Source organism: Haliotis rufescens, unplaced genomic scaffold, assembly GCF_023055435.1.
Source record: "Haliotis rufescens isolate VD_foot unplaced genomic scaffold, xgHalRufe1.0.p SCAF_7, whole genome shotgun sequence".
In the NCBI taxonomy this organism is placed as follows: Eukaryota; Metazoa; Mollusca; class Gastropoda; order Lepetellida; family Haliotidae; genus Haliotis; species Haliotis rufescens.
In genome coordinates this window covers 11,041,656-11,260,443 of record NW_025964361.1, presented here as the reverse complement: position 1 = coordinate 11,260,443, position 218,788 = coordinate 11,041,656, and the positions used below count along the sequence as shown (strand labels likewise).

General features: G+C 41.2%; 5 protein-coding genes and 1 long non-coding RNA gene across 16 annotated transcripts; 3 read left to right on the top strand and 3 right to left on the bottom strand.

Annotated features, from left to right (window-relative positions):
• Positions 1 to 33,567: 33,567 nt before the first annotated feature.
• On the top strand, positions 33,568 to 40,336 carry LOC124127842 (UPF0547 protein C16orf87 homolog). 4 transcript variants are annotated; one of them, XM_046491217.2, is made up of 5 exons: positions 33,568 to 33,756; positions 36,275 to 36,380; positions 36,580 to 36,713; positions 38,819 to 38,900; positions 39,897 to 40,336. In XM_046491217.2, the coding sequence occupies exons 1-5, from the start codon at positions 33,697 to 33,699 to the stop codon at positions 40,019 to 40,021; spliced, it is 507 nt and encodes a 168-aa protein (XP_046347173.1). In that variant the 5' UTR covers positions 33,568 to 33,696; the 3' UTR covers positions 40,022 to 40,336. The 4 variants fall into 4 exon arrangements, with proteins under 4 accessions (XP_046347173.1, XP_046347172.1, XP_046347170.1 ...); XM_046491216.2 differs by having other exon boundaries at positions 36,580 to 36,728; XM_046491214.2 differs by having other exon boundaries at positions 36,580 to 36,758.
• A 3,530-nt stretch (positions 40,337 to 43,866) lies between these two features.
• LOC124127846 (endonuclease 8-like 3) lies at positions 43,867 to 66,762 on the bottom strand. Of its 2 annotated transcripts, XM_048388062.1 has the most exons (11): positions 66,488 to 66,762; positions 63,919 to 63,923; positions 57,923 to 58,040; positions 55,881 to 56,005; positions 55,632 to 55,775; positions 54,777 to 54,954; positions 53,752 to 53,787; positions 48,157 to 48,231; positions 46,650 to 46,819; positions 44,944 to 45,583; positions 43,867 to 44,234 (listed from the first exon to the last, which is right to left on the bottom strand). In XM_048388062.1, the coding sequence occupies exons 3-11, from the start codon at positions 58,019 to 58,021 to the stop codon at positions 44,070 to 44,072; spliced, it is 1,632 nt and encodes a 543-aa protein (XP_048244019.1). In that variant the 5' UTR covers positions 58,022 to 58,040; positions 63,919 to 63,923; positions 66,488 to 66,762; the 3' UTR covers positions 43,867 to 44,069. The 2 variants fall into 2 exon arrangements, with proteins under 2 accessions (XP_048244019.1, XP_048244020.1); XM_048388063.1 differs by lacking the exons at positions 63,919 to 63,923; positions 66,488 to 66,762 and having other exon boundaries at positions 57,923 to 58,437.
• Positions 66,763 to 83,616: 16,854 nt separating this feature from the next.
• LOC124127845 (rho GTPase-activating protein 26-like) lies at positions 83,617 to 171,005 on the bottom strand. 7 transcript variants are annotated; one of them, XM_048387812.1, is made up of 31 exons: positions 170,752 to 171,005; positions 156,629 to 156,724; positions 134,207 to 134,268; positions 133,528 to 133,599; positions 133,235 to 133,336; positions 131,123 to 131,233; positions 130,084 to 130,126; positions 129,691 to 129,752; positions 128,351 to 128,425; positions 126,896 to 126,931; positions 122,888 to 122,957; positions 121,575 to 121,672; positions 120,258 to 120,295; positions 119,183 to 119,239; positions 115,155 to 115,233; positions 114,824 to 114,857; positions 113,767 to 113,829; positions 113,027 to 113,101; positions 112,260 to 112,347; positions 111,090 to 111,148; positions 109,049 to 109,154; positions 108,170 to 108,329; positions 107,144 to 107,450; positions 105,722 to 105,796; positions 101,077 to 101,265; positions 100,098 to 100,154; positions 98,169 to 98,208; positions 96,488 to 96,532; positions 96,061 to 96,135; positions 92,048 to 92,127; positions 83,617 to 90,597 (listed from the first exon to the last, which is right to left on the bottom strand). In XM_048387812.1, the coding sequence occupies exons 1-31, from the start codon at positions 170,903 to 170,905 to the stop codon at positions 90,503 to 90,505; spliced, it is 2,703 nt and encodes a 900-aa protein (XP_048243769.1). In that variant the 5' UTR covers positions 170,906 to 171,005; the 3' UTR covers positions 83,617 to 90,502. The 7 variants fall into 7 exon arrangements, with proteins under 7 accessions (XP_048243769.1, XP_048243770.1, XP_048243768.1 ...); XM_048387813.1 differs by lacking the exon at positions 126,896 to 126,931 and adding an exon at positions 125,479 to 125,508; XM_048387811.1 differs by lacking the exon at positions 126,896 to 126,931 and adding an exon at positions 123,665 to 123,742.
• A 2,311-nt stretch (positions 171,006 to 173,316) lies between these two features.
• Positions 173,317 to 187,529, top strand: LOC124114673 (zinc finger protein 330 homolog). Its single transcript, XM_046475352.2, has 10 exons — positions 173,317 to 173,537; positions 175,276 to 175,295; positions 175,846 to 175,916; positions 177,532 to 177,611; positions 179,840 to 179,966; positions 182,336 to 182,440; positions 183,705 to 183,751; positions 184,114 to 184,231; positions 185,200 to 185,334; positions 186,888 to 187,529. The coding sequence occupies exons 1-10, from the start codon at positions 173,418 to 173,420 to the stop codon at positions 187,004 to 187,006; spliced, it is 942 nt and encodes a 313-aa protein (XP_046331308.2). The 5' UTR covers positions 173,317 to 173,417; the 3' UTR covers positions 187,007 to 187,529.
• A 6,245-nt stretch (positions 187,530 to 193,774) lies between these two features.
• On the bottom strand, positions 193,775 to 197,889 carry LOC124114672. The gene is made up of 4 exons (XR_006857884.2): positions 197,790 to 197,889; positions 196,007 to 196,101; positions 195,162 to 195,238; positions 193,775 to 194,519 (listed from the first exon to the last, which is right to left on the bottom strand). It is a non-coding gene; the product is annotated as an uncharacterized LOC124114672 (long non-coding RNA).
• Positions 197,890 to 203,956: 6,067 nt separating this feature from the next.
• LOC125376096 (cyclic AMP-inducible protein BP74-like) lies at positions 203,957 to 205,816 on the top strand. Its single transcript, XM_048387703.1, has one exon. The coding sequence runs from the start codon at positions 203,957 to 203,959 to the stop codon at positions 205,814 to 205,816; it is 1,860 nt and encodes a 619-aa protein (XP_048243660.1).
• The last annotated feature ends 12,972 nt before the right edge of the window (positions 205,817 to 218,788 follow it).

Sequence of the window (218,788 nt, the reverse complement as noted above, 5' to 3'; positions counted from 1 at the left end):
AGAATTGGAGAGGGAGAAATTTGGTTTAACTGAACGAGGGCAGTTCAGCCCAGCGTTATGTCCGGAGACAAAGTTAGAAGGTCGACGCTTCGAAGGAGGAAACTGTTGCTACCCAGTTATCCTGTGAACTGTGAAATATAAGTTTGGAACAATGTGAAATGGAATTCATTGGGAATGTGATGTCAAGAAATCTGAGGTGACTGTTATCTATATTGCACATTTGCCATATTGCTTTGCCTAAATAGATGTGTATGAGTGCATTGCCCAGTAACTGAGAATTGTTATATACTTATCTTTGTTTTAATTATTAAATCTAGCTTTAAACTTCAGAGATTGTTGTGTGATTCTTGTAATTGTTATTTGTGGTGTTAGCGGGTACCCCTGCTGCTCATACCACACGTAACACCACCATCAAACATGGGTGTATACTTTCTTTTGCCCGCCAGTTTTGTACATTAGTATTATTAAAGAAATGATATAAACAAAGCACATGACATAAATAGAATCAAGCATACGTGGGCAAAATGACATCCTCGGTCATCCAGGGTTTTATATCCCTTTCTATTACGATTAACACCCTAGATCCATTCGCCACTATACGGGTAGGTTCGTTTCGGAAGTGGCGTTGCAATCGCTGTCCCGCTATCACTTTCTGACGCTCATTGGAGGTATTTGATTGATTTAAGAGTCTCGCCACGAGAACAGGGATCTTAAGGAAGGCATGGAAGCCAAAGGCTTTGTGGTATTTATCATAATTGGAGTGGAAATATATTGCACTGGGTAATCGAAGATGGACAAATTAATTATGTTCTGCATCTCCGCTTCCAAGACGGACGGAGATGATTAAATCGAGTTTTCACCCACGTCGCCAGGTCGTTACTGTTGCAGCACACGCTGAATGGCGGGAGCATGCGCTGTAACAGAGTAATGGCTACCATGTACCTCTGGGCTGTGACATTTCAACGTCGTGAATGTGTAGGACTTGTCTGCAGGTCGGGATGTCGACTTCCTCGTCGGCACGATCAGTCGTGCATACAAGGCTTGGTGATTGTGTATCACATGTAAGGATATATCAGGAGAGCCTATGTTTCCTTTGAATTGCTGTAATATACCTGTAAGTGATTCGTAATGAAATATTCCATCTTGCATAGGAATACAGTAAGAAGGATTGGCGCTTTAGATTTGACTGTATAGGGTGTGGATGATAAGGATAAATCTACGATAGAAGTATAGCTGTATTTAATTTGTTTTTCAATACTGTGATTAAACACAGTATATGGTTTTATAGTTTCAGGACAAGATTAATCATTGTTGTCTATAACGTAGATTGGAAGAATCATTTACACCTGGGACATTGCAAAGTATCACCCCTCCTTGTTTTAATATATCACGATCTCACCTGTACGTCTTTAGATATCTACATTGTGACATTTATTTCATTTTGATAAATGGTTATGGTTCCATCGATACCAAGAACAGTTGGCACTAGAGAGTTCCGTGTTCTATCAGATGGTCGGGGTCACATACTATGATGCAAAAAGTGACTGAGTTTGATGTTAAGCCACTTTTAGAAGTATTCTAGCAATATCACTGCGAGCGACTACAGGGGTGGGCTAACTAATGCCATGAAACAGTACAAGATTATATCATTAGATAATGAGACTCGATTCTTAAAACTGTCTAACCTATATGGAAATATATATGAAGAGGTGCTAAACCTTTTTAAGTGTATAGTATAATGTTTGTTTGTTGTTGGACCAGACGATCCAGTGGTTGACATAATGATGATCGATCCACGCAATTGGGATACGATGACATGCATCAACCAAGTCAGCGAGCCTGACCACCCGATCCCGTTAGTCGCCCCTTACTCGTACGACAAGCGGTTTCAGTCAATAATGAAATAACGAACGAAAACAAAGGCACACACACACACGCACGCACACGCACACGCACACGCACACGCACACACACGCACGCACACGCACACAGACACACACACACACACACACACACACACACACACACACACACACACACACACACATACTCACACACCGCGAAAACAATGCGCGAACGAACGAACGAACAAACGATTGCATAATATTTTTTTAAAAACATGGATCATGGAAAATATTAAACAGATTTCACAACTCACTTTGCACAACATTTAACTTATAATATGAAATTAACAGTGTGCGGTGGTGTCTAAACACGGTCCCTCCATGTCCAAACTTGATCAAGGGGAATATTAAAATCCACGGTATAAGTGCAGTGGAGTGGCCAGCTCCCACTCGTAATCACATTCCACATAACAAGTCAGACAGGCCTATTCTTATTGTTCATAAGCGTTACTCGTTGGAGTGGCACTACCAACACGCTGTAAAAGCATCGACAACACGCAGTGAATTATTGATGAGAGATATTTGTGAAGGATTTTACTGGTTCCACTTGGGAAGCTTCCCAATGGACAGAAAGCTGCGTGTGAAAGGTTCCTAACCAGGTGCTTTAATCATGTACTGTCAATATGTCGTCGGCAGCCATGCATATAATGGTCATTAAATATGCCCGCACGTACTCGGTGCATCGGGCTTAAGAATCGGGCAGGTCATGAAATATTGGATGAATTGAAAATAATAATTATATTTTCACATGTTTTTGTACATAGAGAATCTCAACCGAGTGTCTTTTGATATCAAATATATCAACACAAGTTGATAAAAGTGGGAAAATTCCGAGGCTTGCCGAGGATTTTTTCCACTTTTCTCAACGAGTGTTGAGATATTTGATATCAAAAGACACGAGGGTGAGATTTTATTTATCATCCAACATCATTCTTCCAACTTTTTCAGTTTGTAGAGAGTAATAAGCAGTGTCTTAAGTGTAAAAAGTACTGCTAACAGCTTCAGTTGCAGAGCAATTAGTAATGTCATTTGATTGTGATGTCATGGTAACCAATGACATCACAATGGTCTGCAAAGCATTGTGATGCAATTTCATTGCAGCGATATCTACATGATCTCACCCAAGCGATATCTCCTGTGGGAGCCAGTTTTGCATTATAAATTTCATTTCGTGGCTGCTGATTTTATAGTGAGTAGGTGCGTTAGCAATATTCCAACAACATCACGGCAGGGGATGTCATGGGCTTCGCACTTTGTAGGAATCGAACCTGGACCTTCGTTTGACGAGCGAACGCTTTAACCACTAGGATACCCCACCGCCTAAGTTGGTTTCATAAGCGGAGTGATGCTGTTATCAGAGATTGAATTTGTATTTCAAACGGTGGAATCTACTGTTAGGTTGCTGATGCTGATCATGCACTCTGATGATGGAGTGATGGTGTTGGACAAGGAAGTAGAGATGATTTAATGTTTAGGTTCCTAGAGGACGCTTAAGTTTCCATTCGGACCGGGAGGCAAACTTTTTGATTGGTAGTTCAATCAACAAACGTTCAGTTTACGGCTATTTTCTAATACAAGCTCAACACTTAAATACCAACGGCGTTTGTCAGTGCAATCAGTCAACTGTATTTTGTTAAGGGTGGTTCATGCAAACCCTGCTTCTTAATAAGGCATCGAAAGATGAGGGAAACATCATACTATTGATGCGATACCTGTACTTGAAGATATTTTTCTTCACCTTGGAAAATGTTTTTATGGCAGGATATGACACCAGTAATCACTAATGGAATTTATTTTAAAAACTTTCTGTGAAAAACATTCACAAAAACTAAATACAAATTACAATGTATTAAAAAAGCAGCTCATGGTCCTATGTACAGAACACTGGTCACAAATCAGGTGAAGTTAGCAACGTTGGCCGCGGAGAGTAGGTGGATGGGTGAACGCGTTCTGTAGTTCGATTCCTGCCCCACACTGAAGCACATCTGTGGTTTCTCCTTGAGGTAGAAACATGCCTCTGTTTACCCAGCAGTGAATGGGTACCTGGTAGAAAGAGATGGCAATGCGAATGTTAACTCCCCAGGGAGCTGAGAGATCTAAGATATCTACCATGACCTAAGAGCATTTAAAAAAATGGAAAGTCCGGTATAAAAATTAATAATTTAATTTGACCGCCTCCGTGGTCTAGTGGCAGAGCGTCCGCCCGGAGAGCGGCAGGTCGAGGGTTCGATGCACGGTCGCGTCATACCAAAAGACGTTAAAAGGCGGAACTTGTTGTTACCCTGTCTGGCGCACGGCATTAAGGGGCTAAAACAAGGACTTGTCAGCTCGGAGTCAGTATACTGTGTCTGAGTGGGGTATTCGTGTTAAACTGCGGCATGGTATCTCAGTTGGCTTGCACCATAAATCGTCGTCAATCCGAACTAGTGCAAGCAGCCACGCACACACACACACACACACACACACACACACTCTCTCTCTCTCTCTCTCTCTCTCTCTCTCTCTCTCTCTCTCACACACACACACACACTCTCTCTCTCTCTCTCTCTCTCTCACACACACACACACACGCACGCACGCACGCACACACACACACACACACACACACACACACGTGTGCATGCATGACGCTTGGGCGTCCAATAATCTTGGACGCGACTTGGACCCAATTTCACCTCACCTCACCTCATCTCACCATAATTCAATTTAATTTACCTTTGTCCCATCATGGACCAGAACTCATAAACCACATTTGAATATGAAATTAAATTAGAAAAATGATCTTAAATAACACAAAAAAATTATATGCGTGGCAACATCTGTTTAATTCAGGACCTCTAATCATAAACTGCCATTTGGGTTGAAATTTGAATTAGAAAACCACAATAACTCACAAGAACAAACTTTTATCTGTCCACTTTAGCTGGCACAGGCAGATAATAGTATCCAATAATATACAAGTAATAGTCTTTTATGCGGACGTTAATAGCAACTTAATAGGAGTTTCTAAAAGACTTTAAACTTTTCTATTGTTGTCACCGATTGTTCTCCATGTATGCGTCTGGTGTTGACGACAGTTAAAGATCCACATTAAAGGACACATCCTGGATCCCTGCGTAGATATCTTTGTCTGTGTCACTACGGCCTGTCTAGCTCTAGGTTTTCCTGCGCAATAGAAACTTATAGAAACATTTATGCTTATTTGTGCATATTAATACATATTAGCACACATTTTTGCCTTGAGACAAAATATGTTTCGGTACCTTTTTGGTAAAACCCGAGGTAAAATTATACTTTTCCATTGTTTTGTTTAACATCTTTCTAAATATCCAGAACCCCCCCCCCCCCCCCCCCCCATCCCACTGAAACCGACAAACGTACGCGACCTGTGAACACTCGGGTTAGACTTGGTCTTCAGCAACCCATGCGGGTTCGGGTGGACAGGCTCTGTGATTTGGTTGATGCATGTCATTGTATCCAAATTACTTAGATCGATGCTCAGGATGAAAATCGCTGGGTTGTCTTGCCCAGAGTCGATTATTTACGGACCGCCGTCATATAACTTTAATATTAGTGAGGGCTGCGTTAAACAACAAACAAACAAACAAACAAACAAACAGACAAACAAACAGACAACCAAACGAATAGACGTATTTGTACGATCAAAGTAAGTGTCCAGGTGTAGGTAAGGGGCGCATGGGGAATTTCCATTTTAGGGGGACTCTTGATACCATCGCATTGTCTGCATCGCCTTCTTGAACTCCCGGAGTCATAACTGGCGTTACATAGATTTTCACTGATAATTAGTATAACCTTAATTTTCATCAATCAGTAGTTGCATAACGTTGACTTTCATTCATCAGTGGCATAACATTGATTTAAAATTACAGGGGTACAATGTGTGAAGCCCATTTCTGATATTCCCCGCCGTGATATTGCTGGAATATTGCTAAAAGCGGTATAAACCATACTCATTACAGCAGGACCTGTCTAAACCGACATCTGAATATAGCAATACCTTGGCAAAACCAGTTGATATGTGCTCGCTTGGTACCCAAGTAGTGAACAGTCCTGAAGTCTATAATGCGTTTGAAGCAGGGTCTGGATAAAGTCTACTTGCTCCGTGAATATAGTGTGTCAGCCTACATGAGGCCCATCAGACGTGTTCGTGTAGACATATACCAGGATGTGATGGTAGTTGATAGGAGCAAAATCTTAGAAATTAAACGCCAACATGCATAGACCTAATGAAAGCTAATATACACGTCTCCTGACGACTTTTTAATGGTGGGCCAGCCGCATGTAAATCTAAGCCTGTTTATTTTTATCAGAGGAGTAACTCTGGGACTCTGCCAAAGGAAACACATTTTGTTCATTTCAATAGAACTGCTCCGACAGGCTGCCTTTATGTAACTGTACATTGTTTACTACTGCAGGCTGCCTTTAGATAGCTGTGATATTGTAGACAACTGCAGGCTGCCTTTATATAGCTGTGATAGTGTAGACTCCTCCAGGCTGCCTTTATATAACTGTGATATTGTAGACTACTGCATACTGCCTTTATATAACTGTGATATTGTAGACTACTGCAGGCTGCCTTTATATAACTGTGATTGTGTGGACTACTGCAGGCTGCCTTTATATAGCTGTGATAGTGTAGACTACTGCACACTGCCTTTATATAACTGTGATATTGTAGACTACTGCAGGCTGCCTTTATATAACTGTGATTGTGTGGACTACTGCAGGCTGCCTTTATATAGCTGTGATAGTGTAGACTACTGCAGGCTGCCTTTATATAGCTGTGATAGTGTAGACTACTGCAGGCTGCCTTTATATAACTGTGATATTGTAGACTACTGCATACTGCCTTTATATAACTGTGATAGTGTAGACTATTGCAGGCTGCCTTTATATAACTGTGATAGTGTAGACTACTGCAGGCTGCCTTTATATAGCTGTGATATTGTAGACTACTGCAGGCTGCCTTTATATAACTGTGATAGTGTAGACTATTGCAGGCTGCCTTTATATAACTGTGATAGTGTTGACTACTACAGGCTGCCTTTATACAACTGTGATATTGTTGACTACTGCATACTGCCTTTATATAACTGTGATAGTGTAGACTATTGCAGGCTGCCTTTATATAACTGTGATATTGTTGACTACTACAGGCTGCCTTTATATAACTGTGATATTGTAGACTACTACAAGCTGCTTTTATATAACTGTGATAGTGTAGACTACTGCAGGCTGCCTTTATATAACTGTGATATTGTAGACTACTGCAGGCTGCCTTTATATAACTGTGATATTGTTGACTCCTGCAGACTGCCTTTATACAACTGTGATATTGTAGACTACTGCAGGCTGCCTTTATATAACTGTGATATTGTAGACTACTACAAGCTGCTTTTATATAACTGTGATAGTGTAGACTACTGCAGGCTGCCTTTATATAACTGTGATATTGTAGACTACTGCAGGCTGCCTTTATATAACTGTGATATTGTTGACTCCTGCAGACTGCCTTTATACAACTGTGATATTGTAGACTACTGCAGGCTGCCTTTATATAACTGTGATATTGTAGACTACTACAGGCTGCCTTTATATAACTGTGATATTGTAGACTACTGCAGGCTGCCTTTATATAACTGTGATATTGTAGACTACTGCATACTGCCTTTATATAACTGTGATATTGTTGACTACTGCAGGCTGCCTTTATATAACTGTGATATTGTAGACTACTGCAGGCTGCCTTTATATAATTGTGATATTGTTGACTACTGCAGACTGCCTTTATATAACTGTGATATTGTTGACTACTGCAGACTGCCTTTATATAACTGTGATATTGTTGACTACTGCAGGCTGCCTTTATATAACTGTGATATTGTTGACTACTGCAGACTGCCTTTATATAACTGTGATATTGTAGACTACTGCAGGCTGCCTTTATATAACTGTGATATTGTAGACTACTGCAGGCTGCCTTTATATAACTGTGATATTGTTGACTACTCCAGGCTGCCTTTATATAACTGTGATATTCTAGACTACTGCAGGCTGCCTTTATATAACTGTGATATTGTTGACTCCTGCAGGCTGCCTTTATATAACTGTGATATTGTAGACTACTGCAGGCTGCCTTTATATAACTGTGATATTGTAGACTACTGCAGGCTGCCTTTATATAACTGTGATATTGCAGACTACTGCATACTGCCTTTATATAACTGTGATAGTGTTGACTCCTGCAGGCTGCCTTTATATAACTGTGATATTCTAGACTACTGCAGGCTGCCTTTGTATAACTGTGATATTGTAGACTACTGCAGGCTGCCTTTATATAACTGTGATATTGTTGACTACTGCAGACTGCCTTTATATAACTGTGATATTGTAGACTACTGCAGGCTGCCTTTATATAACTGTGATATTGTAGACTACTGCAGGCTGCCTTTATATAACTGTGATATTGTTGACTACTCCAGGCTGCCTTTATATAACTGTGATATTCTAGACTACTGCAGGCTGCCTTTATATAACTGTGATATTGTTGACTCCTGCAGGCTGCCTTTATATAACTGTGATATTGTAGACTACTGCAGGCTGCCTTTATATAACTGTGATATTGTAGACTACTGCAGGCTGCCTTTATATAACTGTGATATTGTAGACTACTGCATACTGCCTTTATATAACTGTGATAGTGTTGACTCCTGCAGGCTGCCTTTATATAACTGTGATATTCTAGACTACTGCAGGCTGCCTTTGTATAACTGTGATATTGTAGACTACTGCAGGCTGCCTTTATATAACTGTGATATTGTTGACTCCTACAAGCTGCCTTTATATAACTGTGATATTGTTGACTCATGCAGGCTGCCTTTATATAACTGTGATATTGTTGACTACTGCAGACTGCCTTTATACAACTGTGATATTGTTGACTACTGCAGGCTGCCTTTATATAACTGTGATATTGTAGACTACTGCAGGCTGCCTTTATATAACTGTGATATTGTTGACTCCTGCAAGCTGCCTTTATATAACTGTGATATTGTAGACTACTGCAGGCTGCCTTTATATAACTGTGATATTGTAGACTACTGCAGGCTGCCTTTATATAACTGTGATATTGTAGACTACTACAAGCTGCCTTTATATAACTGTGATATTGTAGACTACTGCAGGCTGCCTTTGTTTAACTGTGATATTCTAGACTACTGCAGGCTGCCTTTATATAACTGTGATATTGTTGACTCCTGCAGGCTGCCTTTATATAACTGTGATATTGTAGACTACTGCAGGCTGCCTTTATATAACTGTGATATTGTAGACTACTACAAGCTGCTTTTATATAACTGTGATATTGTAGACTACTGCATACTGCCTTTATATAACTGTGATATTGTAGACTACTACAAGCTGCCTTTATATAACTGTGATATTGTAGACTCCTCCAGGCTGCCTTTATATAACTGTGATAGTGTTGACTACTGCAGACTGCCTTTATATAACTGTGATATTGTAGACTATTACAAACTGCCTTTATATAACTGTGATATTGTAGACTACTACAAGCTGCCTTTATATAACTGTGATATTGTTGACTACTCCAGGCTGCCTTTATATAACTGTGATATTGTAGACTACTGCAGGCTGCCTTTATATAACTGTGATATTGTTGACTCCTGCAGGCTGCCTTTATATAACTGTGATATTGTAGACTACTGCAGGCTGCCTTTATATAACTGTGATATTGTAGACTACTACAGGCTGCCTTTATATAACTGTGATATTGTAGACTCCTACAGGCTGCCTTTATATAACTGTGATAGTGTTGACTACTGCATACTGCCTTTATATAACTGTGATATTGTTGACTATTACAAGCTGCCTTTATATAACTGTGATATTGTAGACTACTACAAGCTGCCTTTATATAACTGTGATATTGTTGACTACTCCAGGCTGCCTTTATATAACTGTGATATTGTAGACTCCTGCAGGCTGCCTTTATATAACTGTGATATTGTAGACTACTGCAGGCTGCCTTTGTATAACTGTGATATTGTAGACTACTGCATACTGCCTTTATATAACTGTGATAGTGTTGACTCCTGCAGGCTGCCTTTATATAACTGTGATATTGTAGACTACTGCAAGCTGCCTTTATATAACTGTGATATTGTAGACTACTACAAGCTGCCTTTATATAACTGTGATATTGTAGACTACTACAGGCTGCCTTTATATAACTGTGATATTGTAGACTACTACAGGCTGCCTTTATATAACTGTGATATTGTAGACTACTGCAGGCTGCCTTTGTTTAACTGTGATATTGTAGACTACTACAGGCTGCCTTTATATAACTGTGATATTGTAGACTACTGCAGGCTGCCTTTATATAACTGTGATAGTGTTGACTACTGCATACTGCCTTTATATAACTGTGATATTGTTGACTATTACAAGCTGCCTTTATATAACTGTGATATTGTAGACTACTACAAGCTGCCTTTATATAACTGTGATATTGTTGACTACTCCAGGCTGCCTTTATATAACTGTGATATTCTAGACTACTGCAGGCTGCCTTTATATAACTGTGATATTGTTGACTCCTGCAGGCTGCCTTTATATAACTGTGATATTGTAGACTACTGCAGGCTGCCTTTATATAACTGTGATATTGTAGACTCCTCCAGGCTGCCTTTATATAACTGTGATAGTGTTGACTACTGCAAGCTGCCTTTATATAACTGTGATATTGTAGACTACTGCAGGCTGCCTTTATATAACTGTGATATTGTAGACTACTGCAGGCTGCCTTTATATAACTGTGATATTGTAGACTACTGCAGGCTGCCTTTGTATAACTGTGATATTGTAGACTACTGCATACTGCCTTTATATAACTGTGATAGTGTTGACTCCTGCAGGCTGCCTTTATATAACTGTGATATTGTAGACTACTGCAAGCTGCCTTTATATAGCTGTGATATTGTAGACTACTACAGGCTGCCTTTATATAACTGTGATATTGTAGACTACTGCAGGCTGCCTTTGTTTAACTGTGATATTGTAGACTACTACAGGCTGCCTTTATATAACTGTGATATTGTAGACTACTGCAGGCTGCCTTTATATAACTGTGATAGTGTTGACTACTGCATACTGCCTTTATATAACTGTGATATTGTTGACTATTACAAGCTGCCTTTATATAACTGTGATATTGTAGACTACTACAAGCTGCCTTTATATAACTGTGATATTGTTGACTACTCCAGGCTGCCTTTATATAACTGTGATATTGTAGACTACTGCAGGCGGCCTTTATATAACTGTGATATTGTAGACTCCTCCAGGCTGCCTTTATATAACTGTGATAGTGTTGACTACTGCATACTGCCTTTATATAACTGTGATATTGTAGACTACTACAAGCTGCCTTTATATAACTGTGATATTGTAGACTACTGCAGGCTGCCTTTGTTTAACTGTGATATTCTAGACTACTGCAGGCTGCCTTTATATAACTGTGATATTGTTGACTCCTGCAGGCTGCCTTTATATAACTGTGATATTGTAGACTACTGCAGGCTGCCTTTATATAACTGTGATAGTGTTGACTCCTGCAGGCTGCCTTTATATAACTGTGATAGTGTTGACTCCTGCAGGCTGCCTTTATGTAACTGTGATATTCTAGACTACTGCATACTGCCTTTATATAACTGTGATATTGTAGACTACTGCAGGCTGCCTTTATATAACTGTGATATTGTTGACTACTGCAAGCTGCCTTTATATAACTGTGATATTGTAGACTACTGCAGGCTGCCTTTATATAACTGTGATATTGTAGACTACTGCAGGCTGCCTTTATATAACTGTGATATTGTTGACTACTGCATACTGCCTTTATATAACTGTGATATTGTAGACTACTGCAGGCTGCCTTTATATAACTGTGATATTGTAGACTACTGCATACTGCCTTTATATAACTGTGATATTGTAGACTACTGCATACTGCATACTGACTAAGACAGACTGTCATGACCTAATTGTAATATTGTTGACCAAGGCAATCTGCATTGATATAGCTGTAATACTGCCGACTACTGGACACAGCTCTCATATAAATATTTATCAAATATCCTCTTTTTATTATGCCCTTAATCTAGAAGGTGTTAATAGCCTATTTATAACCTGTTATGAAGCCGGTTTATAAACTAGATATCAAATACTTCGTTCAACGCCAGTCACGAGATAAGTGAGGATACGTTGAAAGTGTCTCTCAAATCAAAGCCAGAAAACCTCAGGGTATTGTCATGTCCTGACTTCCCAGCAACAAATGTTCAGACATTTGAGATTATAAGTCCTGGAATCGTGTGATTGCAGATTTCAACAGTATTAATTTCATCTGAAACTATGAAACTTCTTTGACATGCTACTTTTTGTCACCTTTTTCTCCACGTGTTCATTTGACTTTTATCTGACATTGCTGTTTTTGTTTCCAAGTGTGTTGTATCAAGTTCCTGCTGATAAGAAAACAGTCTTTGTCACAGACCACCAGAACATATGATACTCAGCAACGGTGCGTTAACCTTCATGGCGCTTCACTGTGATTCGAAGGCGTCGCAATACGATGTGTGGAGTTGCCTCCTTTAGGTGTGCCCGAAACCTATGATCGTGGGTTCGAATCTCGTTTCTAGGTTTGTCATCACACTGCCCTTGCTCATGGTCTACACCAAAGTAAAGTGTGTTACCTAACGCGGCACTCAGCAATATTCCAGGTAATTGACCGCGGCCTGTAAGATGAGGTGAAATGGGGTTTAACGTCGCGTCCAAATTTATTGCAGTTATATAGCGTGTGTGTGTAGAGAGGGGAGGGGGGGGGGGGGGGGGGCTTCGGGCTACTGGGACACACAATCCCATGCCATCGGGCTACTGTGACACACAATCCCATGCCATCGGGCTACTGTAACACACAATGCCATGCCATCGGGCTACTGTGACACACAATCCCATGCCATCGGGCAACTGTGACACACAATCCCATGCCATCGGAGGTGGGGGTCACACAATCCCATGCCATCGGGCTACTGTGACACACAATCCCATGCCATCGGGCTACTGTAACACAAAATGCCATGCCATCGGGCTACTGTGACACACAATCCCATGCCATCGGGCAACTGTGACACACAATCCCATGCCATCGGGGGTGGGGGTCACACAATCCCATGCCATCGGGCTACTGTGACACACAATCCCATGCCATCGGGCTACTGTAACACAAAATGCCATGCCATCGGGCTACTGTGACACACAATGCCATGCCATCGGGCTACTGTGACACACAATCCCATGCCATCGGGCTACTGTGACACACAATCCCATGCCTTCGGGCTACTGTGACACATATCGGATACATATTCTCTCTTAGGTCAGGTTATACAACAATACGAAAATATACATTAGTAGTGCGATGCATTGTGCCTAGTAATGAGAGAGTATGGCTGTGAAATAGTTTGCTGTTGAGCTGAAAATCCAGGTTCCATTCCCTAGATGGGTTCAATTAATTTATGCATCCCATTTTCGGTGTTTCGATGTCCAATCTTGATCGCCATAGAATCTATCTGTCAAAGAGAACACACAAGATTTATTCACTGTATGAAAACTGCGGGTGAGTGAGTATGGTTTTACGTGGCTTTTAGCAATATTCCAGCAGTATCACGGCGGGGGACACCAGAAATGGGCTTCACACATTGTACCCATGTTGAGATTCGAACCCGAGTCTTCGGCGCTTTAAAGCGGACATTATAACCACCAGGCTACCCAACCGCCCCTATGGCACGGAGCTAATTTTATTACATGCTCATTTGCATAATGGTAATGAAGAGACTATGACTTTACCCTTTCAGGTTGGGACTCAAACTCCTAATCTTGAAACACAGTCTCAATTAAAAGATATCATACAGCCATACTTCTGTTTTCCAGCTATCAACAGGTCTGGATAACATGAACATGTGCGAGGCATCGCGTACATACAGTGTTAACCTTGTGAGCGGTGGTTGACCCAGTGTAGACAACTGCTTCAACGTTGTCGCATTTCTCTAAAGTTTGGGGCTGTTGTCCGATCTATTTAGCCATCTATCTGTCTATCAATCTGTGTTTGCCTATATGCTTATATCTATCCATATATCGTCTATCTATCTATCTACCTACGTACCCATCTGTCTACCTACCCATCTATCTATCTTCCTACCATCTATCTATCTACGTACCCATCTATATACCTACCCATCTATCTACCTACCCATATATATACCTACCCATCTATCTACCTACCCGTATATATACCTACCCATCCATCTACCTACCCATCTATATACCTACTCATCTATCTACCTACCCATCTATATACCTACCCATCTATCTACCTACCCATCTATATACCTACCTATATATATACCTACCCATCTATCAACCTACCATCTATATACCTACCCATCTATTTACCTACCCATCTATCTACCTACCCATCTAAATACCTACCCATCTGTCTACCTACCCATCTATATACCTACCCATCTATCTACCTACCCATCTATATACCTACCCATCTATCTACCTACCCATCTATATACCTACCCATCCATCTACCTACCCATCTATATACCTACCCATATATATACCTACCCATCTATATACCTACCCATCTATATACCCATCTATTTACCTACCCATATATATAACTACCCATCTATATACCTACCCATCTATATACCTACCCATCTATCTAACTACCCATCTATCTAACTACCCATCGATATACCTACCCATCTATCTACCTACCCGTATATATACCTACCCATCTATATACCTACCCATCTATATACCTACCCATCTATATTCCTACCCATCTATCGACCTACCTATCTATCTAACTACCCATCTACCTACCTACCCATCTATCTACCTACCCATCTATCTATCTACCCATCTATCTACCTTTCCATCTATCTACCTACCAATCTATCTATCTAACTACCCATCTATCTACCTATTCATATATATACCTACTCATCTATCTACCTACCCATCTATTCACCTACCCATCTATCTATCTATATACCTACCCATCTATCTACCTACCCATCTATATACCTACCCATCTTTCTACCTACCCATCTATCTACCTGCCCATCTATATTCCTACCCATCTGTCTAACTACCCATCTATATACCTACCCATCTATCTACCTACCCATCTATATACCTACCCATCTACCTACCTACCCATCTATATACCTACCCATCTATATACCTACCCATGTATCTACCTACCAATCTATCTGCCTACCCATCTCTCTCTCTACCTACCTAACTACCTACCTATCTACCTACCTACCTACCCATGTATCTAACTACCCATCTATATACCTACCCATCTATCTACCTACCCATCTATCTAACTACCCATCTATATACCTACCCTCCATATACCTACCCATCTATCTAACTACCCATCTATATACCTACCCATCTATATACCAACCCATCTATCTAACTACCCATATATCTACCTACCCATCTATCTAACTACCCATATATCTACCTACCCATCTACCTACCTACCTACCTACCTACCTACCTACCTACCTACCTACTACCTACCTACTACCTACCTACCTACCTACCTACCTACCCAGGTATATATGTCTCTATTTATAGCTCTATGGCGTATGCATATATACAGTTACTATCCTTCTCATTTAGTTCAGTCTATTTCTCATTCTTGTGGAAAAGTTACAGATACATGTCGGAAGTATCTGGTCTTTCTCATGCCCTCGGCCCTCTTGACTTCCACTTCCTTTGTTCCAGCAGCGGGGACGGTGGATACATTGTAAACGCACTTCCTCCGGTAAACAAACTATGGCTGATGCTAAACTCTTTGACAATTGCTCACTTGAAACACGTAACACAGATAACTGCACGGAGACTTTATTAGAGGAGTTGTAAGTGTTTTCTGTGAATAGTTTACTGGAGTTCTTTGTATAGTTTGTATTGTAGACGAAAAAAGGGATAACTTTGACAGTGTAAAGTGTAACCGCCGTGTTTACAGGTGCATACTTGACATGTAATAAGCATATACTTCTCGCAGTAGCAGTAGTAGTACACGTAGTAGTAGCAGTAGTAGTGCATGTAGTAGTAGTACATGTAGTAGTAGCAGTAGTAGTACATGTAGTAGTAGCAGTAGTAGTACATGTAGTAGTAGCAGTAGCAGTACATGTAGTAGTCGTAGAAGCAGTAGTAGTCATCGTCGTAGTAGTAGGAGTAGTAGTGGTAGCAGCAGCAGCAGTAGTGGTAGCAGCAACAGCAGTAGTGGTGGTAGTAGCAGCGTGGAGCTGGTCCAGTAGTGGTGGCGTTGGTGGTTGTGGTTGTGGTGGTAGTGGTAGTGGTAGTAGCAGCTGTGGTGGTGGTAGTAGTAGTAGTGGTAGTGGTAGTAGTAGTAGTAGTGGTGGGGGGGGGGGGGGTAGTAGCAGTAGTAGTAGTTGCAGCAGTAGTAGTGGTGGTGGTAGTAGTAGTAGTAGTAGTAGCAGTAGTAGTAGTAGTGGTAGTGAGTGAGTGAGTGAGTTAATATTTAAAGTCACATCGGCAGTATTTCAGCCATATCGTGACTTGAACAAGTTATGCATTTATATTATATATTAAAAGCTGTCATCGAAGGACAATACAACAACCAGCAATATTTCACAGATTATAATTTTAAAACTAGTTTTAGAACAATAAAATAATCAGATACAATACAGACGATACAATATAAAAACGGGCTGTAGATTGCCAGCAACCAAAGTTAGGCCACTATACTAGGGACCATGGGGACTTCTGCTACCTACATGGTACCCAAGCAGGATTTACACCATCCCTCTGACCACTGGCGATTATCAGACAGATTAGCCAAAAAGTTCAAATCAACAAAAATACTACGATTAAAATCACAGAGAAATGAAAAGATACGTTGAATGATACCGGACTTACGTACCTTCCCAGGGGGACAATTGTTTTTACGATACTTCAACCCCCTGTGAAGATACAGCCACTAACAATCTCAGTTATGATTTCATTCCACCAAATTAAAATTCATTTACTTTATACTACACATATTATAATCAAAATTTATCTATTAATTCCGATTAAAACCGATGATTAAATGAGCACTGATTTGATTAAAAAGATCCTTTATGGATGTAATTTTGGAATACTTATCCCTTGTGATGGAAAAATCAATGCCGTCAAGCAGGACATGCTTGACCGTGATTCTTTCATCACAGGGGATGCAGAATGGAGGATCCTCACATTTCAATAAATATTCGTGGGTATATCTGCTGTGGCCAATACGACATCGTCGTATAATGACCAAGTAGTAGTAGTAGTAGTAGTAGTAGTAGTAGTAGTAGTAGTAGTAGAAGAAGTAGTGTTGGTGGTGGTGGTGTCGATGGTTGTGGTGGTGGTAGTAATGGTGGTAGTAGCAGCAGTGGTGGTGGTGATTGTGGTGGTAGTTTGTTTGTTTGTTTGTTGTTTAACGCCGCACTCAGCAATATTCCAGATATGTGACGACGGTGTGTAAATAATCGAGTCTGGACCAGACAAACCAGTGATTGACAACATAAGCATCGATCCACGCAATTGGGATCGATGACATACATCAACCAAGTTAGCGAGCATGACCACCCGATCCCGCCAGTCGCCTCGTACGACAAGCATAGTCGCCTTTTACGGCAAACATGTGTTTATTCTACCCCGGAATCTTCATGGTGGTGGTGGTAGAAGTATGAACTCGGGCCTAATGTAGTCCTATTCACGCCAAACTCTGCGATAGATTTTAACTGCTTGCTCAAAAAAACAAAAAAAATAACTTTGGAAAAACAGCCTTTGAGACAGAAAGACATATCCGTTAATTAACAGATAATCACTGGAAGACACCTGCTGGAACGTTGAATTCACACAGGAAAAAAGTGCAGATCTAGTAGATTCTCGTGATGAGAATTAAAAACCTTTTGAAATAAATAAAATCCTATATTACATTTAGCTTATAAAATAATTTTGATAAATAGGTGAAGTGTGTCCCTTTGCGATAAAGAGTGAAAACCTGATCTCGGCTCATGTTCATAATATAGAGATTTAATCTGGATATTTTCGGGGTTTTTTCGCTCTTGTTAGTCATACTTTGGAACTCTACCATAAATTCCAAACATATACAACAATATATTAACGTTTTCAGGATCATATAATTTGCCATAAAATGGATCAAAATAGACTTGCACAAGTCTTTAAGGCAGTAATTATAAGTTTCAATCATAATGTCTAGACTGTATAAATGATAGGAACAAGTTGTCACTATAAAAGACTGGCGTCTGCTTATTTTTACTTCCTTTTTTTAAGATGGAATAAATATCCTTGGATTTATCATTCAGTATTATATAGCCTTGGATCAAGGCTAGGATGAAAAAGGTCAGTTATAAAAACCTCATCCTTAAGGGTAGCTTAATCGTAGTTAAATCTACTGGCCCGCTTTTATTGTCCGACAATCTACTGGTCGCTAATACATAGATGTAGGATAGTAAAAACGGAGTAGTACATAGCTACGATTTCCTAGGATGGACCGCCTCCGTGGTCTAGTGGCAGAGCGTCCACCCGGAGAGCTGCAGGTCGAGGGTTCGATGCCCGGCCGCGTCATATCAAAAGACGGTAAAAGATGGTACTTGATGTTACCCTGCCTGGCGCTCGGCATTAAGGGGCTTAAACAAGGACTGGTCGGCTCGGAGTCAGTATACTGTGTCTAAGTGGGATATTTATGTTAAACTGCGGCATCATAGATGGTATCATAGTGGGCTAGCACAATAAAATCGGCAATAGTTAGGACTAGTACACACACACGATGCACACACACACACACACACACACACACACACACACACGTACGTGCATGCAAGTCGCTAGCGACGTCAAACCCCATTTCACCTCACTTCACCGCCTAAAGGATGAGGATTCAGGCTAATATAGCTGTTTACTCCACAGGGGTTAACGACGGCATGGCGTGCAGTTGAAGCAGCAGTCCAAGGACTATTACTACTGAATGAACTCAGCATGAATCGAGCTTCTAGAAAGCTATGTGTCAATATTGATTTGTATCTGACAAAACACACACGGCAAGGCAAACCGTGTCAATAACGACCAGGGGCCACGCCCTCGCAACTATACCCACCTTCGTGTGGACAAACACAGGCTCGCGAGAACACTGATGAAGCCTTAAGACCATCCCGGAAATATCTCTGTACAGGAGGAATAGCTTAGAATAGACCTAGTAACATTAACACGGGGGATAGCTGGATACCTATCTACAGCCTTGATGATGTTAGAGCGCCACAAGTTCATCGTAACGCCCGCGTGGTGATTTAGCGATGATAAAAAACGTAACTGGAATTACAGAGCTCATGTCAAAATTTGTGATCTTAATTTAGTTCATTTTAAAAACATAAACGTTGATTATTATGTCCCTAATGTTGTTTCACAAATTGCTGATGTTATTTTTAATGATTATGTACATAAATGGAAATATGAAGTGTAACAAGCAGGAAGTAACACTGGAAGAAGTGGTAACAAACTAAGAACCTATTCTACTTTTAAATAAGAATTTGGTTGTGAATTTTATATAAATTGTTACATGCTTCGTCCATATTTAAGGACACTGGCTCTTTTTATATGTGGTGTAGCTCCCTTAAGAGTTGAAACTGGAAGATATGATAGCTGTCCTTTATGTGAAAGAATTTGTTTCTACTATAAACATTTTATTGAAGATGTATGTCACGTTTTACTGCAATGTCCATTACATCATATTGAACATGTTAACCTTTTTAACAAGTGTACCAAATTTGGAAAAGGTTTTATGTCCTTTAACGATAAAGATGGGGTTAGTTTTATACTGTCATGCCCTGAACTGTCCTTTTGAACTGCCAGAACCTGCCATAATATATTTTTTTTAAAGTGCTGCCAATTAGTATATTCCTACATAAAATATATTAAATTATTTTACTGTTATTGTTTACTGTTTTATCTAATACCCTTAGTTCATAGTTTGTTTTGTTGTATGCACAATAGTCTCTCGTAATTCCGCATGGAGTGGCTCAACTTGTTTTTAAGAATGTATGTGTATAATTTTTTTAATCAAATGTTGGGGTGAGACTTTAATGAAATATCTGTCTGTCTGAGTGTCTTTCCGTCTGTCTGTCTGTCTTTCCGTCTTCCTATTTGTCAGACACTACTGTTGTGAGACAGTTGATAATCACGCAGGCCATGGCTGGGCGGATTACTTATCCATCGGCTGATGCCTGTCCACTTCAACAGACTACGCCAAACAAGGTTCTGGAGTGAGTGAGTGAGTTGCGTGTAACGCCGCTTTGTACAGTATTCGAGTCATATCACGGCGTGTCAGCTTAGTGTGGGAGGAAAGCCCGAAGTGATGCTTGTCTCAGACGTTTACCACTTGGGTGAAACATACGAGCACGGGTTTGGTGCTAACAAACCTAGACACCGGGATTTGAACCCACGATCATAGATCACTGCACAGTGGATTGCGGCGTCTTTACCGACTGGGCCCCCCGTCCCGGTCCATGGGCAAGCTGATCCTTTAGTGTTCCCAATTTCTAACAAAACAAGCTACGTGTATTTGATTCGTTTCGGTGAGTCTTTATTTTCTTATCATAAACTATTTGGCAAATATTGATGCATGTCATCGTATCCCAATTGCGTGAATCGATGCTCATTATATGTATCCCTGAAATTGTCTGGTCCAGACTCGATTATTTACAGACCGCCGCCATATGGCTTGAATATTGCTGAGTACGGCGTTAAACAACACACAACTTTGGCAAACATAAGTTGTTTGATCATCTATACTCCCCCACACTGACGTGGATGGTCGCGGATGATCTTCCCTTCGCGACATTTGACAGTAGCCACGTGAAATACCGGAAGTATTGTTCATTTCCGGTTTGTCTGATGAAACAGCATTCGTGACCAACTCGTGTTAATTCGGGACAAGCCGAATAGCGGTTACGGAAAGGGGCGAGTGGTGACGAATGATGAAACAGTTGTCACGGTGTTGGTGGATTAAGGCTTCATGTAGCAGGAAAATTAAAAACACACAAATTATTAAATGTAATTTTAATGATAGCTTTAATCATCAGCCAGATTTTATATGCATAATATAACTATTTATTATGCCCTGTTTGTTTTTCATTCTCTCATGTTTAGTCCGACCCTATCTTTACTGCCAACCGAAAAACAAAACAAACCAGTAGCCCAAACTGTGGAGTGAGTGAGTGAGTAGGATTTGATGAGTGTGGTTTTACACCGCTTTGAGCAATATTCCACGAATATCACGGCGGGGGTCTCCAGGCCCGTGAAGATCCGGGGAAGAATAGGTCTTCGGCAACCCATGCTTGCCGTAAAAGGCGACTATGCTTGTCGTAAGAGGCGACTAACGGGATCGGGTGGTTGGCGCGCTGACTTGGTTGATGCATGTCATCGATCCCAATTGCGTGGATCGATGCTCATGTTGTCAATCACTGGATTGTCTGGTCCAGACTCGATTACTTACAGCCCACCGCATATATCTGGAATATTGCTGAGTGCGGCGTTATACAACAAACAAAATAACAAAACAGAAATGGACTTCACACAAGTACCCATGTTTGGAATTGAACCCTGGCTTTGGCGTGACGAGCGAACGGTTTGACCACTAAGCTACCCAAACGTCCTTGTGGGTTAAGGAACCAATGAATACCCGCTTCCCAGGTATTGTTTGATGTGAATGAGAAAAACAATAAATTAATAAAATAATGTAAGAAATTAATATTCATTCCTTTTGATCTTACCTACTGTCCAATTGTGCCAGTTTGGGAATGTTTGTTTGTTGTTTAACGACGCCCTGAGCAATATTGCAGCTGTATATAATCGAATCTGGACCAGACAAACCAGTGATCGCCGTAAAAGGCGAATATGCTTGTCGTAAGACTAACGGGATCGGGTGGTCAGGCTCGCTGACTTGGTTGGTGCATGTCATCGTATCCCAATTGAGTGGATCAATGCTCATGATGTCAATCACTGGATTGTCCGGTCAAGACTCGATTACTTACAGATCGCCGTCACAGAGCTGGAATATTGCTGAGTGCGGCGTTGAACAACAAACAAACATGCAGTGATATATGACAGACAGACAGACAGACAGACAGACAGACAGTTTATTCAGTAAGAAGGCCATAGGCCCATAATACAGACAATGGTTGATTGCATGAACTACGCATGCCAAGGAAGTAGTCGATTTAAGTTTCTCTTAGCCGTTGGACTTTATATAGATATAAACATGTGTTATATACAACATCAAAGTTTTCTGATGAAATAATTTCAGTAAAAGATGTTACAGTTTGAAACTTGATATACTGTTTAAGATACATATTTCTTAGGGCTGAATAACGCTCACATACAAGTAAAACATGAAATTCATCTTCAATAAAAGATATACCATTTTCTATACAATATTTACATAATCGTTCAGTGTATGGGACATTTGTGTATCTCCCCAAGTCAATTGCAAGTTTAAACTTGCTACATCTGAAACGAGTCATACATATTCTCAGATTTACTGGTATGGGGAGTGTAAGATATTTTTCTACATTCAACAGGGATTTAAAATGTTTATAATAAAAGGTATCAGATATACTATTGATAGAACTACACCATGACTATTGAAGGTTATCAAATAATCTTTGCTTAAAAAGATGAATAAATACCTTCACATTGCCAACATCTTGTGTTAACCATACATATCCAAAACCTAATTTAAACAAAATATTCTTAATGTGAGTAGCCCATGTGGTGCGACCAGAATGGTCCAGTGATTTGAGCATTAAATAACATTGGCGAGGCAGTCTGCGCTCGTCCAAACGCAGTAGCCTGCACCAATACTTGATGTCCCTTGTGGTATACACAAGTTGGAGAGGGGCTCTTCCGCACTCTCCTAAAACCATTGCATTGTTTGTTGTTTTACCTGTATTTAGAAACCATTTACACATTTTGTTCTGTACATCTTATATAATTTTACAATATGAGATGCCCCATATTTCTGCGCCGTAACAGACAATAGGCACAATCATAGCATCAAATATCTTAAATATATCTTGACAGGGTATATTACCAACTTTCTTTTGATATCTATATAATGTCATAATGGCCTTGTTACTCTGTGCAGAAAGAGTATTTAGTGCCTTAGTCCAAACAAGTTTGGGCGTGAACACAATACCCAAATATCTACATAACGACACGGTTTCAATATATACACTATTAAATTTCCATTTTTCATAATGTCTAAGGGGTCCGCCATTTCTGAATACCATAACTTTAGTTTTCTTCAAGTTTACCTTCATGCCTGTGGTATTGCAAAAATGTTCCAAGGCATTGATCTTCTTTTGTAAATTTAAAGGTGTTTCAGCAATAGATGACACGTCATCAGCAAACATAAGTGCATATATTGCTGGGCAGTCTTTAGTAATAAAGACAGTTTGTCCTCCATAATTTTCCATAAAAGTTACAAGTTTATTTATGAATATTAAAAACATCTGAGGGCTGAGGATGCATCCTTGACGGGTACCTATATTACACTTAAAGTATTTGGATAACCCAGTAGGTGTTCTAACACAGGCACACAGTTGATTGTACATTGATGTAATAATAGACAAAAACTTTCCGCAGACACCATATCAGCCAAACTCTGTAACAACATATTGTGATCAACATTATCAAAAGCTTTTGAGACATCTACAAAGAGGCAGTAGAACCTTCCTTTATTTTTACATGCATACTTTTGGATAATGGCCTGTAGTGAAAATATATGATCTGTCGTGGAATAGTTGGGTCTAAATCCAGCTTGAGATTCGTCAATGATATTGTTATCATCACACCACCTATGTAGTCTAGCATTAAGAATAGATGTAAATACTGGTATATGGTATCAATGAGTGATATGCCTCTATAATTGTTGGCATCCTTCATATCACCAGACTTGAACAGAGGACAGATGATACTTTTCCCCCACACTTCTGGAAAGTTACCACTCACAAAGATTTTGTTAAATGTAATAACTAAAATTGGTGTAATTTGTTTCTCTGAAGACTTTAAAAATTCAGCAGCAATACCATCAGGTCCAGGGGATTTATTATTCCAAAGCTGGTTTATTTGACTTGATATTTCTTGTGCTAGAATAGGAATGTTAATTGTTAGATCATTATTGTCAGGGATATGGTACATACTGCTATCAAGTGCAAGATCCTGCCTAAAAAGAAGAGACATAAAATGGTTAGTCCATTGCTCAGTATTAATTGATTGAGTGACTGCATTAAATGGTTTACTATCCTTGAGCAGTTTCCAGAACAACTTTGGGTTGTCTCTTGCAGCTATCAGTTTTTTCTCTCTGTGCTTCAAGAAATGAGTTTTTCTTTCTACTAAAAGCATTTTTAAACACTGATCTTAAGTGTCTAAAAAGTGAAAAATCTTCCCCATGATCTCTGTGAGCTCTCAGGGCTTTGTATTTGTCATGTTTAATTAATTCAAGTTCATCATCCCACCAGGGAGGCTGCTGATTTCTCCTGAAGTTAGAATTTAAACCATATACTTTTTTGGTGTGTTCTGCAGCTTCTTCATAATAACTGACTAAACAAGATACTGCTGTATTACAATTATTATTAGCTAGTTGTAAGATATAATCATAATGCTCTGCTAATATTCCCTCAAGCTTGTGCAAGAAGGTTTCTTTAGCACCTTCATTCCACACATATTTCTCCCAACTGCCTCCACCTTCCTTTTCCAGATTACAGTTGGAGTTACTCCTTGTATTACCTGGGGCTGGGGGTTGACTATATTTACCTGATGAGGTACCCTGAATATTGAGTGAGCAATATAAGGGGGAAGTGATTGGAGTAATCATGTGTACCAACCCCAAAGTTAGAGAAATATGGAAAGAGAGAAGAGGAGGCAATCATGTTATCCACAGCACTTGATCCATTATGAGTGAAACATGTGAATTCACCATTTGTATCATTAAACAATCTCCCATTCAATGTGTGAATACCAAAGGTCCTACACAATTCAACAAGTCTTTTGCCAAAATTATTATGTGTCACTGAGTCTCTGTTTTTTCTAGGCATATCAAATGTATCAGAGGGGTAATCATCAACATCTCTCTGAATAAAGTCAATATTGTCATCAGGGATATTGTCAAGGAAGTCCTTTGTCCTTGCATTAAGATCACCAGCAAGAAATATATGCTTGTGTGGGTGTTCCCTAAAATAATGTTCAAGTAGTTTTCAAGATGAGTAAATCCATCACTATCTATATTCTCATTAACTGGTGAATTTTCGGGTGAGATATAAGTAAATATCAAAACACAGTCAGAGTCCCATGATAAACTTGATGTTTTGAATAAAAGTACAACAGTATTTTCAAAATTATCATAAAGCCTACATAACAGTCCACTATCTAGCCAATGAGAGCGTATCAAAACAGTGACACCACCACTATATCGCCCGAACGTGTGTGTCTTGGGACGGACACAGCTTAGCGCACGAAAACCGGACAAGAAGTCCGAGAATTCATCGGACCGTCTCACAAATGACTCACAAAACGCGATCAAGTCAAAATGTTCACAAAGACTTTTTACCTGAGATGTCGAGTTTTCATATTTTCGCAGTCCTTCTATATTCCACGAGAGAATATCAAATGTTGGGCAGTGATATATGACAGACTAGTGAGTTCACATGACCAATGATAGTAAAAACTAAGGTAACTGGATATATATAAATATAATATATATATATGCTCACTTGTCTGTCATATATCACTGCATGTAGATATTTACCACTCCGTATACGCGCATATAGATAAACGTGTGCTTTGTGTAAGTTAAATGTAACATACATATGACGCATTACATGCTAATCCCCAATGTCCTATATGCACTCTCACATCTTTGTTTTTACCACTTAACATTTACTAAGGATCAAAATAGTCATGTTTAGTTAAAAAAAAATTAGCTAGCAAATGTTCAGTGGTATATGTGCGTTGTATCGTGAGAATATACAAAATGTCATCAAAAAATTCACTAGAAGCCTCAGTGTTCATCAGTAGCAGGTGATCCACGCAATGTAGAGAACACGTGGGTAGCGGGCGGGTGGGCAATGCGCTGGGGAATACCGACACACCCGCACACCCTCATCGTCGCCTTGCCATTGACACGACATTCGCCTGATCAAAGAGTTCACGCTTGACTCAAATCATTTGATCGATCCTGATAAAGTGAAGCAAACCCGGACTCCACCATCCCTCTCTGTTCAACCCCTGAAAGCATTTCGATGTGTACGACATCCTTTGTGTGATGTATACAAAGGAGGGGCACGCCCCAGGGATGGACTTCACGCGTGGTCAGGGGGATGATCGCTTCGCAGAACAGGAGAACCCAACGACGTGGGCGTCTTTGAATTTTGTACCTATTGTCTACACTAAATAATATTTACTTAAGTGAGTGAGTGAGTGAGGTTTAACGCAGTTTTGAACAATATTCCAGTTATATCGCGGCGTGTCCGCTTAATGCTGGGGGACATCCCAAAGTGATGCAGGTCTCAGCCGTTTACCACTTCGGTGAAACCCACGAGCACGGGTATGGTGCTGACAAACCTAGAAACATAATCGGGACGAACCGGGATTCGAACCCACAGTCATACATTTCTGGCGTGTCTGCGCAGCGAAATTCAGTTATGTTTGACGTTAAATAAAAATAATTCTAAAAAGTAAGCCTCGAATATTAAGGAGCACATCGTCAATACTTCACGGGTTCGTGTACAGCACATACATATTGTCTGAATGGTAAACACATGCATTGATCTCCAAGTACAGGTATGTCCGTGCTTCTCATCACGTGACGGGACTCGGATATTTCATGGCCGATACATGATAATAACAAGAACTGCGAGGGTGATGAAAATTGGCTGATATGAAGAGAAGGAGCTGGGAATAGGCTGATAAAGACGTGAAGGGGCTGGGAATAGGCTGATATAGACGAGAAGGAGCTGGGAATAGGCTGATATAGACGAGAAAGGATGAGAATAGGCTGATATAGACGAGAATAGATGAGAATAGGCTGATATAGACGAGAAGGGATGAGAATAGGCTGATATAGACGAGAAGGAGCTGGGAATAGGCTGATATAGACGAGAAGGGATGAGAATAGGCTGATATAGACGAGAAGGGATGAGAATAGGCTGATATAGACTAGAACGGGCTGGGAATAGGCTGATATGAAGAGAAGGAGCTGGGAATAGGCTGATATAGACGAGAAGGAGCTGGGAATAGGCTGATATAGACGAGAAGGGATGAGAATAGGCTGATATAGACGAGAATGGATGAGAATAGGCTGATATAGACGAGAAGGGATGAGAATAGGCTGATATAGACGAGAAGGAGCTGGGAATAGGCTGATATAGACGAGAAGGGATGAGAATAGGCTGATATAGACGAGAAGGGATGAGAATAGACTGATATAGACTAGAACTGGCTGGGAATAGGCTGATATGAAGAGAAGGAGCTGGGAATAGGCTGATATAGACGAGAAGAAGGGAATTTGGATATGCAGATATAGACGAGAAGAAAGGGGGGTGAAAAGGCTGATATAGACGAGAAGAAGGGGCGGGAATAGGCTGACATAGCCCAGACTGCCCGAGTAGGGAATCAGAATTGTTTTGTACAAAATATATTCAATTTGTGTGGCGTAATCCTGTCTCGAAAGATGAAAAACCAAGATCATTATAATAACAAAGAGCATAGCTCTGTATAGGTATAGATGTATAGACGGAAAGATGATTCCAATAATGGTAAACCTTGTTTTGAACGAAAATATGACTTATACATGCATTGTGTATATCTGGGACACGTGCGGTAAAAAACAACAGATAAAGGATTGGCTTTTTATTTTATCCAGACTAGGATATATGTATAAGGGATTTGGTATAGCTTAATACCGCTTGCAGCGATGCATATCCCCCCAACAGCACGTACACATTGTACACAAATAGGGACTCAAACCCCGGTCTTCGGTGTGGCAAGCGAACGCTTTGACCACTGTGCTTCTCCACCTCCCAATCCTGGTACTCAGATCGCATTGCGAGGCGCTTGACAAACAGGTGTCGACACGGCTTACACACGCGGGAACTTTGTGAGGTTTCAACCGCTTTCCGCCGACAAATACAACATGTGATATACCACACGACGTATTGTATGGAGAGAAAAATAATGCTTTTAAATCTGTGCCTTTCATGTGCTTTTGTGTCATAACAGTTTTGAAGTTTTGTTTAAATTCATAAACTGAAGGAGTTTCCGGTCGTTTAAATCCGCCTCCAGCACGGAAAGGCCCCATCCTATAGTAAAAGGGAAAATGTATGATGACCTTGTTATGACGACGTGTGTCGCTGGGCCTGGGTCGAACATACGGGATATGATATCATCCTCATCACCAGATCGGCGGAATTAACAATGACACAGAGTGTGGGCTCCCTGCGGCTAAACATGTAAACACAGTCGTGCAGCCGGATCCAGCTGGATTTCGTTTTCATTCATACATTAATACACAACTCCCATATTGTAAATACATGGGCGGATGACCCCATTAAGCGCTCCTGGTGGTACGACTGTCGCTAATCACATACACCCATACAAAGAGGTCTAGTCTAGTGGATAGAGCGTCTGCCCGGAGAGCGGAAGGTCGGTGGTTCGATCCCGGACTCGTCGTACCAATAGACGTTAAAAGATGGTATTTGTTTCCCCATCTGGCGCTCTGAATTAAGGTGATAAAAAGGGACTGAAGAGGGGCAGTATACTGAGTGGGGTATCCATGTTAAATTGCAGATGGTATCTCAGTAGGCTAGCACTATAAAACCAGCAATAATCCGGACTACTACAAACAGCCATACACACACGTGCATGCACGTCGCTATATAAGTACAATACTCTTGAATGCGACGTTAAACCCCATTTCACTTTACCCATACAAAGACTTTTTTATTACGCCTATCGTAAATATATGTTAGTGTATGGGAGTTACGTCTATCGCACGCGCAAGTCAATGTTAGTGTACGGGAGTTACGCTTATCCTACGTCAGTGTTAGTAGGTGGGAGTTACGCCTATCGTAAGTCAACGTTAGCGTATGGGACTTACGCCTATCCTAAGTCAACGTTAGTATGTGTGAGTTACGCATATTTAGTGTTTGGGAGTTATGCCTATCTGAGTCAACGTTAGTGTATTGGAGTTACGCCTTTTGAAAGTCAATGTTAGTGTATGGGAGTTACACCTATCGTATGTCAGCGTTAGTGTATGGGAGTTACGCCTATCGTAAGTCAACGTTAGTGTATGGGAGCTACGCCTATTGAAAGTCAACGTTAGTGTATGGGAGTTACGCCTATTGAAAGTCAGTGTTAGTGTATGGGAGTTACGCCTATCGTAAGTCAACGTTAGTGTATTGGAGTTCCGCCTGTCGTAAGTCAACGTTAGTGTGAGGGAGTTACGCCTATCGTAAGTCAATGTTAGTGTGAGGGAGTTACACCTATCGTATGTCAGCGTCAGTGTATGGGAGCTACGCCTATCGTATGTCAATGTTAGTGTATGGGAGTTACGCCTATCGTAAGTCAACGTTAGTGTATTGGAGTTACGCCTGTCGTAAGTCAACGTTAGTGTGAGGGAGTTACGCATATCGTTAGTCAATGTCAGTGTATGGGAGTTACGCCTATCGTAAGTCAACGTTAGTGTATGGGAGCTACGCCGATTGAAAGTCAATGTTAGTGTATGGGAGTTACGCCTATTGAAAGTCAACGTTAGTGTATGGGAGATACGCCTATTGAAAGTCAACGTTAGTTTATGGGAGTTACGCCTATTGAAAGTCAACCTTAGTGTAGGGAGTTATGCTTATCGTAATTCAATGTAAGTGTGTGGGAGCTACGCCTGTCGTAAGTCAACGTTAGTGTATGGGAGTTACGCCCATTGAAAGTCAATATTAGTGTATGGGAGTTACGCCTATCGTATGTCAACGTTAGTTTATGGGAGTTACGCCTATTGAAAGTCAACGTTAGTGTAGGGAGTTATGATTATCGTAATTCAATGTTAGTGTATGGGAGTTACGCCTATCGTAAGTCAACGTTAGTTTATGGGAGCTACGACTCTCGTAATCTATCTTAGGGTATGAGCATTACGATTGTCAATATTCGTTAAGATTGTTTTGTAGAACCGGGCCGGGTCTCTTTATGGTACAGGGGCTTAGTCCCCGATGTTACCGCTACGACTACCGTAACTCATATATATTAACGTAGACTTAATATTATATCTCTAAGATAACTTTGTGAAAACGGCCCCGTCGTGTCTGATCGTAGCGGCGACATTCAGTATCCACCATGTTTGCTCGATCACACTTACGATGTTGTCGAGATATGATCTACTATTTTTGCAACTTCGACCTCGTTCAATGAATCACATGGTATTGCAGTTTGCATACGACATTCAACGTACTATTTGAACGTGGGAAAGGCGGTGATCTCTACTCGCGGCATGACTTGAGCTAACCACGATCTAACAAACGGTGTGCGGAGTAAGGTACATGAACATGCCGACGTGTTTGGGAGACTTGTCGGTGTTTGGAATTAATCATTTTGTGACGTGCTCAGAGAGGTCAACAAACTATTGCCATGTACATTAATTGATGGGAACCTCAGAGAAGGGCGTGGCGGCAGTGCATGTCATAGGCCAGCTGAACAGACAAGGGTGAACTAGGCGACCAGGCAGGGTTGGGGGTCGTGCGTACTTCACCCGTTTGATGAAAAGGCCTTAAAACATACCTGTATAAAATCTTTTTTAAACTGTGTATGTGCACCAACCCAACCCATTTTGTGTAACATTTTTAGAAATGTGTCATTTTTTAGGACGCCACCACCTTATAGTTGTGATAATTTTTGGCGACCCCCCGACTTTCGATGTGTCATTGTATAAACCGTATTAACTGACTGTTATGGTTGATGCATGTCATCGTATCCCAATTGCGTGGATCGATGCTCATGTTGTCAATCACTGGATTGGCTGGTCCAGACTCGATTACTAACAGACCGTCGCTGGAATATTGCTGAATGCGGCGTTTAACAACAAACAAACAAAAATAATCATTTAGTGACGTTTCCATATACAATACACTGTAATCACAACGCCTTATCACAACCGTATTTCAGACTTGGTCTTTTCACTTCATCCCTCGTCATCCTTTGAGAACGCCTCCGTGGTCTTGTGTTAGAGCGTCCGCCCGGAGAGCGGAAGGTCCGGGGTTCCATCCCCGGGCGCGTCATACAAAAAGACGTTAAAAGATTGTACTTGTTGTTACCCCGTCTGGCGCTCGGCATTAAGGGGCTAAAACAAGGACCGGTCGGCTCGGAGTCAGTATACTGTGTCTGAGTGGGGTATTCATGTTAAACTGCCGCATGGTATCTCAGTGAGCTAGCACTATACATCGGCATCAGTCCGGACTACTACAAGCAGCCACACACACACATACACGTGCATGCACGTCGCTATATAAGTGCAATAATCTTGGACGCGACGTTTAACACAATTTCACCTCACCTCATCCTTTGTAGCCCTTTTGTTGTTTTGTCAATCTCTTTGTATATGTCATTTTAATTGCATTACCCGAAATGTTATTTTGCTGACTTGTCTAAATCATAAGGCTTTGAGTTTTTTCAATACCAGATTCAATTAAGCTTGCTTGGACTGACACTTGGTGGAACTTACCTTCTCTTAAAAAAGAACGTCTGTCAGCACTGTTCGTGCCAGTGAATAAGATGAAACACGTGTATTGTTGTCTTTCGTTTTAAACATATTTTATTGACATTAAAAGGTCAAATGGATATGGCAAACGTTGTCCAACTTACAACGCCATTTCCACAAACACATACACAGCCAGGGGGGATGAAATTATTCACTTGTCAATAAATGTAAAAAAAGTTCCGTTTATTCCAAGCGGAAATTAATTCAAATGTTGGATGAAAATAATGTTTCGTTGAAAAACATCTCTCCATTCCTGAAAAATAACGGAGCGTTCAAACAATAGAATGACGTCACAGATGTTTTAATTTCAGTGAAATCCTTTCGCTGTGACGAATGCTGTATTCAAGTAACTGATTAGAGGTTGTAAATGGTAAAACATCAAATATAACGTACAGGATATCTATGAGTATTAATTATAGTAAATACAAATGCTTTTCAAAATCTCTTTTCGACATAAAATTATATTTTTAAATTTATCTTTTCCCACGTTTAAATTTAAAGATGTTATTTATTAATAAGCATGAAATATCACCATAAAGAATTTTCTGGATCGAGTATTCATAAACCGACACCTACGTTACTTGCGTGTGTTTATAGAATTATATACAATATATGGATATGTACCGTCGTGAAATTATGTAGGCACAGGTCCTGTAGTGTACACACACGCATGGCGATCAATCATTGCTAGACACACTGCGGTATAGGAGGTGTTGAGTCAGCTAATAATAACCCGGCCATGCACGTGTCTCTGTTTACCTACTGCCCCAAAGGTAAAGTTTGCCTGAGGAATGCGGACCTGGAAGATTCTCTTGGGCGTCACACGTGGTGGGAGGAATGACGTCATAGCGGTCACCCACAAGACTGAGTCGGATCGTCGTCTAAGATTTGTGTGAAGTCCATGCTTCGCGGTTTGTCAAGTCTATTTAGTACTATCGCCTAAGGGCGAAATGTCTTGTCAGTTTGACACTTTAAACGCTAGGACAAAGAAGGATAATAGGCTCATTTAAAGCTGAAAATAAAGAAAGACGTTATTATTTAAACAGTGAATATGCATATTAATATTATAGTTCAATTATTGTTACTCTCATCAAAATGATCTAGTAGAATTTGTGTTTCCAATACACGGTCTTCTGGAGTTTACTGTAAAAGTTGATAAAATATTGCATGACGTAACACAAAGTAATGATCTAATTTATAGGGTAAGTTTCTGTAGGGTTTTTTTCTTTCTTTTGGTATTTTTGTATAGTGTCGCTTGTGATATATGTGTGTCTTTTAGTTCATAACGGGTACAAACCGTATACCAAAAACATATACTTAAGATACGATAATGTTAGTATTTTGACACAAGTCGTGACTAGATTGAGCAAGTACAAATCTGTCGACAAACCATGTCATATTTACAGACGTCATGTCGTGTATACAGCAGGTCGCGATGCCGACTCGATTGTGTTTAGGAAAATACGAACCGTTATTAACAGATATTTGTAATTTCCGTCAACTGACAATATTAATTATGCTAAAATTCTAAATAGGGACATCAGAGACCATAGCTACACTCATGTATGACGGTTGGTCAACGAAAAGGAAAACCGGGCACTTTGTCAATATTTTACAAGCGCTTCTTTAGACTTATCTCCCCCTGTCTACACATATTTACAGATGGCGCTTACAACAAGTGCTCGTCAAAGCGGGTCAGCCTGACCTGGTACAACAGTTGCACCAACTTATACAGCAAATTTGCAAGTTTCTCAGCTGCAAAATGCTCTAAAAATGAGCGGATTTGTTTATCAGTAGATGGTACGAAAGAAATTCGACAGGACGGTAGTCAAGAAGTGCCCAGTATGCCAGCAACAGGTACACAAACTGAAGGATATGCAATATTTTGTTGAATATTGTTAAAATTTACAGGTTTTGTAGCCCACACGTTTTCTAAACTGTGGGTCTAAGGTCTAGTTTGAAGTAAAGTTAGCCTCGTTGATGTTTTGGCCTTGTTTGTTTAATGAAAAAAGCTGTGTTTTGGAATATCGATGGAATAGAGTTCCTGTGTGAAGCAAAAGGTACTGAGTGGCCTTGCTACTAGATCTCAATGTCTTGAAGTAGGCCTCGAGGAACTATGGCCTAATTATTACTTCCCATTACTAAAACATTTGCAAGGTGTGCACAATGGGGAGCCAGAAGGGATGATATAAATCTTTGCCAAATATTTGACTTTTTAGATTTTCATGAATACCCATTTACGTTATTTTGAACCCGAGTTTCTTGTAATAGCTATGTCACAATTACATTTGTCCAAAACTTTAATAAGTTAGGCTAAAACTATCTTTGCTCTATAACATGGGCAGTGATTCTGTTTGTTAGTACATTGATTGGTACAACTGCACTCCAAAGACAGTTTCAAATAACAAGTATACAATTTCAATGTTCACTTGATTATAGTGGTATTATCTTACAAAATTTGTTTCAAAGAATAAGTTTAGTGCCAAATATTTACCAACTGGAGTTGACTAGTTGACTAGTTCAGGCCAATACCTTGCTTTCCAGTGAAGATGTGTATGTTGTTTAGCACCACATAGCTGAAGCATGGTTCTAGCACGTCTAGTTCACACGTTGTTTTGCAGCACCAATAATGCAAATTGCCAACTTCTGAAAATATTGAATAGATGTCTTTCTTCTGAGAGCTTGGTAGTCTCTTAAAATAACTAAGTCAGCGAACTTATGTATATTTCAGCTAAGTTTTAAATTTCCATGCATCAAATTTGTTCAGTAATATTTTTTGCTGCGTACACATATTTGATCCATACACACGACTAGGCCTAATGCTTGCCGTAAAAGACGACTCTGCTTGTTGTAAGAGGCGACTTATTATTTTAAACAGGATCGGGTGGTCAGGCTCGCTGACTTGGTTGATGCATGTCATCGATCCCAATTGCTTGTATCAATGCTCATGATATCAATTACTGGATTGTCTGGTCCAGACTCGATTATTTACAGACTGCCGTCATATAGCTGGAATATTGCTGAGTGTGGCGTTAAACAACAAACCAACAACCAACTAACCCTGCTGGATGCTGTATACATGTTCGATAGGGCTGGGACGAGTCCAGATTTACTACCCAGGTACCCACCAACCTATTACCCAAGTACCCGCTGTAGATATTTAGAGATAGGTACAAACTGTCCAATTTGAAAAAGTTTGAACGTAGCCCTGTCAAAATGTATTAAGATACACGTGTAAAACGATCTGGTCATGCATACACTAAAGTGAAATTTTCAGAAAGAAATGGGAACATTAGTGACTTATAGCATAACCATAGAGTTTTAGGTAATTTTTGTCATTAAACAATATATCACGTGACTAACCACGGGTCCACGTAGTCCTGTAGGTACCCGGGTCCTACTCGGGACCCACCCAACCCAAGTACCCGAGTTACCCATCCCAGCCCTCATGTCCACTGCTGTAGACAATGCTTTTATTACTTGTAAATATCTGGTCAACATTTACCCTCTTTGTACACATGTTGGCAGTGTATGGCACCAGTAAATATCACTATTTTAAGGTGGATAAATGAACGATGTCAATCTCATTAAAATCAGATCTAAGCCCTCGCTGCCACTAAACAAAGATCTGAGGACATCCCATTACGGGTCCCGTTGGAACGACCTTTCACATACTTTGACCGACCACTGAAATTACTAACTAGAAGTCGACATCAGCCAATTAGAAAGCAGCTTTCTCGAGCATTACGACTCTCGTTTCAACCTGGCGACTTCCATTTCAGATTACGCTTGAAATATATGTTGACACAGTTCTCGATTATAATTGTGAAAACTGAACAAACAAACATTCCGGGATGTCTAAAATATGGTTGAGATTGTATGGCAGTGCTGTGCAATGCCTCTTCTGTTCAAATGTTTATCCCACAGAAGCGAGAGATAGACGATGATTTTGACAGAATCAGTCGTACGGGTCGTAACTGTTGTTCGGAATACCCCATGTTAACGTTTATAAGGTTGCATGATTAGAAAAAACATTCCAACTTTCACTTTCATGATCTGGTAAGCAAAGCTTTGATTGGTCTGATGAAAGGTCGTTTTGACGTGACCTTAGATCTTTGTTTAGGATTAGCAAGAACTAAGACCTGATTTTAATGAGATTGGAACAATGTTAAAATGTGTAATCAAACTTATCTCTATGATGAATTATCTGCCATACTTCTTAGTTCTAACTGATTTTTCAATGAAATCATCTTCAATTCTATGACAATCATTGGTCTAGCTCTGTTTCCCATATCATAGATCGAGGAGAATTTTATTAGCCTCTGGCTATACATTTACTGTTAGGTTGGTTTCTACCAGTTCCTGTGTGTTACAGGTGCCGGTGGCATGCAAGGGCTGTACTTGTGGGCACCAGTTCCCGACACGAGGTCGGGCATCTTCCCAGTCTCAGAAGTCGCCAGACGGGAAGACACCTCCTACATGTAAGTTACCATGGTTACACGCTTCATCATTGTTCATGTTTATTTTCAAAGTTAATTCTATATTTTGGGAGAAATATTTGTGAATGAGGGGGAATTTGTGGAATGCACAAGCAGTAGCCTATTATGTTAATCATATTATTTAGGAAAAATCTTTTTTCAAATAATGTTTTTGCTTATATCTATGATTTGTTGTTGCCAGATGGGGAGGGGAACAATGGCGATGGAGAGCAAGAGCCTATGCGGAGACGAACGGTTCGGACAAAGCGAGTCCGTCCCGACTTCTTCAATCCCCTGGAACTAGAGTATAGCAACAAGAAGGTCAAGAAACCGGAGGTCAGTAAGCCGGAGGTCAGTAAGCAGGAGGTCAGTATACCAGAGGTCAGTGTTTGTAATTGTACCATGAATGTGGAAAATGTTCAATTCTGATGGCATGATTTTTATAGTGGCATAAGGCAAAGGCTGAAGGTTGTTACTTCGTGCTGCTGATGTCCACTGTAGACCCATCTTCCCGAGGCAAGAGAGTTAACTGACTATAAAAGTCCAGTTTCCACCCTTGCCGAACTAGGCTGGTATTATGGAGTTACATTTTGGCTGGACTAACGAGTCTCTGCATAGTCCAATCAAAATCGCGCACCAAAATCGAAATCTGGTTCGTAAAGTGTAATGCAGATTTCGGTCAACTGCAGGATTTGCAAAGCATGTGCACCGCTAACTCGTCAACAGTTATTTTCTAAATCTTTTCATGTTTTTAATCAAGGTGCTCACGTGATTTGATGCACTTCGCGATTTAAGACTCCTTTTAACACAATTTAGATCTTGATTATCGATCAGATCGTCTTGACTGGGCGCCACTGTTTTGTTTGAAGCAAATGCAAGTGATACGAGAGGTGGAATCTGATTGGTCAATAGGAGAGGCATAGAAAGGACATAACTCGTAATAGCCACTGGTGGCGCTACGATCGAGCCCAGGAATTCCAGCCAAGTTCGGCAAGGGTGGAAACTGGACTTTTAAAGTCAGTTAACTCTCTTGCCTCGGGAAGATGCTGTAGACCAAACCTGTGCATGATTTGCTTCAACAGGTTCAGGGGTACGGTTGGCCATTCGCTGTGCCAGGTTGCGTCCCTTTGGCAGAAACCTGTGATCGTGTGTTTGATTCCCAGGTCACCCTGATTATGTTTCTAGGTTTGTCAGCACCGTTCCCGTGCTCGTGGGTTTCACCAAAGTGGTAAAAGTTTAAGTCCTGCATCACTTTGGACTTTCTTCCCACATCAAGCTGACACATCATGATATAACTGGAATACTGTTCAAAGTTGCATGGAACCTCCCTCACTCTCTCACGACATGTTCACTGATGCTAGGCGTGTCCAGTTAATGTATGCCGCAGCGTTAGAAATTGGCACTAGTCCTTGCCAAATAGCCCAATAGTAAAGGTATCCCAAGGACTTGTAGAAATTGGCCCATTTTAAGGGTTTTGCTATATGTTATCATTATAAGGACTAGTGGACAAAAGCTGTTAGTTCCTAACCCTGTATGGTGATAAAGTAGCTAGCTGCGCACTTGTATGTGCATTTGATTAACATTATTAAATACCAGTGTTGGATCACATAAAATACATACTTAATTAACACTGATGAAGTGTTTTCATGTCAAATTGCTGACAAGGACAAACCTTTAGTTTTTCTGAACTACTGTTAAAAGCAGCCTTACACAACTCCCAGAAACAATAGACTGGGACTATAGACGAGTCTTGCAAATGATACTTTTACGTGGTTAGCCATTGCTTGGCTAAGGGGATGTTGATATTTTGTTTCTAGGTTTGTTGGTGGAATCACAGGATGTTAACAGTGTATAATAATTTGTTTCTAGGTTTGCTGGTGGAATCACAGGATGTTAACAGTGTATAATAATTTGTTTCTAGGTTTGCTGGTGGAATCACAGGATGTTAACAGTGTATAATAATTTGTTTCTAGGTTTGCTGGTGGAATCACAGGATGTTAACAGTGTATAATAATTTGTTTCTAGGTTTGTTGGTGGAATCACAGGATGTTAACAGTGTATAATAATTTGTTTCTAGGTTTGCTGGTGGAATCACAGGATGTTAACAGTGTATAATAATTTGTTTCTAGGTTTGCTGGTGGAATCACAGGATGTTAACAGTGTATAATAATTTGTTTCTAGGTTTGCTGGTGGAATCACAGGATGTTAACAGTGTATAATAATTTGTTTCTAGGTTTGTTGGTGGAATCACAGCATGTTAACAGTGTATAATATTTTGTTTCTAGGTTTGTTGGTGGAATCACAGCATGTTAACAGTGTATAATATTTTGTTTCTAGGTTTGTTGGTGGAATCACAGCATGTTAACAGTGTATAATAATTTGTTTCTAGGTTTGCTGGTGGAATCACAGGATGTTAACAGTGTATAATAATTTGTTTCTAGCCTGCCCCTGAAAGTCCTAAAAAGAAAAGGGGAAGGCCTAAAGGGTCCCTGAACAGGTCAAAATCTGAGGAGAAGCCGAAAGGTATGGGTCTTGGAATTATCGATTTCCCATTGTTTGCAAATGTTAAACAATCTGTGTTACTGGTAAGCATTTTCCACAATCCTAATGGTTATGATTTGTTTTGTTTGTATGTTGTTTAATGCCACACTCATCAATATTCCAGCTATATGACGACGGTCTGAAAATATTGGAGTCTTGACCAGGCAATCTAGTGATTGATATCATGAGCATCGATCCACCCAATGGTGATGCGATGACATGCATCAACCAAGTCGGTGAGCCTGACCACCTGATCCTGTTAGTTGCCTTTTTCGACAAGCATTGGTTGCTGAAGACCTGTTCTTGCCCAGATCTTCACAGGTCTCATAGGTTATGAAAATTTTTTTATGTACACCTACGAATGTCTGTGAGTTGTCACACTTTAAAATTTGGCAGACTTTCCAGATAGCTGTGTCGATTGGCACTCGGTATCATGTGAAGGCTGAAACATTGATTTCAAAACAGTTTTCAAAGTTAAGCAGAAAAATCCTGGGCTGCTTGTCAGAATACTTATGTTAATACTTAAAACATAAGGGGGTTCCTAGGTTCACATACAAGAGGATATAAGTATAGCGCAAGAAACTTGTTGAATTTGTGACACTGCCTAAAGTAGAGTGCGAAAGAAATGTTTTCTCCCATAATGAACCAAGGGTGAAATAATTTGGTGTTTTTTCTTTCTTCATAAATAACAAAGTGAAATCCCCTGGGAGGATCCAGGTTAGAATAGATCTTCAGCAGTCCATGCTTGTCAAAAGAGACGACAGGATCGGGTGGTCAGACTCGATGACTTCATTGATGAATGTCGTGTCCTAATTGTGTAGACTGATGCTCATGATATCAATCACTGGGTTGTCTGGCCCAGACTTGATTATTTACAGACAGCCTCCACAAAGACTATATTTTTTGTATTTTTCTGTCCTAAAGTTAAAGATTAACGAGCATGAAAACTGAAATAATTAGTTTTTTTCTCTCCATAAGAACAAAGAACCACCCAGGAAGAAGATCTGTTTTCCAGCCTGCCCCCAGAGAAGGCTCTGCAGTACTCAGTGATCCTGGCGGAACTCAACCGGAAGATGCTCACACAGAACTTCAAGCCCCCTTAGTGACCACTGGTCATCTAGATCTCAGTGATGCATTTTCATACATTCTCATTGTGAGGAACCACGTACAGCAGCATGATAGTTTCAGTACTTACATGTATGTGGGACAAGTGTGTTATTATGGGGTGTTCGGGGGAGTGTCATCCAAACATATGACAACCACTTAGGGAGGGTCATAATAAAATAATCCACTTACAGTCCTGTTAATCCGACATGGTTGGTTGCATATGATTATGTCGGATAAACAAGTATGTCAGATAAACGAAATTAAGTAGTATAAACGTTTGTGATCGAAAATCGGACAACTACATGATAGATAATGATTCAAACACGTAATAAAAAAATCATATTCATATTGCTATGTTACATTGTTGACAGAATATGTTTTCTAATCATGAAACCTCTAAAGCTTAACACAAAACAACTGTTACGGACTGTATGACTTACATGTATTCAAAATACTTTAAAAAGCATAGTCTGGAATGGAAGTCGCAAGTTTGAGAACTGGTACCGCAAACTAAGTGGCTAATGTTGACTCCCTGTTAGTCTTTTCATTGGTTCGCGAAAAGTTGTTGTGCCGTGACCTGTAATGGGATGTCCTTGGCGATAGCGAGAACTTGTATCTGATTTTAATGAGATTGAGGTAATCTAAGCATGTGATTAATCCTGTTTTCTTTATTTAAAGCATTAATTGTTTATTGTGAAGCAAGTTTATCTCTGCAGCCATTGTAATATGCAGCTACCAGCTGACTCGTCTCGTATCAATACACAGGCTGTGTACTCGTGGGCAGATGACCATGGAGTACGCTGATCACTGTGTCGGATTAACGAGAGTGATTTCAGTAATTTGTTGCAAATTAGGTGTGTCGGAGTGCGAGACTGTCTGATTAAGTGGTCTAACTAGCACTAGTCATTAGTGTCGGATAAAGCTGATTGTCGGATTAACGTGTGTCGGATTAATGAGACATATTGTATTTAGGGAGTGTCTGTAAAAAATTACATTTTATGATCAAATATGAAGTGCTTTGTCTTTTCAGGAAGGTTATGAAAAAAATATAGTCCAGCACCATGACTGTAATATACATATGTAAATATGTTTTTTACAAAAAGCCTAGGCAAGTCTATATGAATCTAAACCAAGTCTAGTTTCCTTGATTCCACATTAAGAAAATAGCAGAAGAAAGTGTGTGTTTTTAAAAAGGAACACAATTATTTTAAAGAAATGTTTTTGTAGACTAAGTGTTAATCTAGATAAAAAGTACAAGGACAGGGGGAGGTAATTCAAAATTGAAAAGCATTTTGGAGAGTCATTATTTTCAGTACATTAGTGCAACAAAAAGCACTCACTCATCCACCCACCCTTGTAATAAATCACCTGTCCCTTACCAGTGTTTGTGTACATTATATGTTGAGGTTTTGTACTTGACATTGTACTCTACAAAGTCAACATGTCTATCAACAAGGCATTGTCGGGTTGAAAATGAAGTATTTGATACAGTGAGATGTATTCCATGATGTGTTTGTTTTCAAATGAATCTGAAACTTTGCATTCTTTCTGTGCTGACCTATCAGCATTATGTCAAATAAATGTAACAGGTGTGAAATGGAAAATTGCAACATTTTATGATACTACATTGGTTTTGAAAATATTGAACTTGATTCACACCATTTTGAATGTTCTATTGTAGACGAATCTATGGACAAGACATCTAGCTCGACTCAGTTGTAGTTTTCATTGAGAGGAATGTCCGAGAAAATCTCCATTCCTTAAAAATAATGGAACCGAGGGCCTGTATATTTAAGGAATTGAGAGTAACAAGGATATACCGCTACTCACAACACTTCCCTAGTCTTAGACTTTGACAAGGGCGGTTGGTAGCCTAGTGGTTAAAGCGTTCGCTCGTCACTCCGAAGACCCGGGTTCGAATGCTGACATGGGTACAATGTGTGAAGCCCATTTCTGGTGTCCCCTGCCGTGATATTGCTGGAATATTGCTCCAAAAACCAAACTCACTCACTAGACTTTAGACAAAACATTCTAAAGAGTTCTGTAACATGCATTGCCAACATCAGTTCATGATGGAGCACATGCAACAGCGACAGAACACACACGCAAATGTCCCTTCCTGAAATATAATGGAGTGCTCCAACAATACAATGGTGCCACAGATGGGTTTTGATGTGCATGAATCAAATGTTTTTTGTGTCGGTAGTGTTGCGGCCTGAACTGGCTTCACAAAATTAGTATTTTTTATAATTTTCTACTTACTATTTTCCTTATTTGGTTTATGATGATAATATATTTCATTGATGTCGGTCAGAAAGTAAATCATTAATATAATTCATGGTGGTATGGATGAATGGTCAGTGTTGTTTTATGGTGTCAGGATTGTTACAACAGACTCATTAAACATATATTGTCCAGCACTCTTGTCTGTTGTATATCTAAGGGCAGTGATACTTTTCTCACATACAGAACACCTGTCCTTGCATAGAGAACACCTAATGTGCAGAACACCTGTCCTTGCATACAGAACACCTAACCTGGCACACAGAACACCTAATGTGAAGAATGCTCTTCCTTGCATACAGAACACCTAATGTGCATAACACCAGTCCTAGCATAGAGAACACCTAATGTGCACAACACCTGTCCTTGCATAGAGAACACCTAATGTGCATAACACCTGTCCTAGCATAGAGAACACCTGCCCTTGCATACAGAACACCTAATGTGCAGAACAACTGCCCTTGCATACAGAACACCTAATGTGCAGAACACCTGTCCTAGCATACAGAACACCTAATGTGCAGAACACCTGCCCTTGCATACAGAACACCTAATGTGCAGAACACCTGTCCTTGCATACAGAACACCTAATGTGCATAACACCTGTCCTAGCATAGAGAGCACCTAATGTGCAGAACACCTGCCCTTGCATACAGAACACCTGCCCTTGCATACAGAACACCTAATGTGCAGAACACCTGCCCTTGCATACAGAACACCTAATGTGCAGAACACCTGTCCTAGCATAGAGAGCACCTAATGTGCAGAACACCTGCCCTTGCATACAGAACATCTAATGTGCAGAACACCTGCCCTTGCATACAGAACACCTAATGTGCAGAACACCTGCCCTTGCATACAGAACACCTAATGTGCAGAACACCTGCCCTTGCATACAGAACACCTAATGTGCAGAACACCTGCCCTTGCATACAGAACACCTAATGTGCAGAACACCTGCCCTTGCATACAGAACACCTAATGTGCAGAACACCTGCCCTTGCATACAGAACATCTAATGTGCAGAACACCTGCCCTTGCATACAGAACATCTAATGTGCAGAACACCTGCCCTTGCATACAGAACACCTAATGTGCAGAACACCTGTCCTTGCATACAGAACACCTAATGTGCATAACACCTGTCCTTGCATAGAGAAAAACTCATGTGAACAATACCTATCCTGGCATACATAACACCTAATGTGCAGAACACCTGTCCTTGCATACAGAACACCTGTCCTTGCATACAGAACACTTACTGTGCAGAACAACCCATCCACAGAAAAGGCATTGCTCCCCTTCCGATCCAAGACAATGAATGTTCCTGAATGGATGTCAAAGTGTCTTCAATTTAAAAAAAGGAGATAAGGCTAAAAGAAATAATAGTCTTGGTTCTCAGGCACCAGCCCCATCATCTTAAAGTCTGCTGCACGTTTTGTTTTTAGAGAACTAAGACTATTAATTTTTTTTAGCCTAATGTAAATGATTGTCTTTTTAATCATTTTATTACATCCATTGAAACTTAATGGTGTAACCTGTCTTTCAGCTTATGTATTGCTATCAGGCCATGCTAAACCCTGCTAAACCCCTGTTGAACACTACAGACATATGCATATAACAGTGTCTGACAAATTAAGGAGTCTATGGTGTTCCTCACATCTCAGTGCGTGTATAGTGAAATATTGCAGCCTGTTCCACATCTGTACAGATCAGTATCAAACATAAAGTAGATTTTATTTTGTGTACATCATGACACAGTCAGTCCTCATAGCCAACTGCCCACTGGAAGAAGCCGCACTGCTTCTGTTTACCGAGAGGACACGCAAAGAACTTCTTGCCATTGTTGTGCCCTTCTTTCATCACAGTCCTGAATGCACATGGCTTGCCATGACCTTCACATATAGGGAACTGTGTGTCCGCCCACTGAAAGCGGGAAATAAAAGGAATTCAGTTTATGCATACACATGAACCGTCATTGTGGGACAATGCATCGGTAGATGGCAAAACTTTAAGATACAAGTAGCGATTACAAAATCCATTCTTACTTTAATAATTTATACCAAACAAACACAAAATAATTTCATCCCTTGTGCCATAATTGTCGTTTTGGCACAAGCTTGACAGAATATCAGATATCGTATACACAGTTTATATAGAGTTACCTCTCTTTAAGTGCTACATTCAAGTGGAACAATTTAATTGGCTACGTAGCTTGGCAGTATCCGATCACGACTGTGTTTGTCGGCTTTGCAATATAGGGGACAACTGCAAGATTGTAGGTCTAAAAAAACATTTAGCCATCCTGTCTATGAAAAAGCATGCACTACAAATAAGATGACATGCAAGTATTATGACGCGTATCAGATCGCACAGTTGGTGTGTCATCCCAGCCTCAGTGAACCATAGTTTCCAGCTGATACACAGACCATGGTCTCTCCATGATAGCCCAGTGAAATATCCAGTTCACAAAACCTATACTGGCACATAGACATACTCCCTTTCTATTTGGAAAGTTCAACTTAATCACTTTTAGCCCTTTGAAAAAAGAAACACTCTTCAGTTAATACAGATAGTAGATGTCATTAAGCCATGCTTTAGTTTGTAAAATGAAATATTGGTATAATTTATTCACCTGAAAGAACTTGCATTGCTTGGCCCGTGGCAAGCTACAGGTGAAGAACCACCTGCCTCGGTTCTCGTTCTCCTTCCAGCACTGCTTCATGAAGCATCGTCTCTTGTGTCCGGGACAGGGAGGTATCATGTCGGGCACAGCAGTTACCTCCCCTCCTTGACTCCTGTTTGAAGCCTCAGACACACTCCTGTTTGGTATCGGCTTAGCTCCTGTACTTTTCTGGTTTGGAGGATTTGAATTCTGGGTTCGTGACACTGTTGATAATTTCTGTCGTTTTGCATGCATCTGATCGGAATCCTGCACAAGATTGTCAGCACTAGAACTTACTGAAGTGTTCACTGATGTGTTCAGGCCAGATAAAGACCTCTTCCTGAAAGTGTACTTTGACTTTTTGACGACAGAGTTCTGTGGTTGTTCTGTCAATGCTTCATCTGGTACAAAAGCATGTCCCACTGGTTGTGGGAACTGGTTCTGAGCTGTCAGGTTTGGTCGACCATCTTTTGGTGTGAGGCAGACGGAACAGTTTGTTTGATTGGCTGAATTTATCAGAGTGCATACTGAGCACGCCCAGTCTTTGACTTCCTTTTGGACATTGCCCGTGTTGACCCAGCCTAATAAACTGTTCTTTGTTGAGAGTTTTCTGAAACCAAAGTGATTGAGATCATATTGTTTCTTTTGTTTGTTGTTTAATGCCGCACTCAGCAACATAAAGCTATATGATGGAAACAGTCTGGACTAGATTTTCCAGTGACTGATTTGAGCAAGGATCCATGCCTTTGGCATGATCCAGGTATGATGATACACAATCAAGTCCCTGAATCTGACCATACGACCCTTAAGTCGCCTCTGATGACAAGCACCCGTGAAGATTTGGGTTAGAATTTGTCTTCAGTAACCCATGTTTGTTGTAAGAGACAACTAACCAGATCATTTGGTCAGGTTCGCTAGCTTGGTTGATGCATATTGTATCCTGATTGAGAAGATCAATGCTCATTATGTCAATCACTATTTGATGAAAACATGCATTTTTATTTACTGGCCCAAGTCAATGTACTTATTGCATGAAGGGGCGCAGATGGATGTAGTCATCCCGATGCCCCAATTAGCTGTGCAGAGTTGCTTCCCTCAGGCATGCCAGAAATCACTGATCAGGGTTGAATCTAGTTTTGCCTTGATTACCAGTATGTTTCTTGGTTTTCATTAAAGCAGCATGCGTCTAAGATGTGCATCACGTAAGGCTTTCCTCCCAAATCAAAACATGATATAATGTCCAAAGCAGTATTAAAGCCAGCTCAATACTCAATACCCCTTGTACAGAACAAGTATTGACATAGACCAGATTTCAGAAAAAGAGGCATAGAAATATGATCAAATTTTATTCATCCAAGGATAAAAAAGATGCTTTGAGAAAATGTGATCTATAGCAGAAACCAGAATGAGTTGGGTTTAATGCCGCTCATAACATTATTGCAGTTACGTATATCACGACAGTCCGCTTAATGAGGGAGGAAGCTTGAAGTTATGCAGGTCTCGGACGTTTATCACTTTGGTGAAACCCACGAGCATAGGTATGGTGCCGACAAGCATAGATACATTATCTAGGTGAATCAGGAATCGAACCCACAATTATAGGTTTGTGTCATGTCCAAGGGACGCAACACAGCACAGCAAATTGCAGCACCTTAGCAAAAGCCTGAGAGACTCACTGTTTGCGGAAGCGTGCGAGGTCGTTGTTCTGACAGTTGTCACAGAAGTAGGTGACCCTGGGATTGTCCTCCCCCATCCTGGTGGTGGTGATCCTCCCCCCACACTGCCGGCACTTCCCCACGTGGTACACCTTCTCATACGGCCGCAGCGGCTTGCCGTCCCGGCGACACTGCAACAACAGCATCAGGCATGGGTGCAATAACAAGGTGACAGTGTCAGGCATGGGTGCAATAACAAGGTGACACTGTCAGGCATAGGTGCAACAAGAAGACACTGTCAGGCATGGATGCAATAACAAGGTGACACTGTCAGGCATGGGTGCAATAACAAGGTGACACTGTCAGGCATGGGTGCAACAAGGTGACACTGTCAGGCACGGGTTGCAATAACAAGGTGACACTGTCAGGCATGGGTGCAATAACAAGGTGATACTGTCAGGCATGGGTGCAACAAGGTGACACTGTCAGGCATGGGTGCAACAAGGTGACACTGTCAGGCATGGGTGCAATAACAAGGTGACACTGTCAGGCATGGGTGCAACAAGGTGACACTGTCAGGCATTGGTGCAATAACAAGGTGACACTGTCAGGCATGGGTGCAGCTGCAAGGTGACACTGTCAGGCATGGGTGCAACAAGGTGACACTGCTGGACACATGCAATAAGAAGTAGACACTTTCAGGTAAAAAAATGTTTTAGGTCAAATATTTAGGAAATATTACTACCACGCATCTCCCCGAGGCAAGGCAGTTAACTGGATATAAAAGTCCAGTTTCCACCCTTGCCAAACTGGCTTTATCGTAGTGCCACCATCTATTACTCATTATGTCACTCCTATGTCCCTCCTACTGACCAATCAGATTCCATCTTTCATATCACTTGCATTTGCTTCAAACCAAATGATTGCAGTCAAGACAATCTTATCGAAAATCAAGATCTATATGGTTATAAAACGTGTTTTACCTCGCGAAGTGCACCCAATCACTTGAACACTTTGATTAAAAACATGAACATATTTGCAAAATATCTGTTGACGCCGAGTTGGCGGACCACATGCTTTGCAAATCCTTCAGTCGACCTGAATCTGCACATTAAAATCCATGTTGTTTACGAACTGGATGTCTAGTTAATTATGCAGTTTTGATTGGACTATGCATAGACTCGTTAGTCCAGCTAAAACGTAACACCGGAATGCCAGCTTTGTTCGGCAAGTGTGAAAACTGGAGTTTTAAAGTCAGTTAACTACCTTTCCTAGGAAAGATGACTACAACCCACTAAATGATAAGACTGTACAACGGACTCCAGGAGATGAAGTCACGCCTTCAATCAGTACGAGCTGCTGTACCATTTGTTAAACAATTAACCACATTAGGAATAGATGTACTTAAAGAATGTTTTTTCTGATTCTAGTTTTTCTATTACGATACCTCAAATCGAGAAATCTTGGAAGGAACAACTGTATTGTCAATTAAGAAAATCAAAATATTCTCAGCTAAGAAGAGAGTTACCTTATAGAAAACCATGGTAAAGTCACGGGTCATCTTCACCAACAGAGAGATGTGGTCCTCAGTCAAGTTTTCGATCTATGAAACAAATAAAAATAAGAAAACTCCTTACACATACAATCAGAACATGAACAGTCTGGACTTATATTACTGACATTCACCAAACATTTCACCAAACATTTTACCAAATATTTCACCAAACATTTTACCAAACATTTTACCAAACATTTCACCAAACATTTTACCAAACATGTCACCAAAGGCTATAAGCAGGCACACAAGCTCAATAACAAGCTGATGCTATCAGGCATCGTGCAATGACAAGTTGACTGTTCCAGGTGACTGGTTGCAATAACAAGTTGACAGTTCCAGGTGACTGGTTGCAATAACAAGTCGACAGTTCCAGGTGACTGGTTGCAATAACAAGTCGACAGTTCCAGGTGACTGGTTGCAATAACAAGTTGACAGTTCCAGGTGACTGGTTGCAAAGACAAGTTGACAGTTCCAGGTGACTGGTTGCAATAACAAGTTGACAGTTCCAGGTGACTGGTTGCAATAACAAGTTGACAGTTCCAGGTGACTGGTTGCAATAACAAGTAGACAGTTCCAGGTGACTGGTTGCAATAACAAGTCGACAGTTCCAGGTGACTGGTTGCAATAACAATTTGACAGTGTCAAGTACGGGTGCAATAATAAGTTGATGCAATAACAAGATGGATTCTGGAGCAGAAGACCCACGTGGTGGAGCATCCGCCTGGTAAGTGGAAGGGGCTAAAACAAGGACTGGTCAACTCGGAGTCTTTATACTGTGTCTGAGTGGGGTATTCGTGTTAAACTGCGGCATGGTATCTCAGTGGGCAAGCAGTATAAAATCGGCATTAGTCCAAAGCAGTACAAGCAGACACACACACACTCTTGCATGACCGTCACTATATAAGTGCAATAATCTTGGACACGACAATAAACCCCATTTGCCCCTCACCTCACCTCACCTAAAAGGTACAGATGCACTAAAAAGTGAGGCATGAATGCAATAACAAGTTGATGCCAGGCATGGGTGCAATAACAAGTTGATGCCAGGCATGGGTGCAATAACAAGTTGATGCCAGGCATGTTTGCAACAACAAGCTGATGCCAGGCATGGGTGTAATAACAAGTTGATGCCAGGCATGGGTGTAATAACAAGTTGATCCAAGGCATGGGTGCAATAACAAGTTGATGCCAGGCATGGGTGTGACAACAAGCTGATGCCAGGCATGGGTGTGACAACAAGTTGATGCCAGGCATGGGTGTAATAACAAGTTGATGCCAGGCATGGGTGTAATAACAAGTTGATGCCAGGCATGGGTGTGACAACAAGTTGATGCCAGGCATGGGTGTGACAACAAGTTGATGCCAGGCATGGGTGTAATAACAAGTTGATGCCAGGCATGGGTGTAATAACAAGTTGATGCCAGGCATGGGTGTGACAACAAGTTGATGCCAGGCATGGGTGTAATAACAAGTTGATCCAAGGCATGGGTGCAATAACAAGTTGATGCCAGGCATGGGTGTAATAACAAGTTGATGCCAGGCATGGGTGTAATAACAAGTTGATGCCAGGCATGGGTGTAATAACAAGTTGATGCCAGGCATGGGTGTGACAACAAGTTGATGCCAGGCATGGGTGTGACAACAAGTTGATGCCAGGCATGGGTGTAATAACAAGTTGATGCCAGGCATGGGTGTAATAACAAGTTGATGCCAGGCATGGGTGTAATAACAAGTTGATGCCAGGCATGGGTGTGACAACAAGTTGATGCCAGGCATGGGTGTGACAACAAGTTGATGCCAGGCATGGGTGTAATAACAAGTTGATGCCAGGCATGGGTGTGACAACAAGTTGATGCCAGGCATGGGTGTAATAACAAGTTGATGCCAGGCATGGGTGTAATAACAAGTTGATGCCAGGCATGGGTGTAATAACAAGTTGATGCCAGGCATGGGTGTAATAACAAGTTGATGCCAGGCATGGGTGTGACAACAAGTTGATGCCAGGCATGGGTGTGACAACAAGTTGATGCCAGGCATGGGTGTAATAACAAGTTGATGCCAGGCATGGGTGTGACAACAAGTTGATGCCAGGCATGGGTGTAATAACAAGTTGATGCCAGGCATGGGTGTAATAACAAGTTGATGCCAGGCATGGGTGCAATAACAAGCTGATGCCAGGCATGGGTGCAATAACAAGTTGATGCCAGGCATGGTTGCAATAACAAGCTGATGCCAGGCATGGGTGCAACAACAAGCTGATGCCAGGCATGGTTGCAATAACAAGTTGATGCCAGGCATGGGTGCAATAACAAGCTGATCCAAGGCATGGGTGCAATAACAAGTTGATGCCAGGCATTGGTGCAATAACAAGTTGATGCCAGGCATTGGTGCAATAACAAGTTGATGCCAGGCATGGGTGCAATAACAAGTTGATGCCAGGCATGGGTGTAATAACAAGTTGATGCCAGGCATGGGTGTAATAACAAGTTGATGCCAGGCATGGGTGCAATAACAAGCTGATGCCAGGCATGGGTGCAATAACAAGTTGATGCCAGGCATGGGTGTAATAACAAGTTGATGCCAGGCATGGGTGTAATAACAAGTTGATGCCAGGCATGGGTGTAATAACAAGTTGATGCCAGGCATGGGTGTAATAACAAGTTGATCCAAGGCATGGGTGCAATAACAAGTTGATGCCAGGCATGGGTGTAATAACAAGTTGATGCCAGGCATGGGTGTGACAACAAGTTGATGCCAGGCATGGGTGTGACAACAAGTTGATGCCAGGCATGGGTGTAATAACAAGTTGATGCCAGGCATGGGTGTGACAACAAGTTGATGCCAGGCATGGGTGTAATAACAAGTTGATGCCAGGCATGGGTGTAATAACAAGTTGATGCCAGGCATGGGTGTAATAACAAGTTGATGCCAGGCATGGGTGTAATAACAAGTTGATGCCAGGCATGGGTGTGACAACAAGTTGATGCCAGGCATGGGTGTGACAACAAGTTGATGCCAGGCATGGGTGTAATAACAAGTTGATGCCAGGCATGGGTGTGACAACAAGTTGATGCCAGGCATGGGTGTAATAACAAGTTGATGCCAGGCATGGGTGTAATAACAAGTTGATGCCAGGCATGGGTGCAATAACAAGCTGATGCCAGGCATGGGTGCAATAACAAGTTGATGCCAGGCATGGTTGCAATAACAAGCTGATGCCAGGCATGGGTGCAACAACAAGCTGATGCCAGGCATGGTTGCAATAACAAGTTGATGCCAGGCATGGGTGCAATAACAAGCTGATCCAAGGCATGGGTGCAATAACAAGTTGATGCCAGGCATTGGTGCAATAACAAGTTGATGCCAGGCATTGGTGCAATAACAAGTTGATGCCAGGCATGGGTGCAATAACAAGTTGATGCCAGGCATGGGTGTAATAACAAGTTGATGCCAGGCATGGGTGTAATAACAAGTTGATGCCAGGCATGGGTGCAATAACAAGCTGATGCCAGGCATGGGTGCAATAACAAGTTGATGCCAGGCATGGGTGTAATAACAAGTTGATGCCAGGCATGGGTGTAATAACAAGTTGATGCCAGGCATGGGTGTAATAACAAGTTGATGCCAGGCATGGGTGTAATAACAAGTTGATCCAAGGCATGGGTGCAATAACAAGTTGATGCCAGGCATGGGTGTAATAACAAGTTGATGCCAGGCATGGGTGTAATAACAAGTTGATGCCAGGCATGGGTGCAATAACAAGCTGATGACAGGCATGGGTGTAATAACAAGTTGATGCCAGGCATTGGTGCAATAACAAGCTGATGACAGGCATGGGTGTAATAAAAAGTTGATCCAAGGCATGGTTGCAATAACAAGCTGATGCCAGGCATGGGTGTAATAACAAGTTGATCCCAGGCATGTTTGCAACAACAAGCTGATGCCAGGCATGGTTGCAATAACAAGTTGATGCCAGGCATGGGTGCAATAACAAGTTGATGCCAGGCATGTTTGCAACAACAAGCTGATGCCAGGCATGGGTGCAATAACAAGTTGATGCCAGGCATGGGTGCAATAACAAGCTGATGCCAGGCATGGGTGTGACAACAAGTTGATGCCAGGCATGGGTGTAATAACAAGTTGATGCCAGGCATGGGTGCAATAACAAGTTGAAGCCAGGCATGGATGTAATAACAAGTTGATGCCAGGCATGGGTGCAATAACAAGTTGATGCCAGGCATGGGTGCAATAACAAGCTGATGCCAGGCATGGGTGTGACAACAAGTTGATGCCAGGCATTGGCGCAATAACAAGCTGATGCCAGGCATGGGTGCAATAACAAGTTGATGCCAGGCGTGGGTGTAATAACAAGCTGATGACAGGCATGTTTGCAACAACAAGCTGATGCCAGGCATGGGTGCAATAACAAGTTGATGCCAGGCGTGGGTGCAATAACAAGTTGAAGCCAGGCATGGTTGCAATAACAAGTTGATGCCAGGCATGGGTGTAATAACAAGTTGATGCCAGGCATTGGTGCAATAACAAGCTGATGACAGGCATGGTTGCAATAACAAGTTGATGCCAGGCATGGGTGCAATAACAAGTTGATGCCAGGCATTGGTGCAATAACAAGCTGATGACAGGCATGGGTGTAATAACAAGTTGATGCCAGGCATGGGTGCAATAACAAGTTGATGCCAGGCATGGTTGCAATAACAAGCTGATGCCAGGCATGGGTGCAATAACAAGTTGATGCCAGGCATGGTTGCAATAACAAGCTGATGCCAGGCATGGGTGCAATAACAAGCTGATCCAAGGCATGGGTGCAATAACAAGTTGATGCCAGGCATTGGTGCAATAACAAGCTGATGCCAGGCATGGTTGCAATAACAAGTTGATGCCAGGAATGGGTGCAATAACAAGTTGATGCCAGGCATGGGTGTAATAACAATCTGATCCAAGGCATGGGTGCAATAACAAGTTGATGCCAGGCATTGGTGCAATAACAAGCTGATCCAAGGCATGGGTGCAATAGCAAGTTGATGCCAGGCATGGGTGCAATAACAAGCTGATCCAAGGCATGGTTGCAATAACAAGTTGATGCCAGGCATGGTTGCAATAACAAGTTGATGCCAGGCATGGGTGCAATAACAAGCTGATCCAAGGCATTGGTGCAATAACAAGCTGATGCCAGGCATGGGTGCAATAACAAGCTGATGCCAGGCATGGGTGTAACAACAAGTTGATCCAAGGCATGGTTGCAATAACAAGTTGATGCCAGGCATGGGTGCAATAACAAGTTGATGCCAGGCATGGGTGCAATAACAAGTTGATCCAAGGCATGGTTGCAATAAGTATTTTACAGTATCTGGGAATACAATATATGGATGAGCAAAATAAAATTTGGACTTGGCAATTTCAGAGCACTGATGACGAGTAAATAATCTCATTTCTCAACTATCAGTTTTGTGGGACTAGATGAAATCACTAGTATTTTTATCAGTATGAACAGTGTCCATTTATCTGTGAGTTTGAAAAGTAAACATATCCTAGTGGTGCACTTACCTTGGTATTCGGCCGGATGCCACTGTCATACAACGCCTGCAATATAACGTGGTAGAGTGAGTGAGGGAAAGTTGTTTAAGCTGCAGTCAGCAATAATCCTGCTATAACATGGATGCATGTTAGAAATAGTCTGGTCTAGGCAACCTAGAGACAGATAGTCTGAACACTTGTCCACTCTGTCACTGAATGATCACACAGAGCCAGTCCTGTAACACATTGTGACTTCTTAATCTTCACTTCAGTTGCGCTGACGACAAACAGTGGTCACTGGGGTAGAGTTCTTGATGAGTGAGTGAGTATGGTTTTACAACACTTTTAGCAATATTCCAGCAATATCACGGCGGGGGGACACCAGAAATGGGTTTCACACATTGTACCCATGTTGGGAATCGAACCTGGGTCTTCGGCGAGACAAGCGAACGCTATAACCACTAGGCTACCCGACCGCCCCCAGTTCTTGATGAACATAAACTTTACCACAAATAATAATCATCCACCTCATTCCTGATAATGTTGCCACCCTTGATTACAAAGGGTTTACCCACCTCATTCTTGATAATATTGCCACCCTTGAGTACAATGGAATCACCCACCTCATTCTTGATAATATTGCCACCCCTGAGTACAATGGATTCACCCACCTCATTCTTTATAATATTGCCACCCCTGAGTACAATGGAATCACCCACCACATTCTTGATAATATTGCCACCCTTGAGTACAATGGATTCACCCACCTCATTCTTGATAATATTGCCACCCCCGAGTACAATGGATTCACCCACCTCATTCTTGATAATATTGCCACCCTTGAGTACAATGGATTCACCCACCTCATTCTTGATAATATTGCCACCCCTGAGTACAATGGAATCACCCACCTCATTCTTGATAATATTGCCACCCTTGAGTACAATGGAATCACCCACCACATTCTTGATAATATTGCCACCCTTGAGTACAATGGATTCACCCACCACATTCTTGATAATATTGCCACCCCTGAGTACAATGGATTCACCCACCTCATTCTTGATGATATTGCCCACTCCTGGCAAAATGAGCTGATCCAGCAATACATCACACACCATTCTGCCAGTCTGTTCCATCACCATGACAACCGCTCGCCTGGGGTTGAAAATAACTGAACAAATGTCAAGATCCTTGAGTTTTTCAAACTTCTCATGACAATCCTTGGATAGTCTGAAAAATAGTAAGTTGCACGTCAGTCATGTGTATTCTTAGAAAATCAAAATATTTTTTTTATATTTGAGAATTGACTGGTTTATATCGAGGTATAAATGTCACAAACCTTATACCTCCAAAAACGCAAAAACATAATCCATCAATTCTCATAAATAAATAGTGGATAACACTACCAAATCACTGACAATGCATCCCAAGTCCCACCCACCCATGACCCTATGAGCCAATCAGGAACAGTAGAATCCTCGTGGGCATGGCCTGTATTTTCTATTTATGGAAACATAAATGCAAATTAAACTGCTTGGTTGGCCAATCAGGTGCCATGGAATCACTTGCAAATTATTCATGTACTTCTTAAGGTAGAGCAATGAAGTGATATTTCAACCATGGCTCCTTCTTCGTCTTTGTCCGGACTTTCACCACAGAAATCTTGTGTATGCCGTGGACATTTTTTTCATTTTGTAACTTTTAGCCTTTACCCAACATTCAGCGTTGTTACAAGATGAAAACATGAAAGTGTCGAAAAACAAAATGACACATTCTTGACAAATTTCATAACAATTTAAAAAATGTGTCTTCTTTCATTTATTTTGCAGATCCTGTGAGCCAAATAGGGCCCTTATCATACATTATCCTTTGGCCTTTCTCTGTGTGTGTTGTGTATATAACTCCACCTGATGTCTGCCGTACTCTTGTAGAAGGCCAGGGCATCCCCTTCCATGTCCAGCTCCAGGGAGGCCGTGGTGGTCACCTTGGAGTAGTCCTTGTCCAACTGGACATTGTTTACACGGATTGACCCCGCCATCAAGAAATGGATCCTGAAAAAAAGCAAAAGGAAGGCCACAAAAGTTTTTACAACAACTGAGTGTGGTGTAAAACAACATTCACTCAACCAACCTGCTCGAGATCCATCATGCTCATACCTCAAACACAAGTCTCCAAAAAACAGGAACAGTTCTTTCCCAAGGGTGAGCACTTCCTCCAGTTTCCGACCAATCAGCTCATCATATTTGGTCATGTGATCTTCCCTCTTTTGTTTCTTTACATCCTGGAAAGCACAATATTGTAGTTTATCGACATATACTTCTCAACTTTTGATAGGGATGCCCAGATATGTCAGATATACTTAAATATACATTTGACATAGGAGTCATAATGCCCCTATCAACAGTGGAGTAGTATAGTTCCGCAAATGTAAGTATACCCAACAGTTGTGGATCTGGGGGTTCTAGATGCTCTGATGGGCATTCCCCCTTTTTAAATGTAAAAAAATAAAAACTCCCCCAACCCCCTTCAAAAAGTTTCCTCCCTTGATAAGATGTTCATTTGGTTCAAAATTAATGGTTGGTCATTAATTTGAATTTATCTTTGAAAAAATATGTGTGTGTATCCTGACTTAAATTACCATCCCATAGCCTACATGGTACATCTTCCTGAGGCAAGAGCGTTAACTGACTTTACAAGTCCAGTTTCCACCCTTGCCGAACTAGCCTGGAATTCCTGGGCTCGATCGTAGCGCCACCAGTGGCTATTACGAGTTATGTCCATTCTATGCCTCTCCCATATGTACCAATCAGATTCCACCTCTCATATCACATGCATTTGTTTCAAACAAAATGGTGGCGCCCAGTCAAGACGATCTGATCGACCATCAAGATCTATTTTGTGATAAAACGGTTCTTACTTCGCAGAGTACATCAGATCATGTGAGCACCTTGATTAAAAACATGAAAAGATTTGGAAAATATCTGTTGACAACGAGGTGGCGATGCACATGCTTTGCAAATCCTGCAATCGACCAAACTCTGCATGACAGTTTATGAACCTGATTTCGATGCACGATTTTGATTTGACTATGCATAGACTCGTTTGTCCAGCCAAAATGTAACTCCATAATCCCAGCCTAGTTCGGCAAGGGTGGAAACTGGACTTTTATAGTCAGTTAACTCTCTTGCCTCGGGAAGATGACATGGTACAAAATTCCAAAATATCGCCCACTGGATACTCTGGTACAACTAACTTTATACAAAGGCCAGACCTATTTTAAACTGGTTAAGGAATCCGCCAACTCCCCGAAAAATAGAATGTGAACTTAAATGCAAAATTAAAAGCAGAAATAATTAATAAACCTCATTTACTGTCACTATCAATATTCAAAAATAACTTAAAATTTAATTTATATTAAAAACACACCAAATTATATTAAATCACTAGAGGAAATTAATTTTTTTATTTGAAACTGGATTAATTGTTGTTTTTTACCAACCAGCTTGAATTGTTAGGCCAAAAATCTGTAAGCCAAATAAGAAAAAATGTCCGACCTGAGGAACATGTATAAGTTTGTTCAAGGTTCCACATAGGGCAAGGGAGTTAACTGACTGTAAAAGCCTAGTTTCCACCATTGCCAAACTAGGCTGGAATTTCTGGGCTCGATCACAGCGCGACCAGTGGCTATTACGAGTTATGTACCTCCTGTTGACCAATCAGATTCAACCTCTTCTATCACTTGAATTGGCTGCAAATGGCGGCGCCCAGTGAAGACAATTTGATCGATAATCAATATCTATATTCTAATAAAACGGTCTTACTTCGTAAAGTGCGACAATTTACGTGAGCATCTTGACTTAAAACATGAAAGTTTTTTTTAAATATCTGTTGATGCTAAGTTGGCGATACACATGCATTGCAAATCCTGCAATCGGCCGAAATCTGCACGGCAGTTTTCCAACTGGATTTTGATTTTGTTACTTGATTTTTAATTTACTATGCTTAGACTCATTAGTTCAGCAAAAAAAGTTTTTGTTTTTTTTAAATTCTAGCCTAGGTCGGCAAGGGTGGAAACTGAATTTTATAGTCAGTTAACTCCCTTGACTCAGGAAGATGTAAGACAATAGTAACTCACACGCTTCAACATAGACAGTTGTAGCAATACGAACACTACCTTGACCAGGACCCGATCACTTACCCTGTTGACAGCGCTGCCAGAAACACTCCGCACCGTCTTCCCAACCAGGCGACCTCTGATCTTCTCCCCATTCAAAGTGCAGCCTGGACCTTCAACCATCGTGCCCTAATGTGTTGCCTTCGTGGAGTGGGAAAGCGCACACACATACTGTCATATAATAATTAAAGCTAGGGGCAAGGCATGTCATGTTCAAGGAAGTCATCAAGCTATACCTAAAGGCTGGAAGACCTTAAGTAACATGTGACCTAAATATGTTATTATAACCACTACAAAACAAAGACTTAAGGGTACAAAATCTGGGATTTTAAAAATAGCCCCAAAATGGAAGCCTAATTTAGCCTTGGAAATTTGCTTCTTTTAAGACTAATCCGGAGGTCTATTGGGAAACTTACTTCACTATTCATCAGAGTTTGTAGCTAGACCTGCTTGAATGAGACAAAAAAATTTACTACTGAGAGTTTTATTCTGTTCCAATTTGTAGCAGAATTGAATCACTGAGAACTGGTTCAGAGTGAGTGAGTGAGTTGGGTTTAACGCCGCTTTTAACAGTATTCCAGTTATATCGCGGCGTGTCAGCTTAATGTGGGAGGAAAGCCCGAGAGTGATGCAGGTCTTAGACATTTACCACTTTGGTGAAATCCACGAGCACGGTTATGGTGCTGACAAACCTAGAAACATAATCGGGGCAAACCAGGATCCGAACCCACAATCATAGGTTTCTGGCGTGCCCAAGGGACGCAACTCTGCCACCCGTGCCCCTCTTATTGTTTCAAATAAGATCTTTCCATTCCAACTGATGGTTGGTAATGAGTCAGTCAGAAACTGCTAAAACACCCACACTGTGTAAATGTTTTCACTGTCATACCATGGACACTAAATATCAAGTGTCTCTGATTATACCAATACTTTATACATCACTATTCATCACACACATAATTTTAAGTTTTAAAGGTTTAGTCAGCAGCAGAGTTACAGAAAGTGTACTACACTAAGCAATGTTCCATCTGTTTGTTGTGAGCCTATAAAAAATCAAGTCTGGACTGGACGAACCAGTGATCGATATTGAGAGCTGTCGGGGGATGATGTCACACAATCAACAAAGTCACCGGCTTGACCATCTGATCCACAGGTCGCCTCATAGTGAGTGAGTGAGTGAGTTGGGTTTAACACGCTTTTAACAGTACTCCAGTTATATCATTGTGTGTCAGCTTAAAGTGGGAGGAAAGCCTGAAGTGATGCAGGTCTCAGATGTTTACCACTTCGGTGAAACCCACGAGCACGAGTATGGTGCTGACAAACCTAGAAACATAATTGGGGCAACGCGGGATTTGAACCCACAATCATAAGTTTCTGGCGTGCCCAAGGGATATAACTCGCGGCGCCTTAGACGACTCGGCCATCCGTGCCCCTCGCCTCATATTAACACATATCTATAGAAAGGCAGCTGTTGGGTCCAATTCTAGATCTAACCCCGAGTCCCCAAGACGATTGTCACAATAAAATAATACAAATTGAGAATCTCACCCAAGTACCAACTATATCAACACTAGACAATGTAACATTATATCTCCGAGGCTTGCAAGGAGGTTCAAACTTTTCATCAACGAGTGTTGTTATATTTGATCAAAAGAGACAAGGGTAAGATTCAATTTATTATCCAAAATCATTCTTCCAACAAGTTCAGTTTGGAAACAGTATTTAGCAGAGTGAGTGAGAAAGTAGAGCTAACCAGCTTCAGTGACAGAGATTTGCGATGTCATTTGATTGTGATGTCATGGTAACCGATGTCATGGTCTGCAAAGGATTGTGATGACAATTTCCTATATAGGCCATATATACATATATATCAGTAGGAGACATTGTTTGATCTCACCCAAGCGATATATCATAGCTGTGGAATCCTGTTTGGGATGATAAATATTGATAATCTGATTTATCTGAGCACCTTTAGAATACAGTACCACAACTTCTCGTGAGGACGATCTCTGCCGTAGGTCACATGTCTCAAAGACAAGCAACCAGTTTTTGTGAGAATCCGTCGGATTGTTAGCCCGACAGGTAGCCGACTGAGCTATGTACACACTGTACAACAAAGTGCAAATTTACCTAGTCATGCCTACGACGTTACGGAACTGAACGAAAAGGGTTGAATAGGTGACAGACACTTACGAAGGTTACGGGTAGACATGGTGTCTCGTGACTTTAGTCTACGGACACTTACGAGTGATCCTGATGCCATTTGGCACACTTGTCCCATTCCGTAATCTACAAGATACCAAGTGGTGAGGAATTAGCCGATAAGACGTGAACTGAAAACAGCTCCAGGCGTCAGACGTCAAACTCTCGAGTTCACATGAATGACATGGTATTTATTTTATTCGTCGGTGATTTTTGTAACAGAAAAGTGTGGTAGGGAACACTGAAAGGATGATGTGGATAATAGCAAGGAACAAGGGAGGCATGAGCATGGCTTGTGATGACACAATGGTGAGTTCGCTTTTGAATCAGTACTGAAAAAATGTAGCCGATGAAAGTGGCTTGTGTGAATGTTCCAGGACAGTTTCCAGTAGCCAAATATTCGACACAAAACCATTTCATCCTTTATTTACTCGACGTTTTTGTGTGAAGAATATTAGTGTTGTGCATGTTAGGTATGTTTACATTGTAAGTGCGCCAATGCGCACGTGCAGTGACGTCACTTTAGGTGTGACGTCATTATGTTGTTGTAACCTAGGCAGCTGTGTGAGGCAACGCCAGTTCTCCATTAAACAGTGATTGAGCCAACTACGGTTTTGTTATGTATTGAAGATTTGATGTTCCTCCAATGTGCGGGTCGGACAAATAACATAATACATACACAACAGTGGCAACGAGGATAAAACTTTCTATACGTGATTACATTCAGTGCTTTTCCATAATGGCAGGCGTCATTGGAGATGTTGGACAGTTCGATGAAAGTTTAGAAGATTGGATGTCATATTCTGAAAGAGTGAGTTTATATTTCGATGCTAATGACATTCCAAATGAACGAAAAGTTTCTTGGTTTCTTTCCATGATTGATGCAAAAACTTACAATGTTCTCAAATCAGTGGTTTCTCCTGATTTGCCTCTACACATACTTTGGAACAATTATTCACTGTTTTACGTGATCATTACATGCCTAGACCAAGTGTTATTGCTGAAAGATACAGATTTCACAAGAGAATGCAGACCGAAAACGAAACTGTTTCACAATATGTTGTTGTTTTGAAAGGACTGGCTAGATTTTCTGACTTCGGCGCTACACTGAATGAACGTTTAAGAGATCAATTAGTTCTTGGACTGAAAAGTGTAAATGTTCAAAGAAAATTGCTTGCAGAATTAGAATTGACACTAGAACGTGCAGTTTCAAATGCAAATTCAATGGAATTAGCTGCGATTCAGAAGAATTGTGCCGCAACGGATTACCGAAGGAACAATCACAGTCAGAGGTGTTTTCTTTCAAACACCAGAAGATCTAATGCAAGGTATGAACGTTATTGTTATAGATGTGGAAAGCCTTCGCATTTAGCTGATACTTGTAATTTCAAAGATACAGTTTGCTCATTCTGTCAAAAGAAAGGCCATATTCAGAAGGTATGCAAAGCGAAGAAATGGAGTCAAAGGTCAGGTCAAAGTTCAACATCCGGGTTTTGTCAAACAGGAAGTGCTAGCTCCAGCAATGTAAACAGAAACGGTAGGCGTCAAACTTTTCGTGTAAATGCTATCAATGAAGAACTTTGTTCAACCCATGAATATGAAGATGACATTCTAGATGATATAGGTGACTGTCTAAATCATTTGCTCGCTATTCACGGTGCTGCAGATGTCATATGGGTGACAGTGAATGTAAATGGACGTGATCTAAAGATGGAGTTAGATACTGGCTCAAGAAGTTCTATACTTACTGAAGGCGTTTACAGACAGAACTTTTCAGAATGCAGCTTACAAGAATCGCCAATCCCAATGAGAACATACACAGGTGAGCTTGTCACAAATCTTGGTATCATACATGTTGACGTTCGTGATGGTGAAAGAGTAAACCAGTTACCACTACATGTCGTGCAGGGAAAAGGTCCTCTGTTACTGGGGAGGGCGTGGTTACCATACGTAAATATTGACTGGAAATCATTAGGAAATAATGTCAACATGTGTCACAAAATGTCAAGTGAAGATCAACTCAGTGAAATGTTTGTGAAATACTGTGATGTATTTTCTGATGGACTGGGTACAATTAATGGAATCAAAGCCAATTTAGAAGTGAAAGATGGCATGTCTCCTAAATACATGAAAGCTAGGCCTGTTCCTTATGCACTTCATGATAGAGTGAATGAAGAAATTTCAAGAATGGAGAAAAATGGTGTGATTATCAAAGTAGAACATTCTGAGTGGGCTACACCAATAGTTCCAGTGGTCAAACCTGACAAATCTGTCAGAATATGCGGCGATTTCAAATCTACTGTAAACCCAGCTTTAAATGTGAACCAGTATCCACAAAAAAGATTGAAGACATGTTCGCTCAACTTGCCGGAGGTCAGAAATTCTCAAAGATTGATCTTGCTCATGCTTATCAACAAATGGAGGTGGATGAAGACTCACAGAAACTACTCACCATCAATACTCCAAAAGGACTCTACAGGTACACAAGACTTGCTTTCGGCATTGCTTCAGCTCCTGCAATTTTTCAAGCTACAATGGACCAAATTCTTCAAGGTTTGCAGAAAGTATTATGTCATCAAGATGATATTCTAGTGACCGGTTCAAATGATGAAGAACACTTACAGAACTTGGATGAAGTTTTGTCAAGATTACAACAATTCGGCTTGAGAGTAAAACAAAGTAAGTGTAAATTCTTTGTAGACTCAGTCAAGTATCTCGGTCATGTTATTGACAAAGAAGGACTTCATACTTCAGAAGATAAGGTGAAAGCTATCATCAGTGCTCCAAGACCTGAACATGTGACACAACTATGTTCCTTTCTCGGTGGAGTCAACTACTATGGCAGATTCATCCAGAACCTTTCTACAATCGTTCACCCATTAAACGAACTGTTGCAGAAAGACAAGAAATGGCTATGGTCAACTGAATGTGAGAAATCTTTCAAAAATGTCTAAAGCAAAAATTGCAAGTTCCGATGTGTTGTGTCATTATGATCCATTGTTGCCAATAACATTGGCATGTGATGCATCCTCCTATGGCGTGGGTGCTGTGTTGTCTCATGTGATGAGTGATGGTACTGAACAACCGATTGCATTTGCTTCAAGAACACTGAACAAGGCTGAAAAGGGATATTCACAAATTGACAGAGAAGCCCTAGCAATTATATTTGGTGTGAAAAGATTTCATCAGTATGTGTATGGTAGGCATTTCACTCTCGTGAGAGATCATCGACCTCTCACTGCCCTGTTTGGTGAGGGACGGTCAGTACCCTCATTAGTTGCTGCTCGTCTACAGAGATGGGCATTGATTCTCAGTGCATATGATTACAAAATTCAGTACAAATCTTCCTCTGCCAATGCAAATGCTGATGTGTTGTCTCGTTTACCTCTACCTGATACAACAAAATATGTGAGTGATGATGTAGATTTGTTCTATGCAAGTCAGTTTGAACATCTGCCTATTACAGCAGGTGATGTGAGAAATGAGACAAGGCGAGATCCTGTTCTTTCACAAGTGTACATGGCAGTGATGAACGGTTGGGATAAAGATCACAGTGAGAACAAAATAATGAAACCATTTCACTCAAGAAGATATGAGCTTTCCATTCAATTAGGATGCATTGTATGGGGAATGAGAGTAGTGATTCCTTCTAAACTCAGAAACGGTGTTCTAAATGAGTTACATGGTGGTCATTTTGGAATGGTGAAAATGAAATCAGTTGCTAGAAGTTATGTGTGGTGGCCTGGAGTAGATGCTGATATTGAAAGTACTGCAAGAATGTGTATTACATGCCAGAATCTTCAAAATGATCCAACAAAAGCTCCTGTTCATCATTGGTCATGGCCATCAAAACCATGGTGTCGCATTCATTTGGACTTTGCTGGTCCTTTCATGGGTCACATGTACCTCGTTGTTGTAGATTCTCATTCCAAATGGTTAGAGGTGATTGTTATGAATTCAACTACTGCTGATGCGACAGTGAAAGTGATGAGAGGTTTGTTCGCGAAATATGGATTACCACTGCAAGTTGTTACAGATAATGGTCCACAATTTGTGTCAAATGAGTTTGAAACATTCTTGAGAAGTAATGGTGTAAAACACATCTTATCTGCTCCATATCATCCTGCTACAAACGGACTTGCTGAGAGAGCTGTTCAATCCTTCAAACAAGCTATGAAATCAACTAGAGGGAATGATGCAACATTACAGAAGATTGATAGGTTTCTGCTAGCCTATCGGTTTAGTCCCCATTGCACAACTCAAGAAACTCCAGCAAAACTTTTTCTTGGAAGAGAACTAAGATGTAGAATTGACTTAATCAAGCCTAATCATGCTGATGTTGTTGCTACAAAACAGTCTTCTTCATTGTGTCAACCTGGCGACACAAGACAGCTAAATGACAATGATAAGGTGTGGGTGCGTGAGTACAACAAAACAGACAAATGGACTGCTGGCAAGGTGATGACAAAATGTGGTGAAAGACATTATGATGTTGACATTGGCAAAAGAACTGTCAAGCGTCATATTGATCAATTAAGGTGTAGAGATGCAACTAGTAACCATGGTAACGAGAACATGATCGTTCAAAGTGACTGTAGTGCAGGGACTGTAGAAAGTATCAGGGTCAACAAAGGCGACCCTATCGTAATACCTAGTGCATCACAGCAATGTGATGAACACCAGTGTGAAGACAGTGAGGTGACAATTGCAAATGTACCAGCAAAACAAACCGTGAGACGTTCAGAAAGAGTGAGAAAACCTCCCGATAGACTAACCCTGTGAGAACACAATGTAGAAACTGACAGTTTTGACAATTAAGTCATTGAATAAAGTATTCAGCAATGTGTAGCAGATATCATATATATATGAGTTTATCATTTGTGGTTGAAAGTTGTTACATTGTTAAATTATAACTTTAGAAAATAGCTCATAGTACTGTGTTCTGAATATTGTAAATGTATTGGTTAGAGAAGTAGAAAGTAATTTCTTTTAAGGGGGAGAAATGTTGTGCATGTTAGGTATGTTTACATTGTAAGTGCGCCAATGCGCACGTGCAGTGACGTCACTTTAGGTGTGACGTCATTATGTTGTGGTAACCTAGGCAGCTGTGTGAGGCAACGCCAGTTCTCCATTAAACAGTGATTGAGCCAACTACGGTTTTGTTATGTATTGAAGATTTGATGTTCCTCCAATGTGCGGGTCGGACAAATAACATAATACATACACAACAATTAGGAGCCACGTACAATAGAATCTATAATAGCCAGTACTAAACAGGATACCTAACTCCAATGATCGTAAAGGGATGATTGATCGTAAAGGGGATCCAAGGGCTAAGGATAGAGTTTGGGGTAACCTACCCTAACACATGCGACATTTGGATGTGTTGAGCGCAAATATATCCCTAATAAACTGCGTTCTATATAAAAAATAAAAGCGCTTGCTATAAAATGCGCCACCGCAGGCTATATTTAGTAAACAAATATTTGAAACTCTCAACACTGCTTGGCGTATTCAATGACATAGCTTGTAGAGATGATAGATCACTGAGAGGAGCTTAAACACACTCGATGACCCCTGACGTCACAGAGCATTGTTTCACCGGTGTGACTGGCAACAAAATACTACAAATTACATCATAGGGTATTGTCACGTGTTTGAAAGTTTGTGGTACTTTATTCTAAAGGTAGGTATTATCTTATTCCAAGTACAGACAATCAATTTCTCAGACATGTTTACATGTTTAAATGTTTTGACAATTGTTAAAATAGCAATCGCAAGCTAGATCTATAGGAGTTTTAGTGTCTATAATCTAATTTCTAACTTCCACATAAGAGACAAACGATATATCAAATAAATGTCAGTGGTCTTTTTTATTTACATGATCTTCCAAAACATTGCATACCGTATTCGACGTAATAAGCACCCCACTCTAATAAGCGCCCAGTGATATTTGCTAATATATTGGCTAGTGAACAATCCCAATTGGCACCCCTTCCGATTGATCAATGTACACAAGACTTATTTTTTCACGTATAATACGCACTCGTGTGTTAAATGCACCCGCTTAATCATGGGCAATTAAATTCTGGAAAAATATATCTGTCGTACATAAACATTTCATGCTGTCATCATAAACCATGAAATTTATCTTTCAACTCTGTTTTTTTCACCAAAATAATTTTCTAATAAGAGCCCCCATTTCCAATTTTGAGAGCGCCCTGGGCGCATATTACGTCGAATACGGTAATTCATTCACCGTGATTCACTACTTTTGAATATATGTTGGCCATGGTCTCATCGTGAATGTTTTACAGGCCAAGTTAATTTGAACGCCTAAGTAGAAGATATCCTACCGTATTTTGTACCAGGAAAAACATTCACGACTCTTCAAATCCCCGTGCCGCAGAGATACCGCTTCATCAGTAACAGAACCGAAGTTGAACGGTGTCAAACGCACTGTGAAGCCCCGGGGAGAGCACGATCGATGACAAGGCAATGAGGACACGCCCACTGCGAATAGTGAGCGACACGTGATGATCCAGCACAACTACATTTATATATGATAATTAACATACATGAACAAATAAAGCATACCTGTTATAAGACATGCATAGATTGAAAAAGTTGTCTATTGTACAGAGTGATATTTATGTAACCAATTTTCCCGCGTCGTGAAACGTCATTTCCGGTCTATAAATAGAACAGGGGAATCCCAATACGTCTCCGATATTGCCTTGAAATGAAGTCGTGTGCGCATTGGGTTAAAATAGCCATTCGACAGGGAAACCACGAGTGTTAAAAGCAGGAACCATAAAGTCTCTTAATCAAGGAGCTGAAAACGGAATGGGTGTCGGCTGCTAGAGCTGAGAAGGGATGAGAGGGGAATGGGGACGATTGTTTTATTAAAAAGTGAATGCTCTAGGGTCTGTACGAGAGACGAGGATGGTTAATGACAGTGTATTGCTGGCGTTGTTTTAATAATTTTATATTAAATTACAAAAAAATCATCCAGGCTAGTAATTAGAAATAGCTGCTTCATTGTCCGATAGGGGAAGAGGAAATCATGGATAGAAGAAACGCACGCACACACGCACGCACGCACACACAAACACACACACAAGCACAACTATATTTATTGTTTAAGTGTTGGTGTGTGTTGGTGATTTATTTTTCAAAACTTTGAATCACTATGAAACATAATCATGCTGGAATATTCTGAATGCGGCGTTAAACAAAAAAACTAATATCAGTAAGTTCCAAAACGGGAGCTTAAACAATCAGGATACCCGTGTGTTGTTTGTATGAGTGAGTGCGTTTGCTTAAAATAACGCCGCTTCGAAGAGCATATCTCAGTTCTACAGGAAGTGTCAGTTTAATATGGGAGGAAAACCCGAATTGACGCAGGTCGTAGTGATGATGACAAACTAATATTCAGCAGATCCTGGCACGCCTAAGCGACGCAAATCTGCAGAACTCTGCTGGACTTCCCACGCCTCTCATTTCTTAGAACAACATAAACGTGTGTACAAAGAAAATAAGTTACTAAAATCAATGAAGATGTGTTTTCGTATCGTAAATATCATATATTAGGAATTGAAAAGGCATTTGATCATTTTGCGAGCATAATACGCGTGTAGTTGTCCTGTTCTTAAAATATGATATTTACGGTACGAAAACACACGAAGGTAATATTCCCTTTACCATATAATGTCATTATGTAAATAATCCAAGTTTAAGACATTATTTTATTCACTATCATAAAGTAGCTTCAGAAACCGCGTAGGCATACGAGTGTGTGAGTGAGTGAGTGGGGTTTAACGCCGCTTTTAACAGTATTCCAGTTATATCGCGGCGTGTCAGCTTAATGTGGGAGGAAAGCCGGAAGTGATGCAGGTCTCAGACATTTACCACTTCGGTGAAACCCACGAGCACGGGTATGGTGCTGACAAACCTAAAAACATAATCGGAGGAAACAGGGATTCGAACCCACAAACATAGGTTTTCGGCATGCCCAAGGGACGCAACTCTGCACAGCGAATCACGGCGCCTTAGACGACTTGGCCCCCCCGTGTCCCCCGTAGGCATACGAGGCATGAGTTAACCGACTCATTGTAATATACTGCCAAAATAGCCATGTTTCTTTCCATACACACTCAGACATCGCGAAATCTCAATCTGAACTTTTGGGGAACGAAAGGCAATAATTACTTTTTGCAAATTTATATTCATCGCATCGCCGTATGGAGCTTCGCTGGTTTCCACCGCCCGCCCGATTACACACGGGGACAAAAAATGGGGCAATACTGTCTTTTGCCTGTCAGTATACATGCACTATTAACGTGTCATTAATATTCCAAACTATGATTATTCTTCCGTTAAAAGCCCTTTCGAATATAAAAGAAAGTTGATGAAAACAGGTGAACAGAGCTTGAATGTTAAAAGTAACCCATATTGCTCCATGTATTTATTCTGGTACTATTACACATTTAAGACGGAAATATTGAAAATCATTCATGGATTGGTACACTTCGACGGCATCAAATTGTAGTCACACTGCACATTTTCTGTCCCGAAGCAACTGCTGCACAAGGTATGTGATATACTTAACTTGTGTAAAGAACATAAACATTGCTGGGATTAATTGCGATTGGAATTTGGAAGAGTTTTGAATTATATATGCTGATACAAAACCACAATGAATCATAACATCATGATCAATGTTGTAGTTCCGAAGTGAAGGTGTATTCCTTATGTGACATCATACATGCATGTTGATTGTACGATTCTCCTCACTGGTTTCATTGTGGTAACAACACATATTGTATTTAATGAAAATTATGATACGTGGTGTTTACCTGATCTAATCGTTTAAGTACAAAATCAGACAACCATAATATGGGGGAAATAAGAGATCGCAGGAATTGAATGGAAATGCGATGGTCATATATGACATATCTCAGCTATAAAACATCAGTGAGTGAGTGAGTAAGGTTTTACGCCGCTTTTAGCATTATTCCAGCAATATCACGGCGGGGGCCACCAGAAATGGGCTTCACACAGTGTACCCATGTCGGGAATCGAACCCGGGTCTTCGGCGTGATAAGCGAACGCTTTAACCACTAGGCTACCCGACCGCCTCTATAAAGCATCAGGTAGTGGATGTTAATAACGATTGTGGGCCCAAACAATCGCCTCACATATCCTGCATGAACGTCCTGATGGTATCCCCTGGGATCGGGAACCACCCATCTTGCACCTTGGTCCAAATTGTATAACTACAGGACGACAAGTTCGTGGCGGTTCATTGGCCAAATTCGGGGCATTAAGTTGTCCAAGGTACCCGGATGTTCCCATTCTCATGGAATCCATGGAAATGGACTGTTGGTAGGCGAGCCTTATCCTCTTGGAATTAATTCTGATGACCGAACCTAGGTGCAAAGGGTACCACGACTGTCCTCAAAACTCACGAAATCCGATCCTATCGTGAGTCGAAAGACGGATGAGTTGTAGCTGGATGTAGGTTATGCTAGCCCACAGCATCATTATATGTCGTGTTGATACTGTGGTATTCTACACAGATACAGACAAGCACGTCTCCTAACACCGCTCCAGCCATTCAGTGAAGTCGGGAAGGAACCTAAATCCATCACTGAACATGGTGTGACGCCAGTGACGCCAGTGACGCAACTGCTAGAAGCTATGACACCGCGTCCACCCCATTGTTAAATGTTTGGGTTTAGCAGTCATCTTGATACCAATCAGTTGGTGACTTTTTAATCCTACAGCTTTCAACCGATTGCATAGTTCCATCACACCAATTGCCTGTGGGTGATGTTGGCCCTGAACTCATCCTTAATTCCCTGCATTGCATCCCAGGGCACCTGCTTATCACCCTGCATTGTACAGTGCATTAAGTGACACCTGCTGACCAATTTATCCTGTACTGTACACCAGAGAACCTGGTGATCAGCTTGTGCTCTGCATTTTACACCAGAGCATCGATTTGCTTGTTTGTTTGTTTGTTTGTTGTTTAACGCAGCACTCAGCAACATTCCGGCTATATCCAGTCTGTAAACAATCGAGTCTGGACCAGACAATCCAGTGATTGACATCATGATAATCGATCCACGTAACTGGGATATGATGACATGCATCAACCAAGTCAGCGAACCTGAGCACCCGATCCGGTTAGTCGCCTCTTACGACAAGCAGATTCGCCTTTCACGATAAGCATGGGTTGCTGAAAACGTATTCCAACCCGGATCTTCACGGGTTGTTGATCAATTTATCCTGCACTGTACACCAGAGAACCTGCTGATCAGTTTATTGCGATGCATTGTGCAACCGAGCATCCCAGGGCACCTGCTATTGCCACACATTGTACGTCAGGGCATCTAAGGGCACCTGCTTATTGCCATGCATTGTACACAAGAGCATCCCAGGGCACCTGCTTAGCTTATTACCATGCATTGTATGCTAGAGCATCCCAGGGCACCTACTTATTGCCATGCATTGTACGCCAGAGCATCCCAGGACACCTGCTTATTGCCATGCATTGTATGCCAGAGCATCCCAGGGCACCTGCTTATTGCCATGCATCGTACGCCAGAGCATCCCAGGGCACCTGCTTATTGCCATGCATTGTACGCCAGAGCATCCCAGGACACCTGCTTATTGCCATGCATTGTATGCCAGAGCATCCCAGGGCACCTGCTTATTGCCATGCATCGTACGCCAGAGCATCCCAGGGCACCTACTTATTGCCATGCATAGTACATCAGAGCATCCCAGGGCACCTGCTTATTGCCATGCATTGTATGCCAGAGCATCCCAGGGCACCTGCTTATTGCAATGCATCGTACGCTAAAGGATCCCAGGGCACCTACTTTTTGCCATGCATTTTACATCAGAGCATCCCAGGGCACCTGCTTTTTGCCATGCATTGTATGCCAGAGCATCCCAGGGCACCTACTTATTGCCATGCATTGTATGCTAGAGCATCCCAGGGCACCTGCTTATTGACATGCATTGTACACCAGAGCATCGCAGGGCACCTGCTTATTGCCATGCATTGTACACAAGAGCATCCCAGGGCACCTGCTTATTGACATGCATTGTATGCTAGAGCATCCCAGGGCACCTGCTTATTGACATGCATTGTATGCCAGAGCATCCCAGGGCACCTGACCCGTGAAGATTCCGGGGTAGAATAGGTCTTCAGCAACCAATGCTTGCCGTAAAAGGCAACTAACGGGATTGGATGGTCAGACTCGCCGACTTGGTTGATGCATGTCATCGATCCCAATTGCGTGGATTGTCTGGTCCAGACTTGATTATTTACAGACCGCCATATAGCTAACTGGAATATTGCTGAGTGCGGTGTCAAACAACAAACCAACCAACCCAGGGCACCTATAATTGTCATGCGTTGTACGTCAGCATCGCAGGTCACCTACTTATTGTCATGCATTGTATGCCAGAGCATCCCAGGGCACCTGCTTATTGCCATGCACTGTACACAAGAGCATCTGCTGCTCCCCAGGGCACCTGCTTATTACCATGCATTGTATGCCAGAGCATCCCAGGGCACCTGCTTATCGCCATGCATTGTATGCCAGAGGATCTGCTTATTGCCATGCATTGTGCAACCGAGCACCCCAGGGCACCTGCTTATTGCCATGCATTGTAAGCCAGAGCATCCAAGGGCACCTGCTTATTGCCATGCATTGAACGTCAGAGCATCCCAGGGCACCTACTTATTGCCATGCATTGTACATCAGAGCATCCCAGGGCACCTACTTATTGCCATGCATTGTACATCAGAGCATCCCAGGACACCTGCTTATTGCTGTGCATTGTATGCCAGAGCATCCCAGGGCACCTGCTTATTGCCATGCATTGTACGTCAGAGCATCCCAGGGCACCTACTTATTGCCATGCATCGTACGCCAGAACATCCCAGGGCACCTGCTTATTCCCGTGCATTGTACATCGGAGCATCCCAGGGCACCTGCTTATTGCCATGCATTGTGCAACCGAGCATCCCAGGGAACCTCCTTATTGCCATGCATTGTATGCCAGAGCATCCCAGGGCACCTGCTTATTGCCATGCATTGTACATCAGAGCATCCCAGGGCACCTGCTTTTTGCCGTGCATTGTATGCCAGAGCATCCCAGGGCACCTACATATTGCCATGCATTGTACGCCAGAGCATCCCAGGGCACCTACTTATTGCCATGCATTGTACACCAGAGCATCCCAGGGCACCTACTTATTGCCATGCAATGTACACCAGAGCATCCAAGGGCACCTACTTATTGCCATGCATTGTATACCAGAGCATCCCAGGGCACCTGCTTATTGCCATGCATTGTATGCTAGAGCATCCCAGGGCACCTGCTTATTGCCATGCATTGTACGCCAGAGCATCCCAGGGCACCTGCTTATTGCCATGCATTGTACATCAGAGCATCCCAGGGCACCTGCTTATTGCCATGCATTGTGCAACCAAGCATCCCAGGGCACCTGCTTATTGCCATGCATTGCATGCCAGATCATCCCAGGGCACCTACTTATTGCCATGCATCGTACGCCAGGGCACCTGCTTATTGCCATGCATTGTACATCAGAGCATCCCAGGGCACCTGCTTTTTGCCATGCTTTGTATGCCAGAGCATCCCAGGGCACCTACTTATTGCCATGCATTGTACGCCAGAGCATCCAAGGGCACCTACTTATTGCCATGCATTGTACACCAGAGCATCCCAGGGCACCTACTTATTGCCATGCATTGTACACCAGAGCATCCCAGGGCACCTACTTATTGCCATGCATTGTATACCAGAGCATCGCAGGGCACCTACTTATTGCCATGCATTGTACACCAGAGCATCCAAGGGCACCTGCTTATTGCCATGCATTGTATGCTAGAGCATCCCAGGGCACCTGCTTATTGCCATGCATCGTACGCCAGAGCATCCCAGGGCACCTGCTTATTGCCATGCATTGTACATCAGAGCATCCCAGGGCACCTGCTTATTGCCATGCATTGTATGCCAGAGCATCCCAGGGCACCTGACCCGTGAAGATTCCGGGGTAGAATAGGTCTTCAGCAACCAATGCTTGCCGTAAAAGGCAACTAACGGGACTGGATGGTCAGACTCGCCGACTTGGTTGATGCATGTCATCGATCCCAATTGCGTGGATTGTCTGGTCCAGACTTGATTATTTACAGACCGCCATATAGCTAACTGGAATATTGCTGAGTGCGGTGTCAAACAACAAACCAACCAACCCAGGGCACCTATAATTGTCATGCATTGTACGTCAGCATCGCAGGGCACCTACTTATTGCAATGGATTGTATGCCAGAGCATCCCAGGGCACCTGCCTATCGCCATGCATTGTATGCCAGAGGATCTGCTTATTGCCATGCATTGTGCAACTGAGCACCCCAGGGCACCTGCTTATTGCTGTGCATTGTAAGCCAGAGCATCCCAGGGCACCTGCTTATTGCTGTGCATTGTACACAAGAGCATCCCAGGGCACCTGCTTATTGCCAGGGTATGAAACTCCCAAAAATTTCAGCCAGACCACAGGACTGGCTAGCTGAAATACTTGCCAGCCCTGACCAAAACCTGCCTGCCCACTATAATCATATGTTTCTCAGGATAAGCTAACGGGGTTTCTTTTTGGTTACATTTTATCATTTACATGTGAATTAATACTTATCATCGGGAAATATTTTGAATAATTTTACATATGAAATATAACCCGACCGTCGGGCAGGGAGATTTGAAAATCTGACAGCCCGAGTTGAAATCAACCCGTCTCGGACGGTCGGGCAGGCAGGTATTTCGAACACTGTTATTGCCATGCATTGTACGTTAGAGCATCCCAGGGCACCTGCTTATTGCCATGCATTGTACGCCAGAGCATCCCAGGGCACCTGCTTATTGCCATGCATTGTACGCCAGAGCATCCAAGGGCACCTGCTTATTGCCATGCATTGTGCAACCGAGCATCCCAGGGCACCTGCTTATTGACATGCATTGTACACCAGAGCATCCCAGGGCACCTACTTATTGACATGCATTGTATGCCAGAGCATCCCAGGGCACCGTACCCGTGAAGATTCCGGGGTAGAATAGGTCTTCAGCAACCAATGCTTGCCGTAAAAGGCAACTAACGGGACTGGATGGTCAGACTCGCCGACTTGGTTGATGCATGTCATCGATCCCAATTGCGTGGATTGTCTGGTCCAGACTTGATTATTTACAGACCGCCATATAGCTAACTGGAATATTGCTGAGTGCGGTGTCAAACAACAAACCAACCAACCCAGGGCACCTATAATTGTCATGCGTTGTACGTCAGCATCGCAGGTCACCTACTTATTGTCATGCATTGTATGCCAGAGCATCCCAGGGCACCTGCTTATTGCCATGCACTGTACACAAGAGCATCTGCTGCTCCCCAGGGCACCTGCTTATTACCATGCATTGTATGCCAGAGCATCCCAGGGCACCTGCTTATCGCCATGCATTGTATGCCAGAGGATCTGCTTATTGCTGTGCATTGTGCAACCGAGCACCCCAGGGCACCTGCTTATTGCTGTGCATTGTAAGCCAGAGCATCCAAGGGCACCTGCTTATTGCCATGCATTGAACGTCAGAGCATCCCAGGGCACCTACTTATTGCCATGCATTGTACATCAGAGCATCCCAGGGCACCTACTTATTGTCATGCATTGTACATCAGAGCATCCCAGGGCACCTGCTTATTGCTGTGCATTGTATGCCAGAGCATCCCAGGGCACCTGCTTATTGCCATGCATTGTACGTCAGAGCATCCCAGGGCACCTACTTATTGCCATGCATCGTACGCCAGAGCATCCCAGGGCACCTGCTTATTCCCGTGCATTGTACATCAGAGCATCCCAGGGCACCTGCTTATTGCCATGCATTGTGCAACCGAGCATCCCAGGGAACCTGCTTATTGCCATGCATTGTATGCCAGAGCATCCCAGGGCACCTACTTATTGCCATGCATCGTACGCCAGAGCATCCCAGGGCACCTGCTTATTGCCATGCATTGTACATCAGAGCATCCCAGGGCAACTGCTTTTTGCCATGCTTTGTATGCCAGAGCATCCCAGGGCACCTACATATTGCCATGCATTGTACGCCAGAGCATCCCAGGGCACCTACTTATTGCCATGCATTGTACACCAGAGCATCCCAGGGCACCTACTTATTGCCATGCATTGTACACCAGAGCATCCAAGGGCACCTACTTATTGCCATGCATTGTATACCAGAGCATCGCAGGGCACCTGCTTATTGCCATGCATTGTACACCAGAGCATCCCAGGGCACCTGCTTATTGCCATGCATTGTATGCTAGAGCATCCCAGGGCACCTGCTTATTGCCATGCATCGTACGCCAGAGCATCCCAGGGCACCTGCTTATTGCCATGCATTGTACATCAGAGCATCCCAGGGCACCTGCTTATTGCCATGCATTGTGCAACCGAGCATCCCAGGGCACCTGCTTATTGCCATGCATTGTACATCAGAGCATCCCAGGGCACCTGCTTATTGCCATGCATTGTGCAACTGAGCACCCCAGGGCACCTGCTTATTGCTGTGCATTGTAAGCCAGAGCATCCCAGGGCACCTGCTTATTGCTGTGCATTGTACACAAGAGCATCCCAGGGCACCTGCTTATTGCCAGGGTATGAAACTCCCAAAAATTTCAGCCAGACCACAGGACTGGCTAGCTGAAATACTTGCCAGCCCTGACCAAAACCTGCCTGCCCACTATAATCATATGTTTCTCAGGATAAGCTAACGGGGTTTCTTTTTGGTTACATTTTATCATTTACATGTGAATAAATACTTATCATCGGGAAATATTTTGAATAATTTTACATATGAAATATAACCCGACCGTCGGGCAGGGAGATTTGAAAATCTGACAGCCCGAGTTGAAATCAACCCGTCTCGGACGGTCGGGCAGGCAGGTATTTCGAACACTGTCATTGCCATGCATTGTACGTTAGAGCATCCCAGGGCACCTGCTTATTGCCATGCATTGTACGCCAGAGCATCCCAGGGCACCTGCTTATTGCCATGCATTGTACATCAGAGCATCCCAGGGCACCTGCTTATTGCCATGCATTGTGCAACCGAGCATCCCAGGGCACCTGCTTATTGCCATGCATTGTATGCCAGAGCATCCCAGGGCACCTACTTATTGCCATGCATCGTACGCCAGGGCACCTGCTTATTGCCATGCATTGTACATCAGAGCATCCCAGGGCACCTGCTTTTTGCCATGCATTGTATGCCAGAGCATCCCAGGGCACCTACTTATTGCCATGCATTGTACGCCAGAGCATCCCAGGGCACCTACTTATTGCCATGCATTGTACACCAGAGCATCCCAGGGCACCTACTTATTGCCATGCATTGTACACCAGAGCATCCCAGGGCACCTACTTATTGCCATGCATTGTATACCAGAGCATCGCAGGGCACCTGCTTATTGCCATGCATTGTACACCAGAGCATCCAAGGGCACCTGCTTATTGCCATGCATTGTATGCTAGAGCATCCCAGGGCACCTGCTTATTGACATGCATTGTACACCAGAGCATCCCAGGGCACCTACTTATTGACGTGCATTGTATGCCAGAGCATCCCAGGGCACCTGACCCGTGAAGATTCCGGGGTAGAATAGGTCTTCAGCAACCAATGCTTGCCGTAAAAGGCAACTAACGGGACTGGATGGTCAGATTCGCCGATTTGGTTGATGCATGTCATCGATCCCAATTGCGTGGATTGTCTGGTCCAGACTTGATTATTTACAGACCGCCATATAGCTAACTGGAATATTGCTGAGTGCGGTGTCAAACAACAAACCAACCAACCCAGGGCACCTATAATTGTCATGCATTGTACGTCAGCATCGCAGGGCACCTACTTATTGCCATGCATTGTATGCCAGAGCATCCCAGGGCACCTGCCTATCGCCATGCATTGTATGCCAGAGGATCTGCTTATTGCCATGCATTGTGCAACCGAGCACCCCAGGGCACCTGCTTATTGCTGTGCATTGTAAGCCAGAGCATCCCAGGGCACCTGCTTATTGCTGTGCATTGTACACAAGAGCATCCCAGGGCACCTGCTTATTGCCAGGGTATGAAACTCCCAAAAATTTCAGCCAGACCACAGGACTGGCTAGCTGAAATACTTGCCAGCCCTGACCAAAACCTGCCTGCCCACTATAATCATATGTTTCTCAGGATAAGCTAACGGGGTTTCTTTTTGGTTACATTTTATCATTTACATGTGAATAAATACTTATCATCGGGAAATATTTTGAATAATTTTACATATGAAATATAACCCGACCGTCGGGCAGGGAGATTTGAAAATCTGACAGCCCGAGTTGAAATCAACCCGTCTCGGACGGTCGGGCAGGCAGGTATTTCGAACACTGTCATTGCCATGCATTGTACGTTAGAGCATCCCAGGGCACCTGCTTATTGCCATGCATTGTACGCCAGAGCATCCCAAGGCACCTGCTTATTGCCATGCATTGTACATCAGAGCATCCCAGGGCACCTGCTTATTGCCATGCATTGTGCAACCGAGCATCCCAGGGCACCTGCTTATTGCCATGCATTGTATGCCAGAGCATCCCAGGGCACCTACTTATTGCCATGCATCGTACGCCAGGGCACCTGCTTATTGCCATGCATTGTACATCAGAGCATCCCAGGGCACCTGCTTTTTGCCATGCATTGTATGCCAGAGCATCCCAGGGCACCTACTTATTGCCATGCATTGTACGCCAGAGCATCCCAGGGCACCTACTTATTGCCATGCATTGTACACCAGAGCATCCCAGGGCACCTACTTATTGCCATGCATTGTACACCAGAGCATCCCAGGGCACCTACTTATTGCCATGCATTGTATACCAGAGCATCGCAGGGCACCTGCTTATTGCCATGCATTGTACACCAGAGCATCCAAGGGCACCTGCTTATTGCCATGCATTGTATGCTAGAGCATCCCAGGGCACCTGCTTATTGACATGCATTCTACACCAGAGCATCCCAGGGCACCTACTTATTGACGTGCATTGTATGCCAGAGCATCCCAGGGCACCTGACCCGTGAAGATTCCGGGGTAGAATAGGTCTTCAGCAACCAATGCTTGCCGTAAAAGGCAACTAACGGGACTGGATGGTCAGATTCGCCGATTTGGTTGATGCATGTCATCGATCCCAATTGCGTGGATTGTCTGGTCCAGACTTGATTATTTACAGACCGCCATATAGCTAACTGGAATATTGCTGAGTGCGGTGTCAAACAACAAACCAACCAACCCAGGGCACCTATAATTGTCATGCATTGTACGTCAGCATCGCAGGGCACCTACTTATTGCCATGCATTGTATGCCAGAGCATCCCAGGGCACCTGCCTATCGCCATGCATTGTATGCCAGAGGATCTGCTTATTGCCATGCATTGTGCAACCGAGCACCCCAGGGCACCTGCTTATTGCTGTGCATTGTAAGCCAGAGCATCCCAGGGCACCTGCTTATTGCTGTGCATTGTACACAAGAGCATCCCAGGGCACCTGCTTATTGCCAGGGTATGAAACTCCCAAAAATTTCAGCCAGACCACAGGACTGGCTAGCTGAAATACTTGCCAGCCCTGACCAAAACCTGCCTGCCCACTATAATCATGTTTCTCAGGATAAGCTAACGGGGTTTCTTTTTGGTTACATTTTATCATTTACATGTGAATTAATACTTATCATCGGGAAATATTTTGAATATTTTTACATATGAAATATAACCCGACCGTCGGGCAGGGAGATTTGAAAATCTGACAGCCCGAGTTGAAATCAACCCGTCTCGGAAGATCGGGCAGGCAGGTATTTCGAACACTGTTATTGCCATGCATTGTACGTTAGAGCATCCCAGGGCACCTGCTTATTGCCATGCATTGTACGTCACAGCATCCCAGGGCACCTGCTTATTGCCATGCATTGTACATCAGAGCATCCCAGGGCACCTGCTTATTGCCATGCATTGTACATCAGAGCATCCCAGGGCACCTGCTTATTGCCATGCATTGTACACCAGAGCATCCCAGGGCACCTGTTAAGGGTTAATGTCATGCATTGTAAGCCAGAGCATCTGCTGCTCCCCAGGGCCCATGTTGATAAGTTGATTCCCTGCTTTGTGTACCTGAGCACCTGTTGAAGTATTTATCTCCTGCATTGTACATCAGAGCGTCCCAGGGAACCTGCAGATACCACAGTGATGCAAAGCAAAAACATTACAAACATTGTCTTTCAGTATCTCTCTTTCTTTATTCTCTGAGATTGGTTAACAAATTGTGCATTACCACAGACAGTGAGTACAGACACACATAAAAGCACAGATTATATTCAACAATTCCTGTAACATCATAACCAGCTGCTGCAAGAAGACATGGTGTGCATCAGTTGCAGTGGTGGAATAGTGTTTCAAATAGTGTCTCATTTTTCTAAACTTTTAAAACATAAACTTTTCTTTACAGATGTCATGTTTCATTTTAAATTCATTACATTTACTTTGGTTATTTTTTAACAGTGATATGTAAAAAATACAACAATGACTTACTGATTTAAGAAAGGTTCCATGATTAAATTCTCTACAATGATCAAATTCTATAACAATTCTTATACTGAATCACTTCTATATGTGACAACAGGTTAAGGGTTAACAGTTATGTCAAATATTTCCTTACTTGAATACCATACAATACTAGAAAACATGTAAGACACAGTATGTAAATGTAAATATGCGGAAACAACTTGGAGAGAAATGTACACTTAGAAAAATAAATCTGCTCTACTTGTTCAGAGTAAATAAATGACCCTACGCTCACAGGCACTTGACAGAAAAAAATAAAAAATAAACAAGCATATGCTGCTGGAAATATTCCCAAAGTAAGAATTTGTTTTCTTTATTTTTTACAGCATCAAGTGCCTGTGCTCCTGAAATGGAATGGCGCATGTTGTACAGTCAACAGAAGTTAGAATCAATTCAATAACAATAATCTCACATGACATAGAGGTATATGAAGCAGAGTGGGACACACTCTTTATTGTTTTCCATGCAATTAAACACAAAGTGTTAATTCATATCAGTAATTCCAGCTGATCAACATTTACATACATATCTAACAGAGTCATGTCAACCAGGTCAATAGTGATACTTATGATGAATATGATACAGAAATATTTATAAGGTATGTTTGTAAACTCTGGACACTGTCACATACTCAATGTAACTGCTGAAATACCAAGAGCCAGGGTTTGGTTAAAAAACATTGTTAAAGAAATTTGGTCTTGCATCACTTATTGGTATCTGTAGTTCTGTCCGAGCAAGGAAACTGAAATGGTTATTATGTACATGGAATCGCCATTCTACGAACCTGACAGGATCATTCTGTGGAATAGGATTCACATTTGGCCTTATAGTTTTTTAGCTGGTTTACGAGACCTACACACTGAAAAACAACTGAAATTAAAAATAGAAAAAGGACTTTCAACAAAACAAAATTTGGCTGACTATATTTTATTATTGGGTGAAATGAAAAAAAACCCAAAGATTTTATCAGTTGTGAATAATACGTATAAAAATCTTTATTCTTGCAAAAAACACACCAATCAATTACCTTTTATTTTGCCTTGTTAAAACTTGTTTGTCATTCATCAGTAGCAGTACTATTTTCTATTGTTCTTGACCACCTACATCAAACTTTAGGCCAACACATTTGTAAACCAACTGACAAAAACTTAAAGGCCTGATGGTCATAGTTCGGGCGATGCTTTGATTTAAAGAGCTCCCATCTCCAGGCTCAAGTTGCCATCATGTGACAGCACTGGGTAGATTTTACAAAGATAGTGAAGCAACATCGACACAACAACTATAAACCCCCAACACTGATTGCATAGCAGCTGAAGTAAGGTAGGCATAATACTGAAGAATGAACCCTAAGGCTACAAGCAGCTTCCACAGGACACTTCCAGTAAGATGTCCTGCACCTTCATCAGGGTAAGTTTCTGTAACTCAACTACTTCTGCAAAGCTCAATTACATCTATTCTCATGGGAAATATTGACACAGCAGAGATTGATCTTGATCTGATAAAAGGCAATTATTCAACACTAAGTCTGAAGCGAATGTCAGTAAAAATTCCCAAAACTGAATTAAACATTTCCCAATTAATGCTGTTCTGTTTATATCTAAAGATATGTCTTCGTAAGGTGACTTGTATTTTGATGATAACAGGACCAATATAGAGGAAGAGGCTTTAATGCTTAGTTTAACATTATTGCATTGAGTGCAATGTTAAACTTCAAAGATAAAATAACTTGAAAATGAAAACACTGATTTTTTTCTAATTTATAACAAAATAACAATATTTCCCAATTTGCCTGCCAAAGGCACTTATTTTGGAATCCCGGATACCTGCACCGCATCACATTCCACAGTTATTTAACTCATAATTCTTATGCATAAAGTTCAGTTTTAGGACAACCCATTATAATAACCTGTCATTTATCATTGGTCAATAGTGAACAAGAGAATCTGACATTACTGAATTTGGACACAAAGTACACAAATTTGTTGCAGTTTATCAATAATATTATGGATGGACCACAGAATGCTCTAATCAAATAAGGCCACTATGATCAGCCACAGCTGTCATGCAGAAGAACAGTTGATGTTTGGGAGCAGCATATCTGATGAAGGGCTCACAGCTCAGTTCAACAGGAGGACCACGAGGTCATCAAAATAATCACAATGATCCCCTATTAATCCAGACAGTACAAGTTACACAGAAATTGCCCATATTAGCAAATCCTGGATATCTATAAATACCCTTTACCAACATTATTTCCAATTTCAATTGACAACATGTTTCCAGACTGACAGGGTCCGTTCTAAGAGGGTTTCACTGTAGATAAGTTTAGTGACTGATACAGCTCAAGATACACAGATTGGATTATTCATATTCAAGTTTAATATAATAAGATACAACCATCACATCATTAAATAGGTTTTGTTCAGGCTAATGCTAGGAAATCATGAACTTCATACTGTATTCGACGTAATAAGCGCCCCTCTCTAATAAGCGCCCACGGCGATATTTGCTAACATATTGGCTAGTGAACAATCTTAATTCGCACCCCTTCTGATTGATCAATGTTCTCAAGACTTAATTATTCATGTATAATATGCACTTGTGTGTTATATGCACCTTTAATAATGGCAATTAAATCCTGGAAAAATATATCTGTCGTTTTTAAACATTTCAGGCTGTCAGCATAAACCATGAAATTTATGATCTTTTAACTCTGTTTTCTTTCACTAAAATAATATTCTAATAAAAGCCCCCTATTTCTAATTTTGAGAGCGACCTTGGTGCTTATTACGTCGAATACTGTATTTGTTTCCACAGTTTATTAAAGCAACTGTATAATCTGATTAGAATATTGCAGAAGGAAGATGAACCATGTCCACTTCAACCAGATGACATTGAATTGTGCAGTGCAGTTGTGTGAGATGAAAGTTTATCTACAGAAGCAGAGAGCGATGTCCCCTGCATGAATAATCTGACAATGTTGGAACAGGAAGGAAATAAGTTCATCTTACATAAATGCAGGTAATTAGCTATCTGATCAGGAACATGTCCTTTTCGACCTGGGAGTCCACAGCAGTCAGTATTGTTTGTGGCTGAAAAAACTAACTACTGCAAGACAAGAAATCAATAAAACTGTCACTTCATAATAATATTGTACATATTAGTTTCATCCCAGTATATATGAAAAAAGGACTATTATGTATCACGTTATGTACATAACAGGCATTTACAGACAGGAGAATATATGGCACAGATGGGCTTCCATACAATCATGACATAGTGGTTAGTTTTTCAAGCATTTGACTTTTCAACATCTACGGTCACTGAACATTTAAGCATTTGGGAATATATAATATTCTCGGCTATATAACAGCATGCAGGCCTCAAAGTTGCGAATAAAACGGCCGCCAATTCGACCTAAATTTCAATTTGTCTACTGTCTAAAATTCAGAGGTAGCCAAATGACTACCTTCAAAATATCTTGTGGCAACTAAATTCTATTGCTTCACATTTGGAGACACAAAAATATATAACAGCTAAATGTGGAAAACATGTCTGCTAATAATTGTACTTACGTATAAGTCTTGCTAAAGTTGACAATGAACAAAAATACATAAATATTATTGTAATTGGATCTTATTTCAGCTGACAATGCTCATTGGATTAGCAAGGATATACCTATATAATCTTGCAACATAAATTGCATCATTGTTCAAGTCACAAGTAACAAAATCAAGTACAGTTTTCACTTATATACAATTCCAAGAATAATGCTATAACTTGTACATATTATAATAGTTATTTGATAAAAGATAATTTCAAATGCTTTTGGCTACCTACAATATTGGCTTGACTTCTTGATTTTACCACTGGCAACCTGGAAAAAAATGCTTGTAGCCATATGGCTACTTGGTAAAATTTGTAACTTTGAGGCCTGGCATGTTGGTCCGTTTCTTCAAAAGACATCTAATTTACACAATAACATATCTTTCTCATTATGTGCATGCAAAATTTGTTATCCTTTTTCAACACTTGACTATGACACTAACCACAGATGTGATGATAAATCCTACACAAGTATCTACAGAAGTTGTCAACTGTGGAAGTGCTGATGTAGGATATGTAGCTGATTAGACTATTAGGTTCCTGCTTTCACAGTCAGTAGGCTAACTTGGAGTATACTACTGTTACTGTCCATACACATGTAGCGGCCATAAAATTTCTGAGTCCCGTGATGGGATTCGAACGACGGAGCTTCTGATCAGAGATTGGACGCCTTGTCCACATGACCAAAGAGGTTAACCCCGTCTGAGCAAGCTGACAAGGTAAGGATGTCATCTGTGGGATGACTCCACGTCCTGCTACACACACATTCCTGCACTTAGGTATCCAATGTATTCACATTCTCATGATGTAGCCATACTCATAGAACTGCCTGAGACTCCAGCTACAGGGTCTGTGGCCTGTGAATACTGTAGCAATTCTTCCAGAACACGAACAATTTCTGCAGAGCAAAGATCCACCATTAGATCCATGGCCTGTGAATGTTATTGTTCTGGTAGAGTGAGTGAGTATGGTTTAACGCCGCTTTTAGCAATATTCCAGCAATATCACGGCGGGGGACACCAGAAATGGGCGACACACATTGTACCCATGTCGGGAATCGAACCGAGGTCTTCCGCGTGACAAGTCAACACTTTAACCCCCAGGCTACTGGCTTTGTTCTGTTAGAACAGGGACCATCTCTCCAGAGCAAAGATCCACTGCCAGAAACACCAGCCATAAGGTCCAGGCCTATGAATATTGACATACTTGTAGAACAAGGACCATCCCTCCACAGGAAACATCCGCTGTCTGAGACATCAACCACAAGGTCCATGGACTATGAATATTGTACTTGTAGAACAGGGACCATCCCTCCAGAGAAAGCATCCGCTGCCTGAGACACTAACTACTAGGTTCATGACCTATGAAGCTTGTGTCTGAGCACATAAGCCGAATATGTACAGGTCAACATCAATTCGACAGACTCAGTAAATATCAGCGCTAACAGGGGAAGCACCAATTAGACATGTTTACACTATGTACAGTTTAACACAAGTACTGACTCTCCAACCCTTGGATACAATCCATAGTTAGGCTGAAGAGCCACTATTAGGGCCCATGCAGAGGACAGTTTAAGTCTCCACGAATTGATTAGCTGTTACAAGTTGGACTGACTGAATACATAGCCCTTTACTGTCCAGTACACCAATGAATATAGAGAAAGGAGCAAACTGGAACGTTATTCAATTGAATCCCGATTCCAAGCATATCAGGAACATTATGCTACTTCATCCCAATATAGCAGGTAAATATATATTTAACATAAATCCTCCTTGTGATAATATGGAATACATGTATAACTTGACGATGTGTGGAAATGTGTGGCATCTGGCTCTCACTGTCAGTGACACTTGATGAACATAGCCTATGGCATACAACCTAACATTACCATTCCCCTTTATTACAAACATCTACAATAATGAGTTAGTTCAGTAAGGCTTACTACTGCTTTTCCCATTTTCCTGTAATATCATGGGAATGGGTGCCACATATTTACTCCTTTGGGAAGTCAGCCTCGACTACGCAGTAATGATTACTTCAACTACTAGGGTATATCCTTCTGCCCTTGTACAGTATTGAAGAATGATTACTAACCTTCCATGCACCTCTCTACAATATCATTAATAGCATTGTACACTAAACTATAAAAATGTTTGGTATTTTTAGACTGACAAGAAAAGTCACAGATCCACTAATTAAATGTGATATATATATGTGTACATTCTCCTTACAAACAATTGTGCCAAAATGACAGCAAAATGGATCTACAGGCTCAGATAAAATTTAATTAACATGACATTATTCTTATTCATTTTCATATTCTTCTATCAAGATAATGACCAAATAATTATAAGATGAATCTCCAGTCAAAGTTGTCTGTATTAATTTAGATGATAACACACTGAAAAAGTTCTACAAAATGGCCACTGAAGCAGCCATTTTGAAAAGGTACTGGTATAATAGATCAAACTATTTTTTTGTCCTTGGAAAAAAGGTGGGATCACTAAGATTCATTATTGTTTAAGATCTGTTGTCATGGCAACTGCAGAACGCTACTTGTCAATAGAATTCATTTAGAACTCTTTTCCTTGCATAATGTGACTTATGAAATCACAGAAAACATTTTCTTAGACAAAACCACATCTATTCACACAGTACAAATAGCATTAGAAAGTTTATTACAGATGACAATCATCACTCAATGCATATACAATCAATCAATTAATGCACCATGTAACGTTATATCCTGTTTGACAACACCTACAACAAATATTATTTTATTAGATTCAATTCACTTAGAAAAGAAAGTATTCCTCTTCAATATTTCTTGCTAAATTATACAAATGTATATACAGGTAATGCATAACAGTGGCTATAATACATATGGACATAGTCTTGGATAAGGAAATACTTAATGTCAATCTGACACATTAGAACACATGGTTTGATACTTTCAAGCAAACATGGTCGTACAACATTAATACTCGGGGACGGGTAATTTATTATAGGGGGTGGTGACCAGTGTAATATTGGACCTGGGACTGTATCATACTCTGCTGAGTAGCCCCCACCCCCCACCCACCCCATTTTATTTAACTTTTTACCAAGCCCCTGCCCCCGAAATACCTGTAACACTTTTTCATGACATTTCCCACCCCTATTAAAAGACAAGTCCCAAAATAATGTTCAAATTGATATTTTTTATTTTCATTGCCCTGCCTTACACCCCCATCCCCCCAATAACAGTGATAAATTTTGGCGACCCCCGCCCCATTTTCATTCGCTTTCATTTTGTCATGACGCCCTCGAAACCCTTAATTTCACCCACCTCTATAATAAATGACCAGTCTCTTACTAAAATGTCCCTGCACCAGGTCACAAGTGACATTTTCAAAGTAACAAAAATAATGAAAATGTATTGTACACAATCAAAAACTAAGCATGGACCATGCAAATAAAAGTTTTAGACTTAATATCTGTCTTTTAAAACAAGTTACAAATACCTTTAACAAAAAGGGACTGACTGAGTGAATACGACACCTATATCATTATTTAGATAAAATATTTCATTAACATGCCTTGTCTCTTTCATTAACATGTTATCACCATTCAATCAAGATTTCAACATTGTATCCAAGCTCAGGTAAGAATTATCATTCCAGACAGCCAAAAATAAAAAATAAAAAAATAAAACAAATGTTGAATACATCTCTGCATATGTTCAACTATGAATAACCACAAATAAAGCTGTGATGAAGCATCCCTGGCATCCGAAGCCAAATCGCATTAAATACACTATAGAAAAAATGGGCATACAAAGTGTATTTTCCATGTCTAAAGGCAACAAAAAGGCACTTGTTTGACATAAACCAACACAGTAGTCTGACTAAGTTAGAGAACTGGCACTTCCAAATTATAGCTATACTCTGTAGAGTCCTACGAAACCTGTTACCCTGCCTAGATTAACAAATTATCATAGAAAATCACATATAGAATCATTCATGTTCAACAGAACACTGTATTAAACATGTCACATTGTCACAAGTGTAATGCACAAATATATACCACTAAAAAAGACAGCTGAGGGCCACTGGATTCTTTCATGTTCCTATAGTTTATCTATCTTGGCAGTTTCCATCATTTCTTTCATATGGCTATATTTAATCTGTCATGGCGTAACAGATCAACTATAGTAATAAGAAGGAATCCGGAGGTCCTTAACTTTTCTTAAGTAGTATATGTCCAATAGACCAAAGTAACTGAAAATTTCACTGATTCATATACATATGTACTGTTTTTATCAAAACAAGAATAGTTTCATCAACTTTACCTTCACATCCATACATAATGTTAAAAAGGTACCAAATCACTATAATCTTCAGAAATATTAAAGACTGACTTCATGTCGAAATGAACTATTCTGTTAAACAATCCACATTCTCTGTATCCATGTTTCTTAACAGTCATCTTGTTAATACAAACTCAGTACCCGCAGGTTGATGAAATACACACTTTTTCAACGAGTCTTGGATAGTATAGCGCATTCAAAATGTCATCATTTTCTCACGACACAGCTGTTCCTACTGAAGTCCAGGGTGGACCAACTTAGCAGACAGGCCATAATCAGGATCAGTACGAAATCTGGGATTCAAACCCATGGTAAGCAGATCCTGGTATAAATAAGGGACATAATCCTGCATAGCAAATTGAGGTTGCAAGGTCACCTGTGACCCAACCTTATTAAAAACTATCACAAACAAACCAAAATATTACTTTTGTCTTGAATGAGCAAGCAACAGAACATTTGTATCAATTACTTCATGAAAATAATACATCTTAAATGCATGTGGCTGCCATATGCAGCTAAGTAGAGTAACATCTTGAAACACTGCACCTCTGGAGCATTTGTCATCGTCAACTACTCAAAGAAGTTAAGGACCACTCGATTCTTTCATATAACTATAGTTATTCAGTCTAGGCATAGTTAATGAGTCTAGGCATAGTTATTCAGTCTAGGCATAGTTAATGAGTCTAGGCATAGTCATTCAGTCTAGGCATAGTTAATGAGTCTAGGCATGACAGATTAACTTTGGCAATATGAAAGCATTGGGTGGTCCTTAACTTTCTTTGAATATTATAAATCCAAGCTGAGGCTCTGGGAACAAAATGAACCTTCCACCCAAGCAGGTATTATTTCCTTTTAGTTGTTTATAAAGGTGGAAAAAAGAGGTAGAGAAAATACCTGATGACTAATTGTTAGGAGCAAGTTCTGCTACCAAATGCTGGTTTCTTGTTGGTGTGTCACATGATGTCACAAGCTTCGCACGCAACATGGCCACAATATCATATCCTGGAAACAGCTTCAATAATACAGTCAAACAGTTTCATGTCGTTCTGTTATGTATGTACAAGTTCTAACAAGAATATTTCTGTTAATTTCATACCCTGATGCTAAAAGATTTCACAGAGGAAAAGTTACATGGACTAAGATTAGTTAATTGTTGGTCAGAAACAAAATATATCCAAAGAGGAGGAAGTGTGTTGACTGAGAAGGTATGCAAGTACAGGGCACAGGAACACCATGTTATTCCTGAAGGTGGTTCAGGATGGACGTCCAGATAATCAGGGTCTGGAATAACAGGGTTTTTACTGTATACAATACAGTTATACTTGGCCCTTGACTCACAGTTCAAATCAGTCTCTATTTTATTGAAGAATAAAAAACAAAATTATAACAAACCTATATCAACAGCACAGGGGGGAAAAGCTAAGAATCCAGGAGGATAAACAGAATTCCTAATGCTGTACAATTATAATTCCATGACATCAACATCTGAGCAGAATTAAAAAAACAAAAGTCCAAAACTCCTGCTAGTCTTGCTTGTATTTTAACTAATAACTTATAAAAATAGTGAGCTTCGAACTTTGGAATGTTGCAAAATGCCATTACCTATGATTCTAAAATTAAATGACTAAAACCAGTATGGACAAATCAACATAGCATTACAGAGCATTAGAAATAATGGACACGAATGAGTTAGTTGGAAGTATACAGAGCCTTAAAATCTCCCAATCTGCCTACTTCTGTACAGCCCTGGCATTCAGAGATGTGGGAAGAGAACGAGGCTAGAGAAAAAAAACCCAAACCTCTAATCAAACTAAAACATCTTCTCTTGTGTGGTTTTATTTCCAGGTTTTCTAACTTCCTAGGTAGACATGGCACTTGATATGATCTTATGGTAGGGTGATCAACACTGTCTCACACTTCAGTGACTTCAATAATCTGAACAGTGTCTCCCATTTTTGTTCCTACCTAAGCAGTGATGGAGCCTGACAGATGACCCACGGCAGTAGACAAGGTGTGCGCTGGGCTAGTTTATGAGAGAGAGAGTAGGGTTTTATGCCGCTTTTAGCAATATTTCAGCAATATCACGACGAGAGACACCAGAAATTGGCTCAACACATGGTACTCATGTCGGGAATCGAACCCGGGTCTTTGGTGTGACGAACAAACGCTTAAACCACTAGGCTACCCGACCAATCGGCTAGCTTATGTACCGACGGAGCCTGACAAGACTACCAAGCCTAGTATCATATGTGTGGGCTGGGCTAGTTTAGTTACCAATGGAGGTGACCATGATAGTAGCCTTGGAGTGGGCTGGGCTAGATAATAGTAATTTCTATTTATGAAGATATTTCAAACACTAATCAGTTGAAAGATGCGTTTCCAGCTTTCACAGGGTTTCACTGTAGCCAAGTTTTCGAGGCCTCATGTTGTCATTAATCATCATCTATCAAATGAGTGCCTATTAGAGTCCATCACTGCTTATTAAACTCTTGTGCCACTTTTCAGAGTGCCACTCAAAAGCTCTCACTCATCCTGATAAAACGAAACTGAAGTAACAAGTTTATAAAACACCAAACTGAGCACTGGCAAACTACTCTGCACCAACCGGGTTATCCTTTATAAAAAGACAACGAACAGAACTTGATAAAATGTTCAAAACAACTGCTGCATTTTTAGCTCTTATAAAACATGTAAAACAGTGTTGAATGTCTCTTGTGGGTGTGGTCAGGGATCTATAAACTCCACATAGTTCTCAGGGAGAAGTCCACTCCGGCCGTCTAACGTCCCCTCCAACCAGTGAGGCTCCTTGGAAGGGCGCACTGAAACATAGGGAGAGAGTCTGAGGTGATGGGTGCACTGAAACATAGGGAGAGAGTCTGAGGTGGCACTGAAACATAGTGAGAGAGTCTTAGGTGATGGGTGCACTGAAACATAGTGAGAGAGTCTGAGGTGATGGGTGCACTGAAACATAGTGAGAGAGTCTGAGGTGATGGGTGCACTGAAACATAGGGAGAGAGTCTGAGGTGGCACTGAAACATAGTGAGAGAGTCTGAGGTGATGGGTGCACTGAAACATAGGGAGAGAGTCTGAGGTGAAGGGTGCACTGAAACATAGGGAGAGAGTCTGAGGTGAAGGGCGCACTGAAACATAGGGAGAGAGTCTGAGGTGATGGGTGCACTGAAACATAGTGAGAGAGTCTGAGGTGATGGGTGCACTGAAACATAGGGAGAGAGTCTGAGGTGGCACTGAAACATAGTGAGAGAGTCTGAGGTGATAGGTGCACTGAAACATAGGGAGAGAGTCTGAGGTGAAGGGTGAACTGAAACATAGTGAGAGAGTCTGAGGTGACACTGAAACATAGTGAGAGAGTCTGAGGTGGCACTGAAACATAGTGAGAGAGTCTGAGGTGAAGGGTGCACTGAAACATAGGGAGAGAGTCTGAGGTGAAGGGCGCACTGAAACATAGGGAGAGAGTCTGAGGTGGCACTGAAACATAGCGAGAGAGTCTGAGGTGGCGCTGAAACATAGCCGGTGAAGGGTACACTGAAACAGGGAGAGAGTCTGAGCTGACATTCAAACATAGAAAGAGAGTCTGAAGAGAAGGGCACACTGAAACATAAGGAAACAGTGTGAGGAGAAGACACACAGCACAGCAACAGTCACCCATCTAGCCCAGGGTTAATAATCTGAGCAACAGTCACCAGACACACCAGGTTTCAATAGATGGAGCAACAGTCACCGGGGTTCAATAGATGGAACAACTGTCACCTGACACTCCAGGTTTCAATAGATGGAGCAACTGTCACCTGACACTCCACGGACAATAATGTAGGCACATCACACAGCAGAGTCAACAGATGGAGCAACTGTCACCTGACGCTCCACGGACAATAATGTAGGCACATCACACAGCAGAGTCAACAGATGGAGCAACTGTCACCTGACACTCCACGGACAATAATGTAGGCACATCACACAGCAGAGTCAACAGATGGAGCAACTGTCACCTGACACTCCACGGACAATAATGTAGGCACATCACACAGCAGGAGTCAACAGATGGAGCAACTGTAACCTGACACTCCACGGACAATAATGTAGGCACATCACACAGCAGGAGTCAACAGATGGAGCAACTGTCACCTGACACTCCACGGACAATAATGTAGGCACATCACACAGCAGGAGTCAACAGAGTGGACCTATTCACTCCAGAATCCCAGGTAAAGACTGAGAAGGGAAATAGTGTCTGAAGGATGTAGTTCTTACCATTGTAGATGAGGGTATTAGCACTGAAGGACAGCTCTGAATCGTTCTCTGCCTGACACTCATACAGAGTCCTCACCGTCCTGGAAATAAAACATCAGCTGGTAAAACACACGCATAACCTCTAGTGTTGGTTTTACTGGACCTTCATTTTCCACAATAATCTCTCAGCAGGGACGCTCTCCAGAGTATCCCTCTGTCTCAGGGATATTTTATAGACTGTCCCTCGCTAGAGATTTATTTTGCATTTTAACACAATTTCCATAAGGAAAAGTGCTGATTGATGTAAAATCAACTGACTAATGACTTCTTCATATTTCAGTGGATTGAATTTGTAACCTTCCTATCTGTAGCATAGTGAGTGAGGCACCACACCACAGAAGCTAGGCTACAGATGTGCTGACAGACCAGAATGCTTTTAAGAATTTCTTTTTAAAATACATGCGTACACGCCAGCATTTTATGTCCATTCCAAAGGTATATAGAAAGTATGTTTGAAACATACAATTGTTGATAAATGTTTCACATTTCTCTTCTCAGGTTTTTATGAATTAATAATCTATGAGTATCTCTGAAATATTACCTACCTTCCTGGGGCACAGGGTGAGTTACTAGAGTTACTACACAGTCATGTCACCTGCCTTCCTAGGGCACGGGGTTAGCTACTACAGCTACTACACAGTCATGTCACCTGCCTTCCTGGGGCACAGGGTGAGCTACTAGAGTTACTACACAGTCAGGTCACCTACCTTCCTGGGGCACAGGGTGAGTTACTAGAGTTACAACTCAGTCAGGTCACCCACCTTCCTGGGGCATAGAGTGAGCTACTAGAGTTACTACTCAGTCATGTCACCTACCTTCCTGGGGCACGGGGTGAGCTACTAGAGTTACAACACAGTCATGTCACCTACCTTCCTGGGGCATGGGGTGAGCTACTAGAGTTACTACACAGTCATGTCACCTGCCTTCCTGGGGCACGGTGTGAGCTACTAGAGTTACTACAGTCTTGTCACCTACCTTCCTGGGGCACGGGGTGAGCTACTAGAGTAACTACACAGTCATGTCACCTGCCTTCCTGGGGCACGGTGTGAGCTACTAGAGTTACTACAGTCTTGTCACCTACCTTCCTGGGGCATGGGGTGAGCTACTAGAGTAACTACACAGTCATGTCAACTGCCTTCCTGGGGCACAGAGTGAGCTGCTAGAGTTATTACACAGTCATGTAACCTGCCTTCCTGGGGCACGCGGTGAGCTACTAGAATAACTACACAGTCAGGTCACCTACCTTCCTGGGGCACGGGGTGAGCTACTACACAGTCATGTGACCCACCTTCCTGGGGCACAGGGTGAGTTACTTGAGTTACTACACAGTCATGTCACCTGCCTTCCTGGGGCACAGGGTGAGCTACTACACAGTCAGGTCACCCACCTTCCTGGGGCACAGGGTGAGCTACTAGAGTTACTACACAGTCATGTCTCCCACCTTCCTGGGGCACAGGGTGAGTTACTAGAGTTACCACACAGTCATGTCACCTGCCTTCCTTGGGCACGAGGTGAGCTACTAGAGTTACTACACAGTCATGTCAACTGCCTTCCTGGGGCACGGGGTGAGTTACTAGAGTTACTACACAGTCATGTCACCTGCCTTCCTGGGGCACGAGGTGAGTTACTAGAGTTACTACACAGTCATGTCACCTGCCTTCCTGGGGCACGGGGTGAGTTACTAGAGTTACTACACAGTCATGTCAACTGCCCTCCTGGGGCACGAGGTGAGCTACTAGAGTTACTACACAGTCATGTCAACTGCCTTCCTGGGGCACGGGGTGAGCTACTAGAGTTACTACACAGTCATGTCACCTGCCTTCCTGGGGCACGGCATGAGCTACTAGAGTTACTACACAGTCAGGTCACCTTCCTTCCTGGGGCACAGGGTGAGTTACTAGAGTTACTACACAGTCATGTCACCTGCCTTCCTGGGGCACGGTGTGAGTTACTAGAGTTACTACTCAGTCATGTCACCTACCTTCCTGGGGCACAGGGTGAGTTACTACACAGTCATGTCACCTGCCTTCCTGGGGCACAGGGTGAGTTACTAGAGTTACTACAAAGGCATGTCACCTGCCTTCCTGGGGCACAGGGTGAGTTACTAGAGTTACTACAGTCAGGTCACCCATCTTCCTGGGGCACAGGGTGAGCTACTAGAGTTACTACACAGTCATGTCCCCCACCTTCCTGGGGCACAGGGTGAGTTACTAGAGTTACCACACAGTCATGTCACCCACCTTCCTGGGGCACGAGGTGAGCTACTAGAGTTACTACACAGTCATGTCACCTGCCTTCCTCGGGCACGCGGTGAGCTACTAGAATAACTACACAGTCATGTCACCTGCCTTCCTGGGGCACAGGGTGAGTTACTACACAGTTGGGTCACCTGCCTTCCTGGGGCACAGGGTGAGCTACTACACAGTCGGGTCACCCACCTTCCTGGGGCACAGGGTGAGCTACTAGAGTTACTACACAGTCATGTCACCTGCCTTCCTGGGGCACGGGACGAGCTACTCGAGTTACTACACAGTCATGTCACCTACCTTCCTGGGGCACGGGACGAGCTACTAGGGTAACTACACAGTCATGTCAACTGCCTTCCTGGGGCACGGGATGAGCTACTAGAGTTACTACACAGTCATGTCACCTGCCTTCCTGGGGCACGGTGTGAGTTACTAGAGTTACTACACAGTCATGTCACCTGCCTTCCTGGAGCACGGGGTGAGTTACTAGAGTTACTACACAGTCATGTCACCTACCTTCCTGGGGCACGGGACGAGCTACTAGAGTTACTACAGTCAGGTCACCCATCTTCCTGGGGCACAGGGTGAGCTACTAGAGTTACTACACAGTCATGTCCCCCACCTTCCTGGGGCACAGGGTGAGTTACTAGAGTTACCACACAGTCATGTCACCCACCTTCCTGGGGCACGAGGTGAGCTACTAGAGTTACTACACAGTCATGTCACCTGCCTTCCCGGGGCACAGGGTGAGTTACTAGAGTTACCACACAGTCATTTCACCTGCCTTCCTGGGGCATGGGGTGAGCTACTAGAGTTACTACACAGTCATGTCACCTGCTTTCCGGGGGCACAGGGTGAGTTACTAGAATAACTACACAGTCATGTCCCCTACCTTCCTGGGGCACAGGGTGAGTTACTAGAGTTACTACACAGTCATGTCACCTGCCTTCCTAGGGCAGGGGGTTAGCTACTACAGTTACTACACAGTCATGTCACCTGCTTTCCTGGGGCACAGGGTGAGTTATGGAGTTACTACACAGTCATGTCACCTGCCTTCCTGGGGCACGGGGTGAGTTACTAGAGTTACTACACAGTCAGGTCACCTGCCTTCCTGGGGCACAGGGTGAGTTACAAGAGTTACTACACAGTCATGACACCTACCTTCCTGGGGCACAGGGTGAGTTACTAGAGTTACTACACAGTCATGTCACCTGCCTTCCTGGGACACCGAGTGAGCTACTAGAGTTACTACACAGTCATGTCACCTGCCTTCCTCGGGCACGCGGTGAGCTACTAGAATAACTACACAGTCATGTCACCTGCCTTCCTGGGGCACAGGGTGAGTTACTACACAGTTGGGTCACCTGCCTTCCTGGGGCACAGGGTGAGCTACTACACAGTCGGGTCACCCACCTTCCTGGGGCACAGGGTGAGCTACTACACAGTCGGGTCACCCACCTTCCTGGGGCACAGGGTGAGCTACTAGAGTTACTACACAGTCATGTCACCTGCCTTCCTGGGGCACGGGACGAGCTACTCGAGTTACTACACAGTCATGTCACCTACCTTCCTGGGGCACGGGACGAGCTACTAGAGTTACTACACAGTCATGTCACCTGCCTTCCTGGGGCACGGTGTGAGTTACTAGAGTTACTACACAGTCATGTCACCTGCCTTCCTGGAGCACGGGGTGAGTTACTAGAGTTACTACACAGTCATGTCACCTACCTTCCTGGGGCACGGGACGAGCTACTAGAGTTACTACTCAGGCTGCCAGTCATGCTTGCGGGCATAGAAGAGTTCCTGAAAAATATGAGCTTTACTATAACAAAAAGTTTTTCTCTACAAATAAAGCCACATGCAGGATCTAAAATGTGAATACAAAGATATCATAAGTAAAGATGCTAGATGTGATTGAGTGGGTTTGATTTAAATCTGCTATTAATAATTCAGCCATATCATAAGCAGGGACACCAAAAATGGGCTTCACATATTGTACCAATAAGGGGAATAGAACCCAAGTCTTCGGTGTGACAAGGCAAAGCTGTAACCACTAGGCTACCCCACCACAAGCTATTTGACTGAAGCTTCTGATAATCATACTTCTAACATTCCAACTAATTTGTAATCAAATGCATCAACAAAAGTAACTTACATTGATGTGCTGAAGTCATTAGAACGTCTTTTCTTGACACTTCCACTGAAAAGGCAGTTATATTAACAATTAAGTTATTAACTTGATCTGGGTCAGCCACCTTGTGATCAAACCATCATCTCATGCACAAAAAATGATGCCTTGACATAAATATAATTTCTTAAACATACAACATGAGGGATTAAGACCAAATTGTAGCATTGTTTGTTCATGGTTGTCAGGATATATGACAAGAAACATTAGGCTAAAAAAAATAATAGTCATGGTTGTCAGGCACCGCCCGCATCATTATTATGTTTTTCGTTTTTATTTCCACTTTTAATTTTAAAAAACAAAATCCTTTAATATTCCTAGTCCAGCTGTAATTCAGAAATTTACTCATCAAAAAATACATTTACGTAGGGAGTACCTTTCCCAGGATGATTGTAAAAAACTGTATATTTGGTTACATACTAGTTTGTACAAGTAAGAAACTAAAGAGAAAAAAAAGACACACCGCCCGCCCGCGCATGCTATATTTTCAAAAGCCACTGCCTGAGAACCAATTCTTTAATTTTCTTAAGCCTTAGGAGTAAGGACACAGTGTAGTATTACTTGTTAACGGTGGTCATGATAGGCGTACATAAAATATTTCGATCAAAGATTAAAGGCCCTGGACCAATAGATGTTTGCCATCTGGGTCATATGTAGTGGAAATATACTACTCCATATATATACTTTTTTATATGACTAGAGTTAATCTATTATGGCTTGTGGGTTTTGCAACACACAGCCTTCCAATTGGGGGTGTTCCTTGACTTGTATGAAGTTGTACATATTAAGGAAATGTACTCCTACTTAAAGGTAAAAAGGTGAGGCAAGGTGAAATGTGGCTTAATGTCACGTTCAAGATTATCGAGACAGTTGTGGCTGCTCCAGTCCTAGTTGTATTGCCTTAATGCCAAATGCCTGGAAGGGTAACACCAAGTACAACGTTTTAACGTCTTTTGGTGTGAAATGTCCAGGGCATCGAACAACCAGCCTTCCTCCCTCTGGGCAGATACTCTATCCTCTACACCACGGAGACGGTGCCGAAATAAGAAGGTAACAGTTGCATAAACAATTTGTTCTTACAACAGTACCTTTATGTCCTGATAAACTGTCACGAGTGCTCTATCAAATACTTAACTTGCATCACAAGGGATTACGACAACATCGTAGTGCTACCAACTCATGTGTTATGTATGCATTACTGTCATGCTATTAAAAATACACAACACATTATGAAAATTGGTTCTGTGTATCATGGAAAGATAATAATACCCCTATCAAAAGTGAAGTCGTAATAATTTGGTTGGTTTGTTGTTTAACGCCGCACTCAGCAATATTCCAGCTATATGATTGCGGTCTGACAGTAATCGAGTCTGGATCAGACAATCCAGTGTTTGACAATATGAGCATCAATCCATACAATTAGGATCGATGACATGCATCAACAAAGTCAGCAAGCCTGACCACCTGATCCCGTTAGTCGCCTCTTATGATAAGCATAGTCGCCTTTTAAGTCAAGCATAGTCGCCTTTTACGGCAAGCATGAGTTGCTGAAGACCTATTCTTCCCCAGATCTTCACGAGTTGCAGTCCTAGTAACAGTACAATATATAACAAGCATCATTTGTGACTAAGATCACTTCCGGACTTACAATGTGGGAATGTCTGACCCTGCGATGCTGAATCTGTTGGCTGAAAAAACAAACATTCAATTATTATCACCTCTTAATTGAGACGAGATGTTACTTTCATGAAAATAATTCTGTCGAAATTATTGTGGACATGATAGGGCGTCGTGTATATTCCCAGGGTTTTATCTAACCTATGAAAAGTGGGAGTCATCATGACTCACTGCAAATGTCACAAGCACTATTTAGTGAGTAGAGCCATCCATGAGTGCTTCCTTTAATTCACAAGATACTGATAACAAAACACAACATCCACAGCATTTGGTTGATTGAAACATGTTATAAGGAACAACTAAACAGTTACAGTCCCCTGGAAGTGTATAAAGGAAGCAGTTCTCACGGATACATATGTATTGTATCAGACATGGCTTATTGACAATGAGTATTTTTTATGTAAATCGTGTCAAATACATAGTTAGGATTAAAGCTACACTGAACTGTTGTCCAGTTATTAGAGGTGTAACGATATGGTGGGGTTGCGAAAGGATACGTAACCCAACACTATGGGTGTGATACGATTCGTGTCCATATACATTACATATGTATACATTACAAGTTGATATTCTTTCTTTTTGAAGGGGAATCACAATCTAGAATCATTTGTTCTTAAATTTCAGATACTGAAGATGGAACATAGAAACATATGGGCAAGAGGGCATTGTGAATGTATCAATGTATCGCAATACAGGGCTTCCAGATTGATGTCTTGTATCGTGGGCCTTGTATTGGGACAACATACTGTATTGCCATATCATTACACCACTATAAGTTATTTGACTACGAGTCAGCTGTGCACAGAAAACCCTAAGTGATGCAGGTCAAAGAAGCCTACCACTTTGGTCAAACCCATGACAAATCAAAAATGACAACAAGGGTGAATCTGAGATTCTAATCCCAATCATCAGATCCTGGCATGGCTAAGGGACACAACTCTGCAGAATGATTATAGAGAGACCGACACAATGCCATGGCATACTGTACATATCATCCATAAGAAGTCATCACAAAACTTTGAAAGTTTTATTGCTCACATTCTACATCATCAGTTCAAGGCCCTATGGACTAGGTCCCCAGTAACCCATGCTTGTAAGAACAAGCTGACCAAATATGCAAGTGAATAGTTTTTTGCGCTCCAGAAGATTTGGTGGTTAGCTCTTGTTACAATGTGTCACATGCTTGTCACTTGTCACTGTACCAAGACAATGCTAGTTGGTGCTCATGTCATCAACCATTGGTTTGTCAGGAAAAATTATTATGATATAGCAGGAATATTACAGACTGTGGTGAAAAGCAAAATGCAGATCACTCATCAGTTCAACAATGATTCAAGGAAAATAAGGGGCAATGGTTGTATATCCCTATCTATGCTACACAAAAGAAGTTAAGGACCACCCGATTCTTTCATATTACTGTAGTTAATCTGGCATGGAGACTGGTCCTTAGCTTCTACACCAAGCCTATCACAAAGACTGGGTACTGGGGATCTAATCCCACCTATTCTGTTCCAGACTCATGGTCGGGGTTCAGGGAGATGTCACCATCCTCTCCATGTCTGACCCACCATCTCAAACCAAGACCGACACAAGCAGATATATATAGGGGTGAGAGGATTTGTTCAAATGAATATCACCACCAGGGATGCCACATGCAGGATCAAATGGGATGAAGACATTCTCAAAAGCCAAAACAAACTGGGTTAAATAAAACCACTTCACCCAATGCCAAGACATTCAAATAATTTCATGACAAAGAAACCCCAGGCAGACAAAATTTCAAATTGAGCATCTCAGAAGACGAGCTTGGATTAGTGCGGCTATTATGTGGTGGCCTGCTCCAAGACTGGTCAAGACTGGTCAAGACTGGCCACTGGCAGGTTGGACAAAAGTGTCTCACCTCGAGGAGATTTAGGGGAACATTGCAGTTCTAGTATGTCTGGTTCCTCTCGGGTATCTAACATCAAAATACATAATTTACAGAGTGCACAATCCTATTAGTCTCCTTCAATGATAATATAGCCTTGTCCCCAACGTTTGTCAGTTGTTAAGACATAACCATTAGGAATCTATTTACTTCATAAAGGTAACATACCAGTATGTTGAAAAACTTGTTTTTGAACAAAAACTAACATACTGGAATGGCAAATTTGAAATTGTATATAACCCAAAAAGATTCACAATCAATTAAATTTTCAAGCAAAGTTAGTTACAGTTACAGTAAAACCCTGTTACTCCAGACCTCATTAGTCCATAAACTTGGCTTCCAGACAATCACATATGTCAACTGAAGTTTATTTTCCAACAGACATAAATCCATACCAATAATTTATTGATCAATAGAATGGTTGATTGGGAATTTGTTCATCCCAGTCCGTGACTTTAGCCACTAGACATAAGAGTGAGTGAGTGAGTTGGGTTTAACGCCGCTTTTAACAGTATTCCAGTTATATCGCGGCTAGTCAGCTTAATGTGGGAGAAAAGCCCGAAGCTATGGAGGTCTCAGACGTTTACCACTTCAGTGAAACCCACGAGCAAGGGTATGATGGTCACAAACCTAGAAACATAATCGGGGCGAACCGGGATTCGAACCAACAATCATAGGTTTATGGTGTGCCCAAGGGACGCAACTCTGCACCGCAAATCGCGGCGCCTCAGACGACTGGGCCACCTGTACCCCCCACTAGACATAAGAAGCCCAAGCTCAGAAATATTAATCCATATGATAACACAAAACATTAAATCTATCAATAATGATGCTAAGAGCCATAGCGTGGAATATGACTGTCCGGATTAACAGGGTAAACATACAAAACACAGAGAACAGATTTGTACCACACATTCACAATCAACCAGGTGAACAACGCTTCAGCACTTACCAAGTTCATGTACGCTGACATTAGCATAAGTGCTGTTTGATCCCCGTCGTGGATGTTCCACATGGTCCAGGCGGGGGGATTGGGAGGGGTTTTGTGGACCGGCTCGATTCTGGGGGAGCTGTTGTGACATCACTCGCGAGGAGTTAAGAGAGTCCGAACTGCTTGATGTGCTACTGTGCGTCTCAAACCCTGAAAGACAAATCATGAACACGTGACATACAGATGTATCCATCCAAACTGATGCAAGCTGTTGGCTCTTCACAGACCTGTCAAAGATGAGGTGAGGTGAAATGGAGTCATGTTCAAGATTATTTCACTTATATAGTGATGGGCATGCATATTTGTGGGACTGCTTGTACTAGTCCAGACTTATGCCGGTTTCATAATGCTAGCTCACTACCCTACCATGTCACAGTTTAACATGAACACCCAACTATTATACATCATACCGACTCCTAACTGCCCAGTCCTTAATGTCGAACGAGTACCATTGTTTAATGTCTTTTGATGTGATGTGGCCTGGTGATAGGGAGCAAACTGATGGCTAATACTGAGATGATGTTCTACCAGACTACATTTTGGTCTATTGGACATATACTACTCAAAAGAAGTATAGGACCATCTGATTCTTTCATATGACAATTGTAATCTGTCATTGTCCTTAACTACTTTTGAGTCGTATGGTTCCTTCCTTAATGCATTATGGAATTAAATAAGAGGAAATTGTCTTATTGGTGAGTGAGAGAATGTTGTTTTATGCCAGTGGTCAGCAATAATCCAGCAATGTTACAGCCGTATCACATTACTGTGGCCAGCACATTTCAGGCTAACCAGTGTTAACTAGCACAAGGACACACTGAGGTCATACATAGTACTGTCACAATGGCCGGCTTCGATAACAAGAATGGGGTACCTTTACACCTACAGGAATCCTGCAAGAACAAGTCTCGTGATGGTATCACAACTAGACTACCCCAGCTGCAAACATGACTGGAATGCAACAATCCTTACAACATTCTGTTAAACAAAACTAAAGATTGAAATTGTTCAAGTAAATGAAAACAACATGTCTCATATGAGGTGTTAGTGGCGTGGAATTCAAATGGTAAAATGAAGGAGAAAAAGGAAATTAAAATGTTAATTTGTAATGAAATGAATTCATGAAAGGTCAATATAAAAATAATGAAATATTGAATGACCACCAAACAGTGTATTTCATCTGTGTTATTACTGCATTTAAAATGGGAAAGGTAGTAGATGGTTTTAGGGGTGGTTTCCTAGGCACCAAAGTACAATCAACTCTCAGCAGTCATATTAACCAACCAATCCTCATTTTTCATCAGGGATGGCTGTGAGTACAGTTAAAAAATGGTTCGACATATCAATGTTAAAAAAATCCCTGTCAAGATGAAAATATCCTTGTGATAAGTGAGTGGAATGGAAATTTGAAAAGCATTTCAGTTATATCATGGCACATTAGCTTAATCATGTCATGTGGGAGGAGAGGGGGGAGTGATGTGGAATAGAGACATTTACCGCTTCCATGAACAGAGGGGAAGGGTGCCAACAGACCAATTATTATAACCAGGACAAATTTGGGATTCAAACCCAGGACCAGTGGATCCTGGTATAGATAAGGGACACAACGGGTTGCAGCGAACACTGCCATCCATGACCCCTGGTCATGAGAGAATAACACCATCCTAACACAAAACATGCTTCCGCTCTTACTGCCTATCTGTTTTAGTGACTACAGTGGGGAACAGCTCTCAAGCTGACTAAATGGTATGAGGAAAACATCCATGCACTAAAGGTTATGGGTAGGATGTACAAAAACACAGACAGAGTCACAGGTCTGCATTCTTTAAAAGCTCTGTGGGTGAATAGAGTTGTATAACAAAGTCTGAGGTGATAGTGTGAGCACCTATCCATGGAGGTTGGTCGTGAAGCAGACAAGGTCACAGAGCTCAGCTATCCAGGGTGTGAGCACCATTCATGGAGGTGGGTCGTGAAGCAGACAAGGTCACAGAGCTCAGCTATCCAGGGAGTGAGCACCATCCATGGAGGTGGGTCGTGATGACAGACAAGGTCACAGAGCTCAGCTATCCAGGGAGTGAGCACCATCCATGGAGGTGGGTCGTGATGACAGACAAGGTCAAAGAGCTCAGCTATCCAGGGTGTGAGCACCATCCATGGAGGTGGGTCGTGATGACAGACAAGGTCACAGAGCTCAGCTATCAAAGGTGTGAGCACCATCCATGGAGGTGGGTCGTGATGACAAGGTCAAAGAGCTCAGCTATCCAGGGTGTGAGCACCATCCATGGAGGTGGGTCGTGATGACAGACAAGGTCACAGAGCTCAGCTATCAAGGGTGTGAGCACCATCCATGGAGGTGGGTCGTGATGACAGACAAGGTCACAGAGCTCAGCTATCCAGGGAGTGAGCACCATCCATGGAGGTGGGTCGTGATGACAGACAAGGTCAAAGAGCTCAGCTATCCAGGGTGTGAGCACCATCCATGGAGGTGGGTCGTGATGACAGACAAGGTCACAGAGCTCAGCTATCAAGGGTGTGAGCAACATCCATGGAGGTGGGTCGTGATGACAGACAAGGTCACAGAGCTCAGCTATCCAGGGTGTGAGCACCATTCATGGAGGTGGGTCGTGAAGCAGACAAGGTCACAGAGCTCAGCTATCAAGGGTGTGAGCACCATCCATGGAGGTGGGTCGTGATGACAGACAAGGTCACAGAGCTCAGCTATCCAGGGAGTGAGCACCATCCATGGAGGTGGGTCGTGATGACAGACAAGGTCAAAGAGCTCAGCTATCCAGGGTGTGAGCACCATCCATGGAGGTGGGTCGTGATGACAGACAAGGTCACAGAGCTCAGCTATCCAGGGTGTGAGCACCATCCATGGAGGTGGGTCGTGATGACAGACAAGGTCACAGAGCTCAGCTATCCAGGGAGTGAGCACCATCCATGGAGGTGGGTCGTGATGACAGACAAGGTCACAGAGCTCAGCTATCCAGGGAGTGAGCACCATCCATGGAGGTGGGTCGTGATGACAGACAAGGTCAAAGAGCTCAGCTATCCAGGGAGTGAGCACCATCCATGGAGGTGGGTCGTGATGACAGACAAGGTCACAGAGCTCAGCTATCCAGGGTGTGAGCACCATCCATGGAGGTGGGTCGTGATGACAGACAAGGTCACAGAGCTCAGCTATCCAGGGAGTGAGCACCATCCATGGAGGTGGGTCGTGATGACAGACAAGGTCACAGAGCTCAGCTATCCAGGGTGTGAGCACCATCCATGGAGGTGGGTCGTGATGACAGACAAGGTCACAGAGCTCAGCTATCCAGGGAGTGAGCACCATCCATGGAGGTGGGTCGTGATGAAAAGTCCCCGTTTTCCAGCCTCTTCTGTTTCTGGGGCTCTGAACAGAATCTCTGTATGGTAGGTACATGGTGAGGAGATGAACAGGTAACAACGCAAGTGGCATGATGATGTTGGAAAGCACACAGGTCATTCCCAGATGTAGAGATCTAACAATGCAACTACACCATGCTTATTACAAAGGAACATGTACACACACAGAGGATCAGTTGATAGTAAGCACAAGGTGATCATTCCCAGATGTAGAGATCTACCTAACATCTACACAATGCTCGTTACACAGGTACACACACTGATATGCAGGTGAAGGTAAGCACATAGGTCATTCCCCAATGTAGAGATCTACCACTGTTTCTACACCATGCTTTCTACAAAGGTACACAAACTGATGATTAGGACAAGAAATGAGCAGAGTCACCTGTTACAAATGCTGTCAAGTGACTTAGATGAAAGTGTTTTTCTACATTAAACGCATGATACTTGTTGCATGTTAAGTTATTACTTAATTTTAAGACTTCTTCAACTTACACAATTTTACACATTTCCTTTGACTTAGACATTCTGATGCCAAGGAAGACAGTATGTATTGTTACTAACATCTACAATGTAACTATACAGATACAGTGAAGTCACATTAATCCCACATGGTTGGTTGCATATGATTATGTCGGATTAACGAGTATGTCGGGTAAACGAAATTAAGTTGTATCAATGTTAGTGATGGAGTGTTTGCTACCGTATGAGGGAAAACTAAAGTGATACAGGTCATAGACATTTACTAGTAGATCCTGGCATGACAAAGGGACACAATTCTTCAAATTACATAATGTCACCTAATACAAAAAAATCATATCAATCCTTTTCCGATGATTTGTCCAGATAATCAAAATTCAGAATTAAAGATGAATGTTTTACCATAAAGTCTTTTTAGTTTTATGTTGCATTCCAAAAAGATTCCAAAAAGGAAGTACTTCCTGACAAAGACGGTCCTGACAAACAAGGTACCACCGTGCACCTGGGCCGCGAATGCCTGCTTAAAGAATTAATTTTTTTTCTTGTCTCCAATAACAGTACGCAACAAAGAAAATGAAGACTTACAAACATGGTTAATACAGTTGTATTTTTCCAACAAAGTGCCTTCTATCATTCCATACTAATGGAGTGTAAGTACAGGGGTGCATGTTATTGCTACAGGTCAACCCAATGTGTCCGCCCTGTAGTGGGAGGGGCCGTGTTAGTAGTTCCATCTTACCCGGGCTACAGTCCCTGTAGTAGTAGCGATTGTTCAGATAGCGTGTGTAATAATTGTATGAATTATAGTCGGGGACTGCAACAAAAACAGTTCAAAGCATCTAGTGATTATGAAGATTACGAACGATATTCAGTGATAATTACTCTGCAAAGTAATTGTTATGAAAGCAATGAATGAGTCATTGTTGAAAAAAAAAGGTTAGTATTAAAGTATTATTTTCTAAGATTATTGCATATTGTATCAAATTCAAGAATTATAGCAATGCTGAACGCATGTGAAAAGAGAGGGGCCAAAAGCAGCAGTGATAATATGAGCTACTTATTAAGAAAGTGCATTGCCAACTCCAAATTTAATCATCACCATGATTGCCAAAATATCTGTATTTTAAGCAAGATCTGAAACTCTACTATTGACAACCAAAATGGAGATATTACCAGTTTCATTTGACCACTTGTCAAGCATGTCTGTAAACAACAGAGTCAAATGCAGAATTTTGTAACTTACAGCATTTAGTTTTACATTATGAAGCCTCAACACAAAACTGTATTGTGACAGCAGACCGGGTGTGATATAAATGAATATATATATCCATCATGATAATATAAGAGTTGGATAGAACAATTGGGTGTGTGAAAACAAAAGTTTTCACAACAAACACTCCCACAACAACACAACACTACCCTCACAGTACTCATACAACATTTCCCATACAACACCCATTATAACAACATCCTTACTACAACACACATCTACAACAAATTTCCCCCAAAAAAGTACCCAACAAAACGTCCAAAATTACCTACAACAATTGGAGCCAATATTGCATACTACATGCACGGATGAAAATTATTTAGTGCTAAAATTAACAAATAAACTTGACACAGTCAGTATGTGAGCGTTTCAATGACAGTTTACCAGAAACGATATAAAATATGCAAGATTAATGAAGATTTGTGTCATCAAAAAATGAGAATTATTTTGACAGAAAACAAAAGGGAAATCTTAACATGGGTGTTATCTACAACAGCTTTATTGAAATAAAACCCAGGGTGTCTTTACACATCATAAAGGGGATGCAATGCAAATACAGCCAGGAACCAGTTCCTGTGATGAGGAATTCATTGCAGAGTGTGACTCATTGTAAAGCTTACTCTAAGGCTATTTGTGCACACACAAAGGTGGTGTGAGGATCGGGGACCATCAATGAATGGACTTAGTCTAGAATTACAACAAACTTAGATGTGAAGACCTTTTTCTATAGGAAATGTACAGGTCATAAACACGAAGCTAATCCTGCACCTCCTTGCCACAAATGGGTAAGTATTTTCTTTTCTTTCTAGAAGTTCATTGCACTCCTTTAAGTAATTATAATATATGAAGAGAGCCAAGTTAATCTATTTGCTCAAAAGGAAGCCAACTTACCTCCAGTTTGATGGTTGAATACCTGTGTAGGACGTATAAATCTTGAAGTTCTTGAAGGATGCACCGGAGCCTGGTTTGCATAGATATGTGACGGTGTTCCTCCTGTGCTGCCGCCACCAACTCCACCGATGCCGCCGCCGGTGCCGCCACTATCTTGGGTTAATACTGGGTTTGAGGAGGCGGACATGACGGCAGCGGGGGATCGTGGACTTTTGTTGCCACTGTGATTGCTCATTGCCTGATTATGTTTGGGGAGAACTCTCACATTGCACAGATCAACACAGTCCTCAGGTGCATTGTGAAATATCTGTGAACACACCAACGACAAATGAAGATAACAGGGAAAAGTATCTTTCCTGTATTGTTTGCAAAGAAACAATTTTACAATTCGCGTCAATTTGAGGAATACAATGAAACCTCAAAAAAGACCAGCAAACAAACCTAATTGCTTTAGCACACCTCTCCTATTGATATAGAAAGTGTTCTAAGCTTTAAAAGAACCTATTCAGTAGTTTTCAAGTTATAGACCACACACAAAAATGTCCTCGGAAGGACAGACAGACGTAACTCCTTGGTATATCTATATACCCAAGCCTTTAAGGTTGGGTGCATAACGAAAGAACCTCTTTGTATGTGTATGCCTCTAAGGCAAGTTCTGCACGTCATAGTGCATAACCATTACTTGTACTATGTTGTACTATTTGTTTTTGTTTTGTTGATTAATGTTGCATTCAGCAAAATTAACCAGTTTGTGGATAATCGAGCATGGACCAGAAAAAACAGGGACTGATATGTAGGAGGCACTATCCACTTATCAGCCAAGTTGCTGAGCCTGATCCCATCCAGTAAGTAGCCTCTCATAACAAACATGGGCTGCTGGGGACCAATTCTAAGGGGCAACCTATGCTTGTACCTATGGTGTCTTCAGGGGCAGGGTGGTCAGACTTGGTGACATACTCGGACTTTATCTGAGGTCAACACTCAAGGCCTGTACCATGTCTGCACTGACAGTGTATATCATCCTACCTTGTCATAGTTATTGATGAGTATTTCCACAATGATGTTGCAGAACTTGATGTCCATGATGGCTGCCATCGTCTCCTCTTCTGGTCGCATGAGCGTTGGCCCAAAACAAACTCCCAAATTGGCCACAGTCATTTTATTCCGTTCATGTTCATTGGAAACTCTGTTAAGAAGAAGACTTGTGAATACATATTCTGCTGATTTCATGACTTCATTCTACAGGTCTCTTTAGTTCTAAAATTAGAATTAAAATTAAATTCTTTTGTCCGCATGAGGCAATGGCTGAACAACATTTCTGCTCAACAGCTGGAGATCTTGCATCAAGGTAAGACATAAAATGATTCATAGAGATTATAAATTCAGTTAGATTTCAAATCAACAGAAATAGGTGGATCTTGTCACTGCTGTTAATATGTTAGCAGCTCAAGTTAGAGTTAACAACCATAGGAGAGAAAATAACCCTTGATACAAAGATATTGATAAATTGACAAAAGAGAAAACCCGAATCTCGAAAATAAGATAAAGTTATTTCGATTAGTTGTCAAAATATGTTACTATTTTCATTTAAATATGGAATTGGTCATGTCATGGCATCTTTCTAAGGTTTCAAAATTGTTTGTTGTTTAACACCCCTCTCAGCAATATTCCAGCTATAAGACAGAGATCTGTTAATAATTGACTCTGGACCAGACAATCCAAAGATCGATATTGTTACTAATGACAACCTTTGTCATGGAACAATGACATGCAACCAACAAAGTGACCGAACCTGACCACCCGATTCAGTTGGTTGCCTCCTACGACCAGCATAGGCTGCTGGGGACCTATTCTACTCCAGAATCACCCATAGCTTTAGGTCATAAGGCAACTACTAGAGCTCACCTCTGTAGATGTGTAAGGAGTAGGTCCAACATCTCAAAGTTGGACTCCGGCAGCTGATGCACCAGCTTGTGAATATCCAGAATTCTCAACGTCTTTGACTCCTGCTCTGAAACACATCAGCCATGGGTGGACATGAGTAGTCAGTACTCCATCAGCTTCATCTTGGACAGACCAACACTAATATGTTTCTTTTGTTTGTTTCAATATTGTTTTATATCACAGAAAACAGTATTCCAGCTATGTCACAGTGGCCTGTTAATACTCAGTACAGGACCAGGCTAACAGGTGAATGACAGACTAAGCAACATCTCACAGCCATTGGAGTTTATAACCTGTTTTGTTTGGTTGTTATTTAATGACACACTCAGCAACATTCCAGCTGTATGACAGCAGTCTGTAAATAATCGAGTCTGGGCCAGACAATTCAGTGATTGACATGATGAGCATTGATCCACGCAATTGGGATACGATGACATGCATCAACCAAATCAGCAAGCCTGACCACCCAATCTCATAAGTCGAATCGTAGTTGCCTTTATGGCAAGCATGGGTTGCTGAAGACCCATTCTAACCTGGATTTTCACGGGACCGTTAGATATTATATGACACAGTTTCCAAATATGATAGTCAAAAAGTCAATCAGAACATGACAGTTAATTGCAGCCCTGGTCAACAATTGTTTATCTTTTCAAACAAGAGTTATCACAAGATGGCAAATCCCCCCCCACACACACACACACACACAATAGCAAAACACAGCTGGCAAGTTTGGATGAAAAGTCTTTTTTTGCTGTCAAGTTATGCTCCAGAAACGAAATACAGATGGACAAACAGAAGGAAGGTCAGTCATTTTGTGTGTACATATTAATGCTGTAGTTAGTAACAGTACACACGGCATTAAGGCCTATAGTCTAATCTTGACCATTGACTGTAAAAGTCCTGTTTCCCCCCTTGCTGAACTAGGCTGCAATTCCAGAGTTATATTTTGGCTGCCTAAAGGGTCTATGCATAGCCCAATCAAAATCCTGTAATGAACTAGACATCCAGTTCATAAACAACATGGATTTCAACATATAGATTTTGTTTCGACTGCAGGATTTGCTACGATCGAGAAACAAAATTCCAGCCTAGTTCAGCAAGGATGAAAACTGGACTTTCAAAGTCAGTTAACACTGTTGCCTCGGGAAGATGCCACAAGGCTTACAGGACACAATTTGGCAAGATATCAACTACCCTACTGCCGTGCAAGGATAGGAAACATTCAAGCACATAAAAGTCCATGTGTTGTCTGTCATAAATGACCAATATTATGAGAATAGCTTATTTCCAACCATAGTCTATAATCTCAATCCAGGGCCAAGTAAAATGACTTTCGTCCAGCAATACATCTAATAAAAGTCCACATTTTAACACTGAAACATATTGGAAACAATTTCAAGTGACATGGCAAAGGCCTTAGATAAAAACATTTGAACTTCTCAAGACCTGAACACTAATCTAGATTTCATTGTTAACATGCATTAATTATCTACACACAGAGATGCCAACCCTAATGGAAGCCTTGGAGTAATCAGGGGTCAAAAAGATTATTTTCATGTGAAAAAGAGTAATGCTTAACAGTACTTGTCATTCCTTATTTAATTTGAACCCTCAAAGATCCATCAATAAAATGAACTGAGTGTGTTTTAACATAAGAACCCGTCAGAGACCTTGTATCACTGAGTAAAGGATATTTTAACACTATGTGAATTGAAAGCACGGCTCTCATTGGTCAGCATAGTCTTAATACAGAGTGCTTCGTGTCACCGGTGCATTAACAATTTGCTCTCAGAGATAATTATGCTGGTAAATAATTTGTAAAGAAAAATGACAAAAATTGTAATTTAGGGGAGGACAAGCGTAATAGCATACTTTTAGGCTCAAAACCAAAACTATTACGCAAAAATCGTAACGGTTGGCACCCCTGCATATTATATCACCCACAATGGCATTAAAATGTACTTGGTTCCTATAAAGCAGCACATCACACGTTGGAACTTACTTGCTGCTTTGATAAACTCTTCATGAAGTTTGAAAGACATCAGTGGTTCGGGGAGAGACCTACAAATACAACAAAAACAGTGTGCAGGAATTTCAAGATGCTAGTACTGTCCATTTACAGAGATCAGGCAATGATATAGTCCTAAGGGTAGAGTAAAACACATTCTTTTAAAGAGCTATGGATTAAACTGTAAAAGTCATTTTTGTTGATGGGTTAGTGGTGAGGTGAGGTGAGGTGAGGTGAGGTGAGGTGAGGTGAGGTGAGGTGAGCTAAATAGACAGATTTTTCATTCATGCACCGATTGTCTTTAAATGTAATATCCAGTTATGTATGACTGTTTTATAATCTCATAACAACTTTGACTGGAGTAGGTCCAATAGTCTTTCAGAAATTGTAGTAAACGTCGGTACCTTAAATTACCTTCCAGACTATATATAGAGAAGATGCATGCATGTGAGTTAGTAGCTGATTGTACTAATTCTGACTGGTTTTATAGTTGGTTGGTTTGTTTGTTGTTTAACACCTCACTCAACAATATTCCGGCTATATGACAGCAGCCTGTAAATATTCGAGTCTGGAACAGACAATCCAGTGATTGATATCATGAGCATTGAAAATGATGCCATGCATTATGACGATATGCATTAACCAAGTCAGCGAGCCTGACCGACCGATCCTGTTAGTCACCTCTTACTACAAGCATGGTCACCTTTTACGACAAGCATGGGTTGCTGAAGACCTATTCTACTCCGGATCTTCAGGGGTCTGGTTTTATAGTGCTACGAGTACCTACTGTTTAACATGGATAACCTGCAGGCACATTATACTGACTCCGAGCCGGGCAGTCCTTGTTTCATGCCTTGATGCTGTTGGCCAGACGATAAAATCAAGTAGCATCATCTTTTGGTTTGATGGGGCGAGGGGATTACCCACCGACCTACTGCTCTCTGGGCAGGCACTCTATCCACTAGACAACGGAGGTGAGGTGAAATGGGGTTTAACGTCACGTCCAAGGTTATTGCACTTATATAGAGACATGCATGCATGTGTATGTGTGAGTGTGGTTGTTTGTACTAGTCCTAGTACTAGACCACAGAGGTGGATTGACGCCATATAGAATAAATGACAATAATGGTGAATATAGACTAATTATGGTCAATGGAGACTGACCTGAGGTAATTTTTCACAGCACTAGTGATTGTCTTGGTTTCCCAAGCAGTAGGTTCGTCCAGCTGTATCTTGTCTGTTTTCCTCCTGTCTGTGGCACACAAGAAACAACATGAATGACACAAGATCCTGACATCTTAAATGGAGACAATGCTCAATTTCATTGTTGTAACTAGTGCTGTGTAATTAGGGCATTGAACAATGCGATGAATATATATCATAAAATCTGAGTTAGTAGACAACCAAAGTGGTGTTTGAAAGACTTAAACCAAACTTGCTCAGACTGCCAATTTGACCTTGCCTAAGCTACCTTTAACATTATCAAATATATGTAGAAATTGGCAAATTATTGTCTACTCCAAACCAAGTAGGTGACTGCAAAGCCTATTGGTCAATAACTCTTTACATGACCATGATGTTTGTTTGCTTGTTCTTAAATGCAGCACACATCAAAATTCCAGCTAAACGATGGTGACCTGTAATATTGATCAAGTTTGGACCAGATAATTCAATGATCATTATTCTGAGCAACAATCCATGCTGTCGGGGGTATGACGACACATTCACACATATATGACCAGGTCACCAGTTTGACCACCCGATCCATTTGGTTGCCTCTTACGACAAGAATTGGTTGCTAGGGGTCTATTGTAACCCGAAATCCCCACAGGGGATGCGACCAGTGGACACCTATTGCTCAGAATTGTTTGTTTCCCCTGTCATTCTGATGTATGGGGGAGTGGAAGGGTAGGAAATGTTGGTAGACTTACCTAAACCCATCTGTATTAGCCTATTGACTTTAGAGTTGACGCCCACCACTCTGTACAGCCCTTGCTCCTGAAGACCTGATGTAGGGGGAGAAAGCATTACGTCAGCAGGTCAGTACAGGTCAGCATATCGGTCAAGAGGGTGTGCTGGTATTGTAACATCATAATGGTGGATCTGGGATCCAAAACCAGATCCTCATATCCTGACACAGCAAAGGGACACAACTCTGCAGAAGGAGTTTGTGGTGTCAAAGACCTAATATTTGTTTGTTTGTTTTTGTTGTTAAACGCCGCACTCAGCAATATTCCAGCTATATGACGGCGGTCTGTAAATAATCAAGTCTGGACCAGACAATCCAGTGATTGACATCATGAGCATCGATCCACGTAATTGGGATCGATGACATGCATCCAAGTCAGCGAGCCTGACCACCCGATCCCGTTAGTCACCTATTACGACAAGCATAGACGCTTTTTACGGCAAGCATGGGTTGCTGAAGATCTCTTCTACCCCGGAATCTTCACGGGTCCAAAGACCTAATAACATGAAGATGATGTAAAGTCTGGCATGTACTACACTGTGTTTGTCAATGTATTCTATCCCTTTAATGATTATTCTCTATACTTTAATGTCACTCTTAAAACAAGCATCTATTGAATACTTGTTTACACTATCTAATCTACTGTAGATACATCCCATGTCCATAACACACCACTAAACATGGACAGAAAGACTATCTTACCCCTCTTTTCAACCGATGCCAGACATCTCTTCACAAATGTAAAACCAACGTCATCCAGGAAGGCTGCAAGAACCAGAGGAAATCATAAACAGAAATCAAGTTATACAGTCTCGAATTCATTCTTATACAATGAATTGGAGATTGGAAAAACTTATCACATCAATCTTTTCTTCATTATCTAATTATGCTTTTGTCTGTTATAGACACTACAGTCAACAATATTCAAGCTACATCACATCAGTCTACAAATACGTTTCGTGACATGAAAGTATTGCGAGTGGCTAACAATAACCTTCATTGCATCTGGAAAATTTTGTGACACTCTGTTAAGATTACCAAAGATAAAAGCTACTCTTACACATGAATACACAATGTCATTTAGAAAGTGGTCAAATATGACAAATTTTATATTTGGAATAATACTTTATCAGTAAAGTACAGATTCTGGTACTTGTTTTGGGTTTAGTCCAATCAAGGATTCGAACCCACACTGCCAGAGTGAGACACCTAATTGCCAGCATAGAAAGCAGCGATCTAACCCACTCAGCCACCGAGACTTCCACAAAAATGAAAGTCCAACAACTGGTAGTCAAGATCATGTACTTTGTGTACTCGCCTGACAAGTGTAAATTGGTACAGCTCCCATGGCCGACAGCTATGAATACACAATGCCTTTGGCTGAATAGGTTAGATCACTGACTGTGTGCTTGTGATCAGAGAAACCAGTGCTTGCCATTAGGCCGTTGGGCTGGTCCTGTGCTTGCCATTAGGCTGTTGGGCCGTCCCTATGCTTGCCATTAGGCCGTCTCTGTGCTTGCCATTAGGCTGTTGGGCCGTCCCTGTGCTTGCCATTAGGCCGTTGGGAAGTCCCTGTGCTTGCCATTAGGCCGTTGGGATGTCCCTGTGCTTGCCATTAGGCTGTTGGGACGTCCCTGTGCTTGCCATTAGGCCGTTGGGCCGTCCCAGAGCCTGACCACCCAATCTAATTGTCCCCTCTTGACCTGGGTCTGAATTTGGGTACTAAACTATGCATGACCATCTCTTTAGAAACACTCACCTTCTTCATTCCTTGCTTTCGGGGCATGGTACACCTGCAAGAGGACACACATCTTCAATAGTGCATAGCAACCAACTGAATAGGCACACATCTATAATAGTTCACGGCAAGTAATTGAGTGGATCCACAAATTCAGTTGAACTTAACCTAGTCCATCGTACATAACATATTTTCCCTAAGCATCTTTACTGCATATTGAAATTCTGAGAATGTTTTTCACCAAAAATATATCAGTTTTGAAACTGGCATGTTGTGAGGTCAGCGCAGGAACCATCAACTGAAATACACCGAGTGTCAGAGACGATAGGATAGGAAACTACATGTGACGCACCGGTTCTTTCCCGTCCATAGCACTCATCCAAGCCTTCCTATCTTCTTCTGATAAACACTGGAAAGTCATTGTCACATTTCTGAAACAATAAAGAAGAAGAGGTCTGAATGTATGTTGAGATGGTTGACCAGTCAATGCTGTGATTACACCATGAACATGAATGAGTGAGTGAGCTGTCTGTGCTAATAATGCTGAGTCTACAAGCTGAACATGGCTGTTAGCATCATTTTCAGTAGATAATAGTGTTACGTTATGGACCAATATGAGCAGAGCTAAACAGAATTTGAGTAGACTCAAGCTTCGGACAAGTGGCTAAAGTCGTACACAGAGTAGGTTTAATGCAGTATGAACAGCGGGTAGTTGATCAAGTCTGGAGCAGACAAACCGGTGGTCAATATTGTGAGCCACATCCATATAGTCAGGCTGCATGTCTACTCTAGCAGTCACCCATTCAAAGTCCTACTATTGTGACCACAGCTCCCACTGTAGTCCCCTTTCACAAGCAGCATGATGTACACAATTCCACTCGGCACCAACATGTTCAAGGCAACTCAACCCCGACCTTCTTCGCCCCACCTAAACTAATAGAATATGTCATTGGGATTCCCCAGGGTACAGACAGTGTTACAACTACACTAATAGAATATGTCATTGGGATTCTCCAGGGTACAGACAGTGTCACAACTACACTAATAGAATATGTCATTGGGATTCCCCAGGGTACAGACAGTGTTACAACTACACTAATAGAATATGTCATTGGGATTCTCCAGGGTACAGACAGTGTTACAACTACACTAATAGAATATGTCATTGGGATTCTCCAGGGTACAGACAGTGTCACAACTACACTAATAGAATATGTCATTGGGATTCCCCAGGGTACAGACAGTGTTACAACTACACTAATAGAATATGTCATTGGGATTCTCCAGGGTACAGACAGTGTCACAACTACACTAATAGAATATGTCATTGGGATTCCCCAGGGTACAGACAGTGTTACAACTACACTAATAGAATATGTCATTGGGATTCTCCAGGGTACAGACAGTGTCACAACTACACTAATAGAATATGTCATTGGGATTCTCCAGGGTACAGACAGTGTCACAACTACACTAATAGAATATGTCATTGGGATTCCCCAGGGTACAGACAGTGTCACAACTACACTAATAGAATATGTCATTGGGATTCCCCAGGGTACAGACAGTGTTACAACTACACTAATAGAATATGTCATTGGGATTCTCCAGGGTACAGACAGTGTCACAACTACACTAATAGAATATGTCATTGGGATTCCCCAGGGTACAGACAGTGTTACAACTACACTAATAGAATATGTCATTGGGATTCTCTAGGGTACAGACAGTGTCACAACTACACTAATAGAATATGTCATTGGGATTCCCCAGGGTACAGACAGTGTCACAACTACACTAATAGAATATGTCATTGGGATTCTCTAGGGTACAGACAGTGTTACAACTACACTAATAGAATATGTCATTGGGATTCCCCAGGGTACAGACAGTGTCACAACTACACTAATAGAATATGTCATTGGGATTCCCCAGGGTACAGACAGTGTTACAACTACACTAATAGAATATGTCATTGGGATTCTCCAGGGTACAGACAGTGTCACAACTACACTAATAGAATATGTCATTGGGATTCCCCAGGGTACAGACAGTGTTACAACTACACTAATAGAATATGTCATTGGGATTCTCCAGGGTACAGACAGTGTCACAACTACACTAATAGAATATGTCATTGGGATTCCCCAGGGTACAGACAGTGTTACAACTACACTAATAGAATATGTCATTGGGATTCTCCAGGGTACAGACAGTGTTACAACTACACTAATAGAATATGTCATTGGGATTCTCCAGGGTACAGACAGTGTCACAACTACACTAATAGAATATGTCATTGGGATTCTCCAGGGTACAGACAGTGTCACAACTACACTAATAGAATATGTCATTGGGATTCCCCAGGGTACAGACAGTGTTACAACTACACTAATAGAATATGTCATTGGGATTCTCCAGGGTACAGACAGTGTCACAACTACACTAATAGAATATGTCATTGGGATTCCCCAGGGTACAGACAGTGTTACAACTACACTAATAGAATATGTCATTGGGATTCTCCAGGGTACAGACAGTGTCACAACTACACTAATAGAATATGTCATTGGGATTCCCCAGGGTACAGACAGTGTCACAACTACACTAATAGAATATGTCATTGGGATTCTCCAGGGTACAGACAGTGTTACAACTACACTAATAGAATATGTCATTGGGATTCCCCAGGGTACACACAGTGTCACAACTACACTAATAGAATATGTCATTGGGATTCCCCAGGGTACAGACAGTGTTACAACTACACTAATAGAATATGTCATTGGGATTCTCCAGGGTACAGACAGTGTCACAACTACACTAATAGAATATGTCATTGGGATTCTCCAGGGTACAGACAGTGTTACAACTACACTAATAGAATATGTCATTGGGATTCCCCAGGGTACAGACAGTGTCACAACTACACTAATAGAATATGTCATTGGGATTCCCCAGGGTACAGACAGTGTTACAACTACACTGATAGAATATGTCATTGGGATTCTCTAGGGTACAGACAGTGTTACAACTACACTTATAGAATATGTCATTGGGATTCTCTAGGGTACAGACAGTGTTACAACTAAACCCCTCTTTCTCTAAGAACTCAATGCCAGATAAACTTACAGAACATATCACTGGGATTCCCCAGGGTACAGGCAGTGTCACAACTACACTAATAGAATATGTCATTGGGATTCCCCAGGGTACAGACAGTGTTACAACTACACTGATAGAATATGTCATTGGGATTCTCTAGGGTACAGACAGTGTTACAACTAAACCCCTCTTTCTCTAAGAACTCAATGCCAGATAAACTTACAGAACATATCACTGGGATTCCCCAGGGTACAGACAGTGTCACAACTACACTAATAGAATATGTCATTGGGATTCCCCAGGGTACAGACAGTGTTACAACTACACTGATAGAATATGTCATTGGGATTCCCCAGGGTACAGACAGTGTTACAACTACACTAATAGAATATGTCATTGGGATTCCCCAGGGTACAGACAGTGTCACAACTACACTAATAGAATATGTCATTGGGATTCCCCAGGGTACAGACAGTGTTACAACTACACTAATAGAATATGTCATTGGGATTCCCCAGGGTACAGACAGTGTCACAACTACACTAATAGAATATGTCATTGGGATTCCCCAGGGTACAGACAGTGTTACAACTACACTGATAGAATATGTCATTGGGATTCTCTAGGGTACAGACAGTGTTACAACTACACTTATAGAATATGTCATTGGGATTCTCCAGGGTACAGACAGTGTTACAACTACACTAATAGAATATGTCATTGGGATTCTCCAGGGTACAGACAGTGTCACAACTACACTAATAGAATATGTCATTGGGATTCCCCAGGGTACAGACAGTGTTACAACTACACTGATAGAATATGTCATTGGGATTCCCCAGGGTACAGACAGTGTTACAACTACACTAATAGAATATGTCATTGGGATTCTCTAGGGTACAGACTGTGTTACAACTACACTAATAGAATATGTCATTGGGATTCTCTAGGGTACAGACAGTGTTACAACTAAACCCCTCTTTCTCTAAGAACTCAATGCCAGATAAACTTACAGAACATATCACTGGGATTCCCCAGGGTACAGGCAGTGTTACAACACAACACCTCTCAAGTGCACCCATTATATGACCACTTACCAGGCACTGCCCTCACATTCCTGTGTGAGAACCTGTCTACAACAACTATACATTCTGTTGTTTAACGTGAATCTTGACAACTTCCACGTATCTATCTCCTGCAAAACTCCACACAATGAGGAAGTTGTTATTGTTATTGAGTTATCTGTTGGAAACTTGCATGAAGACATGTACTTACTTTTCTTTCACTGTCAGATCGAAGCAGAAACGTTTCTCTATGGAATCTGAGGCACGTCTGAAAGAAAAACAGTTATGACTTTTCAAGTGAGACTGTTTAGTGGCGCTTATAGTGAAACTCCACCAATACAACAGAAGGGACACAATGCATGAGTTTCACACATTGTTCAAAGAGTTTTGCCAAAGAACCCTTCAGTCCATATGGCTGCTCAGATTGTTTGTTTGTTGTTTAACGCAGCACACAGCAATATTCCAGCTATATGATGGCGGTCTGTTAATAATCGAGTCTGGACCAGACAATCCAGTGATTGACACCATGAGCATCGATCCACGCAATTGGGATCAACCAAGTCAGCGAGCCTGACCACCCGATCCCATTAGTCGCCTTTTACAACAAACATAGTCGCCTGTTACGGCAAGCATGGGTTGCTGAAGACCTATTCTACCCCGGATCTTCATGTGTCCTGCTCAGATTGGACATTATTGTCGTGACCGAGTTGTGCTTAACGTTGTTTTGAACAGTATTTCAGTTATATCACAGGGTGTCAGTTTGATGTGGGAGGAAGGCCAGAGTGATGCAGGTCTAAGACAGTTTCCATTTTAGTGAATCCCACGAGTACCGGTATGGAACTAAGAAACCAGAACTTGGTTACAGGTTCCTGGCACACCTAAGGGATGTAATTCTGCTTAGACAACTGGGCCACCCACGCCCCGATAGAATTTTTTTATGAACTCTTGCAAGAAACATTGGGAACTGATAACTGACCTTTTATAAAAAGCTTCTGTCATGCTGGGGCTCTCCTAACTGCCAAACTTTAAGCTTGCTTAGTTAAACAGGGTCATTTACTTTTATCACTGAGTGAATTGGGTTTAAAGCTGCTTTGAACAATACAGTATTTCAGTTACATCACAACGTGTCAGCTTGATTTTGGAGGTAAGCCCAAAAGTAATGCAGACGTTTACCAATTTGGTGAAACCCACAACATGGTATGGTGCTGACTAGAAAAAAATCAGGGTGACTTTGATGGGACAGTCATGGAACTTTCTTCCTGAGTTAGGTAAGTTAGAACTCATACCTGACACAGGAGTCCAAGACATAGCGGTCGGGAGTACTCTGAAAGAGAGGAAGAGGAAATTAGCTGTATATACTCTTGAAGAACCTTAATCAATTGTGTGGCTAAACGAGCAGTTAGGGCTGGGACGATACACCAACTGTGAGATCCGATCCATATCACGATACCTTCCTTCACGATTCGATACGCATCACGATACTTGCATGTGCTCTTATCAGTGGTACGTAATCCATCTTTGTCATAGACAGGATTGCCAAATAACGCCTTACAGTTAGCAGTGTCAAGTATGGTGCAACGGATTAAAATATTGATGTTTTCACTATTTATTTTCACTAGTAATCAGTGTTTGGTGTTACATTTACTAAAGAAAGCATTTAAGGTAAGAATCGATACTTTTTACTTCGTGTGCTACTGTGATTGATACTTGTATCGAGAAGTAAAAAATCATGATCCACTGATGCATCTGTGTATCGTTCCTCTATACTAGGATAAAGCCTAAGTAATTGCTTGTCCGTATGATCTACATACATACTTGATCAAGACCTCTTTGATGGCATAACATATGACCAGTGTTGACTCAAAAACGTAATGAATGGACAAAATAATCATCAAAGGATATGCTACTAAATCATATGTTAGCGGCGAATGAATTAGGTTCAATGCTTCTCAATCATATCATGGCATGTCAATGGATTTTGAAAGAGTAAGAGAGCGAATTGAGTTTATCGTCGCGTCAAATGGCGTCAGCTGATTGTGGGAGAAGAGATGAAAGTGAAGGCGATCCTAGTGGTACGACCACAAGCACCGCTGTCTTCTGTTCACCCTGGCTGATTAACAAACTCTATCACGATTCGGCACTGAAGGGTATTTGGATAGCCATTTGCAGCAAGGATGGGAGGTTGGAGGTGAATATGTTTCACCAATACAAGTCCATCGGGATTCAGCACTCAGGGTATTTGGATAGCCATTTGCAGCAAGGATGGTAGGTTGGAGGTGAATATGTTTCACAAATACAAGTCAGCACTCCGGGTATTTGGATAGCCATTTGAGGCAAGGAGGAGCTTGGAGGTTGGGACTCTATCTTAGTAAGGTAGTAGTGCTAAATGGGCAAGTTCATTTGGCAGAGGTCTTAATTACAGCTGGCATTCACTCAGCAATCATTATGACAACTCAATACAAATCTAATACAGAAGTATGGATTTCGGAGAGTGAGTCAGACCAGACCAGGAATCCCCACACCGGTCCAGCACTGAGGATGTGGCTGATTCTGTTACTGCTACATTGGTAGTTGTTCTATCCCCGATGTAAGATCCACCTTACCATCTTGCCCCCCATCTGGTTGTACAGGATCATGTAGAATTCTTTCGTCTCCTTCTTGTACTGGCAGTAGAATTTGGTCCATGTTGTTCCCAGAGCCTCTGTAAACAGGAATCACACATCACCATTTATATGCCAACCAGTTTAACTGTTGCTTAACGGTAAGACAATGTCATAAAAGCACATTCTGTATCGCCTTATACTGTGGCACAGTCTTTCGTACGACACCCAAAAAGGAAACTTCTTATAGTGGTACTGCCCTGTATCCAACAATATTATCGTAACCATTGGGCACCTTTCACTATCTTTACCATTGGGCACCCTTCACTATCTTAACCATTGGGCACCCTTCACTATCTTAACCATTGGGCACCCTTCACTATCTTTACCATTGGGCACCCTTCACTATCTTAACCATTGGACACCCTTCACTATCTTTACCATTGGGCACCCTTCACTATCCTAACCATTGGACACCCTTCACTATCTTTACCATTGGGCACCATTCACTATTGTTAACCATTGGGCACCCTTCACTATCTTAACCATTAGACATCCTTCACTATCTTAACCATTGGGCACCCTTCACTATCTTTACCATTGGGCACCCTTCACTATCTTAACCATTGGACACCCTTCACTATCTTTACCATTGGGCACCCTTCACTATCCTAACCATTGGACACCCTTCACTATCTTTACCATTGGGCACCATTCACTATTGTTAACCATTGGGCACCCTTCACTATCTTAACCATTAGACATCCTTCACTATCTTAACCATTAGACATCCTTCACTATCTTTACCATTGGGCACCATTCACTATCTTAACCATTGGGCACCCTTCACTATCTTAACCATTGGGCACCCTTCACTATCTTAACCATTGGGCACCTTTCACTATCTTTACCATTGGGCACCATTCACTATCTTAACTATTGGACATCCTTTAGTATCTTAGCCATTGGGAGCCCTTCACTATCTTAACTATCTTTGAATACAATAAATGCAATTGGGCACATAATTGGTCCATAATGAAAACAAATCCTGAATATTTGCAAAACCAAGAGAAATTCTGTAACCAAAAAAACAATGAAGATTGGAGTTGACTAAAATGATAATTGGGAGGTCCTAATGTGTGACCTGATTGATTGCTTACACCCATACAGCAAGCATCCTGGTGCAATCAACCATTGGTTTGCCTGTCCTAAGACTGGCTTACTTACAGGCCACCATGGCATAGCTGGAGAATTGCTGTGTGTGGTGTGAGACAACATTCACTCACTCTCTCCCAGAATATCAGAGTGGTACTTACTTTTCTCCAAGAGATACAGATAACCTTGTCGGGTAAATCCTCGCATGGTCCCGGACGACTCTATGGGCCTCTGTGCAACACAACTCTCTGTTATAGCATGACATAAGAAAGCTCTGGGAATGTACACAATGCCTATCCCATAACACTTCCTTTATCCTAAAAATCTGCACTATAAATATGTGTCATTGCCTTAATGCTTAAAAAAACACTTTGACTGATTTACTGTTTTGCTAAAGATCTCTTTACATTCTGACTTTAAGTTGGAGACTGGTGTTACTGAGAACAAATTCCATCCACATTTTGCCAAAGTATGTATGTTAAATCTGACACCTTGGACTGGCCATGACTTTCTTAAGCTGAATGATCAGGGAATTTTTTGGTTGTAAAAAAGATATTTATTTCTGTTATGACAGAAACCTACACCAGTGAAATGAGGTGGATTTGCAAGAATTATCAGACCCCTGTTCATGGGTCACAATTTGATACTGAAGTCTTAATTTTAAAATATTGTCCCTCAAATACTCTTGTTAATACCAAAACAAAAATCTCAAAGTCACAAGCAGCATATGGTAGGGACAAGCACATGAAATCAGTATTCATGAAATGAATGATTTAATGACATGGTTACTTTCTGCAGGAACCATCTTCCAGAGACTAGTACCACATGGTGATGACACAACCTACCATGAGATGGGACCAGTGCAACATTCACCACAACATGAACAACCAACTCTTTATCATTCTTCATAATTCTGTATGCGTTTCAGACTTAATAACCTTTCTGCTCGAACGGAGGCAGCCATTACTGGATGTAACTGATGTCTTTCTGTCAGAGTAAGCATGCTGGTCATTGGTCTGTGAAAGGGGAAATAAACAAAAATAAAGCATGTTGTTCAACCGAACTTCATGCAATGTATGTATGTGTGTGTGCAGCAACATTGGTAGTTCAAACAAAAATAAATCAAAATATGTTCATGTGGCAGGATTTAAAAGAAATAACACAAATTTGAAATTATATGGAAAATTTGTTTAGCGATGGAGAAAGGCAGTGAATGTTTCTGGAGGGCTTCATAACTGCACCATGCATGTGATCTTGCTATCCTGTGAGTACATCACTCAATCTGTACACAGTGCTGCGTGTGGCTACAGGAAGATGTTACACAGATGTTGTTAGACTATTCAGACAAAATGTCCTCTTCCTACACAGACAGCACATGTGGCTGGAATGATGTGTTTGGTTAAGTGGCTATAGGACACAGCTGGTAATGACAATGGGGGAAGAAGCCATGTGAGAGTGTACCGTGTCATGCAGAAGTGTCATGGCGAGATGAAGACTGGGCTATAGCATGTAAACCGATGTTGGGACTGAACCTGTTCCTTGTGTGAAGCACTAACCACTGGGCTAAACCCCTGGTTAGTAACAGATAGCACCTTTCTACATACAAAAAGGTACTCAAACCAAAATCAGATGAGCAAAGAAATGTACCCCACCATGGCAATATGCAAATGGTGCTGAAGTTTGTCAGTTTGTTTCTTTGATGTTTAATGCAGCAATATTGCAGCAGTCTGTAAATAATGGAGTCTGGACAAACAATCCAGTGATTGACATCATGAGCATCGATCTGGGCAATTGGGATATGATGACATGCATCAACCAAGTCAGTGAGCCTGACCATCCGATCCCGTTAGTAGCCTCTTACAGCAAGCACAGTCATCTCTTAAGGCAAGCATGGCTTGCTGAAGACCTATTCTACCCAGGATCTTCAGGCCATCAACCAAGTCAGCGAGCCTGACAACCTGATCCTGTTAATTGCCTCTTACAGCAAGCAACGTCGTCTTTTACGGCAAACATGGGTTGGTGAAGACCTCTTCTACGCCTGATCTTCACGGGTCGAGAGCCAAACTGAAAATGGTTTCATGCATTGAGAACATGGCCAGTGCTGTACATAGACTGCCATGCTGGGGTACATTTCTGTAGTACCTCTTCCGACAATGACACCAACAGCATTAGTAGACACAAGTTGGCCCTGATTCCATACAGTACCAAGGATTATCCAAGTGACAATGATCACTCACAACACAGCCCAAACAAGTCATCAATGCCTTGACATATCAACAAGAACCATGTGACATTCAACGAGACTAAGATGAACATGACATGGTGGTGAAACTCCAGTGTGACAGGGTTAGCGATCTCTGCAAGGTGATTAGTCCTGTCTGCAAACCATCACACTACAGTGCTCAAACCAAACTCACAAAACACAGTGGCAAAATGTGGATCAATTCATTGTAAGTCTCATGCACATCATCATGTAAACTTGTAACTGTGAGATCTACTTGGTTCATTCAAAAGTAATGTATCTACTCATGCAGTACCACATATCTACAAAATAATATATTCCTAAAAATTATTTTATTAATGAGAGAAAACATGTCAATGGAATCTATTTATTATCAAAAATAGAAATATATTGATATTTGATCAACAAATAAACAAGCTACTCTCAATGCAGAAGGGATTGGGAAGACGAGGATGAACTACGACACATTTAGTTGAACTACGGGTTGGATACAGAAGAGAGTGCCCTTACCAAGAATGCAGGTGCGCCCGACGCTGGGAGCTATAATATAAGCCAGCGTTAGTGTCAGATGTGAAAGCCAGTGGTAAGTTCAAACTGGGTCTTCAGATAATTCAATTTAACGCAAAAAACATAGTGCAATACAAAATCAGACTTTCATTAACCACTTCTACATTCAGACTTATGATATAACACAGTATCTACACACCATTGTAAGGTTTTAATTCTTGTAGCCTTGAAATCAAGACTATGTTCCATCGACAATACACGTCCCTTGACAACTGCCATCATATACCACTCAAAAAATGTTTAAGGCCATCCGATTTTTTCATATTAATACAGTTAAACTGACAGACTAACTACAGTGATATAAAAAAATGGGTGGTCCTTAACTTATTTTTAGAAGCATATATACCCCACTCAAAAAAGACTCCATGTGACTAAAGCAACCAATCAAGACTGTTTCAAGTGACAGATGAGTTTTAATCATGTCTTCTGTCTGAAATGTTCTTTTTCATGAATAGTTGATCTGTCCGGAAACATTTGTGGAAACATTTTGGAGCCACAAAGTCACAGCAGACAACTTTTACAAGGACAGTTCTGATTGGTTACAACGTCATATCCAGGCAACCATCTGATTGGCTAGAACAGGATGTTCTTGAACCAACTGAATGCTGCCCTACCAGTTTCCGAGGGGTGTGGAACATGGCCATACATATTTCAAGAGAAGAAAATGAGACAGATAGGATTGTCTGGAAATGTCCTAGAGTTCATAGGCAAGATATGTAAAAGCTTAACAAGTAAATATTGTTCTGATAGTGAACAAGGAAGCTTGAAAAGAGCTAAGCAATTATCTGAAAACCCAGTAATGCTGACAATGCTTTTAGAGGCAGCAAATAACAGCAGATGTGAAGCAAGATATCGCAGTTCAATACACATCCATCCAATTGTTAAGCACACAATATACCAGCCATGATGCATACCTGCACCTACATATCACCACACGTAATGCCGGAATACACCACCAGGCTTGTAAGGCTGGAATACTACCGTCATAAAGCGACATACACCACCACTCCTTTAATGCTGGAATTCCAGTGCCACAAAGCGCCAACATTTGCTCAATTCAAACTTCATGCCTTCAAGCGCGAAAGGCCATCCAAGACAAATGTACGGAAGCAAGGTACTGACGATTTTAGCTTCTTTAATTTGCCTGAGCATTATTCAAATTTCAGAAATTGACATGAAATGTGAATTCATTACTGAAATTAGCAGCCTCTTAAATGCTGTCGCAAATGCAATAAATTGTAAAGGTGATATTAGTTGTACAGTCATGATAAAGTGCAAGGGTATCCAAATATTGAGCAGTTTCAGTATATTAACTATGCAATGAAAAGTTGTCACTCTTGAAAACCAAAAATATAGTTACAGGCATTTGAATCCTCTCAAGACATCTGTTCAAATACTACAAGAAACATAAAATAATGAACATGGTCATTATAAATGATTCCTGGAGCAAAAAATAAGTAACAAAAAAAAACTTGCACGGCTAGGTATGAGTTTATTAGCTCTAGCTATGAACACTTGTGCACATCAACACATCAACATCTCAAACAGAAGCAAACTCTGTCAGAACATGAGGAGCAAGTTGTACCAACATCATAAAGGGGGGTAACTCTGCATGACATGGGTTCAAAGGTTGAATGAAAATAAAGGTGGAGAAATCGAAACACTAGCATCCTTATTATTAGCAGGGATGAGAAAGTTTTTCCACCAAACACTGAAAGTTAGCCAAGGGTTTCCGGGACTACATGACTTTTGCATATATTGTAACGGCATGTACATAGCAAAATTCACAAAATTCTTCATCCCTGTATTAGACTCAAGAGATCCTAAAATTTAAGTATTCAAATATTTGTAAAAACTCAAAAACATATTAACTTGAAACAAACTTTATCCAAGACATTACAAGTGTCTTGTTGGTCTCAATATATTTGCACGAAATTGTTTTTAGGCTGTTCAATGTTCTGAATTCTCAACTTGATATGACTTAAAAGCTAACCTTCAGTGAAAGGAGATGTGAGTATTACAATGGTAGTTAACTTTGCTCCTGAGTAATGGCAGACATATTTGCTCAAGCCTGTATATTTTAGTAGTGCCACAACCAGTCTTCCATGCTATTCACCAAATCAGGGCAAGACTTCACAAAGTATGAGTTAGACAACTCGTCGCTGCTGAGATTCATGCACACATGATGCTTAGAACGAGAAATTTAGGGTTATCAGCATTATCAATGTCAGTATTGAAAAGTAACACTTTCATCAGGAACAGAATATATTCAGGAATCTAGATGAATAGATGATATAATTACTGGAATACATACATGAGGAGATATACACCATCAACCACAATCTCATCCATCAAAGATACTTTCAAGACATTTTCTGCAACAGTGCATTACAGAAATTTTGATGCAAAATATTTGCAAAGCAAAATGCGCTAGTTGCAAGAAAAAGGAAATACAAGAAGATAAAGTCATATTTAGAGAGACTGTCACCTTAATCAACCCTTGTTATAAAATATGAAACTGACTCAAATACATGAATTATTTTGTATTCAACTTTTGCAATTCACATCTGAATATCAACAAAAATAATCCAATAATTAATAAATCAAAAGTATTTAAAGGAACTACATTGGCAGCATTAAAATGGAAATTTGGAAAGTGTTTTTGAGAATGAATCCAACTTTACACCATGATAACCAGGCTTGACTGAGTGGGACAACAGAGTTACTAAGCTACAGCGATGGAGATGAGATTGTGGTTTACTGGATGATGTTGTCGGCAGCCCTGAGAAGTGGGAAAACATGGAGGTCTAATTACCGTGCCACGGACCTCCAGCATCTTGTTCATCAACTCCTCGGCCTGGTTGCTCGTACTTTCAAAGTTTCCTCGAGTCTGAAACACAGGAAGCAGCAGTGTGGTGTTGGAGGGAGTGGGTAGGGTTTTAAATGGTAACATCAGGATGCCAGGGGACTCCAAGAATGAACCTATCTCCACATAATACAGAGAACAAAACCCATATGCTGAGCTAGTGCACTAACTACTGGGCAATGAACTACACTGTCAACTATCATTACCAGTCAGGTTGTCAATCATATCCCAGTCTTACAACAACCCGTGAAGATCCGGGGTAGAATAGGTCTTCAGCAACCCATGCATGCTATAAAAGGCTTGTTGTAAGAGGTGACTAACGGGATTGGGTGATGCATGTCATCGATCCCAATTGCGTGGATCAATGCTCATGATATTCGATTATTTATTTATACCGGCATGTAGCTCGAATATTGCTGAGTGGGGCGTTCAGCAACAAACCAAGCAACCAAGCAACCAAGCAGTCTTACAACAAGCAAGGGTTACTGGGGACCTATTCTTCCCGAGAATCCTGACAGGGCCTCTTACAGCAAGCAAGGAGTACTTGGTACCTATTCCTCCCTAGAATCCTGAAAGGGTTGGTTGGTTGGTTGGTTTGTTGTTTAACACAGCACTCAGCAATATTCCAGCTATATGACGGCGGTCTGAAAATATACGAGTCTGGACCAGACAATCCAGTGATTAATATCATGAGCATCGATCCACGCAATTGGGATACGATGACATGCATTAACCAAGTCAGCGAGCCTGACCACCCGATCCGGTAAGTCGCCTTTTACGACAAGCATAGTCGCCTTTTACGGCAAGCATTGGTGGCTGAAGACCTATTCTACCCCGGAATCTTCACGGGTCCCTGAAAGGGACCTTGTACAACAAGAAATGGGTACTGGCGACCTATTCCTCCCTAGAATCCTGAAAGGGACCTCTTACATCAAGCAAGGGGAAATGAGGCAGTTTGTATAGCTCAATAGTGACATCTTTACTTGTGTTACTCTTGTCTGAAGGTCTGGGAGCAATCTATCAAAGACTTGCTTGTATACTCGCATGTCATAGTTACTTCCCCTTTACATGTAGTATAAAGTTTTTTCGAAACCATAAGTCCAATATCAGCATCTCCATTTCAGAGATGGTGTTGCTTCTTTGCAAAAATGGAAGACGAGTACATAATGAAATCATGATTCATTTCAATAACTTTCCACAGCTAGCAATTCATGAGACTGAAACTTATCCAGAATTACATTCAGCTCTATACTTTCTCCAGCCCTGAACCTGTATCACCCACCCATTACCTTTTGGAGTCTCATTTGTAGGTCAAGCATGTAGGGCTTAAACTCTCCAGCAGCCTCATGACCTGAAACAACAACGTGGCATCTCTCATGAAGATGGAAAGAAACGCAATGATCCTAACATTTTATCTTATATTTAAAAAAAAAAAAGATGTAATATTAGGTTAGATTATGCTTTAGGTACCCATTTCTTACAATTGTAAGTTAAACATCAGTGTTAATTTAGGTATTACAATGTCTTGACATCTGACATGTTTGTGATATTCTACAATGTACTGGTACATTAGTCCTGTAACCAGGAGATGGATACTGACTGTCCGCCCATCCTTGTGTTTTTAAGTCGGTCCACTCCACTCCCTTTCCTTGGAAGAGTTATAGGGAAACAGAGTTACCTACCTTGATGGTAAAATGTCAGCCAACTGTACATGAAGGTCAGGAGCTGGAAACGGAACAAAGATCTCAACACACCACTCTATCCACATACATACATCAGATGAAACACATGTTATTTTCACACACAGAAACTGAACAACTCTATAGAATTATTTTAAATCAGGGGTGAATTAAACAGAAATGTGGTTCAGCTGAAAAGCCAAATCTCTGAATATTCCACAATTTGAACCTTTCCAAACAAACCATAGAGCTGGCATTCAATTCTGAGGTGATGATTATACACCCACCTCCAAGGGTAAGATTGCCTTAAAAACTGTTTGGGTGACTGAATTGGGTTTAATGCTGCTTTGAACATTAAGAAGAGGGTTTTCAGTAATATCATGGCATTTCAACATTGAATGAGAGCATAATGTTCACCGCTTTCATGTATGTTTGTTTGTTTGTTTGTTTGTTGTTTAACACCACAATCAGCAATATTCCAGCTATAAGACGGAGGTCTGTAGTGAGTGAGTATGGTTTTACGCCGCTTTTAGCAATATTCCAGCCATATCTTGGCTTGGGGACATCAGAAATGGGCTTCACACATTGTACCCATGTCGGGAATCGAACCCAAGTCTTCGGCATGACGAGAGAACGTTTTAACCACTAGGCTACCCAACCGCCCTGACGGCGGTCTATAAATAATTCAGTCTGGACCACACAATCCGGAGATTGATATCATAAGCATCAATCCACGCCATTAGGATACGATGACGGGCATCAAGGAAGTCAGTAGGCCTGACCACCCAATCCCGTTAGTAGCCTTTTACGACAAGCACAGTCGCCTTTTACAGCAAGCATGGGTTGCTGAAGACCTATTCTACCCCAGATCTTCTGGTTTCATGAAAAACCATGGCATGGTTATGTAACTGACAAAAAGGATAATAATTAAAGCTAATCTTGGAACTGAACCCACAACAATCATGCTGGCATGGGCAAGGGATGTAACTCTGCATATCTTATTTCAGTGTCTAAGGCTGTTGTTAGCAATGAAACTACTCACAATCTCCACAAACTCGAACTTCTTCTTCTCTTGGACCTCCTGGAGCTGCAGCACGTACTTCATGGATGCCTGGTAGAATCCCCGCCTCTCCATCTCCAGGGATGCATCAGCCTACGACACAAGCAACGTCATACAATATATGAAGAACAATTTACCCACAACACAAGCATTACCTCCCCTTCACTTGAACTGTGGAGTCCCAACATCCCTTTCTACATAGATAACAGTAATTTCAAGATGAGGGACACCAAGAATGGGCTTCATGGATTGTACTCATGTTGGGAATCAAACCCTGGTCTAGGTGAGATGAGGAAACACTTTAACCACTAAACTACTCTACATCCCAGCACAGTTACCTAACAGGGATTTGAAACAATTTATTTCCCCAAACACCATCATTATAAAATCATCAGCTTCTATTACATATTTACCAGTTGGTGAATTCTATATTAAAAACACAGTGACACTCAATTTCTGCCACATATTTTGATTACATTGTTACATTCCTTGATGATGATGCACACCTCCAAATGACCCTTGTGGGTGATAACACTGCCGGTCCATGATCCCAGTGTCAGAACACACCTGTCATGTAATCACTTCCTAGTGACCTGCTGTGATATCACAGACCACATGCCCTACAGGCAAAGCAGAGCATGCCAATACGCAGGTCAAAGGTCAGCCTACACTATCGGTGTTTCGCAGACAGGGGGTCAATGTCACCACATATTATCACAGCGTTGAGACACACAGGGTGGGACACCAGCATAAACCTGGTCCACACAGTGCATGCCTGGGTGTGGCTGTCTGGGAGCATGAAACTGATGGAATAGTTTTTTAGCATCAAAAAGTAAACTTAAAACTTATTCTTTTTCATGTAATGCTCCATTTGGGCTGAACCCCAGCCAAGGATGAAATTACTTTTGAACATAATTGAAAATAGTGGTTGTGCACAGAGCTGCCTTCAATGATAGGTCATCCAAAATGTCCTTTAAATAGTTTCCAAATTTGGTAGAGACATAGATGTAAAGTTAATATAATCATGAAAATATCCTACTGTTCTCTGTCTACAGCAAAATCCTTGTAAAATGACAGCTCGGTCACTACAGTCTTCCCAGGTTGTGAGCTATCAATGTACCACATAAAAGCAGCCATTGTGACCATCTGGTCCCCATTTCAGTTGTTGCTTGTGAAACATGTTGTGTTCTTTATTGGGTTGATAGTGCCAGTTGAATCAACCCACTACAATACATTTGTTCCACAGGCAGCTCAGAGCGAGTGTGTGCATGTGCGCATGTGCGCGCGTGTTGTGGTTGGTTGGTTTGTTTTACGCAGCACTCAGCAATATTCCATCTATATGACGGCGGTCTGTAAATAATCAAGTCTGGACACTCCAGTGACTGACATCATGAGCATCGATCCACGCAATTTGGATACGATGACATGCATCAACCAAGTCAGCGAGCCTGACCACCCGATCCCATTTACGACAAGCATAGTCACCTTTTACAACAAGCATGGATTGCCTAAGACCTATTCTACCCTGGATCTTCACGGGTCTGCTAGTGTTGTGAGTGTCGGTGTGGATGAGAGTGTGCGTGCGTGCGTGCAAGCGGTCTTATTGTTTAACCCCACACTCAGCAGTATTTCCTCTATACATCGGCAATCAACCAGGTCGCAGAGCCTGACCACCTGACCCATTTATTCGTCCCTAACCACCTGGGGACATATTCCAACCCGGAATCCCTACAGGGCAGGGGTCAATTTAACTGCTGGACCGTTGGTCCATGGACAGTTAAAATTACAAAGGGCTTGCTGAAACATGAAGTAGATGGCCCATCTGGTTAGACAAAATTCACCCTCCTCCGTGTATGTTTAATTTTCTTAATTGGACACTGCTCGATGAGAAAATAAGATATATGTCAGCGTTTAAGGGGTGAGGAGTCATACAAATTTCAGAGCCCCGCTAGGTGGCTACCCACCATTTAGTTGTAGGCCAGTTTGGAGAAGGGCAAGTAACTTTTAAAAGGAGCAAGCCCTGCTGGCTACATACAGATTTGTTGTTAAATCTAACCTTGCAGGGTGAAGCTTATGGGTGGAATTGAAACATACCTCCTGAAGAATGGACTCATTCACTTTTGTCTTCATATTGAGATACCTCTCCAATGACTGGCAATATTTGGTTGTCTGCTTGTCAAACATTTTCTTGCCCTCCTGAAAAGATAACATATATTTTACACAAATTTATATCATCTTTTTTCCATAATAAAGAATTTGGACTTTTTCTTAACTGGTACTTTCACATACAGCACATTACCTATATTTCAGTAGAATAGACTTAATTCTGGGTGAGTGAATGAGTGAGATGGGTTCAATACTCAATAATTCACTGAGTCCATACATACCTTGACTTGACCAATCTTTTCTTTGCGGAAATTTTCCAACGGTTTAAGGAACTGGTCTGTTGCAGTCTCAAGCTGAAGTAAGATCCATCATAAATCAATAGAGCTCTTGGTAAATATTTACAAATGATTAATTGTTTATTAGACAAGGTCTATAACATTGATTCTCAGTTTCACATTGAGCGAGTCTTACAAGTTATCTTTTACGTCACTCTCACCAATGTTATCGAGATATCATGGCTGTCAGAAAAAACAAGGGTAGATAGCATGAACATTGATCCACATCACTGTATGGCATAAAAAATATATACCATGTCAAACATTCAGACCATTCAATGCCAGCGTTAGAAATTGGCATTAGTCATGTAGTCCTTGACAAACTGCCCAATAGTTAAGGTATCATAAGGACCAGTAGAAATTTGCCCTTTTTAAAGGGTTTTCCTCTATGTTACCATTAAAAGGACTAAGTGGACTAAACGTGTTAGTTTCTACTGCTGAATGCACGTTTAAACTGCTCTTGGTTTCATGGGATCTATTCTGGACATGTATTGTGAGGGCCTGACTCAATGATCATCATCTATTGCTGAAAACACTTGTTTCATCTTTCAGGTACAGTTATACATATGCGGCAGATAACCATGGTAACAGCAAACAATGAAATACATAGGGATCAGCATCTCACAAGTTTCTCACGCTCCTCTTCAATGGAGAAGAGCAGCCTCCCGAACTCCTTGAGTGACTGGGCTGAAACCAGAAAATCTTGTCATCAGTATACAAGCATGACAAAAGATATACCACATCAATATCAACAGACACTGGCAACAAGCCCCCCCCCCCCCCCCACAGACACACACACACACACCCATCCATTATAGAATGCAATATTCTGCATCTGGAAAAAACCTGGATTAATACAGACTTAATAGAACCTGTTAATGGGTATTTTCTAACTTTATCCTTGGCAGGTTGCAAGAAAATTTGTGTACACCTGATTGCAATTTCAGGCTTAGTTTACAAGAAAATACACACCATAATATTAAAAACTGCACATAAAACAATTCCTAGCAGAATAGGGTATAAAATCTAAATGGTAAATTATCATGTCTAGTGACGTTTTATTTTAAATTTCATTTACCTGAATTAGCAGTCGATATGATGAAGCTTTTTAATGGACATAATACTCACACAAAAAATTCCCCCCAAAATACTGCTCACTATACTCAAGAAAATAAGGTACACTTATAGCCCAATGGTATTTGTTCAAGGAATTCCCATGAATGATTTGAAAAACTGAATTACTTTCTGTTGCCTGACTTGGGTTTGTTGACTTTCAAAGTAAATATCGACACTGAACATACATTCAGCGTGTCAAGTATTCTTCAGTATAAATATGATAAAGGGTTTAGAATTAACTCATTCTGACTAAATACAACAAGAGCATAATAAGAGCGAGGGTCTTGTTCACACAATCACAACCTTTGACAATCTAGAGATAGTTAATCCAGGCAATGCTTGAGAAAGAGGTAGATCAGTGTTGATCTAATCTTTCTGTGCACCCATTTATTTTCTCCTTTATCAAATTTGTTAACTTGATACAGTCGTCATTAAAATGACTGACATCAAAGAAATGTGTGAAACACAGTCAACAGGGTGAGGCACAGACAACAGGGTGGGGCACAGAAAAAAAGGGTGGGGCACAGACAACTGGGTGGGCCACAGACAACAGGGTGGGACACAGACAACTGGGTGGGGCACAGACAACAACACACAACAATATTCCAGAGAAATAAGGGGAGGCCAGACAATGGTTTACATCAAGAGCACTGATCTATGCAATTGGACTGATGACATGCCTCTTACAAAAATGGGTTGCTGAAGACCAATTTTAACATGGATCTTCATGGATGGAGGACAGACAGCAAGGCAGCTTTAGAAAAAAAATTGGCACTGATCCTGTAGTCCTTGTCAAACTGCTCAATAGTTGAGGTATCATAAGGACTTTAGAAATTAGCCATTTTGAAGGGTTTTGCTACATGTTTTCATTATCAGGACTAGGGGACTAAAAATGGTAGTTTCTATCACTGCAAGCTATAGGACAGACAGCAGGGGGGCATCAGAGTAGGGTTCGGAACTCATTAAACAGCAGGGTTACTAAAAGGGACAGGCAGTGGAGGACTAACAGCTGGGGACAGAGCAGGAAGGGGGGACAGACAGCATCCTACGAGAATACCCTTGTCTTCTTTCAACATGTTCAAAGGAACAAACACATAAACTCATATCTTATTTATTACAAGTCAAATCTCACAGCAAAGATATCTTGGAGTATCTGAATGATTTGTAAACTGTCGGATGAATTCTACTTGTTGTCATATCAAGGCCTTAAATACCTATTAACCACACTTTTTATCACCAAACCTAAACATCTTTAGTAGGAACCCCATCAAGAAATAAATACCCTGATAGCAGCTGATACCGGAAGCAAACCGGTTCCTTTTTCTCAGGCAAAAAAGCCAGTGGAAGATAGTGGCAGGAATGTGAGATGTGAACCTGGTGATAGTGCAACTATGTAAATAATGTACATTCCTTGTGGCTGGCCAGGGGATACAGCTGGTGTAAACACAGGGGACTGTATAGACTATAGGCTGAGTAGCCGGCTACTGCCAGGTAATAACGGTTCAATTAGCCATGCTAGAGCTGCTGCCGAAGATTGGCCGATACAGACTTCAGAGGCCCCTTGTTTTACCGTATTACCCCAAAATGTAGCTACAACTTGCTCTATTGTATTCCTCTGATGGAAATCTGTACCGCTTGCCTTCCTGTATGCTTACTATCCCAAAATCTTGACCTCTTGTGTTGCTCTACCATATTATCATGACATTTGGACCCCTTGCTCTACCATATTATCATATCTTGACCCCTTGCTCTACCATATTATCATATCTGCACCCCTTGCTCTACCATATTATCATATCTGGACCCCTTGCTCTACCATATTATCATATCTGGACCCCTTGCTCTACCATATCATCATATCTGGACCCCTTGCTGTACCGTATTACCAGATCTGCACCCCTTGCTCTACCATATCATCATATCTGCACCCCTTGCTCTACCATATTATCATATCTGGACCCCTTGCTCTACCATATTATCATATCTGGACCCCTTGCTGTACCGTATTACCAGATCTGCACCCCTTGCTCTACCATATCATCATATCTGCACCCCTTGCTCTACCATATTATCATATCTGCACCCCTTGCTCTACCATATCATCATATCTGGACCCCTTGCTGTACCGTATTACCAGATCTGCACCCCTTGCTCTACCATATTATCATATCTGGACCGAAGAGGCCACTATGGGGATCGGGTGGTCAGATTCGCTGACTTGGTTAATGCATGTCATCGATCCCAATTGTGTGGATCGATGCTCATGATATCAATCACTGGATTGTCTGGTCCAGACTCGATTATTTACATACTGCCATCATTTAGCTGGAATATAGCTGAGTGCGGCGTTAAACAACAAACCAACTAACCAACTCTACCATATTATCATATCTGGACCCCTTGCTGTACCGTATTATTCAGATATCTGGACAACTTGCTGTACCGTATTATTCAGATATCTGGACCACTTGCTCTACCATATTATTCAGACATCTGGAACCCTTGCTCTAAGGTATATCCACATATTAACATCCTTACTTGTTATTCAGTAAATAAATTCTACAAAGTTGAACCTTTAAGCTAAATAAACTGTAATCTTGCCAGTTTAAGCTTCTTGTGCCAAATAAGGTCTTACAGGCAGATGAAAATCAGTAAAAACTAAATTTACTCAAAAATAAACATGATAAAACTGGACACTGTGCCAAAAGTGTTCTGAAAACATATATTAATGGCAATTTTTGTTCACGTTGCTCACTTCATAATACTACACATCAGAGCTGAATATCACTCAAAAAATTTACACAGATAAGATGCTACATTTCATTAAAATGATAATATCATAAACATGATAAATTGGAGAAAATTATGTCTTCCTTTATGTCCTTTTAAAATAATAGAAATCAAACATACATAAAGGGTTTCAAATCAGTTAATTTTTTTGGACATTGACTGAATGTCACAACGTCCATAGTGTTTTATTCAGATTTGGCAATGATAATGAAGACCTTGCAACACATAAAATGTCCGGATCCAATTTGTCTCAGTAAAATCACTGATTTTACACACAATGACCCCAGCATGGATAATTCAACAGATGTGACAAAATGGAACCAATATAAATTTTGCAGATATATTTCTTCCTGGATTTCATTTCTAAACAAGTTGAAAATCCGCCCTGTACTTGGACATGTTACAGTTTACTGGACTATGTATGGTAGCCAGGGTGTAGGGGCACCTGTTGTACGATGCTGTCTGATTTTACATCAAGTGAAACGACAACGCCATCTGGCGGAGGGAAACCCATCAACTCCCAGTATATATCTGTCTGTGGTTCCGGTAGGCTGATGTATACAAAGCTAACATGCACAGACACTCCATTGGGAGCAGACACTCATTCCCCAAATAATATTATTTATAGGAGGCGGGGTCTGATAGTGGCCATCCAGTTCAGTTTGAATAGACTGAATTGCTGTCAAGTACATGATATAAGATCGTGTGAAGAAACAGCAACAGTCTTTGAGACAAAACTTGTCTTGGATTTCAGCAGATTTTAGTCTATCATAGATTTCTTAAGTGACAGGGCCCATTATTAGCAATGTTGTGGAAGCATTTTCTTCTTCAAGCATTGGATCTGAGGACTAAAATGGCAGACTGAAAATACAACTACTTAATTCTGACATACAAACGTAGAACTATTCCATGACATGATCAGGGGAAGATTCAAAGCCACTGTGCTAATAGTCTGAGTCTTAGAGACCAAACCTGTCTTGGAATGATATACAATTTAAACATTATTAAACATTTGTTATAGGGGCCATTACTACCGGTGCTTAATGGAACAACGTGACATACATTATACAACTGCTATATGACATCATAAAGAATGATTATTTACTGTGAGTGAAACAAGGGATCAAAGTCTTCATTGGGTACACTATGGGCATGATCTGATGTCCACCTGCAACATGTAACAAAAATTGATGCCGTACAAACTCCTTGGCCTACAAATGCATCACTAATCATCAACACAATTATTCCAACACACATAGTAAAAGCCCAAGGGATGACATCCTGCCTTGAGACAAAACATAAACTGGAAGAACACTTGAAGATTGCTGGATGTGTTACATCTAGAATGTTGTTCTAGACAGATGCTGCTGGCTGAAGTGACTTTGGGGAAATCAGGCCTACCAATCTTGTAGTGGAGAGATAAGGAAACGTACATAAATCTGCACACTGCCAATGTTAGCATCACCAACATGCTGCTGAAATGTGTCTTTTGCTTTCTTTGGATTGTCAGAGGCAGGTTTATCTTGAGCAGCTGTCGGCACCAAAGCAGGTTTTAACAGCATGCTGTGAGCCTAAGAAGACAATGCTGAAATGTGTGGCAGTATTCTCGCATACCTTGTCTAGAAAACAGGGAAGGGGGGAACAGTTTCTAGCATCTACTTGATCATTAAATAACAAGAAGTTACAAGTAATGTTAGGCAGGTGTGACTGTTATATATAAAGGCAATACGGTAAAGAGTTGTAGAAATTCCAGTGAGAGTGTGATTGGGTACTGATCCATATGACTAAAAGCACATGTACCAAATTGGAGACGCCAGGAATCATACATTGTACAATCAAAGAAGAATTGAACTCAAACCTTCTCCGTGACAATTGAACACAACCCCAACAAGGCCACCTGGTGCAAATGTTTGTTTGTTTGTTGTTAATGCCACTCTCAGCAATATTCCAGCTGTAAATAATCAAGTCTGGACCAGACAATCTAGTGATTGACATCATAAGCATCAATCCACGCATTTGGCAAATGCATCAACCAAGTCAGCCAGCCTGACCACCTGATCCCATTAGTCGCCTCTTACGACAAGCATGGGATACTGAAGACCTGTTCCACCCCGGATCTTCACGGGTTGAATGCAGATGACTAGGGCTGTGTATTGGAATCATATTGTAATACATGTATCTGTATAGAGATATGTATTGTGATATATTGGGAGCTGAAGTGTTTCACAGTGATAAAAATGCAGATCCTATTTTCTACATAATAAAGTAAATATTTCTTGGCATGGTCAGTAGCAACTATTTTTGTATTCATGGATACAGGGTAAATAACATAAGAAAAATAACACTTTTGCTTTTCCATTGCTTTGTCAATATTTCTGTAGGGAAATATCATTATGTGAATGATTTTCTGTGTAGATTTTAGATTAAACAATGCAAATAATAGAGAAAATTGTTATAGATTTTCTTATATACGGGAACAAAGGAAACATCTTAATACTTATCGTTTGAAAAAGGTAAAGCAGGATGCCAGTTAGGGGATTGGTCGTGTATTATAGGGTTGGGTGGGTGTTGTGGTCAGTCAGGGAATTAGGGGAGTGTCACCAAGAACCCTGCAGTTCTACAAATGATAAACATCCTGTGTTTTACCTTGACCTACAAATCTAGGAGTACACGGCGCCCCCAATCATTAAGTTCAAGGGTCCCTACGGAAAATACAAGGATCCAGAAAAGTAATGAAATCACGTAGTGTAGTGTAAGATTTGATAATTACTTTAGTTTCAGGACCATTGCTAATTTGGTACAAGGAATATATTATGTGATCCCTCAGGAAGTAATTTTTTCTGCATCCATTCTATACATTTGTGCATACTTGACGCACATATCTGTGTTGCTTAGAACCCTGAACAGCAGTGAAGAAGCCATATTTAGAAATTTTAATATTGAATCATGCACAATATAGCAAGGAATGATTTGTTTAGGTTAAACATCTCGGAGAATGCACTGCATGACTTCAAGGACCTCTTTCAACTCACAGTAATTCATTTTAATTTGATTTCTACATTGAAAATCCTCTCTAAAGTAAAACCTTACTTGATTATAGCAATGGCCCTACAGTGTACTGATACTAATGGTAGCTAAGCCCAGTGAGACATTTAAGCTGCAGTAGCTGGTGCAATATCACAGGTCCATCCAGCACTACGGCATGTGCAGGACATTGTGACTAGGCCTGATCAGACGGTTCTGCCAAGATCAAACGACAAACGTGGTACTTCATAAAAGTTTCAGTGTGATGACTGCAAACTGCTTCTTTCTCTGTCTCAATCAGATGCAAAAACATTCACATTGATGGCAACAGATTTGGGAAGATCCAAACACATACCAGGTATCCACAGTCTACAGAAGCAGAAAGTGCACTCATGTTCCAAGCAATGTGGTTCTATTTTAATCACAGAACAGTTTGAGGAATAAGTCAACTGCTGTAAGATGGGCGGGCGGGTGCGCAAGTGAGTGAGTGAGTGAGTGAGTGAGTTGGTAGGTGGGTCCTTGGGTGAGTGTGTTTGGGTGGGTGAGTGTGTTTGGGTGAGTGAGTGAGTTGATAGGTGAGTGAGTGAGTGTGTTTGGATGGGTGGGTGAGTGAGAGTGAGTGAGTTGGTAGGTGAGTGTTTGGATGGGTGGGTGGGTGAGTGTGTTTGGATGGGTGGGTGGGTGAGTGTGTTTGGGTGAGTGAGTGAGTGAGTTGGTAGGTGAGTGAGTGAGTGAGTGAGTGAGTGAGTGAGTGAGCAATATCATGGCTTTATGAGGGTGGTATACAAGATGCACAGGGTACAAAAAAGTATGCCATCAATTCACATTATCAGAAGCAGTGAATGAGTGAGTGAACTGGATAAAAGCAATGGATGGCAATATAATCGCTTTATCACACCTTTCACTGTAGATCAATAAATCCTGGATCTGACAAGCTAGTGGTTAAGCCCATGAGAAACAACAACAAAGTTTAAACATTAACGTGATCAAGAGTCAATATCATAAGCCTAATGTTCAAAATCAAGATTTAACAGGTCCCTAGATGCAAATATGAAAAGCAGCTAAGGTCAACATCTCACAGACCCCTTAATTTCTAACACAGACAGGCAGTACTCGGACACTCAGAACAACCACAGTTCTGGTTGAGGCCTGCAGTGAACACAGCTGTAACATTTTCTTCACTGGTCATAATCATTGATAATCATCCATAACAATTTTATTAATTCAAAACAAATACACAGAACTCATTTCCAAACAGTACAATACACCAACTGTGCGATCCGATCCAATATGTATCACAATACTTGTATGTGCTCTTATCTGTGGTGCAAAAGCCATCTTTTTCCACTACAGAACAGCCAAATACCTGGCACACGGACGATTTACAGTTGGCAGTAGGGCTTGGTGGGGACTAAGGTCTCGGGTCGGATGGTTCCTGTGTAGGACCCGGATACCCACTGGACTACCCAGACCCGTGCTTAGTCACGTGACATATTGTTTAATGGCAAAAATTATCTAGAACTTCCACTGTCACACTATAAGTGACTAATGTTCGCATTTCTTTCTAACTATGCTCGCATTCCTTCTGACTTTATATGTTCGAATAGAGGTAAAACTTCATTCAACTTCAGTGTATGCAATACCAGATCGTTTTCTATGAGTATCTAAATACATTGTTACAGGGCTACGGACAAACTATTCCCAATCGGACATTTGTACCTATCTCAGGTACCCGAGTAGGGTCGGGTAATAGAGGGGTGGGTACCCAAGTAGTAAATTTGGACTTGTCCCAGGCCTAGTTGGCAGTGTCAAGTATGGCACAATGGATAAAAATGTTTGTTTTAACTACCAAGTTTCACTACTAATAATAGTGTTTGGCATAATAGTTTTTAATGCAAACATTTAAGAGAATCAATATTTTTTACTCAGTATGCGACTGTGATCAATACTAGTATCAAGAAGTAAAAAAATTGAGATCCACCGATGCATCGTCCCACCATTACCAACAGTGTCAATCTATGATAACCCATAATTTTCAAGCATTATGATATCAGCTGAGATTGTTATGATCATGATAATTGCCCTTCCATCAATCCCATTATCTAATTTTGAAATCATAAATCCAAAACAATATGCATGCGTCATGCCCAAAACAATCCTACACAACAAACATGACAAAACCTATCAAAGTATTCTCGCATGAAATTACACGAGACTCATTCGCAAGCAGAACAAAAGCGTCCTAGTATTTTTCAAGCATGATGCTACAGGTAGAGTCTGACCGTACAATACTTGTGCTAATCAGCTGATAACACCTACAGGTATAGCAAGGCCCGTGAAGGCATGTCACGACTAAACCAGTCTATCAGTGATAGATGTCACACGCTGGCTGCATGACTCACTCTCATGCAATACAAGCTAATGTTCTCACCAAAACACAATTTACTGACAGGATCATCCCGTGTCATGGGACAAAGAAGCTTCAGCCATGAGTAGTTTATGTCAGACAACAGATCAACAAGGTGCATTACAGTCTCTGTCAAACTTCTGAAGGGACAAAAGTGTATTGAAAACATTCCTTAGGCCTTAATATTGTTTTCAGGTGGTTTATGGACCGACCGACATAATAAACTAGGACCCTTTCCACAAAGCAATGTTAGTGCTAAGACGATCGTAACTCCCATATTTTAACCTAGACTTACGACAGTCATAGCCCTATGATCGCTTTGTGGAACGGGGCCACGAAATTTGAAGAAAAAATATAACAACTTAATATGACAATTTATTTTCGGCCGACTCTGTTTTACAATTAGGTGAGATTACACGAGATTTTATCACCATTCTTTGTAAGATAAAGGTAAACAATATGTATAAAAATCTTTATTCTAACCTCTCCAAAACCAATTATATTTCCTTATCCTGCCATGTTAAAACTTTGCTTGCTTGTTTTGACATTTTTTGTGCATGTTGACCATCTACATTGAATTATAGGCTATTTTTTTGTAAACCAATTAACAAAAATAAAAGGTCTTAGAAGTCTCATAGCAATCAAGTGATATCTGTACATATTAACCATGTCACCAGTTGATTTTTGATGAATTTGATGTACATTGTGAAATATAAGCTGTACTTTACAGGAAATTCAATATTGATTACCAACATGGTCAAGTATCAATGTTGTGATGTCCTTGGTGTCCAGTTTCTAACTTTTGTTGAAGAGGAAAACATATTATCAATGACCACAAGACCAATACAACCAGCATCCATGAAGTTTGTTGAATAAATCAGTGGCAATAGAAATCTTAAAAATAGAGGAAAAAGTCTATGCAGGCAAAAACAGCTCAATTTTCACATGTTATTTTGCAAATTAATTCAACCACTCCTAAGACATGTGAGATAACAAACAAACCAATTATGCATATGATATTGCATTTACATTATTACCATATATCATGACATATAGCTGTCTATAAGTTTGTATAAGTGTATTGTTCTATGCATGGGGTAGAGCTAGCATTTGAAAGCTAGCCTGGCACTGATGTTTTTGCATTCAGCTTCTACTTGAATGATCTTTGTATAAATAACAGCAGTTTTATCTGGTATCTTTATTCAATACATTTTCAGCAAATAAAGTTTAAATGAGCCTCGCCTCAATCCATAGGATTGCCAAGCCAGCTGACACGCTAACAAATCAATTTCTGGCAGTAGAGAGCCGGAAATAAGTATAAGTGGGATCATCTCAAATTAGCTGGTACACATGTAGTATAATGGTTAATTATCACTTATGTTTCATGGAAATCATCACTGCTTTTCCAATATTCCAGGGTTTTACCTTGATCTACAAAACTAGGAGTCCAGAGATCTCCCAATTACTAACTTCACTAGTCCTTAGAGGAAATATTAGGGTTCTGTAAGTAATGGAATACCATAATGCAGTGTACTGTACTGTACTGTACTGTACTGTACTGTACTGTACTGTACTGTACTGTAAGACTTAATAACTACTTTCATCACTGGAACTTTATAGTTCTTGTCAAGAATTTAATACAATGAATATTATTGTGCGTCCCTCTGGACGCAAAATAAGTTTATTTCTGCATCCATTCTATACATTTGTGAGTACTGGATGCACATTTCTGCATCTTGCAATGGGGCTTATTTTTGCGATATGGTTTATGCAGTCGCATCCTTAGAATTTGATATTAAAGACTGTGACATATCGTAAAACAACATCCCAGTTGCAACTTGCGAAGTTGTCTGTACAAGGGCCCCTGGACAACTCTGGTAATGAGATGCCTCCACAATAACACAACTAAAGTAGGCATATACCAGAAATGTCATTGTATTAATGCATACAGGGGAATTTCTGTCAGTACCAGATCAAATGTACAATCCCGATTTGACTCAGTTAATCTAGAATCAAGTAAAATCCGCTTTATCTGGACTCAGGTAATTGATGCCCCCAAATCCAGATTGATTTTTTGCACATTTCACTTGCACATCCAGTAAGTTATTCTTCTCAATAAGCTGCCGTGTATTACAGGGTTTTATCCAAATAGGATCCTGCTCACTGGTCTAACAACACACAGAACCTTTACAATCCTAGCTCGTTGACCTAACCTGTCTCATTTGAATGCTATATGCCTCATTTCCAGCCAATGATTTCATGGAAACATTTGTCCTTGGACTTTGACTGTTTATATCGGAAGCAAGGGACATAACTCCTGTTATACATCTGATACAGACCTCTGACCTGATCTAAAATTATGGTCCCATAATCATTAGTCGCAGAGACCGATTCCACTGTATTGGAAGCTGTGAGTCAAGACACATTTGATTGTTTGCAGGATTCTACCAAATAAACTGACCATTATGACAGTCATAAGCCACACTGTAATGCTGCTTACAGTATCATATGAACATGTCACAACCAATGAAGAATAAGAATTATGGCCTGGAGATGTTTAAACTTTCGGAAAATGATATGATCATTCATGAAAGAATATTCTTTAAGGCAACTGAAAAACAGAATTTACCTCCGTGATTATTCCAAGTTAGAACAAGCCGCCAGCTATGTATACTAGTCGTAAGAGGCGACTGCAAAAAATTGGGTGGTGACCTGGTTGATTGTGTGTCATCATACCCTGACTGTGTTGGTGACAATATCAATCACTGGAATGTCAGGTCCAGACTCAATATATATATATATATATGACGCTTGTAATTTATTGAGTCTGGTATATATTACTATTACTGAGTATGGCATTAAACAACATGCACCACAACATGACAATGTAGGCACTGATGGCCTTTCAATGAAACCACTTGATACATCCTGCTATGTCCACATGAGTTTCTGCGTCCTGGACTAGTGACATTATGTCAACAAACAATGACAGGGATTAAGACCTGTCAACAAGGAAGTGTGGAAGTAAAAACTGATACTTGACAGAATGTGACATGAGACCTGTGGTCTCTGTTCGTGTGTTACAGTGTTCAAGAAGTTCCTCACCTTGCCATTAGCGAGTGCATTTGGTTTAACGCTGCTTTGAATTTTAGAGGAAACCCATGAAGGGATGCACTGGGTCTTTGATGTTCACATTTTTCAATCCAACAAGCATGGGTATGGTGCTGACAAACCTAAGAGTACGAACATAATCAGGGCAAACCTAGGATTTGAACCAACATACGCAGGTTTCTGGCATGCCCACATGAAGCAACTGCACAGCAAAACACAGCTCCTCCGACAATTGGGTCACCCAGCCCCCTCCAGGTATTGCTCCTAAATGGAGGGCCATTTCAGGGGCCAATGAGACAATGATCCAGGTTTCCTGACATTACAAGGCACTGTAGAAGCATGAACAATAGTGTAAAACTATAGCCCAGGCTATTGAATAAGTTTGACACTCAAAATATTACTGTTAGGCCTGAAACTTTAGTAGACCAAACAGTGACAGAAACTAACAGTTTTAATGGGGCTTGGTAAGAAAGATTCTGAAGTCCAGCACATTAACCATGTTCATACACATGTTATCATACACTACAGATGCAAAAAGAGGATAATTACCATCCTCAAGTAAAGATGATCATTAAACCACACAGTATCAGCATCCAGCTGATCACCACTTAACCAACTTCAAGGGTAAGATTGCTAGCTGCCTGCATTAAACATGCTCAGTATACAGATAGCAGGCTTAGATGTTGGAGAAGTCTCGATTGAACTCAACCAGTCATCTGGTTGGAAACATCACCACCTCTCAAGGTGGGATTTCCATGCATAATTACTGGGAAATATAGTCTTACTCTAGCTCAGAAAGATGCACAACCCTATGGGACTTCAAGGTAAGGTCCCCAGCAACCTGTCTTGTGTAAGACTAAGAGATGGCAAAAGGCTCGGTGACTTGGTTGATCGCGTGTCCTTGTAACCCATTGGCGTAGGACAGTGCTCATAATGTCAATCACTGGTTTTCTGGTCCAAACTCGATAACACATGCCACCAACATATGGCGGGAATATTGCCGAGTGAAAGGCTAAACAACAAATAGAAACAGGCACAAGCCAATAACTGCTCAATGGTTGAAGTACCAATCCTGTGTCCATAGAAATGATTTATGATGTCAGGGTGTGATGAGACACCAGGTCAAGCACTGTGACCACCCAATCTGCATTCAGCAACCCATGCTTGTCGTAAGAGGCGACTAATGGGATCTGGTGGTCTGGCTCACTGACTTGGCTGATGCATGTTATCGATCCCAATTGCGTGGAACGATGCTCATGATATCAATCATTGGAGTGTATGGTCGAGACTGATTAATTACAGACCGCCGTCATTCAGCTTGAATTTTGCTGGGTGCGGCGTTTTAACAACAAACAAAAAATGAAATCAACTAACATGATCAGCATTTAGTCAATTAACATTATCGCCACCCAATCTGCATTTTGTCAACTAACATTGTGACCATGGTGACCGCCCAATCTGCATTTAGTCCACCAAACATGTGGCCACCCAATTTTCATTTAGTCCACCAAAAATGTGGCCATCGATCTTCATTTAGCATGTTTAGTCCACCAAAAATGTGGCCACCCAATTTTCATTTAGTCCACCAAAAATGTGGCCATCGATCTTCATTTACTCCACCAAAAATGTGGCCACCCAATTTTCATTTAGTCCACCAAAAATGTGGCCATCGATCTTCATTTAGTCCACCAACCGAATCTGCATTTAGTCAACTAACATAGTGACCACCGGATCTGCATTTAGTCCACCAACATTGTGACCACCGGATCTTCATTTAGTCAACTAACATTATGACCACCTACCTAATCTGCATTTAGTCAACTAACATTGAGACCAGAGGATCTTCAATTAGTCCACCAACATTGTGACCACCGGATCTTCATTTATTCAACCAGCATTGTCTTGTCTTGGACTAAGGTCAGTTGGGATTAACGCAGCTTTTACATTATTCCAGTTATATCACGGCGTGTCAGCTTAATGTGGGAGGAAAGCCTGAAGTAATGCAGGTCTCAGACGTTTACCACTTGGGTGAAACCCACAAGCACGGGTATGGTGCTGACAAACCTAGAAACATAATCGGGGCGAACCGGAATTCAAACCCACAATCATAGGTTTCTGGCGTTCCCAAGGGACACAACTCTGCACAGCGAATCGTGGCACCTTAGACAACTGGGCCACCCGTGCCCCTCTTGGTCTAAGGAGCAGCTGTATCTCTCCCTGTCAAGATAAAACTGCAGAAGATGATGGAACTGACACTCATTCCACTACAATTTTGAGTAAACAACAAAGAAAGAGCCTCCCACCCAAACACTCCCCTGCCTCATCTCACAGGTAATTAAGGAACACAAACATTTAACTCAACACTCAAAAAGTCCTCAGTCATTCTCTCCATCAAAAATCTAATTTCTTGATTCTATTTGAACAATGCCCCATACGACCTTAATATCTTGTGTCAAATCTCTTTTCACTCAGGATACAAAAACTCATCATCTCATTCATTTATCCCAATCAAAATTGTCCTCTTCCTGCCTGCCCTGCTCCTGTTTTAGACGACATGAATGAGTATTTATGCTGTACAGCTTAAGATGTGATGGTAGCCATTATTTCTGCCAAGAACCATATATATCAGTCTTAGCAATTCCCGCCTGCCTGACATGTATATTGATGGCTTGACCAAAAATACCAATGTGTTTTTAAGTTTGGCCTAAGTATGAGTGTGAGTGTGAGTGTGAGTGTGAGTGAGTGAGTTTAACGCCGCTTTTAACAGTATTCCAGTTATATCGTGGCATGTCAGCTTAATGTGGGAGGAGAGCCCGAAGTGATGCAGGTCTCAGACGATTACCACTTCGGTGAAACCCACAAGCAAGGGTATGGTGCTGACAAACCTAGAAACATAATTAGGGCGAACCGGGATTCGAACCCACAATCATAGGTTTCTGGCGTGCCCAAGGAACGCAACTCTGCACAGCGAATGGCGGCGCCTTAGACGACTGGGCCACCCGAGCCCCCGGCCTAAGTATGAGCTTACACTCATATAATCAATGACTATTTTCACTTTACATGTATACGTTTCAAGTGTTAGCTGCACCCCAGTCTGCAAAATGATCTGCTTTATCAAAACTTATCAACATTAGATGAATTACAGCTGAATGTGATTGGTGTGATTGAAGGTACAAGAAGCAATGCTGAACATCCAACGAAGTCATCCATACAATGCAGCTAGCTAGACATGAGGCGGCAGGTCAGAGAAGCCCACTATCGTCTTTCCTGTGGCAGGCCAGAGAGGAAGCCGATGACAATCAGTCTAACACTTATCAGGTTTCCTCTGAGTAGGTGCAGCACAGACTGCACACCTCTTAAAACTGTATATATATACCATAACCATGGCGCACAATAACAAACTTATACATACCATATATATTGCATGAATGTGGCCTTCTGGGAAGAAATAACACATTTAAATACCATATATGTATCATACTTGTGGCCTTCTGGTGGACAATAACACATTTATATATATACCATTATGTAGTGTGCATGTGGAGCCAATTTTTGCAGTTTTCCATCAATATCACAACACAGACATATAGACACCAAGATGGAATGGTCACAATGACTCTCATATTTCTCTATACATTTATGTATTACTCACTGAATAATTATTAAGGTAAATCAACATTATTGATGAAAGTGTTCAAAATGTATACAATGGATACAATCAGCTATTAACACAAACATTGGAGTCACATGGATGTTGCATGGCGAACTGGACCTATTGGCCTCTCACCGCCTGGTGATCAGTTTGCACTAATTAACAGGGACACTCAGATACACTGTACAAGCTTGTTTCTTCCTATTATTTCCTACACATATTACTACAGCCCGTGCCAAACAATTTTGAGCCTACCAGCCCGAACTTGCCTATCTATGTGAGTAGTTTCTTGTTCTATGGACATTTAGTACGGGGGAAAATATTGATTTTGCAATACATCAATTTAACAAAAATATAATGCAAATCGTGCAATATGTTGTGTTTGAATATTCAAAAGTGCTATAAGCCTCTGTGACCTGACTGATAGACTAACATCTAGTCTCTGAAATGAACATATTTTACAGAAATGACAAATTAATGTTTTAAAATATAATAAAAAGGAGCCAGGAGGCGATCTTCATTTATACTGCAGTGATCTAGACTTGCCAAATACTATAGGCTGTATTGGATACATTTGTTTCAGGGTAATTTGACAGACGACCTGGCTGAAGCACCCCTGCCATCCTACAGATGTCTTATTCAATGCTTTATTCCAATGGCTCTTCACTTGGAATAGTTTCATGATGGAGTGAGTGAATGAGTATGGTTTTACGCCGCTTTTAGCAATATTCCAGCAATATCACGGCGGGGAACACCAGAAATAGGAGTTTCATGATGGAAGAAGAAAGGTTTATCGTCAAAATAACTGAAGTAAAATAATCTGGATCACACAAACCAGAGGTTGATAGATGAGCATCATTCCATGTTGTCAAAACACACACGCAATCATCATAAACATGAGCCATATAATCCAGTGGTTGATAGCATGAGCATCAATCCATGTCATCAGACCACACTGGCATACAATGACTGTGACCAGTGGTTGATAGCATGAACATCCAGCCATGTCATCAGATCACACTGACATACAATGACTATGACCAGTGGTTGATAGCATGAACATCCATCCGTGTCATCAGATCACACTGACATACAATGACTATGACCAGTGATTGATAGCATGAACATCCATCCATGTCATCAGATCACACTGACATACAATGAATATGACCAGTGGTTGATAGCATGAACATCAATCCATGTCATCAGATCACACTGACATACAATGACTATGACCAGTGATTGATAACATGGGCATCAGTCCATGTCAAAACACACCAAAACAATCACCATAACCCTGGACCAGCAAAAACAGTGATTGATAGTATGAACATCAACCCATGTTGCCAGCACACACTGACACACAGGATGGAGAATTCCAGTATGAAAGCTCTGTCACAGCTGCTTGTAAACAAATGAAATCGCATACCCAAGGCAAACCATTGGTTGGTTCAATGAGCACCATTTCACATCATCAAAGCACACAGCCAACCTCACATTCAACCAAAGTCCCAAGAATGGGGAACCAGGGGAATGCTATAGGAATTATTTTCTAATCAAAACATCTGACCATGAGCTATTCTAAGCATCATAATTTCAGTTCGACCTGTCCTCTGATGTAAAACAGCTTGTAAAGGGACTAAATAGTTCTAAAGTCACACAAACATTGACCTAGAAGAGCAACCAGTGCATATCAACCAGCGAGTCTGTACTTCAAACATTGGCGCCACCTGCAGTGACAAGTTCCATGATATTCCAACTCCAAGCAGTGACAGGAACCATGGCCAAAGATCTGACCAATGGTGGTCAGTTGAATGTGCCTAGCCATGGGGAACACATGGGGCTTCAATTTACCTCCCACAAAGTGCCCCTCCCCAACATATGGCCAAGCTGCTTCTCCCTGTTTATCAATACTTTACACCAACCAAGGAAAATCATGGGGAAGGAACATCAGCAACACCGACTCTTCATCTTTCACAATACAGGGGGTGATTTAACTGGAGGTCCATTGGCCCGTGGCAGTTACATTTTCAAACTAACAGCGGAAGAAACTAACGTAGAGTAAAACCCATAAAAATGGCAAATTTCTACTAGTCCTTAAGATACCTTCACTTTTGTGCAATTTGGCAAGGACTACAGGACTAGTGCCAATCTCTAACACTGAAAGGGCTTGCAGGAACGTAAAGTAGGTGGCCTGCCTGCCTAGTAAATTTTTTTACCACTTCTATGTGTATATTTAAGTTTATAAAATTGGACACAGCTCGTGAGTTGTGTAATTTTGATGAGAAATATTTAGGGGGGATGGTGATGTCATGGTTAACTCAAAGAAATACAAATCAATCATCTCAGAATGACAACCGGCTGCCATTTTGTAATGTTTACAACACCAACTTTATTTGCTCATAAATCGCCATGAAACGAGGCCAATGGAAGCCAAGTGCACAAAAATGCATTTTTAGGGGTGTGGAGTTCAATGTCCTGAGACCCCTAGGTAACTCAGTCAGTTTCAGACGCTTCGGGAACTCATCATTTAGCATTTGTTTAGTAGTGGGCCAGTTAGTTTGATGAAGGGCCAGTAAATTTTAAATGGAGAAAGCCTTGCTGGCTACATAAAAGTGTTCTTAATTCTACCCTGGCAATAGTGTGTCAAGGAATGTTTTTGAAAACTATCAAAGTCAACCATGTAGAAATTGCACTAGTTCCTATATTACACACTATCACAATCTCACAGAATGTCAGTCCCCAGAGTGTAAGTGACGAGCAACAGTGATGTCTTATTGACATGCAAGTTGTAGCTGCAATAGCATGTAATTCATGCCTTTCCTCATGTTCCTCCTGTAAGGAGATTTCTTGACAGATACTTAACAAAGGTACATGTAAACACATAAGTAAACACTTGACTTATGAATAGTATTTAATATATGAACATTGGAATATAATGATACATGCCAAACTGTAGCATCCCCTTGTATGAACTTGTCATTTGGCATCTTTCACTAGAAATAGGTGCAGATTTATGGACTTTTATTAGTAGAGCTGACCCGTGAAGATCCAGGTCAGAATAGGTCTTCAGCAACCCATTCTTGCCATAAAAGGCGACTATGCTTGTCATAAGAGGCGACTAACAGGATCGGGCTCACCCACTTGGTTGATGTAAGTCATCATATCCCAATTGCGTGGATTGATGCTCATGACGTCAATCACTGGATTGTTTGATCCTGATTTGATTATTTACAGACTGCCCTCATATGGTTGGAATATAGGTAAGTGTGACGTTAAACAACAAACAAAAACAAATTAAGTAGAGCTTGAGCAGACAGGCTAGCTAAAATTATTATCCATTTTTGTAATGTATCAAACTCTGGGAAAGTAGAATTTTAAATGGTTAAAACGTGTGACCTAATTACATCTCATTGTGTACAGATAAGTTGCAAGGCCACTAACACAGAACCCGGACAGAACAATTTTGACAAGATAAACCATCTAGTATTTTCCCCATACTTAATGATGCCATCATAACACAAATTGACAAATGTTATCATTTCAAGCCGTGTTCCTTATTAATTGTTCTCCATGATCAGTAGTGAGTGAGTGAGTGAGTTTGGTTTTACGCCGCTTTTAGCAATATTCCAGCAATATCACGGTGGGGGACACCAGAAATGGGCTTCACACATTGTACCCATGTCGGGATTTGAACCCGGGTCTTCGGTGTGACGAGCGAACGCTTTAACCACTAGGCTACCCGACCGCCCCCATGATCAGTAGCATGGATGGACATCGGAAGTGCAGTGCTTAGCCCTAGATGATTGTTATAACTCATAGATGTATGAACAGTGGATGTAGTTGAATCGTGATAATATACTACTCAAAAAAGTTTAGGACCACCCGATTCTTTCATATTACTATAGAAAACTATAGTCAGGTTACCGCTACTGACACCTTGAAACAAACTTTAGTTGACAGAGAATGGATACCTATATCATAAATGCCATACTTTGACTTGTTAAAAGTCATATTTGTTATAGTTTGATGATTCTATGTCCACACGTAGTTCTCGCGATCACGTGCGAGGGAGCCTCGACGCATTCTTGTCAAACTGGTTCCATGTGAAAAATAATAACTGGCAATAGCAATCAGCTGCTTCACTTAGGGTTATAATTATTTTAAATATATTTAGTAAAAGCTGCAACTAAAATAACAAGATATTGGAACATATTATTCCTGATAAAAAAAATAGTTTCAGATAATTTTTTTGCTGATTCTTGCATTAAATTCCTGTAAAGTTATATCATTGGGTGTGTCTTGACCGAATCACCGGTAGATTCCAAGAAAACTTGTGTACAGCTGATTGCTGTTTCCGGCTTAGTTTACACAAGGTAATCTTAATCTGATGATAAGATAATCTTAATCCCTGGATGTAAAACAATGCCTAGCAGAATAAAAAATAAAATTTAAATGATTTTTCTTCTCTCTAATTTCAAATTTGTACTGACCAAGTTTCTCATCACCCATTCGTATACCGGAATTCGCTGAAGGAGTAGGGTGTAATTTTTTTTGGTGCATAATATTCAAATATATTTTTTTCAAAAATACTGAATCCGCTAGAGCATGCTAGAGGAGGGTGTGCATTATACTCGGGAGCGCACTTTACTCAAGAAAATACGATACATCCACTGTTCTTGCATCTATAACAATGAGCCAGGGCTCAGCACTTCACTTTCAATGTCCATCCATGCTTCCTGATCATGGAGAACAATTAATAATTAACACAGCTTCCCTCCACCAGAACATCGTTTCCTTAGACACAAACCAAACATGGTGGACAGCGAAATGTCAACCTGGCCATAAGGTAGCCATTATTCCCCCCACACAAGGGTAACTTTGTGTAATGGTGGTGATATGAGAACATTAAGTATAGAGTGACCCCAACTGCAGACACGGACTGAGAAGGAGCCTAGTTTGATATCGGTGAATATGGAGGAGAACTTGCTTCCCCTAATGATTGAGTATTGATCTCTTATACCACATGGGCTGGAGGCACTCAGTTCAGTAATTTGACAGATGGCCACCATCAAACAGGCGAAACCTTGGAGCTTGTGCCCACCTTCTAATATTTCACTTTCTGCTGACACATCAAATATGCAATCTTTGGACGGACAAAGAAACAGATAAATAGTCATTTAACCCATCTCTTCATAACCATTACAATAACACATAGTAAATGTTGTGTGTCAAAATTAATTTATACCTGACTGCTAGTTAGAATATACAAGGCTGTTGGAGCATTTAGCCCTGTAACAGAGGCCTGGGTTTATAACATGTTTAATATCAACAGTGATCAAGGCATTTTCCTACATAGAATCAAAATAAGTAGCAAGAGACCATCAGGAAAGACTACATTTGATAACAGCTTTTACTTCCCGAATAAACTAAGTCCTGCAACATTATCAGTGATAAAACACTTGAGCAAATATTATTGACACTTCTTCAGTTGGAAAATATTCCTTATGACCTGTATGATTCTAGCCAAGATTATTAGAAATCAATGACTTCGTAGTGGTACACACAGCTTGGACCTAGATTTTACCGAACTGTCAATAAACATCTTCACCTTTTATGCTCAAAGGGCATCAAGACTAGAGAGAGTGAGTTGGCTTTGAACAATATCCCAGTTATATCACGGCATGTCACCTTATGGGAGGAAAAAGCTAGGTGATGCAGGTCTCCGTTGTCTACTGCTTTGGTGAAACCAACAAGCACGGGTATGATGCCGACAAACCTAGAAACATAATCGGAGTGAACCTGATTCAAACCCACGACCATAGGTTTGGGCGTGTCCAAGGGACACAACTCTGTATAGCGAATTGCAGCGCTTTTACCAACTGGGCCACCTGTCCCCTTCTCACAAGATGAACAACCAATCATTTCAAGTTATATGATATCATGAAAAACATAAAGCTTCAGAAACGTATTCACCAAACAAAATAAATATTCAAAAGCCTCGTCATAAATATTCAGCAAGCAATATGTCCCACAGCCATGTACCAATGATGTAGACTACATCTACCAGCCTGTTGCATCAATGGCCCCATGTATCTGTGGAATGGCCCACAGGATGGTACTCAAGTGGAAACTAGTTGAGAGAATCAATACGCAATGACCTGAAACAAACCAAAACCACAAATGCCTCCTGAGAACCACTGCTGCATCTGAATTAGGTCAGAATTATCAAGTACTGTTATTGTCCCTGCAACAACACTACATCGATTACAAAGGAGATAACAGTAGCTGCCATACAAACTGAAATATTTAATTATGGCGAGTATGTTTTTTGGTCACAAGAAATAGGTCAGGAACAAAATATACATTACCTTGACTATGAATTATACAGAGAAAATCAGTGAACACACCAACAACTGCTATTGTCTATCCTGTTCTTTCTAAATTACATTTCAAAATTATTTAATAAAAAGGACAAAAGCTATTGGAGAAATGATTGGCCATCTCCTCAGGTTGATAACATTCATTATTACTTGTGTCTTTGGCATGATAATAACTGGTTAAAATCGAATGATGAAATACCTCAGTCGCAACCTCATAAAACAATTTGACATGTTGTTAACTAAATTGTAGGGGTCGAGACAAAGAATGCACATTCTTTGGATACAAATCTTTCCTGGAACATAAAAACATTCTTACAATGTTCTCTCTACAAGAATGTCATGTTTGTTACCACAAGAATGTTCAAGATGAGTTTTCTGATAATTCCCTTCCACAAGTTCCAGTCATAATAATAACAAATTGATCAGATGTGCCAACATGTGCCAAGTTCTCGACCCACAAAAAGTTACAGACACCATGAAGACACTCAATAAACTTGCAGTGCTCATTGTTCTAACTTCAAAACAAAGAATGCCAGAGATAAGAAGGTTCAATAAGACGTTTACCGATAACTCTCTCATCGTCAGTCTGCTGTGAGCCGATACACTCAAAATTGAAATTCTTCAAATCCTCAGCAAATGTCTTCTGGGCACGAGACAGATCTGGAAGAGAAAAACATTAGGAACATTAATATGACAACTGTATTGGGCGAGTAATTCAATAATGCCACCATTCTCTTGGGACACATTGTGATGGATTGGCTAGCTCCTCACACTCCGGTCCACAGTGACCATTAAAGTTGCCCGGGGTTCATGCTTGGCACCGATCATCGAGAACCTGGAAGTCAATGCTGCTGGTATGGGAACAGTACCATATACATATGGATGTATATAACAAGAACGTGACAGAGTCACATAGACACATCCTGGCATGGAATGTATCCATCAATTCATGAGAGAGGAGTAATTGCTGATTCTGAATGGCGAGTGAGTTGGATCTATATGAACATTAACTTCTGGTACTCATATATATTGGCCAAAATGATGTGCTGCTTACATTTGGTAAATGGTTGAGTGAGTGGTTGAGTGAGCGGTTGAATGAGTGAGTGGTGGAGGGGTTGAATGAGTGGTTGAGTGAGTGGTGAAGTGGTTAAGTGGAGAGGGTGAGGGGTTGGATGAGTGAGTGGTGGAATGAGTGTAGGAGTGAGTGGATGAGTGGTTGAGTGAGTGGTGGAGTGGTTGACTGAGCGGTTGAGTGGAGAGGGTGAGGGATTGGATGAGTGAATGGTTGAATGGTTGAATGAGTGAGTGGATGAGTGGTTGAATGAGTGAATGGATGAGTGGTTGTGCGAGTGGAGTGGTTGAGTGGAGTGATTGAGTGAGTGGTTGAATGAGTGGTTGAATGAGTGGTTGAGTTAGTGAGTTAGTGAGTGAGTGAGTGAGTGAGTGAGTGAGTGAGTGAGTGAGTGGTGTAGGTGTGAGACATGTACCAGTTGAGTGAAACCTTTGAGCACTGGAATGGTTCTGCATAGTGAATGTAGCACTTTCCACAATTGCAATGGCAAAGTGTTAGAATCCACAGAATGCTCTGCTATCAACATAATGGCTTCTAACTACTCCCAGTAAAGAAAACATAGCATCAAATCCAATCAGCATCCTTAAATCAATCAACTATCAACCAAACACAGCTACAATCATGACAATAGGCCTTTATTCCATATTTGATGAATATTGGTGTGTTTTTATCATCAACATTCTCACAGCTGTAGTGGGTGATTTCAATATTACTCCACTTGACAGTATATATTACAGATATGTGTGGGAGGAAAGTCAAAAGTCATAAGGGGTCTTAGACGATTTCCATTTAGTGAAACCCATGAACAGTGAGTGAGTGAGTGAGTGAGTGAGTGAGTGAGTGAGTGTGGATTTACGTTGCTTTTAGCAATATTCCAGCAATATCACGGCGGAAGACACCGTACACATTGTACTCATGTCGGGAATTGAACCCAGGTCTTCGACGTGACAAGCGAACGCTTTCACCACTAGGCTACCCGACCGCCCGACGAACATGCATACGTGTTGACAAACCTAGAAACATAGTCAGGGCGACTTGGGCGACTTGGGGGTTTGAACACCCGACCACACGATCATGGCATGCATATGGACATCCTCCCGAGGCAAGTGAGTTAACTGACTATGAAAGTCCAGTTTCCACCCTTGCCAAACTAGGCTGGTATTATGGAGTTATATTTTGGCTGGACTAACGAGTCTATGCATAGTCCAATCAAAATCGCACACCGAAATCGAAATCCGGTTCATAAAGTGTCATGCAGATTTCGCTCGACTGCAGGATTTGCAAAGCATGTGCACCGCTAACTTGTTGGCAGCAGATATTTTCTAAATCTTTTCATGTTTTTAATCAAGGTGCTCACATGATTTGATGCACTTCGCGATGTAAGACTCGTTTTATCACAATATAGATCTTGATTATCGATCAGATCGTCTTGCCTGGGCGCCACCGTTTTGTTTGAAGCAAATGCAAGTGGTACGAGAGGTGGAATCTGATTGGTCAATAGGAGAGGCATAGAAAGGACATAACTCGTAATAGCCACTGGTGCGCTACGATCGAGCCCAGGAATTCCAGCCTAGTTCGGCAAGGGTGGAAACTGGACTTTTAAAGTCAGTTAACTCTCTTGCCTTGGGAAGATGGCATATGGAAGGCAACTTAGGTTGATCGTCCATCCATGCAGGGAACTGAGCCTGGACCAGACAAACCAGTGTTTAAGTAGTGTGAGGAGAGATCCACACTGTCAACATGGTCAAGTTACTTACAGAACTGAGTACAAGTCACAATCAAAAGTCAGTGTGACCTCCCAACCATAGACTGTCTCTTAATAATCAGTCACATGATCTTTCTGTAAGTCAAACCATAGTCTTAAACTAAAGACCAGCATCTCCACTGTGGCCCAGCTGAGTGTGCACTTGAAGGTGAAATGGTATAAAAAACTTTGTATGACATCAACAAGGAAGTGAGAAACAGATGAGTTGAGGTTCTGGGCACAAACTGTTTGAAATTCTGTGAAATGATCATTTGTCACGTTCTCAAATTCTCAGTCCATCAAAAATGAAACACAGAGCAGAAAAATAACACAAACGTATGTAAATAATAATTGCCATCACACAATTCTGTGAATCTCTGGGACAATCAATGTCTTAGTAATCATGAAATTCATCACATTCTCTTTTTCAGATGCCACCAAAATTCCACGTTCACACTGTCACAATGATTGCCACATGGCTATGCCAGTTATCATGAATGTGATACTGATTATCAGTGAGTGTTTTCCCCAACCCTATTCTATTTTCACATTCAGTCAGCATGACCCATCTCACATAATACTCAACTGCTCCAGGTGTTGTGGCAGACAAGTTTCCTCGCTACCAATATAGAAACATTACATGACACTCTTACAGAAAGAAGCCTTCTACTACTTTTAATAGGGATAATCAGATATGTCATTCTATTTAAGTATACACATGACATATCATAAGAATTATTAGTATATCATGGTAAAATCAAAATACCCCAATTACAATAATAATATTATATTTACTCAGTGCTACAATTCAGACACATTTATTTCTTATAGTTGAGGAATTTACACATAAAACATCAAAATATGTTTGCAAGTACTGTCAATACATCACAGTGTTTGAAAATAAGAATAAAAGTCCTAAGCATGCTAAGTTAACCCTTATCTTAAAAATAGTAGTTTAACTTGTGATTCTTTCACATGTATAGTTAATACTGCATATGTACCGGTAATATTGCTAGTCCATCCTTTTCGACAGACCCACCCTGATTTAACTGGGTGGCTGGATTCAAACACCCCAGCAGAACACCTCAACATGCTCCTAGACCCATGGGGCCAGTCGGGTAGCCTAGTGGTTAAAGTGTTCACCCGTCACGCCGAATACCTGGGATCGATTCCCGACATGGGTACAATGTGTGAAGCCCAATTTTCTGGTGTCCACCGCCATGATATTGCTTAAAGTGGCGTAAAACCATACTCACTCAGTAACTCCTAGACCCAAGACTCTTCTAACTTACTTCCCTGCAGTTGGAACCAAGCAAACCTCTGTTGTTGACTACCAGATACTATTGTTTTAATTTCAGGTATTTTGGAGGTCATCACAAGGTTGCAAAGTCTAATCTTTCTAGTGACATGTGCTCATTAACCTAAGAATGGTCAATCATGAAAACTGAGAAAAAAAATCAAGAAATTGACCCCAGAAATTCCTATCCATCAGTAAACTTTAGTTTTCTGTCAGCACACAGAAGCTGCCAGTTGCCCTCTACACCAGCAGCGCGTACACCCATTAGGCCCTTCGACAAGTGCACTAGTGTCCATGTACAAGCCTGCTGTTACTTCACAGTGCTGTTGTACAGTCAACATTACATCACCAGGTGATCAGGCAATTATGAAAGGCGAAAACAACATAAAAGAAACCGCCATAAAGGCAACTGCCAGATGTTACATAAGACATTATACTGCTAGCTATATATACATACATAGTTCTCCTGTATTAGGTCATGAATGCATCAGCCAGTTCTCCTGTATTAGGTCATGAATGCATCGTCCAGTTCTCCTGTATTAGGTCATGAATGCATCCGCCAGTTCTCCTGTATTCATGGTATTAGGTCATGAATGCATCGGCCAGTTCTCCTGTATTAGGTCTGAATGCATCTGTTTGGTTGGTTTCATGCAAAGGATTAAAGTCAAAACTGTTAAATATCTGTCAAATAGATCAAAACTATTTGATATTACTACCGCGACTACTGGTTCTTGAGCATCAGTAGTATTCAAAAAGCCACCTGGATGTTTTTGAACCTGTTGAGTGAGACCAGATGAAGAGAGGTGAGGTGAAATGGGGTTTAACGTGGCGTTCAAGCTTATTGCACTCATATAGCACTCATATAACGATGTGCCTGCATGGCTGCTTGTACTATTCCAGACCATTGCCGGTTTTATAGTGCCAGCCCACTCATATACCATGCCACAGTTTAACATCAATACCCCACTCAGACATGGTATACTGAGCTGACTAGTGACTGGTCCTTATTTTGTTCCCTTCATGCTGAGCATTAGGTAGGATAAGAACAAGCACCATCTCTTAACCTTTGTATGATGCGGCCAGGAATCAACCCAGCGACCTTCCGCTCTCCGGGCTGACGCTCTATCCAGTAAACCATGTAGTCAGTCCCAGATACAAAGAAGCTTCAGGTACTACCAACAGGCATATCCAAAATGAATTCCAAGTCCAAAATGAATTCCAAGTCCAAAATGAGGTGCAGACAAGCTGGAAAGTCATTCAAAATCTAGTTGTTTTCTTCTCAATCTAGTAATCTTCCATAAACCATGAGCCTACAGTGAGCTGTGAACAAGTTGGATATGTCCAATGATGTCAATCACTGCCTCTAGATTTTCACTAGTCTTGGAATAATGTATGAGTGGCCATAGCTAACCCTTAATAAAGTATTTCAATGACGATATGCTTCTACTGTCAAGGTCATAGGTCTGAAGAGCCATTTTCTGCTGGCCGAAATGTTCCGCTCATCAAAGTTTTATCGTACTGTTGGATGTAAAGAAAAATGTCAAGTGTCAGGATTTAGTTAATGTCTTAACGCATAAACAGGGCTAATAAAGAGGAAAAGGCTACAAAAAATAGTTCCATGTCCTGTCTTTAAAAAAAAATACTACTACAGTAAACTACGGTTTCAACGAACTCAAAGGGACTACTAATCTTAGTTCGTTATAAGCGTGGTTCGTTATAAGCATATATACAGCATAACTACAGCAAATAGTCGGGACCAAAAAAGTAAGTTCGTTATATCCGTCAGTTCGTTATAAGCGTAGTTTACTGTAGTTGGATAAAAAACAATTTGCCTGCTAAAGGTTGTTTTTGTTTGTTGTTTGACGCCACACTCAGCAATATTCCAGCTATATCATGGTGATCAGTAAACGATCAAATCTGGACCAGACAATCCAGTGATTGATGTCGTGAGCATTGATCCTATCTACGCAATTGGGATACGATGACATGCATCAAGCAAGTCAGCGAGCCTGACCACCCAATCCTGTTAGTTGCCTTTACAGCAAGCATGGGTTACTGAAGACCTATTCTAACCTATGCTAACCCGGATCATCACAAGTTTCCTGCTGGAGGAACATAGTGGAAAACCCAAGATAAGAGCTGGCCATTGTCTTACATTAGATGAACCATGTCAACATGTAAGCATAAACAATAAATAACTTTTCAGAATAATTTTGACACGGAAAGAACCTGTCAAAATATTGACACAGAAAAAAACTTTCATCCAGGATGTTTCAGAAGTGACATCATAATTTCCATCCATCATTTTAGAATTTTTACACACCTCCCTCACATTTCAATGTGCTGAAGATCTCCATTCAGTTTTCAACAGCAAATAAGGTGTGAGGTGAAATTGGGTTTCACGTCGCGTCCAAGATTATTGCACTTATATAGCGACATGCATGCACGTGTGTGTGTGTGTGTGTGTGTGTGTGTGTGTGTGTGTGTGTGTGTGTGTGTGTGTGTGTGTGTGTGTGTGTGTGTGTGTGTGTGTGTGTGTCTGCTTGTACTAGACCGGACTGATGCCGATTTATAGTGCTAGCCCACTGAGATACAATGCCGCAGTTTAACATGAATACCCCTCAGACACAGTATACTGACTCCGAGGCGACCAGTCCTTGCTTTAACCCCTTAATGCCGAGCGCCAGACAGGGTAACAACAAGTACCATCTTTTAAAGTCTTTTGGTATGAATTTCCGCTCTCCGGGCGGACGCTCTACCACTAGACCACGGAGGCGGTCCCAACAGCAAATAAAGTCACAACATGTATAATCATGATAATGTAATGCAGCAGTAGAAACTAACAGGTTTGAACCACTAGTCCTTATAATGATAACATATTATATAGCAAAACCCTTAAAAAGGGCAAATTTCTACCAGTCCTTATGATACCTCAACTATTGGGCAGTTTGGCAAGGACTACAGGACTATTGCTAATTTCTAATGCTGTCATGTAACTTGGTCATACTAAGAGAACAATGTGGCGCCACTCACTGAAAGTGCAATGTTCATTTCGACATGATTTAAACTAAAATCTTTCCTTACAGTTCATTGAGCCAGTGAACCCTTTTCTAAAATGACTAATCATGAATTAACATGCTTGTACACGTGTAAGTACAGTCTGTGCTAAAATCCTTTGCCTCTACTTTACTTTGAGCAACGTTTCACTAGATTTTAGTCTTTCACAAATAGAATATTATTTGCTGATCTCATTACATTTTCCACGAATCGGGCTTCAGACAAGTGTTGTCACAGACTGTAAGTAAGTATAATTGTGCGATCGGCAATACAAAATTTACTTTAAACATTGTCAAGTATAACCCAAATATTTTTTATTTTAACAGTAGCATTAAACAATAAGTAAGTTGAAAATATCCGATCTATCTCTTAGAAAAAGGTCAATAATTCTAAAACATCCCCGTGGAGTTCCTTCATGTTTCTGTAGTCTTTGTACACCCATGCATGGTACCAGATTGGTTAATCATAGGGGTGACTATTGGTCTGGAAATCACTATTGCGATAACTATTGATATTGAAGGAAACTATTGCGATAACTATTGATATTGCAAGCAACTATTGCAATAAATATCAATAGTTTTCAGTGTATCATATCAGATGGATTTTAGGGTTGAATTAAACGTTGGAACTCAAGTTTCCTTTGTATATGATAACCACAACAACAAATAAAAAGTAAAGTTTGAGATATGACTGATTTGTTTTTTCTTTACCCTAATAATTTAAGAAAAAGAAACTTCCACATTACAATATGTACTTTACTACCACTCATGATCAAAAGAAAAACAAATTTGAACAGCATTGCATGTATTTTACTGATATGGTAAATACAATCGAAACCAATATGTTCCAATAAAATTTGTGAAATCCCTGAGAGTTCTACATCTTGACATATGCTGTGTAATTCTTGTCTGTGTCTTACAATACAAACAAACTTACACCACACCAGTCACTTGACCCTCTCGACTCTGAGTCAATAAGCCTAAAAAATGACATACCCACTGTAGTGCATGGAAACAAGAAACGAAAGCCACCATGTACTCATATCTTGTGGATCATGTTTGTGTTCATTGTATTACACATGCATGTGGTGTTAAAATCATGATGATAAAGTCGTATTGTGTTGTTTTCTGAAACTACTTACTTCTACTCACATGTAATAATTTTAAGTGGGAATAAATATATTTGGGCTATTAAATATACATTGTAACTCCTCTGGATCTTGTCTGTTGGGTCTATTTAAGCAATGAGTAGATATTTTTTCAAAATAAATTCTTTTAAAACCTCTGTTTAAGGTGACTAGTTGTTATGCATCTGTTCATGTTCTGCCTGAAATGTGTCACATGTCCCATAAGTTCACAACAATGACATACCGTATTTGACGTAATAAGCACCCCGCTCTATTATAAGCACCCATGTCAATATTTGCTAAAATTCTAAAGGGGTAAAAGACTGAGAGCGATCGTTTTCTGCATTTGCCAAACCACAAAATTTACGATCTTTCAATTCACTTTTTTCCCCAACAAAGTTATATTCTATTAAGCTCCCCCTATTTCTAATTTTGAGAATGCCCTGGGCATTTATTACGTTGAATATGGTATGCGTGATTGCATCAAAGTTACAATAGGCATTATTCACTGCAGTAGAGGTCATCTATGTGATAACTACCTTCAATCAGTAAATTAAGAGCTGTAAGCAAATACAGGTTCGCAAGCTGATAAGGCCCATTGCAGTGTTTCATGCCTAGTGTACACAGGCCAAAATTGATTGGAAAATGGTGAATTCATGTCCACATTTTCTACAGCTATGCAGCCAGTCTAGATTCCGGGTCAAGGCCAAGGGCTGATACCAGTATCATTATCTTTCATACTATGTTCATGATATTACAAACAGGGGTTTATCTAACATAGGATTGAAAACCAAGGGCCTGTTGCTGAAAAGTTTAGTAAAAAAACTTTCACGGAAAATAGTTCTGTTAAATTCATAATTCCAGTTGGGGAATTGTTGAACATTAACATTTGCTGTAGATCTGGGCTGTGTTCTTTCCAAAGTGACAATCATAACTTCTAAAAGTCACATACTTTAACATAGACTTATGACAATCGTAGCACTAAGATTGCTTTGTGGAGTGGCCCTGTAGACAAATATCGACCTCTGAATAGGCAAAGATAAAATCTCTAAACGTTAACATATTGTTAGTTCCACTTTTGAAATTTGTTTTGCAAGAGAGATTTTGGGAAATAAATTATTGATGCACAAGGGATTTTTCTAGACCTGCTCAAAGGACAATATTCGGCCCCAAGTCTGCAGCAAATGTAAAAAAAGATTCCCAATTTGGAATTAAACATTTCCCAATTCAAGTTACAATGTGTTAATGAATATAACTAATAACTACTTTTATGGTTTTGTAAATTGTAGAAGTACCCTGTCTTCACTTATAACAAGACCAACATTAGGAACTATCAAACTGCAATGAGGACAGTATTTATTACTTAACGTGCGACTGTGATTGATACTTGTACCAAGAAGTATAAAATCACGATCATCCGATGCATCGGTGTATCGTTCCACCACTAGTTATTTGTGTATTTTTTCAGCTGACTTCTAATTTGCATCTGGTCATGTGCAACCCCAAATGTGTAATATGCTGCATAAGCTCACATCGGCAATACACATGTCTAATAAACTATAAGAGAGACAGAGAGCATTAATATTGCAGTATTCATTGCAGTAAAGTTCACGTATGTGTGTGATGCCTGTATTTGATCAGTAAATACAGACCTGTAAAGAAATACAGTTACACAAGATGGGTAACATTGGGTAACATGGTTCATTTGTGTATTTTATGTAAATATGCAGCTTATCTGGACTGTCTATTGATAATGTACATAAACATCACTTCTTAAACATGTCAGATGTCAAAGATAATTTGAAGACAGACCACTTGACAACTTGTAAGATCTGAAGTGCTGAATTTTAGCATCAACATGATCAATGCCCCGTTTTTCATGGTATTTTATTGGGGGGTTTCACACACTAATTCCAAATAATTAAGTTTTCGTTGTGTTCACTGAAATTCCTGCATTCTGATTAGCTTAATTTGTCATGTGTTATTGCATTCAGAATGTAAATAAGTAAGCCACGCCCACCGAGGCGCACAACTTTTATTACTGCGGAATGTCGGGGAATCCCAATATTACAGTCGAGGGAATTCCCTTTCTGCTCACGCGTATCGTCATGCACAGGACATTTAGCGACTCTCATGCATATTCATTGTCCAAACTACCCTTTGAAACCGAAGGCCGAGAATGAATGAAACAGCAAACGTGCTGTCTCGCTCACCTGTTTTTTTCCTACTCGCCTCGGTTCAACTTTCATGTCTTCAGGTTTCATTTCTAACTAGAATTTTTCCAACTGTGTTTTACCGTAATCCGGAAGTAATGTTTGAATCTGGCGGTAACTGACCATGTTATTTGAAACAGCCGCCTTCTCCCCAACATATTTCTTCGGGTTCGTTACAGTCTGACTGTTGCAGTTCTTTTCGCCTCTTGCCTTAATTGACAGGTCCAATGAACACTGTTTTGATCATACTCTCCGTTGACTGGCTACTGACTGTGTACGCGTGTCAAATTATGTGCATAAATTAAACGATCACCTGATTCATGTCATGCCACAGTATTTATTCCTACATCTGGAATATGTATCAATCTCGTCATTTTTGTCTGTTTTGATATATACAACTGTTTTTGATTAAACTATTGTAGATAAAACATGTTTTATCTAGTCGAATTTAATTATAAGCATTGACTGTGTATGTTTTTCGGTTCATTGAGGTATGAATCGAAAAACTGATGCTTCTCGGATTCATACAGTTTGCACATAGGTTTTTCAAGTCATACCTCAATGAACCGAAAAAAATACACAGTCAATCCTTAAATGAATTTGAGGGATTGAAAGCATATCATATAAAATGTATACTATGCCTATTAAGGTGAGTGAGTGAGTGAGTGAAGGAGGGACAAAGGGAGGGGACCCTTGTTGAATCATCATTAATAATGCATAGAGTACAAAGAAAGACAACAAACTTCAAATAAAATTCGACCTGGTCACATAAAAGTGTGGCACTGTTAAAATTTTCTCTTCAACTAAGATCAATCATCATCCTGAATCTCCAAAACATGCCTACTTGCATAATTAATCAAACTACCAGGTCAGCATGACCCAGTACCTTCCTTGATGAAAGGAATTAGCAGATTAGTGAATCAACATTGCAGCATTACAAGGGTTTCCTCCATTAATCATATGTACCATCCTGACATCAACACAACACATCCATATGCCACACACAGTCAATACAGTCGTACATCTTGGATTGGGACAGTTGTCACACATATCACAATCATGCCTGTCTCATGCATACAGCCTGTATGAGATTACATCTATCTATATCCATTTCAACAATAACCGCAAATTGTGATATAGAAATATATTCAGGTTCAGATTTTTCATACTTAGTATTTGACCTTCAAAAAGAAACGAAAAATACGTCGAATTAGAAACCTTAACTGCAAAAAACTTCAGTTAAAGCAGGAAGTGACCAGGCCACGTCACAAGATGTGAACACTGTTGAGTAATGGTTAAAAGCATTTTCAGTAGGATTACCTTGTCATTATTACTAGGGGTATCACGATACACCTACTTCAAGTATCAGTGACGATACTTGAATCACAATATCATATATATCAAGAAATTAAATTTGTGTCGATGTTTGCGTCAAATTCCACATATTCAATGTGTCCCTGGCAACATGAGGTCAGGCCATCAGCAGGTGTGTGTTGAAATCACATTATTGGGTAATCTGAGATCGTTCTAATAGTATTATGTAATCAGATTTAGTATTTTGTTTGGTGATAGGTAAAGCCAGCTAGAGTAGAGGTCAGGCCAGGTTATTGCAAAACATTGTTTATATTTCCTTTTGAAAATCCATACGGAACTAAAATCAAATTTGATACATTGGTTGGTGTATTGTATATTGTATCATCACTTGTAGACTCACCATGCATTATTATTCATCAGACAATTGTGACACCCTTAGTAACATGAGTAACGGTAATAATTGGAATAATGGTATGAACAATGAGTTGAAGACCATGAGTGCCATTAATTTGTCATACTATCATGGAGTATAGTGTAGATCAATAGGTAAGGTTAAATTGGGTTTAACCTAGCGTTCAAGAGTGTGCACTTATACAGCAACATGCATGCCTCTGTGGTGTGGTGTGGTGTGGTGTGGTGTGGCGTGGTGGCGTGGCGTGGCGTGGCGTGGCGTGGCTTGGCGTGGCGTGGCGTGGCGTGGCGTGTGTTTTGTCATAGTGCTAGCCCACTGGCATACAATGCTGCTCAAACAAAGTATACTGACTCCGGGGCAACCTGACTCCGGGGCAACCCCCTAATGCCCAGTGCCAGAAAGGGTAACAACAAGTACCATCTTTTATGTGTATGACACGGACAAGATCGAACCACTGATGTCCCGCTGCCAAGTCAGATGCTCTATCCACTAGACCATGGTTGAGGTCACAAAGGTCAATAAATTATTTAGACTAATACTAGCTTGGTCATGTTAAAGAGGCAAATCATATCATAACATGCATTAAATATGTACATCAGCTCCATTTCCATGATTTGAAAGCAGGTTGAAAGTGACATTTGCTGCCAAATATTTGAGAAATACAATGGCTTCAAAACTATTCCTACTGTCCCCATTAATGATGTGGTAAATAGAGCATGTAGGCCACACAATTTGATTGATAACACACACCGCTGAACCAAAGCCACACATCACAAACCTTGAAAATATATGAAAGAAAAGGTAACAGATGTTTTTGCCATGTTTACAGTTAGGCCATCACAGATTAATTATTGGATTTTCATTCCCATCTGCGGCAGTGCCTCACATCATTTTACTGCCCACAAACCATTTGCGAACTAAAAATGTAAATAATAGCTATACATATTCCCTTTATTCCTTACGTGAAGAAATACACCTATACCTAAGCCTACCAAAGAGTTATGCTTAATCTGAATCACATCTGTCAACAGTCAAACTACACAAACTGCTACACCAAATTGTTTCCCCCAAAACACAGTATATATACTCCTGAACATTTGCTAAGGACTACACCTTTGACAAAGATGACTATTTTGGTCCTGAGCACACACACTTTCACACACAGCCTCACATTTTTATAAATTTCAAATAAAATCTGATAATACATCTAAAGTGGCCTTGTGTTTGCATTCTACATGGCTGAGTGTGTAAAAACTAGTTCAGCTCAGCAGCATTAATTCCTTGATTAATACTATCTACTGGAATCAAAAGAGGTCAACTGGTTCTCAAATGATCCTGATGGAAAGTCTGGAGAGTGATGGAAACTCAGTCATAAATTCTTATAAGATACATATTCAACAACTTGTCAATTAATTGTCACAATGCCAGTATTGTATAATAACAATGTATGAGCATCATAAGTATCTTTTATTATGAATTATCATTATTATATTCTTGAAAGAAGGAACTAGTTATTACCAAACAAGGACTTTCACTTTCAGTATCTTTGACACTTAACGTATTTTCAGTTTTCTTTTCCTTTCAACAGGATTGGTTCCTGATCATGATCATGAAACCTTATCATGTGCTCAACAAGGAAACATAACATTGAGAACAATAGCTAAATACTCCACACAAAAACTTTGAAAGGTCACGTTATCATGGTTATTGTGAGAATGATAAAACTATGAGTTGGTAACTTAATGACAAAAGTTTGAGACATTGAATCCTGTTTCATACCATATTATTAACAAAACATATAAAATGTTGTCTTCATATTCCGAATAAGCAAGTCTCACATCTGCACACACTTACAACACCGTCCCATACACAAAGATAGTCAAATGCAAAAGTTCCTTAAATAAAAAAGCAGCATATATTTTCACATATACACAAATAATGACCAGCATGAACAGAACCACATTTGTTACAACTTTGGTGTAATGTGAGCACAATCCTCTTAAATCATGTAGATACTGACTTAATATTCCTACTAAAATGGTTCACTCCATCCAAACATCAATACTAACTTTGATAAGCCTACTCCCATCACATTGCACAGTAGAACTGATAATATTCATAAGCAATGATGACACAGAAACAATATTATTAAAATCATTAATGTGCTATTTAAGTTCTCTCAAGGTGGCACATAGTCATATTCCACCCTTTAATATCTCGTCTACCAGTTCACACGCATGATATTGTGATAGTGATCATGGCATTGACAATGAGTCGATGAATGACATCAGATGATCTGTGCCATGTGAGCTCGTGGAGAGGACACTGTCAGCGCGGGATCTTCGCCCATATTACTGGCTCGTAACTGTAAATAACATCATTGCAATATTATCTGTGCACTGTGGTATGCTATGAACTAGTGCATTCAATAATTGCATACAAATATACTTACTTTTGGCAGCATCGAACACTTGTTTACCATGAGATATTAGACTTTTAATTCCTTTACTTGTACTTTCAAGCTCCCTTTCATGTTCGTGAAGTTTTTCCCTAAAATAGGGACTGTCTGCTAGACAGTCAGCAAACTCGAGGGGCTGCAGACCCATCTAACCGGACAGCAGAACACAGTATTCCATAGAATAGTTTAAAAATTGCTCCATCACCTACTCACAAGTAGGAAGCATCGTTCTGCGGTTCTAAATATGGAGGCGCTAAACAACTTTCTGAACAACTATTAACAACTAGTTAATCACATGACAAGTGATTACATATTTTGGTCCTTGGGCATCATGTGAATATTTTTTATATTGGTTACATTTGTTATAAACGATTTATAAATATGTTTTAATAATAACTGCTTGAGTATGTAGCCTTTACGTTGAGATTTCCGCGAGATGCTTCTCATCGAACTAGTCGTAGAGCAAGTACTCTTTTGACGCATGCGTGAATAACTAAAGTTTCACGAATCGGAGTGCATTTACCGAACAATGCCGTACAGTAGCATAATACCAAGGAACGGCACCCGGTTAATTAGGTTACACTGGTACCCGTTTCCAGACTGGGTAAAGCAGCTGTGATTAGTGCGAAGTGTGAAAATGACACATTGGGCGTGTGTAATTAGGCTAATAACTTCAAGATTGTATATACACCATAAAACGATGTGCGTGGTATTTTATACACACCTTGAATCCAGCTTTAGCGCTACTGTGGATGTTAGTCGGCCCGAGCTAATACCAGCAGTTACAATCCGAATTTGTAAGGTATAAATGTATGAACGAAAATGTCGAAAAGCAGCAAACATAATTAGTACTGGCATTTTCAGTCGATTAAATCAGATATTCTTTGTAATAATGCATTCAAGCAGTTTAAAAAACAAACAAACTATAAAATACAAACTATAATATCATGGATAGTATAGCCAAATACACAAAAGGATTGCACTAATTATAAGTAGAGTCACTATCTCTACACCATGCCCTCATTATATCCCCAAAGTTAACTTTTTGGGACACATCCGGTCTTCAGCAACCCATATGCTTGCCGTAAAAAGGCGACTATGCTTGTAAGAGGCGACTAACGGGATCGGGTGGTCAGGCTCGCTGACTTGGTTGATTCATGTCATCCATCCCAATTGTGTGGATCGATGCTCATTATATGTATCCCTGGATTGTCTGGTCCAGACTCGATTATTTACAGACCGCCGCCATATGGCTTGAATATTGCTGAGTGCGGCGTTAAACAACAAAACAATTTTGGGACACCACATGCAAATTGTCCACATGAATAAGATCGTCCTTTCTGTAATGTGACCAGAGACCATATAACAGACTCTATTATATGGTCTCTTATTGTGACAGACAACGTTTTTTTTTTTTAGTTTCCGTGTTTCCACGGGTACCAGACACGGCCTAGTGTAAAGTCTTACTAAAAGAATATATCACTTCGTTATAAAAAAACAACCTTTGTTCCAACACTTCCATAGTTTTTTTGTTTTTTTGGTCATGTTTTCTGCCAGAATGTATTGACATACATACTTATAATATTGTAGTACCTAATTTTACCGCAACGCTGCAGTTCGCAGCCAATAATTGTACATGTATTATCGAAGTGTCCCGATATTAAGGGACGGACCATTTATGAAACCGCCTCCGAAACTTCTAAGAAAAAAATAATTATGCTTCAGGTTGTTGCCCCCCAAAATAAAAAGAATTGCCTGCCACAAAAATGACATTGTTGCAGTTTGTTTTACTTTAAAATTAGTCTCACCCACAACCCCGAATATCCAATTGTCTGTCCCTTATTCCTGACAGTGTGTCTAAACCTACATGCAGAAAACACACACATTTATAACCTCGTGGAATGGAATTAGAAGACGTGTTCACGAGGACCACTACCATGTAAAAAGTTCTTATCATCTCATGCCAAGAAATCACGAAGAGATGAGATGACCATTTTACGAGCGCTTCCAACGGATCCGAGTTCCATAAATGTATTTTATTGATACATTTGAACATTGGTAATCCCATTTGAATAGGGAATTAGAGGAAGGGGTGAAAGATTTTGCACTACTTGAGAGTTGAAATAGAAAATTGAATTTCATCATTCAGAAAATGACAGTTGTTCATCGTGCGATACATTTGTGTGTTATTTGTAAGATAACCAAGTATGTATTAAAAACCTGTAAGTAAACCTCATACTTATTCTTTGGGGCTCAATGTGAAACAATATTGAACATGATTATACAAGTAATACCAAACGTGATAAACAAATAAATACTAAACTTTGATAAACAAGTAAAAAATTGGCCAAGATCTATGTTTAGGGGGAAAACGTTACACGCGGTTGTGATCGATGTCAAACCAAGCATTCGTATACTATATTCATATTAATATTAATAAACATGATATTTGATCACAGTTGATCCGCGGAATAAATATGAACCCACTTAAAGAAGATAAATCATATACCCTATAATATATATTTTCCGGATTTTAATCTTTTCAACGTCACACTGGTTACTTCCGGCAAAAACACATGGTAGAATTTGGTTGGAGATGATATGACAGCAGTGTAAACAGCGTTGTTTAACGGTACCTAACAGCTTAAAACTTTGATACCATGCCTAAGAAAAAGACAGGAGCAAGGAAAAAGGCCGAAAAACAGAAGGAGAGACAGAGGGGTATAAGAAATGCCCAGTTCGAAAGACCGTTGGCAGATAGGCCATGTAATCAGTTAATGGTAAGAGTTAAGAGCAGTTGAAGACACAGATACGTGGCCAATAACTGACCGTCGTTTTGTTCCCGATAGATGCGTTCATAGAGCTTGTTGTCAGGTCATTCTGTTCACTAAAGACCAAATCCAGTAACTAGTTTGTTGTCAAATCATTCTTTTCGCTAAAGACCAAATACAGTAACGAGCTTCTTGTCATGTTTCTTTAAAATTGAGTAAATGACTTATCCAGTGTTTCTGGCACAATAATGTCTTTTTCTTTCAAAGTTTCCGTGAAATGTGAACAAGCCAAAAGCCCTGAGATGGTCCTATAGATTCAGCTCACCCCAAATCAGGACAGGAGACAAAGTCCGACTAGGAAAACATACCCCAAGAAGGAAACGAATGGTGGCTATTAGTCGGTAGTTGTTTGGATACAAATGTATATGACCAGTCAAGAATAGAAAACATCATTGAACAAAATTGCCACATTTGACTCTCGGGTACACACGTTAAGATACTGTGAGAACAGTAAAGATACACGGAAACCAGTTTTCAAAATTCTTTCCCTCCAGAAATTGTTCAAAATATATGTGTTCAATTCATACGCTGTCAGGAAATTATCCAATAGCCGGCATAATTTCCCCTGATGTTTTCATGGCGATATATGCCTTACTTGAAAACAGGCCCTGATATCTCAGATATCACATATGTTGCATCTGAAATATCACCACACTATTGGGGCATCGCTGATTGGTTACTCACCCGAATGAAGGGGGGTTGGTGATGACTGGGTCACCCTCACCCTCTACATTGTTACAACATCAAACAAAGGACAAATAGCAACATTTTAATTGCATCTGTTGTAGTAATACAATGTAGAACAATGTTGACACAAAGAGGCACCCACATTCTGTGATCTGATTAAAATGTTTTGGCCCTTCAATTTCCAACATTTTGAAATGATAAAATAGATTCTGTGGCAGAAAGATTTTGTGCAGATGTGCCCTTTTCACTGAGTTGCGTGCTTGTCAGCCATTGGATAAAACAGTTACGTAACTGACCCTCAACAGTGTGTACAAAATATCAGCGAGCTATTGCACGACTTAGGGGCTCTGCCCCCTCGTGTCATCATGTTGTGTTTGTTTGTTTATTGTTTAATGCCACACTCAGCAGTATTCCAGCTATAGGATGGTGGTCTGTAAATAATCAAGCCTGGACCAGACAATCCATGATTGAAATCATGAACAAGAACTCACACATTTGGGATACAATCACATGCATCAACCAAGTCAGCAAGCCTGACCACACAATGCCGTCAGTCCTGACCATGATGAATTTTAAAATGTTATTATTTAGGATATATTTTTTCATATGCAGGGTTTGTGCATGAAATTGTATGTTTACACCATCCTAATATGTGTCCCCGGAAGTCTGATGTGGCAATTGCTTTCAGTGAAGTTTGTATTTCTAGGATGGTAATAGATACATGTATCCAAACAACTACCTGCAAATTGTGGCTGTTTGACTCCTGTAGAGGGCGCAGATTATTTGCCATAGTTTGATGATTCATGGGTCACTTCACACTCCTACGTGATAGATGTTTCTTAATTGGACAGTCTAATGATATGGGGGTGAGCTGACCCTGTCAAGTCAGGATCCTGCAGGGTCTTGTCTTGTCTGTTGACCCCCTCACAGCTCTCTAGGCTAGAAATGATACCTGTTAATTTCAATCAATTGTCACTTAAACCCAGAATGTGTTTTTCAGGAATGTGACCACTGCAAAAGGTAAGTCAACTGATGTTTTTTATTATGTAAGGTAAACACTGCTGAATTCATGTACGTTTTTTTCACCTAGTCACATAATACAATACCTAATAGATCAGTACAAATTATGTGTGTGGGGGGTGGTTGGGGTAGGGGCAGGGGCAGGGGTAGGGGTAGGGGTAGGGGCAGGGGTAGGGACAAGGGCAGGGGCAGGGGCAGGGGTAGGGGTAGGGGCAGGAGTAGTTGCAGGAGTAGTTGCAGGGGCTGGGGCAGGGGTAGGGGCAGGGGTAGGGGTGGGGGCGGGGGCAGGGGCAGGGGTAGTGGTGGGTATACCTGCATCATGCTATGCTGTCAGTATGTAAACATGGAGTGCGTCGAAAACTATGTAAACACGGTTATTCACTTCAATAATGATGATTGTTTGGTGTGATGTTTCTGAGTAGCATCGCTATACCCTTATTTCAATCAATTCTGAGATAAAACAGTGACAGATATATCCTTCATAGTGGTCAGTCGTTTTAGAGCTTGCATGAAACTTAAAAGTAAAAACTGATACTTCTAATGTTCACAGGAGTCAGAAGTCGAGGGCTTTCTGTTACTTCTGTGGCTCACTTCAGAGGTTGCCTGTATGCGGAGCGTGTGGTGAGTAGATAGATGTCTATCTGTATACAGAAAGTTTTGTTGGCCACAGTGGCATGTGATGATTGAATATCAAATCAGGGTATTATAGCAGGGTTGTGGAAACATCAAAATTGTGAACTTGCCCCGGACAAGTAAACATGAAAACTTATCGTGTCCAGATTATTGACCCAAATGGTGTTTTTGATGAAAAAATTGAACACTTACTGCCCATGTTTTCGGTTTAAACTTTATGAATCAGTTTTCATATCTGTCTGGCTATTCCCACCCCTAAATTTTCCGTTTCCTGGTTGTAATCAATGGAAACCCTATGTTATGAGCAAACGTTGCGTAATTGGCTGTCTGGTACTCTGACGATCCAATCAGCGAGCATGCCCTAAAGTGGGATTGAAATCAGGACAAGGAAGTAGACAATACACTGCTGTCAGTTGTATTGGTCATACTCGAGCTATTTACACTTTTTCAAACAATGTTTAGTCCAAGGTAGAACTAAACTAAAAAGCTTTACTAGCCTGGGTAAAGATATCATGACCTTCTAATTGTGAAACTGGGGAAATTTGTACTAACCTGCAGGAATTTGTACCAGCCTGCAGGAATTTGTACTAGCCTGCTGGAATTTGTACTAGCCTGCAGGAATTTGTACTAGCCTGCAGGAACTTGTACTAGCCTGCAGGAACTTGTACTAGCCTGCTGGAATTTGTACTAGCCTGCAGGAACTTGTACTAGCCTGCAGGAACTTGTACTAGCCTGCTGGAATTTGTACTAGCCTGCTGGAATTTGTACTAGCCTGCTGGAACTTGTACTAGCCTGCAGGAACTTGTACTAGCCTGCAGGAACTTGTACTAGCCTGCTGGAACTTGTACTAGCCTGCAGGAACTTGTACTAGCCTGCATGAACTTGTACTAGCCTGCAGGAACTTGTACTAGCCTGCAGGAGAACTTGTACTAGCCTGCTGGAATTTGTACTAGCCTGCTGGAACTTGTACTAGCCTGCAGGAACTTGTACTAGCCTGCTGGAACTTGTACTAGCCTGCAGGAACTTGTACTAGCCTGCAGGAATTTGTACTAGCCTGCTGGAACTTGTACTAGCCTGCTGGAACTTGTACTAGCCTGCAGGAATTTGTACTAGCCTGCTGGAACTTGTACTAGCCTGCTGGAACTTGTACTAGCCTGCAGGAATTTGTACTAGCCTGCTGGAACTTGTACTAGCCTGCTGGAACTTGTACTAGCCTGCAGGAACCTGTACTAGCCTGCTGGAATTTGTACTAGCCTGCTGGAACTTGTACTAGCCTGCAGGAACTTGTACTAGCCTGCAGGAACTTGTACTAGACTACTGCAGGAACTTGTACTAGCCTGCTGGAACTTGTACTAGCCTGCAGGAACTTGTACTAGCCTGCAGGAACTTGTACTAGCCTGCTGGAACTTGTACTAGCCTGCAGGAACTTGTACTAGACTGCAGGAACTTGTACTAGCCTGCAGGAACTTGTACTAGCCTGCAGGAACTTGTACTAGCACGGGGTAGTGGGCTACTGTTAAGTTCTAACAACAAGGACCATCTATGAATGTCTTCTGGTATGACATGGCTGCCCCTTGTGAGATAAGGTGTATGTTATTTCCAGGGAAGACCAAGTGTATGATGAAGTCGAGTGACTGTGTGATCAAGCATGCTGGCACGTACACCACAGGGATGGCCATGGTGGTGAGTTGACTGACGAAATTCTCATCAAATGCAGGAATGAATCGGAACATATTTATTTTACATTAGGATTTAAGATTTTGTTATGATCTTTCCCACAGTGATATTAGAATGTAGCCTGTGACTTTTCACGAGTCCAAGTTTGAGTCTATTACTAATGTTGAAACTTATCTTAGCTCACACTATGCATTTCTTCCTTCTTCGATCCTGGGGTGGCAACTTCCTAGAACAAGTTTTTTGCTTCAAACAACACTTAACATGTGCTTAAGACCAACACATCCTATACATTCTGTGCATGACGACCCTATGCCCTGCCTTTCATTCTTTTTCTCATCGTGGGGACGTGTTTTGAGCTGTAGCTGTACCTTTTTTTATCCCCCCGGCAAATAATGCGGGGGGATATAGCGATCAGCCAGTCTGTCTGTCCGTCAGTCTGTTCGTCTGTCCGTCTGTAATCATTTTCTTTTCCGGGGCAGAATTAAAAAACCATTCAGTGTATTTGATCGAAACTTGGCAAATCTATCAGGCACATACTGAAGTGGTGCCTTTTGATATTTTGGGATTTTTCTAATTTTTATTTTTTAAAATTTTTATGGAATGAAGTTGGACATAGACTCAATTATGGGTTGGGGTTCGTTTCTGGGGCAGAATTCGAAAACCATTCAGTGTATTTGATCGAAACTTGGCAAAGCTGTCAGGCACATACTGAAGTGGTGCCTTTTGATATTTTCTTTTTTTTACGAACTTTTATTTTTTACAATTTTTATGGAAAGAAGTTGGACCTAGACTCCGTTGGGGAACGGGTTCGTTTCCGGGCCAGAATTCGAAAACCATTCAGTGGGTAAACAATGTATGCTTCTAAAAGAACATTCAACTGTTGACTCATTACATACAGAATTGCACATTTACTAGTGGTTACTTTACAGACAGCTGCCGGGGGGATATGTCATCTTTCTGATGACTCTTGTTCAAATCTTCCTCTGACCTATGCAGCGTATTAGACAGTTCACTGGAGAAACTGTAATCATACATTTTCGACAGTAGATCCTCATTCCATATGTTGTGACTGTCATGGCCAGTGCAAGTTGTCTAACAGATGCTCTCAGTGTAAACAGCTCTCCGAGAAAGCATTTTGCAGCTATATTTGCAATTGTCAGAACTGAGGCAGAGGCCAGTGATCAAAGTCTTTATAAAAATATACAGAGCATGGCCCATTCGCTACTAAGAAACCTAAACGAGTTACTCCAGCAGCAGCACGAACCAACCAAAAGATCTGCCATCACATGGTTATCTGTGGAGAAAAATACAGCCTCCGAGGATATTCCAGCCCAGACTATGACCACACCCGGTACACATGCGACTGACAGCGACCAGGTTAATACTTCCCTGCCAGCCACGGATGGTCGTCCAGTACCAGTGCCCAGACTTCATCCCCTGTACCCAACCAGGATGGGGAAGCCGATTCCTCACAGGATTTAGTTCTTGTAGAGCCCGAGATATCACAAGCCCAACCACTGCATCAACACCACCAATTGCTGAGTATCTCTAGCACCTGCGTTCTGCAAGGAAGCTGACATTGGCTGACATCAAGCAGCAATTGAGTCAGTTATTGCCACTGCTATGGCTTCTAAGATCTCCACGGTAGCAGAATTGCAAGCTCTCATTCAATCTTACAAACTTGCGGGTCAATCAACTCAATTTCGATCACCTCCTTGGGATCTTACGCCATTTATCTTCTGAGATTTTTGAACCTATAGAAGATAAAGATTTTGAACATGTCACCCTCAAGACCGTATTTTACTAGCACTAGCATCAGGGCATGCATTAGTGGTTCACGCTCTTGATGTCTACAGGGTCCAACTGCATCGCCAAGACCCAGCTTCCTGGACAACTAGATCGTTTAAGCGTATGTTAACATGGTTAGTCATGCCAAAGGCCTGGTTCGTTTTCCCCAACGTGTGAAGCCCTTTTCTGGAGTCCCCTGCTGTGATATTGCTTGAATATTGCTGAAAGTGGTGTTATACTTAACTCATTCATACACTGTTCGGTCTAGTAAGCTCAGCTAACGAAGTGGCCGTATTTATTTATTAAAATCAACTGAAAATGGTACTACAAGCAATGTTTACTTTTCGAACAGACTGTTAGAATGGTACTTAAGTGAACTTCATTAGATTCATAAACCATAGTATGTTGTGAGATAAGTTTATCGTTTCTGTGTTTCTTCATTGCAGGGTGCAATCTGTGATTTCTGTGAGACGTGGATCTGCCACGGTCGGAAGTGTCTACAGACTCACGCCTGTATCTGCCCCCTCACAGAAGCAGACTGTATAGAGTGTAGGAGAGGCGTCTATGATCATGGTAAGGCTGCAGATCGTTCTCTGTTCAAAATAAGGCCTTTTAGTCCAATTTGATTTGTCGTCACTTAGACAATTTCTCTAAAGGAGCATACATCATCCAAGACCCGTGAAGATCCGGGATAGAATAGGTCTTCAGCAATCCATGCTTGCCGTAATAAGGTGACTATGCTTGTCATTAAAGGCAACTAACGGGATGGAGTGGTCAGGCTCGCTGACTTGGTTGAAGCATGTCATCGATCCCAATTGCATGGATCGATGCTCATAATATCAGTCACTGGATTGTCTGGTCCAGACTGCTGAGTGCTGCGTAAAACAATTTAGAATCCTCCACAGTGATAAGCTGATTTATTACTTGCCCGTGAAGAGATCACCCGTTTAATAAACATACAGCTTTATTACAAATTATGTAATACCAAAACGCGTGCTTATGTACTCTCAACATATTGAAAGCTCTCAACATCCCTTGGCGTATTCAACGACATTGTGTGTGGAGATGATAGATCACTGGGAGGAGCTTATGCACACTCGATGACCCCAGCAACCTTGTTGCTAGGCTGACGTCACATGGCATTGTTTCGCCGATGGATCATGCAACAAAATTCAACAAATTACGTCATTGGGTATTGTGACGTGATTGTAAACTTTGAGGTGCAAGGCCCCGTTCCACAAGGCGATCGTACTCTAGCGCAACGACAGTCGTTAGTCTAAGTTAAATTATGTGAGTTGTGATAGCCTTAGCACTACGATAATTTTGTGGGACGAACGCCTGAATTCTAAAGCTGGACCATTGTATGATATTAAATTCATACGTTTCAACTTTTGACGTGTTTGAAGTATTATTCTGTTAAACTCAATTGGATTATGCCATGGATCGTGTAGGTGTCAGCCTATTTACACTCAACAGTATAATTCTAAAAACATTATAAATGACAAGTAATAAATAAAATACTAAACTCGCTCCGGTGTAAAACCAATTTTATGAAACTCGTGAACTATTCACTCGTTTCATAAAATTGGTATTACACGGGAGCTCGTTTAGTATTCTATATTAGTACAGATGATGGTTGGTTGGTTATTTTGTTGTCAGTATGGGTGAGCAAAGCATGCGGGGCAGCATATCTGTGTTCCTTATTGCAAAAAAAAAATGATTCAAAATTTACATCTAACATTTGGGACAGAAAATGTCTTTAGCTCACCTGAAAGTGAACTTATGTCATGGTGCATTGACCATCTGGACCCACTTGCACAAAGCGATCTTAGCGCTAAGATGATCGTAACTCCCATACTTTAACATAGGCTTACAATAGTTAAGATCGCTTTGTGCAAGTGGGCCCTGGTTGCCTGTCTGTATGTGTCCATTGGTAAGAGCATTTCCTCTGAGTCCTAACTTTGTATGCATGATTCCAGCTATTGCGTCTCTAAAACTTGCTCACAGAAATCTGATCCGAGGTAAACATGTTAAGTGTGGATGCCATTATTTCTTCATAGTTCAGGTGAGCTTCAGAGGCTCTCTGTTTCCCCCATGTGGTGAATTATGTTGGATAAATCTCTTGTTCAAGGCATGTTAGATGTAACACAAGTGTTTTTGTTGAGGAGAAACATAAGAATACTTGGTTGGTTTGTACCAGCACAACTCGTGTCCATGTGACCAACTACACTGTGGCGCATCCTTCTCCGGAACCATGCCTACAGTGTTGCTATCAGGCGATACCTGGTGTGCTGTGAACCCCATTTATCCCATCACAGATGCCATTGGAATATTACTCTTTCTTTTCATTTGTCCGCTAAAATGATCTGCCTTCAGTTGCCGTTTAGTAAATGGTAAAACATTTAGATTTAGGAAATGTAACTAGTTGTTACTGCATTTTACTTGTCTTGGACCTGGAAACTTTTGTTTATTTTGAACCCTGTTGGGGGAATTTGTCCAGTGATCTAGGGTTCTGTAATCTGTTTTGCAGAGTTATGTCCCTTAAGCATGCAAGGATCTGCTGATCATTGGTCTACCCCGATTATGATTCTTGGTATATCAGCATATCCATGCTTGTATGCTAATAAGGTCTCTTCATGTTGAAAAATAGTTAATTACACTGCAATGTGTATGTCTGAGCTACAGTCAAGTTTCTCCAAGGTGATTACAGGCTAGAATTGGTGGTTGAATGCTTGTCAGCGTACCTTGATGGCATGGGATTGCTCTTGATATCAACCTATGGTTTGTCTAGCCCAGCCTCAGATTATTTACAATGAATATGGATTCTGAGTTACATGTGAACAAATAGAATATGTGAGAAGACTGCCCAAGGAATACCAATTCAGTGCAATCATGACCATTCTTATAGGATTCTGTTTAAATGTTTTCTTTGAATATTTCAGGTGGTCGAATATTTAGGTGTTCATTCTGTCACAATTTCCTGTGTGAGGATGACCAATTTGAACACCAGGCTAGCTGCCAAACCCTGGAGTCCGAAAACTATAAATGTAAGCCATGTTTACAGCATTCAAAACCATGTTTGCTAGTGGTGGGACGATACTCCGATGCATCAGTGGATCGCAGTATTCTACTTCCCGATACAAGTATCGATCTTAGTGCACACTAAGTACAAACTATCAATTCATACCTAAAATGTTTTCTATAATGGCTGTTACACCAAACACTAATTAGTTGTGTAAAAGTAAATATTTTCTTCCGTTGCGCCGTACTTAACAGTGCCAGCTGTAAATCGTCAGTGTGCCAGGTGTTTGACTATCCTGTCTATGAAAAAGATGGCTTACACACCACAGAAAAGAGCACTTACAAGTATCGTGATACGTATGGGATCGCACAGTTTGTGTATCGTCCCAGGCGTAATGTTTACTTCACCAGACAGGGTTTGACTGAAGATCCTGTACGCATTCAAAAAAGAATGGATGCAAATAATATCCACAGCGGATGAAACTATGTATGAATATTGGAATGAGAGGGATTTTGTTGTTGAAGCATGTATAATTAATTATCTGATGTTTCTATTGAGAAATACAATCAATGTTTGGACAGACCATGTCCGATGTTCTTCACTCTAGCAAGGAAATGCCCATCTGTAACAAGCTTATGGCGTCACACACACTTCATTTCATGGCACAGTAGTAGTCCTGGGACCCTCAAGGTGTATTACCAAAGGTCGCCAGGAGTCACCAATGTATACACCAGGGTATCCTAGAGATCCGAGGTAGAATAGGTCTTCAGCAACCCATGCTAGCCGTAAAAAGCATTATGCTTGTCGTAAGAGGCGACTAAGAGGATCGAGTGGTCAGGCTCGCTAACTTGGTTGATGCATATCGTCATATCCCAATTGCATGGATCGATGATCATAGCATCAATCACTAGATTGTCTGGTCTATTTACAGACCACCGTCATATAGCTTGAATATTCCTGAGTGCGTGTTAAACAAACTAGCAAACATACAAACAAATATACCAGTTCGTTATTATCCTGAATAAGGATCTATACCAAAACGTTGCTATTACATTATAATAAAGAAATTGTTATCCATAAATTTTGTCTTCTTTACCATGGGTAATGATTGTGGCAAATATGATATATGGATTTTTTGGAGACCATTCTTTGTGTTTTTGACCGAAATGTGACCACCATACTGCTGACAGCTATGTTTGTGATGTGATGAGAGTTTTAAGTAATGTAATTTTAAAGTTTGTTAATTTGACAGTTCCCTTTCTCATCTTTCTCATGGGTTCTTCTTGCAGGTCTTTCTTGTAACAAGCTGGGCCAGTTTTCCTGTTTACGGTGTAAGGTAAGAGGTCACCGTTAGACTTCAGGCATGTTGTTACACTGTTGGTGTCAGTTACTCCGACTCTGAAAAAGATAGTATGTCCAGTTTGGGCCCCACCTTGTTTCAAAACAATGACAGGGCGGTGGGGTAGCCTAGTGGCTGAAGCGTTTGTTCGTCATGCTAAAGGTCCAGTTTGCTTTCCCACATGGTACAATGTGTTAAATCCATTTCTTGTGTCCCCGGCCATGAGTATTGCTAAAAGCAGTGTAAAAGCATACTCACTCAAAAGACACAATTCATGTCACCCACTGATGATGAGATATTGATCACTTTCCTACAAGATGTATGACTGTTAACTAGTGTTTTGATGTTGGTTCTTCCAGACTTGCTACTGTGATGACCATGTGAGAAGGAAAGGCTTCAAGTACCCCAAGGGTCAGGCCATACCCTGCCCCAAGTGTGGCTACGAGACCGCGGAAACCAAGGAGCTGTGCATGTCCAGTGAGTATGGGGACACAGGGCTGTGGCCTCATGTGCAACATGTGCTTGGCTGAGTAACGCTCCCTTGCTGACTATTGTGATATGCAGCATAGTGAAATAGACTGTTGATATGCAACAGACCCTGTGAAGATCCGGGTTAGAATATGTCTTCAGCAACCAATGCTTGCTGTAATAGGCGACTATGCTTGTTGGATGGTCAGGCTCGCTGACTTGGTTGATGCATGTCATCGTATACCAAATGCATAGATTGATGCTCATGATGTCAATCACTGGATTGTCTGGTCCAGACTCAATTTTCTACAGACTGCCGTCGTATACCTGGAATATTGCTGAGCGCGGTTTTTAAACAACAACAAACAAACAAAACGATGCTCATGTTGTCAATCACTGAATTGTCTGGTTCAGACATTCAAACAAACAAAACACATTTGCAGCATATCAAGATCAGACTATTGTGATATGCAGCATATTGACATCCAACTATTGAAATACAGCATATCAAGATCAGACTATTGTGATATGCAGCATATTGACATCAACTATTGATATGCAGCATATCAAGATCAGACTATAGTGATATGCAGCAAATCAACATCCAACTATTGATATGCAGCATATCAAGATCAGACTATTGTGATATGCAGCATATTGACATCAACTATTGATATGCAGCATATAGACATCCAACTATTGATATGCAGCATGTCAAGATCAGACTTTTGGGATATGCAGCATATTGACATCGACTATTGATATGCAGCATAGTGAGATCCGACTTTTACGATATGTAGCCTTAGTGTGTTGTCCCAGCTCTAAGCCTACCTGGATTACACCAAAGTGGTAATACTGATATAGCTAGACAATAAGGGAAGATGTCAAGTAATTCACTCACTCACTCACTCATACTATCAAATACGTCTTTGACTGAGCAGCATTCAGTAGTACCACAACATACGTTTGTGTTGCAGCGCGTCGCTATGTGTACGGCCGGCAGCAGGAAGATGATGGAGATGGGGGCTACGGTGGCTATGGGGCCTCAGGGTTCTCCTTTGGTGGCTACGGCATCAGCAGTTCGGGGGGGTACGACCAAGACGATGATGATGGTAGGTGCAGGGGAACTAGGGCACATGAACTGATGCTATGCAACATTAGAAACACTTTGGTCTGAGGTACAAACTAATAGTAGGATGGTGCAGCATGTGCTGTTGTAGAAGGTGCCATCTCACATATAACTGGCAGCATATGCTAGTTTCCCATACAGAAAAAGAGAACTCTAAAATGTTTTATGAGGTCTTGTCTTTAGGTAGTTTAATAGTTTCGGTGTTGGCTTATCAAATTCAAGACAGGTTCAATTCAGCAAAGGGCATAAAATATTTATGTAAAATAGAAATAATTTCTTTTTGACAATAGGACAAAATTGTTCAAGAAGGTAGAATTGTGAACTCATTTCCAGGAAACTTTGAGACCTGATTTGATTTGTGATTTGCCCTTTTTTTCTTTGCTAGGTGATAATAAACTATGTCTTCCCCCCTCCCCAACACCCCCATGATGGTAGGGTTTGTTTCTGGGCCATAACTTGAAAACCGTTTCAACGATACTTGCCATGTGTATTGTCATCAGCTTAACTGGTGCCTTTTGGTAGTTTGACAATTTCAAATTAGTCTCAAACAACTCTTGTCTTTGTTTCTGAGCCATAACTATCAGACTAATGAATACTTTTGCATTAAACTATACATATGCAATGACCACATGCTCAACCAGATCAGAATTTTGTCAGTTTTTAATTCATTTAATTTCTTGTGTTTCAAATGAAACAATTTGGAAATTCTTATCAAGTTTTTCAACTATGCATAAAGCTACTGATTATTCATTATGGGAACATCTACCCGCACAATACAATCTGTCATCCAAACTGCTGTTACACGTTCAATAGTAGTCTGTCTTACAGACCCTGATACAAATATATATCAAATACAGCCCATGCAAGTCTATAATGTTTGGCAAGTCTAGATCACTGCAGTATCTGAAAATGAAGAGTCACTGGGCTCCTTTTTATTATATTTTTATTAAGATAACTGAACAACTGTTTTTTTCTGTATATGTTCATTTCAGAGACTAGATGTTAGCCTAGTTCAATAGTGTTATCTGCCATAAAGAGTCAACGTGGCATCAACTCTCATACTGCTTCATAAATGCATTATCAAAAATCTGTACTTGTATTTTTATGCTGTTATTCCTTTTTTATTTGTAAACATTTATGTAACAACGTTAACTAATGTATCAATAAAGAGGATGGGGGAGACATGTTTTTATCAGTAAACACACATTCTAATTTCATTTATATTAAGATGAGACTAAAGGAATAAGTGTATATTTCAAGAGTGATTTAACTAAACTAAAATGAAATATACATGAGTTATAACACTGTTCTTGTTTGACATTACAATGATCAGGGACCTGTTCCACGAAGTGATCTTAGACGATCGACACTCCCATGCTGTAACATAGATGTAAGGCAGTCAAAGCACCATGATTGCTTTGTTGAACGGGGCTTAAATATTCCTTTCAACTTCAGACTTATCAACTGATATCATGTTTTTATGTTAATGAAATGCTTTGAACAAGCATCTGAACAATTACTTCTAATGCTTGGTAGATGATGAAGACTATGAAGACGACGATGATGACGAAGATGATGATGATGATGAGGAAGATGAAGACGAAGATGATGAGAAAGTTGCCAAGGGTATTGAAAAGCTAAATGTCAAAGAATGAACTGTCAGTCATAGTGACAGGACTGACAACATCACTCAACACCCAGAAACCATTATTTTACCAAAGTTTGGAAGTGAATGAGACTTTGACTTAAACTGAAAGTCTTGCCTCAATTGGCAAAAAACGAGTGAGTGAGTGAGTATGGTTTTACGCCGCTTTTAGCAATATTCCAGCAATATCACAGCGGGGGTCACCAGAAATGGGCTTCACACATTGTACCCATGTCGGAAATCGAACCCGGGTCTTCGGTGTGACGAGCGAACGCTTGCAAAAAAGAAACATCACCGACAAACTAATGAACGAAACAGGTCGAGGTGGATACTGATTAGTGAGAAGACATTTAGCAAAGACAGATCAGCTGTGTGACTTGATTACATAGGATTCATGTAAATAACACTGTGGAATAACACTGCAATAGGAAAGAAGAATCCCAGTGATGGGGAATTCATGTTGACTGAAACATACTTAAACACTGTGATCGAGATACTATGAAGACAAAGTACAAAATAAAACATGCTTCTGAGCAAGGTGTTCATTATATTTCTCAGCCTCTGGTTATATGCCCTTCATGAAGACTAGAACAGTGATAGCAATGTCCACATGAAGAGAGAATTGAGTGTAGTGTTGGAAATAAGCTGCCTGCCTGCTGGCCAAATGCCAGTGACTTTTAAGTTGGGCTAGTAACATTTCCGTAGAGCTGGCTTGACTGTCCAGTTGAAAACCATAGTCAATACATATTTTTTTCTACGAATCAAGTCAGTTAAGGCATCATTTAATGTCATAACTGCTGTCATTTTGTATTCATTTCGCATATTAGTGGAAGTGTTTTGGGCTAGTAAAATATGACAAGGCATTGCAACATTGTTAACAAGCTCTCCCATTCTCATTAAAATCAGATCTTAGTTCTCGCTTCCGCTATACAAAGATCTGAAGACATCCCATTATGGGTCACGTCAGACCGACCTTGCGTGAACTTTGACCGACCAATGGAATGACCAATCAGAAGGCAGCTTTCTCGTGCTTTACGGCACAAATTTCAAATTGGCGACTACGCTTCGAAGCATATTTTGACAAATTCTCGATTACAAATTTGAAACCTGAACAAAATAACATTCTGGAATGACTAATAGATGGTCTAGATTGTAAGGATTCAGTCGTTAGACCCGTAACTATCGTTCGGAATACCCCATGTTAAAGTTTTCGAGATTGCATGATTAGAAATCACATTGCGACTGTCACTTTCATGATCTGGTAAGCGAGGCATTGATTGGTCGGATGAAAGGGCGTCCTGACGTGACCCCTTATTTGATGTCTTCAGATCTTTGTTTAGCGGTAGCCAGAACTAAAATCTGATTTTAAGGAGATTGCAAGCTCTCCTGGCCCGTGATCTTTGGAAACTAATACCTACACTGAATGAGTGGGTGAACAGCGGGAGCACCTGTCCATACATGAAACTTCTATGTTGGCCTGATTCAGCTTGTCTGTTTCCGCCCATCACCTTTCCTGGGCCCACTTGCACAAAATGATCTTAGCGCTACAAAAATCGTAAGTCCCATACTCTAACATGGCCCTGGTCATCTAGCCAGTCCTCTTCATTGGTTGTGATTGTATTAATCGATTGCCAACAGGAACTCTCATCTAGTGCCTCTCATATATGGGGTTTGTGGATAAGGCATGGATGGATACCAGGGTTGATGCCCGATATGGGTACAATGCGTAAAGCCCATTCTGTTTCCTTCCTACTTATAGTCGTAGCTTGAATATAAAAAAGGAGTGTAAAGCCATTTTGACTCTCCACAAGGAGACTGCTTCAAAATTGTTTAACCTGTCAAACAGAGCTAGACACGGCTACTAGTCCGTTGTCTGAGACTAGATAAAATCCAGAGGGACTACATGGACTAGTTGTTTTCTACCAAAACCTATTTTACATCCCAACTTCTCAGAAATGAGCTGCGGACTAGTTGGATTTGACCAACAGTGTCTGCCCTGACACACACGGTGAGGGTAAATAAGTCTGTTGGCAAATAAGCACACTGTTCTGAGGAACCTTTCTGATTGTGGTAGATTCATGCGAGACAAGTTACATATTTTACAAATATACCGCTCCAAGATGAGCCCAAGACACAGGAACTCATTTTTGGTCAGTAAATAAAAATATACACTTCAAAAAAAGAAACTTGACACTGAAATATAATGCGATTGTTTCAAAATAGGACACAGAAACAATAATTATGTCTCCCCCAGAATGGAGGGAGACATATTGTTTTTGGCACGGTTCCCGTCGGCGTCGGCGTCGGCGTCGGCGTCGGCGTTCCCACCGTTTCCGTACCATAACTCAGAAACCGTTTAATATTTTTTCGCGAAACTTTGTATACACATTGACCCAGCACTGAAGTCGTGCCTTTTGCTATTTAGAGATTTTTGACATTTTTATTTTTTCTCGTTTCCATGGAGATAACTTGAACATAGACTCTGAATGGGGGTAAGCTTGGTTTCCGGACCATAACTCAGAAACCGTTTAATATTTTTTCGCGAAACTTTGTATACACATTAACCCAGCACTGAAGTGGTGCCTTTTGCTATTTAGAGATTTTTGACATTTTTATTTTTTCTCGTTTCCATGGAGATAAGTTGAACATAGGCTCTGAATGGGGGTAAGCTTTGTTTCCTGACCATAACTCAGAAACCGTTTAATATTTTTTCGCGAAACTTTGCATACACATTAACCCAGCACTGAAGTGGTGCCTTTTGCTGTTACAGTTTCCATGACATCACATATGTCATTGTGTAGAAGACCTGCAGAGTCAGATACACGGGCAATTACATCACAGAGACTTTCCTTTGTGCCATATAACATTGCTACATCATTTCTGATATGTTGGGGATATTAATATATTTGTGTCCAAACTCTATTAGTACTTTAAGTGGATTTTCTACAAATACTTCAGTAACAAGAAAACTGTGCTACTTAGATGACTACACTGTCAGGTGGGTAAATGATTGAGGGATAAGTGGTGTTGATTAGACGCTGAAGTGGTGCCCATTAGTTGTTTGAAATTTCTAGGAGTTCTATTTTTGTCTCTGTTATTTAGTAATGGAGGGTGGGAATGAAGAGATGGGGTTTAACGTGAAGTAAACGAATGAATGGGGGTTAGGGGAGTGGGGGGAGACATATGTTTTTACGAGTAAAAACACTTTCTAGTTGAAACACTGTTTGAAGATCATTGTACACAATGTTCAAAACATTAATCGTGTCACCTAGACAGACACACATACACGATACAGTTAATGTCACAGGGGTACAGATAATGTCAGTATTGGTTGTGCCCACCATGTGCATCAATCACCGCTTGACACCGACGACCCATAGATGCAATCAAGTTGCTCACTCGGGGACAAATCGTGAGGAAGAACGTAAGGCTGTAGGATCAAGTCTCTGTAACGCACACCTGTCACATGCACGAGAGGCGTCCTACCACCGTGATGAATTCCGGGCCATACCATGACACTCCTGCCACCAAATGGGACAACCTGCTGCACACAGTTGGGGGCGTAATGTTCACCCCGACGTCTGTAGACACGTGCGCACCCATCAGCACGTGTGAGTAGGAAAAGGGACTCGTCAGTAAACAGTACATTTCCCCACCTTGCACGTGCAGATGGTCTCTCTGTTGGCACCAAAGCAGACGGTCCGCAAGATGACGTAGGGTCAATACATGACGTCTTCGTGCAAAAAGTCCAGCCTCCATCAGTCTGTTGCATACCGTTTGATCTGATATTCTGCGTACCCCAGGGATCTGTGTGGTTGTAGACGTGGCTGTGGTAGTGTGGTCTCGGAGGTGTCGCAGCCGGATGTATCGATCTTGTGCTTGAGTTGTCACCCTTGGTCTTCCTGACCTTGGTCTGTCGTCAACTCTGTTGGTGTTGTTGTATCGGGTCCACAGTGCGGAGATTATCTGTCTGGATACGCCAAAGTTCCTGGCCACTTCTTGCCGAGTTGCTCCAGCTTGTAATCTCCCAATTGCGTTGTTCCGTTGAGCTGCATTCAGTCTTGGCATTCTGTCACCACCTCTACTGCCGTTATAAGGACTGTATGAACAGCCGTTGATGTGGATTTTTATACCCATTCAGCAGGGGGGCCTGCATGCCTAAATGCAGGATCCTGTGCTGCACGTTTTTTACAGGCGGTTGCGTTTGGATGAGGCTGTAAAATTGATCCCCAAACGCTAGGTTTATGTGCTTTGCATGTGTTTTCGCGAATTATAGACACATCATCTTTCTGTTTGACTTATTTGGTTCTCATTTAAAGGGCAAGTTCACACGGAAATAAACCTATTTTTCTTGTACTTTTTCCACATTAAAAGTGTTAACCTAGAAGTGTCATAGACAAAAATATAAAAATATCACAATTAATTAACATATTTTTCGCATTAAAGCGATTTATATTTTTCACATTTACCAAGTGTTCTATTTCCACAACAAAAACACCATGGCTTATGCCCCTTGCAATATGACGTCATTGGTGCCAATTGATAAACATTATGACGTCATCATGCTTTGTTAGAGCCGCTTCACGTGGTGTAGGTCTAGGTGTGTGATTCTAGCGTCTCAGATGCCAGCCAGCATAGTGTTATGCTGAGTCACCACTGCGCCGGAGTGTGTCGTAGGCCATGTTGTTTTACCGCAAACTGGTACTTGATATCTTTTGCGTTGAGAATAGACAGGGACCCAGTTGAATTGGGACCAATTACGTCATAATCTAAGGGGGATAACTCAGGCCTGTTTAGCTCGAAAATCGAAGGCCTCATAACGGCATATCATTTTCACACTATTGTGAGCTTCCTACTTTCACTGTGAAAAAAATGAGTGTATATTTTCAAACACAGATACTAATTAATTCTAAAATTGCGTTTTGTTTAGAAAAAGAAAGAAAGTGATTTTTGCGTGTACACTTCCCCTTTAATGTAATTATTTTAGACATTGGCAAAAAGTGGTTTTACATCTATGTCAAGTTTCTTTTTTTGAAGAGTATATATACCCGCTGTCTAGTCTTGTGTACTTATATATAGGGGTCTTATTTTTTATTTACTGACCAATAACTCGTTTGTTCCTGTGACCCGAGTCCAGTAATTTTGTTTCCAATACGGCAAAATAGTTAATACTAGCAACAATACTGAGACTATAATTTACTACAAGTTCAAGTTGTCTCTGTGAGACTGGATTATTTAGAGGCTGCTGTGATACAACTGGAATATTGCTGACTACTGTGTAACACAACAAGCAGTTATGGCTGTCTGTAGTGAAAGTGTTTTAGCTCATCAGAACATCAGACAGTTATAGTGACCTTGTCACCTGGTCACGGCATGTTGTCATGCTTGCCGTAAAATGCGACAATGCTCATCGTTAGAGGCGACTAACCATGCTAACAGGATCAGGTGGTCATGCTCGCTGACTTGGTTGAGACATGTCATTGTATCCCAATTGTGTAGATCGATGCTCATGATGTCAATCGCTGGATTATTTAGACAAAACAAGGGATATGATGTTGGAGTTTTCACATACCCCCATCAATCTAAGTATTTTTCATTTCCAACATGTCCAGTATCTCAGAAACCACTGGGTTCTAAGTGCCGAAAATGACTCCTATATAGTATGTGACAGGCATACTGAACTGTAATTTATAAGCTCATAATATAACCATTTACATATTATCATGTCTAGGTGTGTCTTTCAAAATGAAAAGTTTCAGAAGATTGAATCTTGCCAAAAAATCTAGTATTACTGCAATTTCACATCAAACTGGAAAATGTGCTGTTGTGCCCAGGAATCTTCTTGAAAATTACTGCAAAGTCACCAGAAAGTTATTTGCATTACATGGAAAAAACAGAGCATTCCCACATTTTGTGAAAGCCCCCAAAACTTTCCCATCTGCAGCTGGCTGCCTCCGTGGTCAAGTGGTAGAGTGTCTGCACGGAGAGTGAAAGATCAGGGGTTCAAATCCTGGCCATGTCATACAAAAAGACGTTAAAAGATGGTACTTGTTGTTACCCTGCCTGAGGCTGGCATTAAGGGGCTAAAAGTCAAAAGTCATATGCAGCATATAAAGCATAATTGTCACAATGAAAAAGTTGCATGTGCTAGTCATTGAAAGTAGGTCACTGTGACCTGTCATGCAATTGTAGTCAAATATAACAACTACATATATAAGATTTAAAATCATATCTGAAGAAATAAGCATTACAATGAAAATGGAAAATGCTATTCACTGTGATCTTGGCCTCATACAAAGTTAAGACATTACCTTTGCGATCTCGACCCTGCCCTATAAGGAATACCTTTAAGCATCCCCATGTCCATGAGGCTGCATAATTACTGTATGTCTGTTGTATAAACACTTATTGTTCAGTGCATATCTAAACTTAGACCACTTCTGTGGTCTAGTGGATAGAGCGTTTGATAGAGCGAAAGGTCAGTGGTTGGATCCCTTGTCATATCAAAAGACCCTAATTTCAAAAGATTTGATCGATAATGCAAATATTCAGGTAAGCTTCACGTCCTTGTGTCTCTATCTTGTAACCATGGTAACAGTTCCTTGGGTTTAAATTTGCAGATTTGTATTTCAGGTCAGGGTGGACTTCTGTGCACCTTGACAGGGCAGTTCCTGAATAGATCAGGAATTGTTAATGAAAAGTAAATGTGATGTATAGCATCTGACATGTTGTCCTATATTCCAAAGATATACTATTCATGAAATTATGACACCTGCACTGAATGGGAAAACATTTTAATACTCATAATTCAATTCCAATAAATAACATGCATTATATACATGATGACAAAATAAACCTAAAAATTTTGCTGCCTATGAATACAACTTTTGTTGACCCGTTAAATACTGGCAAGCAGACGACACTATATTTCTCCAACAAGTGTGCCAGCATATGAAATTCATCACAAGGCTGTGAACATAATTTCAAAAAGTATCAATAGGTTATTTATTGGGAACTAAATGTTTGAACAAATTTGATCTGAGGAATGAGTTAATGTAATCATTTAACATATTATATAAGGAAACCATGATAGTTTTTTACTGACAGAACAAATGTACCTGTACCAGTGAATGTGTGTACGACTGAACACACATATCTAAGATGATCATCGATTCATTAGAATCACTTCAGCTGACCTCTTCAAAGTTTTCAGGTACAATTTGTGAAATTAGCACTACATAGTTTGACAAAATATCAGTTGGTTAGCAGGGGCACTTCAAGAAGTCCCATCGCCACTGCATGGTCTGTTCCTCGGTCAGAGCTCCGCCAGATCTCCGGCCCATGCTCTGAGTTTAAGCACAGGCCACCATAGGGGAGGCAACTCTGACGTAGATACAGAGCTTCAGCATTGATGGACTTTATCAGTGAGTGAAAATCTAGAGAATGATGCATCCTGGGCTCTTGGAATCAGTGATTGTTTTAGGCTCCAGGCCTTGTTCTGCTTCCTTGACTGCCAAGAGGACCTGAAATATACAGGGAAATACTTCACATGTATACGTGTATATCCCATTAACGATTGAATTTCAAAGTTTAAGTACCCATAGCTACATTTACAGTAATAAATACCCTACTGCACTCCTAGGATCCCTGCTAGATATCATTTGTTATACATAAAGAGTTTTCCATTATCATTTTTTAATACTCTAATCAAAAATATCTAATGGATATATAATCTCCAGAAACTGATAAATTATACTATCGATGAAATCACAGACGCTTGTAATGCAAATATTTATCAGCAGTCTATACATGGTCACTACTGGGGTCATGGATCTTCTAATATATATAACTATGACCCAGGCAGTGACAATATAGAGCTTGCTGATAATTTCTGCATTACAAGCCCCTGTGGACCCAATGCCTGGTACCATTACAATAATATAATTCAACCATGACATTTCAGAATCCTGCAAGCCTGGTCTGTCAGAGTTATTGAATCTATGTTAGACCATGATTGAAACCTGTAAATATTTCAAATTCAAAACCTAAAGCTATTATGGCTAGCTATCGCATTCCAAATGTGAAATTTGCTGATATCAAACCTGTGTTTGAAACCTCCAAAAAAACCCACTAGATTCATCTCCTAATCAAGACAGTCTACTCACATCCTCCTGGTCGGGGAATCCAGCCAGTTGCAGCTTGGAGAACACGAGCTTGTTATTCACAGTCACTTCAAATGAAGCTGAAAGATGATTAAGTTCAGATACTGAGTATTAACTGAGGCTTGTGAAAAGTGGCATATCCTATGATCATGATGATGCCAATGGCTATTCAGTCAATCATTGTAGGCTATAAATAAATAAGCATGATAAGAATATATATGACAAATCAGGATAATGTGACAGGAAAGCCCAAAAGTGATGTAGGCCCCAGACAAATTTGGTGAAACTTGTGGTGTTTACAAACCAAGAAGCATTATCAGTATGATTCTTGCATCTGAACCCATGATTTGTTTGTTTGTTTGTTGTAAATATTCCAGCTATATGACGGCTGTCTGTAAATAATCTGGACCAGACAATCAAGTGATTGACATCATGAGCATTGATCCACGCAACTGGGATCAATGACATGCATCAACCAAGTCAGCGAGCCTGACCACCCGATCCCGTTAGTCGCCTCTTACGACAAGCAGTAGCTTTTTACAGCAAGCCTGAGTTGCTGAAGACCTATTCTACCCGGATCTTCAAAGGTCTGAACTGAGACGCACATGATTCCTGTATTACCATTAACACATGGTGCTGACAAACCAAGGATAAAGTTTCATAATCTGCCTGGGTGTGTGGGATTTGAACCCATGAACATTGGATTCTCACATGCATAAACATGCGAAAAGACACAACTCGGCACAAGAAATTGCGGCTCCAGAGACAATGTTTGATAACCATGATAACTGGTCATGTATTGATTTTATGTTCATCATCTACAATTACTTAATACCGACAATACTCACAGCTCCGTCCAACAGCTCCAGTGATCTCCGCCTCGGTACGGGAGCTAAGCCATTGCTTGAGTTCCTGATACCGAGGTTCGTAACCTCATCCGCCACTGGAACACAGAATAGGTGTGTTTGACAATATCACACAAATTAACATAAATATGGAAGCAGTTTTAGTAATTATAACCTAGGTCCTGGCCAATACCACACACAAGATACATTTGAATCATAAATTGATAAAAATCGTAGATTGCATGTCACATATAAACTGACATTTCTACGCTGGTATGCTCACTGTTCTGTGTGTCAATGGCTTCTGACCATGTGGAATGATTATATTTTTTTACAACTTTGCACATATCAACAACCTAGCCCCCCAATATCCTTGCCTTGGAACCACACTATTATTACTGAGTTTCCTTTTGACTTGGAGATTGATGGACCATGTAAATCCCAGCATGAACATTAGCTGCACTTTAACTAAACTTCATTCTCAAGAATGGGTCTGGCCAGCATCTCCAGTGGAATGTTATGCACTGTCATTGGTGTAAAGACTGTTAATCGCTAGCAGCCACATGGTTTCTGTACAACAACTGTTGGTTGCTTTGTTGTTTAACGCCGCACTCAGCAATATTCCAGCTATATGACGGCGGTCTGTAAATAATCGGGTCTGGACCAGTGATTAATCATAAGCATTGATCCAAGCAATTGGGATCAATGACATGCCTTTTACGACAAGCATAGTCACCTTTTACGGCAAGCATGGGTTGCTGAAGACCTATTCTACCCCGGAATCTTCACGGGTCTGTACAACTACTGGCCCCAGTGAATATGATTATGAATGCAGTGGCACTGCATCAGTTATGACTACGGTCCTTAGCTTACTTTAGGGGATTAATGTTATTTAGTTGGTTTACAGAATTTTGTGCTGTTCTTACAATATCAGTTGTCTTTTTAAAAGATCTTGACTGCACTTACGAGGCACATCAACATGATCGAACCAATGTACCTTGAAATCGGGTATTTAGTGTAATTTGACTAAATTAGGGGTTCACTACCCAGGAGTGCCATACCTGGTGATCTCAGAATGGTGAGTGAGTGAATACAGTTCCATATGCCCAATCTATCATTGTGAAGAAAAGGCAAGTTAGGGCTTGGAATACCAGTGGTAGGCTGCATGAGCAGCCCTAGAAATTTGCTTTTTTGTCTCATTTTGGATACGATGACATGCATCAACCATGTGAGTGAGCCTGACCACCCGATCCTGTTGGTTATGTCTTTGTTTTGGGAAGTGTTTGTGTTTTTGGACATCATATGTTTTCGGATGGCCATGTTTATCGCGATTACTCCCGCCATAACGTGAGGTGTGGTGGCACAGACATTCTAAACACTCTGATGATAATAGGCTAGGCTAGTTCTCGGCTTCAACCAAATATTGAAATAGCTAATCTTCTCTCAGATAGCCAGGGCTAATGTTCAGCTGATTAGCCTATACATCTCGAGGTGATGCATAGGCCCACCCACTGTCCACACCGACAGTCAAGTCAAGCCAGCTGATTGAAGCGCAAGTTACATTGCGTCACGGTAGCTTCTAAACACCATTTGCACATGCGACTCAGCAATCCTGAATAATCATCTGTGCATTGTCCAACAAACACGATAAACTCAGCTTGTTCTGAATGAATTATTCTGTCAAACAGTTTTAAAGAACGTTCAGAAATACGGCACCACATGAGCACATTTTATCGAAATGTTTGTCCGGGGACAAGTAAAGAAATACTGAAGAAAAACTACTCACCAATACTCAATATGCACCGTCACCGACATTGTGTTGACAATAATCACGTGACTAGCCAGGGGAAGTAACTGCGTTTCGGGACAACCTTCTTTCATGTGAGATTGTGATCACTGTTTCGCTGGTTCGACTCATGCTAAATGCAAAATATATTTTCACACTAGTTTTATTCATTTTCCTTCCGAGTCTTTAACCCTTTAAGAAAATTTCAATATTTTTGTTGGCAGTCATCTACTGATAATAACAAGTGAAGACAATGCCTACAATGGGCCCCTAAAATAACTGACAAAAGGTGTGGGGACAAAAAGACTAAAATACTTATTACAATGGGAATATAATCCATAATTAATAATATCAATGATATTGCATGGGCTGACGAAATTATTATTTTATCTCGAAAACGAACCAGAAGGACCAGCTCCGATTGCAGATAACTAAAACATGCAATTGTATACCCGGTCGTTTAGCGGTCACATCAGAACGACCTTTCATCCGACCAATGAGAGCGTCGCTTACCAGATCATGAAAGTGACAGTCGGAATGTGATTTCTAATCATACAACCTCGAAAACTTTAACACGGGGTATTCCGAACGATAGTTTCAGGTTTAACGACTGATTCCATACAATCTAGACCATCTATTAGCCATTCCAGAATGTTCTTTTGTTTGGGTTTCAAATTTGTAATCGAGAATTTGTCAAAATATGTTTCGAAGCGTAGTCGCCAATTTGAAATTAGTGCCGTAAAGCACGAGAAAGCTGCCTTCTGATTGGTCACTCTATTGGTCGGTCAAAGTTCACGCAAGGTCGGTCTGACGTGACCCGTAATGGGATGTCCTCAGATCTTTGTTTAGCGGTAGCGAGAACTAAGGTCTGATTTTAATGAGATTGGTTGAACACAATACCAAGGTATGACGCTGCTATACAAATAAACAAATATTTTTTATATGAAGGCAGTTCATGTTTTCGTTTCACACAGCTTTTAACAGCATTCCAGTTATATCACGGCGTGTCAGCTTAATGTGAGAGGAAAGCCCGAAGTGGGACAGGACTAAAACGTTAGCCATTTATAAGTGAAACCCACGAGCACGGGTATGGTGCTGACAACCCTAGAAATATAATCAGGGCGAACCTGGGGTTAGAACGCACAATAATAGTATCATAATATATTCTACTCAAAAGAAGTTGAATAACAACCGATATTTTCACATGACTACAGTTAGGCTTTCATGGCCACACGTTAGTTGGACCTGACAGTTAACTGTAGTCATATGAAACAAATGGGTTAACCTAGCTCCCTTGGTGTGTGCGGTGGCAGTACATGGTTGCAGTATATCTTTAAGTGGCATCGTGTAGAAGATGTAGCATCAATCAAAACAGTTGGCTTTCAGAGCTGGATTTGAGTCGGCGCATCAATACATTACACTACACAAGACATTAAACTACATAAGGACTAATACATTACACTACACAAAATATAACACTACACAAGACATTACACTGCACAAGACATTACACTACACAAAATATTACACTACACAAGACATTACACTACACAAGACATTAAACTACACAAGACATTACACTACACAAGACATTACACTCCACAAGACATTACACTACACAAGACATTACACTACACAAGAAATTACACTACACAAAACATTACACTACACAAGACATTACACTACACAAGACATTACACTACACAAGACATTACACTCCACAAGACATTACACTACACAAGACATTACACTACACAAGACATTACACTCCACAAGACATTACACTACACAAGACATTACACTACACAAGACATTACACTCCACAAGACATTACACTACACAAGACATTACACTACACAAGAAATTACACTACACAAGACATTACACTACACAAGACATTACACTACACAAGACATTACACTACACAAGACATTACACTACACAAGACATTACACTCCACAAGACATTACACTACACAAGACATTACACTACACAAGACATTACACTCCACAAGACATTACACTACACAAGACATTACACTCCACAAGACACTGCACTACATAAAGACTACGACATTACTTTACACAAGACATTACACGACATAAAGACTAAGACATACACTACACTAGACATTACACGACACAAAGACTAAGACATTACACTACACAAAGACTAAGATATTACACTACACAAGAAATTACACTACACAAGACATTACACGACATAAAGACTAAGACATAACACTACACTAGACATTACACGACATAAAGACTAAGACATTACACTACACAAGACATTACACGACACAAAGACTAAGACATTACACTACACAAGACATTACACGACATAAAGACTAAGACATTACACTACACAAGACATTACACGACACAAAGACTAAGACATTACACTACACAAGACATTACACGACATAAAGACTAAGACATACATTACACTAGACATTACACGACACAAAGACTAAGACATTACACTACACAAAGACTAAGACATACATTACACTAGACATTACACGACATAAAGACTAAGACATTACACAACACAAGACATTGCACTACATAAAGACAAAGACATTACACAGCACAAGACATTACACTACACAAGCCATTAGACTACATAAAGACTAAGACATTACACTACACAAGACATTACACAACATTAAGACTAAGACATTACACTACACAAGACATTACACTACACAAAGACTAAGACATTACACGACATAAAGACTAAGACATTACACTACACAAGACATTTCACTACATAAAGACTAAGACATTACACACAGGGCATTACACTACATAAAGACTAAGACATTACACTACATAAAGACTAAGACATTACACTACATAAAGAATAAGACATTACACTACATCAGGCAGGACATCACAATACAACAAGGCATTTATTCAGAACACCTAACATGTCTAACAACACATTTTTTGGTTAAACCGGAAGACAAAATATTTTTTCAGCATTTTCGGGAGCAGATGATTCATAAAAAAGAGATCGGATAATGACTGATTAACACTAGTTATTTTAGTCTGAATTTAACTTCATATCAACCTTGGTAACCAACTTACACTCTGTGTTTCAGCATTAAATGTGAACGCAGCTTTTCATCCTCCAGCGGACTCCGAGTGTATCTTAAAGAAATACATAAAACAACACAACACATGGCGTCCGCACAGACCAGCTAGTCCATTTGTTTGTGCAAAACAGTGACTGGTCTACAAGATAGTTAGATCTTATTACGACTCATGACAAATATACGGACAGGACTCAAAATGATAAATAATATAATTAGTTTATCAGATTCTCACAATGTATACAATATGAACAATACCCCGAGTGTTGACCTGTAATGCAAGGGGAGTAACTCTTGTCAGCCTGTCTCGGCCTACCACCAGTCAGTATAAAATCACAAGTCAGATCAAACCTAACGAAGCCAGGATGCAAAAGTTAGTCAGCAACCACCACCTAGGTCAACATTCCAATATCACTAGTTTTATTCTCACATAAATATTACAGTGAAATCTCGTCAGATCGTGATTAGTGTTGGCAACGAGTAGTATAAAAAAAAATATTGACACAGAGTATTACCGAATTCTAAACCCCGACGATTTCATAGAGAACGGTTTAACGATTGATTGATGTAATGATTTTATCGGAGTTCCACTTTACATGTACTCGAGTGCAATACATTATACTATTTATTGTAACACTTCATACTAAATATGACTGTTCAAGTGTTTCTTAATTGTTGTCCAATATCATATCCGTTTGCATGATTGACATTCCAGAAGTCTTCCTGATCCTTACTGTACACCTAGCTTCATTACTTGTTTGCTTTTTGTTATTCTCTCTTCACTTGGTTGTCGTCTCCCAAGGGGGCACGGGTGGCCCAGTCGTCTAAGGCGCCGCGATTCGCTGTGCAGAGTTGCGTCCCTTGGGCACGCCAGAAACCTATGATTGTGGGTTCGAATCCCGGTTCGCTCCGATTATGTTTCTAGGTTTGTCAGCACCATACCCGTGCTCGTGGGTTTCACCGAAGTGGTAAACGTCTGAGACCTGCATCACTTCGGACTTTCCTCCCACATTAAGCTGACACGCCGCGATATAACTGGAAAACTGTTAAAAGCGGCGTTAAACCAAACTCACTCACTCACTCACTGTTGTCTCCCCAGCTTGATAACGGTGTCAGAATCTACATCTAAAAGTCGATAAGGTGAGGTGAGGTGAGGTGAGGTGAGGTGAGGTGAGGTGAGGTGAGGTGAGGTGAGGTGAGATGAAATTTGATTTAACGTCGCGTCCAAGAATAACTGCACTTATATAGCGACGTGCATGCACGTGTGTGTGTGTGTGTGTGTGGCTGCTTGTACTAGTCCGGACCGATGTCGATTTATAGTGCTAGCTCACTGAGATACCATGCCGCAGTTTAACATGAATACCCCACTTAGACACAGTGTACTCCGAACCGACCGGACCTTGTTTTAACTCCTTAATGCCGAGCACCAGACAGGGTAACAACAAGTACCATCTTTTAACGTCTCTTGGTGTGACGCGGCCAGGGATCGAACCCCGGACTTCCCCCGCTCCGGACTGACGCTCTACCAGTAGACCGCGGAGGCGGTCTAAACGTCGATAAATGCAGAAATTGTTATCCATAAAGTTGACTGTTTGTTGTATACCACATCCGTTCTACTTATACTCTCGGGGACGGCGTGGTGATTCAGGATTAGAATTGGGAACCTTCGCTATTCGTAGGAGGCGACCTAATGAATCGGGTGGTCAGGCTCGGTAACTTGAATACATTTTTGTACGTGTCATTTGAGCGTGCGATGTTGCTCATTATATGAATCCACCCAGAACTGGTAGGGGCACGGGTGGCCCAATCTTCTAAGTGACAGCGATTCGCTGTGCAGAGTTGAGTCCCTTGGGCACGCCACAAACCTATGATGGTTCGAATCCAATTTCGCCCCGATTATGTTTATAGGTTTGTCAGCACCATACACGAGCTCGTGGGTTTCACCGAAGTGGTAAACGTCTGAGACCTGCATCACTTCGGGCTTTCCTCCCACATTAAGCTGACACGCCGCGCTATAACTGGAATACTGTTAAAATCGGCGTTAAACCCAACTCACTCACTCACTCACTCACTCACACCTAGAACCCCCTAATTGTTCAAAGCGGCCGGGCAAAAAAAAGTATACACCCATGTAGGAAGGTGACAAAAACGAAACAAACAAGACATGGTTTTTCGATTGTGAAAATAACCCTCAATGTACGAGAAGGGCTGGCTCAATAAGTGACAGCTGCCTGATCCTGTTCCAGCATAAAGAATGCTAATATGTATTACGAGAATAACGTTATATCTTCTTGCACAATGAAATACCACGACTGTCTTATCTTAAATCTTAATCTGGTCCTATCTTCCAACACAACCTCGTATTTTCTAAAGGACGTGCTGACGTCACAACAATGATTACCTTGCCATGTGTAAATATCTGAAGAACGGCAGGTAAATCAATCAGAAATGGAATGGTGACATTTCATCGAGGTATTCTGGGCAGTTAAAAAATACGTGTAAAACGAACTCAACGTCAAATAATATTTTCTTCAAAAGTGAATGAAATGGATAAACAGCTAACAGGTTTGACGTCAGTCTTGCTCTACATGGGGAGCTGATATGGCCAGCTAATCGATTGGACGTCAGTGACGGTATTTCTAGAGGTCCTGCCCGACGTCCAGGGTCTCTCTTGCTGGGTAGAGAGAGACACCGAGAGAATGTAGTCGGTCACCGGCTCGCTGTTGTAGGGCCGATACACAGTCACTTATACAATTGTTATACGCTGTGATGGACATGATGAGGTGGGGTGACGGAGAGATGGGTAGATGGACGATTGATAATTATGATGAGATGGTGTGATGGAGAGATGGGCGATGGACATGATGTGATGGATGGAGTGTCGGGGCGATTGATGATGGACATGATTTTGACGGGATGACATCTTCCTGAGGCAAGGGCGTTAACTGACTGTAAAAGTCCAGTTTGTACCCTTGCCGTACACGGCCGGAATTTCCAGGCTCGATCGTAGCCCATCAGTGGCTATTACGAGTTATGTTCCTTCTATCTGGCTTCTGACGGGGTGATGAGACGGGGTAATGGAGAGATGGACGATGACATGATGAGACGGGGTAATGGAGAGATGGACGATGACATGATGAGAAGGGGTAATGGAGAGATGGACGATGACATGATGAGAAGGGGTAATGGAGAGATGGACGATGACATGATGAGAAGGGGTAATGGAGAGATGGACGATGACATGATGAGACGGGGTAATGGAGAGATGGACGATGACATGATGAGACGGGGTAATAGAAAGAAGGACGATGACATGATGAGACGGGGTAATGGAGAGATGGACCTGATGAGACGGGGTAATGGAGAGATGGACATGATGAGACGGGGTAATGGAGAGATGGACGATGACATGTTGAGACGTGGTAATGGAGAGATGGACCTGATGAGACGTGGTAATGGAGGTATGGACCTGATGAGACGGGGTAATGGAGAGATGGACGATGTCATGATGAGACGGGGTAATGGAGAGATGGACCTGATAAGACGGGGTAATGGAGAGATGGACGATGACATGATGAGACGGGGTAATGGAGAGATGGACCTGATGAGACGGGGTAATGGAGAGATGGACATGATGAGACGGGGTAATGGAGAGATGGACGATGACATGATGAGACGTGGTAATGGAGAGATTGACCTGATGAGACGTGGTAATGGAGGTATGGACCTGATGAGACGGGGTAATGGAGAGATGGACGATGTCATGATGAGACGGGGTAATGGAGAGATGGGCCTGATGAGACGGGGTAATGGAGAGATGGACCTGATGAGACGGGGTAATGGAGAGATGGACGATGTCATGATGAGACAGGGTAATGGAGAGATGGACCTAATGAGACGGGGTAATGGAGAGATGGACGATGACATGATGAGACGGGGTAATGGAGAGATGGACCTGATGAGACGGGGTAATGGAGAGATGGACTTGATGAGACGGGGTAATGGAGAGATGGACGATGACATGATGAGACGGGGTAATGGAGAGATGGACCTGATGAGACGGGGTAATGGAGAGATGGACTTGATGAGACGGGGTAATGGAGAGATGGACGATGACATGATGAGACGGGGTAATGGAGAGATAGACCTGATGAGACGGGGTAATGGAGAGATGGACCTGATGAGACGGGGTAATGGAGAGATGGACGATGTCATGATGAGACGGGGTAATGGAGAGGTGGACCTGATGAGACGGGGTAATGGAGAGATGGACCTGATGAGAAGGGGTAATGGAGAGATGGACATGATGAGACGGGGTAATGGAAAGATGGACGATGACATGATGAGACGGGGTAATGGAGAGATGGACGATGACATGATGAGACGTGGTACTGGAGAGATGGACCTGATGAGACGGGGTAATGGAGAGATTGACGATGACATGATGAGACGGGGTAATGGAGAGATGGATGATGACATGATGAGACGGGGTAATGGAGAGATGGACGATGACATGATGAGACGGGGTAATGGAAAGATGGACGATGACATGATGAGACGGGGTAATGGAAAGATGGACGATGACATGATGAGACGGGGTAATGGAGAGATGGACCTGATGAAAAGGGGTAATGGAGAGATGGACATGATGAGACGGGGTAATGGAAAGATGGACGATGACATGATGAGACGGGGTAATGGAGAGAAGGACGATGACATGATGAGACGGGGTAATGGAGAGATGGACGATGACATGATGAGACGGGGTAATAGAAAGAAGGACGATGACATGATGAGACGGGGTAATGGAGAGATGGACATGATGAGACGGGGTAATGGAAAGATGGACGATGACATGATGAGACGGGGTAATGGAGAGATGGACCTGATGAGACGGGTAATGGAGAGATGGACGATGACATGATGAGACGGGGTAATGGAGAAATGGACCTGATGAGACGGGGTAATGGAGAGATGGACGATGACATGATGAGACGGGGTAATGGAGAGATGGACGATGACATGATGAGACGGGGTAATGGAAAGATGGACCTGATGAGACGGGGTAATGGAAAGATGGACGATGACATGATGAGACGGGGTAATGGAGAAATGGACGATGACATGATGAGACGGGGTAATGGAGAGATGGACCTGATGAGACGGGGTAATGGAGAGATGGACATGATGAGACGGGGTAATGGAGAGATGGACCTGATGAGACGGGGTAATGGAGAGATGGACGATGACATGATCAGATGGGGTAATGGAGAGATGGACCTGATGAGACGTGGTACTGGAGAGATGGACATGATGAGACGGGGTAATGGAGAGATGGACGATGACATGATGAGACGGGGTAATGGAAAGATGGACGATGACATGATGAGACGGGGTAATGGAGAGATGGACGATGACATGATGAGACGGGGTAATGGAAAGATGGACGATGACATGATGGATATGATAAACAGCGTTCGTGAAATATAGCAATGGGCGAGGTCAAATGGGGCAGACGGTTGGGATGCGTTTTGAGAGTGGGAGATAAGTGGAATGTAATTGGGAATGGCAAAAAGACCATGTCAGTTTGGTTTAGGAAACGATAAAAATCCAACAGTTGAGCATATAGCGGGGTAGCCCACAGTTGCCATGTCGTCGGCTAGCCAACAGTTGGTTATGTAACGGTTAGAGCACTCCGACCTGGTGTCTAATATTTGAAATGTTTAGTTACAAACCTTTAGTGACGTAATCCTATTGTTTTTGCGGGGACTTGGTTTTCCAAGAATAACCTCCTAACCCCCTGTCCCGGGGATATGCTGTAGAGAGTCCCCGGGCCTCCCCGAAGCTAACTTCTGTAAATTGTGTTGGGCATGATATTTTAATGTACCTCTAGTTCTCTCTACTTGAAATAGAATCACGAAATATCGCGATGATAAATTATCGAAGATAGCTGCGTGTGTGCTAAAACTTACAAAGTGAAAACAAGCCATTCCGACTATAGGGAATATTACTTAAAGTAATGACAAAACATGCAAAGTGCACTCTTCAAGAAATATTCATTTTTTTAGCGGTAAACATCATCATTGAGCTTTGATCATCAAGGAGAAGATAAACTGGTCACTTCAGTTAGTTAATGCACGGTCAAAGACCAAGGAGCCATGTTTTAAAAAGCGGGATGGCCAACGATTACTTAATAAAGATGGACCGTCCACTGTTGACTCTATAGCTGGATAGCCAACAGTTGATCACATCCAGCAGAGTAGCCGGAACCTGGCTACATAGCATGGTGAGGATTTGGGGCAGCTTCGAGACTGACAGTCTTTGGAAATAGCCTGGGGACGGAGATTTTATTGAGGCACAAGATCACAGGTGGAGGATCTGGACTTGGGAGAGGAACAGTTAAAAATGTGATACTAAATATAACATTACTTTGGATACTATGGGACACTCGACATAGTGTTTACAACAAGTGTTGTCGATCCGACATAGTGTTTACAACACGTGTTGTCGATCCGACATAGTGTTTACAACACGTGTTGTCGATCCGACATAGTGTTTACAACACGTCTTGTCGATCCGACATAGTGTTTACAACACGTGTTGTCGATCCATGCGTTTTTCTAGATCGCTTCCTCTCGGAGATAATTTCATAAACTTTCTTTCCTGCACTTACTAATAAGAGAGGCTATACTATGATATGGAGGTTTACACATGTGCCGGCTGCCGTGAAGATCCGGGTAAAACAGGTCTTCAGCAACCCATGCTTGCCGTAAAAGGCGACTATGCTTGTCGACTAACGGGATCGGGATCGGGTGTTCAGGCTCGCTGACTTGGTTAAGAATGTCATCGTATCCCAATTGCGTCGATCGATGCTCATGATGCCAAACACTGGATTGTCTGGTCCAGACTCGATTATTTACAGACCGCCGTCATGTAGCTGGACTGTTGCTGAGTGCGGCGTTCAACAAGAAACAAATACACATGTGTCAAAATATCCTCTTGGCCCGAACAAGTCTCCCATCCCCGATAACAGCAACGCATCACGTCATTCTTATGCGTTATGTTCGAATCACCATATGCCAGTTCGTAATAAGACACTCCTATAAATGCAATTTGCATACATTTGGTTGAAACAAACCACATCAAAAGATACAGAATTCAACATAGGAGGCTGGCGTGGCTGCATGACAACCAATGAATGATGCTGTCGCTGCAAGAATTCCATCAAGCTGAACCTGATGTTTGATCCCTTTCATCTTTTCTGCCATCACCATCTGATCGAAAACGTACAAGAGTCACACTGATTGATCAATGTATGCGTGAATATCTCCTCCTCTTACAACAAGTGATTCAGCTATGACAAATGTAAGCGTTGCTAGAAGGCAGGGACGTCGGTGAAATTGACTTCATCACTTGTCCCAGTCAGCATGAAACGAGGTGAGGTGAGGTGAAATTGGGTTTAACGTCGCGTCCAAGATTATTGCACTTATATAGCGACGTGCATGCACGTGTATGTGTGTGTGTGGCTGCTTGTACTAGTCCGGACTGATGCCGATTTATAGTGTTAGCTCACTGAGATACCATGCCGCAGTTTAACATGAATACCCCACTCAGACACAGTATACTGACTCCGAGCCGACCAGTCCTTGTTTTAGCCCCTTAATGCCGAGCGCCAGACAGGGTAACAACAAGTACAATCTTTTAACGTCTTTTTGTATGACGCGGCCCGGGATCGAACCCTGGACCTTCCGCTCTCCGGGCGGACGCTCTACCACAAGACCACGGAGGCGGTCCAGCATGAAAAGAATGTGAGTGTTTTCAGTGACGAACAAATGTCTCGGCCTGACACCCACACATAATGCCGTGAGGGATTTCGGGTTAGAATAGGTTCCCAGCATTCTATGCTTGTCTTAAAAAATGATAAATATATTGGGTGGTCAGACTCGGTGACTTGGTTGGAAGCGTGTCACCGTACCCCGACGGTGTGGGTCGTTATTCACAATTTCAGTCACTGGATTGTCTGGTCCAAACTCGGTTACCTACAGACAGCATATAGCTGGATTTAGGCTTTGTTGTTTGTTTGTTTGTTTGTTTGTTGTTTAACGCCGCACTCAGCAATATTCCAGCTATAAGACGGCGGTCTGGACCAGACAATCCGCAATTAGGATCGATGGCATGCATCGACCAAGTCAGCGAGCCTGTCCCCCTGATCCCGTTAGTCGCCTCTTACGACAAGCATAGTCGCCTTGTACCGCAAGCATGGGTTGCTGAAGACCTATTCTACCCCGCATCTTCACGGGTCCTGGATTGATGCATCTACCCGAGAGGCAAGGGCGTTAACTGACTAAAAGAGTCCGTGTTCCAGTGGAAAGTGGACTTTTAAAGTCAGTTCACGCCCTTGCCCTGGGAAGATGGATTAATGCTGAGTGTGGCGTTAAACATTGGAAATTTGGAGTTGGGGTTTGGCGACATGCTAGAAGTCATGAAAAATATGTCTTGTGAAAAAATATAATCATTCGGTTTGAATGTCTTTAAGAAAACATGGAAAATATGTTTTTCTCAACAAAAATCCCGACATGCGCCCAGCCCATCGGTTCCGTTCCACAAAACGATTTAATGCTTTGCCTGTGATAAGTCTGTGTCGACGCAGGGACATTGTGTCCCGATGCACAAAGCGTTGGGGCGCTACGACTGTCTTAACAATACCGTGATAGCATCTCTGGTACAAAATCACGCGACGTACGTATACACAGAATATTCTTTTTTATATATAATTCAAACACCTGTTAAGTAGTATATAGTCCTCGGTCAGCTCCAAGAACCAAACACACAGCCGACCGATCTAACTCAACGTCAGCTAATATGGCAGGAGAAATGTTGGCAGTGTCACCGTAGTAATTCCACAGGGAACAGACGCAACATGACCGTCTTCATCCCAGCCTCTTCAGTTCCATTCATTCACAGCTGAGTCGTGAAATAAGTTGGTGTAGCTTCCAGTAAATGCAATTTATACGGAAATGTCGCAGACGACAACTGTCGTCTGCTAGGTTGACCTCACGGTGCTAGGGATCACAGTACCGTTGGTGCGCGGTCGGGTGACGAGAAGGTGTAATGTGTTTTTTCTGTCTGAATTAAACTCAAACCGAAAGAGCAATCACAGCTACACCGGAGGCATCTTCCCGAGGCAAGAGAGTTAACTGACCATAAAAGTTTCCATCCTTGCCGAACTAGGCTGAAATTATGTAGTTATAGTTTGGCTGGACTAACGAGTCTATGCATAGTACAATCCAATCGCGAAACGAAATCGACATCCGGTTCGTGAACTGCCGTGCAGATTTCGGTCGATTGCAGGATTTGCAAAGCATGTGTACCGACAACTTAGCGTCAATAGATATTTTCCAAATCTTTTCATGTATTTAATAAAGGTGCTCATGTGATTTGATGCACTTCGCGAAGTAAGACCCTTTTTATTACAATAAATCGATGAGATCGTCTTCACTGGGCGACGCCATTTTATTGAAGCAAATGAAAGTGATAAAAAAGGTGGAATCTGATTGGTCAATAGTCAGTTAACTCCCTTGTCCCGGGAAGATGCTTAAGAGGGTGACTGGTATTTGTGTTATGATTTTTTCAAATGACTGAATGTAGTTATACGCCGCCTTCAGAAATATTCCATCACGCAGTCTGTGTATAATAATTAAGTCTGGCCCATCATCACCACTCACATCTTTCCGTACCCTGACCGGCTTGTCCTGGAATTGCACGAGTTGGTCACAAATGACAATGGTTGACAGCGGGGCACACGGTGGCACAAAATCGGCCTGGTTACACATTTAAAACACCCTATCCTCATTCTAATAACCCGTTCACATGCGCCTCTATACGTATGTGTGTATATGTGCATACGTGTGTAGAAATACATGTGTGTATTATTACTACAGAAGCAACTTTGCATCATGTCTGGAGCAGGTGCAAATGTAAAATAATGTGTGTGTATTTTGCAATGTGAACGTTTATGTCAACGTAAGACCAACACCAAACAAATTGTCAACAGTTGCCAACTTTTATGCGTATATACAGAGTTGAAATGTTACGAATAAAGTATTAAATGTTACGAATAAAGGTCAAAATACAAAACAGATGCCGGTTACAAAATACAAAGTTGAAATAATGGTCAAAAGTACGCAATATAATACTAGTCAGATGTTACGAAAAGACGTCATATGAAAAGAAAGAACAATGTGTACTGAAGTACGTCAGTGGGCACAAAAGGACACTGGACTGCTAAAAGACGTTGACAATAAAGAACGCCAGATGGCGCTGCAATTTGTAAAGCATTTTTTACTTTTATTTCAACTTTGTATTTTGTAACCGGTGTCTGTTACTTTTGTATTTTGACCTTTATTAGTAACATTTGAAATTATTGCGTACTTTTGTCCTTTATTTCAACTTTGTATTTTTTTACCGAATGGCCGCCCATGTACAAGAGCGTTCCCTTGTCCTCCATCGGGTCTAAACTCTACGAAAGTGGTAACTCATAGATATATATAAACTTAGATTTATAACGACAGTCGTAGGAGTGTATGGTTGCTTTATGGAACCAGCCCCATGAGGCAAGTGTCCCATGTCAAGATCGTCAAGGTGACCGTCACTTCTTGATGCCAATCAATTCTGGAAACAGGGCAGACGATCCCTGTCGTCTGCACAAAACCACAGATCGTCTGCCAGAATTCTGAAATGACAAAGTTGATCCTCATACGACTTTTTCCATTAGAGAGCATTAGAGGCAAGCGGATTGTCACGTTCCTGACGACCAGGGATGGGATATCTTTGCCCCAAGCTGCTCAGTGCCTACACGTCTAACGTATCATTTATCTAGCTCACTGAACGTGTGCCATGAAGCGGAGGGAAGCTTCCAGAGAGGCAATGGTTGATAATGAAAATATTTCCGTCCACTGACCAGGATGGTAATATCTAGGCTTTTCACTGAGGTTAATGGTTTCAGACAAAGATGCATCACTTTGAACGACTTTTATATAAAGGTATCTACTTTGGACAGATGGGAATTGGTATCGTCTCTTCAGTACAATATGTCGTGCTTGATGCGTGTCGTCCAGGGAATGGTACGGCGCTTCTCTTTGGTCGGTATGCAGCATAATTGACTAAACAATGGAGTAGGACTTTAGTCAATAATTCATTATTCAAATGGTGCATTATTCTTGAAGGGGTTTGAGAGATCGCTTTGACTTTAAGAAAAAAATCAAAGAAAAGGATACACCTATTGTCCTTTTTGAGGGTATATGGATGTACAAATTGCCCGCTCTAAGGGTATATGAATGTCAAATAGTCCTTTTTAAAGATATCTGGACGTACAAATTATCCTTTTTGAGGGTATATGTATGTACAAATTGTTCTTTTTAAGGGTATATGTATGTATGTATGTATGTATAATGTATGTATGTACATGTATGTATGTATGTATGTATGTATGAGTATGTATGTATGTATGTATGTATGTATGTATGTATGTACGTACGTACGTACGTATGTATGTATGTATGTATGTATGTATGAATGTATGTATGTATGTATGTATTGCCTGTTTTAAGGATATATGGATGTGTAAACGATCCTTTTACGGGCTCGGGAGGCCCAGTCGTTTAAGGCGCCGCAATTGTAGAGTTGCGTCCCGACACGCCAGAAGTCTATGATTGCGGGTTCGCCCCGATTATGTTTCTAGGTTTTTCAGCACCATACCCCTGCTCGTGGGTTTCACCAAAGTGGTAAACGTCTGAGACCTGTATCACTCAATCTTAAATGTACGAAACATATAAAGTTTTGATAAGATTTACAAAAATGTAATTGTAATTTACCAGTAGCGTAACAAATTTTAAAACTTTATTAACGATTTCTGAAAGTTTTGTTCATTTCATAAATTATACGATTCTGTTTGCCGAAAATGGTCCATGCCTTGTCCTTCCGGGTGGCTTCAGGGGAAAGTATACCGTTCAGATCAAGAGGGTTTCACTGCATACAGAACATTGCAAATGAGGTGAGGTGAAATGGGGTTTAACGTCATGTCTAAGATTATTGCACTTACATAGATAGGGACGTGCATGCATGTGTGTGTTCGTGGCTGCTTGTACTAGTCCGGGCTAATGCCGATTTCATAGTGCTAGCCCACTGAGATACCTTGACGCGGTTTAACACGGGTACCTCACTCAGACACAACCTACTGACTCCGAGCCGACCAGCCCTTGTTTTATCCCTTTAATGCCGAACGCCAGTCAGGGTAACAACAAGGACCCTGTTTTAACGTCACTGGTACGACGCAGCCGGGATCCAACCACCGACCTTCCCTCTCCGGGCAGAGGCTCTATCCACTAGGCCACGGATGGGGGACTGTACCCGCACAGTAGCAGTATATTGCTTTCGGTAACACCCTGGCTTACTGGTATAGGTTTAATGCGGCTATCATCTTAGAAACCCGATCACTCTTAGGGACGCGGAAGAGTGTTACCTGTATCGGACCGCCTCCGTGGTCTAGAGGTAAAGCGTCCGCCCGGAGAGCGGAAGGTCCGGGGTTCGATCCCTGTCCGGCATTAAGAGGCTAAAACAAGGACTGGTCGGCTCGGAGTCAGTATACTGTGTCTGAGTGGGGTATTCATGTTAAACTGCGACATATGGTATCTCAGTGAGCTTGCACTATAAATCGGCATCAGTCCGGGCTAGTACAAGCAGACACACACACACACACACACACACACACACACACACGTGTATGCACGTCGCTATATAAGTGCAATAATCTTGGACGCGACGTTAAACCCCATTTCACCTCAACTTAAGTACTGTTCACAAAAATGATAGTGAACAAAACAAACCTGATTTCTGTACCCTTGAATCAATTATTTACAGGCGACAGATCTGGAATATTGCTGACATTCACCACTCAATGTTCATTGTTAAAGTTAAGTATTGAGTGAGAAGACACGCGTGTAGCGCCAGACAACAATATCACAGTATGGAACACAAACATTGAGATCTTCACCTATTTACTCATTTTAAAAAATCAAACTTCTTCTTTTTCTGCGTAATGGGTAAATGCTTTAACAACAAGGTTACCCTACCATCCTTAAACATAAAACACATAATTCCTTTCTCTTTTTATTCTTCTAACTAATTTCAAACTGTGTACATTGATTTTAACAATATGTAAGCGGACAGGATTGACTTACTAAATATTCCAAGACCTTAACGCACAGAAAAGCACGTTCTCGTGTCTTCGGAGTAATCAGAGAAGTGATAGAGCTTGTACTTCATTTAAGAGAAACCAATGAAATATGCTTTCTACATCATTACGAGTCCCGACAATCTGTTAATGCGTGATCGAATGAATCTTAGTTGAAATCAATCATCACGGTGCTGCAAAAGCTCTTAGAGGCGATCATTCACATCTGCCACTTTTTTTCGCTCACAACTCGCAGTCATTTGTAAGTCTTAATAAATTAGGGCCGCGAAATCGTGGAAAAACACTTCAGTATGTTTTTGTTACCGACACGGTTGCTTCTTGTGAAGGTGTCAATAATGTGTTGGGAAAGTGGGAAGACGTCTGCTCGTGGCACGCAACAGAAGTGTCGTCTACCAACATAGAAAAACCGCGGCTAAAATGAGAAATTCTCAAGGCGACTCAGAAGATCCCTCTCTGAGCAGAAGGATTAACCACAATCAAAAGGTAATAAATCGGTTATACTCGATTAATGTTTATTTCTGCATTTAACGCCCCGGCCACAAAACGTGACGAGCATTCTGTTGACCCATATATTACAAAATGGCTGCTCCCTTCTCATTTGGGAAAGTTATTAACGCATTTCTCCAGGCAGTGTTGAGGTTGGTATAAGTTCGACCTAAATAAGTAGTTTCGTGGTCGATAAAGCTGATTTTCTCCCGATTCTCGGGAATAACTTATTTGGTTGGTCAGAAGACAGACTTGTTACACGAACAAGGAGAAAGTCTCCGGTGACAACGCAAGGTCAGCTCTTGTCCTCCCACGTTTCCTCGACGTCACTTACAAACAGTCTGAGGTTTCGTTTTCCAGACTTTGAAGATAACAGCCAGTATCTGAAGTGGCTGGATGTAGACACACGTTGTGAGAGACTGGACGTGGACTAAATTTGGCGCAACTGTATATATACAGAGCTTAGCCCCACGTAAGGTTGTTAAAAGGCATGTTCAATGATGTTTGTAGAGTAGACGTTCGTTAGGAGTTGAATTCCTCTAGTTGCTCATGAAAATACGCACTTCAGTTCAGATTATCATTTGTGATTACTTTACTTATGAATTCTGTCTGTGGGCCGGAGGGCATTCCGGCTACAAGAACATTATGACCACCCCCACCCCTCCTCTCCCCTCCCTCCCAATTCATTCTTTCTCTGTCCGTCTGTTTGCTTGTTGTTTAACACCGCACTCGGCAATATTCCATCAAAATAACGGAGGCCAGTACAGACGACGGGATCGGGTGGACAGGCTCGCTGACTTGGTTGATGCATGTCACCGTATCCCAATTGCGTGGATCGATGCTCATGATGTCAATCACTGGATTGTCTGGTCCAGACTCCATTATGTACAGACCGCTGTCATATAGCTTGAATATTGCTGAGTGCGGCGTTAAACAACAAACAAACAATAATCGAGTCTGGACCAGACAATCCAGTGACTGATATTGTGGGCAACGATCCAAACTGTCGGAGTACGACTCCGTGACAGCAACTAAGTCACGGAGACTGACCATCCGATCCAGTCGCCTCATACGACCAGCATAGGTTGCTGGGGACCAATTCTAACCAAGAAACCCCACGTGGCCCCGTTCTGTATCTGTTGTTAACACTTATATAGCAGTCAGGAAACAGCAGGTTTCGATCGTACATGAATACAGCTACAGTCATCCATGTTTCTCGAGCAGACGACTCACGTGCGCTGCCGGTGTAACAAAGAATAGTTCCCTATGGAGTAGTGTTACCGGTGTAAGGTCAATCTGTTCACATCTCCCCTTTTTATCCACTAACGCAACAGAACTAAGACATATTAAGCCAAAGCTATATTCTTGCCTGCGAATAACTTTCTCTACTGAAGAAAACTAACACCGCTGATCTTACTGATCAACTGAATCCTTCAAACGTAAGATCAGCCTTTAACTTAAACTCTCACCAGGAATCACAAGGAAGTACTTATCATGCTACTCCCTAATCAAATTAATGATTGTCATCGTTAGGAGATGTCTTGCTTAAGTTAAGCTTTAATGTCATTTCACATATTAATTCTTGTAGGCGGTCTGACAACACGGCCGCTGTTGGTTGTAATCATGCTCTTCAGGGTGTTGGTCTGACTCTTGTCTGTTGTTGGAGTAGCTAGCGTTGGACTAGTTGGTGTGGGCATGATACTCTTGGGTGGTGTTGCAGCTGCAGCTGCAGATGGATTCTGTTGGGTCGTAACTCTGTTCCATCTTTGGTGAGGACATGATACGATCTTGGCTTATCAGTTTTCTCCTTCACCTCGGCAGGAGCCCATGGTATAGTCTGAGGTATGTATACAGAGACTGGATGTCTGGGTATGAGAGTAGGTAGTTCAACAGATGCCTTGCTGTCGTATTGTCGAAACTGACGACAATGAAGCTGTTCGAGATTACTGTTACCTGCTTGAGACTTCTGTAGCCACTGCAAGGTAGCTGAGTGCGACTTGCAGTGTTGCAGGTGATGGTTGCCTCATGTCAACAGGTGTTGTTCTGTTGGTAAGTATCGCAATATATGGGTCTTCAACGGCCGTTTTTGATTTCTTTAACAGTTTTTGACAGTCTGTACCATCCTTTCAATATGTCCGTTGCTTTGAGGATATCGCGGTGAGCTCGTGGTATGTTCCATTTCCCATTCAGCACAGAAGGTGGTGAAGTTGTGACAACTGAACTGTGGTCCATTGCCTGTTGTCAGTGTTTCCGGGGTCCCATTCACTGAAAACATGGACTTCATGTGCTGTATCACAGTTGTTGATGTCTGTGAATCTAACATCTTGGTCAATAGGAACTTGCTGTAACAAATTGACACAAGTAGGTATTGACAGTTCTTGTAATCAAACAGTCAGCTCCTATCTTCTGCCAGGTATACGATGGTATGCTTTGGGGGTAGCAGTTGTTCCCTTGGCTGTTTGATTGTAAACTGTTGACAAATGTTGCACTCAACTGTTAACTGTGGAAGTTTTCGGCCAAAATACAGCCCACATTGGCCTTCAAAAGACATTTCCCTGTCCCCTGGTGGACTTGATGGATGAACCTCAGGGGTTGAGGGCGTAATGATGTTGGCATCAGTATACGGTGTCCCTTGAGCACAGTGCCATTCTCTATAGCTAAGCTTTCATGATATGTCCAAAATTCTTTGAGGTCTGAATGGTATTCTGTAATGTGCACAGGCCATCCCCAATGGATAATGTCTTTGAGGTGGCTGAGAGTTTCATCTTTTAGCTTCCTTTCTGTTTTGCAGGTGATGCTGGTAACGTTCTTATAATGTCGATATCAATGGCGGGTACCAAGTTTGAATCTGCTTGGTCTTCCATATGACATGCGTCAGCGACAACATTTTTCTGTACCAAGGAAGGTACTTGACGTCAATGTCGTATTTTGTGATTCTGAGTAGCAGCCTTTGAAGTTGTGGCGATGAATTGTCGATGGTCTTCGAGAGGTTTGTGATCAGTCTCAATTACTGTATGCTTGCCACACACGTAGTAGATTCAGCTTCTCCAGGGCCCAGGCGATTGCTAAAAGCTCTCGTTCAATGTTGCTGTAGTGTATTTCTGCATCACTGAGTTTATGGCTGACGTATAACACTGATTTGTCTTCTTTGCAAGAGGACACATCCGGGGACTTTCATGCTGGCATGAGAATGTATCGTGTTTACCTTCTTCTTCGTATCATAGTACGATAGGACAGGTGCCTCTGTAATTATTCTCTTCAGGTCATTGAAGGATCTTACATGTTCAGCACCAATTATACTGGTGCGTCCTTCTTCATCAACTGCCTTAGAGGTTGGGATGCTTCTGCGATTGCCAGGGAGAATGGTTCAGGTAACGCACCATTCTCATGAATGACTGTAGTTTGGTTTCTCCATGTTTGTGATCGCTGTGATTGTCTTTTGTTTCGGCTTATCACATTCCAATGTCCACTTGAGACCAAAGAATGATGCTTCTTGTCTTGAATTGAAACTTGTCAGGTTTAAGCTGTACATTGTTGGCTCTTGCATGTAAAGGGGGTTGAGAACATTTTGATGATGCAGCTCTTGACTCCGTCCATAGATGAAAGTATCATCAATAATTCCACTCAAAACTTCCAAGTGTCTGAAGACATTCTCCATCTTCTCTTGGAAAACGTCTCTGCTTACAGACAGTCCGAACTAAAGTTTCGTCCATCTATACTTGCCCAATTGAGTGCTAAACGTGCACAGTATATTACTCTCTTTGTCAAATTTTACTTGCCAAATATCTTTGCGCGCGTCAATGATGCTGAAATGTGTAGCAATGTTTAGCTTTGGGATGTGTACAGTTACAGGTCTCGCTGGGTGCTGTATAGGATGTGCTGTTGTGTCGACTTCAATGTGATGTGGTACACCAGGGCAACATCCAGTCCCAGTGAATACTTCCTTGAATTCCTCCAGTACGTACTGCTTCGTCAATGGAAAGTGATGCGGTTTACCATTAGTGCCGAAGATATCTGTCTTCTGTGATTCACATTTCTTGGTTGTCTGCTTTGTAATGCCAGCAGTTCTGGGGATATCAACTTCAGCATTCCACTTCTTTGTGCAGTATCTTTACCAATGATGACTGGTCCTTCGGTGACGGGGACCTCGACGACAAG

What these genes read in the sequence shown, in the direction of transcription:
- LOC124127842 (XM_046491214.2), top strand. Translation starts at nt 33,697, where the DNA reads ATGGTACGAAAGAAATTCGACAGGACGGTAGTCAAGAAGTGCCCAGTA. An exon ending in AGGAGGTCAGTATACCAGAG is followed by an intron (nt 36,759 to 38,818) that starts GTCAGTGTTTGT and finishes ATTTGTTTCTAG; the next exon opens with CCTGCCCCTGAAAGTCCTAA. An exon ending in ATCTGAGGAGAAGCCGAAAG is followed by an intron (nt 38,901 to 39,896) that starts GTATGGGTCTTG and finishes TCTCTCCATAAG; the next exon opens with AACAAAGAACCACCCAGGAA.
- LOC124127846 (XM_048388062.1), bottom strand. Translation starts at nt 58,021, where the DNA reads ATGGTTGAAGGTCCAGGCTGCACTTTGAATGGGGAGAAGATCAGAGGT. An exon ending in GCAATATCATCAAGAATGAG is followed by an intron (nt 53,788 to 54,776) that starts GTGGGTGAATCC and finishes GTTATATTGCAG; the next exon opens with GCGTTGTATGACAGTGGCAT. An exon ending in CTCGCACGCTTCCGCAAACA is followed by an intron (nt 45,584 to 46,649) that starts GTGAGTCTCTCA and finishes CTTTGGTTTCAG; the next exon opens with AAAACTCTCAACAAAGAACA.
- LOC124127845 (XM_048387811.1), bottom strand. Translation starts at nt 170,905, where the DNA reads ATGGGTCTGCAGCCCCTCGAGTTTGCTGACTGTCTAGCAGACAGTCCC. An exon ending in GGCATCGGTTGAAAAGAGGG is followed by an intron (nt 113,102 to 113,766) that starts GTAAGATAGTCT and finishes CCCCTACATCAG; the next exon opens with GTCTTCAGGAGCAAGGGCTG. An exon ending in GCTAATACAGATGGGTTTAG is followed by an intron (nt 112,348 to 113,026) that starts GTAAGTCTACCA and finishes TGTGTGCCACAG; the next exon opens with ACAGGAGGAAAACAGACAAG.
- LOC124114673 (XM_046475352.2), top strand. Translation starts at nt 173,418, where the DNA reads ATGCCTAAGAAAAAGACAGGAGCAAGGAAAAAGGCCGAAAAACAGAAG. An exon ending in GGCCATGTAATCAGTTAATG is followed by an intron (nt 173,538 to 175,275) that starts GTAAGAGTTAAG and finishes TGTGTTTTTCAG; the next exon opens with GAATGTGACCACTGCAAAAG. An exon ending in GAATGTGACCACTGCAAAAG is followed by an intron (nt 175,296 to 175,845) that starts GTAAGTCAACTG and finishes TAATGTTCACAG; the next exon opens with GAGTCAGAAGTCGAGGGCTT.
- LOC125376096 (XM_048387703.1), top strand. Translation starts at nt 203,957, where the DNA reads ATGAGACGGGGTAATGGAGAGATGGACGATGACATGATGAGACGGGGT.